Genomic DNA, 288,358 nt, shown 5'->3' with positions numbered 1-288,358 from the left:
AAAATATCTTATAGGTACATAATATAAAAACCGATCATGTACGAGTAGGATTCACTATGGGTTCCACAGTTACACATTTTTATTGCATATTTTTTGTTTAAGACCAACTCACCTATTATAGGACATAGGTCTTCCATTAATCTTTTGGCGTTGAACTATTTTTTGTATATGTATTTATGTAATACAATTCTGAGTTAGGTTATGGTACATTTTTGCTCACCTACTTATAATTATGTATTATATCTGATATGTCACATGATACCAAAAATCGCCGCAAAGTTAAAAGTTCATTTATTTACGTTACTCATCTTCGGATCACCGACTTACTACTTCCTTACTTGACATATGTGTACTAAATTTCAATTGAACTAGTCCAGTAGTTACGGTGAAAATTGGCTTTAACAAAATGGCAGACACACGAGTGATCTTATAAGGGAGATTATTTTCCTTGAGTGAATGGTATGCATTTACCCCAATGCACCTCACGTTCCACGCGGCGCGGCGTAATCTGGCCCCTATTTCACCACGGTGACAGGTACGACAAAAACATCACTGTTATTGACGCCATAGGCATCCATGGACTACAGTTACCGCTAACACTGATTTAAACTTTCACGATTTTTACACATCATTAAATTGTACAACGGAACCGCAAAACGTTCAAGCGGATAAACAAGACCAAGTGCGGGTAGTTCGAAAAACTCGCGCGGTTAGAAGATGCTGATGTCAACTTAAGCCAGTCTTCTCCGAGACCACGGGGACAACGCCGTCCTCGAAACGTCGGAGGTAAATCTTAAAACTTAGATACGCGATTAAGTCCCGTTGTACAATTTAATAATACAGTTACCGCTTACCATCGGGCGGGCCGTATTCGTGTTTGCCACCGTCATTGTACCTATTATTAAAAAAAAAACTTTATTATATCGGATAAAACAGACATTTCTCTCGCGAAAAAATCTTGTGACAATTGCCACAAGATTTTTCAAAGAATTTTCGGTAAGTCTTGACAGGAAATGAGTTCTGTGTCGCAATTTCGATACAGTTGCCGTGTTTCTTGTGACAATAAAATTGTCATTAGCTTCGCAAAATAAGAATTTTTTAGTGGCAATATAATGGAGTTTATTTATTTTCTCAAACATGCAATGAAATGTCGTCGCTCCGGGCGTTATATCAGGCTTCGAAGTATCACGTTTAGGGCGGAGCAACTCCAGAGAACTGTAAAGGAATTTCATACGAAATTGAAGGCCTAGGCCGGGAAGTAATTTTTTTTTAAATTCTAATGTAAACATGGGGTCTGTGTCCATGAACAGACTAAACAGCCGAATTATATATTTTTTATTTTTATTTTTGGTGAATGAATGGTTATCGGACCAAAATATCCGTGTTAACGCCTGTTATACACGAACGTACTGATATTAAGAATACGAATCTGTATGATTCAATGTGTAGATGAATAAATTTAAAATTTTGTCTATACGTAAGTCACCAGAGACCATAGACAATACCTATTTAAAATCCTCTGCATTTATTTTATTTATAGAAATTGAGATTCTTATTAACAGATTGTGTATAATGGCCCTAATAAGGTTTATTCGAACACTACACACGCGAAATACGGACGACTTCCGTAAAAAAAAACAATTATGGCGTGATTGGAAGAAAAATTAAAAAACTTTTGTTGTGAAGTTGGATTTTTATTATAAAGATTATAAATTTGTTTTTTTGAGTGGTGTATTTTTTTATTTCATTGCATGTTTGAGAAAAGCACTATACATGCCTAGCCGTGAAAAGGTCTTGCCGGCTTCGTATCACTATCCGGCCTCCCTACGGTCGGCCGGCTATACCTACTCACCCGGCAAGCCCTTCTTTCCCGGCGTCTGCAGTAATGTACTATTATTTATTTATTTATTAAAATGTTGGTGGCAAACAAGCACATCGCCCGTCCGATGGTAAGCGGTTACCGTAGCCTATGGAGGCCTGTGACGTCAGCAACAGTGATGTCGTCAACTGTCGCACCTGTCACCGTGGTCGTGGTGAAATAGCGGCCAGTAAGTACCTAATAATCGCAGTGGTCTTAAGTGTCACAGACCCTACTGGCGCGTAAGTCCTTTATGACAATTTCTGCCTATTTTAAATTGTTCAAAAAAAAAAGAAACCGAATAATTATATCGGACTACCGAATTTTCACGAGAATCAGTTGAGAAATGTGATATGCAAAGGAGAAGAATTCGGACATACGAAAGCATTTTTGCCCAAGTTGAAACGGAGACCTTCGCCAACGCTCGGTCAATGATGGTTTAGGTACAGCTAGCTGCAGAGAAAAGGTACCACCCCTGCATACAATTATCTATCTGGTCGTACCTTTTCTCTGCAGCTGACTGTACACCTATAAAAATGGTTGTCCCTGCTGTAATTTTATACCGGTACCGTACTTTGTATTTCAACCGGTATAGTTTTACCTTCAAAACGAACCGGTATTGATAAATAATAACGGTACCATACCTTATACCGTAAAGAAAGCATGATGCAGTCTCTGCTTTGCACAATTATTGTGTGGACAAAATTCTTATAATCACCGAAACATACATACCTACGCACATAATGACATTGAAATAAAACATTGTTATTTTATAGTAAATTTATATAATACTCGATATATACACATAACAATAACCAGGGGGCCGATTTTTGAATTTCGAACGTTCGAATTTAAAAGCGAGTGGTCGAAAATACTCGTATACGAAAATTTGTCACGATTTTTTTCGCATGATCCTAATAATACCTATTTTTGAAAGTCACCATTCGACCGTGTAGTGATTGACTTTCGATGGTAAGGACTTAAAAAATATTTATATTTCAATCAAAAACTAGCTAATCTAATAAACACATAAAATCTAATAAATTAATTCCTTTAAGATATTTTTTTATTGGCGGCATATAATACAAATATGTGACTAAAATTGTGGATTCCTACTTTCTACTGATAGAATTGAATACGAGTGGTCAATACCACTTGATTCTCAAATTCTATCAGTAGAATTTCAAAAATAGCATTTCATCGTTTTTCACTGATTTTCGAGTGACGAAATCGAATGGTCGAGATTCAAAAATCGGCCCCCAGACCGCAGCGGTATTAGCCTGTAAGCTTCATCTCTTGTCTCCAAATCCGCAAAAACTAGTTAGTACTAAATGCTGGTCTTGCTGTTATTTTATTCTTGAAGATTATGGCTTGTTTCTTGTTTATTGAGAACAGCACGTAATCGCACACATATAGACGGAACGAACGGCAACAAAGTAGGTGTAGACACTAAGACTTTCAGGTATTAAACGAATTACGCTTCGTATTAATAGGTAAGTAATATTTAAATGAATATATAATATTCTCTAACGTAAATACAAGATTACAATTGAAATGTGTTTACCTACAATTGAAATGTGGTTACCAGTAACCAAAAAAAATGGTGGTGGGTATGAAATGGAACGGAATGAAAGGAACGAAAACTGTATGGAAATTTTGGGTCACTATTTTTTCTCCTAGTAGGATCGAAAGAGCTCGTGATTATGAGTAGAATTAACACGAACATGTCTAAATCTAAAAATAGTGTAGTGTACCATTTCAATAAAATGATTCAATAACTAAAAGACATAATTTTAAATGAAGTAGGTACCTATTCGTCTTTACAATTAACTATGCCATTTAATTTCAAGACTGGTAGAAGACGGTAATTCACTTCAGAAGTTGAATTGAGGTAAACGCTCAGTAAGGGGAAACTTTTCAGATCCAAACTAAGAACTAGACTATTCTTAGTTAGCGAAATGTAACTTGCACTTCAGACTTGGCTACAATCACGAGCAAATCCTAGGATCCAAGTTGGAGCTAAACTAGATTTATAGCTAGGTACATTTAGATAGATCGCAGCTCACGAAGGATTGTGCCCGACAGCCAGAGAAATTCATTATTGCAATGGATAATTTAATTTTTACTACTTACAATGATTTTATTTTATTTTATTAACATGATATGAAATACCTTGTAATTTTCCTTATTTACATCCCAAAAAGTGACTTACGAGTTTTTAATTCACCATCGCTGGATCATGTGTAAAGCATGGAATAACTTTTTTTTTTAAATAGAATTACAGCTTTTAGTTTTAGTCCTGCAGTAATCCTACAGGACTGAAAGACAGATATATCATCGCCTTCATTTATTTTTGAATAATGGGCTTATAGTAGAGTCATTCATCAACCAACAACTTACTTAATACCCCATAAAGGATGACTCACGCTAGACCAGGCCGTGCCCGGGCTGAGGCGAGGCGTCCAACGTGTCATTTTCTATGACGTCTGATCGGTGATCACGTGGTGCTTTCCATAGAAAACGAAGCGCTGGAAGCTCCGGCCCTGCCCCTACCCGGTCAAGCGGGAGTAATTAAACTTACAAGGACTACCTACTTATGTAGAACCTCAATAAATAGCTTAAGTAGGTAAGTGTTTTCGGTATTTTAGAAAATGAGTTTTTGTCATAACAAAGAACACGGGGTTAAGTTTTTACGACGATGATCCTACCTCCATTTAATTCAAAAGTAAGCGTCGAGATGGTAAAAATCACGTCACGTATGCGGCCTTTTTGTTAGCATTTCAGCTTTTTGTGACGTAGGGGCCGCGTCGCTGATGAAACATCAATAGCATCATCGGTTATTCACCTCTGTTAGCTTGGTTTGACCAAACGAATTTGTAACAAAAACCGCGTCGATGTGCCAGCTTGTCATTGGTTATTTAAGCTCAGCCTCGAAATTTCATGAGGACAAGTCAAGTTTTTAGCTAAAAGTTGTAAAAGAGTAGCGCTAGGTGCTGCATTTAAAGTCAAGTCAGCATTTCAAGATTTAGCACCGTGGGTGCCGTGGGCCTTAAAAAGTTTGCCACCCCGTAGCCCTTACAAAACTGACTCATAGGGCATATACGCATCTGTCAGCCACAGTATTTAATCATGTATTTACCTTATTACAGTTATTACTTAACAAACTTTTATTAGGTCGACCTGTAACTAACTATGTAATGGAATCTAAGGTAACTAATTTAACCATCTTCCAAGGATCGTAGCGTCATGAAAATTGGCAGCTGTATGTAGTTCTGATGACAATACAATAATATGGTACTGTCGAACTGATCTGATGATGGAGACAGGAGGTGGCCATAGGAACTCTGTGATGAAACAACGCAACCTAATTGTGTTAGGGGGGTCGATGAGTATTCGTTGCACAGACTTATGTCAGTGATTAGTTGTCTGTCGTAAGAAAAGTACAGTCAGCGATAAAAGCTTGTACCAAAAATTAAATTTTTGCCAAAAACTTATTTTAATTTGTTGAGACACAATGACCATTGGACATACCTCTAGAATGTTGGTTTTTTGTTTTAGAAACTTGTTGAATTGGATATCTTTGATTTTTCGATTCAAGAAGTGTCCCACTCCCACACCTAGGTGTCAGCTAAACAGCTGTTATTGGATATTCAAGTCCACTTACCTACAGAAAGTACAGCGGATATAGTTCTCTAGATTTAATAAACATGCAGGCGTACCATGGTCGCGATTAGCACACGGATTCGGGCAGTGACTTATCATAATGACGTCATTTGGCTAGACGTATTATTGACGGATTATCACTTTACACTTATCGAATCATTCCTCAATTCTATATTCATCGTGCATCGAACCACAATAGTAGCTGGGAGTCATTTCGGAATGCCGCGCCGTTCCCGACTGTCCAAACATTTGTCTTAACGCCTCGCGCAGTTTGGCCGTGTCTGTGACATAGCCGAGTCAGTTGCTCCTGTAATTGGATTTGGGACTTGTGTGACTTCCGCATCAGTTATTATCCTCTAGATATCGGTTAGCCTGCCTTTATTTTTTATTACCTACATCAGTGATCATGTAACATCACACATCAAACAATTATTCGTGGTTTAAATGATCGCTATTCATATAGTTTTTTGCCACTGACTGGCATCGACCTTGGAGATTGACGGCCATGTTACATAGTTCGTAATAATTAGACCATTCGGGGCGTGAATCAGGTGATTGAAAAATTTTTACGTGTACCTACTCGAAATGACGCGGTAAATAGTATTGTAATTAGCATATTGAAGACGAGAACCAAATTTTTCTCATTGGCCATTTGTATTCCTGAGGTATTTACCTTAGGGAAGAATGGGATATTAAGCACGTAGTAGGTATTAATGTTCTACTTAAAGATGTCTCGCCATTTATCCCGGTCTTTGGCCTGCCGAATGTTGTAAACGTGCGAAAGTCAGTAAAGCCGTTTAGTATTACGACGCATGAAATCCCTGGATCAGGCTGAGGCATTATGTTTGCAGTAGTGCTGTCGTGTCGCTGTCGCATATTATTATGTAGCTTAAATATATGATTACATCACTTTATTAAGTTTTGACGAACCATCATCGTCATTAAGTCTCGAAAACGCTTCAATTTAAGTTATGATTGCTATGTAGTTTTACGCCATGACTGCCCATGACCTTGTAAATTGATGCTCGTGTTACATGGCCTATAATCATTCACTAATTGGGCTGTTAGGTAGTAAATAAGATGGTTAAACAGTTTTTTTTATCCGATGACTTTGAACACATCTTTTAATATGTTGATAAAATAATTCCACGGACAATTTCTCATTGAGAATTAATTTGATTAACTTATAAAGAAACGCTCATTTTGGTAGTAATGTTGGTACTACACGACCTCGTGTTGTGATTTGGCTTGTAGTCTCTAATTAGCTACTTTAAAGTTTACATCATCACGTAACAGACGTAATTTTTCACTGGCGTAAAAAACCTTTTCAGGTCGCGTTTTTGTGTTCGATTTTTTTACCATCAATCATCCATCCATCGCGGGAGGCCGAAAATATAGTTCAGTAAAAATAACTGTTACCCGCTTAATTAAATAGGTTAGTACTGTTACTGTCATCAGTCCTCATTAGTCAGTCATTGTAACTCTTAATGTAATGAATGGTTTTATATGAATAGGTACCCATATAGCTAATGCTGCCGACGCATTGACATAGATATCTAGGGACTGGCTTTACGGGCAATAAAAATGAGGCATGACAGGGGCCAGTACAGCGGTGTGAAATCGCTACAACGCGATTGGTTGATGAGTTCGCATCACGCGCGCGATTGGTCGCAACTAGTCGCGTTAGACAGCACGATTGGCTGGAATTCGTGGTTACCCACGAACCACCAACACCGGTAACCGGTGTTACCACCGCTGAACTAATACGAGTTTTAGTGCCCCATTAGCCCGTCCTTAGATATTATACGTCAATGTGCCGACGGCATGATACCAAACTCGCAATATATTTCATACAAACAATAGGTAATTTTACGTTAAAGTCTATACTTTAAGAAGTTCTATTTCAAAATAAACACAATCGAACCTTAGGTACTCGGAACCAGGAATTATATTTGAGGGTATTTATTGAGTTACAGGGCTAATTCATTAATGTGTGGAAGAGTATTTCGGAAAACACAGCTTTATGCAGCCAGGCGTGAAACGTAAAGGTTTTGCGCATAAGCCCCTTTCACTCGAGGCTCTCGCCTTGTAGGGTACACAACGGACATGGACAATATACCTACTCTTGCATATAGGTACATTTGCATTCAAAGCTTACTGTTCAAACACAAGTCTGAGATAACACTGTTTGCGAACCAGTGTTATGTACAAAGGCGGGCGTATCTCTCCAAGGAACCTCTTCCGGTTAACTTTAGACTGATTACTGAGCGTGTTTAATGAGAAACGGCGAGTTTGACTTAGTAAACTTTGCGTTATTATTGGATTAAGTGAATGTGTTTAGGATTCCTTGCTTTACTTCTGTCTTCTAAGGTCAAAACGGGAAATGTAACTGACATAAGACGGTAGCTACGTAACTCTATTTACTATGTACATCAATATGCAATATAGTATACTATGATTACTATGTGTGTGCAATATAATAGCAGTCAAAGAGAAAATGAAAAATAGGGAAAAATCATAACTTTAATAATTCAATCATATTATTTGAACTTGATAAAGCGGTGGTGGCCGAGTGGATATGACGCCCGACTTTCAATCCGGAGGTCGCGGGTTCAAATCCTGGCTCGTACCAAGTAGTTTTTCGGAACTTATGTACGAAATATAATTTGATATTTACCACTAGCTTTTCGGTGAAGGAAAACATCGTGAGGAAACCTGCATACATCTGCGAAGAAATTCAAAGGTGTATGTGAAGTCCCCAATCCGCATTGGGCTAGCGTGGGGACTATAGCCCGAGCCCTCTCGCGCATGAGAGGAGGCCTGTGCCCAGCAGTGGGACGCATATAGGCTCAAATTATTATATAATTATTTATTATATTATTTGAACTTTACTCTTTTATGGTGTACCAGATATTTGGGAGGTGTGAACCCTAAGCCAAGCCAACACGTAGAGGCCATAATGGCTAATTGAAATATCGTCAGGTGACAAGCAAAAGTCACTAATTATGAATTACTATGAAATATTTAAACAAAAATCAACCTTATTTTTGTACTAATATGGTTCACTATGGCTATGGACTTGTCTAGGTACTTAGTGACTTTTGATTGTCACCTGACGATATGTACATAATCTTTCTTCATAATCTATGGAAGATTAGTATTTCAAATACAATGATATCGTATACCTATCCATTGTTGAATATATAAAATCTAATATTTAATCGTTTAATGAACAATCTACTTTTCTAAAGAGATCACAGATTGACGTCCTGCGTGGTTCCGTGTTAATAGGCGAAATTTGTTTTTAAACTTTATACGGTCGGTCACTACCCCGACGATGGCATAGAGCCATTTTTAGAACATGTCGATTAAGATAACAATAGGTACACAACACAGTAACAGTTCAGTTCAAATTGCACATCATTACTTGCTATAAGAGGGCTTATTTAGACGATGCGAGATTATTACGTTGCGGGTTTTGATTTTTGATCGGTCGGTTGAATTGGACGTAACCAACAGTCCGCAATGTAACTAATATCGCATGCGGGTTCGCGCGCAGTCTAAATCAGCCTATCCATGTTTTTGCACAGTTTATCTACCTACCTAATTTTCCTGTTCAAAACGTGTTCACGATTTTATTTTGCAAGGCAAGGCTACGTTCGAACTTAACTATTTATACCCTTTTGCTTTATTTTTATATTCGGGTTTTCCTTATTACTTTCAATGAGTATTTTAAATTTGTAGGTACTTATAAAAATCATTTACCCATTTCTACATGTATAGGAATAATTCGTGTTTCAGTTAGCATTTAGCATTCTCCCCGCGTTAGTGTGGTGAAAAAAAATGTGTTTCACTTAGTAGCAAAGTTTGTTTAATCTTCATGCCTTGAAACTATTGCAACACTCAATCAAGATCATCTTTTCGCTACGCTCGTGAGTAAATTTTTGAATCTATCGCTTACTCGGATACTCGTATTAATAGTATGGTGAGTTAAACAACAACTTTGCCTCTTGAAAAACTATAATTACGAGCTATACCTAATATTGGCAAACCTTTTTGACAATCGGTAACAATGCCTGTGCTTTTAAGCATTTGAATCGATAGTTAAAGTCTTTCGGTTGATTCTGACCTACAAACTTCCCAGGTATGTCCGATAGCGATATCGATGATATGTAAATGAGCTCTTACATTGCCCGTAAATACTCCGCTGTTGGGAAATTGTGCTATAATAGTCTGCGATTTGTCGTTCAATAGGCTAGTCCAGTAACACGGTGTTACTGGTTAGTACCTACCCATCAGGGTGCTTGGCAAATTGTTTCCGGTGACCGATGTAGGCCGGCGAAAGTTTCATTTGGTCGGATGTTTGTTCGTCCTTCTCAATAGAAAGAGGTTACTTACTGATATACTACAAAATACGTGCTAATCGCTACTGTTAGATTGCTTATTGTCTTAGTGACCACGCAGTATATAGCGAAAAAGTGGGACACATATTATCCCCTAAGTTCTGATCTGGTACAAAAACTAACTACATAATAACGGGTTTGAATAGGTACATAATTATACTTATATCTACCAATAATGAGAGGACATTATAAGATGTTCTTAAGTTCTCTAGATCTGTTATATAAAGCATCAAAATAATGGTATTATTTTATGGAGACCTTTTAACCTCAAGTTTGAGCCTGTTTAACTCAAGTACGGGTAACCGATTCGACAAGCGCCAAAGTGTGAAAGAGCCAACATAATGGTCTTACTCCTATGAAAATATTATGGATTATAAGTTACTAGCGACCCGCCCGGGCTTCGCACGGGTAGTTCAACTAATTTACACAAAACCATTACAAATTATGCACCTAAACCTTCCTTAAGAATCACTCTATTGATAGGCGAAAACCGCATGAAAATCCGTTCAGAAGTTTTTGAGTTTATCGCGAACATACAGACAGACAGACGCGGCAGGGGACTTTGTTTTATAATATGTATTGATGATAATAGTGGCCCTGCGCCTCTTTTTCACCACAAAGGCGGTGCATAGTTCTGCACTAACTAAAGTAACTACATACGTCTAACTCTAAGTTAACTAGTTAAGATGGAAAACACACGGAAAGGTAGTCCAAATTTGAGGTAAATATCGTACACATATGTATATCATGATACTCTTTGAGCTATGTTTTTCAAAGTCATAACATTCCTAACTGTACTGGGGAAAAGTTATGACTCATAACATTTCCCCAGTACAGTTAGGATACTTAGAATAAAGTTTAGCCAAGTTTCTAGTATAAGTAGTTACTACTACGAGTAAGTACTCGCGGTATAACCGACATGCAATAATAATAGTAGTCCAGACCGAATTTCTTGCTAGTTTTTTTGCGATCTCGGCGAGCATTCACCCGACACTTTGGCGATTGATGAACTATAAATATCTGTCTCCGTGCCACAGTCATGCACACCTATGCACGTGGCTCGAGTTTTTCGTTGACACGGTAAATTAAATAAGAAATAAGATCTAACAATAATCAATTCTGTGTATTGCTGTTACGACTATTTTTGAACGAAAATTTAACGTACCTACATACTTACCTATATAATGATTTTGCATTGGAAACGAAACACCCACTTTCGCTTACGCGAATCTAAAGGTCATGTTAAAAGTTAAAATGTAGGGCCTAGATAGTAGCTAGATGGCTTTGCGATGTGTGGCGATGTCAATTAGTGCAGGTATATATATAACTTGCCCAACTGTGCACAAAATTTCACGCTTATTTATATATCTCTAAGAGTGATACTATCATTTTATTTCTATTTGGAGGTTGCTAATTGAAAATGTAATAGAAGTATATAATGTTTAAAATGGACTTATTTTCTCTTAACGAAACTGTCAAAGTTTTAGCCGAGAAGCCTGATAAGCGCCACAATGCCTTGCAAATTATTAGAAGTAAAATTGGATTCAAATTCGTAACTGTTATATTTAATCTGTCAGTTATATTAAGTGGGATGGAGCATGTTGAATTTATATACCAAAAAAATCTCGACATGCATTCATAAATCGACTTTGAAACCGTAAGGTCGTAAGAAAAGAAAGAAGAAATAATACTTACATGAAACAATGTAAAGAGGATATTTTCTTACTCATCCTTAATAACTTTTAGTACTTGTGAGAGTTGTGAGTACCTACCCAATTCAAATAAACTTAAGTTATTTTAGTATCATATCAGTACTATACATACTGCTACATACAGGCCACGCTATATTTATATCATTAGGTTTTTTATTTAATTGAGTGGTACTATGAAATCTAAGGCTTTCCTTATTGGTAAAGTTTGCCGCATCCCCTTATCTTGCTACATTCCTTTAATCCCCTCTCCTGCAACCTGCACTAATGGAGTTTCCTCGCTATTTTAAAGGACCGTAAATGCTTCACTTTAGAAATAGTACGACAAGCACTCGTTTCAATCCTGTGGGCTGTGAAGTTATAATTGTTATAAACGTGATTTCTAGAACCGTCAGTAGTAAGCGGCTTAGCGCCTACACGAATCTAATAGCAATGTCGCTTTTATGGAAGTAAGGATATAAATATCAGGCTCTAGATGCAGTTTTATATTAAAGCTGTTTATGCTTGTTTTGCTTGCCGCTGCGTGCAGCGTAGGCCGGGTTATTTTTTTGAATCTTAAGCACTTCTATATATATTTTTCTCAAATTTTCTAAATAAACTTAAGGTTTGAGGTGTCTATCAATTAGTAGATGAACTAAAAAAATCTGTTCATTTAAGAAATTAGTTACTCTTCAATTCACTTTTCTACTCGAAGGTTAGCTGGAAGAGATCCCTTATAGGGATAAGTTTGCCTTTGTACCTTTATTTCTGTAAATTTGTGTTGTGTACAATAAAGTGATTATTACTATACTACATTTTTATTGCCATTGTGTAGCGAAAGACGACTTATTTTCGTAATTATGAGAAACCTGCAACTAAATAATAGACGAATAAGAACTTAATTAATAAGGTCTTTTAATAATGTACCTATAGTTATCATCAGGGATGTTGCGGATGCGGATGCGGATATTTAAAGGTTCACATCCGCGGATGCGGATGTCAAGATTAGGTACCTACTTAAAAAACGTCAAATATTACATTTTTAGTATTTTTTTATTTAAAAAAAACGAAACGTTTAGTATTTGAGCAAGAATATAGGTGCGTTATATTTAATAAACAGTAACTTTGTCGACTTTTCTGGATCTAGACGATTTCGTTATAGGTACCTAATGACGAAATTACCTAGCACTTACGCCGCCGCTAAGACGTTCCTGTACCGAATTGTTCGACATCCGCATCCGCATAAGCTCCGCATCGATTTTATGCGGATGCGGATGCAGATGCGGATGTTGAAAATAATGCGGAAGTTCCGCGGTTGCGATGCGGATGCGGATGTTCGCAACATCCCTGGTTATCATGAAATAGATAGTGGCGGACAAAGTGGCTTAATACATAATTATCCTTATTCATGTAGCAATAACCATTCCATAGGGAAATCAAGGTGTGGTGTGTTACGATATACTTGGCCATTTTGGCCGTTACTATTTGATGCAGACTGTACTTATAAAAATGGTTAAGTCTAGGTGATCTAGGTCAAACATAAGGTTTCTAAAAAATTTTTTTAAAAATTCTATAATTGCACGATGTTATGAAACAGATCAGCTCTGGTCTACCTATATGCAGTTTATTCGTGACGGTGAAATAAATGTGGACACGTTTTTGCTGTATGTATAAGATAAGATAAGATAAAAGATAGTTTATTCAAATAGGCATAATTACAATGCGCTTATGAACGTCAAATAAAGTTACACCGGCTCCAACCCTACACCTCTGCCCCGAGAAGATTTAAATTTTGTAAATTAAAATGTATCTCTTATCTCTCCATCAGGATGCCGTGATGTAACTCAGTGAAAAATAAAATGTTCTGACAGGCAAAATAGGATTATACCTAGGCGACGCCGCCTCGTGGAAAACAAGTTAGGTACTTATTTAAATAATTACGCTCATGATAAACAGATACTTACAAAATAAGTCTGATCCATTTTCAAACTTAGCTTTAATTGTAACCTAATAAAAATATGTATCAGGCTTAATGTAAAAAAACTGTTGGAAAAAAACTTACTTAACCTAAATTAAACTGGTGCCTGGTGGTGTGGTGGGTTCGGGTTTTATTTCATAGAAATAAATAATATTATTTCTATGAAATAAAACCCGATCGAGTACGAGTTGAACGCGCGTACTCGAGTGCGAGTAGAACGCGCGTACTCGAGTGCGAGTTGAACGCGCGTACTCGCACGCACGGGGGGCTCCGTACAATCAATTTTAAATCATTTATAATTCTGTTTCTTTTTTCTTGAGTCCAACACAAGATTAATCTTTTTTATTATTTGTGGTTATTTGTTTTATAATTAATACATATATACCTATATGTATTAATTATACACACTACCTACCTACAGAACACTCTGACAGACAAACTAAAACAGCGTACGGGAACACTAAAAATACAATATTTCGGATGTGCAATTGTGCATTGCACCGTAAATTGCATTCGGCTCACAATAACATGCATTTTTATGTCGATATTTTTTTCCACATAAAGTATTCATTCAGCTAACAATAACGAACTGTATATTTTATATTCTATTTTTTTTGGCATAAACATTGCAGCAGAAAGGTAGATTGAAACAACCACGAGTTCGGCGTTTTTTGTCAATTAAGGAATTCAATTAATGTGGAATCACAGCGATTTCATTGTGTTCGCTTTAGTTAGGCATTTATTAAGGCAGAGTTCAATCAGATGCATCAGTACCAGAGTAGGTATTTAGTTTGTTCTTATTTGATTGTGCTAAAACAGTTCTTTCATGCATTTGATTTACTACCCTTTTGTAACATTTATTACGAGTACAAACATCAGACGATTTGGCGGTATAATTATTTAATTAATGTATTGACTGCATTTTGTGTCACCTAGGTAGAAAATCAAGTGGATTTAAAATTCAAACTATCCGTGACATGTAGGTATACATATAAACGACTTATTAAGACTTATTTTACGACTTTAAGACTTATTTTGTAAGTATCTGTTTATCATGAGCGTAATTTTACCTATAAAGGTACAGTCATCTGCAATAATAACTAACTAAATATCAGACACGATCTTATTTGTAGAGCCATAAGAGCGTGTCACATACATATTTTTGCGGCATCCGAAGGGTAACATTATATTGCAGGTGACTGTACCTACAGTTTAATTCATTGAGTGCGAAGATCTGTTAGTGACTCAGCTAGAGAGGCATCTGAAGGACAGTTAGGAACCATTACATTACAATCAGCAGTATGATTGTGTGCTTGTTTTTAGGTATGGCTATATGTACCTATGCCATACATTACCTATGGTACTGTCATAATCATTCGTATTCTAGGCAGGAAATTGATCCAAGATTGCACAACTGTTCGGGTTATTCCCACTAGTTACTACCAAGTTGTTACCAGTGGTAACTACCGGGAATTTTTTTCCCACCTTTTACCACTGGTAACTACTGGGAAAAATAATTCCCAGTAGTTACCGCCAACTCGGTTTAGTGGTAACTACTGGGAATTTTTATTCCCAGTAGTTACCACCAAAATTTTGTTAGAGTTAAGTACTTAATAAAAAACAGTATAAATAGTATATTATAAATATAGAGTGATTTAATAAATAATTATAAGTCAGTGTTTTAGTAAACTCCTTAAAAGTGTTCAAAAATATGGAAACAGTTTAACCGGTACTAATAGTACAAAAACTATGATATATGTAAGGATAAATTTAATAATCCGTTTAGATTATTTTTCAAGTGATTTTATTGGGTAATTCAAACTCACTATATATTTATACTATACTATTTATACTGTTTTTATTAGTATTTAACTCTAACAAAATTTTGGTGGTAACTACTGGGAATTATTTTTCCCAGTAGTTACCAGTGGTAAAAGGTGGAAAAAAAAAATCCCAGTAGTTACCACTGGTAACAACTTGGTGGTAACTAGTGGGAATAACCCAACTGTTCTATTATTGGTAACTGGTAGCACCTACGTTCCTTAGTAGGTATTCATTACTAGCTTCGGCCCGCGACTCCGTCTACGTGAAATTATGATACTGATTGTTAACTAAATTTTAATGTCCTCCTGGCCTTAATATAGCGCTGTTCAAAATTTCACCTAAATCGGTTCAGTTGTTTAAGCGTAAAGAGGTAATAAACTGAGTTACTTTATTATAAATAAAAGCTACAATTTTGCACTAGCCCCTTCTTTTAATAACAAAACTTCCGTGAGACACGGACACCGTTACAGTTATATAACTATACTATAAAGGGTTGTGTTGCAAATAATGACAAGACGAGGAGATTGACACTAGGTTGACACTATCAGCAAGGTTTATGGCATTGTTACCTATCTATTGTTTGTGATAACAGGGTATTCGTAAATAATCAGTCAAGGTACGCTATTCACAACGATTGTCGAGACGATGAGAAACAATGGTAGTTAGTGGTTGAAAACCTTGGATGGAATTGGAAATTAGGCTTTACATACCTTAATTTCGTCCTTCACAGGAGAGATGGGACGGGAACCTATAATTGCTATGTTTAATCACCTGCCGAATGGCTGGATATGATTACTTGATTAGCATAGGACTAAGAAAAGTAACTTAACCTTTTCGACGCCGTGTCAAACACAAAAGCTGTCTCTCAGACGCCACGTCACCGAAATGTCAAAACTGAAATTGAACTTTATGCATGTCACCGTAAAATTGTAAACACTCGTCATATTATAATCTCGCTAGTTACATTATAAAATGACGATAGGGAGATTATAATCTAACCTAACCTAACCTACGTTAGATTAAAAACTAACGGGTTCACAATCTTACGGTGTCATGCATATACACCTAGGTTTATGTTGCTCTGTGGTCTATGACCGATTAATACGTCTTTGGCGTACCTGCGGTGCGTATATGTCGGTCATTGGCGTCCAAAAGGTTAATATTCAGCAAATGTAATGTTGTAATTATTTATAATTACAACAACACCAGTCATTTACTTACCTAATTGAATGCGGAAGCTTTATTACCTCAATAATATTATTGTCTTTAATCTGGACTAGGGTTTGCAATCCGGATCCGAAATGTATGGAATTATCCGGATCTGGATCCGGATCCGCGGATATCTCATACATTTCGGATCCGTCGTGCAAACCCTAATCTGGACTGATAGCTTCGTCTCCGCGGAAGAAGGTCAATAGGTAAGACAGATAAAAGCAATACAATAACAGTGTTAAAGAGAAACAGTGTATGATTGAAGAATAAATAGGAAGATATTATAATAATGAAAAGTATTAAAAGGAGAACGTTAATAATTCGACCCATGTATGGTTGTTACCTCAGACCGACGGCACTGACTTCAAACATCAGTTGCTAGCGAATATTTAAAAGAGATAAAATGTAATTTTATCCTTTTGGACGTCGGTTTTGCTTTTTGTTTTTAAAGCTATAAACTTAATGGGACCGTAAAAATGAACTGACAGCTCTCATTCATCAACATTTCATTACTCTTGACGCTACATTGGAACATACCTGCGTGTGAATATAATATGTATTATGAAAAGTAGTCAATAAGTAGCCAGTTAAAATCATAACGCTTTTATTTTGTCTAAGCCGTCTGTGACGAATGTAGTAGGTGCTATCACCCAACATGCATTGTCGTCTGTACAAGTATGTATTAAGCGTGTAATTTTATTTGATAGGTACTAGTGGTACTACTGTATAGTGTATTTGTATACATATATGTATATGACATGATACTATTACATTTTTTGTTGAGGCCTTGAAGAGCATAAAGCTAAAATAAAGAGAAAATCAGAAACAAGTTCAACATATTTTCTATTGAGTAAAAAAACATGTGTCCTAAATTCCCGCAACAGAGTCAGTATAGTATAGGAAGTTGCCAAAATACTCTCTAACCCAGTAAAAGTATGATATAATGCATGCTCGGAATACTTATAACAGTCATTCTTATCAAAGAGTTCACCGGCGCGGCGGTCAGGTCAGTCTGTAAGGAAATACAATAAACTTAGTACTACAACTTATCACTACGGGTAAATTACAATTATTGCAATAATGTGCTTATTTAGGTAAATGTTTCAACGTAACGTGTTGCAGATGTATCATTGAGGGAAGCTTATTTGGCATTACAGTAAAATACAATAATTCTCTATTGTTTAACATAGCACAAAATATAAAAAAAAACCGAGAAAAAATGGCCTTGTTGCTAAGAGACGTAACTTCTCAAAATCGATTCTAAAAAAACGTTAGATAAAGCAAGAATGAGAACTGAAATAAATATATATACTTACTTTCATTACTACAACAGACAAGTAAACAAACAATTATTTAGGTAACGATTTATGCCAAAAGAAGAAATTATCGTCTTTTTAGACAAAAAAATACTCAGACCTATCGCGCTCATGTAGGTATTTTATAAAATCTCTGTTTACGTTACGAACCCTTCTCGTTAGATTTAAGTTTATAAGTACATATAGCAAACAATAAATTATAGCATATGAAATCATAGAATTCTGTAGTTACCTTATAGTATTTAAAACAAGAAAGGTAAACCTGGGCAAACAAGACTAGTCAGCCCCCTGGAAATAGCTCTTATGACTGAACTCATAAAGACTTTTACACTTGCAATAAGCAGGAAACGTCACAGATCACTTAGGTATCTACTCCCTAGATGGATCGTATAAGTGGACTACTGCTACCCATATTAATAAAGTATAATAGCATGACTATGTATGCACACCTACATGGCATGTAAGCTAAAAATGGTGATCCCTCATCTCAAAAAAAAGAATCTGGGGATAAACATTGGTGGTTGTTAGTAATTCGTAAACCTAGAACCGGGATCTGGTAGCTACCCTCAGTGCCCCATTAAAAAATACAGTTTGTATACTACCTAGAGCTTGGCAATTATGGAAAATGCTGCACTGTTGTCGAATGTCATAAGAACTTATTTATCATTAAAATCGGAAATAATGCGAGATTAAAAATAAAATGACCTCCACATCTTTGTTTCGTGCTTAAAAACTTCAGCGGTTGCAATGAACGTATTCTTTGTATACTGAATTTCGTATTTTCTAGTGCAAAACCTCACTGGTAAATAAGTTCAAAAATAGTCATAACATATTTGTTGTGTTTAATCTAACAATCTCACTGATGATATACTCATTTAACGTTTTGTCCTTATCTTTTTTTTGTGACATTAGTTCTCATGCATGTCTGGCTGGAACTTTTGATTGATATTTGATTTTTGGATTTGATAAAATAATTCTGAACAACGTAATGTTTTTTGATAATTAATAAATTATGATAGGTTGCGTGGAGGAGCTGGGGTGGTTAGAGTAGCGCTGCCTCATTTTTCACGCAAAATAGGCACAATGGTTGTCGATATGCAGAAAATGCCCAGCAAAACTAACTATATTCATTATGCGGAGTCTTTGTAGGTAATCTACGGAGGTTGTGCGGGGTGTTGCCTTAATGACAGAAATAAAAAACCTGTGCCAGGGGTCTGGGATCGATGCATCCTCCTTGGACGTGCCGTGCAGCGTGCAAGCTGGCGGTCTGCTATACATTCACAAAACATTTCCTTTTCTCTTTAAGCTATTCTCATTGCAAGTATGAGAGTATTGAACTTAATAAACAATGAACCTTTATTGAAACAACAACAAATAACGTAATAAACTTACACTACAAAAATGTAAGTTAAAATTTGGCCAAGATCAATGTCAATTGTCAACGGACAAGGTACCTTGCCGTATTGCCTACTGTACTTAAGTATTGCTATGGCTATATACTTAATTATTTGCTGTGTGAATTGTGTTTTAATGAGTTTTAGCGTCATTTTCCTGGTCATAAAATAAGTATGGCAAAAACGCCTTTGAAATGGAATTCAAAAAGAATTTTGACCACTGGAAGTCTGTAAGATTAAAAACTACTTTTTATAGTTCTTAGTCTCTCTATTACACGCATATCATAAATCATAAACCCTCTATGAGGCGTTAAAAAACCGCAAATTTGACCAGCATAAAGATAAACGGTTTTGTAAGCGGTGTTGATAAACGGTTATTTCTTATAAAATTTATGAAAATGTTTATTGTTGCATAGTTATTATAGCCGGTCAAACAACGTTGTCAGTAGAAAAAGGCGCGAAATTAAAATCTATGGGACGTTAACCCTTGGCGCCGGGTTTGGCTTGTCGTTCAGTTTTATCTTTTAATTAGTTCGTATAAATTTCTATATTGTTTATAAACTAACTATAAAATTAGTCGTCGTAAGATGCGGTTCCTGAAAATATCATAGAGGGATTTTGATATGTGTGTAGAATAGTGCATGTAGCCGTACATAATTAGGTATTGAACACTCGTGTAATTCGTTTATGAAACTTACTTCCCTCTATAACACTTTAAACTCTCGCACAAAACGCGACACATATTTAATTACACAAACGGGTCTACCGCGGGTTTAAGGTAAAAACAATGAAATTATATCACTTCCCTCTTTTCATAAACCCACGCTCATATTTCAATGCCTTTCATTATGTAACAGTCACATAAATTACTATTATCAACCCAATATAACATTCTATATTAGTTCTTATCGTGTTATGTAAAAGGTACAAAAATAAGAACTGGAATTGCCTGTATTTAAACAACAAAATTTTAATTTGAAATATTTTCGCGTTATTTATTTAGTAGAAACAACAAACGCGAAACAGTATTGATATAGCCTATTACATGATAAGTAACATGCGTACATTTCCATTGTTTGCCAGTCAGCCGTGACATAAAGAATATAATTATGATACAGTTTACATTTTAGGCAGCTGTGCGACTGGCGGCAACAAGCGATAAACATGTGATCTAGATTTTTTTTCGTGGATGATTAGCGGACATCGAATTATAGGGGGCAAAATGTAATGACAAGTAAGGTATGCTTAATATCGATCACCTCAATGATCGATGATTTTCTCATACTAGACTATAATATATAGCTTCATGTTGTTTTGTAAAAATATAATTTTGTTAAAAGTTAATGAATATATGTAGAATGTAGAAAGAAACTCCCTGCCTGTCATTCAATTTTACCCACTAAAATCCCATTATCTTATGATTAGTTTCTCTTAGAAAAAGTACCTACTCGTTGACAGTGAACACAGCGATCAACGATGGATGTCCGCAGTTCTTTTGTTTATGTGAATTTTACGCGTTTATTACACGAGATTATGTCAACAATGGTAATCGGTTACCATCTGGCGATTCCTATGCTCGTTTGCCTTCTATATAAATAAATAAAAAAAGGCTAGTCGCTATCTCGCGCCACAAGAACATCTGCCTATTAAAGATACATTATGGAAATGCAAGAATGTATGAAAAAAACAGCGAAACAGATTGTCACGACCTAGATAAAAACACCATCTAGCTACACACGTCCCTAGAGTTACTCCCTGGTTGTTACTAACCATCCCTACATATATTTCAGGAATAAAAGTTTCCTAGCTTACGATGTGTGTGTGTGTGTGTGTGCGCGGGACAACATATACACAATATTTAAAATTGGTTTGATTGACTTGTCATTTCGAAACTACAAAAATATGTTGGTCGTTACATATGAAATAAATTAAACTGATAAAATGTTCGTGAAACTTTAATATAAAAAACACATCACAGACATGAAATAATTAAAAAAAGAGATAAAAGTCCTCTTAAATATTTTGCATAACGCAAAACAAACTTTTATGTGTAAAATAAATAATATACTATTTAAAATACAACTGTTGCAGTCAAATTTAACTATCATCTATTAGCTTTCAGCTAAAGTCACCATTTGTTTGCCATTGTTCTGCATAGTTGTATATAAGTGGAAGAATAGATACAGCAGCAGTCCAACACATACGATGAAGAACACTATACATATGCACACTACACATTCCGAGATGTACACCTTGAAACGTTCAGATCTGCTCATCCTATAGTTCGGTAAATCTACGCTGGAATACGTCCACATCTTCACAGCTAACTTCGTTGAGATACTTCACTATTCTTCACAATTCACATCTATATACTTTGTTGCCGAGCGCAATAATGGTTTGATCACGACTTCCTTGTAAATATTCTGAGCGCACATCTGTTATCAGTATCTTATCAACTTCTGAATTTAAGTCTCTTCGTATCGTATGTTTGCTTTCCGCAACCGCATTGTTTAAGACACGTTTTTACAAACACTTAATTTATGATTCGTTCTAGTAGATAATTGTATTCATTGAGAATGAAGCACTTATTCAGATAGTTCAAAATATTTAAACCATGTTTTTTTTTAAACGCGCGATTCGCCGCGCCCTGCGCCGGCGGCTGACCGAGGCGGCAGTTTATTGACGTTTGTGCTATTACGTTACATTCGCGGGCTTTACCCGTATTATAAAGTACAATAACTTACTCGGCAATGTGTGCGTTACCTCACTGATAATGTGAGTTTTACCGTTTTGTTGACACAACCATAACGTTTACTGCAGTCAATTTGGCATATAATTGCTTTTAGATTGATTTGAACTAATTGTATTGTTTCAATTTTAACGTTAACTTAAAGTATTGTCTTTTATCATTACGAGTACGGAGTACCTACTAATAAAATAAAGGGTAAATGAAATACATACAGCGTATGCGCAGGTAGTACAAGTTTTTACTGGCTCTATGTATATTTTTTAATATGAACCAATTGATGTCATTAAATAATCCAAAATTATTAAATAATAATAAAAAGAAAATATAACCTAGGTTTTTTCCCTAGAAAGACGTAACATGTTGTAATCATTAGGTAATTAATTACTAATTACACATACGCGCATACGTAATTATTATATCAATTAAAATAAAGTCCTAATTTTACACTTAATTTATAATCATTTAATTTTAATTTGTCTTCATTAAAATAAAGTTATTTTTGACGGTATGCGGAAGTGTCGACATAATCGTCACAAATTGTGGTAAAATTATTTTTTTCTAGACTTTTTAATTATGATTTACCTTTAATTAAAAAGAACATTAGGTATAGTAAGTATGTTAACCTAAGAAGTTATTGACATCGTTGTATAAAATGTTGTAGCCCAATCTACAGTAACCATATAAATATTATAATTTTTGGTTTATTAGTAAAAAAAATGCATTTATTCTTAAGTACATAAGGCACGAAATAAACCGTTTTAGCTTTATCTCAAACAAAAAAAACTCACTACACTTAAGAGTTACAATGCCTTCATTTTAGACTTCATCAGCAGTTCCACTGCTTCCAGAGTGGGTACTCTGGAAGCAGTGTTACTCATAAGTGTCAGCCCGAGTTACTAATAAAAACGTATTTCTATAGAGGTTCTTCTAATATTCGAAGAGTTCCTCGTTTTCTCAAGGATCCCATCATCCGTGAATTTTATGCAATTCGTCGTATTGCGCTGGCGGTTATTAATGTGATAAAAATCTTTAGTACCGGGAATCTCTCCATTTGTGACGTCCCACGGATAAAGGTACCTTATGGCCTTTGGCGCTTACGCTATTATTAACGCCGCTCCGCCGCCGCGCGCTATTATTATTACGGCGCTATGCGGTAAGCGCCAACTGCCATAACGTACCTTTTGCCGTGGAACGTCACATTTTACCCTTGAGGGCGAATTTGCCCATGCAGAATTCTAATTGAAAAATTAACACAATAATAAATAAAAAGGACATTTCTAGAAAATGTATTTCTATTTTACTTTTTACTAACAATTAAAGTACAGTCAAGTGTTAAAAAATTGTGTAAGTACTTATGTAAAAACATATTTTGAGACTTGACTGTACACAGTTAGACATTGCTCGTGATATGGGACATTATCTATGAAAAGGGACCTTATTGTCGATGGCGCATACGCCGCACGGCGTCGCGTGGCATTGTATTTCTATCGAAGCATCGTTAAAAATGGCGTAAGCGCCATCGACAATAAGGTCCCTTTTCATAGATGACGCCACATATAATGTCTTGCCTTGGAGGGTATTCCATCAAACATCGATAGGTATCCCTGCAGGGCAAGACAATTTTACTGTAGGTAGGTACCTATACATTTTTAGAATTAAGCACTTCGTCAAAGGGTAGAGAAATAAAAAACCGGCCAAGTGCGAATCGGACTCGCGCACGGAGGGTTCCGCACCATCAACAAAAAATAGAGCAAAACAAGCAAAAAAACGGTCACCCATCCGAGTACTGACCCCGCCCGACGTTGCTTAACTTCGGTCAAAAATCACGTTTGTTGTATGGGAGCCCCACTTAAATCTTTATTTTATTCTGTTTTTAGTATTTGTTGTTATAGCGGCAACAGAAATACATCATCTGTAAAAATTCCAACTGTCTAGCTATCACGGTTCGTGAGATACAGCCTGGTGACAGACGGACGGACGGACAGCGGAGTCTTAGTAATAGGGTCCCGTTTTTACCCTTTGGGTACGGAACCCTAATAAAGGCAAAAAAGAAATGCATATATGAGGGTTCGTTAAATCGATCGATCCCCTCGCTGTGCGTGTACGCACGTGCTCACTGTATCGATCCATGTTTAACCTCTCTCTAACCTCTAGCAATATTTTAAGTTTTTGTACGTAGTAAGAGAGTGCAATTTGTTTATTATTTGTTTATTTTATAGGTAAGTGAAGAGCTTACGAAATGTTAAAATCGAATTACTTAAATGGTAAATGTTAAACAAAATGTTTAAAAAATTGTGTATAAACTAGCTTTTGCCCGCAGCTTCGCACGCGCAGAAGAGTTTTTTAATTTTGTTTTTTTTTTTTTTATTAATTTTGAAAAATCCTTTCTTAGTGGACCCCTAGACCTTATAAGGAACCTACTTGCCAAATTTGGATATTCTAGTCCCAGCGGTTTGGGCTGTGCGTTGATTTAAGTCAGTCAGTCAGGTCTTTCACGTTTATATATATAGAAGATAATACGTAATAGGCACGTAAATAGTAAAATAAATAGGTACGTAATTACCTAATTACGTATATTATACATACATACTACACTATCGCATATTTTTGCTATTTTATCATTGGCATAATCCTTAAATATAGACCAGGATTATCGATAAGTTATGATTTATAAACACTTTACGATAACATATATAGCCTCCTATATCTACTTCGTCGTAATCCTTTTTAGGGTTCCGTAGCCAAATAGCAAAACACGGAACCCTTATGGATTCGTCATGTCTGTGTGTCTGTCTGTCTGTCTGTCCGTCTGTCCGTCCGTATGTCACAGCTACTTTTTTCCGAAACTATAAGAACTATACTGTTGAAACTTGGTAAGTAGATGTATTCTGTGAACCGCATTAAGATTTTCACACAAACATAGAAATGAACCGCATTAAGATTTTCACACAAACATAGAAAAAAAAAACAATCAATTTTGGGGGTTCCCCATACTTACAACTGAAACTCGAAAAAAATTTTTTCATCAAACCCATACGTGTGGGGTATTTATGGATAGGTCTTCAAAAATGATATTAAGGTTTCTAATATCATTTTTTTCTAAACTGAATAGTTTGCGCGAGAGACACTTCCAAAGTGGTAGTTATTGTATTTAGTTATTAAGTTTAGTTATATATATCCTATATTGTACGCCCTAGCAGGGTGTCATGCACCTACGAAGACTATTTAAATGTAAGACCTATTGTACTGATGAGCATGAGAACAATGGATTAAATGAATATGAATAAAATGTGTCCCCCCCCCCTGTAACTTCTAAAATAAGAGAATGATAAAACTAAAAACAATATATGATGTACATTACCATGCAAACTTCCACCGAAAATTGGTTTGAACGAGATCTAGTAAGTAGTTTTTTTTTAATACGTCTAAAATCCCCTAAATACGGAACCCTTCATGGGCGAGTCCGACTCGCACTTGGCCGCTTTTTATAAACTGCAGTCTGTTAAGTGTTAAGGCCTGAGTGGACGCTCGAAGCGGAGCGTTCGGCGGGGCGTGCAGCGTGGCGTCGAGCTCCTGACGGATTTGAGCAGCGTGCACTAAGGCCGCTCCTATACGTTTGCATTTGTTTTATGCATGCATGCCGCACGCCCCGCCCCGCTGCACGCCCAACTCGAGCGTCCACTCAGGCCTTAATACTTAACAGACTGCAGTTTATCTTGTTTATGCCTATGTTTATTTACGTTAACACGGCTGAAGCAAATTGGGTGACATGAATATATTATATATAATTAAATCATTGATAGAATTTCATTTTACCTGTAAATATTATATTACTACGCAGAGGACATCACGGAATGGCGCTAGTATGAAGTAATACTTCATAGTCCTGATAGAAAATTCGTAGGTGAAGTCACCGTTTTGCAGTCACAATTTATTGGTCCATTCATTGCAAATTGCCTCCCGGTGAAACAAAGGGCAAAATAACGTTGTTATTCTATTTTTAAATGAAACCAACATCAGTCTCTTTTGCTGCCAATTCATTTCGTGTTCTAAACAGATTAAGCCCCCACCACACCACATGTTGGGGTAAATCGGTCAAATAGGGCCAGACGGCTCCCAGATGCACCCCCATTCATCCCTAGTACAAGCTAAAACAAACTTTAATTCTTTGGATTATAGTTGGTTGTTGTTTGTTTAGGGTGTTGTAAACTATTTAAAAAAATATAGTGAATGGTGGCAGGGGCTCTCCGTGGCATTTTGTCGACGGTTCGCGTCCGATTGATAGCTCGGAAGTGAGTGCAGTTTTTTCTTGATACAAAAGGTGTAACGTCTGGTTTGCGCAAGAATTCACCGCTAAGGGGCGGATGCAAGGTGGGTTCATGTTTTTTTTTTAATTTCTTGATGTGTGTGTGAACATATGGTGCTTGGGCAACAAGTGAGCCAGGGAGCTTGGTAAGTCTCATTGATTTGACAAGCACAGTGGGAACGTATCAAATATTTTTATTTATTTCTTTCTTAAAATAAACTATTTTAGTCTATATGTATAATTTTTCGTGATCAATTATTTAGACTGTTCTTAGCGTTATCATAATATTTATCTTGTAAAACTCCCTAAACCCTAAAACATGATAGGTGTTGTTATCAATAGGTGCTTATCAAATATACAATAATGATATTAATGATGCTCTTGTAATACCTATATCTTAAGTATTTTTTTAAATGTAATTGTTTTGTACTATATTTTTACTAGTAGGTATATTGTCATTATTTAGATAGTTCACGTAAATATTTACAAATGTAATACATTTATTATTTACGAGTATAGAAAATTATTATAACGTAATTATACTCGTATTTATTTACTTATCTATAATTTAAAATCTTGTTTTGCTAAATTATTTCAATGGTCATGTAGCAACTTTTACTCATATTTTTACAGTTTACGCCCGTATCCAAATGGTAACCCTTACAACGCAATATTGTACAGTCAGCTCAATATGGGGCATTATCTATGAAAAGGGACCTTATTGTCGATGTCGCTTACGCACAGCGTCGCGCGGCATTGTATTTATATCGGAGCATCGTTATAATAATAGCGTAAACGCCATCGACAATAAGGTCCCTTTTTATAGATAACGTCACATATTAGCTTGCACGTTAAAGCGCGCAAAAATAAAAATCTAACACGATGATTACTCACACGATAAAATCTATAAAAATAGCGATCCGTAATAGAAATGCAATAGAAAAACAATCTTAAACCTTATTGAAACGACATAAGGTCTACCAACTACCAACATATGTTTTATCAAGAATAAAATAAAAAAAACCGGCCAAGTGCGAGTCGGACTCCCGCACGGAGGGTTCCGCACCATCAACCAAAAATAGAGCAAAAAAATCGTGTTTGTTGTATGGGAGCCCCCCTTAAATATTAATTTTATTTTATTTTTAGTATTTGTTGTTATAGCGGCAATAGAGATACATCATTTGTGAAAATTTCAACTGTCTAGCTATCGCGGTTTATGAGATACAGCCTGGTGACAGACGGACGGACAGCGAAGTCTTAGTAATAGGGTCCCGTTTTTTACCCTTTGGGTACGGAACCCTAAAAATATTGGAATAGATGGAGTATGCTTTGAAGCATAGACCCTTCGCGTAAACCAATTTCACGTAGCCCGAAACAGTAGAATGTTGTGTCGATTTGCTACGCGACTGAAATGCAATAAAGCTTTGTTGGGCTTTTACAGACAGATGATGAAAACACTGCCCACCATAATAAGTGAAAGAGCGTATGTAGATTAAAATTTCGAAGGCACATGCGACGTTCTTTTTAGCACGGCGCAGTGTACACTGTTGAGTGCCGACATGTAAATGGATCAAAATTCTATGATCTATTTATGAAGTTTGAACTGTTAGCTTTGCAGTTTTTCTTCCATTTTTATAAGGATTTTTATAGATGGCTAACCTCGTTTGTAATATAAATGTAATTTGTGTTTCAGTAAGGGTTGATCTTTAGTGTTTGATAGGTACATTACAGTACATTACAGTACACAGGGAAATTCTATTTTAGTTAATTTTACGCAACCAATGATTAGATTAGATTATCATTTAAATACAAATACAGTTATAAGTACCATTGTTAGATTATTTAGTTTTTTTTAATAAATTTTATAATGATATTCGAATCGCATTAAATAAATAGAGAATTATTGTTGAAGTTACGTTATATATAACTGTTGAATAAAGATACCATACACATAATCTCTATTGCACACCTAATACAGAGATACAGCAACACAAGTAGTAGGTAAACTCGGTAAAGAACAGGCGGCAAAGATAACACGTAGGTACACTCCAGCTTTTCTGTCTTAGTCTAAAGAGAATGAATTAGCAACATGAATCGATATTTAAGCAATTAAGAAATGTCGTTATAGATAGTAATTATAGGATGCAATGTAGGTAGGTTACGTCTAGGCTAGAACGTACTTGATCTACCGTCCACTTATAGAATTTTTAAATTATAATTACTTACTTACCTAGGCCATTGGCTAAGGCTCGTTGCATCAATCCGTCTGTCACCAATAAAACGTTCGCTATATTATATTGTATGGAAGTTTCATAGTTCCCTGCTGTGCTTGCTGGTGTAAGTGATCAACATTGGGAATTATTATGGTCCGCAAGATAGCAACATGTTTATTTTTATGCCTAAGTTCTTCTCAAGTCCTAATATCGTAAAGGGGTTATGGGGATGTATGATGATGCTTATGAATGTGAATGTCAGCTGTCGCTTCATTAATTAGTGGACGACGTGAATGGTAAATGGTCATCTCTTCCCGACTGGGAATTTGATTAAAGTCCCCCGCCGCGTCTCTCTGTTTGTATATGTATGTATGTTCGCGATAAACTCAAAAACTATTGAACGGATTTTCATGCAGTTTTCACCTATCAATATAGTGATTCTTGAGGAAGGTTTAAGTATATAATTTGTTAAAGTTTACTCGTGCGAAGCCGGGGTGGGTCGCTAGTAAAGTAATAAATCATGCGACTATATTATGCGTCAGCTAATGGTGGTCAGGTATTTATATAGGCGCCTTCATGTTTATTCAGTTCAATGTTATACATACATTGTGATGACCTTATGACAAACTGCATCACAAAATGTGTAGTTTTCGTCTCTCTTAAAATATTAGGCTCTGTAAACAGTGTCCTCAATTATCGACTCTTGTAGGTACTTTCATCAGATCGTTTAAACCAATTAAGTTATTTAGACATACCGTTATGTGTGAAAAATAAGGGCAGCACGTGACCAGTTAATGTGGAGACCTACTCCTATAGCCGTTGCGAGTAGTGGATGTATGTATTTCGGCTTATATGCTGAACATCCTAAATGACACCACTCTTGAAGGACACATCCATAATCAAGATTAAACTTTATCGCCTAAGTATTTCACAACCCTAGAAAATTAAGCTCTCCGTTTAACTCAGTATCTTTTTCGGTGAACCTCCTGAGACCCAGAAGCATTTGTTTTGTTTTTGAATTTGGAACCCTTAGTTACTCAATGAAAGTTCTTTGGAATATGTACAAAAATTTGTACGCAGGAACTTAGGAGGTTAAATTAGAGTGATATGTGCAAACTATTAAGGGGACGGTATATGACGTTTTCGATTTAGAGCTCACTTTGTGCAATCAATTTGTTCAAGAAATGTTTAATAACTGCATTAAATTATACGTAAATTTGTTCACGAAGAAGCCGTGTACCGGCTCTTCACGGCATAATATTTTTTATTTGCTGTAATTCTCTACAAATCGACACTAAAAGTATCCAAAAATCAAAATATGGAGTTCCGTTTGAGCAACACGCATTACAGTTTTGTCTTTGACAGTAATTGAGTTGTTGTGTGATTTTGAAGGCTAGATAACTAAACTAGCAAATTATTATCTACTTATATTTTTACTCACAAATACAACACAGAAATTCAATCCCAAATGTAAACGTTCGTACAATTTCCATACATTGACGACATCACTCAAAATTCTTCTTCGACTCAGATGGCCGCTGGCCTTGGATCGAAGCAGACGCGTACGTCGTCGTAGCTCGTTTTTGACATTATTTAGACATTTCATCATATACGCATACGAAAATGTATACCAGTAGATAAATTGTATTTCAAAAAATAGGGTAAATAAAATTATTTAAAATTTGATTTGTTGTTATTTACAGGTCGTAACGATCGAAAACAGCAGTAAACTATCCTAAAACAATACGATTACAATTGAATTTAAGTAACTTGTTCCTTCAAAACCCGCTTAAAATGAAAAAAGTTTAAAGACTCGTTTTACTGATTGGGATTGATTTTCATTATGCTGGTATCAATTTTGCATCATTAAAAAAAAGTATATGACTTCTGTACGTCAATGACATTTGATGTCAATTGTAATCTTGTATTTACGTTAGAGAATATTATATATTCATTTAAATATTACTTACCTATTAATACGAAGCGTAATTCGTTTAATACCTGAAAGTCTTAGTGTCGACACCTACTTTGTTGCCGTTCGTTCCGTCTATATGTGTGCGATTACGTGCTGTTCTCAATAATCAAGAAACAAGCCATAATCTTCAAGAATAAAATAACAGCAAGACCAGCATTTAGTACTAACTAGTTTTTGCGGATTTGGAGACAAGAGATGAAGCTTACAGTCTAATACCGCTGCGGTCTGGTTATTGTTATGTGTATATATCGAGTATTATATAAATTTACTATAAAATAACAATGTTTTATTTCAATGACATTATGTGCGTAGGTATGTATGTTTCGGTGATTATAAGAATTTTGTCCACACAATAATTGTGCAAAGCAGAGACTGCATCATGCTTTCTTTACGGTATAAGCGGTATGGTACCGTTATTATTTATCAATACCGGTTCGTTTTGAAGGTAAAACTATACCGGTTGAAATACAAAGTACGGTACCGGTATAAAATTACAGCAGGGACAACCATTTTTATTGGTGTACAGTCAGCTGCAGAGAAAAGGTACGACCAGATAGATAATTGTATGCAGGGGTGGTACCTTTTCTCTGCAGCTAGCTGTACCTAAACCATCATTGACCGAGCGTTGGCGAAGGTCTCCGTTTCAACTTGGGCAAAAATGCTTTCGTATGTCCGAATTCTTCTCCTTTGCATATAACATTTCTCAACTGATTCTCGTGAAAATTCGGTAGTCCGATATAATTATTCGGTTTCTTTTTTTTTTGAACAATTTAAAATAGGCAGAAATTGTCATAAAGGACTTAAGCGCCAGTAGGGTCTGTGACACTTAAGACCACTGCGATTATTAGGTACTTACTGGCCCCTATTTCACCACGACCACGGTGACAGGTGCGACAGTTGTCGACATCACTGTTGCTGACGTCACAGGCCTCCATAGGCTACGGTAACCGCTTACCATCGGACGGGCGATGTGCTTGTTTGCCACCAACATTTTAATAAATAAATAAACTCCATTATATTGCCACTAAAAAAATCTTATTTTGCGAAGCTAATGACAATTGTCACAAGAAACACGGCAACTGTATCGAAATTGCGACACAGAACTCATTTTCTGTCAAGACTTACCGAAAATTCTTTGAAAAATCTTGTGACAATTGTCACAAGATTTTTTCGCGAGAGAAATGTCTGTTTTATCCGATATAATAAAGTTTTTTTTTAATAATAGGTACAATGACGGTGGCAAACACGAATACGGCCCGCCCGATGGTAAGCGGTAACTGTATTATTAAATTGTACAACGGGACTTAATCGCGTATCTAAGTTTTAAGATTTACCTCCGACGTTTCGAGGACGTTGTCCCCGTGGTCTCGGAGAAGACTGGCTTAAGTTGACATCAGCATCTTCTAACCGCGCGAGTTTTTCGAACTACCCGCACTTGGTCTTGTTTATCCGCTTGAACGTTTTGCGGTTCCGTTGTACAATTTAATAATGTGTAAAAATCGTGAAAGTTTAAATCAGTGTTAGCGGTAACTGTAGTCCATGGATGCCTATGGCGTCAATAACAGTGATGTTTTTGTCGTACCTGTCACCGTGGTGAAATAGGGGCCAGATTACGCCGCGCCGCGTGGAACGTGAGGTGCATTGGGGTAAATGCATACCATTCACTCAAGGAAAATAATCTCCCTTATAAGATCACTCGTGTGTCTGCCATTTTGTTAAAGCCAATTTTCACCGTAACTACTGGACTAGTTCAATTGAAATTTAGTACACATATGTCAAGTAAGGAAGTAGTAAGTCGGTGATCCGAAGATGAGTAACGTAAATAAATGAACTTTTAACTTTGCGGCGATTTTTGGTATCATGTGACATATCAGATATAATACATAATTATAAGTAGGTGAGCAAAAATGTACCATAACCTAACTCAGAATTGTATTACATAAATACATATACAAAAAATAGTTCAACGCCAAAAGATTAATGGAAGACCTATGTCCTATAATAGGTGAGTTGGTCTTAAACAAAAAATATGCAATAAAAATGTGTAACTGTGGAACCCATAGTGAATCCTACTCGTACATGATCGGTTTTTATATTATGCACCTATAAGATATTTTCTACTTTATACTTTATAAGTGTACCTACATAATATTTACTTATAAGCAGTTGTCACGTAAAATATTTGTAGATTTTTTTGGAAGTATGTGTCACATCATCATCATCTTCCTCGCGTTGTCCCGGCATTTTGACACGGCTCATGGGAGCCTGGGGTCCGCTTGGCAATTAATCCCATAAATTGGCGTGGGCACTAATTTTTATGAAAGCGACTGCCATCTGACCTTCCAACCCATAGGGGGTAAACTAGGCTCTTATTGGGATTAGTCCGGTTTTCTCACGATGTTTTCCTTCACCGAAAAGCGACTGGTAAATATCAAATGATATTTCGTACATAAGTTCCGAAAAAGTCATTGGTACGAGCCGGAATTGCAATTCGCACGCTCTTACCGCTAGGCTTCCAGCGATTTTTTTGAAGTATGTATAGCACAAAAAAAAAATTTAGAAATGTAACATTTAAGGTAGGTAATTAAAATACGGTATAAACATTATTGGAGAAGACTTGGAGGAAGTGTCATAGGGATCTACATTCGATGCGTGGAAAACAAGTTCTTTTGTCTAATTATAATCCATCGGCAATCACGCGAGCGCATAAAACGAAAATCATTTTTTTTTCACTCCCTAAAACTCCCTTAACCTAATAACAGTAAAACAAAAAATAAAATATAGAGGGTTACCAACCAGCCAAAGAATTATAAGTAGATATATGCACTTATCCCAACGCACCTCACGTTCTACTCTGCACGGGGTTCATTGCCGCTCCTACCGCCGTAAGTAACTATCAACACCTACATTATCAAGGCTACGATCGAAGATAATCGCTTCAGCACTGAAATAATACCGGTGGAATACCGGTATAATATTTTTTATTTTAATTGTATTAATTTAATAGTGAAACAAAAGGCGAATATACCACATAAAAGTAAATCGGTAAAGATATTAGGGGTACATTAGCCAACACTGTTTCCATATATTTTCAAATTTTATTTTGTCCGTCTTAATTAAATTTTGCACCCTGCCGGAACTTTATTTATTTAAATTCTCATTTAATTGATTTTGAGCCTTATGAAAAGTCGTATAGAGTAGTAAATAAAATTTTACATCTGACTTAATGACATCTGGTTTTATTCGGTTTAACTTTAGAAAACGCGTATCTCGACAAAGCCATAATGTAGAAAATTGTCAACAACCAAATGAATTATTAGAATTTAAATACGTCACGTGTGACATGAACAGACAAGGAAAGCAAGATTAAATGTATTGTTTCTCTTTCTTCTTTCAATGGAACGCTTTTCCTAAAAGGAGGCCACTAAACTCAAAACGCTATCTTAAAAAAAAACTTGATGGGTCAGTGACCTGTCCCAGTAAAGTGAGGTAGTGTGCGTGAAGTGCGCTTGTGTGTGAAATGGGGTAAATTGACAGAATCTGAAAATTTACCCACCTCTACCGTCACCTTAAACTTAATAATCAACCTATTACTATTATGAGCCGTATTGTGATAGGGTCATGGAGATAATACATAAAGGTGGTCATTACAAATGCAGATTAGAGCATAATGCCGGTTGATCCTGCAAGACAGCCTGATCAGATACAATCCCGTCCAATTTAGCTTAGCACTATCCGCACAATGAGATATAGAATTACAGATGCTTCCTAATAATAATTTTCCATAATTCTCTTGCTTCTATCAGGGAAAAGGAAATATAACTGAATCTATCGATGGGAAGTTCAGAAAACGTAGTTACCTAGGAGAGAGACATGAATTCAGCTTAAAATGTGCCTAAAATCAAAATATTTATTTTATTAGCACTCCAATATCAAGTCCAATGTACCAATTCGGATATCACATTTTTATAATATGACAACGCTGTGTGCCGATCATTCTTGTATTATTTATTCTATTCGTATTTTAGTTTTGTTCGTATGATAACTACTAGTTTATAATCTTGCTGCTAGTCAAAACTTCAAAACGCAACATTATGGAAACTATATTAAAGCATAATAAAGTCACTTTCTTTATGTATTTTAAAATCCGCGTTGTTTACTTTGATCCCTAATGTCGCTGTACTTTTATTTCATGCTTTAATCGTGTGTTTTATTAAATAGATATATGTTAAAAATATTGTGTATAATAAATACTAATATACGGAAATCCACAACGCTGATTTCGACCAATATAAATTATTAAATCACGCGTTACTTTGCGGAAATCTAAAGTAATTAAAACATTAATTATCTTTTACTTTAATTTACGTGCCAAAGTGCATTCTAAAGCATTACCCATAACAGACATTGTCCGATATAGTTACATATATTATGTTTTTATTATCATAATATAACTACAATGTTTACTATACCTGCTTACATATTTCGCAGAATGATACCAGACCTGACCCCCCCGCCATCACCCCAAGTGCCGAAGCCCAAACTGCCCGCGCACGAACTGCACAAAGCTCTGCTCAAGATACTACAAGGCAAAGGGGAGGTCGACGAGGAAGACAACAGAATGCTCATTGAGTACGTGTATAAAGGCTGCAATGTTAGCTACAGCGCTCAGAATTCAGCTAAAACGTAAGATACGAGTCTCGAGTCGAGAGACAGACGAGCCACAGGCGAGTAAATAGTTCGCAGCTGGCGAATTTATTATAACGGGTCGAAAACTTACTAGTATGAATTAATGTTTCGCATCTTTCCCGTGGACATCATAAAATAAATTAAAGCTTTATATTTTTCCTCAATAAAAATATACTTAAATCGTTAACTTGTATTTTGTATGTCTTGTATACTGTCCACAGAAAAGACGCCCGTTTGATGAAACGTTTTTGACTCGAAACTCTTAGAATGTCCACGCAAAGTTGTTGGAATTTTTCACTGGTATTCATATGAACTAGTCTAGCCCATTGTAGACCACCAAATTATTTAAGTAGAGAAATATCCAGTAAAAAAAAAATTCTAATCTGTCATTTAAATAACTCCAGTATTCAATGTTAGATAATGAGTGGTGGCTGGACTGCTGGGGAGGCAGACGGACGAATTTTTTCAATCTTTCAGCAATGATTAACTGTAGAGAAAAACCAGTTTGTCAAGAGGCATAGGTTTTTTTTCTAAAGATGATGATTGTATTTATACTTTGAATGGGATTTAGCTACTGGTTAGCACATGTGATGTGCCATATTTCAATGTGTGTGTGTTCGTTGAATTTATTAAGGTGTACGAAAGTTTCCAACTCTTTTTACAAGTCCGACATCTTAAAAAATTCAAACTGTATTGTCTAATGTACTAATAATCTTGATCTGAATCAAATAACAGATGGTGAAAATTCCTTATAATAACGGATCTTAGACCAAAGAGTAATATTACGGCCAGGATAAAAGTCACCTTTTATGAAGATCAGATCTGAAATAGGAAGAATTGAAATTCTTGACGCTCTGTTGTTACAAATTAGACTCTAACTCCATCCAATTAGAGTTTTCATTTTCAATAGCAGTGTTCTGCCTGTTTCGTTCTTCCTTTATTAATGTAAGTAGGTAGCTCTATATTGTGCACAAAGGGATTATACTTTCTATTTTAAAGAATGTTGTCAAAGCATAGTTCTAATGTTAGTCATAAAAATGGCACTTTACGAAAAGGAATAATTTGTGACACTATTTATAATATTATGCACAACGTAGCGTGCAAAATATCTGATACATTCTATTTCTAAAGCCGTAAGCGTGAATATTTTTACGCTTACGGCTTTATTTTATAAGACATTCCATGACATACACAGATTTCCAGACATTTTAAAAACATTTAAAAACTGTCATATCTAGAAAGATATGACAGTTTTTAAATGTTTTAAAAAAATAAACTTAGTTTCTTCCCGTCCACTCACTAGCAATTTCGATCCAGATAAAACTAAAACAATTTTAGTATGGAAATATTCGTATCCACTACGTCACGCAAAGGTCCATTCTAAAAACCGGCCAAGTGCGAGTCGGACTCGCGCACGGAGGGCTCCGCACCATCAACAAAAAACAAGCAAAAAAACGGTCACCCATCCAAGTACTGACCCCGCCCGACGTTGCTTAACTTTGGTCAAAAACCGGCCAAGTGCGAGTCGGACTCGCGCACGGAGGGTTCCGCACCATCAACAAAAAATAGAACAAAACAAGCAAAAAAACGGTCACCCATCCAAGTACTGACCCCGCCCGACGTTGCTTAACTTCGATCAAAAATCACGTTTGTTGTATGGGAGCCCCACTTAAATCTTTATTTTATTCTGTTTTTAGTATTTTTTGTTATAGCGGCAACAGAAATACATCATCTGTGAAAATTTCAACTGTCTAGCTATCACGGTTCGTGAGATACAGCCTGGTGACAGACGGACGGACGGACGGACAGCGGAATCTCAGTAATAGGGTCCCGTTTTTACCCTTTGGGTACGGAACCCTAAAAATCACGTTTGTTGTATGGGAGCCCCTCTTAAATTTTTATTTTATTCTGTTTTTAGTATTTGTTGTTATAGCGGCAACAGAAATACATCATTTGTGAAAATTTCAACTGTCTAGCTATCACGGTTCGTGAGATACAGCCTGGTGACAGACGGACGGACGGACGGACGGACAGCGGAGTCTTAGTAATAGGGTCCCGTTTTTACCCTTTGGGTACGGAACCCTAAAAAGGACGTAAACTTACTTTACTGTTCACTTGTGAGTGGGATAACCCGAAAAAGCCCTGATGTAAGAAACAAGATAAAAAATAATAATTTAAGCCCTCAGAGATTATAATTTTAATGGAAAATTTACGTCCATATTCAGAAAATGTATTCTATTTCTATATTAATAACAGTCGGCTACTACTCGTTTTGTTGCATGATCAAAATCACAATTTTGTGAGCTATTTTGTGTACCTAAAGTGAGCTGAACATGAAATGCCTTTTAGTACCTATCTTTGGAATAATTATTTTATTTAATATCGAAAAAATACAGTAATTGTCCACGTCAGTTTTAAAAATCAATAGTAATACATAACTCAAAATGGAGTAGGCTGTTTGGCTCGCTGTAAGGAATGTTATTTATTACAAAAGTTCACGTGTGCCCGTTTCTCAAAAGCTTGTAGCTTGTAATACAAGCGGATGTCACTTTTTGACAGCTTTTGTTAGAAAGGATCTTCCACTTGTATTACAAGTTACAAGCTTTTGAGAATCGGGCCCCTGTTAGTTTAAAATAAATTGGTTTAGTTTGTTTTATTTGCCATGTCACGTGCTGGTATTATCTCAAGTCGAATCTTGTTTAGTAAATCTTTTGTATCTTATGTAGATTACGTCGTAGTTATTAATGTTGTACTGTCAAGTGTTTCAATTTTATGATCATTCTAGCCTACTGGTATGTGAAAATTGTGGAATAGCGTTATGCCAATGAGTCTGATCTTCCTCTTTAAATAAAATACTCATAATACGTAACCAAAGTATGTCTAGTCTAGTTAAGTATATTATTTACTCATATATTATGATATAGGTAGTTAAATTGACATATTATTATAGTCCATGGGAAAAACTAAAAGTCTTTTTTTTATTTGTGGTGATGGTTACTATTTATAATGATGTAAATAGGCTTAGAGTCTGTGCGGAAAGAGAAGAGTCGTGAAATGTATGGGGCTCAATACATTCCACGACTCTTCTCTTTCCACACAGACTCTATCTTAATTGCTTCTTAGGTATGGTACAGTCAGGTACAGTAATTATTATGGACATCATGGTGTTTCATAAAGCCGCAATCGTAAACAGTACTACATTTGTTTTTTTCCTGAACTATTCGAGTATTTCCTTAATGTTAAGTTGATAAATAGACTGTCAAATAATAGAAAATATTTTATGAATAAATGTGAACATCTATTGCAATAAATACCATATTATTAATGCTATAAATAAAATGAATTATTGCAAAAAGTCTTTCATTATTTTTAACCATAATTTTCGTATCATTTTACCATAGGTAACACACGTTACACACGTAACCACATCCAGGTAAATGATGTGATATTCCAAATGAGACCCAAACTAAGAAATCGAATATAAAATTAATTGGTAAGCCCTTAATGATGATTTAATGCATAACATTCCATTTTATAAAATGGGTTAGGTGATTTTTTAACAGTTAATCTGTATTGAATGTCATAAAGATATCTTTAGGTATATTATTGTTATTTTGCTAACTATATACCTATGGGTAATCTCGTAGCATTTTAGCAGGAGCGTAATTAATCCAATGCGACGCAGTAGCAGTTTTTCTTATTAAATTTAGAATCCTTAATTACTCAATCAAAAGTTCAGAATACTTTGGGGAATTAGTACCTACAAACATTTGTACGCGGGGTCTCAGAAGGCTTTGTTAAAATAATCGGTACATGCAATTAATTTAGTTCAAGGGAGCTGGTAAATATGGTTATTTTTATAAATGTTGTTAACGCAAATTAATCATTTCGCCTGAACGTTGGTATGCGGATTCTTTTTAACACAACTAATTAACGTATGTACTAAAATTCGCAAAAAGCTAAATTAAATCTTGTTATTATGCTCATTTATGTTAGGATATAATTATGTATGATGTACTATATAGCTCAATTTAACGAATTTGAATCTTATTGAAAAAGGATCGAGAAATGATAAATAACTGAATACATTTAATGGGTCGCTTTATTCGAGACACAATAGAGATTTGCTTAACAATTATAATTCGTAAACTTTGACTAGGTAGTGACTAGATTAGCCCATTGGGCCACCTGTTGCTTCGATTAGCAATTTTCAGCCTTACGGCTTTTTCCTTAAGCACTAACCGGAGCCCGGCATAGGAATATTTTGTAGGTAACACTGACGTACACTCATTAAATAAACACTCAAAAGAGTCCCAGAGGCGTGAAGAATTAGGTTTTGGAGGGCTCCGGGCCCAGCAACACTCAGGCCACCGCCATCTCGTCGATCCCGCGGAGCAGCCGCGAGCGCAGCCGCGCAAACACGGGGTGCTCGATGGGGATGCCGCGCCGGTGCAGGAACCGCAGCGTCTCCTGCGCGCACACCAGGAACCCGAGCTGCTCCGGATCCATGTCCACCGGCACAGAGTCCAGCAGCGGGTCCTCGTTTTCGTCGTTAAAGTCACCGCGCGCCTCCTCCTCGCGTTGTGTGTCGTCCAGCTCCACCGAACAAATCCGTCCGAACAGCCGCTTCAGCGCCTGTCTTTTCTCTGCACTCTCCGAGTCGTGAAGCAAAGGCTCGCTGCGCGACCGCTTACGCCGTCGCTGCCGCTTCGCCCGCATCTCGTCAGTTTCGTCACAATCGCGTTTGCGCTTGCTAGTCATCGCGTGCCTGCCGGCGTCAGGATGCAGACTGCGAATGGGCCGTGCACAGGGAATTGAAGGGCCTCGACGCAATTACACGGGCGCCGTCCGTCCCTCTCCTGCGGCGCGGCGACGGGCGCGCGCGAGCGGGACGCCGACGGCAGCTGCACCGGGAACAGCTGGGCGACCAGTTGCAGGGCGCGGGGCACGCACGCTTTGTTTGATAAAGTTTATTCGGTGAAATAAAACTGTTAGCCGCGATTGCGCGGGCCGGCGGGGCGAGGGTGCGCGCGGGGGGGACAGGACCGGCCGGGCCGGCAGCTGCCTCGCATCTGCCCGACTTCAGGTGGATTCCCCGTGCTTCGTCTCAAGGCGGCTTCTATCGACTTAGCTCGGTGTAAACAAAGCCTGCCTTCCTAATCTATGTAACTAAACCCTGTAAATTGATGGAACAGGCAGCGCCCGGAGGCTAACGCCGAACACAATCTTCGTTTAACAAAGCAACGTATATGAACGCTTGTTAAATCGTGTTGCATTTCTGTTTCAAACTACATAAGGATTAAGATAACAACAACTCCCTAACACATAGGTTACTAACACATATGTTTATTGAATATACATTGCAATAATTGTATTTAACCTAGTCACGTATAGGTAACAATAAAAGTAAATTTCGCATTGCGGGCGATGAAAAAACGAAGTTAAAAATAAATTCGCATCCGAGCTCATCGTTTCACGGACATTTCAGTCCGCTATATACAAGTAGGTAAACTAAGTACATAAAATGTAAAAATCAATACTGCCGGGCTTATATACTATGTATGTACCTGTAGGAACTGTCGAACATAGTGAACTACAGGTGCAATTTGCGTGTGTACGTGTGTGTGGTTTTATCAAAGTTGATGCGTTGCAACTGAGTAAAGTTCATACTGCTCATAGTTAAAACATTTTTATCGGCCGTGTATTTATAAAAAACGTAGACAACTGAGTAACTAACTATATCTAGGTATAGCAGGGTATTTTCTACAATAGAGGTTGGTATCTGATCGTTTTGAAATACGACTCTCCCAAGAGTGCCGAGAGAACATTTCTTTTGTCTGCTTGTTGTTCAAATCTCAAAGTCTTTCAAAATAAGTTATGTTCATATCGTATTGCAGGCAACGAATGATTTAGTAGGTACCTATTTAGGGTATAATAAATAAGTAATAGCGTAATAGGGTGTAATAAGTTAATTATTACCTGACTATTTAAAAATACCATAATTGCATCCTTTGCCTTTTTAGAGTTCCGTAGTCAATAAGGAACCCTCATCGTATGGTTAACTCTAAAGGTGACGGTGAGCTTTGGCGAAATAAGACCTTTGGCGATCCCTCTTTACGGAACACAACTTTGAAATTAATGAAATTAGTTCACTACTTGTAGGAGCTGTTATTGTAATTTGATCTGTCTAGTTTTATAGCTAGAAAGTCGTTTGAGAGTCATTGGTATTGATTTTGATGAGGTAAACTATAGTAAAACATAGACAATATATACAATCTTCACGTTAGATTTATTTATTTAATCGTATGGCGTATATACATAAACATTCTTAAACAATATGTAAGTAGTAACATAAAATAATTATAAATCCGCATTCAGGCTCCCGAGCCACGAGATTGAAGACTTCGCATACACTTTTGATTTTTTTCGCATACCTACTTATATATGCAGCTTTCCTTACGTTTTCCTGTAAATATCATATTGCTTCATATCATTCTCTTCGCTTATGGTTTAAGAACTTTATTTTCAATAAGAATCTACAAATTCACTTACTTTACTTAACCTGGCATCCTTTAAAAAGGCCAAGATTTCAGAGTAGTAACATAACGTAACGTCATAGACAAACGTAAGTAAGTACTTCAGCGATTTCATTACAATCGGAATTTGAGAGCTGTCGGCGCAAAGACGATCATCTTGCAAGGGAAAATGAATCGTTGCCTGTGGAGTTAAAGGTCAGATTTGTGTATTGATGGATATTTCGGGTTTGGATTGGCGACACATGCATTACAAGGCATTCCTGAGACAGACATGCTTTGTCATCTGCACCGGATTGGTTCTGGTTTCCCGTTTGGTCCGTTGTGGCGATACTGCGGCAGAGTATAACAGAGACAGCGATTTGTGTAAGAAGCCAAGTATTTTGTACGTGCTTACTGCAAAATAAATGCGAAATAGAGTTAAAAAAACCGGCCAAGTGCGAGTCGGACTCGCGTACGGAGGGTGAGTGTATACTGTAGTTTCCTAAATGGCAGTTAATACCATTCTCATTTTTTTCCACTTTTTATTTTTCTCGTAAGCTTCATTTATCAATAGCAATTATAATCATTCTCATATTTACCCATTCTATGTATTTATACTAATAAAACATATCGAGAAAATAAGCTACTAAGCTTATTTTCTCGATATGTTTTTGAACCGTCTTCATATTTACCCATTCTATGTATTTATTAGTAGCTTATTTTCTGCCTGACATAACAACAACAAACTATGAAAAACGCTGGGGTGTCCATCAAATCTGGAGTTCGTCGGACTGTTTCTTTTCAAAAAACATTTCCTTTGCAACTTAACTAGACGGAGCCCCGCTTCGCGGGGCTCCTATTTCTGAGCGGTTTGCCCTTCGGGCATCTGAAGCTACCTAACGAACCTAACCTACCTAGCTATTGATTTAGTGAGACGTCCGTGAAAACATTACACTTTGGGGAAAAAAGCGTAGGTAGGTAATAAGTAGGTTAGGTTCGTTAGGTAGCTTCAGATGCCCGAAGGGCAAACCGCCCAGAAATAGGAGCCCCGCGAAGCGGGACTCCGTCTATTTAAGTTGGAAAATAATGCGAATGGTTACAAAACATACCGGGAAAATAAGTTTTTCAAAAAAAAAAATAGAATGGAAAAATATGCGAATGACTAAAGTTGCTATAGGGAAAGGAAGATTACGAGAAAAATATAAAGTGAGAAATAATGCGAATGGTATTAACTGCAATTAGGAAATAACGATTTTCGGAACATACAATATACACTCCGGAGGGTTCCGCACCATAAACAAATATCGAGCCAAAACAAGCAAAAAAACGGTCACCCATCCAAGTACTGACCCCGCCCGACGTTGCTTAACTTCGGTCAAAAATCACGTTTGTTGTATGGGAGACCCACTTAAATCTTTATTTTATTTTGTTTTTAGTATTTGTTGTTATAGCGGCAACAGAAATACATCATCTGTGAAAATTTCACCTGTCTAGCTATCACGGTTCGTGAGATACAGCCTGGTGACAGACGGACGGACGGACAGCGGAGTCTTAGTAATAGAGTCCCGTTTTTACCCTTTGGGTACGGAACCCTAAATATATAAACCCACAAGAGATTCAAGGTTGGTCGGGGACACATTACTTGTTGGTCGATGGCCGCTTACATACCTACGCAAGTTTTTTAACTGGCGATCTAAAGTCACGATTGCAGGGAACAGTAATATTATGAACAATGCACGACCGGTCGTTGTAAAGATCTTTGGGGCAACAATGCTATAGCACAGAATAAATAATAGTACTAAGTACAGAAGACTCACTCTCTAACAAAACGCGTCTGTTACGATCAGCACCTTCGACCAACACGGAAGGGACGCGGCATTCGCACTATTTCCCCTCTGCCTAGGTACAAGATCAACTGATCTAGCGCGGGTAACGGGTAACAAAACTAGTTGCGCTCGGATTTTAAACTAGACCGAGTCCAGACGCGCTAGTGAACACAGCAGCAGAAAAAATGCCAATTGCTCGGTTTTTTGTTGTAAAAAGAGGTCGGGAACATCAAATTTACAAAAAGAAGGTGTTACATTTCACATGTAATATTTTTTTTACATATCATACGTTTAATTACATTTAAATACAATTATTATATTTTAGTTTCATGTAATTGTTAGATTTATCGATTTTTCTCTCCCAGTACAAATTGCGGATCGGTCGAGCGACAAATCCGACTTCTCATCTCTTGACGAAAATGTGTTAGTGTGCGTGTTGTGACACTTGTGACTCGTCCGTACACAAAAACAGATCGAGGTGTGCAAGATTTGTCTAGTTGTTGTAGGGTGTCATTTTCTATGTATTTGTGTCGTCATTACAGATTGGATTTTGTATGTAAGTGTGTGAGAAGTGCGACTGTGTGCACGTTCCCCCCCGCGAAAAATGGCAGAATAATTTGAATGTCAAGATATCGTTTGGGCCTATCCCTTCCGACGTGTCGGAAGCCCGTGTTGATCGAAGATCAGCACAGATATGGCCGCTAGGTGGTGACAGTGACAGCGCCACGCGCGGCTTATGGCTTTCTATTTTCGATAAATTCTGTAGTCCAGCATTGGAAGGAAATACTTATGAGTTCATTTGTCTTCTCTCTACAACAGTCATCTGTCCTCTCGCGCGAAGGAAGTTAGTTTGATAAATTTGTGAGGTTTAATAGTTAGGGCAGGCACATATTATGTTTTAACATACTATAATCTTCGTATTCAAATTTGACTGTATTAATAATAAGTACCATTGAAATAATCCTGTTACTTATACGCCATAATGACACATCTGTAAATATCTGTGCTTCGCAAGTTCAAACTCAGGCGGCGAATGATTGCAATAGCTGCCAGCTATGTCTAGACCCCAGACCTAGACTAAGATCATTTTGAAAGCCTGTACCAAGCTAACGTAGGTATACTTACATAGTAACTTGGTGGTAATCTTTAATTATCTACATAACACGTTTATTCATTCAGCGTTAATCACGACACGTTGTCATTGTGCTGGTACGAAGCATTTCCGCTACATGCCGGGAAACCCATGTTATCGGCTTCGACGTAGCGCTACGACCGTAGCTCAGCGGTGAATATATTTAGAAATTGAACCCTGGAACCCTACGCATGACCTGACACGCGCTTGGCCAAAATATTGGGATGATGATAATTTTCAGGTCAGTATACTCAGTACCTATATTATTATGTACTTATGTAAAAAACCCTAGTCGGTTCAAAGTAATTATTTGTTCACAAAAACACAAGTGCAAATTGCCATGTTGTCACAACCTCACAACAGTCATTGGGAGCAAGTCGAAACAGCCTCTATTCGCTATGTGCACGACTGGTGCTGCCCTCATTTTGTCGGACTTTCTACGTTAAATCTTATGGAGTAAAATTAGTTCAAGCGGTTGCCGCTAGTACTAATGTCGGACATTCCATAAGATTACCTGTGTTTGTGACGATCAGCGCCACTTCCCCCTCCACCGACTTCGCACCTTCCCAATTCGGTGCTGAAATTGTTGAAAATAACCACTTCACCAATCAATCATCTTTGCAATGAAGGCAATGAACGTAACCATTTCCCATCTGTCTTCGTTTGGCTAGTTTTGTTCGCCACAGGTTTATGTTCGCTCCATTACTGAGAGAGCTTGGTGAGATAGTAGGGTGAGTTGCCTCAAAAGTTCGGTATTTATCGCATAGATGGCGCTTAATATAATGTTGTGATTAAAGCTCGGTTGGGCGATTCTTCTGGCTTCTGGCTACACATAATAATAGGCTAGATGACAAATTTTCATTTATGGTATCAATCAATCAGGTTTGTTTTTAGGATCGAATGTCGATATGGGACCCATTGCATTAAATCAATACAAAAGTCGGAAATGATAGTCAAAGTCCGACAGTCGTACTTCACTCGCGAAACGCCCCTAACAAATCGCTATGTGAACGTGACGTTAAGGTCACTGAGATCACATCTTGAAGTATGAACAAAACAAGAAAATTGCGTTTTTGTCGGTGAAATATTGCGTTTGCTTATGGTTGTAAGTTGCCATATAATCTCTTTTTGGATAAAATGTGAGGAATCGAATGGTATCCTTACTTATTTCGTTTTTAAAGTTAAAAAAAATTTAAATTTTGAAACTGGTGCTGTATTTTTGTATTATTTCCATATTTTTTTTTAATATCCACAATATTGTGATAAATTGCTCAGTTGCTATCTATTTTACTAGATTTTGTTATAAAACTCAACATGTGTTATCATCCCTATTAAAATTATAAGTAAGTACTTACCTACATATATTAACCTGCCAGCCTATTATGGATAGCTTTATCCATCTTTATCCACGTGATAAAATAACTGTCACTGTTTAACACCGTGGGAAAGAAAGTGACGGACACCGTTTTATCACGCTGTCACGTAGACAAGAACGACCATCATATCCGTACTGGGGAGCATTTTTAATTTATAAGTTTATTTTAAGTTTTATTATACAATTTAGGGTTATGATTAGCTTTAATTTAACCAATTTTGTAACTAGCATTACGTTAAGATTATAATCTTATTTTTTTAAATACAAATAAATGGGGTTGTGAAAAATTTATGTTTGACAGTTCAGCTATACCTAAAATTAAAACATACCTACCTATATGGCGCCCTACAGCGCCATCTTCTTTCGCTGACGTACGAGGTACGATTTTTCATAGACTACTTAGCTATACATCTTAGTGTAAGGCCTGAGTGGACGCTCGGAGCGGAGCGTTCGGCGGGGCGTGCAGCGTGGCGTCGGGCTCACAGATGATTTGAGCAGCGTGCACTAAGGCAGCTCCTATACGTTTGCATTTGTTTAACATGCACGCCGCACGCCCCGCCCCGCTGCACGCCCAACTCGAGCGTCCACTCAGGCCTTACACTTATACTATCAATTAATAAGTAAGTACTACACCGACATTCGAGAATAAAAAATGTTTACAACAGTACAATTGCGTCCAAGGGAAAAACGAGATTTCACACGTTTCTTCATGTAAATGTTTATCTAACCCTCTCTAAACGAAATCGTGTTTATGGGCTCGATTCGGATTTTGAACTAGACATCTATTAGACATCACCAAGATACGACAACGATATTTTTAAGATCTTGCTTGTCAAATTTGACATTTCCGCGATTCTGGAGAATACTCTTGAAAGATTTCCACAATATCTAAAACGTCTCGTTATGTATTTTCAAACGATCTTAATAAGATAATTTAACGTAAAAGTGACATTGGTTGCCCGAATTGAGCTGAAAAAGATATCTAGTTGAAATCTAAATTAACAGGTATCTAGTACATATCCTTTCGTTCTCTTCTCTAGAAAGGATCTTGTTTTTGGATGCAATTGGTTTACTTTGGATGCAGTTGACAACGATAGTGTTTGACTTCTTCGTCCCTCATTCTGAATTAAATGAAGAGAATATTAAAGTACAATCCCATGCTGAGAGATTTCCCGGAAGCATATTGTTTACTGACAGCGTTTGATACTTGATATCAAACTGAAGCGGGTGTTGGCAAGTATTAAGAAAATATTCTTATTTAGGTACTTGTGCAAATTCAGATGGTTTCTTATTTAGATGCGTAAATATTTACCGAGATAAATTGAAACGTTGGCTGAGGTTGTGTAGACGGAAATTCTCTGTCGCAGTGTAATTTTGCGTCAAATCAGCTACTTTTTGTGATACGTTAAACTGATTTGTGGGTCATTTTATTTCACTTTTTGCTGTCCACTTCACTTGTTTGCTTAGTTAAGTATTAGGTACCTACCTACTCATTTATTTTAACAAACGCGACAATGTTCTATAATCCATAAAATGTGTCTCAACGGATTTTAATATTTCAGTAAGTTCGGAAAGCCTTTGAAATTCGATTCAACCACGTGCTCAGTTAAAATTTATTTCATGGCGGAACTAAATTCATCAATATAAAAGTAGGCCTTATTCCGGTAACATATTGTTCAATTTTGCATAAAGTAAGCCCAGGAGATACGACGGTTTATTGGTATCTGTCGATGAGCCTACGTTGCGTGAACGGAATTTGCGTTGGTTGTTTTACATGACGTGTATTTCTATTTTACTCACAGCGCGAGTGAATCGAATGATCAGTAATAACCAGTATAATGTTGACCTTATGATCTGTTGCAATCATGCCTAATCGGAGATCTCACAATACTGGATTTTTGAAGCGAAAGACTCATCTAGTCTTAGTAAGATTGTTCTATCACCTCTTGGTATCACACAGGTACGGTGGGTGGACGCGAGAATTGATTACATTTTGATATTTTATTTGTTGGTGCTCGTTTGTGGAGTACTTATAGCAGAAAGTTAGGATGTTTTGAAAACGTGACTCAACGATCTTCACAAACACGGGTATGAAAATAAAAGCTATTTTTCGGAATTTGGGATAAGTGAACCTTGAATTTCCCTTTCGTTCATATTTGTACATTTAGCTGCGATTTAACGAATTTGTTTCTTAAAATGATATACCTATGTATTTTCATTGAATTTGTAGGAGTACGAAAACAGGTAAGTATATACTATGTACCTATACTAGCCTAATTAAATTAGCGTGATAAATAGAGATTCTTTTCAGTCTCTTCTTCTTATATTAGAGGTTGTGCACAAATCACGCGAGGTGTTTTCGGCTACTTTTTGACCCCTCCCTCCCCCTTGGTGATATTTGGTGAGGTTTTTGGTTAAAGCCCCCCCCCATAACCTCACGTGTATTTTTTTGAATTTTTACATTCGACCTAATTTTAAGTTACGCGCTCCAAAATTTCGTAAAATAAAATAATAGCGAGCTATTTTGAAGTGCGGAGTGAGATTTATGTTTAACGAAACCGAGAAAAAGTATCTACTCATGATGTGGTAGGTATTTTTTCTTAGTTTCGTTCACTGTAGAAAAATACACGTGAGGTCTCCTTATATTTACCCCCCCTCCCTCAACGTGATCTGTCGTGATTTTTTCGTGACTCCCCCCTCCCCTATCGAACCTCGCGTGATTTGTGCAAATTGTGCACAAGCCCTTAATGCGGGTTATTTTTCCATTTGATACGACTGATTTTTGGCATAAAACAAAGTAAAAGACGTAAATGAACACCATTTACATCCAGATTTACATGGATTACAGTTTAAATTCCATGAGTACTAGTTTCTATTTTTAACCTGTTACGATACTAAAACTGTCTTGTGCAGAGCAGCTAATAATTAAGAGCGGTTTGCGTAGGCAGAACTCTTGTTCATTTCCCTAGCCGTGTCGACAGGTCATTACAAATCCACGAAAGTCCACCGAGCTCTTCATAAACTACTTAATGGATTTAACCAAAACAGTACGTTTACTTAGATTTATATCCAGAGAACTTAATAAATAATTAAATGGCTGTTCACCCAAGGGACCACTTGCTAAAAACGTCACATGTAGGTACCTAAGCGTTAAAGTTTATTGTATGGTGACTTGTACTCTGCAGAGTTACGTTAGTCAGTCTGTCAATTGTGCGTGATGCAACCCCCACTAGAGTTGGACCAAGCTAAGTCTGCATGGCGTTTGCTATGACAAAGTGTGGAAGTGGCATTAAAATGCCCAATTCTATAAATATGATAGATGGATAGATAGATAAATCGTTTATTGGTTTGCTGCAACAACACACATTTTACAAATAGGTAGATTACAAACATAACGAAACTAAAATATGTACAAAATTAACTAATACCTACAAAAAAATACTTACACACGAAAAATGGGTTTACCTGCTATGCCTGCTATACTCTGTGTGCATTGCAGCAAAAACAAAAGGGTTCCGACTCAGCTATACGCTTCACTCTACTGAGCAAAACACTGATATTCTGCCGGAACCCAGATCACGTACAGTAAAAAGTGTGTAGTGTGTTGATATGACGTTTATAATGACATTTCACGAATGAGGGGCTCTAATTCTGTCTCATTTCTAAATGTACTTGTTTTCTTGTTATGATATTAGAAGTAGTGCACCATTCATTTCCCCAGTCGTGTCTTCGGCGCAACGTTTTAATTCGCGCAGCTGTTGGAATTTCCCTCGCGACGCCGCTTCATTACCAGCGGCGCTCATAAGCCGGGTCTACACGAGTCGGGACTGCATAGCATAGACGAATGCACTATTGTTCTTTTAGAACAGATCGAAAATGCTTACGATTTTGAGTAAGAACAATTAATAAGTGTACGAGTAAGTTCTGAAGTAACAAATCGGAAGTCAGTAAGCGGTAAGAAGGACGTAAGCGGTGTCACCTGTTATAGATACTCTTATAATTTCTGTACTTGGACTTTAACGATATAAGTCAAGTTCAAGGTCGCGTCTATTTCGTGTCTTCATTCCTCACGGTGCCCTAGAATTAGCTTAGAACCTGTAAACACGGTAAACCCTTTCAAGTCACATGGTTACAACACCAGTATAACTTGAACTACTGCCAAGCGACTTTATGCCTAATTTAGTTTAACGTAGAGATGTTTTTGTTTAAGTGGCTAAAGCAGTAAATCTGTATTTCGTTTGGGGCAGACGTGCGATTTTTGTCTGAATTTGTTGATACTTGTCACGTTTTTTTAAAAGGACTAAGGTTTTACTTGTACAGTCACCTGCAATTATGTTACACAACGAAGGCCGCAAAAATATCTGATACGATCTTATTTGTAGAGCTATCAGAGCGTAGTGTCACATATTTTTGCGACCTTCGAAGACTGTAGCGGGCGACTGTACAATACACGGACGTAACATTTTAGAGGGATCCTTTTGGTATACCAACTTAAGTACCCGGTAAAAGCAAAATATAATAACTACATTTTATTATAAATACTATTTAGTATTTACCTTTAAAATCATATCTGTATGTACTGTACTTATTCCGTATTGTATGTTGACGGAACAAATAAATTTCCGCAACTTTTATTCATACTCGTACCGATTTTGAGATGCTTCATTATCTAACGACTCATTTCATTCGCTCGTCTGTATTAGCCACTTTAAGTATAAACTTAATTTACGATATACTAAAGGGTGTTAAGCCGATATAGTCATTAATCCACGTCTAGCTCATGTAATTAATTCATAGTATACTAGGTATATTAATTATATGAAATAATTAACTAATGAGTGAGATTAATAGCAATAACTAATTAGATTCATCTTCATATGTGTTCCACTTTGGGTACAAGCAAGCCTTCTCTCACGGACAAGCTACAGGCATTCCTACAGTCTTTTAGTTGTTCGACTATAGTACCTACATATCACATTTTTTTAAATCTTTGAATTTATTTACAGTTATAATACATGTTTTCATCCTATTTACGGTAATTATACCTAAGTGTAAGTGTAACGCCTGAGTGGACGCTCGAGTTGGGCGTGCAGCGGGGCGGGGCGTGCGGCGTGCATGTTAAACAAATGAAAACGTATAGGAGCGGTCTCAGTGCACGCTGCTCAAATCCCTTGGGAGCTTGACGCCACGCTGCACGCCCCGCCGAACGCTCCGCTTCGAGCGTCCACTCAGGCCTTACACTAAGGCCTGAGTGGACGCTCGAGTTGGGCGTGCAGTGGGGCGGGGCGTGCGGCGTGCATGTTAAACAAATGCAAACGTATAGGAGCGGCCTTAGTGCACGCTGTTCAAATCACTTGTGAGCCCCACGCTACGCTGCACGCCCCGCCGAACGCTCCGCTTCGAGCGTCCACTCAGGCCTTACACTAACATTGATACTGAATGGAATTCAACGAATATAATTTACCACTGGACGTCCTGCTCAATTTCATCCGGTTCTATCCAAACCAGACACTCTTTATTAAGTTCGAGAGCGTTCTAAAGATTTCCTTTTAATATTCCGCTGGGACACTGGAAATAACTCACATTCAGCTCATTGTAAAAGAACCAATAGGAGACGAAGCCTCGTTCTGAATTAATAAAAACGAAGGAGTTTTTCGCTAAGTCTGAATTAGTGATGTAACTATTCCTGAGCAATTCAGAATTTTACTTGCGAATCTAATTTGCCAACAAATGACCACAAAACAAATCCTCAGTTAAATAATATGAAATAAATAAAGATTTCTAAAAATGTTTGCCGCGAACCCCGTAGCAACCCTGCCTACTACCTTACCTACCTACCTATTTAACTACTTTATAAAAATATAAAAACCAGCCAAGTGCGAGTCGGACTCGCGTTCCAAGGGTTCCGTACATTAAGTCCGACTCACGCTTGACTGCACATTTATAATAGCTTTTCCTTTCATCTATAGGTAAAGAACTATTTTGTGGCTGTTTTTTCCAAATTTTAGTCCCAGTATATAGTTTCGGACTTTCGGAGATAAAGGGTGGGAAGTGGGAATGGTTGGACAGACAGACAGACAAACAGACGCAAGAGTCATCCTATAAGGATTCCGTTTTTTCCTTTTGAGGCACGGAACCCTAAAAAACACTGAAGCATAGCTGGTTCGCTCTTCAGTCTATTGTCAGTATCAATAAAACATAAAAGAAAAAACGTATGAACTCCTCCCGAGTGTCATTAATATCTTGTCATCGCGTTACAAAGGACCTTTTATGCCGAGACTGAAATCGGTGGAAAGTCTTGACGTAACGATCGGCAGTTAATCCAGACAGTATTGCCGTTTGTTAAAGGGTTCGAGCGAAAATACTACATAGACCAGGGGCCCGTTTCTCCAAAGCTTGTAATTTGTAATACAATTGGAAGTCCCTTTCTAACAAAAGCTAAGTAACAAAAGTGACATCTACTTGTATTACAAGCTACAATCGTTTGAGAAACGGGCCCCAGGGGCCTATTGCATAATAAAATACATGCTAATAAATAAGTGATTTTGTATGTAAAATTACTAATAATAATTATATTAGCGTGTATTGAATTTATTTTGACACAATTTGTTGTATAAGTACAAGAGTTGAAGCATTTTAAAATTTGTATGAAATCTGTTTTTTGCTCCTAATTTCTACAATAATCAAAAAATCTAAAAAAGTCATATGGGGCATAGCTATGGTTAATATACATCAAATCATATAAAAATATTTTCCAAACTGTAAATATCCAGAGAGGAAAATGGGGACTACGTTTATATGGAGAAACGGCCGTCCCCTTGTAGCTTTTTAAGCAAATAGAATAGCAACTTAGGGTCGCCCCGACCCAAATAATTATGTCCCATAAAGTGCCTTCATCAATTGTTTCAGGGCTCTAAATGGCAAATCGATCGTCAACTTTCGTTTGTTCTAAACTTTCAGTGTTTTATCAATAGGGCGTGTTGCTTTTCGTTCTATTTTTGGCGACTTTGGCGAATTCTGAGTGTTGAAATAAATGGATAAGCTAAATGTTGGGGTTATTTAAGAAATATTTGTTTGCTAAATACAAAGCAGATTTTCTGTTACTATCATTGTAAGGAAACATTAATTCATACAAATTGTTGATAGGTGCTTATAGCAATTTTAAACCACTAGCCCTGTTTTCCTTCGGCAATATTTGTACTGCTAACAGCAGAAATACGTACGAGTAGGTAACCGGGCCAGTATTCAAAATTATCTTAACAAGCTCTTCTTATTCTTATATCGAAAACTATTAAGTTGTCTTGAAGAATTTTAACACCGGGCCCATGCAATCCTTTTTAGGGTTTCGTAGCCAAATGGCAAAAAACGGAACCCTTATGGATTCGTCATGTCTGTCTGTCTGTCTGTCCGTCCGTCTGTATGTCACAGCCACTTTTTTCCGAAACTATAAGGACTATACTGTTGAAACTTGGTAAGTAGATGTATTCTGTGAACCGCATTAAGATTTTCACTCAAAAATAGAAAAAAAAAAATTTGGGGGTTCCCCATTCTTAGAACTGAAAAAAAAAAATAATTTCATCAAACCCATACGTGTGGGGTATCTATAGATAGGTCTTCAAAAATGTTATTGAGGTTTCTAATATCATTTTTTTCTAAACTGAATAGTTTGCGCGAGAGACACTTCCAAATTGGTAAAATGTGTCCCCCTCCTGTAACTTCTAAAATAAGAGAATGATAAAACTAAAAAAATATATGATGTACATTACCATGCAAACTTCCACCGAAAATTAGTTTGAACGAGATCTAGTAAGTAGTTTTTTTAATACGTTATAAATCCCCTAAATACGGAACCCTTCATGGGCGAATCCGACTCGCACTTGGCCGCTTTTCTGTTGTTAAATTATTAGAAGCTATGCTCCGATGGGCAAATAAATATCTTGCTCGCCCCATTATCCTCTAGTTTTCTCTTGAAAGAAAAACCTGTTACTTAAGATCATGCATTATATTACCGAGACGTTCCCTATTAGTCAGTAAGACATCGATCTTGACCGCACCGGTGTCCGATGTCCATTTCCCTTTTGGGGTTCTGTACCAAAAAGGTACCTACAAGTACAAAGGGTCCAGAGTAAAAAGTAAAAGAAATGTGCTGCTCCGTCCATCTCTGTCTCACAAATGAGAATGTAAACATATAATTTTTTTTTAATGCTTACATCCTCATTTACGTGCATTTTTTTTGAAATTTCTGTTAGTTAAAGTAAATTTCAATAAAAAATCGGTTCAAAGTTTATAGGTACGGAACCGTCAGTTCGGGAGTTATACTCGCGTTTCACTGGTTCGTCACTGTAGCCACGTCTCCCATAATTACGTGTCGAGTCCCACTCAGTGCTCTGATGGAATGCTCAGCCGCCTATGATAATCGGTTTCGCCAATTCCGTATTTCCGCCCACGGATCCCCAATTTTCGACGTCGGTAGCGATGGGTGAACGTGTGATGTGGTGAATGATTGTAAGATATCGTACATGGGGTTATTTTTACCCCAACATTCCTCGTTTTAGGAAGCTATAGTTTGTCAAAGGACTCTCTCATTTCAAACATAGACAGAGATAATCATACTATCTTTGTCTTACACTAGTACTAGCACTCAAAAGAAAAGGATGAGTACCTATAGTTTTTTTGGTTCTTATTTACTGACAAATTGGTTTGACCTACTATAGTAAAAAGTTTTAAAATATTAGACACAAAGGTCGACGATGGTCAGTTAACAATATTAGCAAGAAATTTAAAAAAGCAAATAGTGAGTGAAAACGCTTTAGTTCAAGCGCAATACAGAAAATAAATTTCCATTCATAACGCACCGCAATTGGTATCATATTTTACGCGTTAGAACTCGCCTAAAGAGCTTTTGATTGCGTTTGCTCATATAACCCATAGACTAGGAATCCTCTAGACGGAGTTTAGAGCAATTTCATGAAACCGATGCTGCCAAAAATGCTGCTGTGGTGCGGGGGACGAGGTGAGCGAGTCCCGTGCCGTGATTGGTCCGTTCAAAGACACGGACGTCACACAAAGATACTTTGACTCGAAAATGGAGTAAAACTACCGTATATTTGTGGCAGAGGGGGTAGCGCTACTATGCTCAGTCTAGAGGATGTCTTGTCTGTGATATAACCCAACTTCCTAAACGTTTCAATAGAACGGATGCAAATGTTTCCGGCGATTTGCAAACCAAAGCCATAATCCTGTCCAAATTGCGTTAAATTACCGCATGTCGGGTAAGGTCGCATAATAGGGCTATGTATGACGCCACAAAGGATAATTGTATGGGACTATGCTTCTTTAGAATACCATACTAATTAAATTTATATTTAAATGTGTCCCGCTTGCACTCACGTCACGGAACTATAGAGCGAGTGCCCGCACAAATCCAATTTGTTTCTGTTATCATTTCGATGCGACAAATACGCAATTTCCGAATCAGCGTATTGGACCCGATTTTGTATACAACTTTCTTCATCATCATATCTTTAATGTCATTGGATTGAACCTAACGACGACATAATAAGGTTGCTTTTAGATTGAGGGGGAAAGAGGTTAAGAAAAGTAATAAGCAAGGGTTGATTTGCGAGGGAATATTCATGAGTGTTCACTTAAGACGTAGGTTATTTTCAATTGAAGTGTATTCGGAAGTCGTTTAATTAATTGATTGCTGCTAACTTACATACATATAAAATTGGTACCGAAAATAAGCCGTTCAAGCATCCGATTCAAGGGCCGGTCCAATAAGAAGTAGAAGCGTTATTCTGACTTTATATAAATTGTTATCGTTATGCTATTGATATCACGATACGATCTACATATACCCATACCACCAGTTTTGACATTGACATATTCGCTCACGTCTACGTAACTTACTTTCTATGCATCTCGCTCGTACTCGCGTGACAAATAAATGTACCCTACCGTATCCTGTTCAAGTAATCGCAGTGTTTTCGCCACGGGCGGCAAAATGCTTATAGCGCGAGTACACTACGGCTTGAGTACCAGGTTCCAGTTTTCCCTACAACAAAAACGGGGATAAGATGGGTACCTTTTTGCTCGTCTGTTAACGAGTGGTTGTGATAATTTGGAGCTATTAGGCAACATTGAAGTGTAATCGGCCGCAAAAAGGATTATAGCCGTAGGTAAACCCTAATCGTTCCCTAGCGGCTTTCCATTGCCCTCCTTCTCTCTATTACATTTTAAATATCGATAAATTATTAAACTGATTTATTATTTTACCGTTTTTTTTTTATATTATACCGTTAACTTACTCAACATTGCCAATTTCAACAATAAAAACTTCATATTTTTAGTTAACGGTATGACAATCGAAAAAAAAAAACTGTTCGATTAAGGGACCTTAATATGTGACGTTATCTATGAAAAGGGGCCTTATTGTCGATGGCGCTTACGCCATTATTAACGATGCTCCGATATAAATAAAATGTCGCGCGACGCTGTGCGGCGTAAGCGCCATCGACAATAAGGTCCCTTAGAATTATCTAAGGCATCTAAGGCATGAAATAAAGTGTCCGACCGAAGGTTCGGTTTCGGTTTCGGTTTCGGCCAGTTTCGGCCAAAAAATCATGTTTCGACTGTAGTTTCGGTTTCGGCCAAGAAACGGCCGAACCTTTCGGCCGGGCCGAAACTTACGAAATGGTACTTCGGACAAAGACCAAAAGTTGGGGAATAAGTAGGAAAACAATATTAATACCTACATATACTGATTCATGTATATTAGGTACAGACATTAATTGTTTTATTATAAAACACAATTCCACTAATGAGGGCGCCACTGGACGGTTGACGCAGTCTTAAGAGGCTGTCAATACATAAGTGAATGAGATAGCACTGTCGCATGTTACTGGGCCCTGAAAATAATAAGAAAACTAGCCTCACTTTTTACCTCAATTTACCATTGGTTTGTGTTCCACATGTCCTCTACTTCAGCTTAGCCTTTGGCCTCGCTGCGCCATGCTCGGCCTGCGGTCTCGCTTTTGAATCCAATGGACATTGGTTGGAGTCTGTGCTCAACTACTTATCCTGAAGCCTTAAGCACGGCTAGGGCTTTGACTTCGCATGAAAGTTCGCTTCAATGGGGCACTTCGGACTTTTCGGCCCAGGTGAAGAAGATCAGTACCCGGCCTTGCGATATTGTTAACAAAAAATTTCGCGCTCGCTGCGCTCGCGTTTTTGGTTGACCCTGTGTCTACATGTTAGCTTGACTGGTGAATGAATAGAGTTAGACCAAGAAAATTCTGCAATGATTTTGATAGCATACGCAGTGCAACTAGTGCAAATGTTATTTATACGTCATAATTTCATAGAAGTTTTGACGTTTAAAATAACACTTGCACTGCGTGTGTTATCAACTTATCAAAATCGTTGCAGAATTATCTTGGTCTAACTCTAGTAATTTTCATAAAAAACTGCTTAAGTAACATCAATTTCAAGGACATTGGGTGTTGACGGCCCCATAATATGTGTGTAAAAGCGGTTTTATTACATTTTTTTCAACGATTTTAACAAGTCTACAAAAGTTTCGGTTTCGGTTTCGGTTTCGGCCGAAACTAGAGCCAAAGCCGAACATTCGGTTTCGGTTTCGGTTTCGGCAAAAAAACATGTTTCGGTCGGACACTAGAAATAATGTGTTTCTGTTTTCCGTGAATAAAGAAACTTATACAGTATTTTATGTAGGCATTATAATAATTTAGAAGGATTCTGTTCACGTTTCAGTGAATGTGAGCGTTTCATTTTGAACCACAATTATGTCCACATTTTTGTTTAATTAAAATAAACGTGTTACCTACTGTGAAATTAAGTTTGAAAAAGAATATTAAGCCAAAAATATTTTCTTCGTTCTTATAATGTAAGGCAATTATTGAGGTGGTACTGGGCTTTTGAGTGACACGTCGACCAGGTATTGATCTATTGTGACAGCCCTTTAAAGTTCATTACTAATGCCCGTTGCATCCAGAAAATTACAGATGCTTTGGGCCGTAACGTTCTGTACCTCATAGGGTTGCAAATTTGCAATACATGCCGCCCTAAGTAGGTATTTCTTTTTGACATTAATGGTCCACAGGAGCAGAGAATGTGCATTGCAGTCTCCTCTGACTCCTGGCAGAACCTGCATGTCGCATCTTGTTTCTTGCCAATTTGAAACATGTGCTTGTTCAACTTACAGTGTCCAGTAAGGCAATACTTACTTTCTCTATTAAAAATTCAATCTAGTGATATCATTCTCTTAAATTATACTGACTACAATTTCATTGTCGTTTTCCAAGATAATAACCCTAGCCTGATTGTGTTCCAAATTATATTTCACGCCAACAAAATTTAGATAGATAATTTAATGCCTTCTTTTCAAATTACAAAATCTGGTTTGTACATAAAAAATGCAAATTGTTATTTAGTTAAAGTACTAAGTAATAATGAGGCAAAGAAAACCCGAGCGCGTTTAAGGGCCGAGAAGAATTTCAAGTGTTCTTGGTATTTTAGACAAAGCGTATGGAAATCTTCCTCGTCAGCTAAATTGACAAACAATATTAAAATTATTTAATGTAGACACGCTTCAAGATTAAAGAAAATAAATTGGATTTAGATACATATTCTTCAATTTGCTGTTAGGTACTTTTATTTGTTTTCAAATAACTGTAGGTAAACTGAAAATCGGAGCTATGAAAATTTAAGGGCGCAAGAGGTACATAGTCAGCAATACTATTCGCTTAGCACCTTTGCATACAAACAAAATAGGTCATAAATTAATACTTTCGACTGTACTTGAAATTTTGAGTGCATTTTACGCTATTGAATAACATTGACTTTGGTTTGGGCTGAGTACCTATAGGATATAGCGTCTAATCTACGGAATAATCAAAAGCAAGAAGCGCTATATATTGACCGTAATTGGCTTCCAACTAGAAGTCGTTAGGTTCGTTATACAGTAATACCTTCTACCAACAGTAATAAAACTTGGCTTCTGGCCACTGATAGTTCTGGCTATAAAGTGCCTTAAATTTTGAGCAAAATGGCACTTTGTTTAAACTTTAATCCAAAATCCGTTTTACGAGTCACTGAGCTTTGTATCTATTTTTTTAACTTTAGTTATTTTCAACAGGAAGCGACGGCAGTGAGGTCCCTGGACAAATAAATTCTTTGTAGAGAAACGGAAGCATATTTCAGTGGAAAACAAAAACGTTGCGTTTGTGTATTCTGTGCTGTTCTGCTCGAGGGTGGGAACGTGATTGTTATTTCACACATTTTTCAAGTAATACCTGAGTAAATACCTAAACTTTTTGGATATTTTCACATAGGTACATCGACTTAGTCCTAAACTAACATTAAGGCCGCCTTTCGGTCATTTTCAGGAATTATGATATAATACCTGTTTGGTAGAGAATTATTTGATATTTTGAAGTCAGGCAAAGTTTGGTGTGGTACTGGTAGCAATGTTGGGCTTTTAATGAATTAAATAGGCATATTACGTAAAGCTTATTAAAACGAATATAGAGAAAGTCGGGTATTTCAGAATGAACAATCACAAAAGAAAAGCTCGGAATGCTAACCAAGTCACCGTAATTTAATAAGATTAAATTCCTACTTTATTATTGTCGACTTAAACTGGATTACATAATCAAAACGATTTTATTTCAGAAGAAAAGCGGGAAAAAGGAATCTTATTGCTATGATGATCTATCTATATGATTTATCTAATTAATAAATATAAAAATAAAAGGCTTTGGCGTGTCATATACCATTATACCTACCTAACTGAATAAATTCTCAATAATTACCGTAAAATGGGGTGAGTAGGGTTCGCGGGGAGAGTTGGATTACGAATGGGGAGAGAAGGGTTGAAAGGGGGGTGAGATGGATTTTTAAGGCTACTGCTACAAAAATAATGTATTCCAATTTAAAATGGAGCTATAGTAATACTCATAATAATAAAAAATCGATCCAACAATCTTCCAAAACCACCTTTGTATGAAAACCCAACTCACCCCAAATAGGGACTACGGGGTGACGTGGGTTTTCCTGTTTATCGTCAAAGTTATGAAATGGAACTACCCAAAATAAAATAAAAACTAAAATACAAACGTCCGGAACACTATATACCTACACCATTCAGTTTGCATATGAAAAAATAAAATGTTATCGAGGTTTGAATGTCAGTTTTGCGCCTACTCACCCCATTTTACGGTACTGAATCTGTTTTATTCAAACATAGATAAAACGGATCCAGGCATTAATAAGTTTAGTCGATAATTTCGTTTTTGTTAGAACTTTACAAGCTTTAATCGCCGTCTTTACGATTCGAAGCTTAAAGAGGTTGCGTTGTTTTATTTCCGATGTTCTATGACCACTTTCGGTCTCTAAGTACTATGCTAGCTTGATGCTACCACATTACATTCCCAATTTGTAACTTAAGTCACGTACAGTCACCAGCAAAAATGATGCAAATACATGGGATGGCAGACGGACCGCCTATATATCTGACACGAAATTATGAAATATGTATGTCATCAATCGGCAAAAACGAACCATACCTGGATAGCATAGAGCCTTAAATTATATGAAGTGATTTGACAATTCACGAAAAGAGTGCAGACTTGTCATTGCATATGTCTGTCTCACGTATTTCATTTGCAATTTTAAATTGTGACATAATTCAGGTAGACTTTTAATAGGAGATGTGTAATAAAACTAATAAACCTCCTTCTTACATAAAAAAGGATGATAAAGAAGTCAACTTGTGGACTGTGACAAGGACAAACAATAATAGCGCTTTCGCTGCTACTCCTACTGAATGATACATAAGACTATCCCGTACGGTCATTTCCCCCACCCCTCATGCCAGATCCAGTTATATACTAGATTCATGATATGATTGCAATACGTTCAAATTTACAAACAAATTATATCCATTTTATTCCGTCAAATCGATGATAGAATATAATGTGAGACAGACATATACAATGACAAGTCTGCACTCTTTTCGTGAATTGTCAAATCACTTCATACAATTTACGGCTCTATACCAAACATGTATGGTTCGTTTTTGAAGGTCGATAACATATTTGTGATTTTCCAACATGTCAGATATTATAATAGGCGGTCCGTCGTCCATCCGATGTATTTGCTTTCACAGTGGAGAGATATTTATGCCAGATGAGAGTAATCAGATCATTTTGATTTTTATGAGTAATCAAATATTTTTAAGCGACCCGATCCGATATTTATGCGGATACAGACTGACGATATTTTTGCCGGCCACAAAGCATCACATATTTTTACCGAGGTAGTGTCGTCATATACTTATGCCTCCAATGGAGCATCAGATATTTTTGCACGGCTGCCCACAGTCATATATTTATGCTGGACTGTACATGGAATTTATTACAAATCTTGCGTGACACCAATTGAATTAACTAAAAACATTTAAATATAATATTTCTATGCATTGCCTAGTGTTGGCTGAAAACGGCGCCGAAAAATAAATTAAACTCGGACGCGCTAGTGTTAAAACACAACGTGCTGGCATTAATTTCGGCGAACGAGTGCCTGCAGATGATAAAAGCTTTGGTGAACGCATCACTGACTATAGTGTATTCGCCTACTTGTATCTCATTATGTGTTATCGGGAGTTTGGACAAAGCTTTAGTTATAGTTAGCTGAAAAGCGAGCATTGTGAGCATCAACTGATGCAGATGAATTGGTACGCGGGGCTACTCTCAATTTTTTTTTTATGTAAAAGGGTAGGTAGTTTTTAAAAGCTTTTACCGTTTAACTTTTATTGACAAATTGACAGTAGATATTCGGTTATTTGTAAGAGGTCTTGTACTTTATGCCATTAAATTTACTGCGCACTGCTGAAAAATGAGACCATGAATGCGATTCATTTCCTCCACAAACAAGAATCAACATATACCCCAAAATAATAATTATATAATTTTATTTTTTAACAAGCAGAAACGTCTGCGGACGTTGCTATTAAGCTCAGGATAAATTTAAAAGTAGAAAAATTACTGTCTTGGCTGAGACTTGAACTCACCCAAGAGGCCGTGAGTTCAAGTCTCACCCAAGACAGTAATTTTTCCACTTTTAAATCTATTCTAAGCTTTTAAACCTATTTTTTCTTATCAGACAGCTATTCAATTTTTCTTAACCTTTTAACCGCCAGCAATTTTTGATCGAGCGTGCTCGTGTCGCCACCGACAGTAATTGTACCACGCAGAGTAAGGTTGGCATAGTTACGGGAGTTATAAATGTGCTGTAAAAACCAAATCAGACCTTTGTCTTATTTATCAGACTGTGGCGAAATGAGCTGGATATGTAATGTCTTATATATCAGACTCTGGCGGTTAAAGGGTTAAATAAAAATATTTTTTTGTTTAATCTTTCAAAATTAAATTAATTTTAGACATTTAGACGTTATTCATAAATATTTTAGACATTTAAGACGTTATAAATAAAAGCGATATCTTTGTAAGAAATGGATCATAATCTATCATTTTCTTATATCTACTTCAGCAGACCAGCCAGCCACAATCCGTCCATTACGAATTCGTCCATGAGCCGTTGAGCCTGCACGTTCCAACTTATTCGTACTATAACAGCTTTATAAACTCCTAAAACTTCATTCAAGTTATCGGAAATTGCCCGAGCCTTGAAATGGTCGCCCGCGTTGAGTTAATACTAACATCCGGCTTCTGACCTAGCTACCTTATTTATATCTAGAATATTTATAAGCCGGTAAGGGCATTTATTTGTGTGATGAGCACAGATATTTGTTCCTGAGTCATGGTTGTTTTCTATGTATTTAAGTATTTGTATATTGCTTTAATATCTGGGTGACCGAGCTTCGCTCGGAAAACATAAAAACTCATAAATGCGTGTTTTCCCAGAGATAAGATCTAGCTAGATCGATTTCTCGCCCCCGAAAACCCCCATATAGTAAATTTCATCGAAATCGTTAGAGCCGTTTCCGAGATCCCCGAAATATATATATATATACAGTGTGGAAAGATAAGTCGGGCCCTGGAGGGAAACTACCTTAAATCCTTAAGCTGGCTCATTTTACTTAAAGGAGACATTCCTTTATTTTTTTAAAGTAACAAAACTGCATTCAAAGATTTTCTAAAACTCGCTTGCCTCGCCCGGGACTCGAACCGACTAAACTTGCTCGTTTAAAGGTATTAGATTAGATTAGATAGATATCGTTGTCTGAGTACCCACAACACAAGCTTTCTTGAGCTTACCGTGGGGCTTAGTCAATTTGTGTAAAAATGTCCTATAATATTTATTTATTTATTTTATTTATTTATTTATTTATACGTCTTTATGTCTTTATTCAATGAGCAGCGGTGAAATACTAAATAAATAATATAGGACGTTCTTACACAAATAAATGCCCTTACCGAGGTTAGAACCCACGCGGGTTCACAGGCAGGGTCACTACCCACTAGGCCAGACCAGTCGTCAAAATACTTAATTAATAAAGTTCAATAAAATAATTCATGGACAAAGTTACCTTGGAGGGCTAAAGTAAGTAACCCGACTTTAAGGTTTTCATATTTCCAGCAATTTTAACGTTGCTAATTTATTGGGTTAAATCTGTTTATGTTCTGCATTCCTGAAAATACCCGGAAAAGAGAATTTAAAATGACGACAATTATTAATTTGTACGACAACGCCGTGTTTTTGTTTCGAGAGTTCTCGGCAGATCCAGTAACATTTGTTAATTATGGCCATAGTCAACTTTTAAAATCAAGTATGTATTAACTTAAAAATTAAATCACGTAATATTTGAATAAGCATAGGTATATAATAAACAAGCTACATTATATTTGCAACTCAGTAACCAAGGTACCGATACCGGTGTAATTGTATTCGTTAGTATCTCAGAAAAGTTACTTCAAAGTTAAAAAGTCGAAGGCGAACAGTGAAGCGCAAAGAAATAAAGTTCCGCAAAGTAATTTCTAATACGAAATGGAACGAAATAAACAGTGAAGCGCAAATAAATAAAGTTCCGCAAAGTAATTTCTAATACGAAATGGAACGAAATATCGACGCCCACGATGCTAAATCGGGATTTATTCGAGCGTCATAGATTATTTGGGTTCCGAAGCTTAGATGATAAAACTAATAAAATGTCATATAATATATATCTTTTCATCGGTGGGGGGAGCGGCAATAGATTTTCAAAAATGTAAAAAAAAACTGTTGCATGGACATACTCGAGCGCGTCAGATATTGATATCATTCATGTCCTAAAATATGTTAAATTCATGTGCTAAAATGTGGCTTATACGCCAAATGGTTGCAATATGAAGAGCGAAAATAAACCTTATCTGTCAGCAGGAAAATTGCTTTGACAGCGTCCGTCATAGCCTTTTTAGTGGCTGTTGGCGTCATGGGCACGACAGCACTCGACCACTTTAGTGGCTCTTGGCGTTGAAAAGGTTAAAAACATGTACGTATGTTAATCTGGTTATTTCCATGATGGGGTGGTCGTACGGAGTTGAAAATGAAAAATAATTTTTATCGAGTGCGTTTAGGTTCACTTACCTTCTTTTACTTGCGAAGTCGAGTAATAGTCAAAAGTGACAACCCTAAGCCGTTTTTGGTGGTGGGCGGGTGAGAGAGTAAATAGGTAGAGAAAGAGTGAGAGAGGAATAGAAACGCGGAGAGGGGAATAGGCATCACGTAGCTGCACGCATTCAACTTTATCGATGAATTTTTAGGGTTCCGTAGCCAAATGGCAAAAAACGGAACCCTTATAGATTCGTCATGTCTGTCTGTCTGTCCGTCTGTCTGTCCGTCCGTATGTCACAGCCACTTTTCTCCGAAACTATAAGAACTATACTGTTGAAACTTGGTAAGTAGATGTATTCTGTGAACCGCATTAAGATTTTCACACAAAAATAGAAAAAAAAACAATAAATTTTTGGGGTTCCCCATACTTCGAACTGAAACTCAAAATTTTTTTTTCATCAAACCCATACGTGTGGGGTATCTATGGATAGGTCTTCAAAAATGATATTGAGGTTTCTAATATCATTTTTTTTTTAAACTGAATAGTTTGCGCGAGAGACACTTCCAAAGTGGTAAAATGTGTGTCCCCCCCCCTGTAACTTCTAAAATAAGAGAATGATAAAACTAAAAAAAATATATGATGTACATTACCATGTAAACTTCCACCGAAAATTGGTTTGAACGAGATCTAGCAAGTAGTTTTTTTTTAATACGTCATAGGACGCGATTCTACGTGCACATCGCCTAAATAGCCTAAAATTAAAATGTCTAAGTTTTAATCATATTTTAGACGGCGGATTTAACAAGTGCTATTCCAGAACGTCAAGCTGACTAAATTTAGCCAGATTTTAGACGGATTCTAAAATTTCTAAGTTGAATTGAGTGTGTTGCCACTTTAAAAAAATAAGTGAACGAATGAATGAATGATATCTGTATAAAAACTGTAAAATCGTATTTTCTTTTGGGTGAAATATGATAATTTAATGAATTTTATTCCATTACATATATTTAACACTAGTGTACACACCTTAGACCACTAAAACGTTACTTTTTAATTATGTAATTAAAAATAATTAATCAAATTTTAATAGGCAACATTTAAAAAAATCTGCTGTCAAGTACGAAGAAGTTTGTAAACTTGTTTGTATTCCAATTTGTTTGGTTTTGTTTGTGGAAAACGTGGAAAATGTCGGTGTCGCGAAAGCGGAGCAATAAAACGCAACAGGAGGTGCTCGTAGAGCATCTCCATGCTAACTTGATGTTAGCAAGAGGTAAGCATGTTTATTTACTAATATGATGTGACATAAGGTGAAAACAATTTGAGATGAAGAAATGAATTCCTCTTTTCTTCATCTCAAATTGTGTCTCGAGTTCGTTCTAGCCGTCGACTCTAGAGCCGTTACCGGCGTTCTGCGTTCGTGTTCCATGGGACCTGAATGTAACGCCAACGCAGAACTCCGGTTACCACTTTCGAGAATGGAGAAGTTTAGGTACCGTACAAATATCGCCACAGCACCGTAACGACAATGCCTTACCGCATCCACTGCGCTGAAACTGAAGCTGCTAAAATAATCAGACCCACGAAAACAGCTGCAAATTCTGTTGTAAGAGCCTTGGAAGATCAACTTACTATAATTTGTAGGAGTAGGCAAGACCAATCTGTATATCAAATTATTGGAAATGTTACTTGTGTAGTGATGGACACCTTTGCACCTGGTACAAATCCCACTGGTCTATTTGACTAGGCTTATATTGGTTTAGTTGTAATGTTAATGATAATGACCTTGTTATAATCAACTACCTGTGTCATGAAGTTTTTTTTTTATTGTATGTATTTGTGTATGGGTAAAATGTGTATCTTTTCAGGAAATACGGCTAGCCCCAAAGTGGCAGCATTTTAGGCGGCCCTAACTGTTACTCTTAATAGTCACGGATGTCGAAGGACAGTGGCGGAGTGGCAGAGTGTAAGTACTGTTGGAATCAAAATAAAATAAATAAATATTAGGGGATTTTTTTACACAAATCAATCTAGTCCCTGTCCCTAAGTAAGCTCAATAAGGCTTGTGTTATGGGTACTAGGTGATGATATATTTAATAGATATATACTTAAATACATAGAAAACTACCAAGTCTCAGGAACAAATGTTTCTGCTCACTACAGAAACAAATGCCCTTACCGGGATTCGAATCTTGGACCTCTAGCTTCATTAGCAGTGTCACTACCAACTAGGCTAAACAGGCCGAGCAGCCAATGGTTTTTCAATTTAAGCTTGATTTTAGCGTGCACCTAGGCACAAGTACATGTTACATGGGAGCAATATTAAATGTGTCAGTTGTCTTAAGGTCATGTGATAAATTGTATCGGCTTCTGAATAATATGAACAGATGAGAATTATCTCTCTAATGCTTCAAGATCCCACACAAGAGGGTTAGAGGTAGAACCAGTGTAAATAACAAAGCAAAGTTTAGTTTGTTTTACTATCTAAGACTATATCATGTTTTTGCAGCTGTTGGTACTCCTAAATATAAATAACAAATAAAAAATAAATTCTTTTGAATTTGTGTTTGAAGATATTAAATTATACTATTTGCCTATTAACATCTAGAGCCCAAAACACAAGCATCATGTGATGGGTAATTTAAATGAAGTGAAAAAGAAATGTTGGTTTATATTGGTAACGCTGGAACTTTCTTGAAGTTTGAAACTTGGCTGAATTCACCTTGCCTTATGAACATAGAGCTATATCCTCATTTTTATATAAAACAAAATTCTTGACTGAAATGAAGTTTTGTACATGCAATTGATTGATTTGCTATATTTTTTATTATACAATCTAAACATAAATATCAGGGGGTAAATCAAATTTAAAAATATGTATCTGTGTGCTCATAAGATCTTGCCATTAAGGCCATCGCATACTTTTTAATTAATTACATTCGCTAATTCCGCGTCAATATTTTCGATTAAGACTGTACACAAAGTTTCATAAAAATCTAGCATACTTATTGCCTATTGCTTAAAATTGAGAATGAAACTATGTTTGTATGGAGGGGAGAGGCGAGCTTATGGGGGATAATTTATTAACATAAAAAGGTTGCCTGAGTTCATATACTTCCAGAAGCACAGAAAACATTCTACATATTTCAAATTACATGTCGTAAAATTCCTTTATAATTGCAGATTTGGTCGCAGTGGACACAGAAGGTCAAATCTAAGTACAGAAAATACAGAGATCAAACGGAGGGCACTGGTGGAGGTCCTGCATTAGTCCGCCCACTGACAGACACAGAACTTAAGGTTTTGGAGGTCGTAGGAACAGCTGCAGTGGATGGATTTACCAATCTGGAGACTCCACTAGTAAGTCACCTTTTTTTAGGGTTCCGTACCCAAAGGGTAAAACGGGACCCTATTACTAAGACTTCGCTGTCCGTCCGTCCGTCCGTCCGTCCGTAGACAGTTGAAATTTTCACAGATTATGTACCTATTTCTGTTGCCGCTATAACAACAAATACTAAAAACAGAATAAAATAAAGATTTAAATGGGGCTCCCATACAACAAACGTGATTTTTGACCAAAGTTAAGCAACGTCGGGCGGGGTCAGTACTTGGATGGGTGACCGTTTTTTTTTTTTGCTTTTTTTGTTTTTTTTTTTTGCATTGTGGTGCGGAACCCTTCGTGCGCGAGTCCGACTCGCACTTGTTTTAAATAATAAGATGTAGGTCCTGATTTTAACTTGGATTGTAGCACCTCAAATGGTTAATAAAGCTTAGGATCTTAGGATATACAATTATGATGGCAATAACCTCCACCTCTTGGTAGACTCAGTAAGGGTCAGCACCCATTTTATAACAAAAGAATGACATCCATCCACCCATCACCTACAGAACCTTAGGCTTCCCAACACTATACGCCAAATACATCCATCCGTTCTGGCACGATACGGTGCGCGCCTCTGGCGCAGCTAGTAATAGCCAGTTACGCGGGCGAAAACTGAATTACAGTTTCACTTGTACGCGATTAAGTCCCAGTGGATAATTTTCATATTTTTTCTTATAAAGAAACTGTTAAGTGGCTTTTTGGATTTTCTACGAGATACATTCAGCCAAAGGTAAATTAAACATGTGTATCTGTGTAAGTGTGTGTCTGTCTGCGCCATCATAGCTCCTAAACGGATGAACAGATTTGAGTGTGGTTTTTTTTAATCGAAAGTCTTGATCGCGGAGATGGTTCTTAGCCATGTTTTTGAGACATTAAACTTTGAAATAAAAATGTCGAGGTTTTTCTACTTCTTTAAGTATACGAGTAAATAAAGTATAAATTTATGCACTTGTCACTTTGTTTTAGGTTGGTTCTGTTGAAATTTCAACACCGGCACCAGTTGATGAACAACCACCAGTTGCTGCCCAGCTGCCAATTGCTATCCAGCCATCGGTCGCTGACCACCCACCAGGTGCTGTCCAGCCACCAATTGCTGTCCAGCCATCATCTGCTGCTGTTCAACCTCCATCATCTTCAGCCCAATTGCGGAGTTCTCATAGGCCAGAACGTACTCTTCCTCGCTCATTTATTACCTCGTCGCAACGACGACAGCGGAAAAGACCTTCGCGGCCCAAACCAGCAGAATTACTGCAAGGGTCATTAGACCGGAATCATGAATTATTCCGGTCTACAATAACACAGGCAGCAGAGACCTTAGCCACTGCCATCAGAGTAGCAGGGGAGGCCATTTCCTCGGCTATTAGGAACCATGGTGGTTTACAGAACAATGATGGTGGTGGGCAGTCGGTAGAATATTTAGACGAAGATCTATTAGAGTAACAGTAAGAGCCATCCAATTTGTTGTTTCTTTAGTAAGTTAGCGATATTTATTGTTATTTTTTGTATGAAAATATTTGACCCCTCCCCTTATTCGGGCTTCTCTTCGCTCCAACTTTTCATACAAACATAGTTCTTATTTGAAGACGAGCCAACAAGTCATTAAATGTTTGTACACATATTTCTAAAGGGAATATTCCTTTGCTTTGCTAGCTTTTGCTAAAATTGGAGGTTGTCAATCTACATATCTAAGCTTAATGATTTTTGTTCAAAATGTATTCTCCGTTTAGTTTGAAACAACATATCTTTACAAAATTTTGACAAACCACATGTACTCGTTTTTAGAATATATCTACAAATCTTTATTGACTTTGATGGTCTGTTTTCAATTGAGAACGACGTACTTTTACGTTCGTATGTAAAGTGAAGCGGAAAACTAGCGTTTACTTGCAAAACTAGTGACATTTTGATTTACCAACAACAAGCGGAATAGAGTTGCAATTTTGCAAGTACGGTCGACCAAATTGATTTCTGGGCCACTTCGTACCTTGTCACAGTGAAAATCAATTTGAAGCTGTTAGAGATCTCTTATTATTATCACTGTGACAACGTACGAAGTGGCCCAGAAATCAAATTTATCTATTTAAATTGTTATGTTTGAAACATTTTATCTATAAATGAAAATAGTAGGCCATTCTATTTTCTAAAATCATTATAGATTGCATGGAGCGGAATTTTAGTTGTCAGTTTGGGGTTCTTAGGAGGTAAACAACCTAAGAGTACCCGACCCTGAGAGGTCAGCTTGACCCCTAAATTCATGATGTAAGCTTGAAAAGCACAGAGCGCGGCACAGCGTCGTTGCGTGGCGGAGACGGTTTTTTGGTGAAGCCAACGCGGTCCGGGGGACGTCCTATCAAAAAATGAAGCAGTAATGAAAATCGCCTAAATACGGAACCCTTCATGGGCGAGTCCGACTCGCACTTGGCCGCTTTTTGTTACTTCGGCTTGTGGAAATCGTCAGATTATATATTTTTCGTAATCCTTGAATTATTCCCTTCAAAATAAAATAAAAGTTAGCCACGCTCAAGAATGTCGAGATGACGTTTTTTTTACAACTTTGTAGCTCTCCTACTTCTTTACGTCACTCTCAAATTGTCAGATTAGTGGAATATACACGTTTTAGCATGTAAATATATAACCCTACCTTAATCTGACGCGCTCGAGAATTTCAGATGATCAATTTTTTTACTAATCTGATCCTTTATCATTGACGGGCGGCCATATGGGGCTCATATTTGGTGGAAGTACTTAACCGGGTACAATTAAGGTATCCCCCTGTATATTAATCTGCCGCGCTTTAGTAAATCCCGAAATCCCCGCTTGGACTCCCCTACTAATTAACGAAGTTAAAATGGGTATGACATCTAAATTATTTATTTTAAAAGGACTTGTATGTTATTAACGTGTAATGAATGATATTTGGTGTCTATTTTCAAAACCTTTCATTATAAAATTTTCCCAGTAGTTAAAATCGGCAACTCCCTTATATTGAACTATTTTTTTGCCACAAAGAGTTTACAAGGTTAAACGATGTAATTAAATAAATAATTTGCCATACAAAAGATACATTATTGTAGTTATTGTGTTTATTTTATACCTGTTAAATAAACGAGAAAAATCCTTAATTACTTTTTAAGCTTTGTACTTAGAAGCATAATAAACGTTTCCTTGATGTTTTATATCAAAATTACATAACAGGAAAATTAAAATTTTATCTAAACTTCATTTGTTATTTATTTTACGTCACCCTAGGCCCGTAAATGGGATTTTCTCCCCGCTACGCGAGGAGGAAATCTCACTTCCTCGCCAAGGCAAGACGTAAAACTTTAGACAATATTTATGGCGCTCACCTTCGGTTCGGGCCACAAACACCTGCGATCTGGACCATTCACGAATTCACCTCCCTAGGTATGTAATGTACTATTTACTTTAATATCCCGGATTCTTTTATCTAAAGTTAGAGTCTGGCTAGCCAAAAATTGTTGACAGATATTTCCTTTCCTCTATTTACTTTTGAATTTCCCCACCAACAATGGCGTAATAACTAGAACACTTGGTGTTGATGTGCTAGGTATTCGATAGATTGCTATTAAATTAAATTGCTGTGCTAAAAAGCATTGCACAATAAAAGTGCCAATTATAAATCCGTCCAACCTTGCTCTAGAAGGCGTCACATGTATCAAGAGCAAACTGGGACTGTGTAAATAATAAAACCAATAATGAATTACTAAGAATTGTCACTTTTATTTTATCTGTCCATTCTTCATATTTGTTCATGATTTCTCAATGTGAATATTTGCTTCCTAGAGCAAACATGGACCGTCTCAAGGTAAATATATAATTACCGTTATCATGAGGTGATTGAAGCTCAAAGAAAATCAGGAATTTATTAAAATAACAAAAGCTTTATCGATTGCGCTGCAAAAGTTGTAAAGTCTGGAAGCTGATTTACATATTGTGGGCTGCTTTTCCTTTCGTATGTTTATGCTCAGACCCTCTTAGCATACTGTATACGACGCTGGATTTTACTAAACTAATTTAAATTCGTATAAAAAGCAGATATATCGGCTGCGAAACATTATAAACTGAAATAAATTCATTTATAATGAGATGTCACATGATTTCTTTATAGTAACTACAGGTATTATAGGGCACGAAGGGTTCCGTTCCATTACGCAAGAAACTGCAAAAAAATCACTTTTTCACTTCTCATGCTCAAAAAGTGCACCTTTATGTCGTGCGTAGACGACATAAAATCGCATTTTATGCTCTAGAGCATAAAAGTAAAATTTTGTTCTAAGACTAAGGTAATCGGTCTCAACAGCCAAACAGTTAAAACATATTGCACAATTTTACTGAGCAATAAAATTGTGTAGATGACAAAACTTGTTATATTATTTTATTTTTGCTACAATTTATTAGAAATCCGTAGGTATTCTCTGTCATTAAATTTAGTAAATCACATAAAATAGGAGTCGATTATCGTTCAAAAATTTTCCGAAATGTTTGACTTGGCAGAAAACCAAGCGTCTGAAACTCTGATCACATGTTGAAAATTAAAAAAAAAAATTAAAAAGTTAGTTGGCGGGAATTGGTTATGTATTATGTTCTTTCGCTTTACGACAATTTCGTGGTGTAAATTGCCGTGAAAAATATAATTTATTTTCCTCGCAATCGAAGTGAAAAGCAGAGTACAACAAGGGCATAAATGTCCATTTTTACCCTCGTCTACTATTTTGGTCTTCGCTTCGCTCAGACCAAAAAGTTGCCTAGGGTAAAAATGGGTCACTTTATGCCCTTGTTGTACAATCTACTATTGTTGTATAGGAGCCCCACTTAAATATTTATTTTGTTCTGTTTTTAGTACCTGTTTTTTGTTATAGCGGAAACAGAAATACATCATCTGTGAAAATTTTCTATTACGGTTTATGAGTGACAGACAGACGGACAACGGAGTCTTAATAATAGGGTCACGTTTTTTCCCTTTGGGTGCGGAACCCTAAAAAATCTACTTTAGAATAACACAAACACATTAATAAAATAATTGCATGTGTTTCGTACAGTTTCGTAGTTGTACGAAACATTAATTAAAAACAAAAGGTTTTCTATTAAGTATTTCACTTTAATTAAAAACTATGCTTTGGAAGTTGAAGCATCTGCTTAACATAGGAATAAGAAACGAATGTAGTATTATCCAGTGTTTTATTACTGATAAATTAATAATTTCCCTCTCTCTGTTTTCTGTATTCTTTTCTGTGGTAAATGTCGCTATCAAGGACTTCCTGAAGCCGGAGTAAATATAAAATAGAATGAAGATGTTGCAGGATCTCCTACCTTACTTATTTACGAGTATGTATATGACACCGTAAGATTGTGAACCCGTTAGTTTATAATCTAACGTAGGTTAGGTTAGGTTAGATTATAATCTCCCTACCGTCAGTTTATAATGTAACTAGCGAGATTATAATATGACGAGTGTTTACAATTTTACGGTGACATATACTTATTAGTTATTCTATTTATTACTTTAGTTAAAATAGCTCTAATATTGTTTGCAACTTTGCAGGTACGCCAATATATTAATAACTAGGTTTAAATACTCAAATGTACACATTATCAATAAATTACCGGATGAAGCTCGCGAGCCGTGGTTTACCGACCTTTCTTTTACTTATGTGAATCACGTCGCGGAAAATGAGTGAGTCAACTTTTTAGTGTCACTGTTACGTTATCCTGGGCAACTTTTAAAACTAAAACCCTAATTTTCAAAGATGCATATTAATTGTGGTATTTAAGTATAAGCCATTTCGATAATGCTTACCTACCTAATAGATAATACTAAGCATGTCAGTATGACGTGATACAACATTTCTTCCAACAAACTGTACCACTATTATCCCTTGGACCATATATGAGACAGATTATAAATTAAAAAAGAAACAGATCTAAGTACCCTAGTCCATTTTAGAACGAATACAATGGTATGTGAATTATTTATTATATCTGTAGAAAACTTTGCGATTTCTTATTAAGTTAAGCACAGTTTAAAGTGTGTAATAACTTTCGATGAGATGCACGCTGGAGCTCAAAGTGCATTTCCTAGTTTTCTCGCCTCTTCGCCTATTAAGTATGTACCGTGATATCGCCGCCCGCATGTTTATAAACTTTATCGCGGACCTATTTTGACCAAAAGTAAAAGTAACAGATTTTTACGAAAGCGACTGCCGTCTGCCCTTTGATTTTAGGAGGAAAAACTGTGCTTCACGAGTTTTAAAACATGTACATATTACAAGATGCTAAATATACTTATATTCCACGGGTGTCCTATTTGGTAAGTGGGCCAAATTTGATTTGTAGTCGATTTTTTTTTCGTTGAAAATTTCACTTGTTTGAAAAGCTCCTCATTCTGGACGGAATAAATATGAATTCCTAAAATGAGAATTAAAAATGTATGTATTTTTCCGTTTTTGTAACTCAGAGTTGTTGCACAGAATAGGCAACTCTATCTGTCCACCAAATTTTATCGACATCTGACGAAAAATAAAACGACAACCATCACATAAAAAACTGCCCATAGCCAAGAAAGTATCTATTGAAATTGCTATCCCTACATGCCCTACACCCTACACGTAATAGAGCTGCTGACCAATGCAACATAATATAAATGTGGCGGAAAATATCGAGAAAACCTGTGTCCATATGCAAGTGAAAGGACTCGTGCCTACTACATAGTTGCATTCTCGAGTAGTCTACACTAAATACAGAAATGGATTTACATTTCATTTTAATATTGTGCTTGAGTGTTTGTGGACTGTGCTCTGCATTCTTTCTATTTAAAGGTAGGTAACTGAAATCTAATATATCTGAGGTATATACCTAACTGAAATCTGGTGTAGATTCCTGGAGATACTGTATAGCCAAATTATATTTAATTTAATTAGATAACAAAGATACTAAAGGTCATACTTATTCAAGAAATTCAGGCAAGTGCTACCTGTACCGAGTAGTCAGTTATGTACCTACCAGAATGTCGATAGCTGAATAATTCATGAATATAAATATTTTGTAGCAAAGTAGGTACGGAAGTCCTTTTCCGGAACTTGTGTTAGTGACAATTGTTGTCTCATTGTCTTGTAACATTTATTGCTTTTGTAGTAAGTAGCCTCAAAATGATCTGTGGTTTTCCGTGTTGCCCTAGCTTTATTGTTATCTACAATAATTATATTATCTAAGTTCTAGTGAAAGTTATTTCTTATTTTGAATAATTTTACGGTTTAGACTCACTTGTTTTAAGTCACTCGCGCGACATGTTTCGCAGAGCTAGGTCTCCTTTCTCAAGCACTAACAGTCCGAGCAGCATTCACGACGGCCGTATTTCGCGTAACATGTCGCGCGAGTGACTTAAAACAAGTGCGTCTAAACCGTAAAATTATTCAATGTTAGTTATGTCTTACAACAGTTTAAATTCGATTAGAGAAGAGCCGTGGAATGTATGGAGCCCAATACATTCCACAACTCTTCTCTTTCCGAACAGACTCTATTTCTGATTATCAATAAAATTAAGCATTAAACATAGTTTTGCTTTTTTACAGACAAGGGGAAGCCACTAATATTTTGTTTCAAAATATGCCCTCTGTACTGTTCTAAACATGCTACCAAGAGATACGATCATGGTAAAGATCATCATTTTACCTACATAAATTATATTCTATGAGATTATGATTAACTGAAGAGAATATTTTTTTAATACATCATTTATTGTAATTGATTTCAGATGAATCTTTTCTAACTTATCTGCACGACAACTCGTATGCGACCGCAGAAGTATTCGCGAAACACGATTTCGCCCATTGGAGTTCAATAACTAAATCGACCAATGCACCGACTACTAGTACTACCACAAAAAAGCCCACATATCTGGATTACAACCCATATTTTGTTGACGATGGATCTGGAGATTTTGACCACTTTCCACATCATTATTATGCACACTGGAATCTAAAAACGCAGAAAACGACTACCACTGAAGCATCTAAAACGACAATTGAGCCATCCATCTACCTAGATCACAATCCATATTTCATCGACGCGCCTGAGATATACGACTATCATCCCGCACCTCATTTTTGGAAACCCAAACCAACAACAACAACAACCACTACAACAACAACAGAAAAAACACCGATTTATTTAGACCACAATCCATACCTTATCTGGCCCGATTATGATAACTATCCAAGTCATTATGGATGGAAACCAAAACCAACCACCACTGCAGCTCCTACTACAACCGAAGAACCTACTTTTATTTGTCAGGTCTGTAAAGAAAAATGTGGAGATAAATTTTCTTAATAATTTTGTGTGTGTTTTAATCCTTTTAATGTATGATTGTTAACTTGTTAAAAATTATGTGTATGAAGCTCAAAATAAATGTAGGCTTTATCACTCTACTTGAATATTGAACACACAGTCACAGGCAGGTCTAAGAAGGCAAATATGGATACTTATCTATGCCAACAACATTAGAGCGGAGGTGACATGGGCATAAGTAGAAGCCCTATTCGAACTTTATAATTGACCTCTTTTTGCGATGCCTGAGACGCCAGTCTTGCTAGTTTTTGCTTTACTACTTTCGAGTTCACAGCTTTAGCGAAAGTTACTACAATATAAAGTGATATAAACTGCACGTGTTATTGCACAACTGACATCTCTCATTGTGAGTTGTTGCTTATTGTTGCTCTTGGAAATATGGTGTGAAAATGTTTCATTGCGATAACTTGTGTGGTTATATTCCTTTCAGTACCTAACATTGTAACAGAGAAGTATTCTGTTAGTATGAATTGGATTGCGTTCGATTAAAAAATATTTTATACTTATTTGGAAAAGTGCCAGCTATTATTATTATGGGGGTTGTTTTCAAATTGTGTATATAGGTAAATATTAGATAAGTATATAACTTCTACATAGCTCGTGTAAATTACGAAATCACGAGTTATATTAATAAGTAGGTAGTTAGTTTGATATCTCTGTTATCTTTATTTGATATGCATGCTTTTAAGTGGACAACTCTTACATAGAAGTAACAACCAGGAATACAACATGTTACTTACCTACTTATACATTAGAATAAAAAGATCAGCAAGTCAAGACCCGGGTCACTTAACTTTGCCGTTCATGCAAATTTAACCGGTTTGTTGATTTATTTTCAGAATATTATGTGGTCCTAAGTATAAGGGTTGACTTCAAAAAGGTTTTGCGTTGATCCACGAAAGCTTGCGCCGATTTTGTAGAAGAATTTTGACAGCCCATTGTAACCTCGCGTCGCCGCTTAGGTATAAATCAATATACCTATAGTATGAATATGTACGAGTGAAAATTGATTTGCTGTGTTTTTTTTGTTTGACGGTACAAGGGCGTTTTCTAAAATAAATATTGAAAACCCGATTCTCACGGATTCTGATGTTTTTGGGTTCTTTCAACTCAGAATCACTAGCATATTCAATCCTGATGATAAAAAAAGTCCCAAAAATTTGTATGAAAATTGTACATTCCACTACGTCACGTCCATAGAAGTGAAAAATTTTCTCATAATAAAACTTGACGTAATGGAATGGACATTTTGGGACATCTTTTTTTAATGGAAGGGTTGAGAGTGCTGTCGATTCTGAGTAGAATGAGCCCAAGAATGTCCAGATTTGAAAGAATCAGGTTTTCGATATTTATTTTAGAAAAAGCCCACAAAACTTACGGTGTTATTTTGTAATTTATGGACTTCATGATTTGAATTATTTTGTTATTGTGAGAAGAAAGTGATACGATGTCTACTATGATAGGTAATTATCTAATTATCAAGTCGTAAACTATCTAGACAATCTATAGGTACATAACGTATGTATCAAGTTTCCCTTATTTTATTCATCGTTTACTTCAAAACTTTTCATTGGCTGTCTCGGAAGTTTGATAGGATCCTAATAAACTAACAAAAGACCGTGTTACCTTGATATATTGTATAGAGGTAAGGCTATCATCTGTATTGCCGATTATATTACCTCGCCTTGCCTTTAAATAAAGCTTAAAAAACATGCTAAATAACTTAGTAGGAGCGGCAACGAGTTTGGCATTTGTAGTTTCTCGCAAATTATGTTACAACTCGATGTCTATTTTTTTTTTTATTTGAAGGTAATTGTTTTATTTTGAGATGGACGTCACGTCGTAACACGGCAGCACTTGCTTTATTAACTTTTGTATACTTTTGTATATTTTCCTTGTAGCGGAATGCGTAGAAAAATTTCGGCGTTAATTTAAATACTGTTTGCCAGGTAGGTACGCTAGTCTATTTCCATGTGGCTCGTTTTTAAGAGATGACGCTGTTGTCAGTACCTAATAGCCAATCAGTAGCATAAAATCTGTTTTCTGAAAAAGATGATTTACTGATAGATCATCATCATCATCCTGTCCTGGCCGGTTTCGGCCACGGCGACTGGGGTTGTACTAGTTATTGAGAGCGACGATCGTGAGCTCTTAGGTGGCTGACGTAGCTTATCTTAGATAGATAGTCAGTAATACGTAAGAAACAATAGAAAATATCATAATTTAATAATCATAAATATAAACTAAAAATCATATTTAAATGTGGATTATTTGTTCAATGACTATTTAAAACTAAAGCTACAACGCGATATTTGTCAAAAAATGTACAAAAAGTATAAAACGACAACAGTAATAATAATCTGGGCAACGTCGTTATAACGCTGCATCTTTTATGGTTTTTCGAATACGTAAGGGAGGAAATAATTTTGTTTTATTATTTTTTTCTTTTGCGACCCTTGTCAAAACCCGATAAAGTCCTTACACACGGTATTTCCTCTTCCTTAAGGCGTTATCCTCATTCCTCATTGATGAGGGTCAAGAATCGTGATTCTCCTGTTGTAGCGTAAAACTGACGTTCGTGGGGCAACTGTAACTGCATTACTGTTATTGTATTTATTTATCAAAAATGTTAAATTATAAAAAAATACATTACTGTTGCGGCCTTGACGCGGGCGCTGTAACTGCAATTTCCTTGATAGTCACTCATTTCACAGATCAAATAATTTTTAAATTTAAAAGTATACCCAGATTAGGCATTGAACCTAAAAGTAACATTTCGTCATATATTAGAATAAAGAAATTGATATTCTTACATTTTTTGTAACGAGAATATCTGGCATTCGCGGGGTCCCTTTGTTTCCCATAAAGTTTTAAGTCATAATGTATTGTTTGTCATTTTTATCATTAGTTCTAAAACGGAAACCGTTAACTTTTCAGGATTTTCGTAAGGTTATCCTATAGATAGGTTAGGTTTGTTTCTGAACCAAATAAATTATGACTAAAATGCGGGTAAACGATACATTATGACTTAAAACTTTTTGGGAAACAATAGAGACCCGGCATTCGCAGAATAGAGAAGCATTTCTATTACTCGTACACTAAACCGTGGTTGGTCTAAACTGAGCAAAGTTATAGCCGGTAAATGCAACTCTGATGATACAGAATCACACCCCGCCGCTAGAGATGTACTTACTGATTTTTGGAATATTACCGACCCATGGGATTTAAAACATCCATTCATAGCATTATTTCAACGGCTACCAAAAGCCTCAAACATTTTTTTTACTGTAGCTATTTTAATCCAAGGCTGCCAAAAGTAACTTTCTAATGTTGTTAATCCCCAGTGTTTTAATAAATTTCCGAGAATAAGTACAATGTCTGAAAAAAACGTTCATTTACTGCATGATCAGTAATTACTTAATTAATTTTTAACAAGCAGAAACGCCAGCGAACGATGCTATACCTAAGTGGCAAAATTACCCATGGGCCCCATGGCAGTAATTTTTCCACTTTTAAATTTATTCTAAGCAGTAATTACCTACTTACCAAGAAATGATAAAATATGTTTGAGAGCTGTACCAAACGCAAGTGACGTGAGCTACCTTTTTTTTATTTTTTTTACGTTGAGAAAATGCCTTTACGCATCCCGCCTCGAGGGGAGCAAGACGGGTATGACGGACTAAGGACAAGGGTCCTACTACTCCTACTACCGTCTAAAAACCCAACGAGTGCCACCTCCGCCTATAACGGGGCGGCGCGGCGGGCGCAGGATCGCGGTGAGCATTCAACTGCGACGCTCCAGCGGGCAGCCCGCAACCGGGCTGCAGGCTCTATGGGGCATTAAGTAGTTTGGTGCCCCCCGTTCAATGATACTACCATAGTGGCTGCCGCTACTCTTATTAGGCAATAGATTTCAATAAAATAAATCAAGGAAGTGAGTCGATATTCGTTGGATCAAATCCGCAGCACATCACTACCCGGCCTAACTTTGCACTCCCGAGGGGCAATTCGCGAATCGTAATTGCCTCGCTTTGTGATCTTTGCCGGGTTAAATCTATTGGCTGGCCATGGATTCCCATTAGGCGCGCGAGCGCGGATTGGTCAAGTTTTAGGTTTTAGAGGCTTCTAATGTATCGTGACCTCGGGAACTATTTCTATGGTAATCGTAGAGCGTACTGGGGGCCTAGCTAAGATGACAATTATTATCGACGTAGCGAACGAAACGCTAATAATGCCTCTATCACTCTTCCATAATAGTGCGATAGAGAGAGAGAGAGAGAGAGAGAGAGAGAGAGAGAGAAAGAGAGAGAGACTATTCGTTCGCTATGGCGCAAACGATTGTCATCTTAGCTAAGTCTTAGCTAGGCTCCCTGATATCAGCTCGAATGTGTCATAGATTAGCGCATGTTCTGTAAGCCATCGGAATTAAATTACTGTTCGAGTATTTGGACGGTACAGCAAGTTTGTTTAACAGTTGAATTGCTGTTTTTTTTGAGTTTGTTGTTACCCCGTACCAAGTTACCAACAGCGTAAAATGGAAGTCAATGTGGAATTATTCTGAATAAATCAGTTTCAATGAATTATTATAGGACCTTTCATTCAGATGTGGCAGAGATGGAAGTTTTGTACATCCGTGGTACTTTTGAATTAGGATGGCTATAACGTTAAGAAAATAATTTTATGGACTTATCATGTCAACATAGATTGTTTAAAATTAATTGTCAGTAAATAACAAACTTTGAGGTTTTGAGCTTGGCTTTCTACTTTCAATTATGTTTCATTTAAGGCTCCATAACTTTAGTTTTGCCGTAATTTAAACAAAATACAGGGCAGTACTTTCTCGTAATTAACTGCTTAAAAGTTTTAATTAGGTAATTAATTTGTTTCTTTGGTAATCGTAAATTAAAATAATAAACTTGTGTTCTCTTTGCTAAATTAGTTTATCTAGTTATACAAAAAGGAATTTTAGTTAAAATTTAACTAGTTATTTTACTAATTTAACTAGTTTAAAAATAAGATACATCTGTTATAAATGTTTACTTTATTGTGATTGTAAACTAATTTTCAATTGGTAAACTAACCGCGACCTATGTCATTGTATGGGGACAACAGTTTTCCAACGGCAAAGTTAAGTGTGTCCCTCAGTACAGTTTTTCTTTTCGCTAGAGGATCGAAGTCAGACTAGACCGGTTTTTTGTTACTTAATATTAGGTAAATATCTAAATAGATACCTTGGAACCTTGGAAGCTATCCAGTATCTTTTTAGTTCTAAAACTATACTGCCTACAGTTCTTTTTTTTTAGCATTAGAAAAAAGTAAACAATCTTGATCTGTCTTAATTGAAAAACATGTTTTAAAAATAAGTCACGACAAATATGTAACAATTATGAATCTAATACGATCATTTATATTCTTCTGCTTTCATAAGTATAAGTTACTGATTTTTAAAAAGCGTTTTTCAATTAAAAGACATGTCAAGATCGCTTACCTTCTTTTTAATGCTAAAAAAACGAACTATAGACGGAGTCTGAAAATTCAATTCAATTATTAGGTACTAAGTAATCTCGACGGCGTTGGCGAGATGACTTTGACGCCTTTGACAGGAACTGGTGGGAGACGGGTCAAGACCGGGATACGTGGAAAGGGAGGAGGGAGGCCTTTGCCCAGCAGTGGGACACTCTAGGCTCATATACGAGTATGTATATATCGGAGCGAGACACCGCCAGAAGGACGTATTGCAGTGTTACAGTTCATAGCTTTAAACGCCTGTATAAAGTCGATTAGCAATGTTTGGCTACGTATTATTTGCTTGTAACGAAATAATAAAGTTGCGTAGTGAATAACGCCACCATCTATTGGCGTATTGTTGAACTAAGCCGACAGGTAGAAGGCTTTGGAACGTCAAGAAGTGTATCTTGAGTGAACGTAGGCACGAACTGGCATTTTTGTCGTTATGTTGGTAGACTGGTCAGACAGGTTTACCAACTTGAATTGGAGGCGGGAGCAGTTGGCTCCGCCGCTGGAACTGGCTTCCTTCTTCTTGATCGGACCGCGCTAGAGATCGGACGTTAGCCAAGCTCGTGCCTAATTCGCTACGTTCCTGAAGGCTTATTCTGAAAGCTTATAGATTCCAACGTTCTTTAACCGTTTCGCTAAGTGTTTATTCAAAGTGTTATTTTGATTTCTTATGTGCCATTAGAAGCTTATTTTTGTAAAATAAAGAAACTATGTGTTGTTTTGAAAAGATATGTCCCGCCGAGTTTGTTGCCGGGATAAATCTTCTCGGGTCAGAGGTGTAGGGTTGGAGCCGGTGTAGTTTGACTTAAATAAAGATTTGAACGATTTCATGTGATATTTTTATTTTAATTGAATCCGATTCCATCGTAAGATCGTTTAGTTATTTTGATTATTTAGTACTGAAATATAGTAGGCACTAGTATGGTTAATGAGTCCGAATGTTTATTTCATGCACTGGTAGCATACCTACTATTTTGGCTGTGAAGTAATACATCTAGGTACTACCCCCACGCGCCCACCGCCATTAGGACCATCCTTCTCCGATATATATATAAAAAAACCGGCCAAGTGCGAGTCGGACTCGCGCACGGAGGGTTCCGCACCATCAACAAAAAATAGAGCAAAACAAGCAAAAAAAAACGGTCACCCATCCAAGTAGGTACTGACCCCGCCCGACGTTGCTTAACTTCGGTCAAAAATCACGTTTGTTGTATGGGAGCCCCACTTAAATCTTTATTTTATTCTGTTTTTAGTATTTGTTGTTATAGCGGCAACAGAAATTATGTGTTTTTTGTACAATTAGCTCTTTTATATGATTGTATACAAATCGCTAAGATTACTAGTTAAGTATATTTACCTACTTAAATTCATTATGTTTATGTTCGAACTTACTGACAGTAAAAAAAAATATTAAAAAGAGTCAATTTTTTACTTTTTTATTTCTTATTATGGCACTAAATATCTAAATTTACACCTATAGTTTAAAGTTTAAACTGATAAACTTCAAAACCATTTCATTCTCTTTGTTGCGTCTCTTGAGTTACTAATTTCTCATAGGTATTTCCTATAACTACAGTCCAGTATCCCAATTCATACAAAAATCTTCTTACAAATTAAAATGTCCGTCTCGGGGTATTAAAACTAGACAGTCCATTGATGAAATTGCTCTGTGAGTGCTGGAACGTGGGGTGCTGCTGCCGATGCTGCTCCAGCGCGCGCCAGTTCAGCAACCAAAATGGCTGCTTGTCTACGGGCAGTTTGCTCAGCTGGTCGACCAGCGCGCGGTCGCCGAGTGCTTCTATTGGTAGCCGTTGGGTGGTTGTAGTTTCGCCATTAGCAAATCTGTAAAAGTAATATACTTAGTAATATTAATAAACATCACACTGCCCAATTTGACGACTCAATATGAATAAGAAATCAGCTATGCGTGAAAATGACGCAGTGTAGCTATAGTTAGCAGCAGAACTCGCTAAGCGGGTGAGGTGTTCTAACTTATTGGAGCACAACGTTTTTGTTGCAGGAGCGAGAGCATGTGGGCGATACTGCCTTTTTGGCCACCTCGCCTGCTTAGCTACTTCTGTTGTTGACTGTACAAGTACTGTAAAAATGATATTTGAAAGTACTCAATTAGACCATTTATTCATTTAACCTCGTTATCTATATATATATATATATGTCGGAGCGAGACACCAGAAGGACGTATTGCAGTATTACAGTTCATAGTTAGACGCCTGTAAAAGTCGATTAGCAATGTTTGGCTACGTATTATTTGCTTGTAACGAAATAATAAAGTTGCGTAGTGAATGAATGAATGACAGGTAGAAGGCTTTGGAACGTCAAGAGGCGTATCTTGAGTGAACGTAGGCACGAGTGGGCATTTTTGTCGTTATGTTGGTAGACTGGTCAGGCAGGTTTACCAACTTGAATTGGAGGCGGGAGCGGTTGGCTCCGCCGCTGGAACTGGCTTCCTTCTTCTTGATCGGACCGCGCTAGAGATCGGACGTTAGCCAAGCTCGTGCCTAATTCGCTACGTTCCTGAAGGCTTACACCTGAAGGATTATTCTGAAAGCTTATAGATTCTCACGTTCTTTAACCGTTTAGCTAAGTGTTTTATTCCAAGTGTTATTTTGATTTCTTATGTGCCATTATAAGCTTACTTTTGTAAAATAAAGAAACTATGTGTTGTTTTGAAAAGATGTGTCCCGCCGAGTTTGTTGCCGGGTTAAATCTTTTCGGGTCAGAGGTGTAGGGTTGGAACCGGTTTAGTTTGACTGAAATAAAGATTTTAACGATTTCATGTGATCTTTTTTTATTTTAAATCATGGTGATTGGTCGTTTTCATTATTTAGTATTGAAATATAGTAGGCACTAGTATGGTTAACGGGTCTGCATGTTTGTTTCATGCACTGGTATAGCATACCTACTATTTTTGTGCTGTGAAGTAATACATCTAGGTACTACCCCCACGCGCCCGACGCCATTAGGACCATCCTTCGCCGACATATATAAATGCAAGTGTCCTGACTGACTGACTGACTGACTGACTGACTCTGACTGACTGATTCATCAACGCAGAGCCGAAACTACAAAAGCTAGAAAGTTGAAATTTGCACACTAGGTTGAATTTATAAAGTGTACAAGAGATAAGAAGCGATTTTGAAAAATTCAACCCCTAAGGGGGTTAAAAAGGGGATGAAAGGTTGTATGGGGTGCAAGTTTTATTTTAAGCGAGGAATTTGAAACTTCGTAAAAAGGTATTAAATTAAAAAACAAGAAAACTAATTTCAGCGTTTTTAAAAATTCATCCCCCAAGGTGGTAAAAAAGGGGTTGAAAATTTGTACGGAGATCAAATATTTTTGAGAGTGCGGGACTTGAATCTTTGTATTTGGGGATATTATTAAAATACAGGAAAAGTGATTTCAGCGTTTTGTAAAATTCATCCCCTAACAGGGTTAAACAGGGGTTGAAAATTTGAATCCATTACAAATGCTTTGAAACTTCTTAGAAAGGCATAATAGCCAATAACAAAAAAAAGTAATTGCAACGTTTTTGGAAATTCAACCCCTAAGGGGGTTAAAAAGGGGATGAAAGTTCGTCTTAGGGTGCAAATTTTATTTTAAGCTAGGAACTTGAAACTTTGCAAATAGGTATTAAATTAAGATACAAGAAAACAAATTTCAGCGTTTTTAAAAATTCATCCCCCAAGGTGGTAAAACATGGGGTTAAAAATTTGTACGAATATGAAATATTTTTGAGAGTGCGGGACTTGAATCTTTGTATTTGGGGATATTATTAGAAGACAGGAAAAGTTATTTTAGCGTTTGGTAAAATTCATCCCCTAACAGGGTTAAAAAGGGGTTGAAAGTTTGTATGGCGTTCAAATTTTATTTTAAGTTAAGAACTTGAAACTTTGTAAAAATATATGTTATTAAAATACAAGAAAACTAATTTCAGCGTTTTTGAATATTCATCCCCTAAAGTGGTGAAAAAGGGGTTGAAAGATTGTATGGATATCAAACATTTTTTCGAACGCGGGACTTGAATCTTTGTATTTCGGGATATTATTAAAATACAGGAAAAGTAATTTCAGCGTTTTGTAAAATTCATCCCCTAACAGGGTTAAACAAGGGTTGAAAGTTTGAATCCATTACAAATGCTTTGAAACTTCTTAGAAAGGCATAATAAATCAATTTTTTAAACATGCAGATTACGTCTGCGAGCGATATTCCAAATTTTATATTAAAGGAAAAAATGGAAAAATTACACTTCCGGCAAGACCTGCCGGAAGCGAATTTTTCCATTTTTTCCTTTAATATAAAAGGCATAATAGCCGATTACAAAAAAAAGTAATTGCAACGTTTTTGGAAATTCAACCCCTAAGGGGGTTAAAAAGGGGTGAAAGTTCGTCTTAGGGTGCAAATTTTATTTTAAGCTAGGAACTTGAAACTTTGCAAAAGGTATTGAAATAAGATACAAGAAAACAAATTTCAGCGTTTTTAAAAATTCATCCCCCAAGGTGGTAAAACATGGGGTTGAAAATTTGTACGGATATCAAATATTTTTGAGAGCGCGGGACTTGAATCTTTGTATTTGGGGATATTATTAGAAGACAGGAAAAGTTATTTCAGCGTTTTGTAAATCCCCTAACAGGGTTAAAAAGGGGTTGAAATTTTGTATGGAGTTCAAATTTTATTTTAAGCTAGGAACTTGAAACTTCGTAAATAGGTAGTTAGGTAGTAGGTTTTATTAAATAGAGGACATGAAAATCTTCTAAGGGGGTAAGAGGTATTACATCGAGGACAATTTTATTCAGTTAGGGGCTTGAAACTTCGTAGGTTGTGAAAGACAAGTCTCATGCGTTGTATAATATTAATAATTAAGAAATGATTAACCGTCCTACCGCAATCTCTTGCTGCATAATGTTCTAAGCTAATGTAGAATATATAACCACCAATATACAAATCCACGCGTACGAAGTCGCGGGCAACAGCTAGTCTATTATAATAAAGCTAAAAATGAGAGCGTAACGTCGCGTTTGTGTGAACAAACCTAGCCGACAGGCCGACAAACAATCGACGTTACGCTTAGAGCCTCTATACTTAATAAGAAAATCAACCTACAAAGTGCGGATATCAAAGCGTTAGGGACAGTCATGGCTCATTACCATAAGCACTTAGAATTGTGACTTTAGTAAGTGTTTCAATCAGCGTAGAGTGATATGACACCTTAATCATTTATTCACTCACATTTGTAATATCTCTATTAAATAGCCATTTGATTAGTCTGGCAATCCAACGGTGAAACGCAGCAAGCGTCCTGGGGACGATGCTCCGGGCAAGTTTAGGTTTTATAAACGAAAACTATGTACACATTATGTATACTTTATTAATAAATAATAAATTTACTAGGTAACCGTGAAGGGAATCGTTGCTAACATAGTCTTACTGAGGTTAAATATCTTGAGTAATGGAAGTTTTGAGCTTTGAAGGGAAGGGAATATAATTTAATTTCGCCTTATCGAGGTTCCTCTGTATAACAATTCACTGACCTGTCGCCGATACCGCTGCTTTCAGTGCTGGGTTGTTCGAGGACCGGGTAGCCTATTGGTCGCCTAGCGTAGAACGGCCTTTGAGCTACGCAAGCCGCCACCACCATGAATATAATCACAATGTTGGCCACCATTTTGTTCTGGAAACATAAAATTTTTTTGATGAGTAAGAGTACAGAAGAAGCAATTCGAAAAAAGTTGTTACTTTTAAGTATGTGCTACGAAAACACAAGTAACAAGGTAAACTTTCCCACAAATACATATAGGTAGGTATGTATTGTGCATATCGACAGTCGACACAAGTGCCTTCAGAGAAAACATCTCCATGCCAAGAACAATAGGTATAGGTACATCACAATTTTCCCAATTATTCGAAATTAGCGACCCGTCCCGTCCGGGTTAACAAATTATACATAAACCTTCCTCTTGAGTCACTCTATCTATTAAAAAAAACCGCATCAAAATCCGTTGCGTAGGTAGTTTGAAAGATCTAAGCATACATAGGGACAGACAAACAGCGGGAAGCGACTTTGTTTTATACTATGTAGTGATAGTGATTTGGAATGTCAGTTATTCGGATCCGAGACCGAAAGGTTGCCTGACCAGGTTATTACCAAAGGTATCCGCAATTAGGTACTAGTACAAACCCCCCATTTTTTTTATCGCAGGAAATTGATTAAGCAGTTAAATGTAGCTATCTAGTTTTAGTATATTTACCCGCTCAACGCAGCAGGGCTAATTAACACAGTGTTGAATGAATGAATGAATGAAATCGTTTATTCACAATGAACATATGGTAAAAATAGGATCTTAATTTAAATACATTGCTTCCCATTAGACATTCAGTCAATATAGACATGTGAAAATATTTGTCAGTGATATACAGGGTGCTTCCTGTAACAGGAGCAATAAATTAAACTAAAGTACTCCTCAAACTGACCAACATTTGTTCAGCAACTTTTAAAAAATATGAATCCTTTAGACTTCCTCTTTTTCATACAAAATAAATATTGCCTTCAATGTACGCTGTCATCAGTGTGTTTGACGTTGCTTGTCACGGTTTAAACATAACAAATTTTGCAATACATTGCGTCTTAGAATAAACTTAAAAGTGTAATAAAAATCAAAACATGAGTTATTTTCAAAAGTTGCTGAACAAATGTCGGTCAGTTTGAGGAGTACAGCCTACAGTTTAATATATTGCTCCTGTTACAGGAAGCACCCTATATAGTCACTCAGTCATTTAAAATTAGATACACATTTAAATTATTTGTCTAGCAACTCTTGAGAACATTTGAATCAATTAACTAATGAACTGAGCAAATAATTTGATAATAACTATGTAATTAAAAGTGATAAAGGCTTAAATTCAACGCTTATCTTACCGTCTAAATAACACACTTGTTTTGTATCAAGTAACGTCACGGAAACCGAATTGAGTCTAGAACTGTTAATAGTTAGCTATAAGTACATTAATTGTTAAACGCATGAACTGGCTGCAGTGCACACCAGACGAGAAATATAAACAAACTGCCCGATCCAGTTCTTGTCTACATAATTTATACTAGTTTCCAATGCACCGGCAGACATCCAATGAATGAGATGGCCAATTAAGAGCCCATCAACGTGCACACTAGCGCCACTGCTAATAATCGTGATTATTTAAATTTAACGAAATATATTTAAAAAATGGGGCCGCTACGTACTGTATCTTGTATTAAAGTACCTTTTGAATACATAAAACTAGTTTCTATGTTGCTGGATTCGTCAATCTATGCGTGCAAATATAAACGGCATGTTTTGTTTTGAGTTTATAGATTGACGAATTCAGCAACATAGAAACTAGTTTGATGTATTCAAAAGGTACTTTAATACAAGATACAGTACGTAGCGCCCCCCTTTTTTAAAATATCTTTCGTAAAATTGAAATAATCACGATTATTTAGCAGTGGCGCTAGTGTGCACGTTGATAGGCTCTTATTATCAAAGTGATGAAAAAGGACAGGATGTCAACAAAAGTGACGCATACGCATCGGGTTCTCAATTTCTCAGGGATTTCCCCCACCCTTGGTAGACAACATTAATGGGCAGGTATGCAAAAAAAGGACATTTACTTACCTACGTAAAATATGTTTTGTGGATTATGCAGACAGACGGTTTTTGAGGAAAACTAAGTCGAAAACTATTATGAGTAATGAGGATGGAATATTAATTTACAAACGAACTCAATATACCCGTATTTACTCGTTTATTCCCAAATTGGTGGGTATAAACTGTTTAGAGTGCTGAAAGGGGCATATAAATTTAAAATATAGGTGTATTTTGTAAGCCGTTACTGGATTAAGAACTCAAAATTGTAAGAAATGTATTTTTAAGAGGGGCACTCCATACATGTAACTAATTGTCACAATTTTTTTTTCAGAAACCACCAACGTGTTATACATCATTAAAAGGGTCTTTAAAAATAACTGGAATGTTTCTAAGAACATTTTTGGATAAATTAAATATTTTTGGAAAAAAACCGTTTCGAAAGGCCAAATAATGTTTATCTCTCTATAACTTTAGAACCAAAGTTCAGAAAAAATATGAAAACATATCGAGAGATTAGCCGTATAATAGAGTAGGTACAAAAAATAATATTTTGAACATCCTCGATTGAGCCATTTTTGAGTTTTATTTAAAAAACCCTTGATAAAAGGTGCCGCGTAAACACGCACTTTTGCGCGTCATGCAGTTATCTAGAACATCGATAGAATTTAAGTACCATATTTTACCCACCTAAATGAGTAAATACGGGTATTTACGGGTATTTATACCCGTGCTTTGAGTAAATACCGAGTAAATACTCAGTATTTACTCACCCCTACCCATCTCTATCCTTCACAGCTTAGTTGAGTACTTACTTAAAAAAGTTTTGAAATCAGTATGTCATCCCTGCAGTTGATTATTCTTTTATTTTATAATGGGGATGCCACTCAATCCTGTCTGTCATTCCGCTTGTCGCTTGTCTAAGTAACCTTTTGCAGTCAGTTTACCAATAAAGATTTTTTGAATTAAAAAACCGGAATATTTTCCCGAGACCTAACTGATTGTTATTTATAATCTATAACCTATAGGTATATATCTGGGTCATACAATAAATCGACCAAAAACGGCCTCGACTTACGAGCAGTTGTTCCGAGTATCAAAATAATGAGTATTTGTAGCATTTGTATTATTATTATTACATTTTCGATACAGATAAGACCAATATGAACTTTAAATTTGTATAATGAACCTTAGTCATTCCGTAAGTTCAGCAAGATTTATTAGTTATTATAATAAATATACAATACTCCTACGCATAAACTACTTCTGTGTATAAATGTTTCCTTTCAAGAGCATTCAAGATGGCAACTCATACCGATTTGACGTCAAACGCAGTTTCTGCATCTCATTGCACTTTTTAATGACACAAACGCATGGAAAAACCCCGTAGTACAGTGACATTTATTAAACGCGGAAATATCATAATTGTGTGACTCATTGCTCGGTCTAGCCGTAGCATTGCAAAGAGATGGCAAGTATTTGCTTCATGTAGCCGGTATAAAGGAGACCTCGCAATTTATAACTAAAGTGTCATTCAATAGAACTTGCTAACTATGTAAATAAACGGCCATACTAAAATTGACACTGAATTTCAATTTACTGGTAACTTTTGTTTACGTTTGTAACAAGTTCTATTGAATGACACTATAAATAGTCTGCGTGATCAGAGATTTGATGTATGTACTGAGGGGTCGTCGGAAAGCTCCCAAAATTACGAAATTTTCACATGGAAAGTTTTTAGGAAGTCCTCATACTTTTGTATGGGGATCGAAATATTACATTTCCAAAATGATTTTTTTTTCTTGTGATTTATTGGAAAATGTCCGTGAATATTACCAACTTTTTTTAAACTATCCACAACTTGCACGACTGTGATATGATGTCACTTATATTGGTAGGTCAAACCAGTGCTCGTGATAATTTAAGTGATCGCTACCATTCTATTATAGAAGTTACAATATCGTGAACAAATAAATGAAAATTGTGCTATTAATAGTATTAATTAATGACCACAGTAGTGATTATGTTTAATGACAATTTCATTAATATTGATAATTAATGTAGACTGTTTTTTCTTATCCAGCATAATAAATATGCGATTTTGGGTACATAAGATAGTAGTATAGTCTAAAGCTCTGGGCTAAAATGAATAAAAATTAAAGTACTTATACAGTACCAGAAATAAAGTTAGAAAATAAAAATAAAAGATTTACTGATTTCTATTCATAAAATATTATCTTAGATTGTTTTAAGTTTGACTTTTCAATGTATTCCTAAAGGTGACAGTCCATTTCCAACCGCAGCTGCACTACTGTTCATTTTACTATGGAAATTGACAGTAACAGCGACGCGTTCAGTACCAGTAGTGCAGCTGCGGTCAGAAATGGAATGTTACCCTTACGCACTCGATACCTATATAATCTATATATATTACTTTCTACTCTCTCTATAATTATTATAATATACCAACACTATTTCAATAAGAAATTTCCGCGTTACAAGATATTACCATAGAAATTTCATAAACACGTCATATCTCACCTGCTACAAATTCCTCGCGACACCCACACGGGCGCACAAACGTGCATCCATCCCTTTGAATTAATTTGAACCAGAGACTACTAAAATGTAAAGATTGCATGTACACAATTGCTTACCACATATGGGTGATATTAGATAACGTGACGTTAATACCACGTGCCACTTGCTGAGATCTCATACTGTTACCTATATGATTTTTGATGATAATAGTCTCCCCGAATATGAACAAAATCGCCGTTTACTAGGTAGGTACTCGAGGTTCAAGCGTGTCTCTGACGAGTACAGGTAAATTTTATGTTTCTGTTTCACCAAATCGTCTGTCACCGTCAAAGCGTCAAAATTTTGCAAAAAATTTATTGTGTGGGAAATTTCATAGATCTCTGCTGCATGACGTCGAACAGCCTGTTATTACTGTGGTTGGTGCAACTGACTCTAAGTGGCTTAGTTGGCTATTGTGTCAGTTAAAAAAGATACAGATACGGTTTTAAACAATAGTAAAAGCGTCTTGTGTAATGAATTCGAAACGTCACCTTGTTGTTAAGCATTTATAAAAATGAATAGGAACGCTACATTATACCAGTCTGTTATTACTAGTCTCTTCAACTCATAAGAAGGAAGGTTATCGAGGTTACGGTAGAATCGTCAAGTAATTTAGAAGTAATTACATTTTCTCACTTCGTAATGAGTATGTGTAATGAAATGCTCAATTGTCTTCCTGACGTTTTTTGGAGGAAATGAGCAGAATTCCCTTCGAAAATATTACTAAAGGAAACTCGTGAACTCACGTTCTCACTCAGCCAAAAAAAGACAGAGTTTCTGTCGTGTTGTACAGTCAGCAGCAGAAGTTGCTAAGTGGGCGAGGTGTTCAAAATTACCTTGACGCGCTCTTATCCTCTTAACAATAAAGTCGCGTCAAGATCATTTTGAACATTTGGCCCGCTTATCAACTATTGCTGCAGACTTACGAGAAAGTGAAAAGGCTGGCCCAGTAAATAGAAGAGTGGCGATTACTTCACAGACAAGAGCATAACTCTTAAATATTGATGATAATGACCTATTGTCCACAGTGGTCCAATATAATTGCGGATTTGTAACGTGGAAGGCTTATGGTTGCTAAGAGTGGCCAATTGTTAATTATGTTTTTATTAAGTATTATATTATATTTCTACCTAAGCTTACTATGACAATAACCCTCTATACATACTATCTATTCTCTTTGGTCAATAGAAAACGACGTGTCGGAAGCCGCGGCCCAGACACAGACCATTCTAGCGTGAGTTATCCTTATCATAGTAATATTTTGTTTGCTGTAATATTCACCATTGAATGACAGCCATAATTGTTCGAAATTTAAGATGCGTCAAATATTAGATACCTATCTATTAGACATCAACAAGATATGTCAGTGTCAAACAAAACGTCACTTTTGACACTTGTTTGACACTGACATATCTTGGTGATGTCTAATAGATATCTAGTTCAAAATCTGAATCGGGCCCCGAGTTACTTTTATGCACCAAGAGTGACTGAAGTATATGAAAGGTTTAATTATCGTCATTTTAACTGTCCACGTGTCTCTGAACTTCTAAGGATTCCTGTGAGGATTAAATTAATTTCGTTAATGCGAAGGTACAGAAGATTAAAGGGACTTGTTTATTTTCGTTTTAAACATATTACGAAATCAGTTAACAGAGCTTACTCATAGGCACCTACTTATGTTTTGAGCAGAATAAATGGGTTTGTTCAAGTGTTCGAATTAACGTCTGTTATAAAATAAGTCTATTATGAAACCTATGTGCCTACACATAACGAATTTTATTGTGTTTATACTACAGGTACCTACACGGTCAGGCGATTTTGGATTTCCACGATTAGGTATGTACATATCTGATAATCATACCCCGGATTTTAGGGTACGAGAATGCTTTATACTAGCCAAAAAATAAGTAAAAACTGTAAAAAAAACCCACGAAGAATACGCAAAAAAAGGCAAAAAAATCACGTTTGTTGTATGGGAGCCCCACTTAAATATTTATTTCATTCTGTTTTTATTATTTGTATAGCGGCAACATAAATACATCATTTCTGAAACTGTCTAGCTATCAACGGTTCATGAGATACAGCCTGATAGACAAACAGACAGGCAGACGGACAGTGGTGTCTTAGTAGGTATAGTAATATAGGGTCCCGTTTTTACCCTTTGGGTACGGAACCTTAAAAAACCGATTTGATAGATAGCTGCAATTTGGTTAGGGTCCGGTAAGGATAGTTATTTCTACTAATTTCAAATACTACCAAGAAGGGGTTTCACTCGACCGTTGCCAAATTAATAGCCCATCCTTAATCACCATTAAAGCCTTACAAAAAGAGGTTTTTCGCGTTACTTCAAATAAATACGGAACGGAAAATTTGTTTAATGGTTTGGAAAATGTACTGCCCGCGTACAGCGGCTGAATGAAATTCACTTTCCTTTCATATAGAAGATCACAGAACAAGTAGAATGGCGATGCGAGCAGGGTACGTGTCGCCGCCGGTTTTTAGCAAACGCTCGCATGCTCTTCGCCCGCGCTGACCGAAAAACGAAGTAAACATGCCTTTTGCGCCACAATAAAGTTCAGATTAAGAAGCCAGAGGGCCTACCGCGAACCACGTTCGACGTGTTGTCTCTCTGTCGCACTTGTAAATTCGTACGTAAGTGTGACAGGGAGGCAACACGTCGAACGTGGTTCGCGGTAGGCCCTCAGACATCAAATCTGTCTAAAGGAAGCGTATCCATTCACCACGCACACAAGTTTTATTACTGCCGTTGCGCGAGTGTTAGTAAATGTGGAGTATCCATTCACCACGCACACAAGTTTTATTACTGCCGTTGCGCGAGTGTTAGTAAATGTGGAGAGGAACGAGCGGCGACACCGGTTCCGATACTAACTGCGCGCGATAGCCATTCTAACAGTCTAGTCAGCAGTGTCAGCCAAGAGCTCTGAAAATGTCGTTATCGTCGTAAAAAGGTATCGGTAAATAAATACATACGTCACAAGTCCTAAAAGCGGGTCTATTGGGGTAAAAATTCAACAAAGATAGGTAGGTAAGGTAGACATGAGGACTACAGTAGCTCTATATTTGTGGACAAAGCTCAAGTCAAACAACCCATCCTCGACATTTCCAACGTCTACTTCACAGAACAAGTTGGAATGGCGATGCGAGCAGGGTACGTGTCGCCGCCGGTATTGAGCAAACGCTCGCATGCTACTCGCCCGCGCTGACCGAAAACGAAGTAAACATGCCTTTTTGCGCCACAATAACCTTCAGATTAAGAAGCCTGACATCAAATCTGTCTAAAGGAGGCGTATCCATTCACCACGCACACAAGTTTTTACTACCGTTGCGCGAGTGTTAGTAAATGTGGAGAGGAACGAGCGGCGACACCGGTACTAACTGCGCGCGATAGGGCTTGCAATTCGAATATTCGAATTTGTCGAATATTCAACCTGTTTTGATATTCGAATATTCGGCCGCTCAGGTTTCGAATATTCGAATATTTTTTATTACTATAAAAAAATCTTTGTCATCCGCTGTAGTTACAGTTTCTGTGTGTTTTACGGGTATTTACAGTAAATGAGGAACGGTAGGTACCCAAATACGAAGGAAATAATATTTTTAAGGTATTCCTCTCGATAGACTTTATGAATATTCAGTGAAACCTAACTCAATTTAAAAGAAAACGAAATCAAAAAGTATGTTATTTTTACGGTGCGTAAGTTTTAAGTTAAAGGGTCATTCTGTTTATTCAGTACAAGCGTACGTTAAGCGAATTTTTGAAGTCTAAACCTTTGCCACTTATAGCAATTCTCAAATTTAATCATACCAAACCTGCCCAACTTGGTAATCTAACCATGCACCTTTAGCTGACGAATAATCAGTACTCAGCTAACTTTTTCCCTTAAAAAGTCCAATATTATATAATTAGCCGACCATTAGGAATATTAACTTGCCAAAACAAATAAAGTCAATAAAGATTCAAAATACAATGAAATTAAAGGCCTTTTTACAGGCCTCTGAGTGATTACAAGTTAATTTAAATCGGAAAATAATTACCTACTAAAAATATATCTTGCATACCTAGGTGTTTGGATGGTTAAAGTTATATTATTTCACGCAACGACGCATTTATAATAAGTTATATCTAGAAATATTAAATACGTCTAATTTTGGCGTTTTACTTGTTTTTATAACTGTGGGCATCTTATAAATAGTAGGATGATAAAATCTAGTCAATTAAGTGGATTTCTGCCAAATATCCTTAGTTTTAGCAATATGTGAAAAAAGATTTTGAATAAAACTATAATAAACCGATTTCTCGTTCCTTTTCTTATTTTTTATAATATTCGAATAATTATTCGAATATTCGAATACGTCGTCAGAAAAAGTCGAATATTCGAATATCTGAAAGTTTCGAATATTTGCAAGCCCTAGCGCGATAGCCATTCTAACCTCTTTAATATGTTCTGTGGTCTACTTCTATCGAATAGGCGCAAAACATCATTTTATTTATGTATACATCCTAAAAGTTTTCGGAGATAGTTTTGGGTCAATAATGTTTCACTAAGAAAGTTTGCAAATAACGGTATCCCGAGGAATGTTTGTAAGAAAGAAACCCAGCTAAACTGACTTTTATTATATTAAGAAATACACAATAAGTTTTTTGACGCAATAATAAATAAACAAGCAAAAATATGGTTACTGGCCACTATATAGTAAGTGGCCACTCTTAAGAATAAGGTTTCAATTGGCTTGTTTCTTTCTGATTTGTTAGGAGTGGCCAATTACTATGTGTAGTGGCCAAGAAAGCAGTCACTCTATATACGTTTTTTAGCATTAGAAAGAATTCCACGGAAGTTAGCGTGTAGTTTTTTATCAGGCTCTTTAATTGTTAGTAATAATGGAATTATAATAATGTAGCATGGTCAATACTTACCGCAAAAAGTGCCCGCCTGCCTGATTTGGAATTAAACCACAAGCTTATTTCTGCGAAATTCTTTCTAATGATAAATAAAAACGAAGTATCAGGATTGCCGTTATTATTTACTGGCAGTGGCAGGTAGGTACACCAGCATCACACTGAAATAAATTAAGATTTTTTATCAAAGCAAACTTTTTATTATGATGGCGATAGATTAGCTGCCGTAAAAAAGTCGTTACGCGACGAAAGTTCATCAAAACTTCTGTATTTAGGATGTACAAAAAAATGGGCGAAATATTTATTTTTATCTGTCCAAAGTTATAGCGATCGTATATGAGGTTTTAAAGCAAATACTTAGGTAATTATTTTCCAATGGTGGTAAAACTTTATCGCCGTGGTTTGACCTGACTTTGCTTTTATTTGAAAGGTGTTTACTTCTGTTGCTTGCAAATAATAGGTGAAGCAAAATTCTTGTTTTTAGGGTTCCGTACCCAAAGGGTAAAAACGGGACCCTATTACTAAGACTCCGCTGTCCGTCCGTCCGTCCGTTCGTCTGTCACCAGGCTGTATCTCACGAACCGTGATAGCTAGACAGTTGAAATTTTCACAGATGATGTATTTCTGTTGCCGCTATAACAACAAATACTAAAAACAGAATAAAATAAAGATTTAATTGGGGCTCCCATGCAACAAACGTGATTTTTGACCGAAGTTAAGCAACGTCGGGCGTGGTCAGTACTTGGATGGGTAACCGTTTTTTTGCTTGTTTTGCTCTATTTTTTGTTGATGGTGCGGAACCCTCCGTGCGCGAGTCCGACTCGCACTTGGCCGGTTTTTTTCTTTACGATAGTAGTAGTTAATAAAACCTTTGTCGACCATAAAGGTCAACCAATGGGCATCAAGCCCATTGGTTGGTTTATGTCGTGCCTATTAGAGGAATATTATAGGGAATTATTTATGTACATAGTAGCTTGTAGTACCACATTATAATACATAATAAGTTTTCTTTCAAGCGGATGTTACGTAAGCGTTTGCTAAACCAAGAGTTATCATTATTATATTTATAGTATGTATTTTATAAATATGTGGTAGTTTATAGGAGTATATATTTTATTTATTTATGTAATTTAAATATAAGTATAGTTTGCTTTTTTGAAGTGAAAACTTCTTTAGCGGCGCTGGGCACTTTTTGAGGTGGGGATAAAATGATAAACTCGAGACAGCGTAAGGCGATCACGTGACCGTAAGGGGCGTAAGGCAATCACGTGACCGTAAGCCCCGTAAGGTGACCATTCATAATTTAAATGGCATTTTAATCAATAAAGAAAAACTCAATTTGAGAATGATAATAATATATAATAAATAAATAGAATACCTCCGCTAAACGTATGTATCGTGTTACCGGTCGGTGTCGGTAACATAGTGAGGTGAGTTTTCACTTCTATCGGCACTCCCGGAGTGCAACCGTTGTTGCTTGTTTTTAATTCACTCAATATATTTTCTCTCTCTGCACCAATTGAAGGTATCTCTGTTTGGCCCTATGGTTGACTGGTAGAGAATGCCATTTGGCATTAAGTCCGCCATTTGTACATTGTTGTATATATTTTGTGCAATGAAGTTTAAATAAAATAAATGTGGTCATGAATTCTAACCAAATTAGGGCTACGAAGTAAATATTTGAGTTTGCAAGTTTTGATACGGATTGAATTGGTTTTATTTACTTCAACAATTTAGGAGTTTCGACGAGGCGTAGTAATTAAGTACCTACTAACAAATCAACATTTTACTTAGTATTTCTATTCTGACGTAAAAATAAATCAAATCAGTTTTATGATTTAAGAATTATGATAAAATTGTTTTTGTATTTATGATACCTATAGTATGATAGTCGGTATAAGTAAGAGTACCTACTTAGCATGATAGTTGTATGTAAATTGTAGATGTCGTAGTCAGATCGTATAATCCGCCGCATTACATTAATTACGGCTAGCCGTTTTCAAAAACAGGGGCGTTTTGAAATGCTGCGGTTCGACGATTAGCCGGATTGTCATTGCGATACGTTCTTCAATAAGGCGGCCTACGTTTAGCCGTATCGTACTACTATTTAGATTGTAGAGTGACCAGTTCTTTCGGTCGCCTACGTAACCGGAGTTTGACAATGTTTGCAATTTAATTTATTTTTACCATGGTCCCACCATACTACATGTGTTTCTTTTCCAAAACATTTCCTTCACAACTTAAATAGACGGAGCCCCGCTTTGCGGGGCTCCTATTTCTGGGCGGTTTGCCCTTCGGGCATCGGGCATTTGAAGCTACCAAACGAACCTAACCTACTTACCTACCTACGCTTTTTTCCCCAAAGTGTAATGTTTTCACTGACGTCTCACTAAATCAATAAGTAGATAGGTTAGGATCCTTAGGTAGCTTCAGATGCCCGAAGGGCAAACCGGTCAGAAATAGCGGGGCTCCGTTTAGTTAAGTTGCGAAGGAAATGTTTTTTTGAAAAGAAACAGTCCGACGAACTCCAGATTTGATTGACACCCCAGCATTTTTCATAGTTTGTTGTTGTTGTCAGGCAGCGCCACGAGTGTTAAAAATGGGAACTAAAAACTGTCAAAGCGGCGGCTAATGACTCGCTGTATTACTTTGAATAATTTTACGGTTTAGACTCACTTGTTTTAAGTCACTCGCACGACATGTTTCGGAGAGCCTAGGTCTCATTTCTCAAGCACGAACAGTGCCAGCAGCGTACAGTACGCGATACACGGCCGTCGTGAACGCTGCTCACACTGTTAGCGCTTCAGAAAGAAGACCTAGGCTCTCCGAAACATATCGCGCGAGTGACTTAAATAAAACTAGCGAGTCTAAACCGTAAAATTATTAAATGTTAGTATGTCTCACAACAGTTTAAATTCGATGATCGCTGTATTACATTACGGCTAGCCGTGTTGAAGAACGTATGGCGCCGAATACATTCCGGCGGATTCTCATTCAACCGCATTCAATCCGGCTAATCGTTAAACCGCCGCATTTCAAAACGCCCCTGTTTTTGAAAACGGCTAGCCGTAATGTAATACGGCGGATTATACGATCCGACTGCGACTGCGACATATAGACACCGCCTAAATTTTCCGGCAGACGCCTTGTTATTTAGATCATTGGATAGTTCTTATTCACAGATCGTTTGTTTTGTAAAGTGCCCATCGATGTCCCGATATCATGGACGACATTCTTGAAGCTAGCCACGCTCGGGCGAGTAAGTCTATCAGAGGAAAAAGCGCTCAGAGTAAAGCACTTTGTTTTAGTCCATTCTATGTAATAGAGTGCCCGAGATTATAGATAATTACAAAATGGCCCAAAAATAAGCTGACAAATATCTTTTTACATTATTTTTCTTACTTGTACGTCCTTATAAGATGCAAACGCAAACATTAAAAAAAAGTTAACAGTACACCGCAGTAAATAAAACATTCAACGTCATTTTGGGCTGTGTAATAGCTGGAACCGCATCTTGTATCTCTCTCGTTCCAAAGTTCTTCATTCACAATTTCGTAAACGTTGCGACAACACTGGTTTTGGACCCACTCCGGAAGCACTTGAATCATCCACTCGGCCTTGCACCGCTAAATTTATTTCTGAATGGTATTCAAAGTTTAAAATATACCTAGCGATGTGTCCGAAGAACTTACCTTTGAAATAATGAGAACTTTTAATTACAGTTATTACGAAACTCGAGGTCACACTACTCTGGCTTAGCCCAAAAGTTGAATTGCGAGCTCTCGCATCCAATGAGAGGAAAAGGCCAGTTACGAAAAAGGTTCGATGGCACGAAGAATGTAGTTTATTGGAAGCCTCTTTAATTAAACTAATAAAATAACCCCCGGTTGATTGGGTTGTGCGATAAAGAGGGAGAGGAAGATGGAGTATAATTATCTAGGGATTTTAAATGCAGTAGGTTATTAAACTAGATTAGAAGTAAATGTAGAATTGCGCTTAAAAATCCAAATATTAGGACAGATGTAGTGCATTTTTTTTCCTATTTCAGTTAGTCTCGGTACAAAAAGTACTGAGGTTGACTGAAGTAGCATGACAAATACGAATGTTTCCGAGAAAATACGATGGAAAACAATTATGCACTACATCTCTACACTGAAGACAAGCAGTAGGTGTTACACTATTTTTATCGATTAATTAATTAATTAATTAATTTATTTAAACTTTATTGCACGATAAAAATTTTACAAATGGCGGACTTAATGCCTTAAGGCATTCTCTACCAGTCAACCAATGGGTCAAACAGAAAACTTATACTTAGTGCAGGATTGTAGACTAAGAGAAGAAATATGAAACACAAATCAAGTTAAGTATTCTAAACAATATTTTAATTATACACTTACACATATAACAATAATAACAGCAATATAAAATTACATATATACAAACAATAATATTGATTTCTTGATGTTACTTTTCTGCAAAACTGTTTAGTGAAATTCTCAATTAACCTAATAGACAACCCTGATTAATATTTCGTCTACTGTCAAATTTAGGCTGTTAAAAATACTAACTTTATGAATGTAGGAATGCATTGATCAGTGCTAAAGCATACCAAAGGTTAAAAGAAGGTTCTGCAATAAGGATAATATGAATAATATGAAAAATATCGTCTCGAATATTTGCTTCCCTCGCCAACATCCGCTTTTTATGTCAATCTAGACAAACAAAAGAGATTGGTCCGCAATTGGCTTCGATCCAGTGACGAGATTGAGCCTTGGCGTCGTCCAGAGTCTCACAAATATCACATGATTAACTACGATATGAGCGTTCTTTTATTTTTATTTATTGTGACCTCTTTTGCCACTTTTGTGTAATTTATATACAGAATCACGAGCTCTTTCGATCCTAATAGGGTAAAAAAATGTCCCAGAGTTTTTTTCCTATTGTGTTACCATTTCCCCATATACTTTGTATGGTGGTAACAAAAAGGAAAGTTTGAAAATTTTATGGAAATTTTAGGATACTTTTTTCTCCTATAAGGATGAAAAGGGCTCGCGATCCTGACTAGAAATAACACAAAAGTGGCAAAAAAAAAATCACAATATATAAAAATGGCAAAAAATAAAAGAAATGCTCATATACGACAAACAAAAGTCGCGGGCTCTTATTAAGGTTTCGTACCCGAAAGCCGGCAGCGTTAATCCTAACATGGCATGTTATCCTCTTAGTTTTACGAAAACTAGAGGCCATGTAATAAATGAATCATTTTCATTAAATTAAGTGAGTTAGCACAAAATAAAGATTCGGATTAGATAAAGAAGCAAAAATAGGGGACCGAATTTAAACTGTTGTGAAACATACTAACATTGAATAATTTTACGGTATAGACTCACTTGTTTTTAGTCACTCGCGCACGCGATACACGGCCGTCTGCTGCTCGCACTGTTAGTGCTTGAGAAAGGAGACATAGGGCCCGATTCGGATTTTGAAATAGACATCTGTTAGATATCTTTTAGACATCCCCAAGATACGATAACGATATGTTTAAGATCTAACCTGTCAAATTTGACATTTGCGCGATTCTGGAGATAGGTACTCTTGAACGATTTCCACAAGATATGGCTTAGAGATCCAATTCACATCTAATAGATATCTAACTCTATCTAACGTAAAAGTGACATTCGTTGACCGAAATGCGCTGCAAAAGAGAACTAGTTGAAATCTAAACTATAACGTATCTAGAATGGATCTAGTACGTGTGTCTCTTGTGAATATCTTGAAGTTCGAATACGGCAGCTAGACTCTCCGAAACATGTCGCGCGAGTGACTAAAAACAAGTGAGTTTAAATCGTAAAATTATTAAAAAATGGGGGTGTTTGTCGTTGCTTACCTAAAGGACATTAGAGGTAAAAATTGATATACATATAACTGCTTTGGCATTTAAGTATAGGTACCTATTTACTATAATTATTTCCTTCTGTTGTTATATACAGAACCAAAAAACATTTATCAGTAAATTGGCATACTTAATGAAATAAAGTAACACCCGTTGTCATTATGAAGCCGTAACAACATAATTGACATCGCAACATCCACGTGGCACGTAGCTTCGCGGAATTGTTCCGTAAACGTGTGCAGGGCTATAACCGCGAAAATCGAAGTTCGCAAATTGCGGGCATTTTTCTCTGTCACTCTAATTACGCCTTCATTGGAGTAAAAGAGAAAGATCCCCGCAATTTGCGAAAAACGGTTTTCGCGGTAGCCCCTCTGGCGGTCCGTGGCAATACAATGTTATTTATACACATTATTTATTGCGTATTTCACATACACACGGATTGTAGAGGATGCGGGTTCAAGTCCTGCCGGAAAAGTAACTTTTCCCTTTTTTCCTTTAATATAAAAGGAATATTTCACATACATTAAGTAAATAGTAAGATGCTTTCTTCCCTTACAACCATAATAACATACGTAAGATATAGCTATAGGTTTTAGCACAGGAGTGGCCCGACAGTATCTCACCCGCGTGATAGACTACCCCTTATTTTCTAACTGTATTAAGTAGATAGGGACGGGTAGTCTATCTTGCGGGTGAGACACTGTCGCGCCACTACTGTGGCCTACAGCTATACCCAAGCAAGCAAAAGGATAAATATATTTGTTTATATTTAAGTCACATCTAAAAATAGATAGGTAACCCCGCGGGGATAAGGTTTTATGAATACCTAGTTCGATCAAGAACCTCTCTGGGCAGCCAAATAGGTAAATTCGATACTGAAGTGTGAAACACTGTTCGAATGAAACTCTATCACCGCCTTGGGAAGCATTTGTAGCAAATTGATAAAGGTACGAGGACATTTAGTATACTGTCCACGGTCCACGTTCACGTGGGTCCACGTCTAAAAATAGAATATACATAGTAGTCATTGATCGGATCAACTATTTTTTGTTGTTATTCTCTCGTTGTCCAGGGGACAATACAGTTTATTAGAAGAAATGTTGTATCATGTTCTCCTAACTTCCTGTAGTAAATGGTCAATCATAGAAAGGGCATAACTATTATTGAATTGCATGTTTGGATTGTTTAATAAATTAAAATACCATCAATCTAGGTTTTATGGGTTGTCCGGGGGAACAAAATTATAAAAACAAGTGTCAGAAAAAAAGTTGATTCACCCAATTACACCCATTATTTTAACTTACAAAGGTAAGGAAAAATTGAAAAATTCATCGCTCCTACCAAAATTGAAACTTGTGGCCTTCCGAGACGGCCATGTTTCTGGAGTTTGCTCTAAACGGATTAATCGGTCCCTTCCTTCCTACTTATACTAGTGGTTACATATCATAATACCGAAAACTGATTCCCCTAATGTTGAATCACCTATGCTTGATTCACCTATTTTTAAATTACCTATCGATCATTTTACCTAAACATTGACTGACCTAAGTTTATAATACCAATACCTAAGCTCAAATAACCTAATGGACGAAACACCTAATGCACGATATACCTAATGCACGAATCACCTATAGCTAATATACCTAATGGACGATACACCTAAAGCTGATATACCTAATGAACGATGTACCTAAACTTGATTTACCTAATGGACGAAATACCTAAAATTGTTAAACCTATCGAACGAAATACCTAAAGTTGATATACCTCCTGAACGAATTACTTAATGTCGATATACCTAATGCACGGAATACCTAAAGTCTAAATACCTAGCACAAAATTCATATCATTTGCCGAATGATCCAGTGGCAACTCCACCCAATAAATCGTATGATTTCCCAACCTTACAGTAGACACTGTTTGTTTGGATAACAACTTAAAAATACACTTATAGAAACGCTACATTTTAGGTAGTAGAATGATTTCGTAAGTCTAATACAAAACACAAAAACTTTATTTTTTTAAGTTAACATCATGACAATGAAAGTAAAGTCGGTTTTGGCACTGTTTGGCACTGTTGGCAATTAATTTTGGAACCGATTATTTAACTGATTTGAATGAAGTAAGTACGTACGTATTTGAAGTAAGTAGTATTTTTAATTGGCTAACTGATATTTGTTAGTCTAGCTTTAGGGATGTGCGTAGCCACATCAAGTACCTCTATGAATAAGTAAGGTCAATGATCTCTTTTACCGGCCATATACAATTGTATAAAATTGCAGGGATGGGAAGACCGCCATGGCACAGATTTTCTTCTTCTACTGTTACTGATAATATTGGTTTACCAGATTATAAATCTAGTTTTCGTAAGTAACCAATGAGCACATGAGCATGACTGTCTCCTCGATTTCCAAGTGAACCTCATAAAACTTTCAAGGATCGTGATTTTAATGTGGCGTTAGCGCAATCAATCTTGCTAGGTTTGCGCGTCAGGCGGCAATCAGGCGCAAATTGAAACACGATCGCGAAACGAAAACCATTTATCAATGACTATTAACACTCTTTGTCGCAAGAATTCATCATTTACTGTTTTAAAATAGAACAGGGTTATAAATATGTGTATTTTCGAACTAGGTTTCTAACTTATTATCTTCAAAGTTACATTTGAACTTACTATCAGACCTTCTAAGTCAAAGGAGAAACACAGCCTAAAGTCCGGTTTTACTGCATCACTGGAGAAAGTTGAAAGCTAAATTAGAAAATATCCAATGATATCCTGTTCGCATGTTGTGGGAAAACTCATCGCAAAATTGTGGATGTTACGTTACGAAACGTGATTCAGGTCATAGGTACCTATCTCGAAATATATTTGAATAGATTACCACTTAGAATGATATCTCGTGAGCTATCGTAACGTAAAGTAAAAGGATATAAGAGAAACATAGTAGGTACCAGTGGCGGCGCGTCCATAAAAGCCGATTCCCATCGGCTTGCCTGTTTTTGGACGTTTGAGCAGAGTTGTAAAGGAAATATATGTAAGCCAAATTAGCCCCGGCTTGCCTATGGATATCATTGACGCGCCGCCACTGGTAGGTACATTCCGGTTTTTAAGCAAATACATATTTAATTGGCTATAATCATGTCTTTGAAAATGTTCATGTTCATGTGCCTTGGACAAAAAGATAACGGGACTTCCATGTAACCTGAAAGAGGGCATACAAAAATTAATAGTTATTTGTTTTACAAGGAGGCGAAGTTGTTGCTTAACCGCTCGTGCTAATATTGATAACCGAGCAAGCGAAAGATTCCAAAATTAAACCACCAGCGTAGCGAGTGTTTCCAAAAATGGAATCTTGAGCGTTGAGCGAGGGTTAAACACAATTTTTCACCACACCAACCCACCACCAAGAAAATATTAACTATAAGATATCAAACAAAATGAAATCAAATTCAAATGAATGTTATTAAATATTTATCATTCAAAATCATAATTGAAAGTCAATTTTACCAGCAAACATAAGAAAACAACTCAAAATGAGACTACTTTGCCTCACATGTGAATAAAATGCAACAATCAAGAGAGCCTTTACCAGTTGGTGTGGTGAAAAAATAATTAAGTTCCATATTGGACGTACACACATTATTAGATAGAGTACACGTCCCTTTCTAATTAATACAGATAGAAAAATATGGGTAGTCGCGGGAGAGATACTGTCGCGGCGCTCCTGTGCTAAGCCTGCAGTTGGTAAAGCTATTGGTAGTTTAGAGATAAAGTGCAAATCTGGAAGCATAGTAGAACTAAGGTATTGTCTTCATATATATTATAATTAAGAGTCGAGTTAATTAAGGTTTAAAAATGTTTAAAATGCATGTTAGTGAATACATTACCAGCATACTCGTCGTGTCCTCGGCAGTTTATCATGTCCAACATGCAGCCATTACTGAAGGACCTGTGTAATTTGAGAAAATGATTTAAAGATAAAAAAAAACAACGGGTTGCACTCCGGGAGTGCCGACAGAAATGAAAACTCAATGATTAGTCCAAAATGTCTGCAGCACTATGTATAATTGACCCATCCTCCTTTCTATTGAAAAACTTTAGTTCCGAAATTGCTGGTCAGTGAGCTTGTTTAAAATTCGAAATTATAATTTGTAGCGTTAATTGTTTAAAATTCGAATAGAAATTGTAAAGTTACCTTGCAGACCTCGCATCTAAATATATTTCGTCATGATATTTTGAGTTTTATTCACCAGTACTAGAGTTCACTTTTATTAGCGATTTCATCAAGATGTAGCTTTATTGAATTATATTTGAGTGATATAAAGTTAGAATGTAACTGTGAGATCCTCGTATTTCAGCCCGTACAAGATTAGAACCTTTTTCATGTAATGTCATTGAGTTTTTCTTTATTGATTAAATGCCATCTAAATGAGTGGCTATCTAAACCTTACGGTCACGTGATCGCCTTACGCTGTCTCGAGTTTATCATTTTTTCCCACCTCAAAAAGTGCCCAGCGCCGCTAAAGAAGTAATTCACTTCAAAAAAAACAACGGGTTTCACTCCGGGAGTGCTGGCAGAAGTGAAAACTCAATCACTATTGCAAAATGTCTGCAGCACTATGTATAATTGAGGTTAACGCCATCTAGCGTTATTTAGTTGCATTACTTGAAATCCCTAAGCACATCACTGTTAGTACTCGAGTTATATTAATACCAGTTAGAGCGAAACTCACTAGATGGCATTTAAATCAATAAAGAAAAACTCAATGACATTACATGTAACAAGTTTTTCGATCGTCTTACAGTCACGTGATCGTCTTACACTGTCTCGAGTTTAACATTTTTTCCCCACCTCAAAAAGTGCACAGCGCCGCTAAAGAAGTTTTCACTTCAAAAACCTATTAAGTATCACTTTATAAAAGGCGCTTTGTGGGCACGTCACATAAGTAAGCTAAAGAGTGTTCCAATCAATACGTATCCTTAGGTGATATCCTTGACGTTCGGATGTCAACGTCATAATCGCGGCGGTGATGTGGCGGCGAAGGTCACTCATTTTATCAACGAAAGCGATATACGTATGTGACGATATCTATGAAAAGGGACCTTATTGTCGATGGCGCTTACGCCATTATTAATGTTCCATGTACGGATTGAGGAACGGTGGCCAGCCAAGCATGTGGAAAAAGAATAGCCTGCAGTAAAGCTCTATTATATAGCCTAATAATATGCAACCTAAGTATATGCACTTTCTCAAGGTTTGTATGTATTAATACCGTAATTCTTTACAATAAATCAGTATTAACCTTTTAAACGCCGTAGACTGATATATATGACATACAAAATCGGGCTCATTTCGCCGCTGTCTGATAAATAAGACAAAACTTCGTGTAACTTCGTACCCCCCGGCGACACGAGCACGCTCGATGACGAATTCTATGGCGGTTAAAAGGTTAAATTAAATATATGAGGGCAGAAATATCCATATCTTTTTAGAATTGTCTTGGAGAGGCTTAGGTTTAAAACTATCAAACCGGTGAAATTGATATCTATGGGCAAATATACCTTACCTATATTCATAAGCCCGCATCTTGGACATGCCGCACACAGGCCGATAATGTTGCGGACAGAATATTGGACAAGATTGGTCCATGTAATGCCTGCGTTGGCTCATCCTACGTTCATTCTTGATACAATACATTATCGGAGTAGTAACCAGTTCTGAAAAAAAAACATATTTGTTTTATCTAACACAAACTAGGCTAATCCTCGTAAGTCCCCGTGTACTTGTACAAGTACAAATTAAAATCGAGTTTTGAACTCATATAGAAATAAAAGAAAGTTCCAAATTAAAAAGCGCCAAAATTGCCGAGGTTAAAAGGGACATAAACGTTTTAAGGGTTAATAAATATTATTTATTTGATGGCTTGTATTTTATAGTACCTTTTTACGAAATTTCAAGATCCTAACTCACAATAAAACTTGTACCACATACAAAACTTTTTGCCTTTTTTAACCTTGGTTAATATTTTTTCAGAATCACTTCTTATTCCTTGTACATTTTATAAATGTAACCTGTTAAGTATTTTCAGCTCTGCATTGATGAGTCAGTCAGGATATACCTATACGCATTTATATTGATTATAATCTATAGCATTTCACACACTAACACACTCAAATGTGATAAATGCGATGCGATGTGATGTGTTCACATCGCATCGCATTTATCACATTCAAAGAAGTGTAGTTTGTGACAGTTTTCGCTAAACCCTGCGGAAATCTCTGCATGGCTCCATTAATATTCAGTGCACGATTAAAATTCGGGTTTTCATTAAACTTTCTTCATTACGGAAGTGTGAGGGTTTTTAGGTTAATGTCTTGGTCGAAAACGCAAAACATTCGCTTTTAATATTATTATAATTCGTGTATCTACTGTCAAATTCTTGTACATGTTGATCAGTACTTATGGTGCATCTCTTGGTAGGTACAAATAAAATCGAAGTAGGTAACAAGAAACATATTCTAAAAACAAAAAATTTATTTTGAAGGAGGCGTGAAAGTGTGTGCAAATATATTTCAGCAAATTGATCATCTTGTAAAGTACCAAAGAGTATTTTTGTTAGCATCTTTAAAATTGATGTAAATATTTAGAAAGATGCAAATTCCCCACCGCAATATCAAAAACCCTCCTATTTCCCAATAAAACCCAGCATTGGAGAATACTCGTCGTCGGAATACACACCAACTTTTTCGCAAGCAATATACCGTTGCATTGCACACTTGCCGGGGAACATTTTGTAGGCCTTCCCGAGCGCGTCAAAGCCGCAAACTGCTTCCTTTTCTTCCGGGCATTTGGTGTCGCACGAAACGCTGTGCGATGGTTTTGCTGTAACATGGAGCATAATGGGTAGTCTACAGGGATTTTTTATTTTTTAGAACACAAACAGTTACATAATACAAATAGATTTTTAGTACAATGTATTGTAGTGTATTTAACATAACTTAAGAAACAGACCTGGAGGTTCATTAATGAGTACATAATGTTAACATACATAACAACCGCAGAAAGAAAATGAAAATTATGAGCCATGCCTACTTAAATTATATTTACCAGTCTTGGATTTTGATGATTTCTCTGTTTCTGTTCGTTGAGAGGTTAAAATATAGCTGGGATTTCTATTAAGATGAATGCGCTTAATTTAAGTTTACTTCTGAGTTTGGCCACGAATTTGATCGGTAGCTAAAGTTAATTTAGAAGGGGTTAGTCCAATTACAAAAGTTTAAGGAATTTATCGGAAGTTCGGGAATCGATTATCCTTTAAGCAACGAACATTATGCAACAATAAAAGGATGTGAATCTCTCTTAAAAGTTAGCCCATCTACATATTATAGATCAAATAAATTTTTTAAGAGACTATATTACATAGATCAAATTAAAAAGTGTATACGAATCTTAGCGAATGTACACATTCCTAACAGCTGCCGGCCTCTTTTTATCAAATATAAGCTGTTGACACTACCCTCAATATACATAATGGAGGCTGCACTTTTTGTCAGACAACATACAGAACTATTCCCACCGAAAATCGATACGTATAAAACTAGAAGCCAATATAGAAATAAGCTGTTAGTGCCAAGATCTACCTTAGCTATGTATAAAAAAGAACCGCAGTACAAATGTATACAAATTTTTAATAATATCCCTAATGCTATCAAAGCCGAACCAGATGACAAAATGTTTAACACTAGACTAAAAACCCTGTTAATAGAAAATTGTTATTACACAGTCAAATCGTTTCTCGAAGATAATACGCTAGATAATAAGTATGACATTGAATTAATTTAGGATTTAATTATTTTTTTTTTTAAATTATAGCTTGACCTACTAGTACCAACAATAAATCTACTATTAACTATACGATTAGAAAAGACGTCCGGAAAATAAACTATACTATATTTTGACAAAATAATTCCATTAACTATTTAATATTCCAATTTATTTATTGACATTGTAATCCTGAATTAATTTATGTGACTATGTAGATGCTATTTTATTAAATAATTGGTAACTTTAAATGATTATGTTATATAACCTGATAGAATCGTATAAAGTCCTATATAACTGTAAATATAAGTACCTACTATTGTGTGCCCTTACAGGGTGTCATGAACTGACCTCTTAAATTGTAACACCTTATTATGTACATGACAATGCAATATTGAATAAATGACTAAATGACTAAATGACTAAATAACACTCGAATCCAAAATAATAAAAAATAACATCGCAAAGCCATAAAGTAGGTACTATTTCAATTTATTCTTAAAGGTAACTTAATTTATACTACAGAAGTTTACCTGAGTAAGTTATCTTGCAATATTTATAATTAATTTACCTATTTAACGATATGACTGGTATAGTTATGATTATCATATTACAAAGGTTGGTTATTTATTAAGTTAGAATTGATTTTCAAAGTTATCTTGTTACATTTCAATACAATAATTGTTATTCTGGGAGAATTCTTGAGTTAACTTAGCCATGTTTTATGAACCAAGCACTCTTAAATTATGAAACGAATATAATATTATATTACGAATAGATATATTTGGCAGAAGTATCTCCTCTTCATATTTTTAGCTCTTCTGTACACACAGGATTCATTTTAACTATTTATATTTGCTTACTTACGTACCTTTACATTTTATAACATACTCGTAAGTAATATATTTTTCTTCAGATAACGGGCAGTGACCAAGAGCTGCGTTCAGTTTAAAAGTAATGATATTGACATGAAATTGGAAATGGGCGTTTTTTTTTGTTGTCCCCTACACTTTTTTCCAAATTTGTGATTTTTTATGTTATTTCTACTCAGAATCACGAGCTCTTTCTATCCTAATAGGAGAAAAAAAGTATCCTAAGGTTTTTATTTCCATTACGTCACCATTTTTCATAGACTTTGTATGGCGGTCGCGGAATGGAAAGATCGAAAAATGTATGGAAATTTTGGGATACTTTTTTTCTCCTATTAGGATAGAAAGAGCTCGTGATTCTGAGTAGAAATAACATAAAAAATCCCAAATTTGAAAAAAAAAAAGTGTACGGGACAAGAAAAAAACACGCCCAAATGCACTTCAGCGTGCATGACGCTCGCGTTTTGATGGCGTAAAAAAGTACTATATTTATTTAGATCGCTATCAAATCAACATAATTTCGAGGCTGCTCCATAGTGACGTAGCCCACTTTACTGTGCCTACAGCCGGCCTAGCCAAGCTGACAATCGCTATCGCTTCGACAACGAAACGCTTTGCGTTTCTCTATCACTCTTCCATATTTAGTGCGACAGTGACAGTTGCGTTTCGAATTTCCATCGCTACGGAGCGTAAGCGATTGACACGTTGGCTACGAGACCAATATCTAAACCCCAGAGCGTGACCGGGAAGCATCGCAGCGGATTTATTTTCCGGCTAAGACAACAATGCATATCGGATTGTGCTATGCAAAATATTCAATAGTTGCCCTGTAGGGCTATGATGGCCGGCTCTTTATCATTTGTCACCATGGCTGTCACGTTCTAACAAATATGTAAGTGCGAAAGTGACGCGTAGCATGACAGGTGATAAAAATACGACCATGATAGCTGGTCTGGAAGCCAAATCGATCTTTAACATTTTGTCGGTTTTTGTTTTTGATATTTGTGTATCATACTAGCACCAATGTAGGTAAGTTCGAGAACAAATATCAACAACAATACTCACGAAGCGTCTGGTTGACGTACCTAACTGGTGACCGAAAAGCTGGCGGCTTCCTCGCACAACGTATCTGCATTGTGATACAACGAGGAAATGCCGCCAGCATCCTTGGTACAATGCCTCAAGGCCCTCAAGGGCCTAATTTAGATTTAAGCTAGTTATTAATTTAGTTATAGTAGTACCACTGTCTATCTTCTGTGTAAATAGATAGGGTTTTAAATATGTAATTGAGTAGATCTCCTGGATTATGTAAGTGAATTAGGGTCTCTTTTTTAACTGACGTTTGTGGACAATTGAGATATCAGAGGGCCTACCGCGAACGACGTTCGACGTGTTGCCTCCCTGTCACACTTACGTACGAATTTACAAGTTCGCGGTAGGCCCTCAGATATCATGTCTTTTTTATGTATAAATCGCGATAGTATTGTATGAAACTGCGCGCAAAGTTTGTTGTAGGTAGGTACTCGTATTATTTATTACATATCTATCTGTGAGTTCCTGTAATTGGCTTTATGTTGTTACCTTAGTCTACATATATGTTTTTATATCAACTGTTTATGTATTTATTTAATTTAAGGTGTACACTTAGATTAAATAAATACATAAACAGTTCTCCTGTACAAACCAAAACTCTTTCTCAGCAATACACTTTGATACATTCTGATCGGCTGATCGCGGCTGCAATGCGGCACAGATAGCAAAGCAATTTTTCTAGGAAATTCAGCGATATCACCTGCGTTAACGCTACATCAGTTTCTGTCCCTATCCTATACAAAAAAATACTGTGGCATAATATGCTGATAATTTAACAAATGTTTTCATTTGTCTATCATAGCAAAAGGAGCTTATTTGAAATTTTAGCCATTCGACATATTGTTAAATAAGTACAGGGTGGCCAAATAAGAGGTATACACTTTATTTTTGAAATTTTATTCTATAAAACATAAAAAATATTAAGTATTCCTTGTTAAATATAATATGTAGGGTCAGCAGTTACACATGGAAAATAATGTCAGACAAATATCCACCTCTAGCACATGGTAGATGCGAACCCTTTTCATCGCGTTTTTCATCACTTTTTCACACATTTCTGGCGTTATCTCAGCGACAGTGTTTCGAATATTTTGTTTTAATTGCTTAAGGTTCGTTGGCCTATTAGCATAGACACGTCCCTTTAGATAGCCCCACAGAAAAAAGTCAGGAGCTGTTAAATCAGGCGATCTTGGGGGCCAGTCAATGTCACCGTTTCTCGAAATTAATCGACCGGGAAACGTTATTTTTAATATTTCTATTGTTTTTAATGATTAAAACATGTTGTTCCGTCGTAAAACGCTCCATAATAAATTTGCCGTATCTACACAAACTAATTTTCATGCAATAACTGTCATATTTACAGCTAAAAAAAAAAGTTTTATACCTCTAACCACCCTGTACAAGACAAGAAAGTTTGCAGCAAAAACTTACCCAAAAATATAATAGTTAAAGTAAAACTCAAAGTTATCATTGTAACAGCACAATCCAGAAATCTCATCAGAAGTGAAACCCGATAACAACAGCTGAGAGATTAACGACCCTTTTCCAATTAAAATAAACTTGCTTGAAAATTGATTTATATTTAAGAGGCCACATCGAAGCTAAGCCACTTTTCTGTTGACAATGAAAAAAAGTTAACAGAAATTTTAACAACTGGACTGAATACAAAAATATTGTAGACCTGACTTATTCAACTTCTACTAAGGGCCGATACAGACGGGCTGCTACCCGACTGCAATTTGTATGGGAACTGCGAGCCGACTGCACGCCCACTGCGCAACGTTGGCGTGCAGTGCCCATACATGTTGCAGTCGGCTTGCAGTCCATCTGTACCGGTCCTAAGACAGACTGCAGAGGCATTTATAACAACAAGCAGGTTATGACAAAGCTTTTCGATTCCTAATCCTTGTTAATTAAAATTGTATACAGTTTGCATTTTTTGCATTATTGTTTGCAGTTTGATTGTTCGAATTAAAAATAAAGTAGGTATGACTGCTTTTGTTTAGGGTTCCGCATTAATTGCAGGAATAGGTCACAAACTTTTTGCTAACCGTAGCTAATACAGCCTAATACCGCAAATTTATTTAGTAAAAAAGTTTTAAAACACACCTTTGTGTTCAAATTTGTGCACTGTGTATTTTCATCCTGTATAGTTTACCTGAAAGCGTGGTAGAAGCGTTTTTAAGTAGGTATGAAACATTGACTAATAGCATTTTCATTCAAATAAGGATTTCCACCTTAGCACAGATCATTAATTTTGCATTATACCTACTTCCAAGTCAATTTTCAACAAAAAGTTCCTCTCACGAAAAATACCTTTAAAAAGAAAATAATGGAGGCTTAGTCTGAATACGAATTCAATAATAAGCAGAGGCATTGTGGGAAATCTGTCTTGATAACATCATATTGTGTAGTAAATTTGTGGAAAATAACAAGGACAATGGAATTTGAAGGAATTATAGAGATGAAAAAAATACGGGGCTTAATTAATTTAGAAGGGCTCTTAATTAACTCCTTCAATTGACAGAAAGAGCGGCAGCATCAACACTCAAGATCCAAGTAGTAATGTCGCAACAGTAGAGTAGCTGCAGTTGCCATCAGAATGTCACTTGATGGTCTCATCGGAAGATCAGCGCTGGAAGTCGCCAGCAACATGCTGAGATGGGGCCATTTCGTGACACTTTATTTTCATTATGTTCTTTTTGTGTAATTAATGTGTATCGTCTGTGTGTTTAGGAATAAAAAACTATTCTATTCTATACTATTACAGCAGAGCTGCAGCTTTGACGCTGCTGCTGTCTTCATTCAAATGTCACCTTTTCACATCATACGAGATAAACTAGCGATCAATCACAGAAGTGATCCATATCGAACCCTACCTAAATCAGTTAAACGTCCCCTCGGGTCCTCGGTTCATATATTATCGTATACGAACAGGATAGGTGTCCGTTTGTATTTGCTTGTGTATTGTATCTCGGGCTTGCAGTTGGATGGTCAGCCATTGTTTACATTTACTGTGCATATCAATAGTAGTTTGTATCTGCCACATACAGTGTGATATATCGTTTATGTTATCAGGAATCTCCTATTTTGATTCTTTTGTTTACATCTCTTAAAGTTTTCGTTTTTCAATTTTAATTACCTATTTTTTATGTTTAAGATTCGCCATCACAACAGTCACACTCACACCCAAAGTAGCTATTGAGACTCATTTTGACTTAATTTATAACAGAACTGTGTATGTTTAAAAAAAGCTTCATACATTTTTACCTACATGATTTGCAGTAACATTATTCAATTTCGGATATGTAGGTAAGTGTATCTTTATGCATTTTAACGTAACTTGATGAATATATAAAATTTTCGGACCAAGAAAAATAGTCGAGTAATTAGCTTGAAGTTATATTTTTCCTATAAATATATCTTCAGCAAGAATGCTATCCTAGATGAGCAAGCCCTCCCGTGGCGGAGGTTCGAAGTTCGTAAGCTGAAGAAGTTCTTCAGCTTACACGGCTAACGCCCTGGACCTCTACTACGCTACCCGACTACGGTAGGCTAAATATTGTAGTGTGACTACTAAAAAACAAATCAAAATATTGAATAAATACTTAATTTGATTTGTTTCCCAAATAAGTTGGAAAGTAAAACATACTTACTTACCCATCCATTGTGTCTCTCAGACCACATTACATTAAGGTTTTACTACATCGTCTAAATTACAATTATGTACTTAATCTTGGGTCCGAGATAGCACACTCTAGACCTCTTTATCCCTAGACTATTGTTAAATATTTAATTTGTCACAAGTAGAGGTCTAGTGGGAATATATGGAATCTAAAACAACTGTCTGTGTCTAGACAGCTGGATAAAAGCTACTAGAATTATAAAATTATGGGAAATGTGTAAAAAGGTAATTTGTAGCAAAGTACCTATATACGGGATATGCAACGGCAGATTTCCGATTTTAAATTCAAATAATTTTCGAACGCGAAGTGCGAGGGAGACACGGGGGAGTAGTGTCTCGGTTTCGTGAGTGTTGCGGATTGATAAGTGACAATGTATTACGGGCCAACACAGCCGCTTGTATATGCTTTGGAGGCATATTTAACAAAGGAATTTTCATTTAGTACTGCAAAGCGTAAGTTTTGCATTAGGTAATTCCGGAATATGCGGAAAAGGGTGGAGGAGTTGACTTCCGGTTCAATACAATTCCGATTGATTCGTCAAAGTATTCTTACGTATATTGACTTGAAAAGTTGAAAAGTTTTAATGACGTCTCATTATAAAAATAATATCAGCCAGGAAAAGTATGTATATTAAATAAAAGTAAGAAATCGACCATCAGCTCCGCACCGTGTTATCATTAAATTTCACGTCCAGGGTCATGTTGCATAACAAACTACAACTAATATTACAAGCGGAAGTCCTTTTCTAATTTCACTAATTAAAAAAGCAGTCCCGCTTGTAATATTAGTTGTAGTTTGTGATGCAACATGGCCCTGGTCGGTAAAAATCATAACACAAACTTGCAGTAGGTGAGACCGAGGTAGGTTAACATAAATAACAATAAGAGAACCAAAGTAGTTTTCGTTTAATGAAGTAAATATTTCCAACCCCTATTTTACCTTTATTTGAAGTATAATTGACGACTCCACATTGTGTATGTTTTGATGAAACACAAGATGCGAAGTTAAAGACTGATAATGCTTATTAAAACACTTTGAGTTAGCACTTCAAAGTTACTAAATAAATGTAACAGCAACATACATAATTAGGAACATTTTGAGTAAAATAACTAACAAGAAAACCTTTGTCTTACTACTCAAAATAATACTTTGTAGCATTTGACGATAAAAGCCACCTTCATAATTACACATGTTTCAGGAGATTTATTCAGAATTATTAAAATATCATTCTCCATTTGATATGATTAATAAATATCACGTGCATTGCGATGGTGTCATCTAAGACAGATGGGCCGCATCCCACCTGCAATATAAAATAAATAAGCACTACGTCTGCGTTCCGTGTCGTTTGATTCACACATTTATCATAGAATTAAATACATGATAGCCTTCTAGAGAAGGCTACTAACTATTGCAGATTTTTGAAGTGAAAACTTCTTTAGCGGCGCTGGGCACTTTTTGAGGTGGGGGAAAAATGATAAACTCGAGACAGCGTAAGGCAATCACGTGACCGTAAGGGGCGTAAGGCGATCACGTGACCGTAAGCCCCGTAAGGTGGCCACTCATAATTTAAATGGCATTTAAATCAATAAAGAAAAACTCAATGTTATTTGACATTTATGTTGCGGACTCCTTTTCAAGACTCTTTACCTATGTTCAAATAATTTGACGTTGTCATGGCAGTATGTAAATAAACATGTCAATGAAAAAGTGTGATCATATTTGAGAATGATAATAAAATATAATAAATAAATAGAATACCTCCACTAAACGTATGTATCGTGTTACCGGGCGTCGGTAACATAGTGAGGTGAGTTTTCACTTCTATCGGCACTCCCGGAGTGCAACCGTTGTTCTTGTTTTTAACATTCTATCCGAGCACCTTGCTTTCTTATTCTGATTTTGCTATGGATACAACGTCTATATAATTGTTATTTCATTTGGATACGCTCGCACGAAAAGTACTCCTAATCCTGCCATTACCTGCCTACTTTGAAGGCCCTGTAAAAAAGCGTTACCTACCAAAAAGTTAGGATGAATAGACGTTCGCTGTATACAGACTTTCTCTAGTAGCTTTATTTTTTCTGAACTGTCGGTAATTCAACGTATTGCAAGAAAACGAGTGTCACATTCTCTGCTTCCAAATTTGCCCTAGTATAATAAAGCATATAGTGGGCCAATTAGAACGCCACCTACTTGCAAACGTTCCAACATCTTTATTGCTATTACATAAACTAAAATGGATTTCATACACTAAAGACAAAGCAATGTTGAAGGCAAACCTCCTGAGACACAGAAGAAGTTTTGTTTTTGAATTTGAAACCCTTAGTTACTTAGATTCAAAATTAATTGTGGAATATGTAAAAATGTAGACCCAGGGTCTTAGGAGGTTAAAATAATCGTGTGTCACGCCAGAAGCGGAAGCAGACAGTAATGTTGCACAACAGAACGGCAGGAATTGTCAAAATAAATGTGTGAGGATTTATATTTTGCGAATGTTTCTAAATGTTAGTATTAATAGGTAACGCTTTTCTGAATAAATTTCAGTATTCTCGCAATATTCGTGTTGTTTACTTGCTGCCCTACTTCCCGCTCCACATGGCGATCCTGGCTTGTGAATGTCTGGATTTATGGCATTTGCTGCAGCAAGAGAAGTCTGAAGTTAGAAGGTAATATTTGTCGAACTTCACAGATGGCGCTACAATGGAAGAGAGTGAATCATTCCTTCCCTTACACCTTCCCTTATTTCACCTTTCATTAGCTATGTAGCATCAATTTTGACAGTGGACTGTCTTTACATTACTAACTTTTACTTCTTTGATTGTTTAGGATCAGTAGTGCTAAGATGGTCGGTTTTTTATCATCTGTAATCATCGCTGTCACGTTCTAACAAGTATGTAAGTGCGGAAGTGACGCATGACATGACAAGTGATAAAAATGCGACCATGATATCGCCGCAGTACTTCAAATATTACTAGGTACGGTCACATAGCCGTGAGAAATGAATTGTGAATTAGTTGGCAGGGTTTGCTCTTTCTGTTATTCTTCTAAGTTACTTTGTTTCCTACCATTTCAAAACCCTTTTAGTAAATACAAAAGTTTATTTTCGTCTGTATTGAAATGCTACAATACTAAAAGGATACTCTTTGTTGGTGTTTACACTCAGAATACAGTCAGAAATAATAGTTGCTGTAGAATTTATAGTCAGAGATTTATTGTAATTTCACTGATTCTTTGGGTGCTGAGGCTCGTATTGTCATACTATTAAAGGTTATATTTGACAAATCTGTGCGTATAGTGTATATTATACCAGATAGTGTATATTATATAAGCTTCGATTTTTACCTGCTTGTACAGCTTTCAAACTCCAAATTTGGCCAATTATAAAATAAAATATACCATTATTTTGGTGAAGTACAAACATCAAAATAAACTGGCATTTAATGCTTAAAACTAAAATTAATTATTCTCCCTGGCTACACTCGTGTCGGTCGCTAATGCAGCTAACAGTCCGAAAAGAAATTGTAGAAATGCCGTGAATGCAATGCACTGACTGACACTGGTTCGTTTGAAGACTTTGAAGCCCTGGTGGACTTGGTCACTTTTTAGGGTTCCGTACCCAAAGGGTAAAAACGGGACCCTATTACTAAGACTCTGCTGTCCGTCCGTCCGTCCGTCTGTCACCAGGCTGTATCTCACGAACCGTGATAGCTAGACAGATGAAATTTTCACAGATGATGTATTTCTGTTGCCGCTATAACAACAAATACTAAAAACAGAATAAAATAAAGATTTAAGTGGGGCTCCCATACAACAAACGTGATTTTTGACCGAAGTTAAGCAATGTCGGGCTGGGTCAGTACTTGGATGGGTGACCGTTTTTTTGCTTGTTTTGCTCTATTTTTTTGTTGATGGTGCGGAACCCTCCGTGCGCGAGTCCGACTCGCACTTGGCCGGTTTTTTTCTTTCGTTGACATGACATCTATTTCAGTTTATAATTTGTGTAGTAGTAAAAATATGTTCATAAAAAATGGTTTTGTTTTTATCCACTCTCTTGATATTTCATTGAAATCAATATCAAATTTAAAAGCTACCTACCACCTACACAAGTGGTAACCAGAGCCACCACAGTCGACTTACTGACGAGTACGAATAGAAATGAATAACTGTCACACAATTTATCTACATACGAACATTTCAAGAAGCATCATTCTAAATATTGGATGTAAATACCTATTTACCTACCTACCTACCTATTTACCTATGTATACCTATACATATTGAAAATACCTGTGTTAAACACGATCTTCGGTACAGCATTCGAACGTTACAATTTGATCTCATCTTGAAACGACTCGCAGTGCATCTCGCTCGGACGATTACTTATTGTTAGTACCTCATATTGGTTCCAGTGGGATACTCTGAGCTCTGTGAGCGATACCAAATATAAAAAATAACTTACTTAAATTAAAAAACTTAACTGATAGCGGTTTTGTTTAAAGTACCTACCTATTCATGAGAAGGATTAAACCACAAAAAAAATGATCTGTCTAGATCAGGGACCGGAACCGGTTACCTTAACCGGGGTTTTTCAAAGGGTTATTTTAGAAGTGGTTAATAAAAACCCCTACCATAATGGTAACCGTCTGATTAGGTAACACTTTGATTCGGTAACCGTATCAGATCGAGTTAACCTCTGTTACCGGTAACCGAAATAAAAACCCAGTCTATTCAGTTACCTCATTATAAGGTTTTTGACCAGTTCAAACGATTGTAATCTTTACGCACACTTAAATTCAACTTATTATTGAATAACCGAGGTTGGCATGGGCGGTCTATGAAGTCTCTGGAGTACAAACAAGTTTTTTTGCCGTTCCTTTGTTTATCTTTATACCTACCTGTGTGGTGTGTTCTTATTATAAATCTTATTATATTATAAACAAAATAAACAAAATAAATAAAATAATTAAAGTAATAAAACATTAAAAAATATATATACATATAAAATAAATAAAATCAATTAAATAAATTAAATAAATAATAATTAATAAATTAAAAAATTTAAGTCAATAAAATCAACAAATGATAAATAAAATAAACTATTTTTTTTATTATTTTTTAGTTCTGACGGCACATCACTTTTAAAAGTACTTTAAATGTAGCAAACCAGTAAGCAACCGATAATAAAGGTTACCATAACTGAGTGAAAACCTGTTAAAAACCCTTAACAAAAACCCTATCGCGATGGGGTTTTGAGATTAACTCGGTTAAAGGTTAGGGTTACCGTTTCAATAAGCTTACCATTACAATCAGGTAACAGTATGATAGGGTTACCGAATGATAAGGTAACCGAATCGATTGGGTTACCGAATTGATAGGATTAAGCGTAAAGAGGGGTTTTCCGGTCCTTGGTCTAGATATAATAATATATAGTAGTAACGGGGCAATCCGAAAAACAGTGTAAATCAAATTGAGATGATATATTTGTTAAGTGCGAAAATACCTCCCCTTATTTATATTTGTCGGAGCGAGACACCAGAAAGACGTATTGCAGCATTACAGTTCATAGTTAGACGCCTGTATAAAATCGATTAGCAATGTTTGGCGTATTGTTGAACTAAAATGACAGGTAGAAGGCTTTGGAACGTCAAGATGACGTAGTATCTTGAGTGAACGTAGGCACGAGCAGGCATTTTTGTCGTTATGTTGGTAGACTGGTCAGGCAGGTTTACCAACTTGAATTGGAGGCGGGAGCGGTTGGCTCCGCCGATGGAACTGGCTTCTTTCTTCTTGATCGGACCGCGCTAGAGATCGGACGTTAGCCAAGCTCGTGCCTAATTCGCTACGTTCCTGAAGGCTTACACCTGAAGGATTATTCTGAAAGCTTATAGATTCTTACGTTCTTTAACCGTTTAGCTAAGTGTTTTATTCCAAGTGTTATTTTGATTTCTCATGTGCCATTATAAGCTTACTTTTGTAAAATAAAGAAACTATGTGTTGTTTTGAAAAGATGTGTCCCGCCGAGTTTGTTGCCGGGTTAAATCTTCTCGAGTCAGAGGTGTAGGGTTGGAGCCGGTGTAGTTTCACTTGAATAAAGATTTGAACGGATTTATGCGATCTTTTTTTATTTTCAAATCACACCTTTTAAAACTAAATAGCAATTAGTTATTTTTATCGCTTAGTCCTAAAATATGGTAGGCACTAGTATGGTTAACAAGTCCGAATGTTTATTTCATGCGTTTGTAGCATACCTACTACTTTGGCTGTGAAGTAATACATCTAGTTACTACCCCCACGCGCCCACCGCCGTCGGGACCATCCGTCGCCGACATCAGCAAGTGGGATCGATGCGGAGTTTCATGTATTGCTTACACAGCCACGTGGGAGCGCAGGTGTATTTCCGGTTTGTATTTCTGGTGACCTACATTCCATAATCTGAACACGTGGTAAGGTAAGCTCACGTGTCTAACCTTGATTGAATGGTGAGTGTAATTCATTGTTATTTGGTGAGAATTATTGTGAAATTGTGAATTATGATTGAGGCAGTCGAGCATAGCGGTCGTTACGTGACGTCATGTCTGGGATCGTTATGTTTCTTTGTAATTAATTTTTGTAATCCATTTAAATCGAAGCGATCTTGAGTTATTTTGATTGGAAATCCATACTGTTAATTAAAACCAAGTATTAGCTATCACGACGTGATATTATTCATCGCTCACTTGTGAATCTACCCTCAATAATTGATTTTTCATGAAAATACAATTAATTTTTAAAATCCATTTAAATCTAAGTGATCTTAAGTTATTTTGGTATGAAATCCATATTGTTAACTAAAATCAAATATTGGCTGTCGCGACGTGATATTATTTCATCGCTCATTTGTGAATCTACCCTCAATAATTGATTTGAACATACAATTAATTTTTAAAATCCATTTAAATCTAAGTGATCTTAAGTTATTTTGGTATGAAATCCATATTGTTAATTAAAATCAAATATTGGCTGTCGCGACGTGATATTATTTCATCGCTTACTTGTGCATCTACCCTCAAAAAATATTTTTTTTTTCATGAAAATACAATGCACCGTTAGAAATTGATCCTGCTGATTTGCCAATGCATAGGATTATGTAATCTTTACCCTGTAACGTTTAGTAATTAATAAAATTGCGACAAATTATTGCTCGTAATGCCGTGATAGATCACAAATCGTGTATACTATGGAAACATGAGCTACGCATATGAAAATTAATGTTACAGTGTCCTGCAGCCGGAGCCGAGCGAGCTTGCGGACGCCATTGCGCCCGTGATACAGAGGCGGCTGTGCAGTATCTTCTGTGCTGGAGATTTGGAAATAAAAGGACAGGTTTCGTTCTAATTGTTTATTAGTGAATTTTATTTTGAGTGTAATGGCGAAGCATAACAGTCGAACGTAACTAATAAGCTGTCACTTTTCGTATTGGCCCATTTTACCGTGTTACTTATTTTTGGAACACGTGTTTGTTTGTTCATAGAATGAAAGAAAACGCACTCATTGAAGTTTAAATTTTATTCTGAGATTTTTGAAGTCCCGTATACATTGGAAACATGTTTTTTTTGTGTCTGCTACCTTGCATTTCATAAACCTTTTGAGTTTAGCCTGCATTCATGATAAACCTGATACCGTGCAAATGATGATTTCAGTAACAGCCAGCTATGTTGAACCACATCGTGTCTCTCGCAATCTGCCGCAGCAACGGCAACGGCAAGCGGAAAGGATCAGCCTCCGTGCTTGGGTTGGACCTCACCACCACCACCTTTGACTTGGTCGCGTGCATCATACTTTATTAAGCTGGTGAGCAGTTCCCATTTCGTTGGGATTATTTTGAGATGTTTTACTTCTGCATAGAAGTCTTGAGCGAGTTTCTGTTGTTAAAGCTAAAGAAGAAAGCTATCTTTAGTGATTTTGATCAGTAATCTTCAGTTTCAGTTGATCAGTTGACGCTGATAGAACCAATGGTTCTGAGTAACATAATTATGATTTAAAGACCTGTTCTTATTTTCTTTTTTTGGAATTCACTGTTAACATTGTTTTGCTTTCGACGGACTGAAAGCTTGTACTTTCGTAGGACTAAAATTACGCCCGATGGACTGGGCACTACTGTTTTGCTTTCGATAGACTGAAGGGCACGCCCGATGGACTGGGCAATACTGTCAATACTGTCATGCTTTCGATGGACTGAAGGCATGCCCGATGGACTGGGCAATACTGTTTTGCTTTCGATGGACTGAAAGTACGCCCGATGGACTGGGCACTAGTGTTTTGCTTTCGATGGACTGGGTATTGTTTAGTGACCGCATCAGAAGTGCCGGAGCATGTAAGAGGTGCACGTGGTCTGCTTTTTATGTGCAGAATGCTCTTTGCGAGGAGTAGCACTTACGCGGCTGAGATGGTTACTTCTGACGAGGGTCTGGTATCTGCCGAAGGACTGGCAATGCACCGAAGGACTGGTGTTGTTTTGTTAAAAATGAATTCCTGTTTATGTACTGTGTTCATATGAGTAAAATTGGAACTATCAATTCAGAATGTTATTTATTTTAAGATGTCTTACAAATATTTAGATCACATATGACCATTTTTTTTATGCCAGATAATTTCCCCGTAAATTGATATTGACGACAATGGTAGTGATACGTCGAGCAATGAATTAGAGCTGTTGTGATTTGTGTTCTTGATGTTTGGGATTGTTCTGTTTTTACATAAATTTGAGAGTATCCGCCAGATGGAGGCGATGATTATTGGAGTGTATCCGTTAGATAGCGGCGATGATTACCGACGAGTATTTTTATTTAGTCGTTGCTCGATGGACTATTTTTGACTAGAGAATTGAGGATTGTTAAAGTAATTTTGAACAATTATTTTTTCTGGTTTGATTGATGACAAAGTTTGATTTTAATAGTAATTTGAGTGAGACCCAAATTGTTGGTCAGGAATGACCGAGCGATGAGATACTGTGCTGTATGTTTTGTTTCAGTATCAAATGCATACACCCACACACGAGGACGTGTGTAACGCAGGACGGCCGTGTCGGAGCGAGACACCAGAAAGACGTATTGCAGCATTACAGTTCATAGTTAGACGCCTGTATAAAATCGATTAGCAATGTTTGGCGTATTGTTGAACTAAAATGACAGGTAGAAGGCTTTGGAACGTCAAGATGACGTAGTATCTTGAGTGAACGTAGGCACGAGCAGGCATTTTTGTCGTTATGTTGGTAGACTGGTCAGGCAGGTTTACCAACTTGAATTGGAGGCGGGAGCGGTTGGCTCCGCCGATGGAACTGGCTTCTTTCTTCTTGATCGGACCGCGCTAGAGATCGGACGTTAGCCAAGCTCGTGCCTAATTCGCTACGTTCCTGAAGGCTTACACCTGAAGGATTATTCTGAAAGCTTATAGATTCTTACGTTCTTTAACCGTTTAGCTAAGTGTTTTATTCCAAGTGTTATTTTGATTTCTCATGTGCCATTATAAGCTTACTTTTGTAAAATAAAGAAACTATGTGTTGTTTTGAAAAGATGTGTCCCGCCGAGTTTGTTGCCGGGTTAAATCTTCTCGAGTCAGAGGTGTAGGGTTGGAGCCGGTGTAGTTTCACTTGAATAAAGATTTGAACGGATTTATGCGATCTTTTTTTATTTTCAAATCACACCTTTTAAAACTAAATAGCAATTAGTTATTTTTATCGCTTAGTCCTAAAATATGGTAGGCACTAGTATGGTTAACAAGTCCGAATGTTTATTTCATGCGTTTGTAGCATACCTACTACTTTGGCTGTGAAGTAATACATCTAGGTACTCCCCCCACGCGCCCACCGCCATTAGGACCATCCGTCGCCGACATATTGATGTATTCTGCCTTCGGGGCGAAAGTTTCTCAAATAAAATCCTCCTCTGACACCTGTGCAGCTAATCTCATGCAATATTCATACAATTGACATCCTCAGAAGGGTCTGTTTATTTTTTATCTTCGATTGAACGGCCGTATTTGGCACTCGGCTTTGCACGGCAGATGATTTGACAATAAAGTTCCTATCAAAATAAATGTTCACTTTAAGACTGAGTGGGTCTAATCTAGTAGGTAACGTATTAAAGCTCAAATCAGGGACCTAACTACATAATATTAAGCTATGTTGTTACTTCCCATCAAGTAAACGTGTCATTATTTGAAAAAAAAAACATAGAAAGGAGAAAATATTTTTTGGTAAAATTTGATGGGAAGATTGTACTTACACAATGTAAGTACACCTAGCTGCAAAATTGCATTGCCAGTTTGTGAATAAATTCATTTATAATGTGCTCAATTGAAACGTGATAAAGCTTTTAGGTACTATTCGGACAAAAACGGGCCGAGTATGGAAATATATTTTGTCAAAAATAAGGCCCATAATTTTACAGATTTACATCAGCACTTTAATAAAATTTTAACTCTCCAGAAAAAGGGCCTAAAAATCCATTTACATTCAGTGCTAAACTTAAATATTCACACGTGCTCTAGAGCAGAAAGCGTATTCCAATTTTGAACATTACAATCTTGATTTGATACTCTACACCGTCAGAGACTACAATATTTCGAGCGAGTTGCACGATAAGACTAGCCCATTACCATGAATCGAACACACTTTAATTTATATATAGATGGTCAACCAAATCTTGTCAGTAGAAAAAGGCGCGAAATTCAAATTTTCTATGGGACGATATCCCCTCGCGCCTACATTTTTCAAATTTGCCGCCTTTTTCTACTGACAAGATCTGGTTGACCATCTATATGTACTAGTTTAATAATTTATACATATATTTTTGGAACCAGGGTTAACGAAAGACAAAAGGCTTTCAAAGAATAGAGTTATTTCTTGACTTTTCTCGCTTTTTCTAGTAGACAAGCTTATCACTCGTTTCATCGATTTTTTACATGCCCAAATGTGATGGGTAGGACATCAATTTAAAATGAGTTTGTATGAGTACCACATTTTCTAAAATGAGGTGTTACAATGTCTTACTTCAAATGAGGTGAGGTACTAGCATATTTTCAGCGTCGACTATTCCATTAATTCCAACAGCGACATTTTTTTTAAATGTATATACATATTTATGTATTCATCACTTCCTTTATAAATCAATAAATAGTTTATTTAATTGGAGTGTAATTCTGGAGGTTAAGAGGATTTTTGAGGGGTTCATGTCACAGAGAGGCGGTGAGTGGTACAAACTCAACGCATTTCTCGGTGGACCTTTTGTCGTTGCAATAAGGTTTGTAGTTCCGTAGTTGAGAGTGTGGACCATTACTCGTTTCTTCATTTGAGACATTTGAGTTTTGAGTCTCGGCGAGCAGGCGAGCACCTAGCGCCTCGCGCGATTCAGTGACTTTCTTGCGAGTTGTGAGGAGTGTATGAGTTTTGAGGGTCGCGAGACTCGCGTGTGAATTTGAACGGATAAGAGTTTTTTGAAATTTGAAGTGTGTGATTGATTTGTGTGGCAAGAGGTGTTTGTGATGCGCGCGAGTAAATGAGTAAAATGAATAGAGGAGTGAAGTAAGACATTTTTGCGGTACGAAGTACTGCGACAAATTAACAAAATGAGTGGTACAAATGAGGTGCCTCACGAGTGAGCGACTCAACACTACCAAATACTACATCAATATCATATCAAGAACATAGTTTTAAAATCGGAGTTCGTCTTCAGTAAGAGTGTTCATTTGTGACGTTAACTATGAAAAGGGACCTTATTGTCGATGGCGGTTATGCCATTATTAACCAAGCTCCGATATAAATACAATGCCGCGCGACGCTGTGCGGCGTAAGCGCCATCGACAATAAGGTCCCTTTTCATAGATAATGAAATTTATTTCAAGTCCACTTGGACCCTTTACCCTTTTAACGAGTTTTTTATGTCACGTCTTTTAAGGGGCAAGTAAGGGGCTCAAAGTGTTGCAAAATATTTGTATTGCTACGTCAATTACTTACAACCTTCGGTGACGACGTCAGAAAAATAGGTAGCTAAAATAAATCAAAATATTTTCTCAAATCACTGTTGTTGACAAATCTTAGTAGAAATGGCTAACGCCAAATCTAATGATTTGAATGGCGTTTTTGTAGTAAATACAGTTTTTGTAAGAAATAACAGAAAGTGCTGTCAACTTCTCTGTTGATAGTGTTGATATCACTACACCTTATAAAACTAAGTCTCCCGCCACGTCTGTCTGTTTGTGTGTTTGTTCGCGATAAAGTCAAACGCTACTGAATAGATTATAATTTTGGTACCTTCTTATTTTATACGTCCCTTTTGATGTTCATTAATTCATTATGGATAACATTTGGCGGCCAAATTCTAATCAGTAAATAGCAATTTCATACTTTGATAATTCAAATTTCGCCACTGCTAACGCATTGCCTGGGGTTGGGATCCGTAAATTAATTCCCATAGACGCTGCTTTGGGCCCATGGCTTTTTATGCCTCGAATTAAATCAATTTTAGTATTGAAATTAGTAGTTTTGTTTACGTTACTTCACGCTATCCTATGGCTACATTAATAAGTCTGTCCCCCAACGTATAATAAAGGCCTATCATAAACTCATTCAATTCTTTACTTACTTATCGTATATTTTATTTTTTTAACTATTATTGCACAAAGGAAACCTTCAGACACACCCATAAATGAAGAGCATCTGCATAATTTGTTACTTAATTCGTTTAAAAAATAAATAAAATAAAAATAAAATAAAAATAAAAATCATTTATTTCAGACCTTGAGTCCATACACTTACAACTAAATAACTACAAACTAAATTTAACTTAAAAACAAAGTTTTGTACGGAACACTAATAATATGAACTAGACTACAAATAGTGTTTGACAGTAGCCAGGCACATACACCGGTAATAACTACATACTCGTGTGTATGTAGCCAGCCACCACCGAGTGTACCCCGGCCCAGTGCGCAAGAAGCTGACTGTCCATCCTGTCCGCTATAACAGTCAGGAGACTGTTGTGACTGTCCCGCAGGCGCCGCAGTGCAGCCGCGCAGCGCGCGCGCATGATGGCCGGGAACCCGTTCACGCGCGCATCCGCGAACATCCCGGACGCGCTGCACCAGCGAGGCAGCCGCAACAGTGCCCTGAAGGCATTGTTGTATTGGATGCGTAGATCGTTTAGCGACCTTTGCTTATAGCTGGTCCATAGTGCACATGCATAGAAAGTCGTGCAAAAGGCTCGATACAAGGTTATCTTAAAACTCTAAAAAAGTAAATATGGGGCATTATCTATGAAAAGGGACCTTATTGTCGATGGGGCTTACGCCGCACAGCGTCGCCGCCGTATATCGGAGCATCGTTAATAATGGCGTAAGCGCCATCGACAATAAGGTCCCTTTTCATAGATAACGTCACATGACGTATGACACAAGTATATTCCAGTGCTTTCATATCTAACTTGCTTTATCCTGTAACACACATTCCAAACGTAATAGCGCGCGCTGGCCCAGCAATGCATGTGGTATGCGGACGCTACATGAATTGAGAAATGAAAAACTGAGAAGTTGACATTTACCCAGCTGTACCTATAAAAAACCTAAATCTTTTATGGCTCCTCTACACGATGGCGCAGCGCTGGGCCAGCGAGATGGCTCTGCGATGGATGAGAGCACGTACTATGGAATGGGCCACGTGTAGGGTTTGCAATCCGGATCCGCGGATCTTCCCATACATTTCGGATCCGTCGTGCAAACCCTAGCCACGTGTCTGTAGATGCGTACGCACCATCGCTGGCCCACTACCTTTGATGTGCGGACGAAAAACCGACACCGTGGCCATCCTATAGCCATACCGCCGAGCCATAAGCCATCCGACATCACTACACTCTCTACACGCTGGCCCATCTTAGTGGGCTTAATGTATTTTTACCCCAGACAACTACATAGCTGCAGTAGGGCGTAGCGCACGTAGAGCCAGAAACCTTTTCGCATATCCAAATGTTCGCACCTATCACGGTTCAAACGCACCCACGTACCGAGCAATAGAATTACTAAACAACTTCATAGCTACAGTCCAAAACGCAGACATATTCGCAGACAAGTGGCCGTCCCTACAACGTAGTATCAGGATTTTTTTAAACTCCACCTATGTTACTTAATATCAGTTTTTTTTTTAAATCTCTATGTAACTTAGTAATACTTACTATGCACTTAACTATGTTTAATTCTAGAGATAGTTCGAAAAGTGTATAATGTGTGTAATATATGTGTACTAATTTTATCATACTGACTACATATCTATTAACAGTATAAGTGTCTTGGCTATAGCTGTAAACTTATACGTAGTGTTTGCCTGAATAAAGAATAAAGAATGGCCCATCGTGTAGAGGAACCATTAATGGAAACTGATTCCAATGAGTATTATATATATAATAATGGAACTCGGCTGCCAACTTTCCTATCAGAATCCAACACCTATGTGGTTCACATCCGTAGTCGGAGCATCGCGAGACTTTTATCATAGTATAGGTACAATGACAGACGCATTTCTCGATTGAAATTAGTCTAATATTGTACCTATGTCGTCTAGGTTTCCAGTGTTGAAACATTCCACACTAATAAAGTTATAATATTATTTTAGTCTACCGTTCGAGAGATGAGCGTCGAGCGTAACATAAATTCCTATAAGGTCGGAGATTGTTTTTTTAATGTTCTTTAATGGAATTTGATTACCTAATATTATTAGTCTGTCGTCATAGAAGTCTAGACTGGTCACACGACCTTCAAGAAAGTAGCCTTAGGTTAATGTAGACTATAGTCGGATTATTCCTATTTGCATTATTTGACACATGTCACTCACAACAGCAATACAATGCAGCAGCAGCAATATAATGTCTTGCACGTCGAAATCACAAAGGAAGACAATTGCACAGGGAACGTTTACGTTCTAAGTCTTTTTATTATTTATTATTTAGGGTTGGCCGGACACCACCTTTATGAATCGGTAGTCGTCTAAGTAAATCGATATAAATTTTTCATTTTAGGTCGCAACAAAGCATTATTAAATTTGTTATATTTTCTTATTATTATTTATTAACCATAATAATTCTAACTATTTAAATCTCAAATAAAAATTAATTAAACTTCACAATTCGATACCTCAGTCTAGGTGTGACAATCGATAGGGTTAGTTACATCTCTATAAACGTCAGTCATAATGTGTCAAATAATGCAAATAGGAATAATCCGACTATAGGTGCATGTGCATTGACACTAATTAAATTTTCTGCACGCGGCGCGATATTACCTTGAATATAGATTACTTTCTACAAAATCTACTCTGCTTTTACGAGTCCTTAGTCGCCAGTTGAATGGAATGCCAGTGCAGATGTATCTGTGCTATTGTAGTCTTCTTGAATATTTATCAGGCGCCTCGGAAGCACTCGCAGCGTAAAAGGAAGTGTCGCTTTACGGCCCGGTTAATCTCGGCTAGTGCCACCTTTTCAAGTAAAAAGTGTCAGGAATATAGTGAGGAGTGTGCTTGAGTTCCTAGAATGTATGCTTAACGACGTCGAGCGATTTTACGTGCACGTTATCGTTAAATACTTTTATTCTAGTTTCATCACCTAAGGGGTTGAATGATTAAAAAAAATACATTCTTAGCTGAGTTGTACAATATTTGTGTAGGTCAAGAATATATTGTCATAATTTTAATATCGTATCTTCAACAGTTAAGGCGCTGAGTTCTATCAATTGATATCATAATAATGACACGCTAGAAGATATCGAATCAATAATATTAAGCATATTAAACTTGATCGTTTCATTCACCGTAATAAAAAAAGTAAAGAAAACAAAAGCAAATAAATCATTAATAAAATGACTAGCACGAGTTCAGAAAATTTTAAAGTCATTACGGATAAACGTTTTTTAATTGAGATGTACGAGGTACGCGTATTCATGCCATCCCAAGGGTGCCTCCATGTATTTATTATAAGAGGTAAAACACATTTATGGACAATAATTAAAATGTGTTCAATGATAATTATTATTCCGGGGCTATCTATACAGGAACTAACGTATTAAAGCAATAATGTAAAACATGGAAGATATTTCGAATATTTTAAATTACCTCACAGTCTAAATGGCCCCCCTGCACCTTATATGTAAGTTATGAATACCTAAATCTACAATTTCTCGGACTAACGGCCCAATTCGAACAATGCAAGATGTCACACCGATACGATACTGATCCATCAATGTCAAGAGTGACATTTATTCAAAAGCTCAAGAATGCTTGTGTTGTGGATACTCAGACAACGATATAATATACAAATACTTAATTAGTTAATTACTTACACAGAAAAGATCCGTGGTACAAATATCTGTGCTCATCTCACAAATAAATGCCCTCACCGGGATTCGAACCCAGGACCATCGGCTTCATAGGCAGGGTCACTACCACTAGGCCTGACCCGACGTCAAAAACAACGCACCTTTGTTAAGTTCGGCCTTTTTAACTAGGATGGTTTGGATGAGTTGTAGATAACAATTGAAAATTACAAGCGGCGCGGCGATAAAACCAAAACCAATTTTACTATGAGAACTTTCTTATCTGTGGTAGTAGGAAAATTTGTACTTTAATGTACGAGTACATAGGTAACGTTATAGATTTTTGTAAGGTTATGAGTTTTAATTTGGAACAGCAATCAAAACTCAAGTGGGTCTCTATTCTAGCATAGAGAAAAAAATACATAGAGTGCTCACTCCATACATCAGTTTTAGTACCAAAAAGACTATTAGCATCTAGCATCGAGTAGCGGAACTATCAGTACTGCTACTTGACAATAGATGTAGCACCGACCGGAAAGTCTTATGCTGTTGAGATAAGACTTTCCGGTCGGTGCTACATCTATTGTCAAGTAGCAGTACTGATAGTTCCGCTACTCGATGCTAGATGTAATTCATAATTCATAATTCTTTATTGCAACCATGGTACAGTATAGATGTCAAGTATAAATGTACAATGTCTCACATGGACCCTGTAAGGGCACAGCATAGCTTACTTATAACAATAACAATATTATTATATTGACATATTATTATTAATTTGTTTGTATTATATGTAACAAAATTATATTGTATGTATTACATTATCTCAAAATCAGGTACAAATTCCTAATAAATGTATTAAAATAGCTTAATTAATGTACATTATTCATATAATAAGATTAATTTTTAGTTATTATTTAGCTAATAGATACTGAAATGTGTAAATTTGTAGATACTGAAATTAATAGTCTGAACTGATGTATGGAGTGAGCACTCTTGTCTTACTTATTTCTCTATGATTCTAGTATCCATAGATATTAAAACAGTTATCGATACGAAACATCAATTTAGTATGTTTTTTTAATATAAACCGCACGATATTTGATCTCGAGTGACATGAGAATAGGGACTTCATTCTTTTGTCTAGGAATTAAAAAAAACTACGGATGACATGCGTGAAAAAAGTTTTCATTCACCGCCATTTGACGTACAGTTTATCTTTTAGTTAGTTTTAAGTATGTGTTTAGATAAAGTAGTGTATGTAACTGTACATAATTAGGCATTAAAATACTCGTGTGATCCTTTTAAGAAACTCACTAACGTTCGTTTCTTAAACCCACACTCGTATTTTAATGCCTCTCATTATGTAGCAGTCACATAAACTACTTTTAAACACGGAATGAGAAATAGTACAACTTGTTCTTCAGTTTGAATTTATATATTTTCTATAGGTATACCTACACTATTTATTTGGAAATTAAACGAACTTACCTGTAAGTGAAGTTCATTTCAATTATATTAGCTGCACAAACTTCGAAATGATAATTTTAACTTGTAGTACGCGCTTTATCATGTAGCCTGTTCCATGAATGTTACAGAGAGGCAAAGCCAAAATTAAAAATATGTATCTGATTTATGAACGTAACTCCTACGTTGAACGGTTCCCGCGCTGTCAGCTGTCAAATGTCATTTAGTTTAGAGTAACAAGCCAAGACATAACACTTTCACTGCCAGTAGCCCGCTAGGGTTCTCTATTCTTAGGTACTTATCGCTACAAAGCGGAAAAACCATATGGTATCCGCTATGCTTGTAGCTAACGCTGGCAGTGAATATGCCAATTGATGGAATAACTTGGCCCCCAATTCAGCAAAGCCAATATTACCATAACTTTGACAGGGATTATAGGTAGGTACACGAATCCCTGGTTGTCTCAGGACAACGTGGGTACTGGGTGGGATGGGTTATCATTTCGAAGTTTGTGCAGCTAATATAATTGAAATGAACTTCACTTACAGGTAAGTTCGTTTAATTTCCAATTATTATTACGCTGCACAAACTTCTTCAATGATAATTTTAACTTGTAGATGTTTAGAGATAAGTATTCAAAGTTTGATTTGGCTTTGTATGGGAACAATGAAATCATTGATTAATGATTAACAATGATTTATTATTTCATTTTAAATTAGGTACCTTTTTAGTTATCATTAACTGATTTCAGAATATATGTAGGTATATTTAGTTTACAACATTATTTAGAGATCTAGTGATATCATTTCATCAAACTGTCTATCGTATAGTACCTATAGATAGTTGAAACAAAAATAATTTGATCCTTATTTATTAATAGCACACATCTGCGAAGAAATTCAAAGGTGTATGTGAAGTCCCCAATCCGCATTGGGCTAGCGTGGGGACTATAGCCCGAGCCCTCTCGCAAATGAGAGGAGGCCTGTGCCCAGCAGTGGGACGTATAAGGGCTGAATTATTATTTTTTATATTATTATTTATTAATAGGTACTTAAGTATTTTCATTTATACCACCAAGTACCACATAAAACCTAATTATTATAGGAATATCAAAGAAATCAAAGGATAGCATGAGATGCAATTATTGGCGAATACAACAACTATAAGCAACTCTTGGCAGTGTGTTGCTGGTTACACCTTTAAGTAACACTTATTTTCTCATTTATCATTATTATCATAGTAAGGATTTACCAAAATTATTGGATGGAACCATGATTACGAAATTGAGAAAAATCATTACAAGAATCACTCCACCTTGATGTTTTTCTTCCACCAATAACTCCTAAACGATTTACGGTTGACACAACACATAACAGGTTTCCCTCTACAAATCGTTTGGGAAGTGATTTTTTTCATGATTTTGAGGGCAATAAATAATCACTAACAAGTTAATAACTACCATCACGAATATTATTGTTCGTTATTTATATACAGGTAATCAATGTTTTACACCTCATTCAATTTAAAATTAGTGTTTTCCCTGAAAAATTAATGCTATGGATAGCAAGGGTTGCTGAAATTTATCAATCAGAATAACAGTTAAAGTTTGATATTTTATCAAGGACAGGGTTTGCACGTTGTGTACAATCACAACAGCTAATAAAAGTGTTAAAGTAATTTTTTACTTTTTCTTAATCCTGTAATGAATGATTTTCATTAGTTGGTGACATTGTTAGTAAATAATTTAAGACCGATTAAGGGTACTAGGACACACTTTATGGTTGAGTTTGGTGTAATCGAAAAAACGTTCTTCATAAAGTGTTCAATGCTATCATTTGAGGAGAGCCTATTCCCCAATAAAAGCACAAGAGCAGATTTACAATTATTATTATTTACACATCTATACCTAGCTCCCTCATTACATAAGTAATGCTATTAAAACGGCAAGCACTTCTGAAACAGATGCCATAAAATAATTAATGTAATTAATTTTTACATAACATACACCATAATTTAAAGTGTGTGTGTGCTTGACGGTGTTGGGCGCAAGGGATTACACCGTACTGTACTCGTTTCTCCTCTTCCTCTTCTCCTTCAGTGATGGCTGGTGGCACTTCCTGGATAACACTGGGGTAACCAGGATAATACGCTGTTGAAACTTGAAACCAGTTAATAAAATATGTTTTATAAATGAGAGCTGGGGCTCAAATCCATACAATTATATGTACATATGCATATAAATATTTTGTAAACTGAGTAGTTACAATGACCGAGCCTTGATGCCTTCTACTTTCCCTAAATTTTAATACCTTAGATTTCGTTTCAGTTGGAAGGAAAACATAGATAAAATATTTTTTGCAAAAGCATCTACTTATGTAGAAAAAACATCTGGGTTACTTCACCAGGATGTTTGTATAATAACCAATAACTCGGTAGGTATATGGATTTCCAAAATGTTGTAAGAAATTTCAAATTTAATTTTCGTTAAATCTGAAATCTTACATTATTTTCTCTCAATCAGCTTATGACACTTAAAGCACATATAGCATTTAAGTAGAATATTGTAATGTCTCTTTTCACACCACTGCTAACGTTCCTAGACATAAAAATACTGTATTTCATTTTACCGGTTTATAAATAATTGCGATAGCTGTGTTGTCTTCTCTCAGATGTATCTCAGTGTAGTAAACCGGAAAAGAGGGTCTTTAAATATAAACAAGACCACCATAATAAGCTGAACAAAATTAATGTACCTAATGCATTCTATTAGGCTCATTTAATAATTTCCACACGGGTGTATTACTGTAAGTACTTAAATATCTGCAAAAAATATATATTTATAACCCTTTATTTTAATTAGCCACCAAATTATGTCACATTAGGTGATATATTGGCATTGTATTTCTTTAAAATATACGAAATTCAGTATAGATACTTTTATCTATTCAGCTCTTTAAATACACACATAACCATATTCATTAGCCAAACTTGTAGCTATAGGTACAACAACCCATTTATATGAGCAAAGTTCATTAAAACTAATAAGGACTTTATCTGTTGTTTGAGTTTGTATTTGTCCTTATTGGCTAAAGAAATAATTCTAGTATTACCCAGCTTTCTGAGGTAAGTACTAAGGATCTAGTTTCATTTGATTATAGCTCCATATAGGTAATGGTATCAAGACTAATTAAGTGTATCTTGTATATGTATGCACCTACATAGTATAAAAAACATTTTTAATAATGAGCTTCAACAATAGATATATAATCTGAACAATTGCTCATTATGTGACCTCTAGATCTTAGATACTTCATGAAAGGTCTAACACACATCGACACCTAGTCTAATTGTCTAATAAAAGGACTTATGTCATTACTTAATTAGTTTCATAACAGTTCCAAATCCCTGTTGACTTAAACTGCTTAGTTGCAATATATTTACTTCTTAAATATATAGGTATCTGTATTTATTTCTCTTAGGATTTGGTAGAGAAAATATTAAAGTCAATATTAAACTGTATAAGGTGTACATTATTTTATAAGAACATCATAGGCATATACACACAGTATATAGTTTTCTAGTATTTGACTATCAATTTCACAGAGTTGATCATATTTCGGAATATCTGTTGGCACAGACAAAAAATTTAATTTTGTATGACAAAATCCTTGTAAATATGATGTCACTGCAATTAAAGAAGTGTATTTAAATGAACCACAGCTTTTGAGAATTTGTTCTAAATGAACACAGGCTGTTGTAATGTCACTTGAGTGCGACCACTGACTGCAGAGAGGAAAATGTTGCTCCGCCTCCTTATCGCTGCTTTTGACCAGGGTTTTTGTATGTTGTAATGTTAAATGAATACTTTATCATATGAAACAAATACAAGTAACAGCAAAACATACATTGGAAAATATGATTGATAATTGAGCCCTTGAAGTTGAAGTACCAGGCCGTAAGCCATTAGTTTATCTGCTAGATTTTCTTATAATATCACTTGTCGACAGCATGTTGTAAAGTAATCTCTAATGCCATTTATTGTGCTTTAGTATTTTCAGGACCGCTGCTTTAGCGAAGATTCTCAGTGATAATAATCACACAAAAGAAAGTCAAGTCACTTAAAAGCGACAGCCGGTTGCAGCACAAAATTGATTGAGAGCTAAATCATCACAGTTGGCAAACAAATACTTAGCCTTGTTCCTCACCGACAAGCATCTCACCAGCTACGGTTCAAGTCGCTGGGCTCATCTTCAAAGCACCAATAAAATTTTACAGCGCAGATTATTTTTGCATAATCTTGTTTGGGTCATACTGGTTTTGTAATGTTCTTAATTATACATCTGAAAACAAACAACGAGGTTGTCCTATTAGGATTTTTCCATATCCAAATTTCTGGTGCCTCCGTGCTGAAATAAGAATAAATCTTTTAATTCACCTACTTGAAGATGAGTACATATCAAGAGACGGCCTAATTTTGCATACCACATTGATTAACTCATGGGGCCACAAAACCCAGTTCTAGCAAGACTTGTGGCCTTAAGTCCACTGCCATTGGCAGATAGGATATGAGCCATATCTCAGTGCTGTTAGTAAGGAATAAGTGACAACACCACAATGTCCCAAATATACTGGCATTGAATGCACCTGGTATTAGTATGTGAAAGATTGCCAAGTCCAAATATCATCAGAGATACCTAGGTTAGTACTCCAAAAAGCTTAGTATAGCCATTTTGCAAACAGATGCACCTAGAATAGTGCTCCAGAATGCAGTGCACAGCTCAGTCACCATGTGCAGTTAGCAGACAGACACACCTATAATAGTGGCCCAGAATGCACAGTGCACAGCACAACCACCGTGTGCAGTTAGCAGACAGATGCACCTAGAATAGTGCTCCAGAATGCACAGTGCACAGCACAACCACCGTGTGCGGTTAGCAGACAGATGCACCTAGAATAGTGCTCCAGATTGCACAGTGCACAGCACAACCACCGTGTGCAGTTAGCAGACAGATGCACCTAGAATAGTGCTCCAGAATGCAGTGCACAGCTCAGTCACCATGTGCAGTTAGCGGACAGATATACACCTAGCTAGAATAGAGGTAGCACAAACGTCGAAAATCATGAACAAATAAGCACTTGATATTGGTCCACTGTATTTCTTACTTTGCGTTTATTTCGCTTTCGGAATTTTAGATATGAATTAACATTCGGTCGCTGGCGAGCGAGGAGGGCACAGATTGCTTTTAAACGCCACGCGAAAATCGCTTTTTTCTCTACGCCGCTGGCGGAGATGGAGATGATGATGCAGACCTAAAATAAAAAGTAGGTACCTACGTCCATGGCCTGCTAGATTCTTATTTTGGTATGCAACATGTCCGGGTGGATAGTCATGCTATCCACGAAACGACGCCGCCTTTGACCTTGGTCGCGAAAGTAGCATTTTCTTCTTCAATCTTCTTGTATTTTCTTCCAATTTTGTAATTGGTCGGACTGTCGTACACTAATATTTTATTTTTTCACATATTTAATATATATTTACTATTATTTTCTGTAAAAAAGTTATATTTTATTAAGCCCTAATGGTCTAGGCTAACATGAATAAACACAATGACATTTGACAGCTGACAGCGCGGGAACCGTTCAACGTAGGAGTTACGTTCATAAATCAGATACATATTTTTAATTTTGGCTTTGCCTCTCTGTAACATTCATGGAACAGGCTACATGATAAAGCGCGTACTACAAGTTAAAATTATCATTGAAGAAGTTTGTGCAGCGTAATAATAATTACCTAACGGGGCAAAGCTTTAATACTTAAATGTACTTTTTATCTGCACTTAACTTAGGTTATAATAACTCATCAACACGTCTTCAACTTTTAAGTGTACCTACTTCTTTTATAATGATGCTATAAAAGTTATTTTATAGATACTAATTTGCTACTTATCTCATATATAAAGTTTCACATACGCTCTGTATGATAGATATAGACCAGGTACACTATATTGGAACTTGTAATAAGTGTAGAAATTACACTAAAAAGTTATGTACATTAGATAATTAAACATATTTTGCAGATTTTTTTAAATACCTACAACTTAATAAACTATTAATCAAAAATACTTTTTCTTGCTAAATGCGCAACGTGTCTAACCAAATTAGGCGTTGTTTAAACGGAGCCATTATGCCCGGCAATGTGGATTTATTACAGGATTTGTCTCATTTAAATTCATGAATGCTATTTGTATTAAGAATCTGTTCGTAGGTTGTGATTGCAGGGGATTGGGGAAATTAATACTAAATCAGTACTAAATTAAATTTTGAACTTATCAACCGATTCAATATAATTTTCATTATTTGCCTTTGTAACCGGTTTTGTTCGACCTTGAATGGAATGTAAACCAATATTATAAAAAATAGGTACTTTTCTAGACTCATTTTCATACCCCGCAACGGAGCTAGCAAAACCGTAGCATATGACAGTTTTGTGTCAGGGTTGGCGATTCTGATGAACCATTTTGCTTTAACTTTATTGTATGTAAGATTAATAAAATTGATCGAGAACCTTGTTGACCCTCTTCCGATATAACCCGGTTTAATTTACTGTCAAAATAATATAAATTAACAGGTAAATGTCAATATTAGATGCGTTTCAATGTATCTGTTATTTTGTTTATAAAATCACGTTTTTTTACGCATTTCTTTCAAATATTACCATGGAATTTTCACTGCTTGAAAATATTGGTGTGTTTGAAAACAAAGAAAAAATATTTTTTGTACTTTAGTTTATGCGTAGTAGTGATAACCCTGACGTACAAATGCTACAGATTTGCTAGCTCGGTTGCGAGGTATGCTCATTTTTTTTATATTTCATTCGTACTTAAAGCTTAAAAACTAACCTTCCAGTATATAATATTAAACCTCGAAAACCACCTTCAGAACATTTTGCATCCCATTGTTTTTAGGGATAGGGCAGGGCTGTTACACTGACAATACTGGCAATGCTGAATGAGTAATACTCATATAGAGAAGTACTGTACTCACATAATGAGAAGTACCTACTCATCAGCTACAGTTTTAGTTTAGATGCTAAACTAATAGGTAATAAAAGTCACCATCATTCTTTTAGTTACAGAGGGCCCGATTCGGATTTTGAAATAGACATCTATTAGATCTCTTTTAGACTTCACCAAGATACGATGACGATATGTTTAAGATCTAACCTGTAAAATTTGACATTTGCGCGATTCTGGAGATACTCTTGAACGATTTCCACAAGATATGACTTAGAGATCCAATTCGCATCTAATAGATGTCTAACTCTATCTAACGTAAAAGTGACATTGGTTGCCTGAATTGCGCTGCAAAAGAGAACTAGTTGAAATCTAAACTATAACGTATCTAGAATGGATCTAGTACGTGTCGTCTGTTGTGAATATCTTGAAGTTCGAATACGGCAGAGGGTTTCGAGTTCAAGTTAATATGGACGTGCTCACAGCCGAGCTGAAATGTTCTGTGAATATAATACCTAGTATAAGTAGTACAACAGTTAAGCTTGAAGCGCCTGTTCTATGTATCAACAAACGCAATGAGTTTCATTGGACGGGAAAATTTGCTCGAACCATGAATGAGGGTTTAGTGTGTTAGTGAAATTACTTCGGTATTTGTACCTTGGACCATAGAGAAAAAAATACATAGAGTGCTCACTGCATACATCAGTTTTAGTACCAAAAAGACTATTATAGCATCAAGCATCGAGTAGCGGAACTGTCAGTACTGCTACTTGATAATAGATGTAGCACCGACCGGAAAGTCTTATGCTGTTGAGATAAGACTTTCCGGTCGGTGCTACATCTATTGTCAAGTAGCAGTACTGATAGTTCCGCTACTCGATGCTAGATGTAGACACTGAAATTAATAGTCTGAACTGATGTATGAAGTGAGCACTCTTGTCTTACTATATTTCTCTATGCTTGGACCAAGATACAAGGTAGGTACCTAAAGTGGAGTTCAATAGAAATTGTGGTTATTAGAATTTGACACCTATCAACAAAAAAAAAATTGTTTCGTGATTGGTTGGCTTTTAAATTGTGCAACAGTATTTTTAGATAGGTCCTGTATACTACAGGTAATACATTTCGGGTAAATAGTCGTATAGTATCGTAACCATAGTTTTCCCCTTGAACGTACGGTACTATTTATTAGATTAGGTACACTGAGAAAAAAACCCGTTTAAAACAATTGAAATTGCGTTAATGTTTAATGCTTTAAACAGTTCCATATCCATATGAACCTATCGAACAAAGCAGTAAAGTTTACTGTTTGTACGTTACGTACGAACCTACGTACCTACATTTGTTGATATGTAAAATCAGTTAATCTTAATGGAATCATTTTAATGTGTGCTCGATTGATCATATTTTTTTCAGTGTATTATAAGCTCGACTTGTGCAAGTGCATGTGCTCGTGGCACCTCAAGTGCTGTAAGCGCTCAAAGATTATAATTATTATAAGTTGGTTTGCAATTATTTTAATTTAGGACGCTGAGATGTAATATTATACCTCTTTATTTTTTTTTATTATGACGGTTAAAAAACGCCAACCGGTAGTTCATTACCTTCAGTTGTCAAGCGCTTCATTAACGAGAAATGTTCCTCATCGTCTTAAGTACGTATCATACGTATGTGATTAAATTAGTAATTAGGATAATTAAATCTTACCCACGAGAAGGTTCCGTCCTTGGAATTTACTAATTATTAATATACCTATTACTTACCTTTATAAAATTATTAATTATTTAATTATGTATACTTAATTAAGTCGTTAAGTAGGTACCTACCTATTAGAAGGGTAAGCTAGTTTTGATAGAGTAATCTATCTAATACCTTTAAACAAGCAATTCTTGTTTATATATATATATATATATATATTTCGGGGATCTCAGAAACGGCTCTAACGATTTCGATGAAATTTGCTATATGGGGGTTTTTGGGGGCGAAAAATCGATCTAGCTAGGTCTTCTCTCTGGGAAAACGCGCATTTTCGAGTTTTTTTTATGTTTTCCGAGCGAAGCTCGGTCACCCAGATATTATATTTATATACTCGGATTTTTTTAAAGAAGAACTTTACTTATTTTATTTAAGTCAAACCATAGTCAGTAATCGGAGATTTGTCACTAGTTTCTTTTAACGAGCTTTTAAATCTTACCCTGTTAGTTATTTTGTTAGTGTGGGTCAAAACTTGGAAGCTCAATCTGACTCACTTCTCGATTTCCGATTGAACTGAAATTTTGCATGTAATACATGTAGGTAAATCGGATGGCAATGCAATATTATGATGACATGGAGCTGACATATGATGTTGGAGACAGGAGGTGGCCATGGGAACTCTGTGATAAAACAACTCAACACAATTGTTTTTTGGGTTTTTAGAATTGTCTCGATGACTATTAAGTAGCATGTGGAAAGAAAAGTACAGTCAGTGATAGAAGCTTGTACCAAAAAAGATATTTTTGGCAAAAACTTATTTTGACATATATTTATATAGTCTCTGACAATGAATTATTTTTTCATTGCAATCTTAAATTAGGCGGTACTGTTCTCAATTCCGATGACCGATGACCAATGTGGTGGTGACCAAGAAAAAAAAAGTATGGTTATTGGCGAAGTGCCCATCCTGTTTACCACTGTCGTTTATGTGACAAGCCATTTTAATAAGTGCCTTATCCCACAACCACGAAGAAATAATAAATTAATTTTTGTGGCTTAGCCTGTTCGAGGTCACGCCACTCCCCGGATGATTTACGCTACATCGATTACGCTACATGGCCGGTAAATAGTTTTTTAAAATTTGATAGTGCAGTGTTTGGCCAACTAACCATTACCCGTCAAAATTATAGAGAAACGTAGGTATGCAAAATAAATATAAATCTATACTTTTTCCTGTTGCGATATTATTTTTGGCGGTAAGACCCTGGTTCGGGCGCCTACCTGGAACTTTGAAAAAATAAATGTAAGTACTTATACTTATCTTATAACATAGCTACAAGGATGACGCCATACGACCTTCGAGTTTGACACTCGTCAAAATTTCAATGTTAAAACATAAAGGTACATGTGATAAGACAGTGACTAACTCTTTGTCACATAAGATAAGACTAACGGCAGGAGATCAGGCTCATTAAGTACTAGGTACGTTAAAAGTTGCGACGTAAGACATTTATCAGGCTTATATATTATACTTAAGGAGTAAGTAGAACTCCGTTTAGGCGCGTGACAGAGAACTGTTTTTCTTTTTTTTTAAAGCATAGGTATTTTAAAGCCCATTTAAATAAAAAAATGCAAGCGTGATCGCGTACGTGCCGCTGCGTTAACGACCAACTTGTATCATTTCTCCCTCAACCCTGAGGGGTCGTAATTCTGAAATAATTTTTACAACGCGTCGTGTATTTCAATACCTTTTCGCCAGCTTTCAAAATTCTACAGCGCGAGATTTATTTTTAAATTGAACCCTGCTTTACTTGTAGCGCATTGCCAAGGTGTGTTATTCAGAAATTAATTCCGATAGAAGACACTGTGATACTGATAGGCCATTGTTTTTCAAACTTACAAGAAAGACGAAAGTGTAAGCAAACTTATTTTTGTTTCGCCATCAACTTTGTAATGTGCAAATTTATTCAACGAAGACTGATTCAGCTTTTGACGAATGTTTTATAAATATTAATATTGGTATAGAAAAATCAGCCCTAGCCTTGCGAATAATTAAATTACTTAAAGGCTGATTCGTAACCTTTGTGGATTCCTTCAATGTCGGTCGTCGATTTTATTGCTTATATCGACATTGCGGTTGGTTCTAAGAAAAAATAAACTTCAATGCAAATATAATGCACTGTGAATGGACGAAGCTGAGTGACCTTTTCGAAGGCTTTATTTTGACATAAGTATACAAGGTCTTAAATCCCAAACGGTAAAAAAGCGGGAATCAGAAATAATATAAGAGAGAGCGGAATTCCGATTTTCAAATAACATAATGTTTTGATATAAAAATTATAAAGGTTGTCTTGTCGTAATTATACTCATATCAATAAAGCAAATTAAACGGCTTAAACTTTCTGATATATCGATAATTTTTCATCAATATTAATTCTGGGTATAACCATTAAAAAAACAACTTCGGTTTATAGAAAAATATGTGTTTATAAATATGTGTTTACCTATTGAGTACTCTATTATGATATATTTTTGTATCTCTTTGTAAATAAACAATAAACTACAACGTTCTTATATTACTCCTGTCACGAATAGGTATTGTATTTGTTCTTTCCTGTATCACTGATGCACCACACACCGATAATAATAAGTACCTACATGGAAAACCCAACCGCAAACTGTACTTGATAAGAACCCCTTTATGTTATTGGAAGATGAAAATAAATGATTAAAATGAGCTGTTTGTTATTGCGTTGCACATTACCATGCATGTGCGTCATTTTTACATTTTTTTTATCTTATAAATGGGCTTACTCATGGCCATAGACTAGCCGAGGCGAAGACGTGGCCTACGATGGAGCGAGCCTGCCCAGAAGGTGCCTGTTCACCCTTGATTTGAAGGTCAACAACACATGTATCAATGTAGTAATTTTGTCTGCAAATACTGATAAAATCGATTATTAATGGATGGACACCAGGCAAATTAGTATGATGATTATTAATGGCTTAATAACGACCACCCATCACTTATAATAATGTATTCACTACATAGGTCATACTCGCACATATAAGAATCGAAAACTGTTCAAAACATAATCAATTAATCATAATAGGAACGTGGAGATCATTGCATCACGTTACAAAAGGATCACATAAGGATCACATCAAAATGTGATAATCGTGCTTTCATTCACAACCTTTCATACTCGTACCAGAACTATTTCCCCTATAAATAGACACGCAAAAGTTCTTTAATATAACAGTTCACTGATCTGAAAGTAATAGTCTCTATAGTACTGTTATAGAATGAAGAGTTGATATCAACAGTTGCAATTATAGTGAAAAATTCGCTATTCAACGACACAAAAATGAGTAGAAAAGAGTAGTCTCTACTTTTGTACAAGTACGAGCCTTTTTACGTTTCAAAAGTACACTCGGTTCTTGTTGAGTTCTTGACTTGCATTGTGGGCTTCAACCAACTTACGTGGAGTATGCTAATTTGAATTCTTCAATATATGATGACGGTTGCTGCGCTTTCAAAATGAACTTTATTCAAAACAAGCAGTTTTTTAGCAAAACAACCTAAACATAAATAGATTTATGTTTAGGTTGTTTTGCTAGGTACTGAGCTTTCTAAATGGATATGATGCTTTTAATAGTTATAACACTTATAACAACTACACAACATATATAACACGTAACTATAGTTAGTGCTATGATATTTCTGTAATGTTACGTTTTTTTTACTATTGATCTCTTTTTGATATAAAGTACCTATTTTTATACATACACAATGTATAAAATTGATTGAACAGATCCCGAGAACAGATCAGATTTAAAATATGCATTATAATGCAAAGATTGTTGATGAATGCAAGTTAAATCTACCGGCAAATGAGTTGGATGGCTGTTATCTCATTAATAATTTCGATGAATATGAAATGTATTTTCCGATTTGCAGTTAACGAGTATTTAACCAAAATTCTATTAGGTTACTCGCAATGAAACATCGAACTTTCAATTTAAAATTTAAATATGGACCATCGTCAGCCAGCAATTAGACATAGTTTTGAGTGGAAAAAGTTCTGTGCGGCATAGAAACGAAGTCAACAATTAGAGGTATATAAGGTATATTTACCGCACAACGAAAAATAAAAAAATAAACTTGGTACAGGGCTCTTTGCATAAACTCTAAAATGTAATACCCTCAACTCCTCATTTCGTCTGAAGCAATAGTTTTCCAGAATAACAAACTTTGCCTCGCTCGGTTCAAGTTTTATTACTTGTATGGAATATTCTTCTTGGAAATTCTTTGTGTTATCGGGAGTAAGCTGTGTTTATCATCGCCGTGAAAGTTGTTTTAAATTAAATTTGTTTCATAGGAAAGGTAGGCATTGTAGCTATATCAGAAACGGTAAACTATACTCAGTTTGGCAAGAGTCACTTTTCAGGCATAAAGAATCATAATCAATAAGGTATAAATATAGTTTTTTGTTCTACTACTACTGACAAATTGGTTTGTCAGACTATTGAAACACGTGTTTCACATACATTAGTAGAAGTGTGCAGAAAGTATTTATATAAAAAAACTGTACACAACAAAGTACTTACAACAGTGAGATTTATTATTATATATTAACGAATATATTATATTTAAAATAAATTCAAAAGATTTTTTTTATGATTTTACTGCAGAAAACTATCCAAATAATTCAATTTATTCAACTAAATTGTAAGAATAAAAGTACATTTGTCTTGTGGCAACACTTTTCTAGTTTAATATGAAAAATGCTTAAATCAATTAGTCCTTACAAAGAACTGTTTCATGTACAATTTATTATATAGTGGCATTCGTGGCTGATATAAAATGGCACATACATTTGTAAGAAAACTGCAAAGTTTTCATACCAGACACAGTTTAAACATTACACTTTCTGTATTTCAGATCTAGGAGCCGAGAAATCCAAGCCAATTTACGTAAATCGCTTCTCGTCGATCGTATTCCCATTCCGATAATCAGATCCATTTATTCCGACTTGCTACAAGTTTTGAAAATTTCTCTCAATTTAAAATACATTTTTTACTTATTAATCCTGTTGTTGAATACACTAGGTCGCTGAGGGTATGTTTGCGGATTTTTTCTAAGAGCGTCGTACTGTTGCCAGTTGAGGTACCAGAAAGGCTGCTGGTCCTGTGGGAGTTGTTGGATTCTGTTTCTGTAATTCAGATCTCCCTGGAACTCTATGGGGCCAGGTTCGTCGCTCCCAAATCTGTTGGCTAGGACGTCTGATTCGAGCTGAGGGTAGCCAATAGGCTTGAGTCCGGCGTAGAACGGCCTCTGCGCTGCTGCCAAAGTGGCGATTACTGTGAGAATCAGGGCAATTCTGTAGAGCGTCATTGTCTGAAATACAAAAGAATATAGCGAGTTAAGGTTTATTAACGTTTGATGAATATACAAGGCCATTTGGCCCATTTGTTTCACTTTATGAGATCTTTTCATGTAGAATTTGGTTGTTATTTACTCGTATGGACCAAACATGATGAGGCAGGATGATATTTTGGGCATTGTTCACGTCAATTATATCAAATAACATCAAATTTAGCTGTCCGGGGTATAATTGCACCAAAAAAATAATTAAACAACTTTTTACAGCTAAGTTTTTTTCAAATTTTGCTTACTTCTTACTATTCACGTTCATAGGTGCAGAATAATATAATCTTATTCACGATGACCCGGCACAAACATTTTGAGACATTTGTTATACTAAAATTGGCAATGAGTAAAAATATGATTTTTGAAGCTATTTAAAACAAAAAGTTAAGAAACAAACACATTAAACATAGTTATTCAAAATATTCACCTTGTTTATGTAAATGCAGTTACGGTAATTTGCGAGGACGTTTCAAACTGGGGAATAGCGAAGCTCTGCGATCGACGTGTGGGCTCGAACTGTGCAGCAACTGGAACCGTATCAATATAAATACTGACCGGCGCATCACGCAGACCTTAAAATACGGTAGAGTGGGTAATTAAAAATATTTTCTGAATTTTTGGGTCTTAAATTTCTGAGTTGAATATGTTTCAGTTATATTTTTATTTAATTTATTTGTGTATGTTAAAGCGCATTTACCCGTATTTGGATAGGTACTTATTTAATTGTGATCTGTCGATCGTGTCACGAACTAAGTAGCGGCCCGATTCGAACTTTAAGATACCTACGTCAAATACTACGACTAGATAAGATATGGATTAGGTATGTCAGTATCACCTTTTTGTTTGAAAAACGTCATTTTTACACTGACATATCTAATTCATATCGTATCTAGACTTAATATTTGTCATATCTCTAAATTCGAATCGCGGGCAGTGTGTATACCTAAGTAACTTTGATCGTTTGTTGTTGAAGTTTGGTTTACTTATAGTACATTATTGTCGAGGTTCGGAAGTAGCTACTTGCTGGCTGAGGATTCATTTTAAACGGACGACCTTGGGAGTCCGTTTAATTGAATCCGAAGCCAGGAAGTAGCCTTCCAGCCTAGTCATATATAGTGCTTTTCTCAAAAATGGTGCAAGTAATAGAAATATTTTACAGAAGCAACGTTCTAATTTTCACAGAAAAAAGCAAAACCATTAAAATGATTCGCTTTGCCGCCTTTAAAAAAAATAGAAGTATATTTTTCTGCTGAAAATACGCCAATATATTTGAGACACCTAAATAGTCGCGGTACCAACATTATAATAATAAGTACTCATCATCTGTTTGGCTGTTTAATAGACCTATGCCTTCCTTGGAGGATATAATCAAACGGAGACGCCATGTCTGTAATTTTCTGTACAAAACAGTCTGCCGATTTTTGCGGGGGAGGGGAACGTCAAATGTATGCGTAACGTAAAAATAGCCATGTCAGATAAACGTCAGTCCATACATTGTGTATGACCGTTGGCCGCCTATTTTCGACAGAGGGGAAAGCCTGTTAATGGCTACTCCGTTTAGTTGTATCCTCCAAGATGCCTTCATTCGAAATGGTCATTTCAACTTTTAAAAAGTTTGGAACTCGACAAATAATGTAATTTGTATGCAACATTGCAGTCCCGAAATCGAGACTGCAATGTTTTTAACTTTGTAATTTTTTGACTGACCATAAACTACGCAATTCGCGACCTATTTTTTAAGCGGCAACGTCGACTTTGCCGTCCATTTTTGAGAAAAATTATTTGGTTGTTCTAAAGTTTTCATATTAATTCTAATTATTGTTCGCATATGCGCCATGCGCATGTGCTAAAGTTCTAACTAGCACAATGCGTTGACATTCCATTATGTGAATTCGGAAGACAGCAAAGTCAAACAATACAAGCTTTGACAAAGCTTTCGTATCCTTGATGGTTTATCGTACTCACCTAATTATTAGTTAACTTTCATAGTTAGAGGCGCGGCTTCTAAACAATAAAATATGCCAGCTCTATTTCTATGAAAGCCTACGTGAAGACCCGTTTAGGATACGTCATTATGGGAATACTCCGCTTTCGTGGTGTGACGTTGCAAGTGGGCACGACCCGCACGACAGATATGGTTTCACGACCATTCTGCGGAGATTCTTATCGGCTTATTACCTTATTATAAGTAAAGGTCAATGCAAATTGGTCGGTTATAGTTTTTGTTATCTGTTGATTACCATTTTATTGAGATCTTTGTTCTGTTGATGCTTTGTTACAAATGGAGGTCACTCTACAATATTTTTTTGCCAGAATGTTGTAGATATTTTTTATGAATCATCATGACGTATCGTTTGTGATTCGGGGCGTATGTTACGGTTGTGATGTGTGTTTAATTGTGACGTCATCTTCATGCATATGAATCGCTGCTGGTAATATTTACCTAAATAATGACTTGTCAGTTTCTCCTGGTTATGGAAAACAAATATTTACTCATATACATACTCACTGCCGTATTCGAACTTCAAGATATTCACAAGAGACGACACGTACTAGATTCATTCTAGATACGTTATAGTTTAAATTTCAACTAGTTCTCTTTTGCAGCGCAATTCGGGCAACCAATATCACTTTTACGATAGATCGTGTTAGATATCTATTAGATATGAATTAGATCGCACGCTCTTACCGCTAGGCCACCAGCGCTTCTATGAAATTTATCCCGAATATTATGTAAAATAATATTCCGGATTCTGAGAATTAATAAAATAAGTTAGTAGCAGTGTATACCTACCAGCGTTTGATAAAAAAATCGTTTCCTAATTTACAATAAAAGAACAAACGACCATTCTTGTATAAAACAGAGAAAACGACGTCAAACACGATTTCTTTTTTTGTGAACGTTGTCATTTTGAGCAATCCACGTCTTTGTTGAGGTCCTCTCTCAAAATCGCGGAAGCAATCACGGGTATCATTTCCTATCTTTCGACGACAACTTATGCTGTATAAAGTTACAACTATATTTTTAGATGTAACATCAAATGTTTGAAGGCAATTGAATCTGAAATAAATAAACTTTCTTTGCTAAGCTAGTAACATTATGAGTAGGTATAATATACTTCGTTTTTCCTTAGGTAAATTGATGTTGGCATCCTATATTATTCGGTCGTTTCCCTCTGCGTGGCTTTAAATACACCCTTCATCAAATAAATTCTCGAAAACGCTTTTAAACATCCTAAATGAGCAGGAAACATAAATAAGCTTATTCAAATTTCCGCTCATCCATTTTGTTAGTAACCTTAAGGTGACGGAAGGTGCATGACTTGCAGTAACGTGGTCCTTTCCCGATGAAAAAATAATGCGTTTAGTCATTAACTCGAGTTTCCCGCACGAGCAGTACGGTTACCATCAGTTTGTCACTGACATAAACGCCGTCGAGAACGTAATTTACTTTCTATACGTCCCGTTTGCACGAATATGCGAGTGCGAGCGAGATGTAAATTACGTTCTCGACGGCGTTTATGTCAGTGACAAACTGATGGTAACCGTACAGGAAAGTCTTTTAGATTCTATATTCAGATAAGTTTGGTTACATTACTCACTCAATGATGAGTAATGCGGACAGTTTTAAAACAATGGTTGCGTGCAATTTAAACGGTTTAATTATTCATATTTTCCATCTAGATGTTGACTATATACTAAGCTCAAAATGAATCATTGGGTTTAAAATATTTTTTAATTTGAACGAGCTATCTTGTATATATATTTCGGGGATTTCGGAAACGGCTCAAACGATTTCGATGAAATTTGCTATATGGGGGTTTTCGGGGACGAAAAATCGATCTAGCTATCTCTGGGAAAACGCGCATTTTTGAGTTTGTATATGTTTGTCTCTGAGATATTAAATTTAATATGTCACACTCCTAAAATAAACAAAGTTTTCGTATTTATTTAAGCTTTGATTAAGTACCTAATCGCATGAATAATTATGGATCTTAAAACATACTTAGTTAAGTATACTTAGACAAAATCCCAAATGTTAAATATACTTACTTACCATAACTTTCTAGAATAATGGATGCGTAATTAACCTAATCCCTTAAAAGGGACTTGGGTCTTAAAAGAAATCAACTTTCGAAGGACCAATTTAATTTAAGATCTAGGGGTCTCGGCCCCGAATACGATTTCGTACCTTTTGGTGTCGAGACCCTTGGCCCGTGGGGTCCGAACGCGTCTACCCTTTTTAAGGCACTATCAAAAAGGATAGCTGACGCCACTGGTGACCGTAGATCTGGCAGCTTCCTCGCACAAAGAATAAGTATTGCGATACAGCGAGGAAATGCTGCCAGTATCTACGGCACCATTCCGCAGGGGAATATTTTGTAATTATTTATTTTAAGTTTAGTTTTATTTATTTTTAGATTTAGTTTTTAAGTTTTGTAGGTTAGTTATTTAATTATGGTTTTTTTCCTAGTTATATATATTAAGTTTGTATGCACTAATAAAATTATTTAAGATCTACTTTCGTTATTATACAAAACACGTAACAAGTCTAACCAGCATCCAAATTACATATGCACTTTCTGTTCAGACGACCTGAACTTTGCATAAAAAGGTTTACCAAATGGCTGGTATATTATTGTGTTCCAGAGACTGCACTGTGGAATCTAAGCGGATATTACGCTGTTGCAAGTTTGCAAGATAACCGCGGCTTTAAGCCTGTTTCACTTCCATTCCTGTGTACTGCATATTAAATGTTACGTGCAAATAATACAAAGCATATGTGCGAAATAGGGTGTTAGTTTTTGGGGTTCCGTGGCTTAATTGGTAAAAACAGAACCGTCCATCGTAACTGTCCGTCTGTCCGTATGTTAGGTACCTACATCCACCTTACTAGCAAACCACAAGATGTAGGTATATTTATGTCTATTATATCTAAAGGCCTATCAGCTTAGTTGGTAGTGACTGCCTACGAAGCTGGAGGTCCCGGTTTCGAGTCCCGGTAAGGGCATATTGCAAGCATTTCCTAAGCCTCGATGATGAGCTACGCCGCGTCAGCGCACATTTAGGGGCAGATTTATTAATGTATTTTCCCAGTTGTACATCTCCAAATTTATGTGTAGGTATTTAGTAAGTCGTTTCTAGTCAATGTATTTGAAAGTATCAAGAAACTTTTTTATGATTTTTTTGGCTTTTTATTATTTGACATTTTTATCACCATTCCCAACCAAGATATGGAAAAGTTATTTGTACATATAAATAAAAAAAGAAACTACCCAGCCGGCCTAGCCAAGGTGACAATCGCTATCGCTTCGACAACGAAACGCTTTGTGTCTCTCTATCAGTCTTGGATGGTGATAGTTGCGTTTCGATCGCTACGGTGCGTAAGCGATTGGCACGTTGGCTACGTGGCCAGTTAGCTCAGTCAGTAGTAGGTAGTAGTAGCAGTGCCGGCCCGAGCCCTTGATCAGGGTAGAGCGAAATCGGGTTTTGGCGCCCTTCGTTGAAGTTTTCTATCGTATTTTGGGCTCCCGCCACACTCGCGTTTTTTAAAACTTTTTTTGTCTCATTTGCCATTTTGGCGCCCCCCTTGCCATCCGGCGCCTAGAGCGGCCGCTCCACTCGCTCTACCCTAGATCCGGGCCTGAGTAGTAGTAGTACACAGTAGAGTCAGTTCGTTGATCGCGATACTATGTAATGTAACATGCAACACGTTTTTATCCATATTTATTTAGTTGTTTATATTTGATGGTTATTCCACGAATCTACCGGCTTTGTTTGGATCAGATTCTCGTTTCTTGATGTTTGAGTTTAGTGCTGTTTAGAGATGTTTAAATAGCAGTTTAGAGGGATTTGTTCCGATCTTCGATGGTTCAGTAACGTAATGGTTTCGCGATATACTCGCAAAGTTAACATTGGATAACCCTTCGTCAACTTCTTATCTCATTTTGGCATCACTCGCAGTGCAATCAAAATCCATACTATCCATACTAATATTATAAAAGGAAGTCTGTTTGTCTGTCTGTTACTTACCTCATCACGCTTAAACCGCTGAACCGATTTAGATGAAATTTGGTATAGAGATTGTTTGAGTCCCGAGGAAGGACATAGGATAGTTTTTATCCCAGAAATCATCCCTTAAAGGTATGGATTGTTATACGGGGACTTAATAAGAACTGCATAACAAACTTTGTCGATAGGAACTGTCTCGACCGCACGGTGTAGCACCGGCGCTGGTGCACGATTTAGGTAGTTGAAGTTTGGTATAGAGATAGTTTGAGTCCCGGGGAAGGACAAATGGTAGTTTTCATTTAAGAAATCACCTTTTAAGGGGGTGAAAAGGGGGTTCGAAGTTCGTATGGGGAATCAAAGTAAATTACAAATTCCACGCCGACGAAGTCGCGGGCAAAAGCTAGTATTTAATAAAATAATTAGATTTGTTCCCAAAGTTGTGTATCATTCGCAGTGTATTTATCTCTTTAATAGGTATAAGTATATATTTGGTTCGATCAAACCGAGATCAATTTATAAAGCTACAATGGCCTTTTGCGTCATGACCTTTGATTATCGTTTATCTAACTACCTATACTCATAATTTAATGTGTGAGTCATACTTGTAGTGCATCAAAGTTCAATGTTTATAATATAACGCATTGAATAAACTTTGATACGCGGTCGGGTTTTGCCTTTGTTAAGCGTGACCGTGATGTAAATAGGTATCAGTTCGTGTGGATTTACACCCATGTCTCGCGTATCTTATTCAGCAATATAAAATATGATGCTATTTTGATTTAAATATGAATGTGTCTCACTGTAATGTCAGCATCAATAGTAGCGGAAGAAACAACGCGCCAATAGTACCTATTAGCCACCTGGAATACTTTTCCAAATACATACATCTCTACAGTTCGCATTAAAGTATTTGCCACTGTATAATTCTATTATTCTAGATGTTGAGACATATCTCTTTTTGTTAAACTGTGAGAATGTGAATATACTTATGATGCTGATTTTACCTACTAAATTGTGTTAGCATGTCGCGACACATTTAATTTTTATGCTTTTTCCTGGATTTTGGACAAGCGCTGGTGGCCTAGCGGTAAGAGCGTGCGACTTGAAATCCGGAGGTCGCGGGTTCAAACCCCGGCTCGTACCAATGAGTTTTTCGGAACCTATGTACGAAATACCTATCATTTGATATTTACCAGTTGCTTTTCGGTGAAGGAAAACATCGTGAGGAAACCGGACTAATCCCAATACGGGCCTAGTTTACCCTCTGAGTTGGAAGGTCAGATGGCAGTTGCTTTCGTAAAAACTAGTGCCCACGCCAATTACTGGGATTAGTTGCCAAGCGGACCCCAGCCAGCCTATTATGGATAGCTTTATCCATCTTTATCCACGTGATAAAATAACTGTCACTGTTTAACACCGTGGGAAAGAAAGTGACGGACACCGTTTTATCACGCTGTCACGTAGACAAGAACGACCATCATATCCGTACAGGCTCCCATGAGCCGTCGCAAAATGCCGGGACAACGCGAGGAAGATGATGATGTCGCGACACATTTAAGTACCTACGTAACGTAACATTTATATTGCGCCTTAAACTTTCTAATTTAGTGTCCTTATATTTGCGTATCAATTAGGCTGCTGGCGTTGCTGCATTTGAATAACATTCACCTATCTCATTTTATTTTCAGGTATTTAATTAATAAGCATTTCCATCTCAATCGAATCCCCGAATCCCGATCTCAAAGAAATATCTTTATTCATGAGCCAATTCGTGTCTAAAACCACCGTTTTAGCAAGTACCTATACAAAAACTTACTAAAAAACTTCCGTATCTTGGATGAAAATAGAATTCAATTTACTCTTCCCAATGGTCGGGGTAATTGGCAAAGTTATTAAACGATGAGATAAAACCGCAGAGTTCGTAAATAATTTAATGTGAATGGATTAATTGATGCAAGGGTTTATGAATATTATTATAGTCTTAAGCCGGTTACACATTTGTCTGTCGTGTCGTGTTGTGTTGTGTCGTGACGCATCAGAACGGAAATCGGTTTCATTCGGCAGCCCGCATCACACAGATGTGAACTCAACCATACTGAATGTATGAAACCGATTGCCGGTGTGATGCGTCACGGCACAACACAATACGACAGACAAATATGAACCGGCTTTACGGCAGAATACAGCTTATTAGTATATTAGTATGGATTTACACGATAGGGATATTTTAGGTACCTAAATATTATTAGAAATAAAAAATAATTTGCTCAAAGACGTCGATTTAATTTGAAGATTCTTTACATCATTTTTACATCGTAACAATAAACATGATAATTTCTGTACAAAGATAATAATTTAAGTATATGTCACAGGAAAGGTAGTGATAAAACCGTGATATTACCTACTATTTAAGTTTCTTAATAATAAATAATCTTTTTAGTTTGTCGTTCTTTAGTGAAAGCTATAAAATATCTAAGCGCCAAAATTTCACAGTAAATTCATTGACTTATGTATATATTACTTCATAATTTATATTTGAATTATTTAAGTAAAGTAGGATTTCCTGAGGATTACTGTAACAACACAAGGAACAAATGTTAACCATTGAGTCCGCCGTCCGCCCCGCAATAGCAAAAAAAAATGTTATATACACATTTGGCTTATTTATTATTTTAGGCGATTTCGAGGCAGACGTTGAAAACATTTCGTACAAAAGTTGATTTTTCTACTTATACTTCGTTTTTTTAGCATTAGAAATAAGGTAAACAATCTTGATGTGTCTTTTAGTTGAAAAACACATTTTAAAAATAAGTTACGGTAAATATGTAACAATTATGAATCTAATACGATATTTTATAGTCTTCTGTTTTCATAAGTAATAGTTATTGATTTTTAAAAAGTGTTTTTCAATTAAAAGACTTGTCAAAATCGCTTACCTTCTTTCAAGTTCTTTCTAATGCTAAAAAAAATGAACTATAGGTACCGAGTACTTTGACATTCTTCGAGTTTGCCAAAAAACGACAAAACGAAAGCGGATTTATACATTAAATATTTATTATAAAATGTACACAATCATCAACATTCATACTCTTTCTGTTAGATCTTTGGTCTTTTAAAATATTTATGTATGTATTTACAATAGTTATACCTATTACATATTTTGTAATTTTATGAAATCTTACATTAAAACTCTATACTTATTCTTAATTTTTTTTCTAACTTAAATCTTTGATTTTCATCCACAGCCATACAAAAAAATATTTAACGATGTTTGTAACATTTATTTTTAAACATGCATGTAAATTTGCATTTTTTGTGTCTAACATAATCCATTACATAATACAGTATGTGTGCCAGGTGACCAGAGCAAAATCCAAAATGCAGGTTTTGAAAATTGTACGTAGTATTGAAATCCAAACTATAATATATTTAAGAAACTGTTATAAATGTATTGGCATATCCATACCGGTTTCATAATAGGGTTTTGACTACTAGTCAAAACAGTTTCTTTTTTTGAACTGTCAAAACGATTTTGCTACTATGGAAACACATCAAATTAACTACTCTTTATAGTTTGATACGGGTTTTAAAATAGAAATCGTTTCTAAAAATAACTGCTGTCTGCGTTTCTCTATTAATCTTCTGGTGCTTTATTTTATGCATTGTGTAAAATAATTTATTTTAAATACAGTCAAATACCAACCCTATTATAAGATTATAAAGTTCAAATCGCCCACCATTTTGATTGCCCTTGACTTGAAGCCCCAATTCGATGGATCAAGTTCTCGCGCCGTGTAAATGGGGCTTTGGATTCTATTTCAAGTTTGTTTTGTTTATTTTTCCTGTTGCAGGATATTAACCTTAAAACAATTTCTGATTCTAAAATCAACTTTGAAATATAAACTAATTATTAATATTATTTACAGTAAATGAAAAATCCACTCAAGATACCGTGCAATGCAAGTAGATTTAGTATAAAAAAACTTCCAAAGTTCTATACTATTTACAAAGATTGTTTTCATTGTTCTTCAGAGTATTTTACGGAAATGTTATGCTCGAACTCTAAGCTTACTATTATGTGTCTCCATAGTTCCAAATAATGGCAGAGGTTCCTAAATCCAACACAAATGTATCTCAAGATATGTGGCTGAATATTATGTAGCTATATGTAATATAAATAAATACCTATACCTATATTTTTTTTACAAATGTAGGCCATCACGGCAGCGCCTGCTCAGGGTCATAACAGAAATATTTAAAAATATATTGATTCTGACAAACTGCCACGATCGTATTTGCTAAGATAATACGTTATCTACATACACATATTTGTAAGACGCTTTAGCATTATTAAAATGTGTTACTCCAGTAACACCTTATACCAATAACTCCGCATCTGACTTCAACCTTAAGCCTTAACATGCAAGGTTCATTTTTAAACTTAAGTCACTGCTAAAATCGCTCACATCACCACACTAAGCTGCAGATTTATTTTTTATATCTACACTATTATGCATTTTGTCTTTTTTTCACACTTCTTCAAAAGCGTCCCGGAATCTGACCTATCTATTGATACACTTCTCATCGCCGGTCAAGAAGTCGTTGGTGTCTCTGATGCTCATGATGGTGACACCATCGCCGCTGTTTCTGCTTACGATGGTCTTTTTCTTAGTGCTTCCGTAGTCGTAGTTGGATATCACAACGCTTTCTGTTGGGTTCCTGCAAACGTTGATAGGGCATTACTGAGGAATGTAAAGGAAAAAGTCGAGTGCGAATACGAATTTCAGAGAGCTGGCGAAGCGCGGCAAGGAGGCGACGGAGGACAGGAGGGCTGGCACAAGGCACCGAGCTGGAGCCAGTTTTTTAATTTTTTATTTTATTTGTAGTTTTATGTAGTTTTGTAATTTTAGTTTATAATTTTTACTTTAAGTCTTTATTTATTTTTGTTTATATTACTTGTTATTGTAATTTTATTTGTAGTTTTATGTAGTTTTGTAATTTTAGTTTATAATTTTTACTTTAAGTCTTTATTTATTTTTGTTTATATTACTTGTTATTGCAAGTGCCAATTTCAGTGAGCTTAAAGAAGAGACAAAGTAAAATCAAACCGGTAGATACAACAGGTAGGTACAGGATTATTAAAATAAAACATCAGTAACATCACTAATCCGCACCACTTACTATTCTTATTTAAAGGCAAATGAGAAATTTACAACAATTTGTTTCTTAACAAAAGCTTATGCTCATGTAACAGGTCAAAGGATTTGGTTGAAGAATTACCATATAGATGGATAAAACTCCTTTGTATCCTTTTAAAACTAGGTATTTTAGTTTATTTTTATAGATGAGAGTATACTCATCTCATGAAATATTACTTTAATCCCGCTTTGTGCTGGAATAAACTGCGTTATTTGCATAGTTTTGCCTTAAATCCAGTAAATAAATTATGTTGGATGAGAATAAGATGGTAAACAAGGGTTTTAAGCATAAGAATTTTGTTACTAGTACTCAGTGAAAATAACAAAGGTAAAGATATCTGAGCATAAAAGTTATGCTCAGATGTCTTTGCCTTTGTTATTCTTAGGACGAGTTCCTCATCTCGTTTACCAACGGCTCTAAATCTCCTTATTGTAATCATTGAATAAATAAAATTATAACATTTAAAGCCGCTTGAATAAAATAAAATTTGTATCCACCAAAATTACTTGGAAAATAATATTAAAAGTAAAGTACGTAACATAACAGGTTATCCAACTTCACATTCTTGTCATTCGTGGATTATGTGCGATTAGAGCGTGGCAGGCTTCCAAAATTCGAACATGTGAATTTCATTTTGTAAGCATAATACAGTAAGTCGTAAAAATAAAGCGATTTAAGGTGGTCGGAAATTTAACGTGACGGAGACAGGATGGGGCGAAACACTGGGTGGTGCTTTGTGTCGTGTGTCGCGGATATAAAACCGCCTCCATACTATTCAGGGAATTATTATAGTACCAAAACATCTTTAACTGATTTTATTGTGTAATTATTTCAATGATTCAAATATTAGAACCTTTATGAAAAGACTGATACTCCTCTCTGTCAAAGCCTGGCGGTCTAGCATGAGTTGCGTTCTCGCGCGCGACTCTATATATACATCTTGCGCGACTTCAAGTATGGAGTCGGGCGCGAGGCCGAGAACTCAATTCGTGCTAAACCGCCTGATGTGTATACAGTAGATGCCCAACTAAATAAAGCAGCAATTACACTTCGTCGTTCGACCGCAAAATTGTAAATAACACGTTAGTCGGTCGCATTCGGCGATCGACAGCTGCCAACGCTTATAAGGTGACCGAAGCAGTGTAAATACGACATCTGTCCGCCTTATTAGGTCATCGACAGCGGCGACCGCAGATCATTTGATTAAGTAAAACCTTTATGCAAATGTACTCATTATATCGTTGGCATTGGACACTTAAATTTGAAGTTGTCACAAATAACAAACATCAGACGAGCATGCTTATATTATTATATAAATAAAATTCGGGTGTCTGTCGGTAGCAGTTTCTCATGATTATTTTTATGTGAAGATTTTTATGTATTATTAAGCAAACTAATAAACTAGCTTTCCTAAGCACAAGCTTTGACATCGCGACAGCTCTCAGAGATCTGATGGATGACTTTGTAGTTCAGCCGCCGCATTCGGCCACCGCATTAGGCGGACAGACTAGTGTAAAGACGACGTTCATTGAACGAATCCATTCAAGAGTCATGCGGTCGCCGTAGTAGGCGGACAGACTAATGTGAAGACGACGTTTGTTGGCCTAAGTAGTTTAAAATGAATTCGGCGACCGCATTAGGTGAACGACGCAGTGTAACTGCCGCCCGTACCCCCGTCGCCCTATACTATAGCTGTATAGAAAAGTGGATAGGTACTTAGGTTAGGGCACCGACTATAGATACTACCCACATACCATACCCAGAAGTCGGATACATCCAACACACACACAGTTTTCTTTGCATATTTTAGTTATATCTAATTAAAATATTCAAAGAAAACTGTTTCTTTGCATCGCCAGGACTTAATTAATACAAACAAGGATCCTTAATTAGAACCGCTTCGGGACTCTCTGCAATGAGACGTTATGATCTCGTTGTCATTAAACTTTAACTTGTGTTCTTTTAGGTACATTGATATTAACTCGGATGGCAGAAATGTACGAAGTTAGTATGGAAGGTAAGTTTATTTTTAGTTTACCTACAACTGATAAAGTAAGAACAGGGGTAGTTTCTCAAAAGCTTGTAACTTGTAATACAAGTGGAAGTCCCTTTCTAACAACAGCTATCAAAAAGTGACATCCGCTTGTATTACAAGTTACAAGCTTTTGGGAAACGGGCCTCTGGCCTTGATATTTTTTTATAACATTTCGGATTTCAAATTAAAAACATACCTACAGGTATTTATACCTGTAGGTATTTACATTAAATATACAGTAGGTACCCATTTTTAAAAACTCTGAGCTCTCGGATATACTTACCTACTGTATTTTAATGTTCCGCACAAAACAGTAACCCAAAATAGCAATATCATTATTTATGAAAGTCCATTACCAACTAGTCAAAACTTTGCTAAATAGGATCATAAAATATATTAGTTAACTTTAAGGGTTATTAGTTTTACATTTTAAACGGCACCCAAGACTCATTAATCAAAATAGCTAGCAAAAGTGTCAGGCATTACAAGTAAAATCAAATTATATATCGAGTTAACTCGCTATGATTAATCAAAATGTACTATTACCACGGGTTTTTATTGCTAATTGAACAGATTTAAACCTAACAATTCGATATATGTGAACTATACTACACTATATTGTGCAGTTTATTTCCCGAAGGAACCGTATTTGATATATATTTTTAGACTAATCTGCTTAGTGCAAACTTTGTCTTACGAGCATTACTAATTCATTATCTGACGCAACCTATTATTTAGGTGTAAATATGTCTAAATATTAACCTCTGAACATCTGTTAATAATATTTGAGGTTTTAAATTTACAACTGAATTTGTATTATAATATTTGAAACTTCCGCGTTTTGAACACATTATTAACTCACATTTATGGACGGGTCTATCACGCATCTATGAATTTGCATTGTCAGGGGACACTAAATCGTACGGCATACGATTTAATAATAATAACTAACCTATTGCACCTATGGCGGTGCGTGCTTCGGAACGAGGTCTCGCAGACCGCGGTCCTGGAGAGACGGGAGCTGCATGTCGGGTGGAGCGTGCCTCGCCGGCAACAGAGGTAGCGGTTGAAGTGTTGACGGAACACGCCACTCACGCAGTACAGGGCCACTGGGTTCACGCATGAGTTTAGGAAGCTACAGGAAAATGGATAAGGTTAATAGAAATAGAATATATAGATAGTTTATATACGTGGCAAAAATACAGAAAAAAAAGAGGAACAAAAACAAACTTACACATAACATTACATAACATAACAGATATGTAATATCACAATCATCCTTATATGCGTATGTAGAAGAGTTATTATTGTAAAGTATTTCCGCAGGCGCCATGTTTTGAAATAGCCACTTGCATTATTTCGATAATTTCGGAACGCACAACATTTACCTATATAACTCAACAAATTTCACTCCAATTCTACCGAAATACTGCAAGTGTCTCTTTAAAAACCTGGCCCATTTGTTCCATTCTCCCTACATATATACTTAAGTTGTTTTTATCTTCAGAATAGTTCAGAGTACCAATTAGTAGTAGACAATAGTGTTCTGGAAATGAAGCGCGCGTATGCATTTTCATGACGCGAGGGAAAGAATTGTAGTACTTTGTACCGTATTATAAATAATGAGACCCAGATTCTTTTTATAACATAATTTATATCAAGGTCGACTGAAGTATTATTTCGTTATTATTTGTAATGGATCAAAGAAAGGTACCAAATTGGTATTTTTATTTTGAATCTTTTTTACGTCAAGTATTTAAAGGGGCCCACTGATTACCAGTCCGCCGGACGATATCCGTCTGTCAGTTAGAACAATAAGTTGACAGTTCCGAACAACTGACAGGCCGATATCGTCCGGCGGACTGGTAATCAGTGGGCCCCTTAGGGCCCCCCCCACATCTAGCGTCTTTCGAGCGTCGGCGTCTACAACTCTATGGCCGAACGTCGACGCGACGTCGACGCAACGTCGACGCAACGTCATTTTCCATAGCGATGACCAGACGCCGACGCTCGAAAGACGCTAGATATGGGGTGGCCCTTAAGCCTATGATTGAACAGGCCTATTATTATAGAAGACGGTTTCCTTTAATAAGTGCTCCTTTTATATAAATAGTAATCAAAGAGCCTTGGTTGACATAATACCTTTAAGCTGTTGAATTTAATTTGTCCTCTTGAGACGGACAGTTAATAGCAAAGCGCGTAATTAAGTCAATTTCGCAGCATTTTAAACAAAAGCCTGAGTACACAATGAAAAGATCAAGCGGAAATAGTTTGGAATGTTTGGTCCTAATCATACTCTTCTAATATGCAAGAGAAAATGAGTGAACATTTATTGCATCAACTTTTTAATAATAAACTTTAACTGCGCATACAGCCATTATGTTCATAAAACCTCTTAAACATGAGCAATAATAATAAAATGAAACGAGAAACTAATCAAATTTAAAAGGTAAACTCAGCGTTCCCTAAAGTTGAGTTGATAACGTACGTTTGGTAACATTATTTCATCTAACTTTAACTTTGAAGAGTCCGAACATCAATCTCAATTACTTACCTCAAACAGAAGCCCATTATCCTTAGAGCGTGAGTCCAATCGTTGTAGTCACTCTGAGCGGTCGGGGACAAATAGAACCACATCTCGAAGGCGTGATATGGCAGAAAACAAATGAAGAACACTGAAAACAAACGAATCTTGTCAGTGAGACCTTTTAATTGAAAACGTTATATAAAACGGGTGTTAAGGATATTTTGTGACAGGTAGATTTATTGTGGGCCTTTGCAGGTTAATTGGCGGAGAAAAGGTTTTGTTTGGGACGAAATGGCTTAATGTTTGTTTCGGAAATAACATCAGAAATGTTAACTCGCTTCGTGTTTTTGGCCATTGTCAACTTATGGGATTTGCGGATGGTTAATGGTAGCCTCAATTAAATTTGTTTTGAACGATTGTCGAAAATCCTCATAAACGTAATAACCCTATATCCTCAATAATCCGTTTAAAATAAGTTTAGTATGTTCGAGTCTCGCGACTCTCGCGGGAGTTTTATGGTACCTACCTACTTAGAATTTAGCATAATGTATTACGGTTTCCATCATCAGATATCGCCTCTATTGTCTAAGCATTATAAGCAAGTAAGTAAATATTCTTTATTGCATCAATAATTACACGTTTTACATACATGTAAAACTACAAAGAAATTTTAACAAAAAAACAATAGAACCAGGTAACAACAGGCGGTCTTATCGCTAAAAAGCGATCTCTTCCAGACAAACTTTGGGTAGCAGGAAATGTAGAACTCAAACAAAACTCGACAGGTAGTGTACGGAGCAAAATATGGAGAACATTAAACACAAACACACATACCTACCACCTACCTTACCTTACCCCTATACCTATCTACCTACCTTATACCTATTTAATGTATGTCAGATATCTGATTGATGAGTTTCAAGAAAAAATTAATACCCTACGTACGAAAAAATTGCGAAAAAAGTTTTAGGTAGAGGAAAAATAACGAGCAGTCTTATCCCTCATAAACTTTTGCAACAGATACTTCTACGTACTTAAAGGTCTTAAACAGAACAACCGGATTCATTTCCAAGAATAAAACCGGCCAAGTGCGAGTCGGACTCGCGCACGGAGGGTTCCGCACCATCAACAAAAAATAGAGCAAAAAAACGGTCACCCATCCAAGTACTGACCCCGCCCGACGTTGCTTAACTTCGGTCAAAAATCACGTTTGTTGTATGGGAGCCCCACTTAAATCTTTATTTTATTCTGTTTTTAGTATTTGTTGTTATAGCGGCAACAGAAATACATCATCTGTGAAAATTTCAACTGTGTGTGTGTGTGACTGTGTGTGTGTGTGAACTGTGTGATCACGATTCGTGAGATACAGCCTGGTGACAGACGGACGGACGGACGGACGGACGGACGGACAACGGAGTCTTAGTAATAGGGTCCCGTTTTTACCCTTTGGGTACGGAACCCTAAAAACAACACCGAGTATATTCACGAGCATCGCAAACTTCAAGACCACCCACTAGCGAATTGCATTTGTTAGGTTTCCAACTGGTTTCTTTTGTGAACAATTGCATTATGAGGCAACCCACCGTATTATACAAGTGCAGTATGATTAAAGAACGATTCGCGTTTGTTTTCCATTCCAGAATACAAAATAGCATTCACGTATTCACATTGCAATTGTACTACGATCTCAAACTCTATAGGTACCTACTTTGTCTGTTTATTTTTATAGGAAAGAGATAAATCAATACACATCCTGAAATGTTGTAGAAAATTGAGTAAGTGCACGTGTTTTATTGAGTACGTGTAAACATGAAGCTATGCTATAGTGGTGTGTTACCTTCCTGTATAGAAGTTTGCATCCAGGGGTGTCAGGTATCTTTGTGGTTAACTATACTTATTTTTACAACCCTTAGCTATATTTTGCAAGGTGAATATATAGTTAAACTGAACAGCATTTACCATGGGACCAGCCCCGAAATCGCGAAAAAACATCGATCGCCTAGCCAAGAAGACAATCGTTTAACAGAAACGAAACGCTAATTTCCATACGTTATTTACGTTTATCTTAGCGTTTACTTTCGTTTCCTGCAAACGATTGTCATCTTGGCTAGGCTCCCAAACCAGTCAAAATTTATAAAGCAGCGTTTTTTTGTCGCGATTTTGGGGTTGGTTCCATAGTAAAAGTAGCTCAGTATGACCTAAAATCTATTTTTTTATTCGGTAGACTGAAATGACAGTTCATTTTAGTCTACCGAATTAAAAAATAGACTTTTTATGTATATTCACAAAAATATGTATTATTTTATTTTATTTTATATTTTGTTTTACTGTTTATTTGTTGTGTACATTAAAATGTGACTTTTTGCCTATTACATTATTAAATAGGTCAAATCTCGATACACTCTGTAAACTTACCTATAACAAAAATGAGGACCATACAAGCAACCGATTTCCTAGCCTTCGCCTGGGCTTCTCCCTGGCCGCCGTGCAAGGCTCCCGGCATCTCCCGCGTGCTGGCCAGCAACCGCTGTGCCATCAGGGAGTAGAAGAAGGAAATCACAAGCAGGGGGAGACCGTAGTAGATGATGGCTTTTGCTAGTGTCATCCATCTGTGAGAAGGCGTACAATGAGTATAGATAAGAAAAAAACATATATTAGAGTCGGATCAAGCTAACTTTTTTTCTACCTAGTTTTTTTCTGATTAGAAATTTTATAACCTCAAAAGTAACCTAGTGATAGCTTTTTTCCTCCAAAATTTAATCGCTGCAGTAACTGCTTATGTTCTGAATAAAGGTGCGACCACACCGCTGCTTAAAAAACGGTGACGGCATGGAATCGCAGTGAGGCGTCGTAGGGTAACATTCCATTTCTGACCGCAGCTGCACTACTGGTACTGAACGCGTCGCTGTTACTGTCAACTTCCATAGTAAAATGAATAGTAGTGCAGCTGCGGTTGGAAATGGACTGTCACCTGTAAGCGTACCGTTTTTTTTTGCTTGCCATCCACACCGCTGCTCACAATGCAAATGACGGTGTGGAACCACAGTTACTTGCCGTAATCTTTACGATTTTACTAGGAGGGCATGCGATAAAATCGTGATGACGACGCGTCACTGCGATTCTGCACCGTCGGCGTGTTTTAAGCAGCGGTGAGGAGAGCATGTGGTTAAAACGGTACCTATCTACGGTCACTGCGATTCCGTACCGTCACGATTCAGCAGCGGGTGTGGTCGCACCTTTATAGTGTCGTTTACATATGTTATTGTATAACATATGTAAACGACAATAATATTATTGTACCGCAATATTAGATATCAAAATTTATCAATTTTTTAACAAGCAGATACGTCTGCGAGCGATATTCCAAATTTTATATTAAAGGAAAAAATGGAAAAAGTTACGCGTAACTTTTTCCATTTTTTCCTTTAATATAAAATTTATGATAATAACGCAGCATGATAATAACCACGGGGGTCTCCTCTACTTAATTATGGCAAGAGTGATGGATAGATGGTGGTGATAGGATAGATGATTACGATGTTCGTGTTAGTAGACTGATTTCACGCTACTCAATGGTCCTACTGATATTCACGAGATGGATTTGCAATTTGTGCCGGGAGATGTAACGTAGCTTTGCAGTTTCGGTCAGGCGCTGCAGGCAAATAGAATGCAACCACTGATGGTAGATATAAGAGCAAACGAGTTAAAATTAATGTTGCTATGTACCTATTTTCATGTATTTAGGTATATTTGATGTCACCGTAAATATTTTATTAATTATTAAAATGATGTAAGTAAATTCTACTCGGAGGATATTAGGTATATATTTTTCTTTTTTTTTTCTCGCTTTCACGGTGGTATAAATCAATTAAGTACAATAGGTACCCAAGCAGAGAAAAAAGTTACAAAGTAACTGTCGTACTCCATTATGATCTCATTTTTAGGGTTCCGTACCCAAAGGGTAAAAACGGGACCCTATTACTAAGACTCCGCTGTCCGTCCGTCCGTCCGTCCGTCCGTCCGTCCGTCCGTCCGTCTGTACCAGGCTGTATCGCACGAACCGTGATAGCTAGACAGTTGAAATTTTCACAGATGATGTATTTCTGTTGCCACTATAACAACAAATACTAAAAACAGAATAAAATAAAGATTTAAGTGGGGCTCCCATACAACAAACGTGATTTTTGACCGAAGTTAAGCAACGTCGGGCGGGGTCAGTACTTGGATGGGTGACCGTTTTTGCTGCTTGTTTTGCTTGTTTTGCTCTATTTTTGTTGATGGTGCGGAACCCTCCGTGCGCGAGTCCGACTCGCACTTGGCCGGTTTTTTAGTTGTCTTTCCGATCCAATAATCAATAATCCGATCAAATTTGACGACCGGTCTGGCCTAGTGGGTAGTGACCCTGCCTGCTAAGCCGATGGTCCTGGGTTCGAATCCCGGTAAGGGCATTTATTTGTGTGATAAACACTAATATTTGTTCCGGAGTCATGGATGTTTTCTATGTATATAAGTATGTATTTATCTATATAAGTATGTATATCGTCGCCTAGTACCCATAGTACAAGCTTTGCTTAGTTTGGGGCTAGGTTGATCTGTGTAAGATGTCCCCCAATATTTATTTATTTATTTATTTATTTATTATTTAATACTTACGAATGACAAAGTAAGCCAATTCAGCTGTACAGTCTGCACAAAAGTAGTCTTATTACCTACTTATTTTTATTTCCCCACCTGATTTGACTTTATTTCAAAGGGATTAGGTTCAATTTTGCTTAACTTCTGACACCGTTATGCCATAACCACTCAGTTGCTTCTGGTAACTAGAGCTACCAACTTTGAACGCCTACAAATTGCTTCTGGTAGCCAGAGCTACCAGACGACCATTGTACGATTTTTGATTTTTTATCTGTGAGTGGCGGCTTGGAAGCGGTTTAAACTATGTTCCGAGCATAGACAAATAACATGGCAATACAGAAAAAAAAAATTAGCCAACATGATAAAATAAAAATATTTTAAACAGCTGTCGGTTTCAAAGTTGTGCGAAAGTGAAGTTGCGGAAAAGTGGTCGGTGTTTTAAAAATGCCGTAAGTATTTTTAATTACTCTTTTACTATCTAAATTTTATACCAAACGATTATGTATTTATCTAACTAACAGATAGAATGTATATTTCAGTTCTAATGTAGAATTATGAATTACTATCTCACTTCAAAGTAGTTAAACGGTGATTTTTTTCGGTTACTTGCGATTGAAATAAGATAAGACTTTGAAGAATAAGTCATATTTTTCAAATAAAATATTGTTATTTAAATAGTCTAAATATTAAGTTTCATTTATAATCATAAAATCATTTAAACCTGTGATATGTTATACAGGATTAGCGAAAGAAACAATTGTAAGTATGTGCCGGGCGGCTGGTAACTCTAGCTACCAAAAGCAATTTAGCGAACGTCTCGCTCGGACGTCGTAAGGCATGAGGCACACTAGACGCTTTGCGTGCCCGTGTGGTACATTCTTGTTATGTGTTCCTACTAATGTTTCAACTACTAAGATTGTGTTTTGGGGAAACCTGACATTATTTGCACATGGTTATTGGTATATCTTTTATTAGTGCATGGTCATATACAGGGTGTCCCCAGACTATGTCACATGAAGGAAAAGTACCTTAAATAACGTAGATAAGAATATGACGGTGACTGAAAATAATGTCTGCATACTTTTTCGAATGCTGGACCTACCTGTGCCTAACGCACTCTGTGTGCCCCGACCCTAGTCACCAGCGGCGGCCATTTTTTCAACATGGCGGCCAGTCCTACCGGCGTCGGATCAGGTGTTGCGGGTGTTTTTATATCGGCTTTGTTTATTTACGTTTAAATTAGTGTAATTCCGTATTTAGCAGTTTTCTTTTGTGTAATATGGTTTTGTTCTAACATTCTGTGATTACTGATGTGAAAAATTTATAGTGAAAATGTGATATTGTGTTGTTTTTGATCGGCAAAAGAACCCGAAACTGCGGTGGTACGTAATACTTTCTTGTTATTTACTTGTAAAATCGTAATGAAAGCGATAATTGCAAACTGTGACTATTCTAATTAAAGATTATTAGTTACTTGTTCTTATTAGAACTATATTTCCGTACTTGAGTCTCTTTAACCATTCAAAAATACATCATGAATCAACGAAACATTTCGATCCGTCCTGCGTATTTCTTGCGTGACGTGTCATAAAATGAAATGATGTTTATTTAAGGATTTTTAATATACACTTATATGGTATTTGGTACTAAATAAAAGAAGAACTAATCTACTTTTTTTTACGATACTAAAAATAGGTGTTATCGCTTTAGTTTTTTTTTTTAAATACATCTCTGCTTGAAGGTTTCGACTTTTTTAGTGTGTCAAGTTTACGCATTTTTTATAATTATTTTTATTTGAATTACCCATACATTAAGCAACGGAATCAGATTCCTTGTTTTATTAACTATTCTGTGTAAAAAAATCATAGCAAATGGTTCATTAGACGCCAATTAATTAATTTTTCAATAAAACACTGCATCGCGCGGACATTGGCTTAAAATCGCGAAGCAATTTACGCTACAATTTTTGAAATCCAAAAGCAACTGAGTGGATATTAAGATTTAATGAACAGCAAATCAGAGACTATCTCTCGTTCTGTGATAAATCATTATCTCAAATAAATGATAGTTTTAAATGTAATTATTGCGATAACGCACTTGACTGTGATACCTTAAGTACCTGTAAATTTTTAAATGACCATTTTATTTATATTGATAATTTATACTCTAATATTACATCAATTTTAACAATAGGAGCTAAGAAAACGAAATGTGCTCGTTTAACCAAGAGTCATTTGAAACAAACTGTACCTGGTTGGAATTTTCACGTTAAGGAATGTCACAGTGCTTATAGACTACATTTTAATTGTTGGCTGGCCGCTGGTAAGCCGTCCACAGGTCAATTGTTTGAAAACATGTGCGATAGTCGTAGACTCTTCAAAAATAAACTAAGATGGTGTCAAAAGAATGAAGAAAAAGTTAAATTGGATATTTTAGCCGCGTCTAGGAAGAACAAGAACTTTACGAAATTTTGGAATGAAATTAAAAAGCACAATTTCAAACCTCAGTTACCAGTAAGCGTGGACGGCGCCCAGCAACCGGCGCTTATAGCCGATATTTTTAGTCATAGGTTCAAAGTTTCACCAAGACCCGTGCCCCAGTGTGTGCTTAAGGATGTGGGCCACAGGACCGACAACGCTCAGCCACACCCTGTTCGTTTCTCTGCCGAAGAAGTCGCGAAGGTAGTTAGAAACATGAAGCGAGGCAAATCGCCAGGCCATGATGACCTTAGCCTTGAGCACATACTTTTTTCGGGTGACGTCATCTATGGGAAACTTTGCACCTTATTTAATCTATGTTTGCGGTACTCTCATCTTCCTGCAGACATGATACATACCATTGTCGTCCCGATTGCCAAGAACCGAACAGGAGACTTGTCATCATCGGCTAACTACCGACCAATCTCCCTTGGAACGGTGGTGGGCAAGATATTTGAGCGGTTGCTGCAGCCCAGACTACTCAAGGCTCTCAGAATAGACGACGCGCAATTTGGTTTCCGTCCCGGTCTCTCGACCGATTCCGCGATCGTAAGTCTGAAACATGCGGTGGACCACTACGTGAGTAACAATACTTCGGTCTACGCATGCTTTCTCGACCTTAGCCGTGCATTCGACCTTGTGAATTATGAAATTCTGTGGGGTAAAATGCGCGGCTCCGGAGTACCTGAGGACTTGGTACGCGTGTTCGAGTGCTGGTACGGAAACCAATCCAACTGTGTGAAATGGGGCGACACGACATCTAATAGTTATAGATTAGAATGCGGGGTACGCCAGGGTGGACTTACTTCTCCGGACCTCTTTAACCTTTACGTCAATGACTTGATGGGGAGGCTGAGGAGCACTGGAGTTGGGTGTCACGTGGGTGACGTCTGTATTAACAGTCTCAGCTACGCTGACGACATGGTGCTGCTCAGCCCCTCCATCAAGGGTCTGAGAAAGCTGGTTTCAGTCTGTGAGAATTATGTTGATTCTCATGGGCTGATTTACAACGTGGCTAAGACAGAACTGATGGTTTTCAAGGCTGGAAGAGGTCCGGATAACATACCGGAAGTCAAATTAAATGGAGAGAAGCTGCGTGTTGTGCAGCGGTTCAAATATCTTGGCCATATACTGACGGAAGACATGAGGGACGACAGTGACATGGAACGCGAAAGAAGAGCTTTGGCTGTCCGTGGCAACATGATAGCCCGCAGGTTTGCCGGGTGTAGCAGGGGAGTCAAATGTACATTATTTAATGCATATTGCCTCTCTTTCTACACCTGTCAACTGTGGGTCAGGTACTGCAGGAAATCGTACAGCGCCATCCGTGTGCAGTATAATAATATATTCCGGACACTGATGGGGCTGCCGCGTTCCTGCAGTGCCTCTACCATGTTCGCGGAAGCCAGAATCCCTGACTTCTTTGCAGTGGTACGCGCACGCATTGCTTCCTTCTGGGAGGGGATGCGCCGCTCGCATAACACCATCCTCATGTCGGTGTGCCGCAACATCACTTGTAACATGTTTAGGCACTGGCTTTCAGTACATCAAAACGGAAACAAAAAATAGTAACAATTAACTATTTAACTTGTTTTACTTTGCTTTTATTTTAGTTTTAAGTTTTAATATTTAGTTTGATATGGGTGTACTATCTACTGTACGTGATGCCTGAAAATAAAACTTTATTTTATTTTATTTATTTATTTATTTAAACATCGATTTTAATTTCAATTTAGCGTCATCTACGTAAATTCATTTATTTAAGTTAGTCAGCATCAAGAAATAATATTGGAACACTTAAAATATCTCGAGTCTTTATTAATTCCAGTAGCTTGGCCTAATATAATATTAATCTATATTTTCTAAGCACCCTCAAACTAGTTCGGGCCGTTTTATCTAAAGTGGTACATATTATTTTTAATTTGACAATTAAAAGGATTATTTTTATTTAGAATTAAGAAACTTTTTGCTCGTAATAGCAGAAAAAAGCGTCACTTAACTTCTGTACATTTTTCGTTCTATCCAATCCGTTACCGTCATACAGAGTCTATTAAAAATGGTAACGTGGAATACTAATTTCATCTGTCATTTTTGACGTCTAAATTACGAAGTTGTAAAAATGTACATTGGACATGTACATACATACACTTTAAATTTGTTTACATTAGTAGGTACAGTCAGCGTCAGTAGTAGCGGATGTAAGGGCCCGGCCACATGTCAGCGGTGCGGCGCCGCCGCCGCCGCGCGGCGCGGCACCGCAGAAATCTGCGGCGACGCCCGCCGCAACGCAAAATTTTGCGGTGCCGCGCTGCGAAAACGCTGCAAATGGTGTTAAAGGTATGAAAATCGGTTCGATTGATCTTTAGGACATTTGAAACAATTTGACGCGAAGCACCAACAAATACAAAAAAAACCGGCCACGTGCAAGTCGGACTCGCGCACGGAGGGTTCCGCACCATCAACAAAAAATAGAGCAAAACAAGTAAAAAAAAAACAAGCAAAAAAACGGTCACCCATCCAAGTACTGACCCCGCCCAACGTTGCTTAACTTCGGTCAAAAATCACGTTTGTTGTATGGGAGCCCCACTTAAATCTTTATTTTATTCTGTTTTTAGTATTTGTTGTTATAGCGGCAACAGAAATACATCATCTGTGAAAATTTCAACTGTCTAGCTATCACGGTTCGTGAGATACAGCCTCGTGACAGACGGACGGACGGACGGACGGACGGACTGACGGACGGACAGCGGAGTCTTAGTAATAGGGTCCCGTTTTTACCCTTTGGGTACGGAACCCTAAAAACGAGAGGAGTTATGACGTCATCTTTTTTTTGTATGAAATTTAAAAAAAAATTGTTTAGAAACCTATCGTGTGTAGTATTAAACGAAAGGGCTTTCTGAGCCGATTCCAAAAATATATCACATCATTACATTTGAGTATTTTTTTTTTAATTATAATAAAAATATTTTTCAAAACATACCAAGTTTGGGTTTCTCCAGATACAATACCGTTAAAAATTTTATCTACACACATGTCATTAGTGCTCTATAATACCTTCAGAAACCGTAGGAAATGACCAGCTTTATTACAACCAATTTTACTATGAGAACTTTCTTATCTGTGGTAGTAGGAAAATTTGTACTGTAATGTTATAAGTAGTATAACGTTACAAATTTTTAGTATCGTTATGAGTTTAAATTTGGAACAGCAGTCAAAACTCAAGTGGGTCTCTATTCTAGTATCCATAGATATTAAAACAGTTATCGATATGAAACGTCAGTTTAGTATGTTTTTTAATATTAACCGCACGATATTTGATCTCGAGTGACATGAGAATAGGAACTATTCTTTTGTCTAGGAATTAAAAAAAACTATGGATGCGTGACATGCGTGAAAAAAGTTTTCATTCCCCGTCATTTGGCGTACAGTTTATCTTTCAATTAGTTTTAAGTATGTGTTTAGATAAAGTAGTGTATGTAACTGTACATAATTAGGCATTAAAACTCGTGTGATCCTATTAAGAAACTCACTAACGTTCGTTTCTTAAACCCACACTCGTATTTTGATGCCTCTCATTATGTAGCAGTCAACTACTATTTTTGTTAAATATACCTCAAATTATACCAAATATCCTCATATCTAATTCTAATAAAGCAATTTTGAAAATATTTACATTTAGTATACCTATTTGTTTTAATTTTTTCTACTCCCGTACCTTTATTTGTCATTTAAAAGGTCGTACACACACCTTTAAACCCCTATGTTATAGTTGTCAAGACAAGTCTTTAGTCTATTCCCCAAAAAAGTATTTGTGCATACACGCAGTATCTTTTTGGTACTTTTACGATACTTCGTGTAATCACCACTTAAAAAATATTGTATGAAATACATTGTTGCCAACCTAATTTTAATTGCCATCTCTGACAGATGAGTACTAAGTGCATTGCTGCCAATTTACAAAATTGGCAGCAATGCACTTAGTAAAAGGTGAGTTTTTTCAGTTAATTCTTACATAGATAATTTTTACTACGACTTATAGATTCCGAGATATAAGTGACTTTTTGGAAAAACCGTTATACTTATATTAATTTTATGCTTTCTATTTAAATATTTAATTGAGAGATTCATAGATCACACTTTGTATAATTGAAAATTAAAAAAAAAAAAACATATTTCATGTAATTATTTTCAAAATTGCTTTCTTAGGGTTAGATATGAGGATATTAGGTATAATTTGAGGTATATTTTACAAAAACATATTGAACGGTATTGTATCTGGAGAAGCCCAAACTTGTTATGTTTTGAAAATTATTTTTATCATAATTAAAAAAAATGACTGAAATGTAATGATATGATATTTTTGGAATCGGCTCAGAAAGCCCTTTCGTTTAATACCACACACGATAGGTTTCAAAACAGTTTTTTCAAATTCCATACAAAAAAAGATAACTCATCTCGTTTTTAGGGTTCCGTAGCCAAATGGCAAAAAACGGAACCCTTATAGATTCGTCATGTCTGTCTGTCTGTCTGTCTGTCTGTCTGTCCGTCTGTCCGTCTGTCCGTCTGTCCGTCTGTCTGTCCGTCCGTATGTCACAGCCACTTTTCTCCGAAACTATAAGAACTATACTGTTGAAACTTGGTAAGTAGATGTATTCTGTGAACCGCATTAAGATTTTCACACAAAAATAGAAAAAAAACAATAAATTTTTGGGGTTCCCCATACTTCGAACTGAAACTCAAAAAAATTTTTTTCATCAAAGCCATACGTGTGGGGTATCTATGGATAGGTCTTCAAAAATCATATTGAGGTTTCTAATATCATTTTTTTCTAAACTGAATAGTTTGCGCGAGAGACACTTCCAAAGTGGTAAAATGTGTGTCCCCCCCTCTGTAACTTCTAAAATAAGAGAATGATAAAACTAAAAAAAATATATGATGTAGATTACCATGTAAACTTCCACCGAAAATTGGTTTGAGCGAGATCTAGTAAGTAGTTTTTTTTTATACGTCATAAATCGCCTAAATACGGAACCCTTCATGGGCGAGTCCGACTCGCACTTGGCCGCTTTTTTTATTTAATGGTGCTTCGGGTCAAATTGTTTCAAATGTCCTAAAGATCAATCGTACCGATTTTCATACCTTTAACATCATTTGCAGCATTTTACTGAATTTCTCGGTGTACTGCCAGCGCTATTAAAAAGGCGCAGAAATAAAAAAACAATTGAAAAGAAAATTTTGGGTGAACCCATATCTTCGTATAATGAATGAAGATGCAAATAATTTCAAAAGAAAATACCGGCGCGGCACCGCAGAAATCTGCGGCGCCGCACGCCGCTCGGCGGCACCGCGCGCGGCGAAACTCACCGCTTTGCGGCACCGCGCGCGGCGCCGCGCACCGCTTTGCGGCGCCGCAGCGCGGCACCGCAAAATTTTGCGTTGCGGCGGGCGTCGCCGCAGAGCGGTTTGCGGCGCCGCAGATTTCTGCGGTGCCGCAACGCGCGGCGGCGGCGGCGCCGCACCGCTGACATGTGGCCGGGCCCTAAGGATGCGCAAACAGTGCGCAAAGGATTATGGCACTCTGGAATATTTTTACAAATAGAAATAATTCTCTACAGTTCGTGGTCTAAGGGGTCTATTTCAGTGTAATTGCGTTACATGTAGTTGTAGAGGCAATAGAGACATAAACTCTTTTTGTTAAGTAATTAGAGAATGATAGAAATGTAGTTTGATCCACTACTTTTGATGCTAACTGTACAGTTGTACACGTACACACACTTCATTTTAAAACACTCATAAAGTTCAAAGTATTTAGCATAAATACTTGCGTACCTTTGACTAAACTTTACAGACGTCACATTTTGTTCTTATGCTAAACTTTATCACACGATAGGACTAGAGTCTTAGAGAATAGTAGAATTATTCTAGAGAAATAGTCAGCCATTCGTGCTTAATGCTGAAACTTAAACTTTTATAAAAGAGCCGTACCATAAGTTTTGGATTTATATAAGCTGCTCGCTTTTATAATAAATCCTTAGAGTAAGTTTAGAGAGGTAGTTTAACGTTTATATAATACATATCTGTATTTGCCGTAGAAATATATTTCCATTACTCATTTCTCGTAATTGAATAACATTAATTCGGCCATACATTATTTAAACAAATGTAGGCACACCTCTAGACAATAGTTAATAGCTTTGTGTACATATATTAAGTTGATAAAGTTATAATTAATCATACAATGTTAATGGAAAAGGAGTACCTTAATGCGAATAAGGGTTTAATCAGATAATTACCACAGAAGAGACGCGAACTTAATTGACATGCATGTGATGCATGACCTAATTATTTAAGTACTCCAGTATTCTGACCAATCATTGTGACAAGTCAAATTAACCTCTTTGCTGGTGCTGTGAAATACGGGGTCCCGTTGTTTCCCATATAAAGTTTTAAGTCATACTTAATGTATTGTTTGTCATATTATTATTAGTCATAAAACTGAAACCTTAACGGATAAATTTCAGAATTTTCCCTATCCTATACAGTGTGTAAGTCAAATACGGGCAATAAATTAAACCAGATATAGAATTTACCCGTCTTATCATTAATTAAGATGTTTTTAGGGTTCCGTAGCCAAATGGCAAAAAACGGAACCCTTATAGATTCGTCATGTCTGTCTGTCTGTCTGTCTGTCCGTCTGTCCGTCTGTCCGTCTGTCTGTCCGTCCGTATGTCACAGCCACTTTTCTCCGAAACTATAAGAACTATACTGTTGAAACTTGGTAAGTAGATGTATTCTGTGAACCGCATTAAGATTTTCACACAAAAATAGAAAAAAAACAATAAATTTTTGGGGTTCCCCATACTTCGAACTGAAACTCAAAAATTTTTTTTTCATTAAACCCATACGTGTGGGATATCTATGGATAGGTCTTCAAAAATGATATTGAGGTTTCTAATATCATTTTTTTCTAAACTGAATAGTTTGCGCGAGAGACACTTCCAAAGTGGTAAAATGTGTGTGTCCCCCCTGTAACTTCTAAAATAAGAGAATGATAAAACTAAAAAAAATATATGATGTACATTACCATGTAAACTTCCACCGAAAATTGGTTTGAACGAGATCTAGTAAGTAGTTTTTTTTTATACGTCATAAATCGCCTAAATACGGAACCCTTCATGGGCGAGTCCGACTCGCACTTGGCCGCTTTTTTTAAGTTACACTTAATTATGACCCCGTGATTAATTTTTCCCACATGTACCGAGCAGCAATGTACTGTAAACATTAAGAAACAAGATGATAATGACATTACGAGATACGAGCTTTTCATAGTAACTGCCAACAAGCGTTGACAGTTACTTTAAAAAGTTCGTATCCCGTAACGTGTGTGGTGTATTACATTGCGGGCCGTATTATTTTGTATGGTTATAATTTTCAATGCATTTCTAAGTAAAATCTATCTCAATATACTTTTTAGGTCCTATGCTAACCACCGTTTAAATATTCGCCCGTATTGGATTTACACACTGTAGATAGGTTAGGTTAGGTTTGTTTTATGGCAACCCTGAAAAGTGACGCGTTTCTGAACCAAATGAATTATGACTAACAAAAATGCGGGCAAACAATACATTATGGCTTAAAACTATTTGGGAAACAATCGAAACCCATGAAATACAAATCTATGACATAATCTCTTCTGAAGCATCAAAACTGCAATTTAATCAAGCCCAGCTAACTATAACGCTAGTCGTAACGGTATTCGCGGGCTAACAGCGTGAAATTGACTGATCCTAGTACAATGGCGGTGAATCAATCTCAGGCTCTCGGATACGGACAAGTGGAGGATTAGCTAGATACATTCACGCTCGTGTACCACTGCAGTGTTAAGTAGGTGCACTTATATTGGCTATGTGCGAAGTGCGTGGGGATAAAAGCGACGACCACGCATGGCGAGGGAAAATGCATACGCATCAGATGACCTTTTTTTCTGATGCCATATTTTTCATTGTGTAATTTCTGTAAATATATAGATAATTTATTCAACTCGTTAATAATACATTCCTTTAAAAAATTACTTAAAATATCTAAATTACTTAATATATTACAAATAAACTAACCAAATAACCTCCGCGAATCGTACCGGGTGCACATCACATCACACTGGCTGCGTTGTAAATTTTATGCTTTTTCTAATCTAAACTACGAGCTCTTTCGACCCTATAGTTCGTTTTTTTAGTATTAGAAAAAAGGTAAACAATCTTGATGTGTCTTTTAATTGAAAAACATGTTTTAAAAATAAGTCACGGCAATTATGTAACAATTATGAATCTAATACGATCATTTATATTCTTCTGCTCTCATAAGTACCTATAAGTCACTGATTTTTCAATTAAGTAAAAGACATGTCTAGATACCTTACCTTCTTTCTAATGCTAAAAAAAAAACGAACTATAGAAGAGAAATAACGTCCCGAAGTTTATTTCCATAAGTCAACACAAAATAATGTTTCAAAAATGTAATGAAATCTCCTGGTAAGAGCTGGTAATCCTGTTTAAAAATATCAGAAAATGAATTTATAAAAGTGAATTTTGTGTCAGGAATGATCATATGTAGAATACTTATATCCTTTTATTATACGACAGTGGAAAAACTTTAAGGTTCATGTGAAAATCTTCATACTATTTGACATCTGTCAGATAATAATAATTAATAATTCATTAATGTGGCCCACAGGGCCCATCGTCACCCACAGATTAAACATTCCCATTTCTATAAAAGGCGCAAAATTCATTTTATGGGTCATTAACCTTCACGACTAAATTTTTTAAAAATTTCCGCCTTTTAGACTTGCGGTAATGATATAAAATAAAAGTAAGTTGAGTGTTTTTAGGGTTCCGTACCCAAAGGGTAAAAACGGGACCCTATTACTAAGACTCCGCTGTCCGTCCGTCCGTCCGTCTGTCACCAGGCTACGTCACGAACCGTGATAGCTAGACAGTTGAAATTTTCACAGATGATGTATTTCTGTTGCCGCTATAACAACAAATACTAAAAACAGAATAAAATAAAGATTTAAGTGGGGCTCCCATACAACAAACGTGATTTTTGACCGAAGTTAAGCAACGTCGGGCGGGGTCAGTACTTGGATGGGTGACCGTTTTTTGCTTGTTTTTTTTTTTGCTTGTTTTGCTCTATTTTTTGTTGATGGTGCGGAACCCTATGTGCGTGAGTCCGACTCGCACTTGGCCGGTTTTTCTTATCTACCGAGGACTGAAGTTTTTAAGCAGTCTATTCATGCACGTAATGTATTTATAGAATTTCGCACCACTAACTTATTTCGTTCAGTGATTTATAGGTAAGCGAGACGAAAGAATGTCACGAACAGAGAGCGTCAATATAAAAAATTCAATATGACACAAAAAGCCAAGGGATCAATGACAGATTGCTCAATTTCCATCATATTTGCACAAGCCAGGAGAGCACACTTATTTGTCACTGAACCTTTCAAAGAGATAGGTACAAAATAATAACTGGCAATATCAATTTTTTTATCACTGTATTTTTTCCCGTCCCTTTATTTTGTACCTTTTGACCACCGCTTAACAACATACCGCATGATGAGATATAATAAGTACTTATGGGATCTAAATGAAGTGCCTTAAAAATATTTATAATTGAAATGGTACTAAACTATGTTACAGAGAGTTCACGTTTGTTAGGGATTTTCTATCTTGCTAAAAAATATTTTAAAAGATATTAATTTAAAAATAATTAATTAATTTAATAAATAAATTGATTAATTAATTAATTAATTTAATAATTTAATTTAATTAATAATTAATTTTAATAAAAAAATATTTAATATTTTTTTTTTATTTAAACCACAATTTTTGAAACAGTTCCACTACAGTACCATATACCCAAGTTCGTCTGTATGCCAGTATACCAACCTTAAAAAAGCGGCCAAGTGCGAGTCGGACTCGCCCATGAAGGGTTCCGTATTTAGGCGATTTATGATGTATAAAAAAAAACTACTTACTAGATCTCGTTCAAACCAATTTTCGGTGGAAGTTTACATGGTAATGTACATCATATATTTTTTTTAGTATTATCATTCTCTTATTTTAGAAGTTACAGGGGGGGGGGGGGACACACATTTTACCACTTTGGAAGTGTCTCTCGCGCAAACTATTCAGTTTAGAAAAAAATGATATTAGAAACCTCAATATCATTTTTGAAGACCTATCCATAGATACCCCACACGTATGGGTTTGATGAAAAAAAATTTTTTGAGTTTCAGTTCGAAGTATGGGGAACCCCAAAAATTTATTGTTTTTTTTCTATTTTTGTGTGAAAATCTTAATGCGGTTCACAGAATACATCTACTTACCAAGTTTCAACAGTATAGTTCTTATAGTTTCGGAGAAAAGTGGCTGTGACATACGGACGGACAGACAGACGGACAGACAGACAGACAGACAGACATGACGAATCTATAAGGGTTCCGTTTTTTGCCATTTGGCTACGGAACCCTAAAAACTCAATTCTTTATTACCCGTACTATTATTTGTTGCAAACAATATTAAGCAAATACCTAAGAGAGGTATGGTAGAATGTACTGTGACACAATGTTATCTAACTTTTATGAAGGTAATTTCAACAGCGCATCTAAACAAAATTTGCAAACTCAAAACCAGATGAACACTTGTGCATTCCAAATTAAACCTTCGATCCATGGCGTAAGTTTCAAATTTGGTTAAAAAATTTGATCAAACTGCATTTTAAATTAACAGTTATTTTAAAATGCAGTTTCGCTGAACTGTTATAAAGTCGCATTTTGTCCGGTGTTCACTCATTGTCACGGATTGCATACCCGGTTAATCTAAAATTATAAAATTTTAATATGATGGCGCATTCTCATTTTCTCGTGATGTTTGATTCATGCAGTTATATTAACATCACAAAAACAAGATAAGTAATATTGACAACATAAAAAAATGAGCAAGTTCTATAAATCTATTTGTAATCTTTACCTATGGGAATTGGGTTTGCAGTACGGATATGATGGTCGTTCTTGTCTACGTGACAGCGTGATAAAACGGTGTCCGTCACTTTCTTTCCCACGGTGTTAAACAGTGACAGTTATTTTATCACGTGGATAAAGATGGATAAAGCTATCCATAATAGGCTGGCTGTTGACGTTAGAAATGTTGCTTGGCCGAATTTTTTATTCCTTTCCTTTCCTTCCTTTCCTTTTTTTTCCTTATCTTCTCGTAATGCATGTTAATTATAAGATGTATTTTTTTTTGAAAAGATGTGTCCCGCCGAGTTTGTTGCCGGTCCCATATTGGGATACCCTTCTCCAATTGAGGGGGGATTTAAATCTTCTCGGGGCAGAGGTGTAGGGTTGGAGCCGGTCTACCTAGCTTTATTTGACATTTATAAGCGCATTGTAATTATGCCTACTTGAATAAACTATCTTTTATCTTATCTTATCTTACTTTCAGTCGGCTGTTGTCATTATCTACTAAATAGTAGAATTTTCCATAGCTCAGTAGAAATGTTTCTGTGACTTGCTTAATGATTACTGACTTCGAAGTTCGTTTTTTGAACTTGCTCATTATATACGATAAGGATACCTATGTCAATAGGGATGATGACACATGTTGAATTTTATAACAAAATCTATTAAAATAGATAGCAAACGAGCAAATTATCACAATAATGTGGATATTAAAATAAAATATTGAAAATTAACAAAAATACAGGACTTAAAAATTTCAAAATTTAATTTTTTTTTTTAACTTTCAAAAACGATAAAAGTAAGGGTACCATTCGATTCCTTAAATTTCATCCAAAAAAATATTGTATAGCAATTATATACATAAACGCAATATTTCACCGACAAAAACGCAATTTTCTTGTTTTGTCCATACTACAAGATGGGCTCCCAGAGACCTTGACGTCACGTTTCCTTCTCGTTTTGTTTAGGGCGTTTCGCGAGTGAAGTGCGACTGTCGGCCATTGACTACAATTTCTGACTTTTGTGTTACTTTAATGCAATGGGTCCCATATAGACATTTGATCCTAAAAACAAAACCGATCGATTGATACCATAAATGAAAATTAGTCATGTAGGCTATTGTATATGTCGGCGGCAGATCGTAAAATCGGGCATATCGAGATATTCCTAGGCATATCATGAAACGCCGCCATTTCATGATCTGACTAAGATTAACCCAGGCGTATCACGATCTGCCTTATAAAAGAGGCGGCAGATCGGTCAGACCAATGTATTCGTTGATATTCCTAGCTTCATACCGGGCGCATCGTAAAATAATTGATGAGATATTCCTAGGCATATCATGAAACGCCGCCATTTCATGATCTGACTAAAATTAACTCAGGCATATCACGATCTGTCTTATAAAAGATTCGGCAGATCGATGGGAGCAATGTATTCGTCGAATTCCTAGCTTCATTCATACCGATCGCATCGTAAAATAATTGCATTTTTTGCCACTGGTGGCGCTGCATTCTATATGGCGCTGCGTCCGAGTCCAGTGTTGCCAGATCGTACCTTTTAATACAAGTTTATGTTCCTTTTGAGCCTTGAGGTTTGCTCGATATGGCTGGTGGTCGCTAGGCAGATCATGAAATGCCGGCGTTTCATGATCTGCCTAGGAATATCACCCATTGAGGTTTGCACGATATGGCTGATGGTCGCGCTAGGCAGATCATGAAATGCCGGCGTTTCATGATCCGCCTAGGAATATCACCCCTTGAGGTTTGCACGATATGGCTGGTGGTCCCTAGGCAGATCATGAAATGCCGGCGTTTCATGATCTGCCTAGGAATATCCCCTTGAGGTTTGCACGATATGGCTGGTCGTCGCTAGGCAGATCATGAAATACCGGCGTTTCATGATCTGCCTAGGAATATCACCCCTTGAGGTTTGCACGATATGGCTTGTCGTCGCTAGGCAAATGCCGGCGTTTTATGATATGCCTAGGAATATCACACCCTACTTATTTGATATGTCTAAACGTCGCTAGGCAAATCGTCAAACGTTGATGTTTGAACGATATGGCTGGTAGTCGCTAGTCAGATCATGAAATGGCGGCGTTTCATGGTATGCCTAGGAATATCTCGATATGGCCGATTTTACGATCTGCCTCCGACATATAGATGTCCTCACATTAAATTTGATCGATCGCCACCGTTTAAAATCCAGGATCGTTTGACAAATACATCCAAACACTTGACATGTGAGTTATAAAGCTGTAATAGTTCATACTTGTGATAGTTCATCCACCCAGGAGGATAGGGCGTGCAGTACACGATGGACATGTTGTTGTGGATTGGCACCGTGACCGTGTTGGAGAACACTGCGGCGGGCGTGGCAAATATGAGCGCTGCTGCCCATATGAAGGTTGCGCAGACCAGTGGTAGCTTCCGGAGCTGCAACAATAGGATAGAGCGGAATTAAGTTGTTGCTTATGATAGTTGGATGACATTGAATGGAAATTTCCATATAACGTGACCTGGTTTATTGCTCCTGGAGTCTATAAATATTATCGTTACTAGTAGGCCAGTAAATAAAGTAGGTTTGGTAAGTAGGTGACAATGTTCGTTGCTATTATGAGCACCTATTGTTATGAAATTTACACATCATATTTATACAAAAAACGGTAGATAGTTACCTAATTAATAAAATCCTTCAGCTAGCAACTAATGTGTTGTATGTGAACTACAGAAAGGAAATCTTTTATATTTGATGGAGTAGGTACTGGCCAGGAATTTTTCCAATCTATTATTGGTTATATTTATACGTCCATATGTCGCTGTATACAAATTCCAAGATAAAAGTAACTGTAAAAGGATGTGTAATTTACAAAATTTATTTCTAAAGTGCTATAATTAATAATATTCCGTTAAAGCAAGTAAAGTAACCAATAGGAGCCAGTAGCAGAAAATATCGTTAGAATCAGAATAAGTAGGTACTCCGTTCCAGTTCGCTTTGCTTCTGATGGCCTAGAGTCTCTTGGGTTAGATATAAAGTCATGCAATATCGCTATTTTCCGTATGAATAGTTTTCACGACGGTGACACTTGAGATGAGTATCAGACCGAGCAACCTTTGAGCGTGTCATTAAGTGCTCTGGACCATTATGGGTACCCTTATGAAGGTTATATTATGCCGCCATTTTTATAGTCTCGGGATAAGTATTTAAGCGTTTTTATGTTGGCTCCGTACCGAGCCACAGTCGTGCTCGACAAAATATATGCTATTTTTTTTCCTATTCTGTCTATGACCCGGTTTGAAGGGGGTAAAAATACACCATTCGCATTCGACTCAAATGTTATCGATATCGGTATTAAGCAGTTTTTTTTTAAATCTTAATAACGAATGTGACTCCTTTTTGAACTAAACAATGTTCACTTAGACCGTTAGCTTTTTCATTACGCATTTGTCTTTTTCATGTACATACTCTTCTCGCAACTGCAAATATCGGACATCGGATATTGGCTCTGAGTTATTCTAAACCCTAACATAATTAAAAATCACCTACATATTAACTCATTAAATAATTCATATTATTTCAAATTTATTTGTTAAGCCGATTTTAATATTAAACATAACAGTTGTCTAATACGGCATAATTTTATCGACATCGGTGTATTAGATAAAATTTATTTCGCCATTGTACTATTTGAACCTCAGACAAAAATTGCTCCCGTCAGCGGTGGTATCATATGGTAGCATTTTTATTACTTGTCATGTCATGCGTCACTTTCGCACTTACACGTATAATTGTTAGAAAGTGACAGGCATGATGACAGATGATAAAAAACCGACCATCTTAGCCCTACAAGCCGGGGTATAGGGGGGTAAATTGTCCTGATTTACAAGGGGGTACCTGAGCCTCCCGACTGCCCAATGGTCCTCTACCTCCCCTACGCATAATATGATCATAGGAAGGAATAACTTCTGTAAGCACTTCCACTCTGTCAGTGCAAAGTCTGTGCCGAGAGAGTTAGTTTGAAAATACTCTAGTATTTGCTCTAGTAAGACAGGTCGCAAATAAAATAAAGTATAATGAAGATAATAAGTACAAATAAAAATGGTATCAAGTTCGTAAGTTGAAACTAAGTATACTTTCAAGATACTGAATCAACTTTATTTATTCATCACAGTCATAAGCTTTTGAGAAGCTTTCAGAAGCTTTGCAGAAACAAAGTTTACTTTATCTTGTAGACATATTAAAAGTGTCTTTAATATGCTTACCCACTTGTTGCAAATGCAAACATAACGATTTGAGTTTGCGACTAATACGAATAGGTATAGGCTTCATGCTTTTTATATCAAACATGTTGTTGACTTAATTACTCCTACCGTTTACAGATATGAATTGACGCCGAACATACCTACTTAGTACTCATATATTTACTCAGAATCGAATAATACAATAACAAAATAAATCATTATAACTTATATTATCATTATATAAACATATTTAACACGTTTACCTCTTCTAAAAATAGCTGCATCCGCGTTTGCAATGGTAGTGAAACTATGCGAACGTTTCTCGCTCTGGTTATGCGAGCAAAATATCCATTTTACTCCTTTTATTTTAAATGAGATACAGTCAGCAGCAGAAGTTGCTAAGCGGGCGATGTGTTCAAAATCACTTTGACACGCTCTTATTGTCTTAACAATAAAGTAGCGTCAAGATAATTTTGAACGCCTGGCCCGCTTAGCAACTTCCGCTGCTGACTGTACAAACACGTGCAATTTACATGACCTAGAGTAGGTATGGCCTATTATATAGGTCCCATAACAAATATGGACCCATATGAATTATGTATAAGCTGCTCGGTTATAGCAGCTTTATTCTTGAAACTCACACACATCAACAAAACACCATTTAGCCTATTTTCAAATAGTTTCTAACGTTACTGAAGCCGGAAGGTCAAGTGTTAGAACCCGGTCAGTACCCTAACGTGGTTTACCGCAACCATAGTCGTTAGCGTCTACGTAAACTCGAGGGTAAGGGTAAGTACAGATTTAGATAATCTAAATAAGTCTCGGGTCAATCAGGGGATTTAAACTTGCAAAATAAACCTATGCCGTTAGGAAATAGGCTACAATCATACCATGGTACAACGCACCTGTAATTTCCTAAAAGGGTTGACGATAGCGCAGTAGCGCTCCGCTGATAGTGCTGTCAGAGTGAACACCGACACACCGATGCTGACATCCTTAGCTGCCTCAGAAATGCGGCAGATGAGCGCGCCCCACGGCCACGACTCCAGCGTGTAGATGATGGAGACGAATGGCACGCAGATTAGGATCACTAGCAGGTCTGCTAGCGCCAGGGAGAATATGTATCTGTGGACAAAATACGGTGTCAAAAGAATCACTTTAATGTATTTATTTTTCCTCACTTTACAAATGCAAAACAAATCGGCAAATGTGCGGCAGCAGCGTGAAAAAGCATTAATTTTCAAACTATTCAATGTCGTGAGTGTTGTTTGTAACCCCTGTCGCCATCTGCCGGCATAAATGTTAGCTAGAAAATATACAATTTCTCTCCACCAAGAACAAAACGTACTCGTAATGTCGCGTTCTTAAGTATGACGGTTTACTTTGTAGGTTTCAGTTTCGTAAATACCTACTTTTTGGACTTTATATCGGTAATACCAATAAATATGTACATCTTGCTACAAATCTATATCAGTTTCGGTGTTAAAACAGTAAAAAGACAAATAAATAACTTATGAACTAAATTACATCAAATAAATGTTACAGTTAAAAAATTATGATAGCTGATTGGCACAGTCTATTCATCTATAGAGATGCAATCAAGCCTTCTTGGTAATATTTAAATATATTTACAACAGTTCATTCACGACATTTTGGGCTGAATTTCGATCGACATAGTTTCAATCTGTTACGAAGATCATTGCAAAAGCCTGATGGCGACATTTTTTGACTGATCAGAGGTCCAGGTATGATTACTGACATTACAATACAATACAATACAAATACTCTTTATTGCACACCTCAATAAAAGAAGACAATACAAATAAAACAGAAATATAAGCAGAGGTAAACAACAGGCGGTCTTATCGCTAAAAAGCGATCTCTCCCAGACAACCTTTGAGTAGCGGAAATTAATAAATTTACATATAGGTGTTGCAAATGCAATGAAAGAAACCTATCACTAAATACATCGAAAACAGACAAATTACCATGCAAATAAAAATAAACAAAATAAAAATACATATACAATACATACACATACTTATATATACATTATACATACATAAATAAATACATATATAATATAATATGGCAGTGCCAGCCATAGAGAAAAAGTTACCAGATAAAAGTATTAAAGGAAGAGATAAGAAATGGAGTTTAAGTAGTCTCTTAAAAGAGTTAGGAGACTGAGTGCACCTTAGGTCATTACTGTGGTTCTTCTACTTCTATTTTATCATACTTCCCAACTTATGGATTTTGAGTTATCATTAAATTTATTCAGCTTAAATTGACTTTAACCAGGCGTGGCTCACTCCGGGATTTCGTCGCTTTGCTTCCGCCCCAATTTTGGGGAAAGCCATAAGCCGCGAGTGGCGCTGTCGCCACCTAGCGGCCATATCTGTGCTGATCGTAACAGACGCGTTTTGTTAGAGAGTGAGACTTCTGTACTTAGTACTATTATTTATTTTGTGCTTTAACTAGATAATAGATTTTAATTTCCTACTTACATCAACAATTGTAAAGCAAGCACTGCACAGAATTCACATGAATAGTAATGAATAGCTCAAATGCAATTGACAGAAACACAAACGGACAAAGGATTCCAACTTAATTGAGAGAGTACCTGTGGACGTGACGTGCAGTGTCGACACCAGTATTTATTTGTCACTTATGCTTAGTCAAATTGTCAACTTAGGAAATCCGTACTATCTACGAATTTGCACGAATATATCCTATGTACCTACTAAGTGATGTCCTTTAAAAATAGAATTTCAAAATATTCAAAATTAAGTACCCTGAGACTTACAAAGGAGGAGATAATTAGTTTTAGGTCTAGCGCTTTAGCGCTTACCAACAAGCAAATGCTCGCAGTATGGTAGTGTAAGGTATAGGTATGAGTATGCTGTTTTGTAAAAAAATCGGCCAAGTGCGAGTCGGACTCGCGCACGGAGAGTTCCGCACCATCAACAAAAAATAGAGCAAAACAAGCAAAAAAACGGTCACCCATCCAAGTACTGACCCCGCCCGACGTTGCTTAACTTCGGTCAAAAATCACGTTTGTTGTATGGGAGACCCACTTAAATCTTTATTTTATTCTGTTTTTAGTATTTGTTGTTATAGCGGCAACAGAAATACATCATCTGTGAAAATTTCAACTATCTAGCTATCACGGTTCGTGAGATACAGCCTGGTGACAGACGGACGGACGAACGGACGGACGGACAGCGGAGTCTTAGTAATAGGGTCCCGTTTTTACCCTTTGGGTACGGAACCCTAAAAAAAATGAACATAATCTTTAATAAATAATTTTATATCTTTTATAAATCTGGGGGCACGGTAGTGCCCCCGCCAAGACGAGCAAAGCGAAGCGCAAGGGCACTACCTACCTTTTCTCGAAGCGCTTCGTCGTTTTTTTGAACCCTCATAACTTGGGTTTGGATTATACCAGATAAACAAAATTCTCGGGATATGATGTCAATAGTGGACTTATTAAACATAAAAAATTTCAATTGCATAGCTCTTATACTTAAGATTTTATTCATATCTAAAAAACCCCAATTTCGTCACTGACTCACTCACTCACTGTTGATCATCAAAACCTCTAGGGTACTTCCTGAAGTCCTAGGAAGCTGAAATTTGGCATGTAAGATAGTATTAGTACACAAACAACAAAATAATTCAAAAACTTGATATTTTTTGCCCCTAAGGGGGGGAAAAGGGGGGTGGAATTTTGTATGGGAAATCAATAACCGCTGAACCGATTTAGTTGAAATTTGGTATGTAGATAGTTTTTGTAATGTGTTTAATATGTTTTTCAACTCCAAAATCACTTCGTAAGGGTGAAAAGGGGGTGGAAAAGGGCGTTAGGGGAAAAGGAGGGTTGAAGTTTGTATGGGGAATCAGTAAAAAGCAGATTGTATAAAAGATGCCCCGAGGTACGTATTTCAGGATTTTTAATGGTACCTTAAATCACACGCGCAACCCTTTAAATTAGGGGATGGAAGCAATTTAGAAAAAGAAGTGAAATCCCACCAAAAACATTTTCATGTAAAATGTTGCCAAGACGAAACCATAAGGCTCGCACTGACAAAAAGTTATCAGATCTCTTGTAGAGCCAAGCTTCTAACTCTACAAGCCCTAACTTCACAAACTCTACACCTTAGTCAAAATATGTGACTTGGCCGTTTCGTTACTCCAAGAACTATTGTATTATAAAAAAATAATGAATAGTGAATACATTTTTCACCTTACGTCCATGTGACAGTAGCGCAACGGTCAAGCCACATATTTTGACTAAGGTGTAGAGTTTGTGAAGTTAGGGCTTGTAGAGTTAGAAGCTTGGCTCTACAAGAGATCTGATAACTTTTTGTCAGTGCGAGCCTTATGGTTTCGTCTTGGAAACATTTTACATGAAAATGTTTTTGGTGGGATTGTACTTTTCTAATTTGTGATGAACTTTTACACAATTTACTAACTGTAACTTTCGCTTTACTTTTAGGCGCCAGAAGGTACATTATTTATATCAGAATTAATATAAGGTAAGTACCTACATTTCTGGCAGGGATCAATCCACCCCAAGCATATCAATGATTGTTGCAATGGGAAAGGAGTAAATAAGTCCTAGAAGTAAGTAAATAAGTCGATATCAAGTTCGGCTCGGTCCTAAGTTTCTGAAATATCTTGACATTCCTTTAGTTTATTGCTTCGAAGAGAATTCATTTGTATTTATTCTAAAAAAAATGTTTATTTAACGTTGGAAGGATTTACTATTGTCGAGAAGGCGTGTTTTATCTATTTTTATTAAACGTATCATTGGCCAGTGGCTAGTTTATGGTCACTTTTGTCTACACGAAAGTGACCAGAAACTGGACTTTACCTATATAGGTAAGTACATATTATATTCTGGCAAGCTATTGATAGTAAAAATTCGCGAATTCGCTCAATAAGAGCAACCGCGACATAACGGTTATCTATGATTAAATCACATCACTTTTTAATGCCACGGTAAACTTTCACTATAAACGCTTCAACTAAACTAAAACACACTCGCACACACTCGGTTTAAGCAGATTCTACGTTTTAATTTTATGAGCCCAAAGACAAACTGAGTTTCGCCCGTAAAAGGGTAATTTGTTTTATTTAACCTTTTTACTCCCTCGTGGTTTGTCATAAACTCGTTCAGCAAACTATGCTTTTAATAGATGTCTGTATTTTTATTATCCATCTTAAGTGGGTGCTTTGAAGCATATTGCACTTAATGAATATTGCAAATACAAGTAGCAAGCATGTTCTAGAATGTGCAATTAAAGATTATATTTAAACTTACATTTAGCACAGCCAAAATACAATACATATTCATTAAATTGTTCATGATTATCAATTCACAACGTCGGGACTTATTCGAGTAAAATTCAGTTTTAAATTTATCTTATCATAGGTATATTGAACATGAAATATTTTATTATTAAAAAGGTGCTACTGTTACGAGTAGGTACCTCTGCTTACCACCTTAAAACCATATATTATACGCATTCATTTGAACGGGTCTATAGGCAAACCAACGGCTTATTTGGCACTATAGGGACTTTATGCTCCTTTGAAGTCCAAACATTTAAAGTTATTGTAATACTGGGACCACATCATACATTCTATTCAAGAAAGTTTTATTTTTAGAGAAAATAATCTGATTTAAAGTTTGTCGTCACCGTATTCCAAATAATACCTTTTTTTCTAAAAAGTATAAAATGTAAACTTACGTATTCGGTGCATTCCTCATGCCCCTATGCCTGACGTAGACTATGACTAGTGTTCCATTTCCGAGCACCCCAACCACGAAGATGATGGCGAATATCACGGGCACCAGGTAAGTCTCCAAACGGTCGCCGTACGGCGTGTATTCGTTGTCTGTTGAATTCTCTTCTAAAGATGGCAGTGTGCCGTTTGGGGCTAAGGAAGTCATCGTCTGTAACAACGAGAAGAAACTGTTAAATGATCATTCAGTTATACAAGGAATATTTAACTCATCAATCGTTTCTATAAATCTCTTCTACCATTATGTTCCACTGTCTATTCGTATGTAATGTTGTGTCCTTATGCTGAATTTCGTTGAAAATATTATTTTTTGTGTGAGCATTCCAGTACCTATGTGATGTAAATTAGATCGCTTCATTTTAAACTCAGGTCAGAATGATTAACCCTGATACTATTTATTGTGTTTGATTGGCTTAACATTCTGAAGTAGGTAATTAATATAACGTTGATTTAGTTAAAATATACATAGACTAGGTACAATTGAGGCTGAAATTTTTAAGTTATTATTACGATCTGCTTACTTATGAGGCATTTATTTATATTAAATATAATAAATTGAATTCCAATTGTATTTACTATTTTATATTCTTATTTCCAATTTTCTACTTAGTTTCGTATTTTAAATATCAAATATTTTAAAAACTACCTTTATTGCTATACTTCTGACGCAAGTAGTCTAATAGCATTAGCCCTACCTTTAGGTTTCCACGCAGTAAACATTACACGTGGGTTACCCTTCCAGTAAACCAACGACAGTATACCCTAGAGATGCTGTAACCCGTCACGTTGGCTAAAAAGCGGCCAAGTGCGAGTCGGACTCGCCCATGAAGGGTTCCGTATTTAGGCGATTTATGACGTATTAAAAAAAAACTACTTGCTAGATCTCGTTCAAACCAATTTTCGGTGGAAGTTTACATGGTAATGTACATCATATATTTTTTTTAGTTTTATCATTCTCTTATTTTAGAAGTTAGGGGGGGGGGGACACACATTTTACCACTTTGGAAGTGTCTCTCGCGCAAACTATTCAGTTTAGAAAAAAATGATATTAGGAACCTCAATATCATTTTTGAAGACCTATCCATAGATACCCCACACGTATGGGTTTGATGAAAAAAAAAATTTTGAGTTTCAGTTCGAAGTATGGGGAACCCCAAAAATTAATTGTTTTTTTTCTATTTTTGTGTGAAAATCTTAATGCGGTTCACAGAATACATCTACTTACCAAGTTTCAACAGTATAGTTCTTATAGTTTCGGAGAAAAGTGGCTGTGACATACGGACGGACAGACAGACGGACAGACAGACAGACATGACGAATCTATAAGGGTTCCGTTTTTTGCCATTTGGCTACGGAACCCTAAAAATAGGCACCAGGTGGGCTGAAATAACATTTCTCATCGCCACTACACCTTCTGGGAGTTCCGCCGGAACTGAGACTTATTAAATTATGGTTATAGTACAGTGCCAGTGTTGTTTCTAAATAATGTTGAACCCTTTTGCCTGGCGAAATCGGAAGTTCAAGTTTCGCTTGCGCTTGTAAAAAACATACTTAATTATTTGAAAAGAAAAATGAGAAAAGGATGCGATTTTTATGTGCTACATAGGCAACACTGCACTACTGGCCACTCGTAAACATTTGAATTACGAACCGTAAATAAAAAAAAAACTATAGACAATTGTTTATGTGACAATGTGACAAAAATAGGCGGCAAATCGATCGTCCTTTGTTTTTATGGGTTGTCAAATTAAACAACTAGCATTAAACATGGATTTAACGCGAAGATTTTAGAGCTATGATTTAAAACCTTAGCACACATAAACATCGTTTACCCACTTTCTCATTTTTTTTTTCAAATAATTATAGCTTACGCGAGTGACAGTTCGGCTCGAGTGGATCGAACAATGCGCCAATTATCTGCTGGCATCTAAGTACTCAGTGACAGCGTCACTCAGTTTCCGCTTCAGCGGATGCGTCGCGAGCAGCCCTCGCCCGCCCGCCACATACAATCAGCTATGGGGACTTTATAGACGAAGAGCTAGATCCGGAAAATGCTACATGATTATGAGAGCAACGAAACTTGATAATAGCTTGTTAACAGAAACACCAGCACCCCTAGCACAGGATTGGCGCGACACTATCTCGCGGCGAGATAGACTACCCGTCTTTTTCTAACTGTGTTATTAAAAGAGGGACGGGCAATCTCGCCACGAGATACTGTCACGCCAATCATGTGCTAGCCCAGCTGGGGGCCTAGCCAAGGTGACAATCGTACATCGACAAATGCCGAACGAAAAGTAAAAATGTATCGGGATGACAGATGCTACGAAAGTCACGACTCACGAGTTACTTTGATACACTATCGTTATTGCTGGGTCCAGGCGTCTGTGGAGGTAAAAATGCATGCCACTTGAAGGTTGCAAGTTAATGAGTTCCTGGCTTGGTGTGGTATTCAGGGAAATTATGTAACTAATTATAATACAACGTTGCCAGACGTTTCTGTTGGGGGGAAGGGGGATGTTGCAGGAGATACTAAAGGTTATCCATAGTTATTGTATGCGGTTTTTGTTTCAGCAGTAGGTACCTAATGCGTATGCGTGCGTATTTTCCTATGGGGCCATTTTATTTAAAGTTGTCCCCTACACTTTTTTTTTAATTTGTGAATTTTTATAATATTTCTACGCAGAATCACGAGTTCTTTCTATCCTAAATAAAAGGAGAAAAAAAGTGTCCCAAGGTTTGGTTCCCATTCCGTTACCATTTTTCATAGACTTTGTATGGCGGTCACGGAATGGAAAGATCGAAAAATGTATGGAAAATTTGGGACACTTTTTTTCTCCTATTAGGATCAAAAGAGCTCATGATTCTGAGTAGAAACAACATAAAAAATCCCAAATTTGAAAAAAAAAATGTGTATAGGGACCATGGCCCTGCATTGAAATGTTAACCAATGGTAGACATTAGTTTTCTAAAGATCTCATTCAGTACCCCTAGTGTACATTTTATTCAATAGCGTAACGTAACGTAGGTACGCGTTTGCGTTAAGTGTCATTTTGTATGGGATTTTGAGTTTCCACAACATCCCGCTTAGCGCTCTGTTCAAAATCCCTTACGAAAATAGACATAACGAAACGCAAACGCTCGTACTAAGGGTTCAGATTTCCAACCGAGTAGTTGTTTAGTTTAGTTTACACAAGAACATTATGCAATTAGGTTAATCCTCTGCACACTTGTTCAGGTTTAGACCATCAAACGGAATATCGGAATAACGGAATGATGGAGACCATTCACGATAAATGCCATAATCTGTGCATATAGATAACAGCTTGGGCAAAAATTATTTCGTATGTCCGAATGTTTTCCTGTACAGGCCGCATTTATCAACCGATTAAAACTCTCGATTTCTCTTAAAACTTGGTAAGGAAGTTCAATAATTATATATGTATATTTTTATGTCGTTTTAAATCAAAATATAATCATTTTACACACTAGCGAGTGAAATTGAAAACTTCGTAATAATTTATTAATGGAATTAAAGTCGGTAAGTACTTCTGCAGCTCGCTAAACCTACTTCCTAGATGCTAACATTTAATAAAAATGTAAGATCCTCGGTATGGAATTTAGGCTTAAAAGCGAACGCCACAAAAAGCAATGGCGTACAAAATAGCTTTAAAAATAATATAATAATAGACATAATAGTACCTAAATAAAATTATAAAACAGCGATTTGTCCATATTATAGTTTTCGAGTGTTTGTACTCCTTGATTCTTTAGGCCCTAGGGTGCTGGGTATCCTGGAATAACTAGCTCGAGACTCGTAAGAGACTGAATTTTATTAATTTTTCCTTTATATCAAACATTGGGTTTTCTTATTTAGATGTATTATTACAAACTTAAAATACTTTTTAACATTGCTTCTGGATAATTTATTTACATGATTCACCAATAAATAAGTTTATTAAGTTATCTTACATTATGTTACTTTAATTTAGAAAGATTAAGCATAACATACCCTAAATATAATTTTAAATTGAATATGTACAAGGTTTAAGACAAATATTTCGGCCCTAAATAAATGTGCTCAAATGTGTTATCCCGGAGTTTTTAATCAAACAATTTCTACAACTGATTACAATATGAAAAACGTGTTCATGCATATCAATGCCTTGTTATGGATACCGATTAAGATTTAACGATTTGTTATGGTTCTGAATTTGAACTGATTTTGTACACACACGCGACTAAAAAACTCCCTTGACACTCGAACATGTTAATGTAAAAGGGTACTCAACTTCTCATGTATTATTAAGTCGAATAAACGCTTGACATGTTTCGATCTGATTTTTGAGGATCTACGTCTCGGTCAGTAAAGGCGCACGCAGTCGTTGCTCCTAGACGAAGATCCTAGAATATTGGATCGAAACATCTCGAGCGTTTATTCGACTAACAGCTAAAATAAATTTGGATGATGTGTGAACCAAACATTGAGAAGGATATGCAATTATGCACCTAACATAATATGTGTGCCAAATTTTATCCAATTTTGTTCGATTGTTTTTTCGTGATTAAGCATCGTAATTCGATCGTCATTACATACAAACTTTTACATTTTCACTTGTATGACTCCTCGGGGATGCATACAAGATGAAACTTTCATATTAATTAATTTAATTTTTGCATTTTTACGTCGTTCGCGTTTATGTACATTTTGTTTATTTCATTTGCATCCTTTGGATTATCATAATCATTGTAATGTATACACTTTGTTTTAATCGTACTTTGTTCAGATGAAATATCTTTTATATCGGCATAATTATGCTTTTCCTCTTTAGGCTTAAAATGTCCAGATGACACTTCATTTTCAAAACATGGTGTTACATATAGATTCTCTACTTTTATACTTTTCTGCCCTGGAAACGTATCGTATATGTCATTTGATTCTTTAGAAAAATCGTATATTTCCAAACTGGGTTCTGGTTTGTCATCTCCTGAATTACTTCTACTTTCTAAACCTTCATCTGATTTACTAATGCTTGATGTTGTATCTCCTGTGTCTGTAGAACACTTCTTATCTAATTGATTTATTCTATCACTGTGGGGTGTTGTAGAAGTGTCAAACAAATCTAAAGCTGGAGTTGATGCACATTTTAAAACTATTTCATCCTTAGGTTTGCTTTCATTTACTAACTGATCGATGTTTTGAAGGCTGTTTATCGAATCGTTTTTAGCAGCACGTTTTAAGACTTCTTTGCAAATTAGTGTCATTTGTTCTGGTAATATATATGGTAAATCTTTAGCAGCAACTTTGATAATTCTTGGAGAAATATTACCCGAAGCATCAGATCTCTTAGGACTTCGTAGAGTGTTGAAGTCGTTTGTTATTATTACTTCACTCTCTTGTCTTTTTAATGTACGAACTTGAACATTATCTTTTTCATTTTTTAAATCACCGTTATTCTTTTCCAAGTGTATTCCTCTCGCTGGTTTTTTCTGACACGTTGGGCACTGAGCATCTTGAAAATTTTCAGCTGGTTGTGTGGTATGCTTGCGTTTTAGGAAATTTGTCTTCAATAACACGTATATTAATGATATCAACACTACAATAAGCAGTATCGACATGAATCCTAATATATACAGGATATATGCTGGTATTCTATTGTATTCTGAAACAAAAAAGGCATAGACACATCATAACGGTCACCTAGCTTAGTTGGTGGGGACCCTGCCTGCGAAGCAGTAGGTCCCGGGTTCAAATCCTTTCATTCATCACGAATATTTGTTCCCGAGTTCTGAATGTTATCGATGTATCTAAGTAGTTTTGCTTGAATCTATAAAGTTAACAATCTTGAAGTCATTTCCTTAAAATAGAATAAAAATATTTATCTTCTGTACATACCTACATTTTACTTTATTAGGTGTTTATTAAGGCACCCTATTCAAAGAAGTACCTACTCGAAATGAATCAATTACTAAAACAATAAGAACGTTGTTTAGATGCCTGTAGAAAAACCCCGCATTATGAAGAATATACTAATTATATATTCTAATATATATTCATAGGTGTGAAAAATCGAAAACTTACCATTTTTAGGGCAGGGTGGACATGGCATTGAAGCACAAAACGGTAATGATGAACCTAATATCACAAATTTTAACTTATGCATCATGCCAAACTAGTAACTAGACAATATAATAACTTGTAGACGGGCGAACAATTAACACACCGATTAATAAATGGTTACTGTAGTTCACTAGTTAGAGGATAAGTAACTGAATTATGATGACACATTTCACATTTTCCTTATGACTCTACAATAAATACACAAACGTTTGCAATTGAACAATCGAATCGTTGTTGTAAATAGATACAAATATTTGTTATATTTGTAACATTTTACTTTGGTTGACCCATCAATAGTAGTTTGTGTTGTGTGATGTACAAAGGAACAAAATGATATATTTCCGTCAAGGGCGTACATTGAATCCTGAATAAAGCGATGGATTCTACAATAGGATCCCGAACGTAGAGAGAGATTCTAAAGTAGAATCCTGAGCGTAATGAGGGATTCAAGTGTTAACGCCCAAGACGAAATAATTTTGATACCGTGTGACACATACTGCTTTTCACATCAACTATGAGTTAAATAAAAAAAATCTTAGTGTTGACGCAAGCTGATGCTTAAACCAGGGCTTTAAATACCGTTAAAAAGTTGGTATCGTTACCACAAGGTGACAGATTTAACGTTAAGTTGTAACTAACGTTAGACCAGGTACCGTTAGTTATACTACTCTTTACCGGTAACAAAATGGTAACGTTAGCAGCTGTCAATTTGAGCTAACGTTAAGTCAAAGGTATCGATACACCATTGTTAACGTTAGTAGGTAACGTTAACAGCTGCTTATTTACCGTTTGATTAACTGATAGGTGCCATCATCGTTGACAATCGAGCGAATGTTCATTCACTCTCAAGCAGAGATGGGCAATTTTAATAACAAAACTTCCGTGAGACAAAGACATATTAAATGGAGATGGGCATTTCGTAATTGATTCCTGGTTCCACGATTACTCGAAATTACTTTGTAATCTGATTACCGATTCCCAGATTACTTTGTAATCTAACAATACCGAATTACTAATAGTGGAGTCAATATAAAGTTAAAGTTACATTAATTGCACAGTAAAATGTTTCTACACGGGTGAATTATATATCATATTGAATACCCGTCTGCGAATTAACAACTTGATATCTGTTCCCGTTTTTTAGAAATAACATTTTTTTTATTTTTTATTTTATACTACCTAAACAGTAATTTCTAACTAGAATTTTTTTGAAGAATGGGCTATGAAGCTTATACGACTACACGGTCAGAATTTCTCCCGACAATAATATTAATTATAGATTTAATGAAAAAAACAATAATTTTGTAAGTTTTCCATGACCGAGAATATCCCACACTGAGAGAAAAGTTTACTATTGTGGTTAATTTAATAGTATTTGTTTCGATCATGTTTAATTTATCTGCCCGAGGAACTGCTATATTCGCAGAATAGCAGCATGATTTTGGAAACAAACAGCAAATAATGTTCTACACAATTAATGGACACTTCTAGTTTTTTGGCAGTACATAACTGTACAAGTTATTGAAGACTACATACTTATTTTTCTCGCAATAATTAAATCAATTTCCAGCATAAAAAGTCAATGAAGTATGCTGTATTTCCAGGCTTCCACAGAGGCCAAGTCAAACTTTGTTTAAGATGTCAAAAAGATATATCATTTTGTTATCATTCGCCCAACCGTCTCGCTCGCACCAATACATATTTCATCTAGTACGAGTGAAATGCACGCGCGAATGATATAAAATGACATCTTTTATAACAAAGTTCGAATTAGCATCAAGGTATATTAGGAAAATATACCTTATGACTTATGGCATTGCGTTAAGGTTTAATAATTCAATGCATAAAGTGTCTGTGTTTATGTGAAAAATGATAGGTGTCAATTTTTATATCTATTCACAAAACGTTTAGAATACAGGATGCACAGTCAGATATAAATAGACCCTTAAAGTCTTACAACTATCTATGATACTGGATCTCAAGCTTATTTGGTTAGTAAGTACCGTCCACCAAGTTATACTTCGAATAGCCACCCGGACAAATTCCAAAGCTAATTTCGAATTTTAAAATTTGACAATTCACGAGAAGAGTAACGTAACGTCAAAGGATATGTTTGTCCCTTTTCAACGATCCTGTCATCCGATGCTTGAGTAGAGAAACTAAAAGAAGCAAATGTCAGCAATTCGTAACGCTTAGTTTTTGTTAGCGATAGCGCATCGCGACATGAGAACTAGTATGAGCCTGGCTCTCGATTACGTATAATTGCAAGGAAACTTGGGATCAAGTTATCTTAGTCAATTTATAGCAGTTGGAAATCAACTCATTGTGAAATTTTTGAACGTTTTCAAATAATTTGTTGGATTAAGTAGTAAAAGTGTTACAGTATGTTATATATTTGTGATCTACTCACAAGGCCCTTTCATTTGGTACCCCACATGGTATGTTTAAAAGAAAAATGGTAAAAACTTTGCATCACAGTAACTACCCTCACCACTTTCGCGCTTGTCATCTCATATATTTGTGTTCAGGATATTATACTGAATGCACTGATACCAAATATACTCATATCCGAGACGACATGAGCGTAAATTTTTCTAGAAGACTTTTCGAGAAAAGGCCAGGCTACAATATCTTTACAGGTTGATTGATACTGAGTGTATTAACACCATGTTCACCCATATCCAAGACGATATGAACGAAAAGTAACCTAAAGCCACCCTACCAACATTTTCGTAACAATGAGAGATTACACTGATTTAAACTTTCACGATTTTTACACATTATTAAATTATACAACGATACGCGATTAAGTCCCGTTGTATAATTTAATAATGAGAGATTATTTCTTGGAAATAATGTTGTAATATAAACTCCTTGTAGAGCACCTACCTGCGAAGAGATCGTGCTGTCAAAGTTGTTAATGATTTAATATAATATTGTTAGTTAACTAAAGTTTTATTAATGCATCATTTCATCTTATACACCGCGGGATTTAATAACCCGAAAGATTTAAACCACGTATTTTTGACGACAGTACGAGTAAATAATGTTATATCAACATGGGTCCAATTATATATTTTAATTAAACTACTATTTCAGTACAAATTAAATCATATTAATTTACCGCTTCTTTGTGAACAAACCTTTATTCAGAGAGTGAGCGAGTTTAATTAATCTCAAGTAGAGACACAGAGAGCGAGCATGACATTTCACGAATCACTCCGATATCATACGATGCACGGCGAATGCAGTGACATGTGTTCCATGACAAGAAGTGTCAAGTTATGTCTAGGATCATGTTTACGTTGAAATTATTTCAATTGATTGGCACCTCAAAATACCACAAAATGTATCAAAACTTTATTAATTACTACAACAGTAGGTACAGTGCAGTTATTATTGTTGAAACTTTGCGATAAAATCTTTTCCTTTGAGTGAGATAACCAAAGCCATTAACCATGATTATATCCGAAAGAAATCATGTCTCTTATTGTTTTAACTCATACTACAGCTGGAAAGGGATGATTACTTTGTTAAAATCAATGAATGACCTTTTGTTAAAATATCGATCATGCTTATCAGTACGTATTTTAAATTCTCGATGTGTTGATTTATACTGAGTAAAGTAAAATAAACAACTATGTTAAACAATTACGCTTTTTTATTAATTTAATGAATTAGGTTTTCACACCTGAGGATGCCGAAGACCGGGCAAAGTGGAGAAGGCTGAGCAGGAAAGCGGACCCTGGCGCTAGACCGGGAAAACGCTAGGTTGAAGAAGAAGAATGAATTAGGTTTTCGAAGTGTGTACCACCGTTTTCAGCACAAAGATTTAATTTTAAACGGATTTCATTATTTAGGTTTACAAAAGTGTTCTTTATTTCTTCGGAAGCCGTTCGAATTTTTATTAATAATTCTTCTCCAGACTTCACTGGTGTTGAGTATTCCTTCCTTATCTTTCAGAGTTCCCCATAGAAAAAAAACCAATGGCGTTAAATCGGGTGACCGGGCGGGCCAGGTTAGGACGTTGCTTCCACGGCCAATCCACCTCTCAGGGTATTGTTCGTCTAGCCAATTTACGAACTGGGAACGAGGCTGAAGTGGGTCCGTCGTGCCGAAAGCACATAGTTCTTCGGGTTTCCAAATCCGTACACAAAGTGAATATCCGCTAAATGAGCCGGAGGATAATGCGGCATGGCGAATTTTATTTATTACAGTCAATCAAATTTAAAGATTTTATCTTGCGCATATCTTGACATCAATTTCGTCATTTTCGTCAAACTATCACCCAGTTATCGTGAAGGTAAATAGTTTGCACTCTCGTGATTGAGAACAGAACAAAATTTCGTTAGAAGTTCGAATTTGGCTAATAACCATGCAGTTAGTGCGTCTGCGTGTAAAATTAGTTGGTGGCTACGTCACGCATAAGGGTGTGTTAGAATTGAGATTTTTTAACTTGTGATTTGTTTTAAATAATTAATATCTCTTAAATTAAGGGTTTTTGGACTATGTGTTATATAACTTTATATACTCTAATTAGGATCTAAAATCGTTGGTTTAAATCTTTCGGGTAATAACCCCCGCGGTGTATATAACCCTATTACCCTTTGAATGACCTTTTTCACGTTTTCTACAGCAATGCAGTCGACTGCAGCAATTTTGAAGCGCCACATTGCTACCGACCGCATTACTGTGGTAAATGTCAAAATCGAAGTTCCTGTCTGGATTTTGGCGTCCATTAAAAATAAATAATCAAAGGAGGTCATCGATCAAATGGCCCGGAGGACAAGCCATCGTTAACTGGTAGAGAATGCCTTATGGCATTAAGTCCGCCTCTTGTACTATAAGGTTTTTCTTTTGTGCAATAAAGATTAACCACTTTATTCATAAACTTTACGGGCCTGATTTAGTTCAATTATGTTTATCCCTTACTTACAAATACATAAGTTAAAGTGACAGATAAGGACAAACGATTATTACTATTATTAGCTAATTGAAGTTTGTAGCGCGTTTATGTATAAGGGGTTAAAGAAATAAAATAAATACAGATGATGACAGTAATTATATACGCATTTTATTACGGAAAAAGATTTAATATTGGGTGTAAATGAAACGGAAATTGGAAATGTAAAATAAAATGATATTAAAATCTCGAGTGTCGGATTCATGTTTTGATATATTTTTTGTATTTTAATAATAGTTTGGATTTATTAAAAGAATGTGACATATTATGTGGAGATTTCTTTTTAAATATAGTATTTGCAACATAGGTTATCACATCTCAAAAAATCTCTGGTGTGAGAATTCATGTAGAGCTCTCATACATTATGAACTGTGCTGACCAGACTATTTTACAAGCAAGCAGTAACATCAATAAATAGGTGTCTCATTTAATATAATCCGACTAAATTACATTTCAGCAACACCTCCATATTTCACAAAAAAAATCAAGACATTATCCAACCTATATAATCTTGACGTATATTATATCAAAGACGCCTGTACCTAATATAAACCGACCAAGTAACGAATTAGCTATACCATCATATTTAACAAACTAATTTATGACGTTTTGCAACCTTCTTATTTTGGCAAATATATTCCGACACAGCCGGGTGGTATTTTATCTGTCCAATCTCGGTCCATTGTGTATTTGCGTCTCACATTTTGCTTAATGAGAGAGTGAGACGCAATGCATATTGGACAAAGATCTTAAACAAGTAGAATACCACCTCTTTCATTTGATAAACATAAAGAATAATGACAAAAGACTATGAACTTTAACTACTAGAATTAAAGTTGAGTTTTACTAACGTACATAATTATCTTTAATGTATTTTGACTGATTCTATTTCAATTTGACAGAAGCCCTGCCGTATTTATGGTCAATAAGGTCTACTGGCCTTAAAATTGTGTATGAAATTACAAGCAAATATCAGCCTAAAGAATGATAGTGTTAACGTTAGTTTGGTAACGTTAGTTTATCATGTGAATTGGGTAACGTTAACAAGCCCTGCAATAAAAAGTAAAATTACCGGTAAAATTAACGTTAACTAGCTAACGTTATAATAATGTTAAGTTATCAAGTATCGTTACCATTTACTACCGGTAATAAGGTATTTTTATGATTTTAACGTTAAGTAACGTTACTTTATAATGTGAATTGGTAACGTTAACAAGCCCTGGCTTAAACAGATAAAGCTAAAAAAATAATGTGCAAAAATATGTAAAAATAGTGTGCTAGAAGAGAAAAGTGTTACTTTGCTCTCTCCTAGCAGGGAGGAAAAGTGCCACTTTGATCCCTCCTAGCAGGGAAGAAAAAGCTCTTTTCTGAATAGGAGGTATGAAAAACACATTTATTTTAAGCAAGGACCACGTTTTTGAAAACCAATAAAAACGTCTGTATCATTTCCGAAGCAATACTTTCTCCTTATCCAAGAAAACATATCCATTAGGTTCCCGAAATTTTGTTAAGTACTACCAAAGAAAGCAATTTCCCCCACATTTATACTTTACCGATTGGTTTGACGTTTATGGAGACATTTGCGCAACGTATTGTTATCGACTCTTTGGGCCCGATTCGGATTTTGTAATAGACATCTATTAGATATTATCTTTCAGACATCGCCAAGATACGATAACGATATGTTTAAAATCTAACCTGTCAAATTTGACATTTTCGCGATTCTGGAGATACTCTTGAACGATTTCCACAAGATATTACTTAGAGATCTAATTCACATCTAATAGATATCTAACACGATCTATCGTAAAAGTGACATTGGTTGCCGGAATTGCGCTGCAAAAGAGAACTAGTTGAAATCTAAACTATAACGTATCTAGAATGGAGTACGTGTCGTCTCTTGTGAATATCTTGAAGTTCGAATACGGCAGTTTGACGCTTCGTGCGTGACTGAAGGTACTCGTATAAATTGCGAAGAATGAAAGGTTTTAACGCATAGGTATGTTAAACTACTTGCTTTCAACTCACGAAGATGCGTCATAGGTCCCTTATTTCATGTAAGTACTTACTTACTTGTTCGTGATATACTAAGGCAGTCTCAACACCAACATAGCGAAAAGCAAGCTGCGGCGGGCGAGTTTGCTATACGCGTTTTTTCTCTTAATCTTAAATATCTAGGAGACCGAGCTATGCTCGGAAACATATAAAAACTCAAAAATGCCCTAGCTAGATCGATTTTTCTTTTTCGCGTAATTGTACATCTACATGTAAACCTAGCTAGAGTCTGTTCGGAAAGAGAAGAATCGTGGAATGTATTGGGCCCCATATATTCCACGACTCTTTTCTTTCCGCACATACTCTATAAAAGTGAATGGACACTTTATCAATCAGTTCCATTCATAATGTGTTCATGCACTTTTCCAGTTCGCTGTACGTGTCATGTACGAGAAAATAGTCGATCGCCTGTTATCTCGCCGCTGCCAGCCTGACCTACTTACCTAAATTTTATTAAGTATGGGCTGAACTTAATACCCACTCGTTATTTTCCATGACACTCGGATAATCGTGCAAGAAAGAAGCAGTTTGCCGCCCAATTTCTTTTATTTTAAATAATATTTATGGAAAATTATATAAAGACAAAATATTTGGATACCTTTTATTCAATAAATCTTGATTTTCCTTTGGTATATTGGGACTTTCAGAAATGCATACCTTGTTAAAGTAATTAAGGGCTTTTTAGACCCTCCAACGCGCAGGTCCTTGTACATATTATAATAAATGTATATAATTATCATTATAAAAACGGTAAAAGAAAAACACACAGAAAGTTTCAAATGTTTATTATACTAAAAAAGGTGGGTGCATGGCAAATTCTAGGTTTTATTTTGAATGAGCTTGGTCAAATGACTTAGTGATAGGCGGGGCAAAATTCGAGCAGGTTACAGCCTCGCCAGAGTTTCATGTAATTAACACTAAGAAGATTTTGAGCTGAAAAAAATCGGATGGCCGCAAGCCTAATGGCAAGATTTTTTGGCCATGAGTAGGGTTTGCAATCCGGATCCGAAATGTATGGAATTATCCGGATCTGGATCCGGATCCGCGGATATTCCCATACATTTCGGATCCGTCGTGCAAACCCTAGCCATGAGCTTGAGGGCCTCCACGTAAAGTCATATCAAAGGTTCTTACGTGCCCTCACTCTCTTACTCCTACGACCCTTCGTTATTTAGATGGGTATTTGTACACGTACTTACAAAAAGTTTCATGCACATACTCCACTACGACTGCAATGCCAATACCAGGCTGCGCGTTTTTTGCCTAGACGTGGTACCCTGAGCACGTGCTTATTTTGCTTAAGGGTTAATCCGGCACTGCATTCCTATGTCATTTGCATTCATGTAAATGTTATCTGTACTGTCATCTATACATTCGGGTTCAATAGCACTTTGCTCGATTGAAATATCCTCTGTCTGATCATAGTCAGGGGTTTTACATTTCGGTTTAAAATGCTTAGATGGTAGAGGAAAGTCATATATCCCAGGATTTGGATCACCTGATTTTACACCGTCATTTGACTTCGGTAAATGGTGAACAGAATGTTGTTCTTTAGGAAAGTCATATATTTCTAAATTTGATTCCGGATTATTGTCACCAATTTTGTTACTAATTTTAACACCATCGTCCCGTTTCGGAAAATCGTATAAAGAATTTTGCTCTTTAGGGAAGTCATATATATCACAGTTTGGTTTTGGTTTGCCTTTGCCCGCTGTGCCACTAGTCTTGATATTTCCACCTCTCTGTTTATTGAGTTTTCTACCACAGTAGGTTTTTGGAAGGGTGTCATAAGTATCTAAAGACGGAGTTGATGCACATTTTGAAGATGTTGCTTTCTTATGCTTTCCTTCATTTGCTAATTGATCAATTTTTTGAAGACTGCTTGATGAATCGTTCTCATCAGTACGTTTTAACACTTCTTTACAAATTGACGTCATCTGATTAGGTAAAATATAAGATAAATCTGTAACCACACCTTTGTTAAACTTTGGAGACTTATCACTTGAAGCATCTGGTTTCTTAGGACTGCGAAGAGTGTTAAAATCATTTGTTATATTAGTTTTAGTCTCTATTCTTTTTAGGGATTGGTTATTTTCATTTTCACTTTTTGAATCAGATGTTTTCTGACATTTCGTGCACCCATTTTCCAGCTGTGTGGTTATATTGAACTTCTGGAACTTGGGCCTTACGAAGACGTATACTATTAATGCTATCAATACTATAAGTAAGAGTATTGATATAGTTCCCAATATATACAAAGAATAAGCCGGTATGTTGCCGTTTCCTGAAATAGAGGAATTAGAATAAATGAAGACAATCTTAGTAAAGAAAAACGAATTAAATGGTAACGAAATGCTATTTTGCTCAATTCTTAGTAAGATTTCTGTAGATATGCAAAAATCTCTGTACTCTGTAAGTATGTATAAGACCAGAATAACAAAGTCAACTTTTTGTTTTAAATTTTTTTTTAGATTCAATTCAAATTTGGCTGAATAGCGTTGGATCGCACATGTAGGACAGGAACGATTGGCGAAATTTAGTGTCAGAGGCCAAGATCCACTTCGGGTCGGTGAGCCAGCAAAGTAAAGTATAAGTGAATTCAGAGTAGATAGAAAATAATACCTTTTCCGGTACTGGATGCACAGGATTCAGGGGCACGTGTTCTTACATTTCTATCACTCACGGTATCACTTGACGATACGGTTGGTGATAGATTTACAATACTGTATATCACAAAAAACGTATACATCCTGCCTATCATCATATTCCTCACTGACTGACAAATGAGCTACAAAATGGTTGGCATTTTTACTTCTTCGAGGATAAAGTACATTATCCTCCAACAGTTTAAATTTTCCTCGTGTCCTTTAGCAAAAAACCCATAATTAATATTTAACTCTATAATTAATTATCTCTATATTATGATACTGTAAACATTATGGTAGTGTCATCTGCAATAATATGTTACACAACGAAGGCCGCAAAAATATCTGACACGATCTTATTTGTAGAGCGATAAGAGCGAGTCACATATTTTTGCGGCCTTCAAAGAGTAACATATTATTGCAGGTGACTATACGTTAAAAGACCCAACATTACTATAAATATTTAACCCATTAAAATAAATAAATGAGTTTATGAGAAAATTAAGTTCAATAAGGTTTGTGTTATGGGTAATTTAGATAAGCACACAAGGCAACACAATATTATTTCAGAACTGAAATTTTTGATTTTAAGTCGACATTTCTCGATGTCGCTCGCTCATACATTATTATTAGGGATGATGGGCATCCTGTTACCCCCTGCTGGGGCTCCTCCCACCCCATCCCCAATACACCCAGCTCTTGCTCCACAGAACGGCGCCAAGTAGATTTGATCGTGAGCTTAAATATTTAATTATGTGGTTGGTAAACTTAACAGTTTCTCACAAGTCGAAGTAATCCCAGTTTACCGGTATTGCATGTCATAATGAAATGAAATCGAGAAAGATTTGGAAAGTTCGAATTGAGTTCAAGGTATTTCTGACCCAGGCAGGGATGAAAGTTTACTCACCTAACGAAAAATAAAAAAGGATTTAATTAAATGAATAAATGAATAAAATCTTTATTTCAGACAACTAGTACCTAGTAGTAGTAGTAGTAGAGGTAGTAGTAGCAGTAATTGATTTATTGAAAATTAAATTGATTGAAATTGAAAGTCTTTATTTCTACCTACTAATTAAAATAATCAGTATCTATTATTATCCCTAAGTGTAATAATAGTTCATTTATATAATTGCGTCATCTCTCATGAAATCACGTAAAGCGAATAGTTATCTCCAGGAATGCGCGACATGGTATCGTGATATTCCTGTTTTATTTAAATTTGAATTCAACGTGTTTGTGTATAGCATGTTATGACCCTATACTTGGGGTAATTCAATTCTAGTTTCCTTTCTGGGTTCTTCAAAACACAAGCAATTAATAGCAATAAGCCATAATTAATAACATTTTACGATTTAGCAACCGTTTAGCAACTAGACAACCGTTTAGAAGACTAGTTTAGCAACCGTTGTATAATACACATTAAGAAGCCGTGCACTTCCGCAAGGACAGCGCAAGACCAACCCTCAACTGATTAAATAAATTCGAATTCGATTCGATTATTTGAACTTACATTTTCATATCAAAATGATGTAATTTTGCTATCATTCGCGCGTACAATTCGCCCGTACGTGTCGCGTGAGTGATACGAGAGTTGAGCCCTAAACTGGGATATAACCGCGAAAATCGAATAACGGAAATTGCGGGCATTTTTCTCTGTCACTCTAATTAAGTCTTCATTGGAGTAAAAGAGAAAGATCCCTGCAATTTGCGAATTTCGTTTTTCGCGGTAGCCCCTCTGTAGTGTAAGTCACATTATAATACCGTCTCGTTAAGAAGCTAAGAGGGCTGTTATTTTTACTCAAGATCTGGACCAAGCTAACTTAACCCGCTAGTGCATATCATAAAAATATTGGTTTAAATTTTTACTTTAATAGATGCCAATAGAGTTCAATATTATAACTGCCATATATGGGTTAAGGATTGGTAACATGGCCAACGATTAAGATTGTAACTGTGCAGATATTCATATGTTTGTGTGTACCTTACTGTAAATCAAATGCGACTTGAAAGGAAATGCCAGCGACATAGCCCACTGGTTTCGATATAGACGACGACACGTTGTTAATTAAGTTTGCTTCCTGTCGATTGCAGTAATTAACTTATGTGCTTGGACCTAACAATATGTGATAGCTACTAATATATCTCTGCTCGGTTAAATAAAATATGACGTCAATGTAAGTCTAATGCAAGATTTTGAATACCTGCTTAGGTAAGTATAGGAATGAGAGCATGAAATGTCGGAAAGTAACAAACGAAGACAATATTCGCTGAGCTTCAAAAGTGTAGATATGCAAATCTCTGTACTCTGTGTGTATAAGACCAGAATAACAAAGTAAACTTTTTGTTTGATACGGTGGTTTTCGATGACATCTCGAAATGAATCATATTAATTCATGTTACTTATGTACTACCGCAACACCTACCACTAGTGACTAGGGTCAAAAGTATACAATAAGTATCTTCTTCTTGTTGTGCCATGTCCTCATCGGACGTCGGCGACCATCTCTCGGAACTTATTCCTATCCTGTGCCATTCTGCTCAGGTTGGCAGCGTCATTAATATGAGTCCAGCTTTTAATATTATCCATCCAGGCTAGCTTCCTTCTTCCTCTTCCTCTTTTGCCCTTTATTTTGCCTTCTATTATTTCCCTTAGAATTTGATATTTATTGTTACGGTATATATGTCCAAAATATGAGATTTTTCTTTTCTTTACTGTTTCCAAAAGTTCTATTTTTTTCTTCATTCTTTGCAAAACTTCTACATTTGTTATTCGATCTCTCCATGATATTTTAAGCATTCTTCGATAGAGCCACATTTCAAAAGCTTTTATTTTTGCCTCTATGGTTCGGTTTATGGTCCAGTCTTCGACGCCATACATAAATACAGATAACACGTAACATTTAACCATTCTCCATCTGAGTTTCAGGTTTATGTCTTTGTTGGTGAATAGCTTGTTCATTTTCATGAATGTGCTTCTTGCTATCTCTATTTTTGTACGTATCTCTTTCCGTGGGTCCCATTTTTCATTAAGAGAGCTTCCTAAGTACTTGTAATGTTTGACTCTTTCAAGTGGCTTACCATTGATGGACAGCGTGGTCGATTCCACCGCGTTTTTGCTCATTATCATATACTTGGTCTTTGCTATGTTCATTTTTAGACCGTACTCTTCCACGACAGTATTTAAGCGGTTTAAGAGTTGCTGGAGGTCTTGTAGGGAGTGAGCTAAGATAACGGTATCATCGGCGTATCGGAGGTTATTTATCACTGTATCGTTCACTCTGATACTCGTTTCAATGCCAACAAAAGCTTCTTGAAATATGGTTTCGGAGTAAAGATTAAACAATAATGGTGATAGGATACATCCTTGTCTCACTCCTTTACGTATTTTGATATCATCAGTGCCAGATGCTCCGACTTTAATCTGTGCTGACTGGTTCCAGTACAGGTTTCTGATAATTCTTTGATCTTTGCTGTCCACTTCGGTCTTGTTGAGTATATGCATTAATTTGTCATGTTTTACATTATCGAATGCTTTCTCAAAATCAATGAAACATGCATATACTTCATTCTTATACTCCAAACTTTTCTGTACTAGCACTTGAACTGCAACTAGGGCTTCTCGTGTTCCTAAACCATTTCTGAATCCAAATTGGTTATCTGATATAATTTTATCGATTTTGTTATAAATTCTCATGTGAATCACTTTAAGAAATACTTTTAGGGCGTGACAATAAGTATACCATTTTCTAATAACTTAACAAAAAGGAATATGTGTCCATATGAAGAACAATTGGATTGTGATAAATATTTATAACCGGGAACTGTAGAGATTTTTCCCTTTATGGAAAAGTATTCCAGGATGACAGATATTTTCGGCGTGTTGTTTTGTTTCATACGCTACTCAACTTCGTAGGTTTTATTTTTATTTTTTGTCCCTGGAAAAAGATTGTCTACAGTACAGATTGTTGTACTGTTGCTCTACTAATTACCTAAAGCGAGCCAAAGAAGTGATAGTCTTGTTTGTACCTAAGCTGGAGTAGTTTGGCTTTGTACCAAAAAGAGTACCCATGGACCTCATTAGTTGGTAACGTTCGTCCATTTGTTTGCCCCAATTTATCTTAGAAATAGTGAATAAATTTGCTCTAGAACTCACACAACACAGTAGGTAGGTAAATAAATGGCGGGCGGTTACGTTTTAATGACGTATTTGCTCACGAACCGACCACAAGTGATGTGTCCAATTGTCCATTGCGTTTCGTTTTGTAATGGAAACATTTTAAAACCAGTAATGTTTTTTTTTGTAAGTTCAAGTGTCTTTGTGCAGTCCCCAACCCACATTGGGCCAGTGTGTGGATTAAAGCCCAAGCCATCTGGTGCATGAGAGGAGGTCTTTGCCCAACAGTGGGGCGAATAATATATAGGCTGAATTATTATAATGTACATGTGTCGCACAATAAAATAAGTGATCGCTTATTTTGACAACACGTTGTATTCCTTTCATGCATCTAACAAACCTTTTCTCCAGCTTTGGTTTGACTTGTGTATTAGCTTTGTAGTTACCTTGTTTGTAGATTGCACGATTTCTGACCGTTGTAGAGTTTTAGTTAGGTAATTAAGTTAAACTACATATAATGTTATGGTTATGTTAACACATGCTATGGAACTATCTTATGCAACAATGCAACTTTGTCGAATCGTCTCGATAGGCGAACGTTGGTATTAACAATCTGTATACAAATTATAGGTGTCAGCCTATGAGTAATATTTGTCACGCAACCAAACAATAGGTACATCATAATGTCTGCTTGCAATCTGATCATAATGTAGATCATTCTTTACTTGCACTTTAACCTCCATGCAATCTATAGCTATTGAAATAAAGTGCTTTCTCTTCTATTGAATAGAACCGCTATCCACGGCCATATTAGTTTAGGTATTTAGGTTCCGACGTAGGTACCTAAGCTCTAATGTGGGTTAAGTGTAGCATCGAGACCTGGCCGCGTAGCCAACATGCCAATCGCTAACGCTCCGTAGCGATCGAAACGCAACTGTCACTGTCGCACTAATATGGAAGAGTGATAGAGAGACACAAAGCGTTTCGTTATCGAAGCGATAGCGATTGTCATCTTGGCTAGGCCGGCTGAATAGCTGCGATATGGACCCTATAAGTTTTGATGTTACTGACTTTCCTTGCGAGTAACCTTTTCTGATAGAAAAACAACATTATTTACCTATGCTTATGAGTATTTGTAGTAAAAGATAAGTTATACAGGTGGATTTTCTTTTTGGGTCAATGAGGGCAGCTACCAGATCCCGTGCTGCTACGAGAAAACGGTCTTAGAAGACCTTCCCTCGATTTCAAATTAATGAAGATTGGTTTTCACAGATTTTGGAAAAAACATACAGGGTGCGAGAAAAAGGTCATTTTTGACAAACTTTTTTTTTATGCCGATCGATCCCATTCCTATTGAGGATCAAAAGCTTGTATCGAACCAAAAAAAAATCCGGCTAGAAAAGTCACAAATCGAGGAAAACTTTTCCCATACAATTAGTATGAAAATGAAAACTTTTATTTTTCACATACTATTTTTGTATGCCAATCGATTCCATTCCTATCCAGTATTAATAGTTTCCTAGGGGTCAACTTACGGTAATGTACTAAAAAGCCACAAATTAATAAAAACTTTTTCCATACATATACTATGGAGAAAATGTGAAATTTTATTCACAATTTTCTATCTCTCCCATCAGTCCTATAGCATGTCTTCATACAGTATGGTCCTTAAATGTGACAGGACTGATTGAAACAAAGGCCTGTGTTGCCAAGATAAATGAATTCATTCCATTTCTTTAATTGCTCTTGTCACGTGAGTGTGCGGCCGTCAAAGAGGGGTTAAAGTGCTTTAGTAATTTTCCACACCTAGGACTTAAAACCAAACCTGTAAAACCTTTCTGCATAATTCTCAGCATTGGAAATGTAGATGAAACTACTAATAATACTAAAAATTAATTAAAATACATATCGATAAAATATAGGTAACTATAAAGAGAAAGTAGGATCAGCAAAGGATTAAAAATGAAAATAGATTGTTAAATATCGCCGCTATACTTACTCAACCTCGTATCTGCAACACTTATTTGATGAAAAAAACACCCGCATTCCGAATGAAAGAAAAGCGACATTTCCATCAAATGATTGTTGCAGATATGAGGTTGAGTAAGTATAGCGACGATATTTTCAAATTTTTTATTGACAATTATTTGGTTAAAAACAAGCAAATCCGCATTTCGTCTGTGTAAGCTGGTAAAAGAGGAACATAAAATAAAGGGATATAAATGTATAATGAAACAAGTTTAAAGTAGGAACCCACCCACAAAATTAACAGCAATTTCGAGGCCTTTCTCTGGTGAATTAATTAATTCGAACTCTGATTAAATAACTTTCGATCGATAAGTAATAATCACGAGAAAAGTCTAAAAGACACAATAAAAATTTTGTTCCTACTTTGTATGAAAAGTGTTTCTGAAACTGCGTACCTACATAATTTTATTTTTAATGGCACTAATCAATAATTTTGCTATTTTTAAATAATACTAATTCCAAATAACAATTCTTGAAATTCATTATACTTACACGGCATAATCCGTTTTGAAAAAAATATTTATTTCGCGAATAACTATCGCGGTAACCGACGACAATATTCAATAGTAATTTTTCGCAATCGGGTAAAACTTTATTAGTTTTTCATACTAAAACGGGCAATGCTATTTTGCAATCACCTCTTGTTTTTGTAACATTACAATATTCTCCTTTTATTATGAGAAGATATCCATTACAGACCAAAGGCGCTATAACTTAAGAATTTGTGAATATTTTATGAGCAAGGAGACCCTTTAAAACAAATATATTCGATATCAAACAAAGTAGAATATATAATGGCCTCGTTCAGGGTATACATTGAAAGAAGACTAACAAAAAGCGGATAGAAAAGTTTGATCGAAAATCCTCGGCAAACGTTTTTCGATACTTTCGATGAAATTCCGGATATTGTATATTAGGTCAAGGGGCTGACGATTTTCTTAGACTTTGTACATATTTCAAAGTTTTCCGTTATCATTGCTGTTTTTTTATAGAGTTAGCTATTATGTGGCTATTACGGTCGCCGAAAGCCAGCTATAAAAAAACCGGGCAAGTGCGAGTCGGACTCGCCCACAGAGGGTTCCGTACAAAATTAACTTATTTTTATAATTCCTATACGTATTTAATATTTTATGTATAATGAAAAATGGCCGAGTTTTAGGAATATATTTGAAACCATGACATTACCTCTTTGTAACCCGAACAAAAAGTTAACCTGACAATCGCAAACGCTCACATTTCAGCGATGTAATTTCAGCTCAAATACATTATTATTCATACTACCTTCCGATAGATTAGTCCCCATTCATTAGGCATTCAGTCGCTGTGCTCACTGACTCCATAACCTGCCAAATCAAGCGTAAGCGGCAATGTTACGGACACAACATGCAAATTTGTTGTGTCATGTATAACTTCCACATATCACAGACAAGACATCCTCTAGACTGAGCATAGTAGCGCTATCCCCTCTGCCACAAATATACGGTAGTTGTACTCCATTTTCGAGTCAAAGTGTCTTTGTGTGACGTCCGTGTCTTTGAACGGACCAATCCCGACACTCGCTCACCTCGTCCCCCGCACCGCAGTATTTTTGGCAGCATTGGTTTCATGAATTAATTGCTCTAAACTCCGTCTAGAGGATTCCTAGTCTATGACCCACATAAATAGTTATTTACACAATGATCGAATTATGAGCGCTATAACTGGGCCAAATGTATAAGTATAAACATGTATATTGTATATGCCATCCTTAGTACGAGTTTTATTTGCTATACCATTAGGCATACAAATGCAGGTATTAACTTAAACGACTTAAAATATAGTAAATAGATAATCCTCTAGCCACCCAGACACATATAAAAAGGTCTCCTGTTCCATTCTAATTTGAATATTTGTTTTGACAAGTCAAAATTGCTTTTTAACTGGCAAGTTTTGACGTCTCGGCGGCTAGAGGATATGAAATGCCCGCAACTTGATTGCATACATTTTGTTACGGTTAAATACGTTTTCCCGCTTTTGGTGACCTGTAGGGCTAAGATGGCCGACTCTTTATCATTTGTCACCATGGCTGTCACCTTCTAACAAATATGTAAGTGCGAAAGTGACGTATGGCATGACAGGTGATAAAATCTGACCATGATAGCTGGTCTGGGGCTATAAATGGACTAAATGAAGATGTAGTGACAAGAATTGAGAGGGTACGAATATGCACCCCTAGAACATGATTGGCGCGACAGTATCTCGCGGCGAGATAGACTACCCGTCTTTTTCTAACTATGTAAATAAAAGAGGGATGGGTGCCGCGAGATACTGTCGTGCCAATCATGTGCTAGCCCGGCAGAGATGGTTTGGACATTAGAGATGATGGATAAAATAAAACTATAGGTAAGTATTCAAGAGGATTAAAAATTAAAATATTAAAACTTTAGTATACATTCAGAACATAAACATAGCAAACTTAGTTTTTCAAGTACGTGTACGGGCCACGAGTACATACATACAGTATAAGGCAAAAAGACAGATGTGTCAAGTCAATGTTTAGGCAAATGATATCACACCGCCCACGAGCCGCGCCAGGCACGTTTGACTTCCCCTCTAATAAAACAACCGTCTCGAAAATATCCGCTAAAACTCGACATTCACAAGTAAGGGATACATTCGACTTGTTTAATGATTTCTTATAACATTGCCACTGTACTACGGCTTGTTAATAATGTATCGGTTTTACGCGCGAGGACCGACATGGAGGTTGACAGTCTGATATAATTTTTTTGGTCGTGTGAGTTGGTAACTCGGTGGTAAGTTAAGTAGGTAGTTGTATCATCGTGCATGAAACGAACGTGATGCCCGAGACACCGAAGGGATTTGAACATGCATATTTGATCCATAGAACTTGTTTTATGCATTTAAAGTGCCTATCTACCAAGTGGTGAGGAATCCATTTAAGTCTATTCCCACTGGTTTGTCCAGTTTCTGCTGCATACCTCTGTTAAGTGAGAGTAGCTCCCTTTTAGATTGCAGTAGGTATTAACAAATGTATATAAATACTAGGAAAAAACTATTTTGTGTCGTTATTGTACCTAATATGGTTGTGGTCACTTATTTATATATTTAGAAAGTTTTATATGTGCTTTGGTATCCTACTTGAAATACATCTTGACAATTCTCGACTACTACCTACTACTATACGGCTACCATCAGTTTGGCACTGACATAAACGCCGTCGAGAACGTAATTTACTTTCTATGCATCTCGCTCGTACTCGCATATTAGTGCAAACGAGATGTATAGAAAGTAAATTACGTTCTCGATAGCGTATATGTCAGTTTGGACACTGTCAGTGACTCATGGTACGGGCTCTTATCGCGAAATCGAGTTATACTTGTACGTTTTCATACTTTTTAGTGCCTATGAATCAGGGTAATAAACGGCTTGGCATATAAACCACAGTAAAAATAAACACACGCATACGAATCTACGTTAACGCGCATAAAACTAACTGGCAGCTATTACGATCGTATGCGATTTAACCTCCTCAACATTGTTGTAAACAAATTAAACAATTATATTTAAATTAAAAACTATGTTCAGATTATTAAAGCCAGAATGTATCTCTCAAAAGATTAAAGACAGTCATCAAACACGTAAGGTAAACGTACTGGTGCTCGACGCGGTCCCAGTACATGTAGTAGTAGTAGTAGCAGTAAAGTCTTTATTGTACAAAAAGACATATTGAAAATAACATACAAGTACCTAGTGAGAAATACAAAGGCGAACTTATCCCTATGAGGGATCTCTTCCAGTTAACCTTTGAGTAGATGAGAGGAGAAAGTGAAAAGAGGGTGACGAATGCAGCAAAATGTACAACAAGGTACCAAAAAGATAAAGGGTATAAATACATACAAAATTTATAGGAAAAACATACATATATTAAACAAAAAGGAATGGGGAAAATACACTAAAAATTGGAAAGAATTAGATAAATATAAAGCAAATATACAATAGATATAGACAAATTAATCAGCCAAATCAGATAACCATAGCTTCTTTAACGTCTCCTTGAACGACGCAACCGATTGTGCCTGCCTGAGCGAAACAGGCAGCTCATTCCACAGCTTCACTGGACGCACTGCGAAGGACTTGTTGTATCCTCGAGATTTGTGAGGAGGGATGGCAAGTGATAAATTCGCGCTCGAACGCAGATGGTGGCCACTGCCTTCAGCCAGAAATTGAAATTTTTGAGAGAGGTATAAAGGAGAAGAAAGTGTAAAAAGAACGTTGAAGAGAAGAGAAAGAGTGTGAAGATCTCTACATGTCATCTTGAAACTTAAGTCATTGTCAATAGAGGTGACAGTAGGGTGCCATCTATTGGGCATTAGCATGTCTAGCACTAGTACGTTTACCTTATCTACATATTTTTGGACATTTATTTATTTAATACTTGCATAAAGAGCATTGACTTAAAAACATTAAAAGCAATCAATTGGCAGCCCGGGCTACTTCAAAAGCATGTTCATAACAAAACAGCACTTTTACACAGACTTAATTGCCTTTATGGTGAGTTTAATTATGCTACTTTGTTGAATTATAAAACCGATAATTTATTTACAGTACATATGGGGCTACTTTTCCGCACTAGTGCGTAAAATAGCACTTTTCGTGCGTATGTCGAAACTTTAAAGTGCCATATGTACTGTAAAACGTTGTTCGATACACGTGCGAATAGGTAATTCGCAACTCGTGTCGATTTAAAACACTCCCTTCGGTCGTGTTTTAATTTACCGCCACTCGTTTAGAATTTCCTCTTTTTCGCACTTGTATCGAAAATAACTATTTTAAGGCACATTTTATTACTTTATTAGCAGTGATCGTTAATTTTCCAGCAATTTTGGTGTTTGGTGTTTGGTTTTATTAGACAGGAAAAACGCAAAAGTGGATGTGTTTAATTTCATGCATAATTATCAAAATTTGGGTTACTTAACCGTTATTTGTTCAAGTAACATGAAAAATAAATAAACAATAAAATTGTCATTTTTGCCTTACACCAACGTATCCTGAATATCAGAATCAGAATCAGAATGCTTTATTTGTAAAACATAGGTATACATGGGTCTTAGGTTACATTTGAGCGCTATGTTTTGCCGGTTGGCATACAAATGTCAATATCTCGGACTTCTTATCCTAAATAATAATAAGGTCTAGTTTCACTTGAATTTAAAGTCACATCACTTGAGTATCAAGTAATTAATAAACACGGCCACAAAGCCTAAGAAAACATGTCATTGTTAAAATTTGGATTCATTATGGGCCGTTACGTCGACAGGATGATTAACTTAACGCCGTGAATAAAGTAAATACATGTATCTACCTACATCATATTAATACACGTGTAGCGTTTTTCATCTTACGCCTGTCATAATGCTGCCTCACGCTAGTGTTCTAGGTCAATGGGAAGTACCCTATAACTTTTAAGTGTCGAGCGTTTTTGCGGAATAAATGGCCGTCTCTTTTTTCTGATTTTTTCACAGCTTCAAGAGACTGTGTAGACCTGAGTACCTACATGGTTGTAATTTCAACTCGATATCTCCATGGGTTCCCGAGATAAATGGCCTTGACACGGACGGACGGACGACAAAGTGATCCTATTTATAAGGGTTCCGTTTTTATCTTTAAAAAAATTAAATGTTTATTGTCTTTGGTTTTTTTTAACAATAGCTTGAATATTACTAGGTTTATTATTTATGCTTTCTTTTATATCGATGGGAAAGCTGTTTAGAGCTTTTGGTATGTAAGAGGACTCGACCCTATTACCATATTCATTATTAATTTTAGTTGTTATGAAATTAGGTTCATAGATAGGTTATGTACAAAACCTTACCAAGCAATAAACGTGCGTCAATTCGATGGATAATCTATCCAAAGTGACCTGTTTACATTGCTCTTAAATGTAACTAGGTCCTATTTACGTAAGTCCGGCACGGGTTAGGCTTAGCACGAACTGCGAAGAATTTTCCCTGAAAGCGTGGGAGGAATGTTATAGCTGGCGTGGGCGGAATAAACGCCTCTTATACTAAGATGACATTTCGTAAATAGTGATTACTATTTAAGTCAATAAATCATGTTATTGATACATTTATTAGATCATAATGGTCATAGTAAAATGATTTTTATCTTAAAATTCCATTATTCTGGCTGCATGTTTGAGCCGTTTGGGGTGGAAACCCTTGGGCCGTGGGGACCTGGCGCCCACGGCATATTTTCTGAGCTGGCGAAGCGGTCTTGTGGAGGCGACGGGTGACAAAAGGGCTGGCTCCTACCAGGCGCAAGGCATTGCCCAGCCTTCTTGGCACCCTGCCACAAGGCACGGAGCTGGAGCCAGTTTTTTATTTATAATTTTATTTATTGTTATTGTAGTTAGTTGTAGTTTTTAATTTTTTGCATATATTACTTACTTGTTTACTTTTTAGGGTTCCGTAGCCAAATGGAAAAAAACGGAACCCTTATAGATTCGTCATGTCTGTCTGTCTGTCTGTCTGTCTGTCTGTCCGTCTGTCCGTGTATGTCACAGTCACTTTTCTCCGAAACTATAAGAACTATACTGTTGAAACTTGGTAAGTAGATGTATTCTGTGAACCGCATTAAGATTTTCACACAAAAATAGAAAAAAAACAATACATTTTTGGGGTTCCCTATACTTAGAACTGAAACTCAAAATTTTTTTTTCATCAAACCTATACGTGTGGGGTATCTATGGATAGGTCTTCAAAAATGATATTGAGGTTTCTAATATCATTTTTTTCTAAACTGAATAGTTTGCGCGAGAGACACTTCCAAAGTGGTAAAATGTGTGTGTCCCCCCCCCCCTGTAACTTCTAAAATAACAGAATGATAAAACTAAAAAAAATATATGATGTACATTACCGTGTAAACTTCCACTGAAAATTGGTTTGAACGAGATCTAGTAAGTAGTTTTTTTTAATAGGTCATAAATCGCCTAAATACGGAACCCTTCATGGGCGAGTCGGACTCGCACTTGGCCGCTTTTTTAAAAACACTTCACCGATTCTTTCTAGACATTAAAATTTGTCGGAAAAACTGCATTCTCACCTCTAGGGGAGAAACTTTGTGAACTGGTATTTCGTGACTGAAAAGTTACAGAAGTTTGATTGCCCGAGAATCCCGAGATTAATTAAAATGGTTAGAGGTTTTAATTAGTAATCACCTCCACTATTAAGTTAGTTAAGACAAGCTAATTATAACTTACAAGTTGTTTGATTAAGGCTGTGTTATCTCCAGGTTACAATATTATTAATTTCGCTCCTAATTAAGGTAGATACTGTTAATTACCATAAGTCAAATCCTGAAGATGTATTCGGAATCGTATAGTGATAACAATTTCTTTTAAATATCAATACGCCGTACGTTAGAAACTCGTAATTAAAACTAAAAATGCAGTAAGTAACATTTTTCAGTTTTTCAATCGCGTATTATTTATTATTATTTTGTATGTCGTTCCCATAATAGAACAATGGTGTTCCGGACCTTTAGGAGGCATGCGCGGAACCGAATACAACACGTAGATGCCCTTTTGACACTTTAATGAAATGTAAGGGGTACACACTATTTATTATTAAGGTTTGCCAACAGGTATAATACAAATACAAATGGACATAAATAATGAACACAAAAATCATACCAGAGTATTCACCCAATTAAAGTAAATAATCTACGCTCAAAGATAAAGATAAGATAAAGATAAAAGATAGTTTATTCAATAAGTAGGCATAATTTTACAATGCGCTTATGAACGTCAAATAAAGCTAGGTAGACCGGCTCCAACCCTACACCTCTGCCCCGAGAAGATTTAAGTCCCCCCTCAATTGGAGGAGGGTATCCCAATATGGGACCGGCAACAAACTCGGCGGGACACATCTTTTCAAAAAAAAATTACATCTTATAATTAACATGCATTACGAAAAAAAAAGTTAAAAAAAAAATACAATTGAAATTACTATAGAATTCATGCAAATCTTTAGTAGGTCTCAGGTAGCGTAGTCTTATTGACGCTCGACGTACGCATGTAAGTACATACCGAATTAAAGACGGTATTTTCTGTCTACTCCATTAGGAATGCTTTTTCGCTTCGGTTGGTATAGTCAATTTTATTTAGAATGCTTGAAGCAGTATCGAAGCCAACGGAAGTAACCGAATTTTTTGACGATTCGTGACCTGGCTTAAATTAGGCCACTTTTATGAACAGAGGGGTTACCGCGAAAACCGAAATTCGCAAATTGCGGAGATCTTTCTCCAATCCACTCCAATGACTCCAATGAAGGCGTAATTAGAGCGACAGAAAAAAATGCCCGCAATTTGCGAACTTCGATTTTCGCGGTTATAGCCCAGGGGGCCGATTTTTGAATTTCGATCGCTCGATTTCGTCACTCGAAAATCGGTGGAAAACGGCGAAATGCTGATTTTTGAAATACGAGTGATAGAAATTGGGAATCTATTGGTATTGACCACTGTTGTGCTTGAATACCAAATAGGTTTATATACTTAATGTGTATTTTACACTCTATGGTCTGTAGCTATTTGAATTATTTGAATTCTTGTGTTCCAATAAAAATATATGTCAGTCGTGGCTCATGATCCGTGCGTTTCCTTTATATTAGAACCACTCGTTTTCAATTCTATTAATGGAATTTACAGGCCTAGTAGTGGAGATATTACTGAACGAAATACACGAAATCGAGCGGTCGAATTTCAAAAATCGGTCCCCAGGGGCCAAAAGGCGATCTGCTAAGGTTTATTCGAAATGCATCATAGGAAGTTGTTGAGTGAAATCATCTTCATTTTACAATTTGCGAAGTCACGACGAAATACACGAAATCGAGAGTGGTCGAATTTCAAAAATCGGTCCCCAGGGGCGATGTTAAAGGCGATCTGCTAAGGTTTATTAGAAATGCATCATAGGAAGTTGTTGAGTGAAATCATGGCCGGTTGGTTCTTCATTTTACAATTTGCGAAGTCACGACCTGCCATTAATAATAATGAACGGGCGCAGTTCATTTGCGAAAATTAAATGACAAGTCATTCACTTGGTCGACTAACTTTTTACATAATGTTAACGCAGTCAACATTACAACCGCCATATTAATTACGGGTTATTACACTAGGAGGCTGATTCTATTGAAAGTCGTGTCAGAATAATATTATTAAAACCTTTTTAAATTGTTAAAACTGAATCGTTCTCTGGATTAACAGAGAAACGGCCACCTTTTCGGTTTCGCTACGTAGTATACCTAAAACAAAGTCGCTTCCCGCTATCTGTCTGTCCCTGTGTAGGTATGCTTAGATCTTTAAAACTACGAAACGATAGAGTGATTCAAGAGGAAGGTTTATGTATAATTAGTTACCCCGTGCAAAGCCGGGGCAGGTCGCTTGTTAAAAATAAAAATGTTTGTGTCGTAATTCAAAAGCGCGCGACGCAGCGCCGAAAGCTCAATCGTAAAACTAAATGGAATATTCTGGCTTAACTCTGTTTTATTGTTTTCATATAATATTTGAATGAACTTGTACACCGGTTAAGCACCGAGAGTTTTCATGTTGTCCAGTACAAGTACAGGGTTAAGAAATAGCCAGATTTTAGTGTGGACATTAATTATTTTAGGATATAACGAGTGTTTTGCTAAATGAAACAACAAATATATAAATAATGCATTTCAGTATTTTTATATGATTCCAAGTTAGGGCCAGCACAGACGGACTGCAACCCCACTGCAACTTGAATGCAGTTGGCGCGCAGTTCTCCGTCTGTATCGACCCTTACGTCTTTTATTACTCGTACAGATATTGCACGTAATCTAATACCTTTAAACGAGCAATTCTTGTTTATTTATTTATTTATATATATATATTTCAGGGATTCGGAAACGGATCTAACGATATCGATGAAATTTACTATATGGGGGTTTACAGGGGCGAAAAATCGATCTAGCTAGGTCCTACTCTGGAAAATCGCGCATTTTTGAGTTTTTATAATTATGTTTTCCGAGCAAAGCTCCGTCTCCCAGATATTATAGAGTTAACTGCCAAAAGAAAGACGTTGTGATGTGTCTGAAAGGTCTAAAATAATGACATATGCAAACTGTGCAAAGGGTCGGCAAATAAAAGAAGGGTTTACGACTTGTCGTACGTTAGTGACAAAAACAAGGGATCATCCATGTTGAGGAATTGAAATTAGATACAAAAGCATTAATTTTCCTTAGCAATACCTAATTTCATTGTGAATTTGATTCGTAAACGTTTTATCGTCAATTTTCTCTCATTATTAATTATTTATTACTTGTATTTGTATAATTTGCTGTATGATATTTTAAATGTAGGTATGTAGGTACCTTATGACTATATCCACGCGTCAAAGTTGATACAAACTCCATAAAAATCCACGGTTTCATGAATTAAATAAATATAGATATTTTAATACGAAAAATTTAATTAAATTTCAAAATCGTATACTTATCTATCTTATCTAAGGTGACGGAAAAAGAATATTTAATGTGTTAAATCCACCATTAGTCGGTATTTTTTTTATATAGGTAGGTACCCACCTACAAAATTATAAAATAAATAAATATTTTGACGTACTAAACGGCATTCATAATAAAATGTCATTTAAAAGTAAGCAAGTATTAATTTGATTTAATAAAAAAAAGTATTAGGAAGAAAAAACATGAAACTGAAAAGCTTACCTAAGTAAAATACAGGCTGGTATAGGTAAACCAATCCTGACAGATGATTGATCTGTTAGATACTTTTCTGAAAGCATTTTTGGATTTAATATATTTCCTTTTCGATAGATACAAGGAAAATTCCGGCTGTGACAATTGAAATCGCTACAGAAAGAAATATTTCCGGAAAAACATCCGACATATCGGAATTATGTTTACCTTTTTCTTATGATCCGCCTTATATTATTCGTGTGGTAAGATCGTTGTCCCACACACTTGACCTGTCTTTATAAAAAGAAAAGCGGCATTCGAAGTTTTCAAATTGATCTCATTTTGACATCACTTGCACACATCTCGTAATTATATACCTAATGTTCAATTGATCATTGTATCAATTTGTCTATTTAAACTGTCACTTTCGTTTTTATCTTGTTTCAAAAACATACTGCGTCAATACAATTGCGATTCATACGATGTGACTAGCTTACCGGCGTTTAAGCAGTTTGAGACAGGCATTCGGAAAAGGCGCAAAGTGAACATAAAATGCCACTGATGTGGACATACCCTTAGGGCATTAAATAGTATCGCACTGGCAGTTCAGTCTATCCCGAACAGACGCGGTCGTAAGCATCAATGCAACAATAAAATGCTATAAATTTATAGGTATTTTTATTTACTACGTTCACGTTTTAGTGAACAAATTAGTTATATTTACATTTCAGTTGTGTTCTAGAACTATTCATTGATTTGGGGCGTCTTACGAAAACTTACGCGGTTATCTCACATGAGAATTCGCACGTAGCTCTGGTGTACGAGCTTGAAAGTTGAAAGCGCTATGCGCGTATATAGCGATCCGCTCGCACACTGAAGCGAATTCGCATCCAATATGAAGACCGCCTTATAGAGAAAGAGTAAGAATAGAGAAATCTCGAGGGAGATTGGTTGGAAGCTCTATATTTTGGTGAAACGGTGTGGTGCTTTCAGAAATAATTCAATAAATCAATATAGGGGAGACGCACAACAGCCTTAATCGATAAAATGAAAATGATTGAAAATTGAATTCGAAGAAATAATTATAATATATTTCGATTATGATGTGTTGGTTTTCTATCCTAATTTTCTTTATCAACCTTAGAGGCATCCAAATTAGGATAAAATATTAAATTAGGATAGAAAATCAACAGATCGCGCGATAGGTCGCATGAAAATTTAATAGCTAACCTTTTAACCGCCATAGACTGACATATAAGACATACAATATCCAGCTCATTTCACCGCTGTCTAATAAATAAGACGTTATTTTATTTGTTAAGTTATTTAAATAGTTTTAGGTACTCATTCTTTTCTTAGGTTTATTTTAGTTTATAATTAGTATGTTTACTCTATAGATAAATGAATATAAATACTTTTTACAATCAAATAAGACAAAACTTAGTGTAACTTCGTGCCGGCGGTGACACTAGCACGTTCGATGTAAAATTTAAAGCGGTTAAAAGGTTTAAAGATGTTGAAGGTGATGATCGTGACGATATGCGACGATGACATCAATAATAAGAAAACTTTTACTAATTATTTGTTACCTGCCTATAACGAAATTGGGGAAATACGTAATTTAATTTGATTAAGATTCCACTTAAGCGCAATTTCTACATAAGAGCTTACGTGGATTATCTGAAAAGTGCAAGTTTTTCTGGTAATATTGCTTATACCTGAAGACTAAAGTTAAGTTGTGTGCGAAGGTAACTTTGCTAAAACTGGTTGCGCGTAACATATGAAACAAAGAAAAAAACTTTTATGTACTCATTAAAGAGTTACCTGCCTATTTGCTAACAATAATCTGGTAGATTAGAAGTATTGGGTATATAAAGATTGTTATTTCGAGTTGTAGAATGAATGAAACCACACGGTTCCATGTTACGAGTAGGTCACATACCTAACGTAGTACATCATAGGTATTATGTAAATTTTTTGATACTTAACGGAAAAAAATGTTTTAAAACTTTACCATCCTCTGATTTTTGTATTTCCAATATTTCCATTTTAGCCATTTAGACAGTTGATCCTAAAAAACCAGATAGATTACTTCACTATGTATATGACTTACAAAAAGCCGTAAAATAGATAGGCTCAGTAAGATTGCTCTGCGGATAGCAAATCGCGAATCATGCATTGAACTATTATATTACTTTCCGCATGTCGCACCTAGCGTTAGCGTTAGCGTCTCAACACGGAATATCTGGGCTCTCAGGGAACGCTGCTGTGACGAGAGATGAGAAATTACTACTAGCGTGAGAAATTAGATATACAACACGTTTGGATAGCTACTAAAATTGTTACGACGGAAAATATTTTATAACAATTAAGTTAGAGTCGGGCTAAGCTAACTCTGCACCGTGTTTGATAGCACAGAATGTGCAAGCGTTATTTTAAATTTCATATTTTCATAGATATTTTACGTTTAAGGTTCTGTCGTCAATCTGGTAGATAATCTTTTGTTTCATGTCGTCTCGATTTAATTAAAATATCTGGTAGACCGAGCTTCGCTCGGTAAACATATAAAAACTCAAAAATAAGCGTTTTCCCAGAGATAAGACCTAGCTAGATCGATTTTTTGCCCCCGAAAACCCCCATATACCAAATTTCATCGAAATCGTTAGAGCCGTTTCCGAGATCGCCGAAATATATATATAAATAAATAAACAAGAATTGCTCGTTTGAAGGTATTAGATTAGATTTATAATTAAATTTCAATTTATAAAGTACCTATATTTCAATAAATAAACTGTCTGGGCTTAATATGCAAACATTTGGACGATACTCGACTTCGAATACGGTACCTCGAATCAGCCGTCAGAGACAAGCGAGTAGTAAAGACTCTCAATCCAAGTTAAAAGTGGCTTTTACGAGTACGAATAGACGGCAGGCATAAAAACAAAGTCGTAACGCATACCTAATTATTTATATGCATACCTAATAATTCTTGTAGTATCGTCTATAAAAGCGTGCGATTTCTTATGGAGATTTTAAGTCACTTACATACTTATCTTACCCCAGCTAAATAAAGACTCTTATGTTAGGAATATCTTATCATATTCGTATAACTTTTCAATTATCATTAGCCTTTCGAAAGGGCGGGTCACGTTCGACATATGTACTAAAATAAATATTGGCATTCGCCTTGGAATTTTTTATTAGCAAAAATGAATCGACCTCGGGAAGCCAATTTGCTCTTGAAATATTTTATTAGCTATCATTTGCCTAATAAAAATGTAGAAACGAGTGAATCGTAATTCGTAATGCTTACATCGGATATTTATAGAGGATATACCACTATAAAAAACAACGGGTTGCACTCAGGGAGTGCCGGCAGAAGTGAAAACTCAATGACTAGTGCAAAATGCACTATGTATAATTGAGGTTAACGCCATCTAGCGTTATTTCGTCGCTTTACTTGAAACCCCTAAGTACATCACTGTTAGTGCTCGAGTTATATTAATACCAGTTAGAGCGAAACTCACTAGATGTCATTTAAATCAATAAAGAAAAACTCAATGACATTACATGTAACAGGTCCTTACGGTCACGTGATCTCTTGTGAGTTTAACATTTTTTCCCCACCTCAAAAAGTGCACAGCGCCGCTAAAGAAGTTTTCACTTTAAAATAAGGTAAAAAAACACTAGCCAACACGCCACGATATACAAAACACTTAGGAATCTGCGCTTATAATTTTAGTGGAATGCAATATGTTGTACCTAATGTAGTGCATCAATTTCACATTACCTATAACGATCAAAGTGATTAGGGAGCTTGAAACCAATTTTAGACACGATATTTCGTGTTAGACAGTAGTTTCATGTAGCATTACACTATACCTACATTTAATCTTATTGATTATCTGTACTCAAATATCAAATGATTATGATGGTCTTATATCAAATGATATTAGAGTTTTTTGTATCAAACTGCAAATAAGAAACATTATTTTACTTTGGTTTTAATTCAAAAAGCGGCAAGCTTTGAAAATAAGTTATGATAGGTATCGCTTCATAAGACCTCATTGTTATTATATATCCTGTATATATCCTTATATTGCGCGGGCGGAAGTGACCTATCTGCCCCATGTGTGCGGGTAAGTAGCAGTCTATGCTTTTGTGGGTCAATAAACCACGCCCTATAGCACATAATAGAACATTGACTAAAATAATAATACACTCATACACATAAACGCGTTTTACGTCAATTCATAACTGAGCATAGTCGCCTGGGTATTAATTTATTATAGGTATCATCTGTTAAAAACCGGCCAAGTGCGAGTCGGACTCGCGAACGGAGGGTTCCGCACCATCAACAAAGAATAGAGCAAAACAAGCAAAAAAACGGTCACCCATCCAAGTACTGACCCCGCCCGACGTTGCTTAACTTCGTTCAAAAATCACGTTTGTTGTATGGGAGCCCCACTTAAATCTTTATTTTATTCTGTTTTTAGTATTCGTTGTTATAGCGGCAACAGAAATACATCATCTGTGAAAATCTGTCTAGCTATCACGTTTCGTGAGATACAGCCTGGTGACAGACGGACGGACAGACGGACGGACAGCGGAGTCTTAGTAATAGGGTCCCGTTTTTACCCTTTGGGTACGGAACCCTAAAAAGCAACGTTATTATCCGACGTAGCACGTTATCAGCCGCCTTCCATTGAAGGCGGCTAGGGCATTCCCTAGGGTTGTGAAACTGACATAACGTATTAGTCCTTTGTAACCTGAGAGCGCCTTGAAGGCAATACACTAATGGCTGCTCTTTCATCGATAGAGCTTTCAATGGAAAATACAGTGTCATGTCTGCTTCCTTTTGATAAGTTTCTATTTGTTCCGGAGCATGCAAGGAAATTCAAGATAGTAAAAAGTGGTCGCGTCAAAATAGTTCTGGAAAACTAGCGTCCTTACAATATAATAGTTTATGATTTGGCTTTTATTGTATAGATTTTGTGCAATAGACGGTTTGAACATGGCCACTTTTATTGTATAGATTTTGTGGAATAGACGGTTTGAACCACAGACAATCCAACCTCTAGACATAGCATAGTTGCGCTACCCCCTCTGCCACACATACGGTAGCGTTACTCCATCTTCGAGTCAATCCCGTGCCGTGATTGGTCCGTGTCTTTGAACGGACCAATCACGGCACGGGATTCGCTCACCTCGTCCCCCCGCACCCCCGTATTTTTGGCAGCATTGGTTTCATGAAAGAATTGGCCTAAGCTCAGTCTAGAGGTTGGATTGTCAGTGGTTTGAACATGGCCACTTTCTGGGCTATTAACACAATGTTTACTTGTCCCTTCATCCTTTTATACAAAGGTCCTTTTTAGATAACCGCCGACCATCAAGATCGTAAACATGCAAGTTATTCATTATGATTTTTATCATCGTATATTTTCATAAAAAGCTTTTTTTCGGCGATAATGACGATGGCGTTTAACGCTTGTTCGACAACGTGAAAGCATTAAAAAGTTTTTATTTTTTTCCTTTATGAAGGATTTGGTACTGAACTACCATTACTCAAAAGAAAAAGGCATGAATTTAGAATCGTAGTAGATACTTCTGTAAAATATGTACGCATTTTTAAGCAAGCTTTTAATGTTTAAAAGTAAGTTTAGGTATAGGGTTGGTTAAGGTATACCGCTGGCCCTACACACTTTTAGCCGCCGGGACCTAAAAGTTTTTGAGTGTAACCACGGGTCAGAAACACGAAACACAGTATAAAATATCCAAAAAAGTAAGGTTTATCATCCATTAGGTCGCATGCAAAGCGGAGCCAAATCCTGATTTTAAAATCTGTGGTTTCAATATTGATATTGTGTTGTCTGAAAGAGATCGCTCTTTAACCATCTGTTGTCTGAAGGTTGTCTGCCTCTATCATTAATCAATTGTTTTTCTTTAAGCTGTCTTTTTTACTGAGGTGTGCCAATAAAGAGTAGGTATTCTATGTATCTATTGATTTGTTGCCTTTGTACCTACATCCTGATTGACGCCCGTGAATTCCACTGCAATTCGTATAATTAGGCATCTCGATCGCACTTATTGGTGTCCGCAAGAGGAACTGCAAGTCCTGTCAAGGTCGCAGCATCAACTCCAAAACTATGACTTATTAGTAAAATCCGGATCTCTGGGTCAATGTTACTACATTCTTACTCAAAATCCAGGAAAAGGTATAAAAAATAGACATATTGAGTTAGCAAATAGCGTTAAAGATTACCTAAACGAGACCAAAATATTACCTAAACGCGACCAAAAGTTAGATCACACAACCTTCCATTCAACCACCGTTGAACTAAATATTCTTAGAAGAATTTCATCAAGATAAGCCTTCCATAAATGGGAAAAAAGGAGTGTCGGATAAAGCCGATATTCTCTCTAGGAAAATATTACGGACGTCCCGGTATTTGGCACAAATATGCGAAAACCACAAAAATAAGTGCCAGATAAGAACCAGGAAATAGACTAGTGTTGGTAAGACCTTGAATTGATCCTTCTAAGACTCGAATCATTAATTATCAAAACTTGAATGCTTTTTAAACTTCGGTCCTGTTTAAAGAATACTGAGTATACCTATTATTGTCTACAGTTTATAAAGTAGGTAGGTAATTTTTCATAACACAGAATTACCTACGTCATATTGCGCAATCTTTCGAAGACGCGAATATTCTTTCCTTTTTAGGGTTCCGTAGCCAAATGGCAAAAAACGCAACCCTTATGGATTCGTCATGTCTGTCTGTATATCCGTCCATATGTCACAGCCACTTTTTTCCGAAACTATATATACTGTTGAAACTTGGTACGTAGATGTATTCTGTGAACCGCATTAAGATTTTGACACAAAATATAGAATAAAAAACAATAAATTTTGTGGGTCCCATACTTAGAACTGAAACTCAAAAAAATTTTTTTTTTCATCAAACCTATACTCGTACGTGTGGGGTATAGGGATAGGTCTTCAAAAACCGGCCAAGTGCGAGTCGGACTCGCGCATGGAGGGTTCCGCACTAGCAACAAAAAATAGAGCAAAACAAGCAAAAAAAAACGGTCACCCATCCAAGTACTGACCCCGCCCGACGTTGCTTAACTTCGGTCAAAAATCACGTTTGTTGTATGGGAGCCCCACTTAAATCTTTATTTTATTCTGTTTTTAGTATTTGTTGTTATAGCGGCAACAGAAATACATCATCTGTGAAAATTTCAACTGTAGCTAGCTAGCTATCACGGTTCGTGAGATTCAGCCTGGTGACAGACGGACGGACGGACGGACGGACGGACAGCGGGGTCTTAGTAATAGGGTCCCGTTTTTACCCTTTGGGTACGGAACCCTAAAAATGATATTGAGGTTTCTAATATCATTTTTTTCTAAACTGAATAGTTTGCGCGAGAGACACTTCCAAAGTGGTAAAATGTGTGTCCCCCCCCCCCCCCCGTTACTTCTAAAATAAGATAATGATAAAATTAAAAAAATATATATGATGTACTGCAAACTTCCACCGAAAATTGGTTTGAACGAGATCTAGTAAGTAGTTTTTTTTTGGTGTTCCCCATACTTAGAACTGAAAATGAAAAATTTTTTTTTTCATCAAACCCATACTTGTGGGGTATGGATAGGTACTATGGATAGGTCTTCAAAAATGATATTGAGGTTTCTAATATATTTTTTTTCTAAACTGAATAGTTTGCGCGAGAGACACTTCCAGAGTGGTAAAATGTGTGCCCCCCCCCTGTAACTTCTAAAATAAGAGAATGATAAAACTAAAAAAAATATATGATGTACATTACCACGCAAACTTCCACCGAAAATTGGTTTGAACGAGATCTAGTAAGTAGTTTTTTTTTAATACGTCATAAATCCCCTAAATACGGAACCCTTCATGGGCGAGTCCGACTCGCACTTGGCCGCTTTTTTTAAGACTAACCTCCAAAATTAATGACCGAGTCTTATTGAAGGCAGTCCTTTTGATTCACGCTTAACAAACACTCAATATGAAGATTTGAGTCACGTGCAACTCAAGAGTGTCATTATAGTTGAGTTATTCAAGTGAAGAATTGTAAGACTCAAGTTCTTACCAACACCCAACACTAAGCAGGAATTTGATCTTATTTACACGCCTGGATTTTGATCATACCTACGCAGAATAAACGTAATACAATTTACCTTTGGCGATTAGATATGAAAACTGAATGAACCTTTACATTTTTCATGGCAATATCACGCTGCTTTTTGCATGATTAAATTGTTATATCGATTTACATACAGGTAAAAAAATATTTATTGCGTTTGATTAGATTTGGAGCGAATATGTGTAAAGGAAATCGAATAGACATCATCTATCTTTTTACTTTCCTAACCTTATTGGATGAGAAATGAAGAAATACAATTTGTCAATATACCTGCTGGGAGCGATAATATAGGGTTTCTAGTCTTCGATTATAGTAGGGAAAAAAGAATATCGGAATACAAATGTTTACTTATATCTTGTTATCGATAACTATTTCAAATCTATCTCAAACAAAAACACTCACACAAAGATCGTAGATAAAAAAGCTGATAATGTAATATCTTAAGTGAAATCTTTGCCCGATCGATGACACACTATCACGAGTGCAAATCTAATAAAATCGTGCGTATGTTTCAGAGCATGGGAGCAGGCATTATACAGGATCAACAGATATATATATATTCAAACTACAATTCCAACAAAATAAACGAAAACATTCTGAACAATTAAATAAACCCCTATTCAACAAATTAGCTCGCTATAAATGTTCGATTGCGTAATCTTTTTCGCAATTTGTCTTCTCGGTTGCCTCTCCGGAAATCCCCTAACGTCACGACACCCCCTTAGGGAACGTAGTTAATGAAAAGGGAAGTTGCGAATATATTGGCATTCTTACAATCGGCTCTTATTGCGAGACAGTAGTTAATTATTGGGACTGCCGAATTGCTTTGTAATTGAAGGCTTGAAGCTGATTCGCATAGCGGTGGCTCACTTTGCCATCTCTTTGACTCTAGGCACGACTGTATGTGCCTACTGAAAAGGAAGTCTAGTGTACAAATTAACAGTAAGGTTCGGACTTGCCATTAATGACAGGCAGCTTAATCTAGTGCTTCCGCATTGGCGAGTTTGTGGGGATACAAACAACGACCAGTCCTGACTGGTCGTCAATGCGTCGCCAGAGCGTCAAGATTTGATAATAACATCACTAGCGCTCCATTCTGGCGGCCTAGCCAAGGTGACAATCGCTATCGCTTCGCCATCGAATCGATATGGAAGAGAGACAGAGAGACATATAGCGATTCGATGGCGAAGCGATAGCGATTGTCACCTTAGCTAGGCCGCCTGGTACGTTAAGGTGGCATTTGGATGGTGCTCCATTCTGCTACGTTAAGGTGGCATTCGGATGGTCACTGCAAATGCAGCTTCATTAAGTACTGTTACTGCTACGCCGTCGGCATGCGCACAGTCACACATTTTATCAAGGAAATTGACAGTGACAGCGCCCTTTTCAGTGCCGCAGCAGTAATCCCGCAACAGGAATGCATCTGCAGTTGCCATCCGAATGTTACATTAAGAAATTGAGGCTAAAGTAACCGCGTCTTTCGCAAACATGTAAATTTGCGGTGCGTTCGCAAGAAATATATAATTATATTACACCTTAAGATGTAATCAACCCACATCCGCTCATGTATTAGACGGGTTCTTAAGGGCAAGATATCATCATTAATTCAAATTCCCCTTTATGCTTTTGCCTTTATGCATACTAACATTCCTATTAACTTGGCTGTCATAATCAGGTAAAATTATTTTGAGATCTGAGATTAGGTAGTTTTATTATGTACGTAAAACAGTAATGTTAATTTACGATACTATTAGTTACCTATTCTATGATAATGCTAGCAATTGTTTTGTAATATTGGCTAAACGTGTAATACTAGTTATATGATTATGTGATTATATCCACTTAAATTTACCGTGTTGAAAAGAATAAAACATTATCATTATACACATAGGCATTTAGATTTATACTGTATTTACACAAATATGCTTTTAATTCCAAAGAGCAAGATATTTCTTAACGTTATTAGTTATTACCCACATACGGGCAAGCTGTTTCAGATATCGAATTAAATACATTATGTATCTGTAAGCCTATATAATAAAGTTTTAGGAACAATGATAGGTACTCGTACACCTGTTGTTAACATTCCATCACAAATAGATTTTATTTTAGATCGTAAATCTGAGCGAGCAAATGTGATCGATGTCTACTTTTGAATCATCTATTGCTGGTAGGTATTGCTACCGTCAAAACAAAGCTTATACATCCATAATCATAATCATCATCGCATTTATTCGTGATAAACTATAACATACACAAGTACACAACCAACAGAGAAAATTAAACATAAAATAAATACATAGTTTACCACGAAATGGTCCCGCCTCAGCATAATGCTAACCCAGAAGTCAGCGCTGATCTTCCGGCGAGACCATTTGTGGGTCACGAAATGAAACGCCATACGCAGCCTATACATTAATGTTGTCTTAAACTGTTTCAGCGTGGTTTAGGAACTATTAAAATATTTTACAAACAATATCTATATTTATTATGTATGTACTTACCAACGATTCAAGCTGTTTTCAGCCCTTTGAGGTCACGGACTAACCTGAAATAAAAAATAAATTTGAAATATATTTTTTAATCCCTAATTTATGTTAAAAACATAACTTCCTGTTTTTAAATCGTTATAATAAGTTCAACAGCTTATAATTTCCGTGAATATACATATTAGTTAGTAAAACCAAAATCATGTTCAGTCACGTGAGTGCAACAATTCCCATAATAATACCGGTAGAACAGTGGTTGTAAAACCATAAGCTGGTAACGGTGTGCATCAACATAAATTATATGGACGCTTGTTGAAATGTTGACCGCTGACGTCATTGCAGCACTTGAGGCGGGCGCTATGGACAGATCATTGAAAGCACTGTAAACGGAAAATCTATACTGATAATAATATCAGCGAACTCAACGAACAATAGGTAGAAGTCTCGACATGCATTCTGTTTAGATTTAATAACGACACTAACCGCTACCCATGACTTTGTCTGCGTAGAAGTCATTAAGGATCAGCTATCCACTACCATACAATCGAAGTTACGCTCTCATAATTAAATAACGACATTCTGAAATTACACAACAACACAACACAACAAACTCACAAGTCTACTTGAGCTTACCGTGGGACTTAGTCAATCTGAATAAGAATTTCCTACACCTAATGTAAAAAATATATATATTTATCTATGTCTGGCACTAGTTTTTGTTGCTAGAAATTGTAATATAAATACTACTACCTACTTCTACTCTCTCTATTATCCGGCTTTTGCGTGTCGGCCCAATTCTAACAATGCTTATACGATGCCAAAGCGATACAATACCGATCTGTCAGTGTCAAAAGTGACGTTTTTGTTTGAAGAGATGCTTCAAAACAAAAACTTTGCTTGTAAGCATTGTTCGAATTGGGCCGTGTGACTCTTAAACTACACTCTCACTCAGATTAAACCTACTAATACTCTTGTACTAAATTGCAACCGAAATAGCACCTCCTTGGGAGATAAATTCCAGGATGAGAATACTCATAACTTATCAGTATAACACGCGACACGCGACACGCGCTTTTACGCTTTTACTACTGACAAGATTTGGTTGATCCAGTGATCAACCAAATGTTGTCAGTAGTAAAAGGCGGCAAATTTGAAAAATCGCGGGTTAGCAACACTGTGTTCGAATAATTCCAAAATCGCGTGTCATCTGTGTGTTATCTGTGGAATGTGGATCGTGAATGACAGCCATCATCTTATTGTTTACATTCTGAATCGTTTCTATTTCAAGAGAAATTTCTGCTGTCACCATTAAATACCAAGATTATGCATGACCTCAAGCAAAGCTAAGGTGCCTACAATGTACAATCATGCTCGTTGACGGTAAACATTACTAAAATTTCAGGTTATGATAATTCACTCGAACTGACGTATGAAGGGCGGAAAAATAAACACGTTTTGGTTCGATGTACATTGCTGCTTTTCTTAGCGCAATTCTGCTCTTTGAGTGTTACATGGTGTTACCCTACTTTAATTTGCAGTACATTGCTACTGACAAGATTTGCTTGACGCACTATAGTAAATTAATTATCTATTCACGGTAACAATAGGAACAAGTAATAGTTTGTCAAGGGACTGTCTCATTTCAATCATAGACAGAGAGAATCATACTGTCTTTGTCTTACATTAGTACTAGCACCCAAAAGAAAAGGATGAGTACCTACTGTTTTCTTTGTTCTTATTTACTGATAATTTGGTTTGGTTTGGTAGCTAATATATTAAAGCTGAAGATATACCTAAAGTGTTATTCAATAGAACTTGCTAACCATGTAAACAAACCGCCATACTAAAATTGACACTGAATGTCAATTTACTAGTAACTTTTGTCTACATATAGGTAGTTAGCATGTTCTATTGAATGACACTTCAGGTGTTATCTGGTAGAAATAAGCCGTTTCAAAATAAACACTTGTTTAAGTTTGCTGAACACGGTAATTCGTTTCAACCCAAATTTTCCGCGAGTCCAATAGTGAGAAAGTATACAAACGTGTAATAACTAAAAGGAAACACATGTTGGAGGAAAATGAGGTGGTTTCTCTAACAAAGATATGTGGAACTAGGAATGTGTTTGATGTTTCCAAATTAGGAAAGATTCCCTCTTAGCCTGGAAAGGATAGATGTTTCTTTCAAGGTTTCTAAGTTTTGCTTTGATCTCTTATATACCTCATGATATCTCTAGTTTATTCATTAATATTATAAATAAATTATTCTCTTTATTTATTTATCTTCTCTAAGTTAGGTTATTTTATAATATGGATATAAAAATAAAACACAAAAACACTTACAAAAACAATACAAAATACATATAAACACATTATAAAAAACCTAACCTAGGGTGCCGCCAGCAGCGGGGCAAGGCGGCAATTATTCTTATTCTTATTCATAATATGAATGAATAAACTTCAAGGCCGGTCAATTGACTAAGAACATTTTGAAAGGAAATAACGAGTATGTTACAAGCATCAGGCGGTCGACACATTGGAAGCGCTCAGGTGTGCAAGCGGGACATCGCTATAATGCGTTTATAACGCTGTCTCGCTCACACGCCTTATTTACTGCACCGAATAGCACTGAATAATTATACAGTCATGAAAATAACCCTGTTTGCGACATGCTAACTAGCAATATGCCTCACATGGATAATTGTTACTGCCAAATTATCTTCCTTATGCACTTTAATGTGTAAGTAATTAATTAGATCATTTATTCATAAGTACACAAGTAATCAATTATTACTAGTAATTAATTAGTGCACTAGTTAGTATAAAACTTCAGATTCAGTAAAAAAAAAATCTTTTGTATTCGTTCACATATGTGGTTTCAATAGTGTGTAAACTTAGTTAGTACTTACCAATTAGTATTTTATAGCTTCAAGTGACTGTGTAGATGTAAATGGTTTTAATTTCCCGAGATAAAGGGCCTTGTCAGACAGACGAACGGACGGATAACAAAGTGATCCTATAAATAAGGGTTCCGTTTTATCCTTTTGAGGTACGGAACCTTAAAAAAAATATGCTTCCGATGTCTCATTTTACGTGCATTTTACCTACTGCTGAAACCATAAATGTTCATTCATAAAATTCCCTGATTCCCGGAGAGATTCGTAATCACGATGGAGCATTACGTGATTTTTGCAATAAAGCTATATATACACCGTAAATATTTCTCCGTCTACCATTGTGTGCGTGTTCGCAGTTTGATTTACGGAGTATCCTTACGTCACAGATTCCAGATTACCTACCAGATGGAGCATATGACACGACTCGCGGTCGCCATACATTCGTGCCCTCTACTAGGTAATTTATAAATCGCGCGCCAAACTCATTTCAGTTGCATTCAGCCTGTGATAGTTCCAATATGAAATAAAATACAGTTTCTGTGGTATCAATTCATTTAGTATGAAACTAAGTGGTGTAAGCATATAAGTAAATTGCATTAGGTATATCCTCTCGAGTGGCATTCTATTTTTATACAGTTTGATTTGTTTCCTCACGTAGGCAGTAACTGTACAGTCGCCATCTGATATATCGGAGCGGCTAAGGCGGTCACAAATATATTGAACACGCTTCTATTGACAGGGCGTTAGAGTGCGTGTTCATATATTTGTGAACACCTTGGCCGCTCGGATATATCTGATGGCGACTGTACACTGTACACTGGTGGACGTAAAATTCCCCTTGAAAACAAATAACGAAATAAATTACTACCTACTTTCAAGTAGAAGAACGGCTGCCGTAGGTATGGCTTTCGTAAACTTTTCTTAATGCGGAGTCTATGGGTGTTAATCAAAGATTCACGGACAATATATCAAACTACAAAATGTAAACTGTATCATGTACGTAAGAGAACAGGAAATAGTTTAATGGATTTTAGAAAATACGACTTTCCAGAGAGTAGCGGAGCAGTGGTGGGGTATGATGTCCCGATCTCCGTAAAACCAAAGACGTTTACAAGTGGCAGATCGTAGTAGATGTACCTGAAGGACAATTATTAAATGACTTTTAAAGTGAAAGAGGTTATTATATTTACGATTACTTGAATAAACTAGTTAATTGCAAAAGTCTGCTGTTTCTTGCTGACTAGTGGGAGTCAAAACAAGAATAAGCTTCCTCGCGTTGTCCCGGAATTTTGCCACGGCTCATGGGAGCCTGGGGTCCGCTTGGCAACTAATCCCAGTAATTGGCGTGGGCACTAGTTTTTACGAAAGCGACTACCATCTGACCTTCCAACCCAGAGGGTAAACTAGGCCCGTATTGGGATTAGTCCGGTTTCCTCACGATGTTTTCCTTCACCGAAAAGCGACTGGTAAATATCAAATTATATTTCGTACATAAGTTCCGAAAAACTCATTGGTACGAGCCGGGGTTTGAACCCGCGACCTCCGGATTGCAAGTCGCACGCTCTTACCGCTAGGCCACTAGCGCTTCAGTGCTTCTTCAGTGGGACGTTATTAATAAATAAAATTAAATCATTCCTTTTTTTTTATACCACATCGGTGGCAAACACATACAGGCCGCCTGATGGTAAGCAGTCACCGTAGCCTATGGACGCCTGCAACTCCAGAGGTGTTACATGCGCGTTGCCGACCTTTTAAAAACCTGTACACTCCGTTTTTGAAGAACCCCATACTGTAAACCCTCGGGAAAACCTCGGAAGGGAGCTCATTCCACAGCCGGAGCGTCCGCGGGAGGAAATTCCTCTTAAACCGCACAGTACGCGACCATTTAGGTTCTAGGGTGTGTGGATGAACACCCTGCCGATGGCGAGCGGTGCGGTGATAGAAATCTGCCGTTGGCATCATGTCAAACAATTCTTCAGAGCACAGCCCATTGTACAAGTGGTAGAACACACATAAGGAGGCAAGGTCTCTCCTCAGACTTAAAGGTTCAATACCGCTTGTGAGTTTGTTTGTTTGTATATTATAATAATATTGTTTACAAAACTATGAATTATATCAAGAACGCTACTGTACAACATTTTTCACCGTCGTAATAAGTACCTGTGTGGGATGAGCTAATGAAAGTTAGCCTAACGTTTCCACTAATTCTACGTTGGTGTCATACAATAAAATAATGCTATTACTAAGCCCTTTCAAATGAGATATGTCTCAACAGTATACATCCATGGGACAAATTGCCCATTCTCCTTTCCGAGCAAGTTTGAGGAAAGCTTTTTCTGACCTTTTTAAAATACTTTGCCCTCTTATTTGACGTTTAATGTAGGTCCCAAGGTTAGATGGGACGTAATAAAGTCAACCCAAGTAAATTGTGTTACCCGACATATTGCGTGTTGAGATTTTGCCACTTTGCATAATTTTTAGCATAATATGAAAGGGCTATCCGTTCCGCCTTTCATCTCCTTGAAAAAGTTTCCTGGTAATTGCGTACTTGTATATTATGGTTCTATTCAAATTGTTCCCCACCGTAAATTTAGTATAGATGGATTATGGTGGCCAACAAATAAATTCGACCAATCATAGTATCGCATTGCGTACTAATGTTTTGTCCCTCACAGACGCACGCACATCTATAGGATCCTACCATCTATGACTGACACCTAAAATGAATTACATTGGTATGACGCATGTCGTGTTGAAGTATCAATCACGACGTCATCTGTCCCACTCACACCAAGCTGACGTGACAGTGACGAACACATCGATCACTTTTCTGCCAATTAAGTTACAGGTAGTTTATAACCGATCACTCACTAACCACTAGTTTTATTATCTTTGCCTCGCTCTATTTTCTACTATAATGTTTAGGCTAAGTTTACTTATACCAAAGAGAATGGATATAGAGGGTTACTGTAATAGTACATTTTGTAGTCACAGTAAATTTACTGCCATCTATCGACAGATCGACACACGATTAAAACTAAAAATGAAAAGTATAAAAATATCAAAAATAATACGCCATAAAAAAAGACGCCATCTAGCCGAGCATAGGCCAAAGGTGATGGCGCCATCTATCCGAGAATGACATTTTCTTGATTTCCGAGACACGTTTTTACCTTAGACTTTATTCATCTTATTGGCAAGGTGCGAAGTCGGTGGAGGGGGAAGTGGCGCTGATCGTCACAAACACAGCTAATCTTATGAAATGTCCGCCATTAGTACTAGTGGCAGCCGCTTGAACTAGTTTTACTCCATAAGATTTAACGTAGAAAGTCCGCCAAAATGAGGGCAGCACCAGTCGTGCACCTAGCGAATACGGAGTTATATATGTCTTTGCTTATACCTATTTATTGTTTCATCTGCCACTATTGATGCTGACTGTATGGTAAAATTTAATAACAAGCTGGCGGTTTGGAGATCCGGGAGCAATTAACGTGTGTCGCCAAAAATATCTTTGGAATTTAATTATTATATATTTGGAATTTTATCGAAAGCCTTCCTGCAATATGGGATTTATTCAGATATTTTTATACAGCCAGAAAATTGTGATAAAATGTGATTTATACACAACAATAAACAAAAGGCTGAAATATAATCGGTCGTCGACCGCGTGGGTTTAATACACGAGCAGGCAATTACACATGTGTAAGAGACGTAAAGTATGAGTAATATAATGTCATAAATAGAAATTGGTATTGTAGCAAAGTATGTACAAACAAAGACGTTTTATAATGGCGAGGTGAAGTGAGGCGGGACAGGACAGGAAACTTAAATATAACTGTCGGAAATTTACCTAATAGTTTTTGATTTTATTTGACAAAATGATTAATGACTTTATCTTTGACTTTTATCTTACCTCGCGTCGTAAATTGAAAAGCAGTTTTACATTACATATGGGGCTACTTTTCCGCACTAGTGCGTAAAATAGCACTTTTCGTGCGTATGTCGAAACTTTAAAGTGCCATATGTACTGTAAAACGTTGTTCGATACACGTGCGAATAGGTAATTCGCAACTCGTGTCGATAAAAACTCCCTTCGGTCGTGTTTTAATTTATCGCCACTCGTTTCGAATTTCCTCTTTTTCGCACTTGTATCGAAAATAACTATTATTTATTTAACAAATGTAATTTATTATTTTAATTACTATTTGTTCGTTCCCCACCTATTACCTATAGGTAGTATGTGTATGCTTTTTCCTAATTTATCTCTTTCATTGACAGGTGGCTACTTCGATAATATATTCTAATCTATTGCTTATTACAAAAATAACCACCTACTTTTAGCCGATATATAAATAAAGAAGCGTTAAAATAAGTAAAGCTCGAATAAAGTGTTAGGTAGCCTCTGGGCTGTACTGAAATAGCAAAAAGTTGTCAGCTGCCAGACCTTCCGGCAGTTACTGCCCGCTCGGCCACATATTCTACCTCCCGTAACATATGGCGTAACTACATTTGACAGCTTATTATATTTTCTACCTTATTCTCATACGATAAGGTACACAGTTCGATGAATTCACAATGGTACCAGCAGGTATCGGCGTATCGATGGCCGGAAAATGAAAGTTCAACTTTACCTGTGGACACGTCAAACGTTCGCCACGTTTTAAAATATGTAACCTACTTTGCAATTTTACTTCGCATTGAAACACGTAGGAGGAACCGATATTTGACTTGAATAGACCTTGGTAGCAAAGTGTTGGTTAGAACTTGTCATATTTATAAATAACAACTCATGAATCCATCAAAAGACAAACCTACCAACACTATTTGCTGTAGGTATTGGTTCATAAGGAGGTATAACACGTAGGTACTTAAGGTAATTGCGTTATTCTGAGTTCACGTATAATAAAAAAGCGGCCAAGTGCGAGTCGGACGCGCCCATGAAGTGTTCCGTATTTAGGGGATTTATGACGTATAATAAAAAACTACTTACTAGATCTCGTTCAAACCAATTTTCGGTGGAAGTTTGCATTATATATTTTTTTTAGTTTTATCATTTTCTTATTTTAGAAGTTACGGGGGGGGGGGGGAGGGGACATTTTACCACTTTGGAAGTTTCTCTCGCGCAAACTATTTAGTTTAGAAAAAAATGATATTAGAAACCTCAATATCATTTTTGAAGACCTATCCATAGATACCCCACACGTATGGGTTTGATGAAAAAAAAAATTAGTTTCATTTCTAAGTATGGGGAACCCCCAAAAATTTTTTTTTCTATTTTTATGTGAAAATCTTAATGCGGTTCACAGAATACATCTACTTACCAAGTTTCAACAGTATAGGTCTTATAGTTTCGGAAAAAAGTGGCTGTGACATACGGGCGGACGGACAGACCGACAAACAGACATGACGAATCTATAAGGGTTCCGTTTTTTGCCATTTGGCTACGGAACCCTAATAAAGTAGACTTCCTTAGTCAAAACATTCTTCTAATAATACAGGCAAGGTATAACACGTAGGTACTTAAGGTAATTGCATTATTCTGAGTTCACGTATAATAAAGTAGACTTCCTTAGTCAAAACATTATTCTAATAATACAGGCAAGGTATAAGAAAAACACTGATAATAGAACTATTACGTGTTAACGATTGTCTTAATATCGTTAGGGAAAAATGATCCTTTTTTGGTTGCCTATTTAGTCTAAAATTTATTCAGCCGTGTTCCAAAAAATCTGGCGTAGGTATGCAAATAAAGACTTGGCTAAGGTCTTTACCTTAATAAAAGAAGGTAATAAACCTCAAAAAATAGCAGCATGAGATTAAATTTATGTAGGTGATTCATGATTTATAGGATCATTCAGAAGATGGAGATGGAAAAAATCTGTTAGATATTTCGCACTCAAGATCGTACCAGCATCCTTGGAGTTTTATGAGCCGTTATTGTTCTTAAACTTTGTTACACAAAATAAAGAAAATTCGATGTGATTCGGGCCTTGTTAGATTGGCTTAAACTTCGAATATTTGTAAGTTTAAGTTTCGAAACAACCTGTCAACGCGGAATGTTCGTTTTCAAATTTATGAGCGCAGTTCTATTTAAATTCTCGACGGCATGGAATACTATTCCGTACTTGTCCCATGTTACTATTGCTTACAGGCACAGCGTTTACTGAACATGTTTATTGAAAAATAATAAAATTTTGATAACGCAAAGTACGATTTATTTATAGTGGAAAAAAGCTAACGCTACGTATAAAAACTTTATCTTTCCTGAAATCTACGGAGTTGGGGGTCAGATATTATCAGTGCTCGGACAAGTCATCGCAGAAACAGATATGGACTTGGGACAAGACTATTATAAAGTCGCGACTTAAGATTATTATTATCTAAAGCTGATATTATCGTAATTTATAATTTAACATTTGACCTTTTTAGTCGCATATCTGTCATGGATTTGTCAAAGTGGCATGCTTGAAACAGTTTTGTTAGAAACAATTCAAATTAATACAATTATTTGCTTAATTATGGTGTTTTCTAAATATTTTAAATATGGTGCAAATAAATACAATTCATAAGTGGATTAAGGACTACCCCGAGCTCTGTTATCAGGATAATGTCAAGGAAATATTGTGTACAGCATGTGACATTAGATTAAACAGTTAAAGACAGATAATATTGATAAACATATTAGGTCAAAAAATCACAAAATGAAGACAGCTCCGCCAGAAATTTCTTATGAAACTTTTTGCATCGATTTGTTGATGTTCCTAATTTCTGTTAATATTCCATGGCATCAACTCAACAATTCACGTTTCAGGGCATTTTTCAAAAAGTATCTGTGGTGCCCTTGGGAAATACCTGATGACTATATTAGGAAAAAAATCTTGGGTGAATATTACGGACAGAAAATGCAAGAGTTAAGAAACAAAATGCGGGACGAATTTTTGTGGATTTCTATCGATGAAACAAAGAATAGACATGACAAAAATGCAGTCAATATTATCTTGAGAAATTTGACACTAAATGGTACCTACTACGTATTGTTACTTACTTGCTTCTAATATACTAGATGTAGTGAATGGAGAGACGATCGCTAATTTTATACTTGAGCACTTAAAATTACTTTAGGATAATAATTTTGAAAATAACACCGAAAAATTGCTGATGTTGTCCACAGATAGTGCAGCATATATGCTCAAAGCTGGAAAGTTGATAAAAGAAATATTCCACAATATGTTACATTTTACTTGCATTGCACATGGCCTTCATCGTGTTTGTGAGCAAATAAGATGCGAATTCCCTAATGTGGATCTACTTATAAGTAATGTAAAAAAAATCTTTCGAAAAGCCCCGAATCGTGTTAAGTTCTTAAAAAGTATGTATCCAAACATACCACTTCCGCCTAGACCTGTAATAACAAGGTGGGGTAAGTGGCTCGAAGCCGCCTGCGTATGTGCAATGCAGCCATCAGCATTCAAAAAATGTTAATGGAAATACCTTCACACATGTATGGTGAATTTTGGGTTGCAGTAATAAATGTCATGAAAAATATAATTAAATAATATTGTACATAATGCGATTCTATTGATCTTGTTCTATGGCAGTCTTGCGATTGTTTTGCGATGACTTGTCCGAGCATATATATTATATTATATTATTAGCATGGATATTATATTATTGTTACTGATGTCGCGGGTGACTCCCGGATTCAGACTGCACTAGCGTTACTATTGCAGCAGTGATGCTGTAGAGAAATACTGGAGGAAATGTCATAATCTGCAGCAATGCTGCACAGCAACGCTGCAAGTCGCGCTGATATAGCCTGAGGGGCTACCGCGAAAACCGACAATCGCAAATTGCGGGGATCTTTCTCTGTATTCCAATGAAGGCGTAATTAGAGTGACAGAGAAAAATGCCCGCAATTTGCGAAATTCAATTTTCGCGGTTATAACCCTGAATCCGAATAATAACTTTTATATTGGTAGTTCACCTTATGCGCTCATGTGCGTTGGAATTTGCAGCTTCTTAAACCAAGTGCAGTTATTTCATCTTCCGTCGGAAAAGGCACTTGAAAAAACTCTCTTTAACGCAATCGGTCCAATGTCGGTTTGTTTACCATCTGTCTAGTTTAAAAACATAGTGTAATATTTTTTTGTTTTTTTGATTTACATTATTAATCTGAGATACATACTAACATGAAAATTAGGTCGAGGATACGTACCTACATTTTTTGGCGTTGTAAATAATTTCAAGGTAATAAACATGGGATGAGTTCCCTGCCCAGCGGAGGGACGTTTGAAAGATAATAAATTCTTAAAAAATACTCAACCATCTTCTTTACTTATAAATCTTCAATGAGTTGCTTAATCTCGTTTCTTAACTTATAAACTCATCTTTAATCAGATGATACCAAATGGTTTTCCTTCCAGCCCCTTTGGCATGGATTTTGACGTAAATTGAGCTGGTTCAATTAAACTTATTTTTGTCAGCCCCTCGGACAAATCCATACCCGTTTCTTGCAAAAGGATGACAAACTAAACGGATAAAATATAAATAAATACACTCACCCCCGTGGCGCTTGTGCAGGTCTCGTTTTGTGCTCCTTGTGCAATATAATTTACTAGCGACCCGCCCCGGCTTCGCACGGGTTAACAAATGATACATAAACCTTCCTCTTGAATCACTTTATCTATTAAAAAAACCGCATCAAAATCCGTCACGTAGTTTTAAAGATCTAAGCATACAGACAGACAGACAGACAGACAGGGAAGCGACTTTGTTTTATACTATGTAGTGTTAATCCGCTAAATTTGTGATACCTCCACAACAAAGAATGCAACCGCAAGTCTTGTTAATATAAATTTCGTATTAAAAAGTATTTTATTTTATTTTATTATTGCAACAAACAGTCATTACATAAAAAGATACAAAATGGATGGACTACGGAGAAGACAAACAGTGCCGAAGTATTCTTCCGCTACACGTTAAAAGTCAACCAAATCTTTGAGTTACAAAGACAGACACAATTAGCAGTGTAACGAAATTTTATCGTTATCAGTAGTAACAGTGTTGCTGTCAAGTTTTACATATCAACAATATTGAAAAATTTAAAGGTTTACCTACCTGTAAGGGTAGTAGAAAAACTTAACCAATCCATCCGAGTCATCCGACCAGTGAGTGACCCACCTGAAATAGTGTTGTAGACTTACCTTAAAGTATCTAATAGTTAAAATGAATGAAGTAGGTAGATCGTAGTATGATGATAAAATCTAATTCATATTTCAAAGTTGCACCTCGAAATAGGTATATATATGGCTGTGATAGATCTTTGATAAGTACCTAGTGCTATTCTGATCCACAAAGTTACCAGAACGATATGCAAATCTGTAAAAAACTTATCAGACGACAATGGGCTATCAAGGACTAAAAGGTCACAATGACAGCATGTTAACAATGCAGTAGTAATCTAGCTTAGCAATCTTGATATGTAAACATTTGATTGTTTAGAAGCCGTAGCACGTATCTAACCGTAGCATAGCATGCATCTTTTTGAAGTTTATACATACTGCGTTCCTATTCTTACTATTTGCATTCTTTTCTTTAATTGCACTGGAACAAATTTCAACATGTACTATATTGAATTCGAAAACACACTACCAACTGCATCACGACGCGATACCCCACATGTGGAATTAAATTAAATTAAATTGTGGTTGGTCCTTTTATGGGATTACACATAAACCGTGAAACAAGTAAGTGAAGAGAAATTATCCAAATTGTAAGTAGGTACTAATTATCGATTTTCGTAGGTAAGTCATAATATGTGTTTTTTTTTATAAATAAACTTCATAATTCATTCAATCATTGCTCATTTTGTTGGTAATTTGTTGGTAATTTAAACATGATAACCAATCATTACACTGGTTTCATTCTAGGTAACAAAGGCAATTGAATTCAACTGGCCTACCCTAATCGCCTGGGTACCAAGATGCTTGCTGCATTTTAAGTATTTTAACCAAGCCCCTTATCAAAGGAGGCTTCAGTTTGGCATACTAATGATGGGGCGAAAACTGGATACTTATTGATTCAATTTTGTCTCTTAGGTTGCCAAAAAGACTTGGCTGTCATTGTTTAAGGAGTATAATTGTTTTTCAATTGTTAAAATGTTGTCTTACCAGATACACCTATTAGGTAGTACACAGTCAAGTGTAATGCAAGCAACTATGTACCTATTCTAAACGACCGAATTCATTCTAAATAATTAAGCTTCGAAATAAATAATAACATCGTTAATAGCGTCATTAATAGCATCGTTCTCAGACATGTCTGCTTAGTACAACATTAATTTAAATTATTAAATTTGTACGTGGCCTGCTCACTCGGGAATTCCTGATTGGTATTTAATTCAAATTCATACCAAAAAGGGTTAATCTTGTTTTTTGTTAGGTAAATGAGTATATTATTTTTATAGTTCTTGCAATTACTACTAAATGCTTTTCTAAAATTTCAGAGCTCAAGTCTCAGTTTTGCAAAACTTTCGTTGAACTAGGTAAACTAGAAAGTACATAGTCGCCGCTTCGCTGCGAAGTCTGTTAAATTATTCTTAGTATTCAAAAGTAATACGAGTACGTCTGGATAGTGAATTGCAAGGAGTAAGGGCTCAGTTACACGTACCGAGTAGAGTGGCGAGACAGAAAAACGAAGTATGAAATTGTTACTCGGCCGAGTAAAAATTCTACTCGGTACGTGCGATCCTGGCATTAATGCCATTGCACATGAATGGAAATATTCATACAATACAAGAGGAAATATAATAACCATCAGAAATACCCAAACCCATGAAGATTTTGAAAGAAGTAGATAGCTACCTAATAAAATTGGTATTAAAGTTTGTAATTCCGCTATAGGTAGTTTTTTTTAAGCTAATATATACCAATAAACAATATAAACATATTAGGTATAATATATAATACAGTTCCAGATACAGTATAGGAAGGTAAAATCTATTAATTCCATGCATGATCCAATCTGGCTCACTCAAGTCCTCCATTAAGATTTTTTTTGGAAGATGTGTATAAAATTATTTCAAGTTACACTTCCTATTTGACCCAGTATATTGGCGCGTGTAGGTATGTTACATATTTAAATACTTATTATTATTATTGGGGTGGTACTGGGCCTTTGAGTGTCACGTCGACCAAGTATTGATCTTTTCTATTGTGACGGCCCTTTAAAGTTTGCCCGTTGCATCTAGAAAATTACAGATGCTTTGGGCCGTAACGTTCTGTACCTCATAGGGTTGCAATACATGCCGCCCTAAGTAGGTATTCCTTTTTGACATTAATGGTCTACAGGAACAGAGAATGTGCATTGCAGTCTCCTCTGAGTCCTGGCAGAACCTGCATGTCGCATCTTGTTTCTTGCCAATTTGAAACATGTGCTTGTTCAACTTACAGTGTCCAGTCAGTATTCTGGTCACCGCGCACGTTTTGTGCCTTTCGAGTGTTCTTGTCCTTTACCAAACTTCCACCAATCGATTGCTCTCATTTTTTCTAAGTTGCTGAGCAGAGAATATGCATCCCGTTTTGTGATTCCACAGAACGGTTCTGGGCCGACCAGGGGTGTGTCTGCGCCCTTTCTTGCAAGTTCGTCTGCTTCTTCGTTTCCGTTAATGTCGGAGTGCCCTGGTATCCAACTAAGTGTGACTTTGTTGGAGTTAACCAGTGCATTAAGGTTTGTTTTACAGTTCTGGACTAGTTTTGAGTTTGACTCAAAGGATTCTAGTGCCAGCAGAGCAGCCTGGCTGTCTGAGTTGATGTAGATATGTTGGTGTCTTAGGTTTCTGTCCAGGTTAAATACTTGGTGCGTTTAGTATTAAATGATTATATTTCTTTATTGTTATTTTTGTGGCGGTGCATGGACTAATATTTATTTTCTATACCTATAATGCTTTTTCGTTGTGACAATTTTCTCCTCATTGTGAGACCACATTAAATAGTAAGTACGTCAATGGATTGAACCCTTGTCATTTAAAGGCTTTTACTGTCTGATACAACACAACCCTTTTCTTTTTCCATTAAAAGTTTTTTTTGTGAGATGATAGTTTTTCCGGTATCTTTAAATCTTTAAAAAATACTGTGAAAATGCTGAATTACAACATACACTGTCTAGTTTTTCATAATTTAGCATTACTAACGGATAGGTAGCTCAAAGTAAAGGGGCCTACTGATTAACAGTCCGCCGGACGGTATTGGCCTGTCAGTTAGAACAAAAAGTTGACAGTTCCGAACTACTGACAGACCGATATCGTCCGGCGGACTGGTAATCAGTGGGCCCCTTAAGAGGAAACAATCTTTTGTTTCCTCTTACTTTGAGCTATCCGTTAGTAATGCTAAATTATATTCGTCAATAAATAGGTTAATTCATTAACAAATATCATAACATTTTATAATCTGAATACCACTCCATGCCGAATTGCAAAATTTTCGAAAGTCAGCCGTCGCGTAACAATTCAATGTGTTTAGGAATGAAGATCGTACCCCTATTCAAATTCGGTAGCCCTTTCATCCTTATTTCTGATAATTTATTCTCTCTTATTGGTGCTATAAGAACCAATTGAATATTAATACAGCTGGGAGAATAAGTTCAAACAGAAAAGCCAGTTCATATTAGGATACTACACTTTGATCTTAGCCAAAAAGGATTATGCGGATTCATGAACAATTATTTGAAAAGATTTAGTACCTCATTAAACAGAATATTGGGTTAAAAGCAACGCTGGGAACGATAAAAGAACCCTTTATGTGCCCAATTAATAGGTATTATTAATAATAATTGAAACCTCAATTGTCCTTCCCATTCGTTGAATCAAACCTGATTTTGATGAAGAAATTCTGTATCACACTGAGCAGTAAAGAGGAGGAAACAAATATTCCATACCATTCTTGTGAGTGGCGCGTTAAATAGCGAGATTTCCGTTTTCCCTCCGTTCATACATTCGCATTTACTATTTGTCTCGCAATTTGGACGAATACGTAAACAGATTCTCCAGTCCAGTCCATTAGCTAATATGCGTAATAACAATTCAACAAAAGTATTTGTGCGTCCTGGTCGCAATATTGTAACTGTGTTTATTTGACTGACTGACCGCTGCGCTGTCTATAATAATGTAGCCTTTGAGAACAAAAATCGTTTTGAATTGATTTGTTTGTTGCAATGATGTCTTTGTATTGAACAATTTTACGGTTTAGACTCACTTGTTTTAAGTCACTCGCGCGACATGTTTCGGAGAGCCTAGGTCTCCTTTCTCAAGCACTAACAGTGCGAGCAGCGTTTACGACGGCCGTGTATTGTGTACATTTTTAAACCGTAAAATTATTCAATGTTAGTATGTCTCACAACAGTTTAGGTATTATTAATAATAATTGAAACCTCAATTGTCCTTCCCATTCGTTGAATCAAACCTGATTTTGATGAAGAAATTCTGTATCACACTGAGCAGTAAAGAGGAGGAAACAAATATTCCATACCATTCTTGTGAGTGGCGCGTTAAATAGCGAGATTTCCGTTTTCCCTCCGTTCATACATTCGCATTTACTATTTGTCTCGCAATTTGGACGAATACGTAAACAGATTCTCCAGTCCAGTCCATTAGCTAATATGCGTAATAACAATTCAACAAAAGTATTTGTGCGTCCTGGTCGCAATATTGTAACTGTGTTTATTTGACTGACTGACCGCTGCGCTGTCTATAATAATGTAGCCTTTGAGAACAAAAATCGTTTTGAATTGATTTGTTTGTTGCAATGATGTCTTTGTATTGAACAATTTTACGGTTTAGACTCACTTGTTTTAAGTCACTCGCGCGACATGTTTCGGAGAGCCTAGGTCTCCTTTCTCAAGCACTAACAGTGCGAGCAGCGTTTACGACGGCCGTGTATTGTGTACATTTTTAAACCGTAAAATTATTCAATGTTAGTATGTCTCACAACAGTTTAGGTATTATTAATAATAATTGAAACCTCAATTGTCCTTCCCATTCGTTGAATCAAACCTGATTTTGATGAAGAAATTCTGTATCACACTGAGCAGTAAAGAGGAGGAAACAAATATTCCATACCATTCTTGTGAGTGGCGCGTTAAATAGCGAGATTTCCGTTTTCCCTCCGTTCATACATTCGCATTTACTATTTGTCTCGCAATTTGGACGAATACGTAAACAGATTCTCCAGTCCAGTCCATTAGCTAATATGCGTAATAACAATTCAACAAAAGTATTTGTGCGTCCTGGTCGCAATATTGTAACTGTGTTTATTTGACTGACTGACCGCTGCGCTGTCTATAATAATGTAGCCTTTGAGAACAAAAATCGTTTTGAATTGATTTGTTTGTTGCAATGATGTCTTTGTATTGAACAATTTTACGGTTTAGACTCACTTGTTTTAAGTCACTCGCGCGACATGTTTCGGAGAGCCTAGGTCTCCTTTCTCAAGCACTAACAGTGCGAGCAGCGTTTACGACGGCCGTGTATTGCGTACATTTTTAAACCGTAAAATTATTCAATGTTAGTATGTCTCACAACAGTTTAAATTCGATGTCTTTGTACTTATTTTCAGGTAAGTACTTTAAATTATTTCTACATTAAAAGTACAATAAGGAATAACATGTTATTGAAATGGCTTTGCTGTGCCGACGTCGCGATATATCGAGTCTTTGACAGCCGCCAGCACCATTAGACTGAGTTAATGCAACTTACACTAGACTCACACGGTTATGCGGACGCAAATTGCGGTTTGATTCGAGCCGCAATTTGGATAAATGACACGCACCAACTCTACATTTGTCGTACTGGATAATTTGATACGTGACTATTTTGTTTTCGAATTTTCAGGAACTCCTTGCCAATTTAAATACTTACTTACCTACTTACTTGGCTGGCACGATGACCCAAAATAATAAGTATCGTTGGGCGGACAGCGTGGAGGCAGATCTCCGTGAGCGTCGGTAAAAGCTGGCGTGATACCGCTCTGGAACGAGCAAAGTGCGTGCTCTTGTGTTGAAGGTCTGACTCAATTTAAATACGTCTTTTGATTCGAAATGGACACAATTGATATGACATGGTTTCTTTGAGACATATTGTAGATTTAATCAAAATGTTGAGCATTTAATCATTTATATTTCCCGCGTGATACGCCATTTGGACGTAAACCTACACAAAATCTCTATTCAAATATTTACTTAGTTTATTAACACTAATGTTCGATTAAAAAAAAAATTATTTCGGGTTAATTATCGTTTGCAAAACTACGTCCAATTTACATAAGTCCCTGGTTCTCTTATCATGTGTTTTTGGCGTGATCCCGTCAGAATCTTTTTAAGCGTGTTTCTGTTACTGTTAACTGTTATCTATTGACTTAAATCAAATACGGATATACAAAAGGTTATACGAAATAATAGTCATGACAACCATGGGAGATTATCACTAACGCGTGATTGCGCATGTGAAAGAGAAGTTTTAGAATCCTCTATTGGTTTATCTTTCATGAAAAACAATTACTTTCTCCCTCGTTATTATATTAATATTTGACCGATTATTATATTATTGTTTACAAAGATCAATCCGTTGACTTAAGTGACCGTCCAAACATTGGTTAGATACTAAGTAGGTACATAATTAAGCATGTTTTATGTTCAGTACGCGATACACGGCCGTCGTGAACGCTGCTCGCACTGCTAGGTCTCCGTTCTCAAGCACTAACAGTGCGAGCAGCGTGTGGTGTAGTATATACTTAGTACGTAAGCATTGCATATAAAAACATGTATCTTGCCCAATTAGATCAGAATAAAACATGATCTTCATCGAAGCTGTTGTTTGATTAACGCCGTCCGTACATGGCGACCCTGCCTTTTAAGGCAGCGGTGTCGTTCCGCGAGTGCGAGGTTGAATTAAGATGTGAGGACTAAATAAACTAACACTATGTGAACTATCGTTAAAATCAAAAACAGTGTTTTGTTATAAATCGAACAATTACAGTGGACTTGCTCATGAAGTTTTAAGGCGTAGATGGTGTAAACTCGTTAATAATGACGCGACGCTAGTGTTATTAAGATGGGATCAGGTACATCTAAACCACAGGAAGTAATTATCGCCCAGACAGCGTCGGGAGGCAGCAACGAAGCAAATGCCACAGTGAAGGATTTGGCATTCCATGTCAGCAATACAAATATAATCCTGCTGACCATACTTGTCATCATTTGCTTGATTTTTATATACGGACTGTATAAAATATACTTGAGATGCCATAAGAAGATGATCCGGAGGGAAATTAACGGTCAAGTGGCCTTCAGGCGATCATTTGGACGGGGAAGGAAGACCGGGCCGACGGAGGAAGTGTAACGGAGCATTTTTTTTTTTTTGTTTCAACAAGGACCCAGTGCTCTCTACGGCGCAGGTGGCACGCTGATACTAAGTGCAAAGAAAGTGAAGTGAAGTTCAGTGTTTAAAATGTAAGTTAATAGAGTTAATTTTATGTCTTAGATTAACTATTATACATATAACGAATATAAAACGTATCATATTCTTTGAGTAAATTTGCGATGCTTCAACAGCTTACAGATTTATATGATGAGTTAAACCAATTTAAGCAAAATCTTTTTAAGTTAAGCCTGGAAAGAAGAACAAAAGAAAAGTTAAAGGAAAATACAGGCCTCCTAAAAGCTATACCGAGTTACGATTTTTAAATGAGAACGAGTGGGGAAATATAAGTCGCAACTGTGACGAGCTATATGATAACTATGCATTTGATAAAAATAAGAGTATTGTTTATGTTAAGCCGGTAACCCGATCGCATCGCGCACGAGTTGCCTTTGCGAGGGAACTGAGCGAATTTTGTAATAATGAATCAGTCGACTGTTTATACATTTTTAGAAATAATGAGAACGTGACTTTAATTGAAGAGCTAGCTAAAATAATAAATAATATGACGCAATGGTCCGGACCCTTATTGCGCATATTAAAAGGCACCATACGAATTGACAACCACGATACACAACGCGTCATATTGAATGACTACCACATGCTCCCGACTAGCGGTCATGCTGGAGTCAGACGTATGTTGAATAATATTCGACAACGTTATTTTTGGCCAGGATTAGACAAAGACGTGGCAGAGTTCGTCAAAAGATGTGACAAATGTCAGCGTCAGAAATACTTTGTAAATACAAAGGAGCCGATGGTCATAACAACCACAGGTAACTTTGCGTTTGATAGATTATTTTTAGATATAGTGGGCCCCTTAATTAAGGATAGTAATAATTATACATATATATTAACGCTTCAATGCGACTTGACCAAATACGTCGAGGCGTATCCGCTTACATCTAAGGACACTGTCTCGGTAGCGACAGCTTTTGTTAATAATTTCATTCTAAGATACGGTATCCCTCGAGAAATAATAACTGATCGAGGCACCGAATTTTTATCCTCTACAATGCAAGAGGTATGCAAACTTTTAAACATAACTCATCTAAAGTCAACATCTTACCATCATCAAACGATAGGATCCTTGGAGAATAATCATAAACATTTAACATCTTATTTGCGTATTCAAACTAATAATGAAACTAGAAATTGGAGCTCATGGTTACCCTACTGGTGTTTTGCTTACAATACAACTGTTCATTCACAAACAAAATACACTCCATACGAGCTTGTATTTGGCAGACAATGTAATATTCCGAGTAATCTTTGTAATTCATTGGATCCTATGTATAACTTTAATGACTATGCCTTTGAATTAAAATACAGGTTACAGAAATGTCAATATGATGCAAAATGTAATTTAATTCAAGGGAAATCAGTGCGAAAAACACAATACGACCATTATATTAACCCTGTAAGCTATAGAGCAGGCGATCAGATTTTAATTAAAAATGAAGCACTTAGTAATAAGTTGGACCCGCTGTATAAAGGGCCATTCGTAGTTGTAAGAGAATCTGACCCAAATGTAATAATAAAGGTCAAGGATAAAGAAGTGTCGGTTCATAAAAACCGTACAAAGCTGTATTCGCCCTAGCATGTAATATGAAATAATTGTTTTTTTGTAAAAAAAAAAAAAAAATTACAGTTTTCTTTTTTTTTTTTCCTTTTTTGGTGAGGCGTGTGGTGTAGTATATACTTAGTACGTAAGCATTGCATATAAAAACATGTATCTTGCCCAATTAGATCAGAATAAAACATGATCTTCATCGAAGCTGTTGTTTGATTAACGCCGTCCGTACAAGCGTAAGGAGACCTAGGCTCTCCGAAACATGTTGCGCGAGTGACTTAAAACAAGTGAGTCTAAACCGTAAAATTATTCAATGTTAGTATGTCTCACAACAGTATAAATTCGATGAATATTTTTTTTTAATAAATTCTCTGAAAATAGGCGTCAGCTAGAAATAAAACCTCAAGTCATCGAAGATGAGAGACATTTTCCGTTCCATTAAAGGACTTTTTAAAGTCGACAATACCCAGCCCTGTAATGTACTCGTAATATATAATGAAGAGAGTGGGCGAATATCGATACGAAGATCATAATTTCTGTGAAAAGGCAATGAAATGTCAAAAAGAACGCGGAATATTATTTTGCTTGTAGGCTGTACGTATTACTTTCTTAAGGTAACATTCCCTTTTTAGGGTTCCGTAGCCAAATGGCAAAAAACGGAACCCTTATGGATTCGTCACGTCTGTCTGTCCGTCCGTATGTCACAGCCACTTTTTTCCGAAACTTGGTAAGTATCATGTATTCTGTGAATCGCATAAGGGCCCGGCCACATGTCAGCGGTGCGGCGCCGCCGCCGCCGCGCGGCGCGGCACCGCAGAAATCTGCGGCGACGCCCGCCGCAACGCAAAATTTTGCGGTGCCGCGCTGCGGCGCCGCAAAGCGGTGCGCGGCGCCGCGCGCGGTGCCGCAAAGCGGTGCGTTTCGCCGCGCGCGGTGCCGCAAAGCGGTGCGTTTCGCCGCGCGCGGTGCCGCAAAGCGGTGAGTTTCGCCGCGCGCGGTGCCGCCAAGCGGCGTGCGGCGCCGCGTGCGATGCCACGCTGCATAGTAAAGAATAAAATTCGACTACCAGTTGTTTAATCAGACATGGATTCCTTCACACGTGTTCTGCTCTTGCTGTTGTTATAGCGATAGCGGTTCGCCAAAAAACGCTGCAAATGGTGTTAAAGGTATGAAAATCGGTACGATTGATCTTTAGGACATTTGAAACAATTTGACCCGAAGCACCAACAAATAAAAAAAACGAGAGCAGTTATGACGTCATCTTTTTTTTGTATGAAATTTTTGAAAAATTTGTTTAGAAACCTATCGTGTTTAGTATTAAACGAAAGGGCTTTCTGAGCCGATTCCAAAAATATATCACATCATTACATTTGAGTCATTTTTTTTAAATTATAATAAAAATATTTTTCAAAACATACCAAGTTTGGGTTTCTCCAGATACAATACCGTTCAATATTTTTTTGTAAAATATACCTCAAATTATACCTAATATCCTCATATCTCACTCTAAGAAAGCAATTTTGAAAATAATTACATGAAATATGTTTTTTTTTTTTAATTTTCAATTTTACAAAGTGTGATCTATGAATCTATGAAAAAACAATAAATTTTGGGGGTTCCCCATACTTAGAACTGAAACTCAAAATTTTTTTTTTCATCAAACCTATACGTGTGGGGTATCTATGGATAGGTCTTCAAAAATGATATTGAGGTTTCTAATATCATTTTTTTCTAACTAAATAGTTTGCGCGAGAGACACTTCCAAAGTGGTAAAATGTGTGTCCCCCCCCCTTTAACTTCTAAAATAAGAGAATGATAAAACTAAAAAAAATATATGATGTACATTACCATGTAAACTTCCACCGAAAATTGGTTTGAACGAGATCTAGTAAGTAGTTATTTTTTAATACGTCATAAATCGCCTAAATACGGAACCCTTCATGGGCGAGTCCGACTCGCACTTGGCCGCTTTTTTTTATTTAATGGTGCTTCGGGTCAAATTGTTTCAAATGTCCTAAAGATCAATCGTACCGATTTTCATACCTTTAACATCATTTGCAGCATTTTACTGAATTTCTCGGTGTACTGCCAGCGCTATTAAGAAGGCGCAGAAAAAAAAACAACTGAAAAAGAAAATTTTGGGTGAACCCATATCTTCGTATAATGAATGAAGATGCAAATCATTACAAAAGAAAATACCGGCAGAAATCTGCGGCGCCGCACGCCGCTCGGCGGCACCGCGCGCGGCGAAACTCACCGCTTTGCGGCACCGCGCGCGGCGCCGCGCACCGCTTTGCGGCGCCGCAGCGCGGCACCGCAAAATTTTGCGTTGCGGCGGGCGTCGCCGCAGAGCGGTTTGCGGCGCCGCAGATTTCTGCGGTGCCGCGCCGCGCGGCGGCGGCGGCGCCGCACCGCTGACATGTGGCCGGGCCCTAAGATTTTCACACAAAAATAGAAAAAAAAAACAATAAATATTGGGGGTTCCCCATACTTAGAACTGAAACTCAAAACATTTTTTTTTCATCAAACCCATACGTGTGGGGTATCTATGGATAGGTCTTCAAAAAGAATATTGAGGTTTCTAATATCATACATAACAAAGTCATAACCTGTTATTACAATCAGAAAACTCCTCCTCCTTATATTAAAATGACTACCAACCTCTTAATAACATAGTTATACTTGGTCAACTAGATCTTGACAGTAGAAAAAGGCGGCAAATTTGAAAAATGTAGGCGCGAAGGGATATTGTCCCATAGAAAATTTGAATGTCGCGCCTTTTTTACTGACAAGATTTGGTTGACCAGCTATAAGTCCTAAACTCTCACTCAAAATAATAATAATATGTTGTAGTATTTATCGGCACTTTAGCTGTTATGAACAAGAAACTAATTCATTACGTTTCTTTCACATCACATCGGCATTGCGCTACCACGAAGCAATTTCGGCAAGCATTCTGCACACGTTTCCGACTGGTACAACCTTGATGTCACTAGTTGGTGCACATTATTTAGACTTAACTGTCTAAGTTATATTTTATATAAGCAATTTTAAGCTCATTAGGTTATTTCGACTATTTTACTGAGGGGTTTCACTATTTTAGCGGTAGGTACACTAGACTTATATCGACCGGGATATGGACCGTGATTACCTTTTGTATTGTCGATATAAGTCTAGTGAAACAAAGCGGCACAATTCCGCAGATAAAATACTCTTATTGCTTTTGCCCGCAGTTGCAGAATTAAAGTGATCATAAAACGTATACCTATCGGCAGCGGTAAAGGCTTTAACCATAAGCTTATTTGCCAATTGAATTTGAACTTTTAAGATATATAGCAGTACGACTATCAACATAAATATCGCCGCCGAACGTGTTAATACTACGCCTTCAATCCTACTCGTGGTAAAAATATTATACTAATATTAAACAGGGAGTAAAAAATCTTTATCGTTCTGTATTTCTAAACAATTAGAAGAAATACAGTGACAGCAGAAAATATCTGTATTACTTGCGCCGCCGTAATATTAACAGCAATAAACTTTGTAATGAGAATCAACAATGAATCTTCAAACTATCAATAAAGATTTAATGTGTCTCGTCTCCGTTTAGTAGACACTTTTGTATTGCTATTACTTTGGCAGAAACTCAGAAGGTAGGCAGTTTGTATCAGCTTTTGGCTGATGGGAAAACTTAGCAACTAATTTATATGAAAGTTAAACCGATAGCTTCCGTCGCTTCCGGAGTAACGTTCTATTAATATGGAATGTAAGCTCTAGGAGACATATTTTCTGAAGTTAGTTGAATACAAACAAAGACCAAAAGTATCAAGGAAATAAAAGTCGTATTGTAATCCTCTTTAGGGTCCATCCACAACTAACCAAAGCAATTTTGCTGCTATGGACCAACTTTTTTACTCATTTAAAGTAGGTATAGTAGGTAATAGTGTTTCACTAGCGACCCGCCCTGGCTTCGCACGGGTTACCCAAAACCTTAACAAATTATTACCTAAAACTTCCTCAAGAATCACTGTATTGATAAGTGAAAACCGCATAAAAACCATTCAGTACTTTTTGAGTTTACATACATACAAACCGACAGATTCGTCGGGTGACTTTACTTTATAAATTAATTTTTATTGCTCATATTAAACGCAGACTCCTGCGGAGTCAAAAAACTACTTTATTAACGCATTAGAAGCCGTAGCACAAATTAAAATTGAACTTTTTTCAATATAAGATTCTTTGATAAAATGATGGGTCTAAATGAAAAAAGTTGCACGTGAATTTCTCTCACTTTCATAATTCTTGTTCATCATAAAAAGTTTTAGGTGAAATCGAGTTTCTTACTTACAAAAACACGCCCTCGTATAATATGCATACCCCTATGCTTTTTCACCTTAGTACTGTTTACTAAAGTATGTTGGCTTAATTCAGTTTATAGTATAATTTTAGCGATAGTTTTTAACTCATTAATTTAAGTGTTACTCATAAAATCACCAAAAAGCAACATAGCACACCTTAATAAGTTAGAAAACGAACAAAAATAAATCATAATTGACAATAAACATTAATTTTAAATTACAGAGAGTAACATTCGAACCCAATTCGAACAGTGCTTATAAGATGTCACAGTAGTACGACACTGATTTTTCAGTGTCAAAAGTGACGTGTTTCGTTGAAGAAATGTCACTTTTGACATTGGGTACCTATTCATTGTGCAATTTTCTAATCGTCGTTTACGTTTGCGTATCCGGAATTCTTACCCAATGTCTGACCGACATAAGAGTCACATGCCCAAAATGACGCTCTCCTTTTAAAAGGACCTGCTTAAATAGCAAGAAGTGCTAAATACAAAACTTCTACTTGAATCTAATCAAACATAGATGTATGTTACGTAAATGTTCATGCCAAATTTCATGTTATAATAGTTTTTCAAAGGACTGTCTCATTTCAAACATAGACAGAGAGAATCATACTATCTTTGTCTTACACTACTAGTACCCAAAAGAAAAGGATGAGTATAGAGTATATAGTTTTCCTGGTTCTCACTGACTGACAAATTGATTTGACCAACTATATTTCAGAATCATCTTCCTCGCGTTGTCCCGGCATTTTGCCACGGCTCATGGGAGCCTGGGGTCCGCTTGGCAACTAATCCCAGGAATTGGCGTAGGCACTAGTTTTTACGAAAGCGACTGCCATCTGACCTTCCAACCCAGAGGGTAAACTAGGCCTTATTGGGATTAGTCCGGTTTCCTCACGATGTTTCCAACCACCAACCACCAACTATATTTCAGAATGTCGTTATAAAATGAGATCGTAAGTGCGATTGTATGACGGCGGCTAGATTCGTGTGACTCTTACGCCTATATCCAAGTTCCAATTAGTCGTGTATCGTTACTAGTACGGGTGTATTGCGACAATTTATGTCTCAAAGTGTTCCAAGGACCAGACATTGACAAATTCTATTACATTAATTTGGAAAAACCCTGCTGCTAATGTGGCTCACTGAATTATCGCCCTTTTTTATTGCACAAGAAAGAAAAATCACGCGTATTAACGTAATTTAGGTCATGGTATTTTCGTGTGTATAACATTGCAAGCCAGTTTAATTAATAGGTATTATACATTTTAATGAATATCTGGGGGACCGAGCTTAGCTCGGAAAACATAAAAATCTCAAAAATACGCGTTTTCCCAGATATAAGGCCTAAAGTCTATTTTTTTATTCGGTAGACTAAAATGACATTTCATAGTATGAACATCTTTCATGCTATGAAATGTCATTTTAGTCTACCGAATACAAAAATAGACTTTAGCTAGATCGACTTTTCGCCCCCTAAAACCCCCAAATAGCAAACATCATCGAAATCGTTAGAGCCGTTTCCGAAATCCTCAAAATATAGGTATACCTATACATATAAATAAATATACAAGAATTGCTCGTTTAAAGGTATACGATACAGGTTGAAATGTTAACCACCATACTCGGCGTACTGACTATATAGGTCATACTGAACAAGTTTTATTATGGACCAATGCCGAAATCGCTGTTTTCGAATGCCGAATGGAAAATGTGGCTGTCCCATAGAAATCCGCGGCATCATATCAGCCGAAACAAACAAACAACCAAATTTTTTTCGGCTTTGGTCCTATAATTGGAAATTAAACGAACTTACCTGTAAGTGAAGTTCATTTCAATTATATTAGCTGCACAAACTTCGAAATGATAATTTTAACTTGTAGTACGCGCTTTATCATGTAGCCTGTTCCATGAATGTTACAGAGAGGCAAAGCCAAAATTAAAAATATGTATCTGATTTATGAACGTAACTCCTACGTTGAACGGTTCCCGCGCTGTCAGCTGTCAAATGTCATTTAGTTTAGAGTAACAAGCCAAGACATAACACTTTCACTGCCAGTAGCCCGCTAGGGTTCTCTATTCTTAGGTACTTATCGCTACAAAGCGGAAAAACCATATGGTATCCGCTATGCTTGTAGCTAACGCTGGCAGTGAATATGCCAATTGATGGAATAACTTGGCCCCCAATTCAGCAAAGCCAATATTACCATAACTTTGACAGGGATTATAGGTAGGTACACGAATCCCTGGTTGTCTCAGGACAACGTGGGTACTGGGTGGGATGGGTTATCATTTCGAAGTTTGTGCAGCTAATATAATTGAAATGAACTTCACTTACAGGTAAGTTCGTTTAATTTCCAATTATTATTACGCTGCACAAACTTCTTCAATGATAATTTTAACTTGTAGATGTTTAGAGATAAGTATTCAAAGTTTGATTTGGCTTTGTATGGGAACAATGAAATCATTGATTAATGATTAACAATGATTTATTATTTCATTTTAAATTAGGTACCTTTTTAGTTATCATTAACTGATTTCAGAATATATGTAGGTATATTTAGTTTACAACATTATTTAGAGATCTAGTGATATCATTTCATCAAACTGTCTATCGTATAGTACCTATAGATAGTTGAAACAAAAATAATTTGATCCTTATTTATTAATAGCACACATCTGCGAAGAAATTCAAAGGTGTATGTGAAGTCCCCAATCCGCATTGGGCTAGCGTGGGGACTATAGCCCGAGCCCTCTCGCAAATGAGAGGAGGCCTGTGCCCAGCAGTGGGACGTATAAGGGCTGAATTATTATTTTTTATATTATTATTTATTAATAGGTACTTAAGTATTTTCATTTATACCACCAAGTACCACATAAAACCTAATTATTATAGGAATATCAAAGAAATCAAAGGATAGCATGAGATGCAATTATTGGCGAATACAACAACTATAAGCAACTCTTGGCAGTGTGTTGCTGGTTACACCTTTAAGTAACACTTATTTTCTCATTTATCATTATTATCATAGTAAGGATTTACCAAAATTATTGGATGGAACCATGATTACGAAATTGAGAAAAATCATTACAAGAATCACTCCACCTTGATGTTTTTCTTCCACCAATAACTCCTAAACGATTTACGGTTGACACAACACATAACAGGTTTCCCTCTACAAATCGTTTGGGAAGTGATTTTTTTCATGATTTTGAGGGCAATAAATAATCACTAACAAGTTAATAACTACCATCACGAATATTATTGTTCGTTATTTATATACAGGTAATCAATGTTTTACACCTCATTCAATTTAAAATTAGTGTTTTCCCTGAAAAATTAATGCTATGGATAGCAAGGGTTGCTGAAATTTATCAATCAGAATAACAGTTAAAGTTTGATATTTTATCAAGGACAGGGTTTGCACGTTGTGTACAATCACAACAGCTAATAAAAGTGTTAAAGTAATTTTTTACTTTTTCTTAATCCTGTAATGAATGATTTTCATTAGTTGGTGACATTGTTAGTAAATAATTTAAGACCGATTAAGGGTACTAGGACACACTTTATGGTTGAGTTTGGTGTAATCGAAAAAACGTTCTTCATAAAGTGTTCAATGCTATCATTTGAGGAGAGCCTATTCCCCAATAAAAGCACAAGAGCAGATTTACAATTATTATTATTTACACATCTATACCTAGCTCCCTCATTACATAAGTAATGCTATTAAAACGGCAAGCACTTCTGAAACAGATGCCATAAAATAATTAATGTAATTAATTTTTACATAACATACACCATAATTTAAAGTGTGTGTGTGCTTGACGGTGTTGGGCGCAAGGGATTACACCGTACTGTACTCGTTTCTCCTCTTCCTCTTCTCCTTCAGTGATGGCTGGTGGCACTTCCTGGATAACACTGGGGTAACCAGGATAATACGCTGTTGAAACTTGAAACCAGTTAATAAAATATGTTTTATAAATGAGAGCTGGGGCTCAAATCCATACAATTATATGTACATATGCATATAAATATTTTGTAAACTGAGTAGTTACAATGACCGAGCCTTGATGCCTTCTACTTTCCCTAAATTTTAATACCTTAGATTTCGTTTCAGTTGGAAGGAAAACATAGATAAAATATTTTTTGCAAAAGCATCTACTTATGTAGAAAAAACATCTGGGTTACTTCACCAGGATGTTTGTATAATAACCAATAACTCGGTAGGTATATGGATTTCCAAAATGTTGTAAGAAATTTCAAATTTAATTTTCGTTAAATCTGAAATCTTACATTATTTTCTCTCAATCAGCTTATGACACTTAAAGCACATATAGCATTTAAGTAGAATATTGTAATGTCTCTTTTCACACCACTGCTAACGTTCCTAGACATAAAAATACTGTATTTCATTTTACCGGTTTATAAATAATTGCGATAGCTGTGTTGTCTTCTCTCAGATGTATCTCAGTGTAGTAAACCGGAAAAGAGGGTCTTTAAATATAAACAAGACCACCATAATAAGCTGAACAAAATTAATGTACCTAATGCATTCTATTAGGCTCATTTAATAATTTCCACACGGGTGTATTACTGTAAGTACTTAAATATCTGCAAAAAATATATATTTATAACCCTTTATTTTAATTAGCCACCAAATTATGTCACATTAGGTGATATATTGGCATTGTATTTCTTTAAAATATACGAAATTCAGTATAGATACTTTTATCTATTCAGCTCTTTAAATACACACATAACCATATTCATTAGCCAAACTTGTAGCTATAGGTACAACAACCCATTTATATGAGCAAAGTTCATTAAAACTAATAAGGACTTTATCTGTTGTTTGAGTTTGTATTTGTCCTTATTGGCTAAAGAAATAATTCTAGTATTACCCAGCTTTCTGAGGTAAGTACTAAGGATCTAGTTTCATTTGATTATAGCTCCATATAGGTAATGGTATCAAGACTAATTAAGTGTATCTTGTATATGTATGCACCTACATAGTATAAAAAACATTTTTAATAATGAGCTTCAACAATAGATATATAATCTGAACAATTGCTCATTATGTGACCTCTAGATCTTAGATACTTCATGAAAGGTCTAACACACATCGACACCTAGTCTAATTGTCTAATAAAAGGACTTATGTCATTACTTAATTAGTTTCATAACAGTTCCAAATCCCTGTTGACTTAAACTGCTTAGTTGCAATATATTTACTTCTTAAATATATAGGTATCTGTATTTATTTCTCTTAGGATTTGGTAGAGAAAATATTAAAGTCAATATTAAACTGTATAAGGTGTACATTATTTTATAAGAACATCATAGGCATATACACACAGTATATAGTTTTCTAGTATTTGACTATCAATTTCACAGAGTTGATCATATTTCGGAATATCTGTTGGCACAGACAAAAAATTTAATTTTGTATGACAAAATCCTTGTAAATATGATGTCACTGCAATTAAAGAAGTGTATTTAAATGAACCACAGCTTTTGAGAATTTGTTCTAAATGAACACAGGCTGTTGTAATGTCACTTGAGTGCGACCACTGACTGCAGAGAGGAAAATGTTGCTCCGCCTCCTTATCGCTGCTTTTGACCAGGGTTTTTGTATGTTGTAATGTTAAATGAATACTTTATCATATGAAACAAATACAAGTAACAGCAAAACATACATTGGAAAATATGATTGATAATTGAGCCCTTGAAGTTGAAGTACCAGGCCGTAAGCCATTAGTTTATCTGCTAGATTTTCTTATAATATCACTTGTCGACAGCATGTTGTAAAGTAATCTCTAATGCCATTTATTGTGCTTTAGTATTTACAGGACCGCTGCTTTAGCGAAGATTCTCAGTGATAATAATCACACAAAAGAAAGTCAAGTCACTTAAAAGCGACAGCCGGTTGCAGCACAAAATTGATTGAGAGCTAAATCATCACAGTTGGCAAACAAATACTTAGCCTTGTTCCTCACCGACAAGCATCTCACCAGCTACGGTTCAAGTCGCTGGGCTCATCTTCAAAGCACCAATAAAATTTTACAGCGCAGATTATTTTTGCATAATCTTGTTTGGGTCATACTGGTTTTGTAATGTTCTTAATTATACATCTGAAAACAAACAACGAGGTTGTCCTATTAGGATTTTTCCATATCCAAATTTCTGGTGCCTCCGTGCTGAAATAAGAATAAATCTTTTAATTCACCTACTTGAAGATGAGTACATATCAAGAGACGGCCTAATTTTGCATACCACATTGATTAACTCATGGGGCCACAAAACCCAGTTCTAGCAAGACTTGTGGCCTTAAGTCCACTGCCATTGGCAGATAGGATATGAGCCATATCTCAGTGCTGTTAGTAAGGAATAAGTGACAACACCACAATGTCCCAAATATACTGGCATTGAATGCACCTGGTATTAGTATGTGAAAGATTGCCAAGTCCAAATATCATCAGAGATACCTAGGTTAGTACTCCAAAAAGCTTAGTATAGCCATTTTGCAAACAGATGCACCTAGAATAGTGCTCCAGAATGCAGTGCACAGCTCAGTCACCATGTGCAGTTAGCAGACAGACACACCTATAATAGTGGCCCAGAATGCACAGTGCACAGCACAACCACCGTGTGCAGTTAGCAGACAGATGCACCTAGAATAGTGCTCCAGAATGCACAGTGCACAGCACAACCACCGTGTGCGGTTAGCAGACAGATGCACCTAGAATAGTGCTCCAGATTGCACAGTGCACAGCACAACCACCGTGTGCAGTTAGCAGACAGATGCACCTAGAATAGTGCTCCAGAATGCAGTGCACAGCTCAGTCACCATGTGCAGTTAGCGGACAGATATACACCTAGCTAGAATAGAGGTAGCACAAACGTCGAAAATCATGAACAAATAAGCACTTGATATTGGTCCACTGTATTTCTTACTTTGCGTTTATTTCGCTTTCGGAATTTTAGATATGAATTAACATTCGGTCGCTGGCGAGCGAGGAGGGCACAGATTGCTTTTAAACGCCACGCGAAAATCGCTTTTTTCTCTACGCCGCTGGCGGAGATGGAGATGATGATGCAGACCTAAAATAAAAAGTAGGTACCTACGTCCATGGCCTGCTAGATTCTTATTTTGGTATGCAACATGTCCGGGTGGATAGTCATGCTATCCACGAAACGACGCCGCCTTTGACCTTGGTCGCGAAAGTAGCATTTTCTTCTTCAATCTTCTTGTATTTTCTTCCAATTTTGTAATTGGTCGGACTGTCGTACACTAATATTTTATTTTTTCACATATTTAATATATATTTACTATTATTTTCTGTAAAAAAGTTATATTTTATTAAGCCCTAATGGTCTAGGCTAACATGAATAAACACAATGACATTTGACAGCTGACAGCGCGGGAACCGTTCAACGTAGGAGTTACGTTCATAAATCAGATACATATTTTTAATTTTGGCTTTGCCTCTCTGTAACATTCATGGAACAGGCTACATGATAAAGCGCGTACTACAAGTTAAAATTATCATTGAAGAAGTTTGTGCAGCGTAATAATAATAATAAGTTGAATTGTTCAGTATGACCTATAAAGTCACTACGCAGGGTATGGCTGGTGGTTAAAATTTTAACCCTGCATTTTAACAAGCTTCTTCCCGAGACGTGCGATTTTATATAGGTATATACTTTTAGCATCGATTATAGCTTTCCACGGTCGAAATGAATTAAGGTTTATTCGGGTAATTCCGGAAATCGGGTAATCCCGAAAATCATTGTAAAATCACTCATATTCCGTTGTAGTAAGAGTCGGAATTATACGCCACTATTCGTTCATTCGGAAATACCCGAATACACCTTAAACAAAGCCTTTTAAATTATTTGTATATTTAAGTTTTTGAGGTAATTTGACAGAATCTGAAAGTTTTCCTCGGGCATACCTCGCCTTAATTTATTTTGTATGTAGAATTTAAATGCTAAAATATCCTTTGTAATTGTAAAATTTGCATACTGTTTAAAACGGTCGGAAAAGGTGAAACATATTTATTACACTAACACAATATGTAATCTTTACCCTTTTCTGCGAATAAATTATTGTTTGTTTTGTTTCATATGTGAATATGACGTTATAATGGTACTTCCACTTTTTGTTCAAAATTACATTCGGTGCAGAGTTAGCTTGGTCCGACTATAAGTATTTTATAGCTCCTATTTATAATTTAGCTCGAAACACAGACAAGACATCCTCCAGACTGAGCATAGTAGCGCTACCCCCTCTGCCACAAATATACGGTAGTGGTACTCCATTTTCGAGTCAAAGTGTCTTTGTGTGACGTCCGTGTCTTTGAACGGACCAATCACGGCACGGGACTCGCTCACCTCGTCCCCCGCACCCCAGTATTTTTCGTAGCATCGGTTTCATGAAATAATTGCTCTAAACTCCGTCTAGGGTATTCCTAGTCTATGGCTCGAAACCGCTGAAGTTTAATTAACACCTGTAATAATTAACTTATCTATAACCACATTGTACATATCGAAATAACGCGCGTCAAAAAATAACGAATGATCATGACATAAGCACGATCGTAATAATCGCCGGCTGAGAATACCATAGGTTTGTGCCATATCCATTTTTGAGCAAAATCGTTTTTTAATTATTTCTAAAATAACAAGAAATATGCTATAATTGACACTAATCGGTTTTTGAAAAAACATATTTTTCAAAAATGTTGTGCCATTTTACTATAGGATAATTACACTCTGTTAACAGAAAATTATCACAAAAATGTGACATATCCTTTTGTGTCATATCAATATCATACATTGTACGTTTAACATTTACCTACTCATCAAAAACGCAATAATAAAAGTGCTTTTATTTCATGATTACCACTATATTCACAATATTTGTTTAGTACATAACAGTACATTTGTTTATAAATAGTAAACATATGTAAAACTTTTCGAGAAATTATTTTTTTTGCTTCTTTTCGCTCTTCTGTAAACCAATGTAAGTGGCGTATGGCACAAACGTATTCTCACCCAGCGTATGTCTAAAGGTGATATTCTGATCGAAACTGAAGCTGCATTACTGTTGCGGAATAACTACTGCGGCTATGACGCGTGCGCTGTCGCTATCAATTTCCTTGATTGAGTGAGTGACGGATTGATCGTTCTAATCGGGACAGTACTTAATGCGGTTTAGAATGTCACTCATTTTATCATGGGATTGACAATGACAGCACCTGATTCAACGTCGCAGCAGTAATGTGGTAACAGTAATTCTGCAGCTGCCATCCGAATGTCACCTCAATAATCACTACGATTTATGTGTTTCACTGCTGACTACAAAATTCTTCTTAAATACGAGTATTAAGTAATCCATACTAATATTATAAATGCGAAAATGTATCTGTCTGTCTGTCTGTTACCTCTTCACGCTTAAACCGCTGAACCGATTTAGTTGTAGATAGTGTAGTATGGAGATAGTTTTAATCCCGGGGAAGGACATAGGGTAGTTTTTATCCCAGAAATCACCATTTAGGGGGGTCAAAAGGGGGGGGGTGGACATTTGTATGGGAAATCGATAAAAAGCAGATTCGGTAAAAATAAGCTGCCCAAATTACTAACTCCACGCAGACAAAGTCGCGGGCAAAAGCTAGTCATTAAATATTTGACGGGCCTGATTTAGTTAAATTATGTTTTATCCTTTTTCAATATTTACACAGGTATTACATACATTTTAGACGAAACCTAATGTCAAAATTACAGATAAGGGCAAACGATTATTAGCTAAATGAGGTTTGAAGCGCGTTTATGAAAATTATGAATAAGGGAGTACCTAAGTCCTTACTTCCCACTTCATAATTATTACTTCTCTCGGCCTTAATTTACATAGCGTGTTAGTGTAACAGGCCAATTCGAACATACACTGACATTAGAATAACATCTAATTGATATTATTCAGTTATCATGCTTTTCGCTCGTACTTGTCTGTACATGTATTAACGCGGGCGAGACACACGATAACTACCTAAATAATATGATCCAAATATAATTATTTCAGTGTACGCTCGAATTGGCCTATTAGTCTCTTACTTCAACAACGTCTATTTATGGAAGTAACTTGATGGGTGAGAGATACCAGAAAGCTCTCATTATTAGGTATGCATCTGCATTCAATCTTCAGTTGAAATTAAAACTATCACGGTTATTTTAATAAGGTTTCGAACACACTGAAATTAAATACGCAGCTAAATGGGGAAATATGAGAATACGCATAAATAACCATATTTACCTCAAATTTAATATCCGTAAAAATTTATGACGAATTGAATTACCTAGTTGCCAAGTAAATATTATTGAAAATTTTATACGTTTACATTAATTGAATATAACTATATTTAGACCCGACATTTACACCCGATGTTACTTCCATAATTGAGCTGCGCTCAGATAGTCGTGGCCGTATAATATAGGTACTACTACTACTATATAGTCATAAAAAAATTGCCCTCCTTTATTAGCAGACAATAAATAAAATACTTTTCAAATTAACGTATTTGTACCTAGTGTACCTACATTTTAAAATGACTGTCCTCCCCTTTGCTGCATCTTTTTATCTCCGTTACAAAACGTAACGGCCATTGTCAAAAATATGAATACCTCTTCGTTTAAATGAAAACTGTGCAGATATTTATAGCTACATCTATATATATTTCATATTGTACTCGTAGTAGAAACCATTAACTAATTGCAAAGAGCAGAAGCCTAACAAAAACGGGATTCGACCGTCTCTTCTAAAAGGATTATTTGATATCAATACGAAACCATAATAGAATTTAACAAAATCATTTTCTAACAACAAGTAATACGAGTATTTCTTATGAGAATTAAATGTATTAAAAGTCTTAAAAAAATGGTACCTTACATGTTTTTTTAATACAATACTATAATCTGGATGTATCCAAATCCAAATATGTTTTAAATTGAATATTAGTACGGTAGAAAATGTCTTTCTTAATAACGTGTACAGATATGTAGATAAATAGTTATTTTCGATACAAGTGCGAAAAAGAGGAAATTCGAAACGAGTGGCGATAAATTAAAACACGACCGAAGGGAGTGTTTTAAATCGACATGAGTTGCGAATTACCTATTCGCACGTGTATCGAACAACGTTTTACAGTAAAATATTTTTACAGTACATATGGGGCTACTTTTCCGCACTAGTGCGTAAAATAGCACTTTTCGTGCATATGTCGAAACTTTAAAGTGCCATAATGTACTGTAAAACGTTATTCGATACACGTGCGAATAGGTAATTCGCAATTTATCGCCACTCGTTTCGAATTTCCTCTTTTTCGCACTTGTATCGAAAATAACTATTTCATGAGCACAATTCTTTACACACTATGTTCTTAATGCCTACATTGAACGAGAAAAATGAATCGCAACATATTGCATAGTTGAACTTAAAAGATACAATAAATATTGCCTTGGAAGGATCGTGAAGGTTTCTTTGACATAAAATTTTCCAGTAAGTAGCAATAAAGTTCAATCAAATTGAAGATTCACGATTCTTATCATTCTTTGGGTGTAAAGGTGTAGGTCATATATTCACAAAATGCATTTGCATTTATAAACTTAGAATGTGCGTTTTGAATATTCCTCAAATAAAATATGTCCAACAATATTTGTTTTCACAGCCTACTAAATCTTTTCAGTTTCTTCCAATCAGCTAAATAATAACTTCTACAGCTTTTTTAAATACACAAATGAGTGCCGGGAACCCGCTCGGCGAGTTCTCTATTCGTAGTCGCTTTCCTCTACAAAGCGGGAAAACGCTGCGAACGGTTACGAGCGTAGCGCTATGAGAACATTGGTAGTGAATGTGTTAAATAATTCAAGATGCATATGTAATCGGTAATACATAATTAATCATACACATATCGAGTCAGGTAATTAAGTAAGTAGGTAACTAGAAATTTTCCACCACGTCTCTCCGTGGCTTTCCGCCTGCCCTGTCTTATGTCACTGCCACCCACCTACAGGCACTTTCCAAGACTCGAAATGATCTAACATATCTTACTATACTTCGTTTTTTTAGCATTAGAAATAAGGTAAACAATCTTGATGTGTCTTTTAATTGAAAAACACATTTTAAAAATAAGTCACGGTAAATATGTAACAATTATGAATCTAATACGATCTTTTATAGTCTTCTGCTTTCATAAGTAATAGTTATTGATTTTTAAAAAGTGTTTTTCAATTAAAAGACATGTCAAAATCGCTTACCTTCTTTCATGTTCTTTCTAATGCTAAAAAAAACGAACTATAAACTGTTACATTCCAGCTGTTTCACACGTACACAACGTTATTGACCTTTCATGTGCAAGTACCTATTGCATTTTTATTCAGTGAGCTAAAGCAATTAATTCTGGCAATACAAAAATAACTAGCATTCATTCAGTCGCTGCCTCACTGGGATACTCTTGAATCAACATTATCTCTAGTTGTTTTTACTTATAAGTAAGCATCCTAATTATATATAATTCATATTATGTTTTTGTATTTATTTAATAATATTTTAAATAGTAATGCCAATTTTATATATGAGTCTCAGTTATGAATAGAGGCTCGGTGTGATTATTTAGGTATATTAGGTATATTATAAAATTTTGCCGACCTGCCGAAACGTTATACTAAAACCGTTTTCGGTCTTCGATCGATGCCGCCCGTAACTTCCTCGTTTAAAACTAAAACAAGTTGCAGCTGCCATTGCACCCGCTTTTTGACCGCGATTAGATAACATAATTACATTTATTGTACTTATATAAATAAGTATATGTACTTACTTGCTTACACATAAGACAATTTATAATATGCATGTACTTATCCCTAAAAGATCATGAAAAATTATAGACTGAAATATACGACATATACCTACGAAAGAAAAAGTGACCAAACAATAATAACACAAATCAAAATTCTTTCGTTTTTTTTTAATGTGATAGTCAGCAAACGAGCAGACGAGCCGCCTGATGGGAAGCGGTCATCGTCGCCCATGGACATAAGCAACATACTTAAGCGTTAGTTAATAATTTGATTTGTTTCGCTGTAATTATGAAGATTAATTTAAAAAAAACTAGGTACTCTCATTGTACACATATGTAGTAGAAGCTATTAAAAAGTTTTATCCGTAACTTTCTGTATAAAAGAAAAATAAACAACATTTAATCATAATAATTTTAAAATAAACTCACCGGAACTGGCGTCATGCGGTAGCAGATATCCAAACTTTCCACATATCTTTATTTAGTCGGCCACTTTACGCACTTACGTCCAACAATAACATCAGCTCAAACTGTTAACAGTTGAGAATAATATTAATATTATTCTAAACTACTTTCTTATCCTATTAAAATATTTACGTAACTAGACAAACTTTTGTCAAACTTTTAAATCACTACCACATTTAAAAGTCATCAAACCATTTGCCATTTAAGACGAAGACTGGCAGTTTACAAATTAAATCGTTAGAGCAATTCGAACAGAATGTTCCAAGTTCAAATTGTTGCGTTCAAAGTTTGCATGTTCGCGCGTACCCGTAGAGGCGACCTCGGCGCCGAGTCTCACAGAATGGACTGGACTGGAGTGTAACGTTGGCGGCGGGAATATGCGCATGGTTCGGGATAAGCTGAGGCAAGAAAACCCGAAAGGCTTTCATTGTAACGCCATTCTGTCGTGGCGTGAAATGAGAACACTTGATTGACTGATTGTTGTGCACGTTCCGTTTCATTGGAATTTTTCTAGAATAATCAAGGTGAATGAGGAAGAATCCGTCTAAAAATGTTGTTGAACCCCAAAATCTAAATAACCTTTTGTGAGAACTTTCTGATACACGAGGTAAAGTCTGTCTTTACATTGATTAGAATCATCTAAGGTCGGGGCCGCACTGGTAAGCGATGGCGGCGCGACAGACTACAAGGCAGCAGTGATATTTGATTTTCATAAAGCGACGGCGATTAAATGGCATTTGCTAAGCGATCTGCTTTAAAAACACGGAAAAATGAACCATACCCATGCTCTAATATTCTGATAAAAGAAAGAATTCAATTAGTTCCATTATTTGAACATCTCTTGGACACACAGACATATCCTATCCTTATTAATTGAATGATTGGACATCCCAGTAAGTCGTAAACAATTGTCTTCGATTACACGCATTTCTGTATTTTTGGATGGTTTAAAAAAAAGTTTGTGGTTTACTTTTAATTTATTCAACCACAGTAGTTGGCGTCAAAGTTAATTAGAATTTGGCAATTAGCAAAGTTAACTTAATCTTTATTCATGTCAAAAATTACAAATTCCGGACAAAAACAAACTTTAATGTACATTAAACTGATGTAGGTATCATAATAAAAGTAATATGCTTACGTAAAGTAGGTATGTACGAGTAGGTTAACATATTAATATAAAAAATAGTTCGTTAAGATGGTATAATGACGAAAGGTAAAGAGATATTGCAATATAAGAGCGTAACCTCTTGGAGTTTGTGCTTGTTAAAATAAGTAGTTGAGGGTTCTCGTGCAATGCAAATTAGAGTTGGCAATAATAGCTTGTTACTGCAAATTGTTCGAATTGTTGTTGCGTGTTGATTTAATGTTTTTTTTTGTTATTCCTGTTTTAGATTGTTTTCTATACGATTTATCAAATGAGCTCATAGAACCCACTGCATATAGACATCTGATTTCTTTGTGTGCGTGAAAACTTGGGAAAATGGAGGCTATCTACTGAGGCGGAGACGGGCGGAGATGAGAACAATCTCTTTAGAAACTTAGGGCAATTCAAGTTCCTATCATAATTTTATCTTATCAGGACAAACTTTATCCGAAACATTGGGATGTCCACACCAATCGATAGTTTCTACCTAGACAAATCGATCGATCCACATCGACATGGAACAGTCGACGTCGATCGATGCCATCCATCGATTACGACGAGCCACCCTTATAAAAGTATAACCTGAGATCCTGATTACAATTTCAGATGTCGTTAAAAATCAAAACCGTTATTAAAATAAGGTGAAAAGGCCATTATTTCAATGATGGTCCAAGCTTGTGACGAATATGATATTAAGGAGGTTAACCCTTTCGGTTCCTTATCAAAAAGCTCATCGGCTAAACTAAAACTGGAAGCCGATTCGAATTTAGGTACGAATAGGTAGATGTCAACATGATCTGTCCTCACTCACCCGTGTATCACATTCGTCTTATGGATATGTATTGGGTTTTCCGGTTGCACTTCAAAATGAAGATGGATATGTATTGGTGTGACCGAGATACAAATCAATATCAATAAAAGGGTTTTAAAGTTGGAAGTTGGAAAGTACCGCTCCAGGGTTGACTACCTACCTATTCATTCAAGCAGTGACAAATTGTCCTACGTCGATTCAAATTAATACCATTAAATTAACCGTTACTGACTGATCATTAATCTTAATGCCGAATTAAATTAACAGCAAAATATCTTAGTTTAGCAAACTCATCTGTATTTTCCAATCTTTTATTAGACTTGCTGGTTTTCATTTTAAATTTAGATTCCTGCAAACTATCCGAGTTCGAACTATTTTACATGTCGAACTTTGTAGAATTTAATTAACCGTGGATGGCATTATGCAAAAAATTAGAAGCTTTGGTGGCGTGCGACATTCAAAGTGAAGGTCGAGGGTTCGAAGTCAGTGTCGTAACAAAGTTTATTGAAACTTATGTACGAAATATTATTAGGTGATTAGTATATTGATTTTTAATATACATATTTACCAATAGCTTTTCGACGAAGGAAAACATTTTAAGGAAATCGGGATATGCCCAAGTCTAGTCCCCTAGTTTCCCCTCTGGGTTGGAAGGTCGGATGGCAGCCATCTGACCTACTTCTTGATTTTTTATTGGCATAGGCCAATTCTTGGGATAATTAATCCCTGAGCGGATTCCAGATTTCCCAAATGAGTCGAGGAAAAATGCCGGGGAAACGATACGAGGATAGTATTATGCAACCTTTTTTTGCATCTCTAATTGATTTAAATCTTCGCTCTTACACGAGATAAGCGGATACTTTGCCAATAAATAACACAATTAATTAAGATGTCGGTAAATAACTGGCTTTCCCTTTATTTCAGACTTAATGAACATGAACAACTTGGCGGTGATTTATCATTCGATTTGAGTGTTCTCAAAACAAACCCACGCTTCGTATTGGGCCCGGCATGAGAATTCTTACCGTTAATTACCGGAAAACAACCCATTTGTAGTTCAAGTTAACACGTAATAAAAAGTCCCGTAATCACAGAACATATCCCGTAATCATCATCAACAGGAAAATGCAGGTAGGTACCGTAAAAGCGACCAACTATAGTCTTAGTGTAAGGCCTGAGTAGACGCTCGAAGCGGAGCGTTCGGCGGGGCGTGCGCGTGGCGTCGGGGTCAGGAGTAATTTGAGCAGCGTGCACTAAGGCCGCTCCTATACGTTTGCATTTGTTTAACATGCACGCCGCACGCCCCGCCCCGCTGCACGCCCAACTCGAGCGTCTACTCAGGCCTTACACTTAAAGCTCCCAACTATGAACCAAAATTAAGTCGAATATATTCGTTTAAGTGTGATTTTTATTTCAATGACGGAGTTCTGAGGCAAAATATTTTCATAAATGGGACAATTTAGTCAAAAAGGACACTGGCGTGGTGTGTCTTTTTTATTACTGTGTCGAATTCTAACAAACCATTTTCAACAAATTGGACTAGCGTTAACTTACTAACTACCGAATTCTATACTATAATACATCTAACGATTTTCCGTTATTATGTCGAATAAAACTTTTAACAAAAGTTTGTGTTATTATGACAGTTGTTTCTTTTAAAGTGATGTAAGTAAGTATGGAAAAATTTGCCAAATCATTATTGATTTGCTAAAGCAAGAGTTCGAATAATATCCATCATTATTATATTTATAGTATGTATATTATAAATATGTGGCAGTTTATATATATTTTATTTATTTATGTAATTTATAAGTATAGTTTGCTTTTTTTTAACTCAATATATTTTCTCTCTCTGCACCAATTGAAGGTATCTCTGTTTGGCTCTATGGTTGAGTGGTAGAGAATGCCATTTGGCATTAAGTCCGCCATTTGTACATTGTTGTATATATTTTGTACAATAAAGTTTAAATAAATAAAACAAATAAATAAACATCAGAAGTAAGTCATAATGTTTATAACCTTCGTTTAAGTTATTATAACGTTTATTAATATGGCAAATATCTGAACGATTAAAGGAAATAGATACTTACAAATTTACTGGGGTACTAATAAAACTGTAATTATGTTAATAATATAAAAATAAATAAAAAATAAAATAAAATAAAATTCATTTATTTCGGACCATAAAATCCAAAACTAAAAATAATAACTAAATTACATTAAAATAAAATTAAAATTAAAGTTAATAATATAGCGGGTAGCTATTTTCCTGAAAATTATTTAATTTACATCCAACAAACTTATAAATTTTGGTCTGAGACATATATTGCGAAATTAGTTTATATATAACTAATTTCGCTAGTAGCTATATAACCCCCTTAAACACAACCTCTATATAAATAATCCTAATAATGGTTACATATTCGTTGCCAATGCAACATAAGGCTCCGACTTCTGGGACTGGGACCCCTATTTACTGAGCATCTTGAGAAAACCTATTTCACAGCCCGGCGAAAACACCTCAGGGGACTCATTCCAAAGTTTGCAGGTTCACAGAAAAATTACCGTGAGGCCCGATTCCTTAATCCCATAATTCAAGCAAATAGTATACTTATTTCTTCAGTGATTAAATTTATTGTAAGTGTATTATCACTACATAGTATAAAACAAAGTCGCTTCCCGCTGTCTGTCTGTCTGTATGCTTAGATCTTTAAAACTACGCAACGGATTTTGATACGTTTTTTTTTAATAGGTAGAGTGATTCAAGAGGAAGGTTTATGTATAATTTGTTAACCCGTGTGAAGCCGGGGCGGGTCGCTAATAGTACATATTTTGTAAACTCGATGAGGAGGGTGACAGGTGTCATCTCCATATCATTTATAACCTATAAACGCCAAATCTCGCAAAATTGTATTGAAATGAAATGACATCTGTCACCATACCTACCTTACCCTTCGAGTTTCAAAATATTTTATAATTGGTACATTTCTATTTTTAAGCGATACTGAAAAACACTGACATCATTTAATGATGAAACATTCCTTAAATGACTTTTGTCGTAAGACCTTTATTAAATTCCCGTCAAAACTTCCACAGATATTTCTTTAGGAAACGTCAGATGTAAGTCATTTTGTATACAGGGTGCTTCCTGTAACAGGAGCAATAAATTAAACTAAAGGCTGACCAACATTTGTTCAGCAACTTTTAAAAATTATAAATCCTTTAGACTTCCTCTTTATCATACAAAATAAATATTGCCTTCAATGTACGCTGACATCAGTGTGTTTGACGTTTCTTGTCACGCTTTAAACATAACAAAATTTGCAATAAATTGCGTCTTAGAATAAACTTTAAAGTGCAATAAAAATCAAAACATGAGTTATTTTCAAAAGTTGCTGAACAAATGTTGGTCAGTTTGAAGAGTACAGCCTACAGTTTAATTTATTGTTCCTGTCCTCCTGTTACAGGAAACAGCCTGTATACTTTTAATTTAGGTACACGAGTACCGATTTCGTTGTTTCGATGTTTATTTAATTCCTGTCAAATCTGACACACAGAAATTATCTTCGGGAAATGTTTCGATGTTTATAAAGTAATATTTATTAAAAGCATAGGGAATCAGAAGGAAGTCATTTTCTCACAGTCTATTATAATATTTTTGACGGTAAGTAAATTGCTTTAACTTTGTCAGTTTTTGTTTAAAGAGAGAAATATACTAATAAAATATTATGGCTCCTCTACACGATGGGCCAACGCCGGCCACTCCAAGGGACGCAGCCATGCGGTAGAATGAGATAGCAATATCACTTGCTCCCTCTAACGCATAAATGCGTCCCTTGGAGTGGCCGGCGTTGGCCCATCGTGTAGACGTGTAGAGGAGTCATTACGTATTCCACTCAATCGATCGGCCGCGGTCGAATCACGGAGTCCAATTCAAACTTACATTTTGAAATCAAAATGATGTCATTTTGTTATCATTCACCCTTGCGTCCGGACAAGTACAAGCGAAACGCGCGCATGAATGATAACTAAATGACATCGTTTAGATATCAGAATGTACGTACAAATTGGCCTTGCGGTATAATGAATGGCAACCATATTCGAACTTAAGATACGTCAAATATTAGATATCGAAACGATATGGATCGGATATGTCAGTTCATATTCATATCGTTTCGATATCAAATATTTGACGAATCTTAAAGTTCGAATATGGCTGTGAGACAGGAAACGCGTCACATGATTCGTGCGCTAGCAAAGGATAACGTAATCCGCTGTCAAACATCGGTTTTTTTTATAGGCAGGAATAATTCTGTTTGTAGTTCTGTTATTAAATGATAATTAAGAAATCGCCCTTTCGCCTGAAATGTGGAACCATTTTAATTAAAAACGTCACAAATATTGACTGGGACCTGAAAATATTCGTACAGTCTGCGTTAAATTCAAACAAAAGTTCAAAGTTCAAACAAAATTTACTCCTAAAGCTAAATTAAACACAATTGAACACTTGGATTGCGAGTATAAATTAACTTCTCTAAGAGGCGTATTTCTATTTTATAATACGATTTTATTTTAATAACCTCGGTTCATGTCGCGCGCATTCATAATATAATTATTATTGATACTCCATGGAATTATACAAATTGTATCAAATCAATATCATATTTTTCAATTCCGAATGCGCTTCTAATTCCTTCGATGTTTGCAAAAAACAAACTTTGATTAGATCATCCCTTTCATTGTGCGGGCTTTCATCAAACACAATAATAAAGGATGAAAATTGCAAAATTTCAGTAAAAGTGCTTATCAAACCAATTCAAACGTACATATACACCAAAATTGTGTAAATAAATTAATCCTTTGAAATAAAAATAGCATGATATTTACAAACATTAATTAGCGGCCCGATTCGAACTATAAGATGCTTCATATAATACGTTTAGATACAATATGGATTAGATATGTCACTGTCAAATGTGACTTTTCTTCAAACAAAAACTTCACTATTGACACTGACATACCTAAAGTTCGAATCGGGCCGTAGGACGATTTTTTTAAACGTGGAAATGATGCGAGGTTTAAGATAACTGACAATAAATTTGAGCCTGTATACATACCAGGATCATGATAAACGACCGTGGCAAACAAACGTGCGCGCCGCGTGATGGTAAGCGGCCGCCACATCTAATGAACGCTTGCAACTCTAGTAACGAGTAAATAATAGGGGGAATCCGCAGAATTGCTCAGGTGAAAGACTTTTATAAAGAAAGTGGGAGCACCTAACTTATCAAACTTAGGTATATATTAAGAAATCTGATCTTTTTAAGAAACTCTCAAAAGTAGATACAATTAAGGGAATCGGGACTGACAAAATTAGCCCTATACTTGTTAAAACTCTGCTAAAGCGCTCACTAACCCAGTATATATTATATTCAATAAATGCCTAAGTTTAGGTGTTTTTCCCGAGCAGTGGAAAACCTCTCATGTTACACCAATTCACAAAAATGGTTCACGCGCTGATATTGCTAACTATCCTATCTCACCTACTAGACCTATCTCAGTGCAATCTTGCATCCCTAAAGTATTTGAGAGCTTAATACATGAGCTTTTGTATCCCTCGCTTGTTAATGCTATAATACCAGAGCAACATGGTTTCATGAAAGGTAAATCTACAACCACTAATCTTACACTTTACACAAACTACCTATTAGAATCTATGGATAAAAGAATGCAGGTGGACGTGATATTCACAGATTTCAGAAAGGCCTTTGACAAGGTGGATCATATACTGCTTTTGGAAAAACTGGCGTACAACGGCATTCGGGGAAACCTCCTACGCTGGTTTATCTCGTACCTCTCTAACAGAACCCAAGTCATTGCCCTGAATGGGTTTAAGTCTGACCTCACAACTGTATCTTCTGGGGGTATTACAGGGTTCTATTTTGGGTCCCTTGTTGTACATTATTTTTATAAACGAGATTAAGGAGTGTTTTAAGAACTGTAGTTTTCTTATGTTTGCGGACGACTTAAAAATATTCAAATCAGTAAAATCAAGTGATGACATTCACTTAATTCAAGACGATATCAACAACTTTACCTCGTACTGCCATAAAAATAAACTTCAATTAGCGGATGATAAATGTTGGCACATGTGTTTTACTAAAAATAAAAAAGGGCAATTGACTCTGAATTTAGGATTGGCAACACGACCATTACAAAAGTATCATCTGTACGGGACTTAGGTATATTATATGACAACAAACTTAATTTTAACAGTCACATTGAACGAATTATTTCAAAGGCTTACCAAATGTTGGGATTTGTTTTAAGAACAGCAAAAGTTTTCAAAAAACCGTCCACGTACATTTTATTATACAAAGCTCTTGTTAGACCGCATTTGGAATATGCATCAATCGTGTGGAACCCGTTTTATTCCAAATATTCGAATTCAATTGAAATGGTCCAAAAAATGTTTTTGCGGGCTACACATAGACGCCTAACTGGCAAACATATGTCCTAGTGTAATTTATTGAAACATTATAAGCTACCTTCCCTCGCTTCAAGGCGCACGTGTTCAGATATGATGGTTCTCCACAACATCTACCATGACAGGTACGACTGCTCAGAGCTGCTTGACAACATCCGCTTTAGGGTCCCCTCGCGAAGTACTGCCCGCTTTAATGCCTTGTTCGCCGTCCCGACTTGCTCAACCAACGCTGGAGTCCGCGCACCTTTGCGCCGACTGTGCAATACTTACAATAAGCTATTCACGGCCGTAGACATTTTCAGCACAAACAGAGTACGTTTCCAAAAACAAATCTTTGAAAGTCTAGCTGAGACAACTTAATTTCTTTGTATAGCTTTGTTCCTTGCTATCTAGTCGCTAGTGTGCGTTAAGTTTAGTTAAGTTTACTGTAGCATTACCTTACCTATATTATGCATAGTTCTTAGTGAGAGCGTTTTAGGAGGTAAGTGCACATCTTCTGAACTGTATATCTTATTAACTTTTACTGTACTTACTTCTGTTGTTTCTCCAATAAAGAAAATAAAATAAAATAAAAGTGGGCGAATCGAAATACTTTTTTTGTCATGCGTGTGTTAATACACTTAATACCCAAAGGTAAAAAATTGGTATTAAAAGAGATAGTGAGTGCTGATAAAATAAATATTTCAGTTCAAAGAACAATGAAAAAAGTCAAAACAATGAAAACAGTCAAGCGGAGTCACACAGTTCACCGACCATTTAAATATACAAGCCTACAAGGATTCAGGGATGAGATTAGCTCAGAACCGGGACAAGTGGCCTAAGCTCAACAGTGGACTATAAAAGGTTGAAATAATGATGATGATAACGGGTTTAGTGACAAACACAAACCCAGTGCTAGGGTTTGCACGACGGATCCGAAATGAATGGGAAGATCCGCGTACCCGGATCCAGATCCGGATAATTTCATACCTACATTTCGGATCCGGATTGCAAACCCTACCCAGTGCATACTTGCAAAGGCGTTGGTGGCGTTAATAATAGCATAACATCAAGCGTAGGCACTATTTGAAACCCACATTTCCAACTAGGACGCGGTCGATATGCACGGATCTAATACCAACATAACACGAAGGGTTATTTTGACACACTATATAAAGACCCCTTGCACGCAGGGTGGTTATTTTGATCGGCATCATCATTACAATGTAATGATGTTAATAACATGATTACAATGTAATGATGTTATTAGCACTTTTTGTTTTATATCGCTGGGAAATTGTTAAATATTATTACAGGACAATCTCGCACAAATCAACCAAGCTCCACAGTAAGATAAGATAAAGATAAGATAAAAATCAATTTATTCAAGTAGGATCTGTTGGATCGCTTTTGCATCGTCAATATCTACATTTTATCTTAAACATGCACAATTACATTAATAAATCAATTAAAATTAATCAATAAAATAGAAGGAAATGTCAAGAAAATTACACAATATAAATACATTTCCATTTCGAAATAAAAGTACTTAATTCTAAACTAAAAATTAAAACAGCTCTTCAGCTCTTATTAGTAAGCTCAATAAGGCTGTATTTTTAAGCAAAGTAGCATTAGTTCAAATTCTCGTCGGGCATAATCCTTCGGATTTGATTGAAAATTTGATTTGATGGTCATTTTTTATTTTGCTGTCGTTTTTTTTTTCATTTTTCTCTGACCTGCTAGCATGATGATGTGATCTCGCGACTTCATAATCTAGCGCGACTTCAAGTATGGTCTCGCGCGTGAGAACGCCACTCATGCTAGACCGCCAGATTTAGATAGAGTTCCTTATTATGCAGCGCTTATCACGGTCGGCCATCATAGCCCTTCAGTACAACATAAGCGCAATTACAAAATCTTCCACTGAGTTACGGAAAACGTATGGAATTTTCCGTAACTCAATCGTAACTCAACTCATCCATTTGTTTGTCCCCAATTTGGATTTCGTCTTTATTCCGACCAGAATAAGGAGCTTTTCAATCCTTCCATCTTTTATCAAAATCTGACAAGCAAATAAAAAATGGTCCTTGAACTGATTTAAAAGCTGTTAAATATACCTAATCAAATTTTTCCACAGGTAAAACACCCGTTTTATGAAGTAAAGGGGTGAAATAACGTGTAATCCTAATTACAAAACTCAGTTCATGAACCAAATAATTATTTATATCATAAACAGAGCATGATTTTCCTAGCTTGATTACATAACATTTTTAAAAAGTTATACTGCAACAGCGTAAAGCGATTTTTACGCAGGTTTATGTGGAACGTAGAAAGATGACTACTACTTTCCTCCACCCCATACAAAAAGTTCACGTCCACGATACAGTATACACTGCGCCTTTAAATATAAATAAATGACCTAATAACCTAATTCCTTAAAAATATGTGTGCATCTGCCAAAGTAACTTCCAAAACTTGGAAAGAAAATTTAGTAAATAATGCGTATCGAGCCACTTTGCAAATATTAACCACCTGTTGCTTCATTGTAATGGAATAAGGGAGTTTATAAAGCAGACAATAGACTGGTTTCTCGACGATCCATTTTGTTGAGTAAACGGTTACGGGTATATTTATGCTGAGTAGTTTATTTTTAAACAATTGGTAACCTGCGCTGCGGATCGCGCGCAAAAACTACTGCCTAAGGGTAACATTCCATTTCTGACCGCAGCTGCACTACTGGTACTGAACGCGTCGCTGTTACTGAGCAACTTTTACTATGGGACCAACCCCGAAAGCGCGGAAAAAAATTTGGATGTTTTGCTCTGATGTTGAAATTTCCTAACGGGTTTGAGTAATTGCTTTTCGTTCAGTTGTATAAGTACTGTATTGTTACTCTTCGTACCATAACAGTATAACATTTTATTATATATATTATATATCGAATAATATAGACAATATTCGATATAAAATGTTTTAACTTTTCCCAATAAAAAAATTCAAGGTGAATGCAATGAATTCGTAATTAAAATTAACTTACTAGAACAAATTAAATTATTTTCAGAAAATATTTTAATTTGTTATTATTTCGAGTAATCACACTACTATATAAATTATAAACTGAAATAAATGTCATATACTCAGAAAAAATGACCCAAGCCTCTAGTGCCCCAGGCTGGAATCGAACCAGCGTCCTCTGCTATCGCGGCAGGCTTTTCCAAGTATATGCACTTCATACTGAAGGCTTATAGCGCCCCTGGCCACCTCTAAGGTAGAAACGCTGGACGCTGGTTCGATACCAGCCTGGGGCACTGGGTCATATTTTCTGAGTATATGACATTTATTTCAGTTTAAAATTAACTTTCCTACAACAATAATGTTGTTTCATTATATAAGGATGCGTGTAGGTATCTAATATTTTTATCTTTACCTATCGTATCATTTAAATCGTCATCTCTTTCAAAAAATAACATGGTGCACATTCAAATTTTAATAGTTAATACAGAATTTCTATGCAAGTAGCTGGGGTAAAGTAAAATAAGTAGTTTTCGAGATATTTAGGGATGTGACACACAGACGGACGGACGGAGTCGCATCTTAAGTAGATTGCGTAAAATATAATAATTTACACAATAATAATATTTTCACATCTTTATGCTAGCCGTTATTTCCGTTTTTTGAACGCATCATCGGTTTATTATAATAAGTGAGTAGTAAAAGCCAATATCATAAAGATTGAACTAGGGTTTGAAAAACGTAAAAGAAGTGACAAATAATGACTACGGACCTAACTAAAGCCCTTGAGAACCCAAAACATCAAAATAAAATGGCGGACTAAACTTTTTAACTTTCATATAAGATGAGAGCAAAATCATGTCGTATCTTACATTTTAGAAAAAGTAGCAACTTTCTGCACTTACGTTCTTAAATTAGGTAAGTTGAAAGCCAGGTTATTTTTAGAAAGCAAATGAATTTATTAGGATCCAGAATGCTGAAAATAAATTTTCTGAGTCCGAACCTTAAATCATAAATAACAAGTAATAGGTTTTTAGACAGATTAATCCAAAAATACGTAGACAAATAATTTTTAGGATTTTTTTTTACTTTTTTACCTACACGTCGTTTCCAAATGTAAAAATTTTAAAAACGAAAAATAACCGTGTTATTTTCAATATATTTTCCTTTAGCTTTGATACACAAACGAAAACGTTTGTTAAAATTACCCACAATATGCCGATAAGTATTATATGATCTGTGGCCGCAGTAAAAATGTTTGTGTTTGAAAATGTTGTATGATAATATAACTCCCTGGTGTCTGTCATGGTGTGTTAACCCAAAAAAATCTCGTATTCTGAGAAAAAGAACTGAAACTACAGTACACTAAGGAATTAGTAATTATAACTGTATTATAACACAAGAAAATATTCTGTTCATTGTTATTAATGTTTGTTTAATTAAATTATATTTACCCATTTTGTTCATTGTATGTTAGAATAGATCAAACACAAAGTTATAGACAAGATGATCCTTTAGACTGGTTTTCAAGTAGCTAGAATCTTTCACCTTCATAGCATATTAGGGTACTTAACCACTGTACAAATCATACTGACCGTCATTAATAATATATTTATAACCATAATTCATGTCTTTAATAAACAGCTGAACAATAAACAAATAAATAACCCATAAAAAAGCAATAAGTTAGATAACGTTACAGAGCACCGTAACATTTATGAGTATCCCGTTTCGTGAAGCGCCTAATGTAGGTAATACTTCAGTTAACTATACATAAAATTCTAACGAGTAAATAATAGGGGAAGTCCGCAGAATTGGTCAGGTGAAAGACTTTTATAAAGAAAGTGGGCGAATCAAAATAAAAAAAATTTGTCATGCGTGTGTTAATAGCCAAAGGTAAAAAATAGGTATTAAAGGTGATATTGAGTGCTGATAAAATAAATATTTTACTTCTTAAAACAATGAAAAAAGTCAAATGATGTCAATGAATCCGTATGAACCCTTGTGGCTTATGTTTCTGAAAAGGCGTTTTTGCGGTTTTTGCATTGAAGAAAAACAAACTTCCATGGTTATAATTAAAAAAATAAGCAAGTCAATAATGTAAACAATCTTCAAAATTGTTTGCTTGTCTAAATGGAAATGGTACGGAGTAAAAGAACGTTGATTACAAAACGGACCCTTAAATTGAACAATGACAGTTAAATTAACCCGAAAATTACTCTTTTATAACGTGGCCCGTGGGATCTTCAAAAAGGTAAATCGTTTCAATTTATTTAGTTTTCTACAATGGCGCTCTCTCCGAACCGTTTAGTTCGTTAGGAAAACCTTCGGCCGCGTATGAGTGCACTCCAAATCTGTTTAGGGATTCCGACAATGTTATGTCGAGGCGGTATTCGAACTTTAGAAACGTACTTAATTTCAGATCGATTTGACAATACTCGCTGTGCATCTCGTACATGAGAAAACGTCACAATCGCGGCGATAATGTGGCAGCGAACGTCACTCATTTGATTAATGACGCCTCATCAGTAATGCAGCTGTAGTTGACATCCGAACGCCACCTTTATTATGTATTTATGAAATGCAATTCATGTCAAATCTACATCAAATAAAGGCGAAATTGTAAAGTTCGAATAGGGACTAAATTT

General features: G+C 36.3%; 5 protein-coding genes and 1 long non-coding RNA gene across 7 annotated transcripts; 2 read left to right on the top strand and 4 right to left on the bottom strand.

Moving 5' to 3' along the window:
- Positions 1-39,320: 39,320 nt before the first annotated feature.
- LOC134653845 (uncharacterized) lies at positions 39,321-40,652 on the bottom strand. The gene has a single exon (XM_063509207.1). The coding sequence runs from the start codon at positions 40,027-40,029 to the stop codon at positions 39,631-39,633; it is 399 nt and encodes a 132-aa protein (XP_063365277.1). The 5' UTR covers positions 40,030-40,652; the 3' UTR covers positions 39,321-39,630.
- Positions 40,653-65,417: 24,765 nt separating this feature from the next.
- On the top strand, positions 65,418-69,122 carry LOC134654143 (uncharacterized). Its single transcript, XR_010097310.1, has 4 exons — positions 65,418-65,963; positions 66,559-66,656; positions 67,874-68,050; positions 69,039-69,122. It is a non-coding gene; the product is annotated as an uncharacterized LOC134654143 (long non-coding RNA).
- A 5,658-nt stretch (positions 69,123-74,780) lies between these two features.
- On the top strand, positions 74,781-76,426 carry LOC134653843 (uncharacterized). Its single transcript, XM_063509206.1, has 3 exons — positions 74,781-74,908; positions 75,662-75,742; positions 75,844-76,426. Exons 1-3 carry the CDS (start codon positions 74,836-74,838, stop codon positions 76,419-76,421), a joined length of 732 nt encoding a protein of 243 aa, XP_063365276.1. The 5' UTR covers positions 74,781-74,835; the 3' UTR covers positions 76,422-76,426.
- Positions 76,427-83,544: 7,118 nt separating this feature from the next.
- Positions 83,545-87,660, bottom strand: LOC134653842 (uncharacterized). Its single transcript, XM_063509205.1, has 2 exons — positions 87,506-87,660; positions 83,545-83,798 (listed from the first exon to the last, which is right to left on the bottom strand). The coding sequence occupies exons 1-2, from the start codon at positions 87,637-87,639 to the stop codon at positions 83,570-83,572; spliced, it is 363 nt and encodes a 120-aa protein (XP_063365275.1). The 5' UTR covers positions 87,640-87,660; the 3' UTR covers positions 83,545-83,569.
- An 18,447-nt stretch (positions 87,661-106,107) lies between these two features.
- Positions 106,108-114,311, bottom strand: LOC134653841 (U-Kazal-Dg21.2-like). The gene is made up of 5 exons (XM_063509204.1): positions 114,203-114,311; positions 109,728-109,871; positions 108,556-108,706; positions 106,876-106,937; positions 106,108-106,190 (listed from the first exon to the last, which is right to left on the bottom strand). Exons 1-5 carry the CDS (start codon positions 114,267-114,269, stop codon positions 106,111-106,113), a joined length of 504 nt encoding a protein of 167 aa, XP_063365274.1. The 5' UTR covers positions 114,270-114,311; the 3' UTR covers positions 106,108-106,110.
- Positions 114,312-158,930: 44,619 nt separating this feature from the next.
- On the bottom strand, positions 158,931-274,343 carry LOC134654125 (neuropeptide CCHamide-2 receptor-like). Of its 2 annotated transcripts, none has more exons than XM_063509569.1 (9): positions 274,242-274,343; positions 235,676-235,719; positions 192,304-192,509; positions 187,453-187,672; positions 184,578-184,741; positions 166,587-166,780; positions 164,199-164,319; positions 162,597-162,779; positions 158,931-159,118 (listed from the first exon to the last, which is right to left on the bottom strand). In XM_063509569.1, exons 3-9 carry the CDS (start codon positions 192,504-192,506, stop codon positions 159,079-159,081), a joined length of 1,125 nt encoding a protein of 374 aa, XP_063365639.1. In that variant the 5' UTR covers positions 192,507-192,509; positions 235,676-235,719; positions 274,242-274,343; the 3' UTR covers positions 158,931-159,078. The 2 variants fall into 2 exon arrangements, with proteins under 2 accessions (XP_063365639.1, XP_063365637.1); XM_063509567.1 differs by having other exon boundaries at positions 158,931-159,129; positions 274,242-274,334.
- Between the last annotated feature and the right edge of the window lie 14,015 nt (positions 274,344-288,358).

The sequence above is a fragment of the Cydia amplana genome, chromosome 14 (assembly GCF_948474715.1).
Source record: "Cydia amplana chromosome 14, ilCydAmpl1.1, whole genome shotgun sequence".
Lineage (NCBI taxonomy): Eukaryota > Metazoa > Arthropoda > Insecta > Lepidoptera > Tortricidae > Cydia > Cydia amplana.
Note: the sequence above shows the minus strand (reverse complement) of the source record. Positions and strands in the feature narration are given on the sequence as shown.

What these genes read in the sequence shown, in the direction of transcription:
- LOC134653845 (XM_063509207.1), bottom strand. Translation starts at nt 40,029, where the DNA reads ATGACTAGCAAGCGCAAACGCGATTGTGACGAAACTGACGAGATGCGG.
- LOC134653843 (XM_063509206.1), top strand. Translation starts at nt 74,836, where the DNA reads ATGGATTTACATTTCATTTTAATATTGTGCTTGAGTGTTTGTGGACTG. An exon ending in TGCATTCTTTCTATTTAAAG is followed by an intron (nt 74,909 to 75,661) that starts GTAGGTAACTGA and finishes GCTTTTTTACAG; the next exon opens with ACAAGGGGAAGCCACTAATA. An exon ending in TACCAAGAGATACGATCATG is followed by an intron (nt 75,743 to 75,843) that starts GTAAAGATCATC and finishes AATTGATTTCAG; the next exon opens with ATGAATCTTTTCTAACTTAT.
- LOC134653842 (XM_063509205.1), bottom strand. Translation starts at nt 87,639, where the DNA reads ATGGTGGCCAACATTGTGATTATATTCATGGTGGTGGCGGCTTGCGTA. An exon ending in AGCAGCGGTATCGGCGACAG is followed by an intron (nt 83,799 to 87,505) that starts GTCAGTGAATTG and finishes TTACTTTTACAG; the next exon opens with ATTTGCTAATGGCGAAACTA.
- LOC134653841 (XM_063509204.1), bottom strand. Translation starts at nt 114,269, where the DNA reads ATGAGATTTCTGGATTGTGCTGTTACAATGATAACTTTGAGTTTTACT. An exon ending in TTTAACTATTATATTTTTGG is followed by an intron (nt 109,872 to 114,202) that starts GTAAGTTTTTGC and finishes TCCATGTTACAG; the next exon opens with CAAAACCATCGCACAGCGTT. An exon ending in ATGCGGGCTTATGAATATAG is followed by an intron (nt 106,938 to 108,555) that starts GTAAGGTATATT and finishes CAAATTACACAG; the next exon opens with GTCCTTCAGTAATGGCTGCA.
- LOC134654125 (XM_063509567.1), bottom strand. Translation starts at nt 192,506, where the DNA reads ATGACTTCCTTAGCCCCAAACGGCACACTGCCATCTTTAGAAGAGAAT. An exon ending in ATAATGGGCTTCTGTTTGAG is followed by an intron (nt 162,780 to 164,198) that starts GTAAGTAATTGA and finishes ATTTTCCTGTAG; the next exon opens with CTTCCTAAACTCATGCGTGA. An exon ending in CACCGCCATAGGTGCAATAG is followed by an intron (nt 159,130 to 162,596) that starts GTTAGTTATTAT and finishes CAACGTTTGCAG; the next exon opens with GAACCCAACAGAAAGCGTTG.